At 44.6% G+C, this 275,262-nt stretch overlaps 4 protein-coding genes across 10 annotated transcripts in view; 1 reads left to right on the top strand and 3 right to left on the bottom strand.

Moving 5' to 3' along the window:
- Positions 1–32,804: 32,804 nt before the first annotated feature.
- SLC4A1 (solute carrier family 4 member 1 (Diego blood group)) lies at positions 32,805–135,817 on the bottom strand. 3 transcript variants are annotated; one of them, XM_040330533.1, is made up of 22 exons: positions 135,645–135,817; positions 123,615–123,694; positions 121,812–121,887; positions 118,050–118,101; positions 115,483–115,577; positions 85,678–85,757; positions 61,225–61,405; positions 59,572–59,707; positions 58,278–58,365; positions 55,946–56,012; positions 54,660–54,844; positions 53,400–53,598; positions 52,572–52,775; positions 51,257–51,405; positions 50,575–50,769; positions 48,993–49,160; positions 47,790–47,879; positions 47,212–47,387; positions 45,183–45,424; positions 39,407–39,576; positions 37,694–37,867; positions 32,805–33,300 (listed from the first exon to the last, which is right to left on the bottom strand). In XM_040330533.1, exons 2-22 carry the CDS (start codon positions 123,624–123,626, stop codon positions 33,220–33,222), a joined length of 2,820 nt encoding a protein of 939 aa, XP_040186467.1. In that variant the 5' UTR covers positions 123,627–123,694; positions 135,645–135,817; the 3' UTR covers positions 32,805–33,219. The 3 variants fall into 3 exon arrangements, with proteins under 3 accessions (XP_040186467.1, XP_040186468.1, XP_040186469.1); XM_040330534.1 differs by lacking the exons at positions 115,483–115,577; positions 118,050–118,101 and having other exon boundaries at positions 135,645–135,813; XM_040330535.1 differs by lacking the exons at positions 115,483–115,577; positions 123,615–123,694; positions 135,645–135,817 and having other exon boundaries at positions 121,812–121,873.
- Positions 109,082–206,070, top strand: RUNDC3A (RUN domain containing 3A). 3 transcript variants are annotated; one of them, XM_040330537.1, is made up of 12 exons: positions 109,082–109,196; positions 166,175–166,513; positions 177,808–177,923; positions 182,286–182,419; positions 187,162–187,247; positions 191,454–191,543; positions 193,824–193,904; positions 195,173–195,338; positions 200,178–200,335; positions 203,479–203,616; positions 204,389–204,492; positions 205,330–206,070. In XM_040330537.1, exons 2-12 carry the CDS (start codon positions 166,407–166,409, stop codon positions 205,473–205,475), a joined length of 1,326 nt encoding a protein of 441 aa, XP_040186471.1. In that variant the 5' UTR covers positions 109,082–109,196; positions 166,175–166,406; the 3' UTR covers positions 205,476–206,070. The 3 variants fall into 3 exon arrangements, with proteins under 3 accessions (XP_040186471.1, XP_040186470.1, XP_040186472.1); XM_040330536.1 differs by having other exon boundaries at positions 109,082–109,202; XM_040330538.1 differs by lacking the exon at positions 203,479–203,616 and having other exon boundaries at positions 109,082–109,202.
- Positions 206,071–219,072: 13,002 nt separating this feature from the next.
- SLC25A39 (solute carrier family 25 member 39) lies at positions 219,073–252,943 on the bottom strand. Of its 2 annotated transcripts, XM_040330530.1 has the most exons (13): positions 252,831–252,943; positions 244,501–244,574; positions 244,074–244,219; positions 243,904–243,963; positions 239,011–239,061; positions 229,975–230,084; positions 228,108–228,175; positions 223,987–224,111; positions 223,730–223,903; positions 222,599–222,708; positions 222,352–222,427; positions 219,939–220,025; positions 219,073–219,852 (listed from the first exon to the last, which is right to left on the bottom strand). In XM_040330530.1, exons 3-13 carry the CDS (start codon positions 244,177–244,179, stop codon positions 219,737–219,739), a joined length of 1,083 nt encoding a protein of 360 aa, XP_040186464.1. In that variant the 5' UTR covers positions 244,180–244,219; positions 244,501–244,574; positions 252,831–252,943; the 3' UTR covers positions 219,073–219,736. The 2 variants fall into 2 exon arrangements, with proteins under 2 accessions (XP_040186464.1, XP_040186466.1); XM_040330532.1 differs by lacking the exon at positions 239,011–239,061.
- Positions 252,944–271,186: 18,243 nt separating this feature from the next.
- The window catches only part of ITGA3 (integrin subunit alpha 3), a 128,000-nt gene continuing 123,924 nt past the window's right edge, over positions 271,187–275,262 (bottom strand). The window contains exon 25 of one of the 2 annotated variants that reach the window (XM_040330811.1): positions 271,187–272,735. In XM_040330811.1, the coding sequence (XP_040186745.1) occupies positions 272,580–272,735 (156 nt within the window). In that variant the 3' untranslated portion in view covers positions 271,187–272,579. The remainder of the gene's footprint in view (positions 272,736–275,262) is intronic. The other variant, XM_040330812.1, reaches the window with a different exon arrangement.

The following is a 275,262-nucleotide window of genomic DNA, read 5'->3' as shown; positions in this document are numbered from 1 at the left end:
CTGCATGGATCAGGCTGCGCTGCTACTACCTGCACTGATTAGGCTGCACTGCTACTACCTGCACTGATCAGGCTGCACTGCTTCTACCTGCACTGATCAGGCTGCACTGCTACTACCTGCACTGATCAGGCTGCGCTGCTTCTACCTGCACTGACCAGGCTGCACTGCTACTACCTGCACTGATCAGGCTGCGCTGCTACTACCTGCATGGATCAGGCTGCGCTGCTACTACCTGCACTGATCAGGCTGCGCTGCTACTACCTGCACTGATCAGCTGTGCATTGGGAAATACACTATATTGCCAAACATATTGGGACGCTGCCTTTACACGCTCATGAACGTCTATCTGGTAATATCTGGCTCGCAGTCTCCGCTCTAATTCATCCCAAAGGTGTTCTATCAGGTTGAGGTCAGGACTCTGTGCAGGCCAGTCAAGTTTCTCCACCCCAAACTCGCTCATCCTTGTCTTTATGGACCTTGCTTTGTGCAATGGTGCGCAGTCATGTTGGAACAGGAAGGGCCCATCCCCCAAACTGTTTTCACAAAGTTGGGAGCATGAAATTGTCCAAAATGTCTTGGTATGCCGACGTCTTAAGAGTTCCCTTCACTGGAACTAGGGGGCCAACCCCACACCATGAAACACAACCCCACACCATAATCCCCTCTCCACCTAATGATTTGGACCAGTTCACAAAGCAAGGTCCATAAAGACATGGGGTGGAGGAACTTGACTGGCCTGCACAGAGTCCTGACCTCAACCCACAACAGTAGGGGGAGTTTTTATTCTCCTCTGACTGACCTACGGGGCTGCATGGCCCCTGACCCTATGTCTGAACAGTGCTGATTGGCCCTGTACTGATGACACGCACTCTCCCAAAACAAAAAAGAACTTTCTAGCAATACGCACCACACTGAGCATGTGCAGAGTGCCCCCCAAGGCTCGGGACTATCAGTAGATGGATTGGGGACAGTAAAAGAAGGGGAGGATCAGAGAAGACGGGCTCTAATAGCCTTTTTAAACAATGCAGAGGATTAACCTCTTAGGTTCCACAGTGAGTAGAACAAGCATGCTTTACTGCATATACAGACTGAGTTTACTGTTGTGGGTTTAGTAACACTTTAAACCCTACGGACTAAGACTGGGATGCCATTAACTTTCATGTGTGTAAAAGCAGGCGTCCCAATACTTTTGACAACATAGTCTACATTGCAGTAGTATACTGATAGCAGGGCCAGTGCAAGGATTTTTGTCAACTCAGGCAAAGGTGCATTTTGGCGCCCCCCCCCAGCACACACACACACCCCATACATTATATATGTATATACATCAGACCCCCCTCCCGCAGTATGGATCCCCCTCACTAAGAACAGACCCCCCTTCCTCAGTACAGACCACCCTCCATCAGTATAGACCCCACACTAAGTACAGACCACCCTCCATCAGTATAGACCCCACACTAAGTACAGACCACCCTCCATCAGTATAGACCCCACACTAAGTACAGACCACCCTCCATCAGTATAGACCCCACACTAAGTACAGACCACCCTCCATCAGTATAGACCCCACACTAAGTACAGACCACCCTCCATCAGTATAGACCCCACACTAAGTACAGACCACCCTCCATCAGTATAGACCGCACACTAAGTACAGAGAACCCTCCATCAGTATAGACCCCACACTAAGTACAGAGAACCCTCCATCAGTATAGACCCCACACTAAGTACAGAGCACCCTCCATCAGTATAGACCCCACACTAAGTACAGACCACCCTCCATCAGTATAGACCCCACACTAAGTACAGACACCCCATCAGTGTAGAATCCTCATTAGTGCAGACCCCCACAGTATAGACACCCACTGGCGTAGGAAGGGGGGGGCAGGGGGTGCTGTTGCCCCGGGCGAACCATTTAGGGGGGGCGACTTTCCGTGCCTCCTCCTAATTTTAATTTCCCGTGTCACCGCGACACGGATGTCCCGAGCGGCCAGCGGCCACCATGTGTAATGTCCAGCGCCCTGTGATTGGGCATATGGGGGTCATGTGAGGAGTGGGGCTGGAAGTCCCGCCTCCGCACATGACCGCCATACGTCCAATCGCAGAGCGCCGGGAAAGTCTGAAAATGGCGGCGGCCGGCGGGAGACGTCAGGCACGGAAAGTGTGAGCCGCCGGCGCCGTCTTCCCCTCCGCTCTGGTGCTCTGCGGTACGGCGCTGCCACTGTGTGAAGGGGAGTTGCAGCATGGAGCGGGCTGCGGGTGGATGGTGCTGGCGGCCGGCTGGGAAGAGAGTCGGAACTCCGTCCGAAGCAGTTCTGCACATCCAGTGCTGGGGTCCTGTCCGTCCTGGAGGAGTCTCTGGAGAAGAGCAGGCACAGGTAAGGAGGACTCAGAGGATGGACTTCTACTGTAGGAGTTAGGTGGGTCAGTGTCAGTGCAGGGGTCAGTGTCAGTGCAGGGGTCAGTGCAGGGGTCAGTGTCAGTGCAGGGGTCAGTGTCAGTGCAGGGGTCAGTGTCAGTGCAGGGGTCAGTGTCAGTGCAGGTGTCAGGTCAGTGCAGGGGTCAGTGTAGGTGTTGGGTCAGTGTAAGTGTTAGTGCAGGGGTCAGTGTCAGTGCAGGGGTCAGTGTCAGTGCAGGTGTCAGTGTAGGGGTCAGTGTCAGTGTAGGGGTCAGTGTAGGTGTCAGTGTAGGGGTCGGGGTCAGTGTCAGTGCAGGGGTCAGTGTCAGTGCAGGGGTCAGTGTCAGTGCAGAGGTCGGTGCAGGGGTCAGTGTAGGGCTCAGTGTCAGTGCAGGGGTCAGTGTCAGTGCAGGTGTCAGTGTAGGGGTCAGTGTTAGTGTAGGGGTCAGTGTAGGGGTCAGTGTCAGTGCAGGGGTCAGTGCAGGTGTCAGTGCAGGTGCAGGGGTCAGTGTCAGTGCAGGTGTCAGTGCAGGGGTCAGTGTAGGGGTCAGTGTCAGTGCAGGGGTCAGTGCAGGTGTCAGTGTAGGGTTTGGGTCAGTGTAGGGGTCAGTGTCAGTGTAGGGGTCAGGTCAGTGTCAGTGTAGGTGTTTTAAAAAAAGCTCCAAAATATTTAGGTCCCCCACGTTTATGCACATATAAACGTGGATGTTTATATAAGGGGGGGGGGGGGCGAAACAATTTTTGTTCGCCCCGGGCGCCCATAACTCTGGTTACGCCACTGTAGACACCCCCCCATAGTGCAGACTCCCCATCAATATAGACATCCCCACTTAGTACAGACCCCCGCAGTATAGACACCCCCCTAAGTTCAGACCCACCATCAGCATAGGCACCCCTCTCCCCTCCCATAGCCCCCCCCCCCACATGTCCATCTACTTATAATAGAGTAATAAAGTGTACAGAACAGCACGGCAGCAGACGTATACACACAGCAGTGTGTGTCCCTCGGCTCCTCCTCTTCATTGTATGTAAAGAGCGAGGAGGAGGCGCCGGCAGCTTCAGTCCGCTCCACCGAAACAGAGCAAGGTCAGATCAACAGGGCAGCGGGCGGTGATAGCAGTGCCGCTATCCACGGGTGTCACCCCTCTGGCGGGTGTCACCCGGGTGCGGTCCGCACCCACCTAGCAACACCTGCGTCGGGTGGGCGACTGTCCTGGTCAATTTTCCACCCTGGGCGGCGCCGGCGCCGAAAGGCAAGGGCCCATGTTGCCTTGCGCTAGCGCCGGCCCTGACTGACAGCTACCTGCAGATAGAACACTCAGATATATAACCGCTAGGACATGCACGTGTAGCGCTCACCCCCGAAGGAGCAGCTGTTAAGTTTTGGATCGGCCTATTTGAGTTACCTTCTTGACTTGGTCTAGGGGTGATAGCTGTGAGTGTGAATAAAGAGCAAGTGTCCAGACGTCAATTTAGTTTTCAATGCTTTATTCCAAGGCCTAACACGGCCAACATCAACATAACACACGACAGAGAAAGGTTGATGAGCGTAGAGAAACTTTAGTATCAGGCCTTGGATATGAAACAAGAAGAAAAGAAATAAAGAAAAATAAATATAAAAAAATATATATAAAAAAAGGGGGGTAGCCATCCGAGGCCCTGGGGACCTCTGGGCCCTTTAATACAAAATATATATATATATAATATATAAAAAAAATATAAAAATTTTTTTTATAAAAAGAAATTACAAAAAAAGGGGGGTTGCCATCCAGGACCCTGGGGACCTCCGGGCCCCTGGGAACCTTTGGGCCCTTTAATAAAAATAAAAATTATAAAAAAAGGGGGGTTGCCATCCGGGCCCCTGGGGACCTCTGGGCCATTTAATAAAACAAATACATATAAATACATATAAAAAAGGGGGGTTGCCATCCAGGGCCCTGGGGACCTCCGGGCCTCTGGGTCCTTTTATAAAAAAAGAAATATATATATATATATATATATATATATATATATATATATATATATATATATAAAGAAATACAAAAAATATAAAAAAAAATATTTGTTTTTATAAAACAAGGGGGGGGGGGGATTGTCATCCAGGGCCCTGGGGACCTCTGGGCCCTTTAATAGAAAATAAAAAAATATATTAAAAATATATATATATAAAAATATATTTTTTTATAAAAAATAGATTAAAAAAAGGGGGGTTGCCATCCGGGCCCCTAGGGACCTCTGGGCCATTTAATAAAAAAAATACATATGAATACATATAAAAAAAGGGGGGTTGTCATCCAGGGCCCTGGGGACCTTTGGGCCCTTTAATAAAAAAAAAAAAAAAAAATATATATATATATATATATATATATATATAAAAAAAGAAATAAAAAAATATATAAAAAAAATATTTGTTTTTATAAAACAAGTGGGGGGGGGGGGGGTTGTCATCCGGGGCCCTGGGGACCTCTGGGCCCTTTAATAAAAAATAAAAAAATATATATTTTTTTATAAAAAATAAATTAAAAAAAGGGGGGTTGCCATCTGGGCCCTAGGGTCCTCTGGGCCATTTAATAAAAAAAATACATATAAATACATATAAAAAAAGGGGGGTTGCCATCCAGGGCCCTGGGGACCTTTGGGCCCTTTAATAAAAAAATAAATATATATATATATATATATATATATATATATATATAGAAATAAAAAAAATATATAAAAAATATATATTTGTTTTTATAAAACAAGAGGGGGGGGGGTTGTCATCCGGGGCCCTGGGGACCTCTGGGCCCTTTAATAAAAAATAAAAATAATATATAAAAAAATATATTTTTTTTTACAAAAAATAAATTAAAAAAAGGGGGGTTGCCATCCGGGCCCCTTAAAAAAAAATAATTCTAAAAAAAAAAAAAAAAAAAGGGGGGGTTGCCATCCGGGCCCCTTACAGGTGTACTGCCTGTACCCCCCTGATGGTGGCCCTGCTGACAGCTTAAGCATACCTGTCATGCGGCATGGTGACCTGATCCCCGATGGTTCGTCTAGGCCTCCTGGACAACCTCTAGTTCTAGGTTCTCCTCGAGCCGATCCCCCATCACACAGCTCCCGGCTTAGGATCCTTACAGCAGAAGGTTGGGACCCAGCAAGTCTCTCAATATTAAGGTGAGGCTCCGCATGGTGCGTAACCTCAGTGGAGCAGGCCACGGTGGTGGGGCCCATGGATGCGCGTACCCTGAAGGTGGATACCGCACCTGGAACTGGGGCCCCGCACAGAACAGAGAACAATGGCGGTTGCCACAGATATAACCCCCCCAGCATGCCCAACGAGTGCAGAACTCCTCTGATTAGCTGCTGGGGAAGGTGGGTCTGTCAGAACCCCTCTAGCGCCACCTGCCTCCCGGGGGGTGATAACGCACCCCCGGAGCGCAGACTGACCTACAGGACAGATTCTGAAATTGGCAACAACCCAAATTTCCACAAATTATGAATAGGAGTAAACTAATCCTCCCATTCCCTACTAATTTTTAGCGTAACGCCCATACTGAAAGTAAGGGGGCGCTACACACACAATCAGATATAGAATACATAAACACAATATCTCATACATAAATGTTAGGAAATGGATAAGTCTTGAATGACAGCTGCATGCAGATGGATTATTCATATACATAAGCAGGGTTGTGGATAAGGGGTACCACTGGTCCTCCTGTACAGGGCCCAGACAGCAGGGTGAATTGGATGTGGTAGGGAGGGTGATCAGTGTGGCAGGGGGGCAACGACTGGAACCAATCCCCTGTATGGCTCTCTCTGCAGCAGCTGAAAGCCGGCCTCCCGTTGTATCATCATATTTTTTATACATGGGTAATGTGCTCTGATCAGATCTTTTTGGGTGCCGGGCACCTGAATTACATGGAAGCGCCTGAAGGCTCTAATAGGTGCCCAAAAATGTGAACAGCGGGCGCCATGCTGGGAGTTCGCTGTTCACTCAGCTGTGTGTTAGCAAAGCGAAGGAATTTGCTTTGCTAAAACTGAATCAGCCAATCAGGTTGCCGGGTCTGCTACCAGTCACCTGATTGGTGGAAACATCAGGGGCTGTGATTGGACGCCTGAGAGAGGACAGAAATAGTCATGGAGGACGTGCAGGAGACCACCGCTGACCCGCTCCGAGACAAGTAAGTGCAGGCAGCATCTGATGGGGCACACTGGCAGAATCTGATGGGGCACACTGGCAGCATCTGGGGCACAGTAGCGGCAATTGATGGGGCACACTGGCGGCATCTGGGGCACAGTACCCACAATTGATGGGCAAACTGGCAGAATCTGGGGCACAGTGGCAATTGATGGGCACACTGGCAGCATTTGGGGCACAGTAGTGGCAATTGATGGATTTTTTTTTTTTTCAGTTTGTTTGCTTCCCCCCCAAAAAAATTGGAGCACCAGCCGCCACTGATTGTAAATAACATATCACGGGACATGGAAATGGGGGGTGTTAGGGCGCTTACTATTAGAACATTAAAAATAAGATGCTAAAATGCTATGTGCAATAAATAGTGCAATGTCAATCAGTGCAATCCCCAAAAAATGCCTAGACACCAATACAAATAGCTGCCAGCAGTGAATGTCCGCTGGTAGCAAAAATTACTAATTCAATCCTGTGATCAAATAAATAAATAAAAATATCAAAAATAAATGTTGCAATAAGAACTAAAAATTAAAGTGAACAAAATATGTGTCCAAATTCTTCATGCACATAATAACCCTTCATTCAAAAAATAGTGCAATTGTGAGTCTCTGTGCAGATTCAAAAATAAAAATCCAATATTGTGCAAATAATTTGATCATCAGTAGCAATTGCTATGTATATGGTGCTCCAATCCACAGCAAATCCCAAGTGTAATGTGCTCCAATCTGGGTGACCCTGTTTCCCCCAGCCTCTCACCTTAGCTGGCTTGCAAACAAGCCTCTTTTAATCCACACTGGCAGCAGCTCCTGAATAGCAGTACACCCTTTAATGATGGACGAATGACTCCTAGCTGGCTTCTATTCAAGCCTCTCAATATCCACACTAGAAGCAGCTCCTGAGAGACAGTGCACTTTTACCATGGACGGATGGCTCCCAATATGAGTGAAAAGAAAAGGGGCTCCATAGTGCATTAACGTAAAACACTTTAATAAACATAAGCAAATGCACTTACAGTTGATGCAGATAACAAGCACATATAACACAGATCCCTTCGCTCTCGGCCGCGAGTGAAGATGACGTCACCAACAGTTCTCCTCCCTTACGCGTTACGTGGCTGCACACGCCACTTAATCATAGGGTAACAGAGGCCTTGTGACTAACAGAGGCTGGAGTCAAGGAAAGACTAGATAAGCTGAACACAAATAAATCACCAGGACCAGATGGTTTACACCCGAGAGTCCTCAGAGAACTCAGGTTATAGCTAGACCATTGTTCCTAATCTTTGCGGACCGCATACTGACAGGAATACCAGCTGATTGGAGAAAAGCCAATGTGGTACCAATATTCAAAAAAGGACAGAGACAAATTCCTGGAAACTACAGGCCAGTCAGCCTAACATCAATAGTAGGTAAATTGATAAGGGACTGTATCCAAAAATTTACTGAAGACGAAAGTATAAATCAGCATGGGTTTACGAAGGCCACATCTGAAGTATTACGTCCAGTTCTGGTCACCAGTCCTCAGAAAGAAAGGCAACTTAATTAATAAGGGGACTGGCAGTGGTGGTGCTTCCATAAAGGGCGCAGGAGCGCCGCCCCCCTCTCCTGCACCTGTCTATCACCATATAAAGATTAATGCATTGCACAAATCTATCTATGGTTGCCGCTGTCGCCCCCCTATTCAGGTGTCCGGCCCTTTGACAAATGCTGGGCATCTGAATTACAGTGGGGGGGGGGGGGTGTTTTTGGAAGTGCCTGGTTAGACCCGTTGGCCCTAATAGGCATCCTGATTAGCGCCATAGGCTCTAATAGGCTTCCAAATTGGTAAACAGCGGGCACAATGCTGTGCTTTCGCTGCTGTTTACACAGTGTTGTGTTAGGGAAGCAAATAAATTGCTTTCCTAACACTGACCCGTCTCTCAGCCAATCAGGGTGCTCGGGTCTGGTTACCTGTCACCTGATTGGCTGAAGCGACAGGCGCTGTGATTGGATGCCTATTAGGGAGAAGACAGGCAGAGGACGGGAGAAGACATTGAGGATTCAGAGGGAGAGTGGAGGAAAGCACTGTGACCCGAGACAGGTAAGTTCCAGGCGGGGCACACTGGCAGCATTTGATGGGGCACAGTAGTGGCAATTGATGGGCACACTGGCAGCAATCGATGGGCACAGTGGCAGCAATTGATGGGGTACAGTAGAGCCAGTTGATGGGCACAGTGGCAGTAATTGATGGGGCGGGGATTTCTCTGTCTAAACAGAAAAAAACACTGCTCTAACAAAATAAATCAATTAATGATCGTGTGAATTAAAAAAGCTGCCAGTATTAATTACTAATTACCATAGTAAACAAAGAACAGAAAATACAAGATAATACAGCGCTTAATATCTTAACCTTTGAAAATGATAAGTGAAATAACCATAAATAATATAAGTGAACACAATGAGTGAATAAAGAATGAACAATTCAAAATATCGGACCCATCCAATTGGTCAATGGGTGTGATAAAACATAGTCCATAAATAACAGTGAATTGAGTCCAATTTAAGTGACCAACACTATCTGCATGTGAAAAGATCCTCCACCGAAGATGAGATAAAAGGACACCCAATGTGTGGGAAATGAAATCTCCTTACCAGAGAAAAAGACCGGACTTTCAACGGTCTCATAGGGTATAAGGATGTTTAAAGTCTTCCTTGAAAAGACTATTCCAGACACTGCTACTAAAACCAGCATAAGAGCTCCAGGGGACAAAATCCCGATCAGATCCACTTGGACCCTGGCTTTTGGCCTGCTTGCCTCCTAGGCACTGGTAATGCCAAACCTCGCAAAAATTTGCTCCTTCACAGTGCACTCATTTATTTCGGATAACGTTGTCACCAGGACAAAGTGGAAAAGAGGAGAGCCTTTGTCAGGTTTTTAATGCTGTCTTCAGTACTTGAGGGGGGTGGTGAATCTCGTTAAAGGTGGATAGTTTATAGCTCGTCCACACTCATTGCTCCAGTGTTTCTCTACCTAATTCCTTTCACATGTGTGACTTGGCTCACCTATATCGGGGCTATATTGATGGGGCACACTGGCAGCAATTGATGGGCACAGTGGCTGCGTTTAATGGGCACAGTGGCTGCGTTTGATGGGCACAGTGGCTGCGTTTGATGGGCACAGTGGCTGTGCTTGATGGGGAACACAGAAAAGCATATGAAAATACAATAGCTTTAGTAAATGTCAACTGCTAAATACCCTTTTCCATCAGCAGTTAGAGCAGTCTTGCGACTTCTATCAGTGTCTGGTTAAAGCTTGTAGGAGGGGTTTTCATTCTGCTCTGACTGTTATATGAGGCTGCAGGACCCCTGATCCTCTGTCTGGGCAGTGGTGATTGGCCCTGTGCTGATCACATGCATTCTCCCAAGAAAAAAATAAATCTCTAGCAATACACACCAAACTGAGGATGTGCAGCTTGTCCCTTAATTTTCTGTTCTATCAGGAGATAGATTGAGGACTGTGGAAGAAGGGGAGAAATAGAGAAGACAGAATCACACAGCCTTATAACACATACAGAGGATTAACCCCTTCCACAGTGAGTATAATAAGCATTCTTTATTACATATACAGACTGGTTTTACTGTTGTGGGTTTAGTAACACTTTAGTAAGGGAGGACCTAAATACCCTCTCAGCAGCCAGCATCAGGTGGAAACTGATTACTGGTGTCTGCTGGCTGATGAGAGATGCCCGCTGGTCTTTGCAATTACAATTCTCAACCCAGGAAACCACAGTGCCATCATCCGGTGATCCTGGTCCTGACAGTCCCAGGTAGTCGAGGAGTGAAGAGTAAAGGGGTTAGTAGTTGCCTTGTGGTCTCGCAGCTGAAGCCAGAGTGGATTACTAACAGAATGTGGGTCATAGTGGTTCATGCCTCTAGACCAGGGGTCTGCAACCTTTAAGACATAAAGAGCCACTTGGACCCGTTTCCGAATGAAAAAAAAAACTGGGAGCCGCAAAACCATTGCGACATTTAAAACAAATATAACACTGCTAATTGATATTTTACAGTATTGCATTTGCTGGGCATGTGGAGGTGGAATCTTATCTGATATTGTCAAGATTCCACCTCCACATGCCCAATATCGGATAAGATTCCACCTCCACATGCCCAATATCGGATAAGATTCCACCTCCACATGCCCAATATCGGATAAGATTCCACCTCCACATGCCCAATATCGGATAAGATTCCACCTCCACATGCCCAATATCGGATAAGATTCCACCTCCACATGCCCAGCAAATGCAATCATCATCATCATTACAAAATCATCAGCCCCCCTCACCATCATCATTACAAAATCATCAGCCCCCCTCACCATCATCATTACAAAATCATCAGCCCCCCTCACCATCATCATTACAAAATCATCAGCCCCCCTCACCATCATCATTACAAAATCATCATCCCCCCCTCACCATCATCAGCCCCCCACCATCATCATTACAAAATCATCAGCCCCACCATCATTAATTACATCACCATCAGCCCCCCCCCTCACCATCATCAGCCCCCCCCCACCATCATCATTACAAAATCATCATCCCCCCTCACCATCATCATCATCAGCCCCCCCCCCACCATCATCATTACAAAATCATCAGCCCCCTCACCATCGCAAGCCAGCCGACACCATCATCATCATAAAAAAATCATCAGCTCCCCTCACCATCGCAAGCCAGCCGCCACCATCATCATCATCATTAAAAAATCATGCCAGTCCCCACCATCATAAAAAAATCATGCCAGCCCCCACCATCATAAAAAAATCATGCCAGCCCCCACCATCATCATAAAAAAATCATGCCAGCCCCCACCATCATCATAAAAAAATCATGCCAGCCCCCACCATCATCATTAAAAACTCATGCCAGCCCCCACCATCATCATAAAAAAAATCATGCCAGCCCCCATCATCATCATTAAAAAATCATGCCAGCCCCCACCATCATCATTAAAAAATCATGCCAGCCCCCACCATTATCATCATCATAAAAAAATCATCAGCTCCCCTCACCATCGCAGGTCAGCCCCCCCCCCCCCATGGGGGGGGGGGGCGGGCTTGCGATGGTGAGGGGAGCTGATGATTTTTTAAGGATGAGGATGGTGGGGGGGGGGGGGGCTGGCTTGCGATGGTGAGGGGAGCTGATGATTTCTTAATGATGATTCATCATTAAAAAATCATCAGCTCCACTCACCATAGCAAGCCAGCCCCCCCCCCCCCCCTCCCACCATCATCATCATTAAAAATAATTAGCTCCCGTCACCATCGCAAGGCAGCCCCCTCATTGTAAGCCCCTCACAGCCTTACTGTTAACACTGTGCTGTGTCACGATGCTCCCCCACACTGGCGCGCTGACAAATGTCCCGCCCTCCTCCTCTAGACCAGCTTGTGTGACAGACAGCACACTGGCTCTATCACACAAGCTAGTCTGCTAGGAGGAGGAGGGCGGGACATTTGTCACAGCGCGCCCGAACTGTTAACTCCGGGATCGCTGTGTAAAGTCCTCCGCTGGCCGCAAAAGGTGTCCCGGAGCCGCGGCAAAGGTTTAAAAGAGCCGCATGCGGCTCCGGAGCCGCGGGTTGCCGACCCCTGCTCTAGACAAACACAGACCTCTCACAGGTACCATGATACCTAAAGTGGTAGTATAGCCCACTTTGATTTAAAGCCCACAGGTAAAAGGCTTAAACGTGCACTATTTAGGAGATATTCACTCTGGATTAGGATGAACACATTTCCAAACTACCATTCAGGGACCTTCACAAAAATCAGCTTGTGCTGTAATGAATCGCAGCACAGTGATTGGACACAAGAGGCGGGATTTATGATTTCTCCATTATCACAAGCAGGGGGCGGGGATTGTGCTCCTCCAGACATTCATGGCCGGGGCAAGTACTGTCAGTGAGTAAATCAGTGATGTGGCGGCCATTTTTGGGGGCATCAGATTGGCCCGGGGGGGGGGGGGGGGGGGCTGTGTCAGTTTCATTCAGGGACACTGTATTGTCCTGGAATGAAGGTGCCCGGGACAGACCTGCAAAATGCGGGACTGTCCCGGGCAATCCGGGACACGTGGTCCCCCTACTCTGGATGCAGCTGGTGACATTACCAGCGCATGCGCTCCGAAGGTCCAGCATACCGTGCCAGACCTTCAGAGCTTCGTGCCAGAAGTGCTCCCACGTGTATGGGAGTGACGTCATCACCGCACCGGCCACTCACACCACAGGAGACCGCAAACCCAGAAGAAAGATCAGGGGAAGATGTTAGCCATCTAAGCGGTGACGGCATGAGTGAATTGTATAGCGCTACACATGCAAACTGAATCGCCTCTAGGCGCTTATTTGCAGCCAGTGTCTTCCTGGCTGGTGCGGTCATTTACCCCGTAGGATCTCGACATGCTTGGGACACACAGTCTTACACACATAGGCCCAAATTCTCGTAGATCGGCGTAAAACTTGGCGGGCGTAACGTATCTCATTTACGTTACGCCGCCGCAAGTTTTACACGCAAGTGCTTTATTCACAAAGAACTTGCCTGTAAAGTTGCGGCGGCGTAGCTTAAATCACCCGGCGCAAGCCCGCCTAATTCAAATTAGCCGGGTAGGGGGCGTGGAGCTTTTAAATTAAGCGCGTTCCCTCTCCGAACGTACTGCGCATGTGCCGTCCGAAAAATATCCCAGGGTGCATTGCTCCAAATGACGTCGCAAGGACGTCATTGGTTTCGACGTGAACGTAAATGGCGTCCAGCCCCATTCACGGACGACTTACGCAAACGACGTAAATTTAAAAATTTCGACGCGGGAACGACGGCCATACTTAACATTGATTGCGCCTCATATACCCAGGGGCAACGTTAAGCCGGGACAAGCCTAACGTAAACGTCGTAACTTTACTGCGTCGGCCGCGCGTACGTTCGGGAATTCGCGTATCTAGCTCATTTGCATACTCGACGGGGAAAACGACGGAGGCGACACCTAGCGGCCAAAAAAAAAATTACATTTTAGATCTGACAGCGTAAGAGCCTTACGCCTGTCGGATTTAATGGATATCTATGCGTAACTGATTCTAAGAATCAGTCGCATAGATACGACGGCCCAGATTAGGACTTACGACGGCGTACATGGCGTTGCGCCGACGTAAGCCCTTTGAGAATCTGGGTCATACAGTATATACATATATACAGGATCCAATTAACCTACCAGCACGTCGATGCATACTAGAACATTATGCAACTGCCTTACAGGTGTTTTTTTTTTTACTCTGCGGCCCTCCCCCTCCCCTGCCCCCAAGCACCCCTCATGTTGAGGGCATGTGGCTTGGTATGGTTTAGGAGGGTGGGACCACTCGCTCGTCCCGTCCCTCTCCTGACCTGCCAGGCTGCATGCTCGGAAAAGGGTCTGGTCTGGTATGGATTTTTTTTTTTAATCTGGGCATGGGGTTTCCCTCAACACCCTTACCAGACCCGAAGGGCGCCTGTGCCCTCCATCTGCAGCTAAATGCTAGAGCCCCATGCACCGCCCAATGTGCCTAATATGTATACATGTTTAAAGGGCCTTGGGGTTTTATATGCGGCCTTTGAATGCTCATCAACACTACACAGTGCACTTGAATGTAAATGACCTGCATTTGAAGACCTGGAACACAAAGCCTACATAATCCCTAATGCCGCGTACACACGACCGTTTTTCATGCCATTTTTTTTAATTGGTCGTGAAAAACAGTTGTGTGTAGGCTCCAGTGCATTTTTCTTGACGAGAAAGATGGGCATTAAAAATTTGGAACCTGCTTTATTTTTTCTCGTTGTGTGTATGCTTTAATGAGGGGGAAAAAAACACGCATGCTCAGAAGCAAGTTATAAGATGAAAAATTAGCATAATTAGCCCAAAGGGTGGCACCATGCGAATGGAACTTCCCCTTTATAATGCCGTACGTGTTGTACGTCACTGCGCTTTGCTCAAGCATTTTTTTTCACGATCGTGTGTATGCAAGGCAGGCTTGAGAGGAATAACGTCGCAAAAAACAGCGTTTTTTTTCAATGACATGAATAACGGTCGTGTGTACGCGGCATAAGACCCCTTTCACACTGGGGCGGTTTGCAGGTGCGATTGCGCTAAAAATAGCACCTGCAAACCGACCTGAAACAGCCGCTGTTTCTCCAGTGTGAAAGAGCGATGCACTGGCAGGACGGAAAAAAAAGTCCTGCTAGCCGCAAAATCAATGGGACACCACGGCTATACTGCCGCTGATCTGCCTATATGGTTCCGGCTTTGAGATGAAAGAAAAATCCTGGATCGCCGCACTCCTCAAAAAACGATGTCTTTATTCAAAACATAAAAAAGCAACAAAAATTCAAATGGAAAAAACAGCCAAAATTCATGCAGTCAAACAAGAAGTGGATTAGGAAAAAAGAGCTGACATGTTTCGCATCCTGTGATGCTTACTCGTAGATATGGTTCCGGCTATCGTGAAAGTTCCTGCGCAGGCGCAATATGATCTGCCGATATGGTTCCGGCTAACGAGAAAGTTCCTTTAAGGACTGCGCAGGCGCAAACTTGCCGACGGAAATCTCCGAACCTTGGCCGGCATCCAGGGCGACGTGGATTTCGAGGAAAGTGGCCAGTCGGCCTCACGTCCTCGCTTCGCTCGGACGGCTCGCTCCGCTCGCTCGGCCTCCTGGCTCTTTTTTTAACATCCTCCAATCCACGGGGATGTTAAAGAATGAGCCTGGATGCCGGGCGAGGTTCGGAGATTTCCGTCGGCAAGTTTGCGCCTGCGCAGTCCTTGAAGGAACTTCCCCGTTACGGGAACCTTAAGGACAAGTCACCGGCAATGCGCCTCTGCAGAGGCGCATTGTGGGCGGTTTTAACCCTTTATCGGCCGCTACGGGTGGTAAAACCGCCCCTGCTAGCGGACGAATAGCGCCGTGAAATTAGCGGTAAGGCTTTAGCGCCACCGCACCTCCCGCCCCAATGTGAAGGGGCCTTAGAGACATAAGGCATATGAAATGTACACACTTTATTCAGTGCCTGGTGCCAAGATGAAACCTCCTTTGACAATTCAGAAGGAATCTGAAGCATGCAAAAATGTTTTACGTTTGCACGCTGGTCTTTGTCTGTACATGCAAAGCTGTACTTGGTTTTTGCATACTAGGGGCAGATAGAGCAGGGCTGAAATGGGAGTTACCGTTAGCAGTGGTGAAATAACACTAGGAATCAGATTGGTTGCTATGGGTAACTGCGCACTTTAAAGCCCCTTTCACGCAGGCATCTTTTTTTGGCTCTGCTGATCCCAGCTGAGCAGAGACGGACAGAGCCCTGATCTCCTCTATGGGAAAATCGTGTGGAAAATAGGAAACACCATACATCTGGATTTTGCAGACAGGATCAGATAGTGGTGGATGTCAGCGAAGTCCAGTCCATAGGGGAGCGTGCAAAGTCCGATCGGGTCCACCTGAAAAACTGACAGACGGACCCGATCAGACAGCCTGTGTGAAAGGGGCCTTACACGCTCCAGTTTCGCAATGCCATGTAACATTGCAGTTTGCGTCTGACTGCAGGCCGCATCTGGCATAGTGTTTGTGCGCTGCCATCTAGAGGACAAGCACAGCATTTCGTCACTAATTTATACAGCGCTATTAACCACTTCAGCTCCGGAAGGTTTTACCTCCTTCCTGACATGTCCATTTTTTGCGATACGGCACTGCATTGTTTTGATTGACATATGAGCGGTCGTACCCAAATAAAATGGTCCTTGTTTTTACCCACAAATAGAGCTTTCTTTTGGTGGTATTTGATCACCTCTGTGGTTTTTATTTTTTGCGCTATAAACAAAAAAAGGGCGACAATTTTGAAAAAAATATATATATTTTTTACTTTCTGCTATAAAACATCCAATAATAATAATAATAATAAAAAAAATCTAATTTATTCATCATTTTAGGCCAATTTGTATTCTGCTACATATTTTTGGCAAAAAAAAAAAATCTATATTGATTGGTTTGCGCAAAAGTTTTCCTGGTAAACATTTTCTCCCCCCACTTCAATTCCCCCCTCCCAGCACAAATTGACCCCAAATCCCCCAACCAAGCACAAATCTTCTTCCCCCATCCCCCTCCCAACACAAATCCCCCTAAATCACCACTCTTAGCACCTTCACCTAATTTAGAAGAATATTCGCCCCCTAAATTTCAAATTTCCCCTTCTAACACAAGTCTCCACAATCTTCCTGTGGCTACCCCCCCCCCCCCCGCTCCCCTTTCACATAATAATAAGTGCCCAGTGCAGCCGCACTAAGTGCCCACCCCATGTCCCAGCCCTGCCAACAAGAATGTTATGGCATTGAGAACACATATAGCTGGATTCAGGTAGGGGCGCGTATCTTTAAGGCGGCGCAGCGTATCGTATTTACGCTACGCCGCCTTAAGTCAGAGAGGCAAGTACTGTATTCACAAAGTACTCGCCTCCTAACTTACGGCGGCGTAGCGTAAATGGGGCCGGCATAAGCGCGCCTAATTCAAGGATGAGGGGGCGTGTTTTATGTTAATGGGGCATGCGCCGTCCGAGTACATATCCCAGTGTGCATTGCTCCAAAGTACGCCGCAATGACGTATTGGTTTCGACGTGAACGTAAATTAAGTCCAGCCCCATTCACGGACGACTTACGCAAACGACGTAAAATTTTCAAATTTCGACGCGGGAAAGACGGCCATACTTAACATTGACTACGCCTCCTAGGGGGCAGCTTTATCTTTATGCGGCGTATCTCTTACGGAAACGGCGTATCTTTACTGCGACGGGCGCACGTACGTTCGTGAATCGGCGTATCTTGTCATTTACATATTCTACGCCAAACTCAATGGAAGCGCCACCTAGCGGCCAGCCTAAAAATTACACTTTAAGATACGACGGCGTAGGAGACTTACGCCGCTCGTATCTTAGCCTAATTTAAGTGTATCTGGTATCCAGAATACGCTTAAATTAATGCCGGCGTAGATTCCGAGTTACGACGGCGTATCTACTGTCAAGTCTCTCCTCTCGTCATCGCCAGAGGATTTCGGCGCGGATTTTGATTCGATGGTGAGTACACTCCATCGGATGGAAATCCGCGCAAATCCTCGAGAGGATTTATCCGCGGATACGGTCCGCTGGACCGTATGCGCGGATAAATCCTCTCGTGTGTATGGGGCCTTAGAGAAAGGACTTGAGTTTATCCGAGTACAGTCAGCTTTAGATTTAACAAAACTATGTAATATGAGGACAGTGCCGGCCCAAGACATTGTGCTGCCTGGGACCAAGAATGAAATGCTGCCCCCCCCCCCCGAAAAAAAAAATCACGCCAACCAAAAGGCCCCCACATTCATTATTTTATATCATGATAACTAAAGGGGACCCGTCATGGCTCTATACATGTATAAAGGAGTATAACGAGGACCTGTCATGGCTCTATAGATGTATAAAGAGGACCTGTCATGGCTCTATACATGTATAAAGGAGTATAACGAGGGCCTGTCATGGCTCTATAGATGTATAAAGAGGACCTGTCATGGCTCTATACATGTATAAAGGAGTATAACGAGGGCCTGTCATGGCTCTATAGATGTATAAAGAGGACCTGTCATGGCTCTATACATGTATATAGGAGTATAAAGAGGACCTGTCATGGCTCTATACATGTATAAAGGAGTATAACGAGGGCCTGTCATGGCTCTATAGATGTATAAAGAGGGCCTGTCATGGCTCTATACATGCATATAGATGTATAAAGAGGGCCTGTCATGGCTCTATACATGTATCCAGAAGTATAAAGGGATCTGTGAATTGCCGGCAGCCACAATGTCTTTTGCGCAAACTAATCAATGTACGCTAATTGTGTTTTTTTTTGTACCAAAAATATGTAGAAGAATACATATTGGCCTAAACTGAAGAAAATAGTTAATTTTTCTAAATTTTGGGGATATTTATTATAGCAAAAAGTTAAAAATATATATATTTATAGCACAAAAAATAAAAACCGCAGAGGTGATCAAATATCACCAAAAGAAAGCTCTATTTGTGGGAAAAAAGGACATCAATTTTATTTGGGTAGCGGAGCTGGCGGAACGGGCTGGTGGGCATCAGTATGCTGCCCCCCTAAAAGTGCTGCCTGGTACCCATGGTACCATCCGGTCCCATCATAGGGCCGGCCCTGTATGAGGACCTAATCTATCCAATAATTAGTATCCAATCAGGCAGGCCCTTGTGCTACATAGTTGTTGGTGGATCTAATGGAGATTAAAGGAAGTAGTATCACAAGGGAGTCTTTTATAGGGATTCAATAGCTTTGTGCTCAGAGGGGATCTGACCAGCTCATGTTCATGCTTTTTTCACTTTTTAATGATTGACTATACACCAAATCACTGAAATCTCATAAAAGCTTTAACATGCTTCTTCTTCAAGATATTGCCTATAGAATTGGTCACCATGCTTCTAAAGCCTACCCCAGGGCTCAAAATTCAATTCAATTCCTGAGCTACTAGCAAGGCCTTCAGAGTTACTCGCCACCCCACCCAGCCCCTACCCTGCCCAGCCCCTAATTCCTCCCCTAAACACGCCCTCCTAAATTATCTCATTAAATTGCACTGGTAAATGTTTTATGCGGAATTAAGTTACAAAAATAAATATTAATAACTTTATCAGTGCCCATCAATGCAGTCTATCAGTGCAGCCTCATCAGTGCAGCTTATTAGTGTCCATAAGTGCCCATCAGTGCAGCCTCATCAGTGCCCATCAATACAGCCTCATCATTATCCATCAGTGCAGCCTCATCAGTGCCCATTTATGCAGCCTAACAGTACTCATCAATTCAGCCTATCAGAGCCCATCAATGCAGCCTCATCAGTGCCCATCAATGCAGCCTATTAGTGCCCATCAGTGCAGCATCATCAGTGCTCATCAATGCAGTCTATCAGTGCCCATCAATGCAGCCTTATCAGTGCCCATCAATGCAGCCTATCAGTGTCTCTCCCGGGTCTCTCCCTTCTCATTGGTTGAGACACCGCAGTGGGAGCCATTGGCCCCCAATCCTGTCAATCACAGCCAGTGAGGAGGAAGCAGGGGGAAGCAGGGCCGAAACGCGCTCTGTGTATCTTATAGAGACACGTTCTGTTTGTCTTATAGACACACAGACACGGCTCTGCGGCGAGCATGCATGAGTGCCCCAAGAACAAGCAGCTTGCTCTGGGGACACTCAGCAGGGTGGAGGAGCCAGGAGCACGGGCGGAGGGATCCGAGAAGATGAGGATCAGGGCTGCTCTGTGCAAAACCATTCCCCAAAGCAGGGAAGTATGACATGTTTGTTATTTAAAGCTGAACCTTTGTTATCACTTTAACTGATTTTCTTGGTCAAATCGAAAAGGAAGCGCTTGCATAGGTTGGGATTGTTAACATTTCAATGGGGTTGTATCCTATGCGGTATAATAATTAACACTTTCCCTACCGAGTCATTGTAAAATCACGTTGGCGGGAACCCCCCCTCCCTCCGGGTGGATGTCATATGACGTCCTTGCCTTCCCGGGCGGCTAGGGGTGCGCGCGCCCCCGCCGCATTGCTCGAGACCCGGTGCGCGTGCCCGGCCGCCGCGATGTCCGCCGGGCACCCGCGATTGCCCGCGATCACGGCAGGACCATGGATCTGTGTGTGTAAACACAGATCCATATCCTGTCAGCGGTGAGGAGACTGATGTGTGTTCCCAGTACACCGGAACACATATCGGTCTCCTCCCCTTGTAAGTCCCCTACAGTTAGAACACACTTTAGGGAACATATTAAAGGGGTGGTTCACCCTAAAAACTACTTTTTTTTATTACACTGGCCCCCCACATTACAATACGATTAAGGCTATTATTTTTTTTTTTGATGCTGTACATACCTTTGTACAGCATATTCACCCGTGGCTTCGGGTTTGCGAGTCCCGCGGGAGTGGGCGTTCCTAACATGTCTGTGATTGACGTTTTGACCAAAAACGAGCTCCCCCCGGTCGTGTAAGCCGCGTCACAGTTGGCGAAAGGAGCCGAACGGCGAGTCGGCGCTATACTGCGAATGCGCATCGCCGTTCGGCTCCTTTCGCCAATCGTGACGCGGCTTATGCGACCGGGGGGAGCTCGTTTTTGGTAAAAACGTCAATCACAGACATGTTAGGAACGCCCACTCCCGCGGGACTCGGAAGCCGGAAGCCACGGGTGAATATGCTGTACAAAGGTATGTACAGCATCAAAAAAATAATAATAGCCTTAATCGTATTGTAATGTGGGGGGCCAGTGTAATAAAAAAAAGTAGTTTTTAGGGTGAACCACCCCTTTAACCCCTTCAGCCCCCCCTAGTGTTAACCCCTTCCCTGCCAGTCACATTTACACAGTAATCAGTGCAGTTTTATAGCACTAATCGCTGTATAAATGTGAATGGTCCCAAAAATGTGTCAAAAGTGTCCGATATGTCCGCCGAAATGTCACGGTGACAATAAAAATCGCAGATCGCCGCCAAAAAAAATGCCATAATTCTATTCCCTATTTTGTAGATGCTAGAACTTTTGCGCAAACCGATCAAATAGTAGAATTTTTTTTTTTTTTGGAACCAACCATATTTTTTATCCAATCAGTCCCCATCAGCGCAGCCCATCAGAGCCCATCAATGCAGCCTCATCAGTGCACATCAATGCAGGCTATCAGTGACCATCAGTGCAGCATATCAGTACAGTCTCATCAGTGCAGCTTATTGGTTATTGTAAATTTCGTACTTGGCAAATCCAGAGAAAATTACTGTGTTTCCCCGAAAATAAGCCCGGGTCTTATATTAATTATGCCAACAAAAGACACAGTAGGGCTTATTTTCGGGGTAGGTCTTACCATGTAATGTGCTGTCTTCTCTCCCCCTCTCCCTCCCTGCCTGTCAGGAATCCCCAGTGTGAACTGAGTTAAAATGCTTGTAAAATCCTATAATCCACTCTATTACAGTATTATATAATGTACAATGTGTGCGTTTCTGTAATATAATTGTGCCAAATACATTTGTTATAGCGCTGCACTTCTGTTACCCGCCGGAGCTTTCTTCCCCGCAATTATATTACAGAAACACACACATTGTACATTATAAACTACTGTAATATAGTGGATTATAGGATTTTACAAGCATTTTTAACTAGGGCTTATTTTCGGGGTAGGGCTTATATTGCAGCCCTCCTGGAAAATAACGCTAGGTCTTATTTTCAGGGTAGGTCTTATATTTGGGGAAACAGGGTACTTTCAAATATGAGCAAAATTTGAACTGATTTGTGCATGGTGGCATCAGATGTTAACCCCCCCCCCCAAAAAAAAGTACAATAATTGTGTTGTTTGACATTTTGCTCCACACAGAGAACAATAAACACATTTTAAAAAGGACTTTTATTCTTTGTATAAAATACTCCATAATTGTTTTTTTAAAACATTCACATTAGCAAAGCATCACATTTTTCTCAAAAATAAAGTAAAATCAAATATTACAAAAAAATTCAATTTATTTCAATATAACATTCTTTGAAGACTTTTAATATTTCATGATGTTAAAACGTCAAAATAACTTGTCTATAGCAGAGATTTACCTTATCAAACGTGCTGCAATCTGATTGAACAATCCATTCAGTTTAGATTTTTTAATAAAGTCTAAAGGTGTGGGGGGAAGATCTAATTTTTTTACTAAAAGTGAACGAGAATGTATGAAATGGTGATTAGTAAAATTGGAAAAATCTTTTTTTATCTCAAAGCAGATTGCAAAGACGGACACATAATTTATGATCCCAAGTTTTAATGTATTTTCTTTCACTTTTTACTTAAAGGGTAGGTTCACCAAGTCACGAAAAATGAAAAGGTGAACTAACTCTAATAGCCAGATTCAGTAAGACTGGCATAACTTTGAGGCGGCGTAGCGTATCGCATATACGCTACGCCGCCGTAAGTCAGAGAGGCAAGTGCTGTATTCACAAAGCACTTGCCTCCTAAGTTACGGCGGCGTAGCGTAAATGGGCCGGCCTAAGCGCGCCTAATTCAAATGTGAAACAGGGGGGCGTGTTTTATGTTAATGCGCCGTCCGTGGACATATCCGTGGACATATCTCCCAGTGTGCATTGCTTCAAAATACGCCGCAAGGACGTATTGGTTTCGACGTGTACGTAAATTACGTCCAGCCCCATTCACGGACGACTTACGCAAACGACGTAAAATTTTGACGCGGGAACGACAGCCATACTTAACATTGGCTAGGCCAGCTATTTGTTCGACTAACTTTAAGCCGGAAAAAGCCTTACGTAAACTACGTAAAAAAATGAGCCGGGCGCACGTACGTTTCTGAATCAGCGTATCTAGTCATTTGCATATTCTACGCCGAACTCAACGGAAGCTCCACCTAGCGGCCAGCGTAAATATGCACCCTAAGATACGACGGCGTAGGAGACTTACGCCGCTCGTATCTTAGCCTAATTTAAGCGTATCTGGTTTCCAGAATACGCTTAAATTTACGACGGCGTAGATTCAGAGTTACGACGGCGTATCTACTGATACGCCGGCGTAACTGTCTCTGAATCCAGCTATAAATATCCTATCCACCCACCTGGACTCGGCTGCGCATAGTGACCGTGATGCCCTATGCTGCAGATGTAGTGGTCCATACACTGAAATATTCAGCCCCAGAAAGTATACCCTTCATAACTCTTATGCCTAGTACACACGATCGGTTTTCCCGTTGGGAAAACTACCGTGTTTTCCTTTGGCCGGGAAAACCGGCTGTGTGTATGCTCCTTAGCAGTTTTCCCGACAGAAAAACGGCGGTTTAAAAAATTAGAACGTGTTCTTTTTTTTCTCGCTGCGGATCGCAGCGTTTTTTCCCCACAGTTTACCTATAAGAAATACTGCGAGGGAGCCTACACACGGCCGGTTTTCCCGACCAAAGCTCTCCTGGCAGTTTTCCTGGACAGGGGAAAAGGGACCGGTTCTCAGTTTTCCCCTTGGTTTTACTGGCGGTCTTTTGACCGTCGGGAAAACCGATCGTGTGTACAGGGGAAAAGGGACCGGTTCTCAGTTTTGCCCTTGGTTTTACCGGCGGTCTTTTGACCGTCGGGAAAACCGATCGTGTGTACTAGGCATCATAATGCTAGGTGCTCACTGGTGACCATGCTGACCAATGAGAAGCACTTTTTTTTTTACAGGGACAGCTTACCGGAAAAAAAAGCCTCAGGTGTACTATGGTGACGTGGCTGTGCTCACCAATGATCACTTCCCATCATAATGTTTGTGATGGGAAGTGATCATTGGTGAGCACAGCCACGTGACCATAGTACACCTGAGGCTTCTTTTTCCGGTAAGGCGTCCCTGAAAAAAAAAAGTGCTTCTCATTGGTCAGCATGGTCACCAGTGAGTACCTAGCAATATAAGAGTTATGAAGAGTATATTATGATGGATACTCACTCCCGGGGCTGTGAATTGCAGCATATGATGTACAGACCACTACACCATCAGCACGGGCCATCTCGGTGACTATGTGCACCTGGGATCTGGAGGGGTGACCAGGATATTTGGAGATAATTAACCTTTTCATTTCTCATTGAAAAGTGAAATTACTCTTTAAATTTCAATTCAACTTTCAGTTTAAATCTGCTGAATGCATTCCGGTACATCAAAACAAAAGGGTGTGCTAGGTATCGTAGTTTAGTTTTTTTTTTTAGAAAGCAGCCACAGCTTGAGTAGAAAAGCCTATCTCCTGCCAGCACGCTGCAGAGGAGATGAGTTAATCTTTGTGTGGAAGCAGTGGTCTCTCTACAGAGGTCTGCCGTGTCCCTTTAGCAGGGAGTGTAAGCTTTGCATTAGGGGGCATGTAAGACCCCTGCAGAGAGACCACTGCTCCCACACTGAGGCTGAGGATCCTTCTGTGAAGCATTCTGTCAGGGGACAGGCTTTTCTACTTAGGATGTGGCTGCTTTCTAAATAAAACCAAGTGTATAACTTTGCATACCTTTTGTTCCAATGTACCTGGAAAATAATAATTTATTAAACAGAGAGTTTAATTGGACTTCAAATATTTTAGTTTTTGACTATTTAAACATTCTGGGCCATATTCTCGTAGAATTAGGCCAGCGTATCAGCAGATACTCCGACGTAAGTCCAAATTTAAGGCCGTCCTATGTTTAAGTGTATTCTCAAACTGAGATACACTTAAACATGCCTAAGATACGACGGCCAGCGCCGTTGTATCTTAGGGTGCAATATGTACGCTGACCGCTAGGTGGCGTTTCCTTTGCGGTCAGCGTAGAATATGCAAATGACTAGTCACGCCGATTCTCGAACGTACGCTTGCCCGTCGTAGTGATTTTACGTCGTTTCCGTAAGCGATACGCGGCGTAAAAATAAACATCCCCCCTAGGTGGCGTACTCAATGTTAAGTATGGCCGTCGTTCCCGCGTCGAAATTTAAAAATGTATGTCGTTTGCGTAAGTCGTCCGTGAATGGCGCTGGACGCCATTTACGTTAACGTTGAAACCAATGACGTCCTTTTTGAAAATGAAAAATTCGAAATTAAAAAAATCTGAATTCAAAAGTGTCCGATATGTCCGCCGCAATGTCACGGTCACAATAAAAATAGCAGATAGCCGCCATTACTAGTAAAAAAAATGCCATAATTCTATTCCCTATTTTGTAGATGCTAGAACTTTTGCGCAAACCGATCAAGTAGTAGAATTGAATTTTTTTTTTGGAACCAACCATATTTTTGAACCAATCAGTGCCCATCAGTCCCCATCAGTGCAGCCCATCAGAGCCCATCAATGCAGCCTATCAGTGACCATCAATGCAGGCTATCAGTGACCATCAGTGCAGCATATCAGTACAGTCTCATCAGTGCAGCTTATTGGTTATTGTAAATTTCGTACTTGGCAAATCCAGAGAAAAGTACTTTCAAATATGAGCAAAATTCGAACTGATTTGTGCATGGTGGCATCAGATGTTGACCCCCCCCCCCCCCCCCCCAAAAAAAAGTACAATAATTGTGTTGTTTGACATTTTGCTCCATACAGAGAACAATAAACACATTTTAAAAAGGACTTTTATTCTTTGTATAAAATACTCCATAATTGTTTTTTTAAAACATTCACATTAGCAAAGCATCACATTTTTCTCAAAAATAAAGTAAAATCAAATATTACAAAAAAATTCAATTTATTTCAATATAACATTCTTTGAAGACTCTTAATATTTCATGATGTTAAAATGTCAAAATAACTTGTCTATAGCAGAGATTTACCTTATCAAACGTGCTGCAATCTGATTGAACAATCCATTCAGTTTAGATTTTTTAATAAAGTCTAAAGGTGTGGGGGGAAGATCTAATTTATTTACTAAAAGTGAACGAGGATGTATGAAAATAGTGATTAGTAAAATTGGAAAAATCTTTTTTTATCTCAAAGCAGATTGCGAAGACGGACACATAATTTATGATCCCAAGTTTTAATCTCATTTTCTTTCACTTTTTACTTAAAGGGTAGGTTCACCTAGACTGGCACCTAGACTGGCATAACTTTGAGGCGGCGTAGCGTATCGCATATACGCTACGCCGCCGTAAGTCAGAGAGGCAAGTGCTGTATTCACAAAGCACTTGCCTCCTAAGTTACGGCGGCGTAGCGTAAATGGGCCGGCCTAAGCGCGCCTAATTCAAATGTGGAACAGGGGGGCGTGTTTTATGTTAATGCGCCGTCTGTGGGCATTTCCCAGTGTGCATTGCTCCAAAATACGCCGCAAGGACGTATTGGTTTCGACGTGAACGTAAATTACGTCCAGCCCCATTCACGGACGACTTACGCAAACGACGTAAAATTTTCAAATTTCGACGCGGGAACGACGGCCATACTTAACATTGGCTAGGCCAGCTATTTGTTCGACTAACTTTACGCCGGAAAAAAGCCTTACGTAAACAACGTAAAAAAATGCGCCGGGCGCACGTACGTTTCTGAATCATTTACATATTCTACACCGAACTCAACGGAAGCGCCACCTAGCGGCCAGCGTAAATATGCACCCTATGATACGACGGTGTACGCCGCTCGTATCTTAGCCTAATTTAAGCGTATCTGGTTTCCAGAATACGCTTAAATTTACGACGGCGTAGATTCAGAGTTACGAGTTAGTAGATACGCCGGCGTAACTGTCTCTGAATCCAGCTATAAATATCCTGTCCACCCACCTGGACTCGGCTGCGCATAGTGACTGTGATGGCCTATGCTGCAGATGTAGTGGTCCATACACTGAAATATTCAGCCCCAGAAAGTATACCCTTCATAACTCTTATGCCTAGTACACACGATCGGTTTTCCCGTTGGGAAAACTGCCGTGTTTTCCTTTGGCCGGGAAAACCGGCTGTGTGTATGCTCCTTAGCAGTTTTCCCGACAGAAAAACTGCGGTTTAAAAAATTAGAACGTGTTCTTTTTTTTCTCGCTGCGGATCGCAGCGTTTTTTCCCCACAGTTTTCCTATAGGAAATACTGCGAGGGAGCCTACACACGGCCGGTTTTCCCGACCAAAGCTCTCCTGGTAGTTTTCCTGTCGGGAAAACCGGCCGTGTGTACAGGGGAAAAGGGACCGGTTCTCAGTTTTGCCCTTGGTTTTACCGGCGGTCTTTTGACCGTCGGGAAAACCGATCGTGTGCACTAGGCATCATAATGCTAGGTGCTCACTGGTGACCATGCTGACCAATGAAAAGCATTTTTTTTTTCAGGGACAGCTTACCGGAAAAAAAAGCCTCAGGTGTACTATGGTGACGTGGCTGTGCTCACCAATGATCACTTCCTATCATAATGTTTGTGATGGGAAGTGATCATTGGTGAGCACAGCCACGTGACCATAGTACACCTGAGGCTTCTTTTTCCGGTAAGGCGTCCCTGAAAAAAAAAGTGCTTCTCATTGGTCAGCATGGTCACCAGTGAGTACCTAGCAATATAAGAGTTATGAAGAGTATATTATGATGGATACTCACTCCCGGGGCTGTGAATTGCAGCATATGATGTACAGACCACTACACCATCAGCACGGGCCATCTCGGTGACTATGTGCACCTGGGATCTGGAGGGGTGACCAGGATATTTGGAGATAATTAACCTTTTCATTTCTCATTGAAAAGTGAAATTACTCTTTAAATTTCAATTCAACTTTCAGTTTAAATCTGCTGAATGCATTCCGGTACATCAAAACAAAAGGGTGTGCTAGGTATCGTAGTTTAGTTTTTTTTTTTAGAAAGCAGCCACAGCTTGAGTAGAAAAGCCTATCTCCTGCCAGCACGCTGCAGAGGAGATGAGTTAATCTTTGTGTGGAAGCAGTGGTCTCTCTACAGAGGTCTGCCGTGTCCCTTTAGCAGGGAGTGTAAGCTTTGCATTAGGGGGCATGTAAGACCCCTGCAGAGAGACCACTGCTCCCACACTGAGGCTGAGGATCCTTCTGTGAAGCATTCTGTCAGGGGACAGGCTTTTCTACTTAGGATGTGGCTGCTTTCTAAATAAAACCAAGTGTATAACTTTGCATACCTTTTGTTCCAATGTACCTGGAAAATAATAATTTATTAAACAGAGAGTTTAATTGGACTTCAAATATTTTAGTTTTTGACTATTTAAACATTCTGGGCCATATTCTCGTAGAATTAGGCCAGCGTATCAGCAGATACTCTGACGTAAGTCCAAATTTAAGGCCGTCCTATGTTTAAGTGTATTCTCAAACTGAGATACACTTAAACATGCCTAAGATACGACGGCCAGCGCCGTTGTATCTTAGGGTGCAATATGTACGCTGACCGCTAGGTGGCGTTTCCTTTGCGGTCAGCGTAGAATATGCAAATGACTAGTCACGCCGATTCTCGAACGTACGCTTGCCCGTCGTAGTGATTTTACGTCGTTTCCGTAAGCGATACGCGGCGTAAAAATAAACATCCCCCCTAGGTGGCGTACTCAATGTTAAGTATGGCCGTCGTTCCCGCGTTGAAATTTAAAAATGTATGTCGTTTGCGTAAGTCGTCCGTGAATGGCGCTGGACGCCATTTACGTTAACGTTGAAACCAATGACGTCCTTTTTGAAAATGAAAAATTCGAAATTAAAAAAATCTGAATTCAAAAGTGTCCGATATGTCCGCCGCAATGTCACGGTCACAATAAAAATAGCAGATAGCCGCCATTACTAGTAAAAAAAATGCCATAATTCTATTCCCTATTTTGTAGATGCTAGAACTTTTGCGCAAACCGATCAAGTAGTAGAATTGAAATTTTTTTTTGGAACCAACCATATTTTTGAACCAATCAGTGCCCATCAGTCCCCATCAGTGCAGCCCATCAGAGCCCATCAATGCAGCCTATCAGTGACCATCAATGCAGGCTATCAGTGACCATCAGTGCAGCATATCAGTACAGTCTCATCAGTGCAGCTTATTGGTTATTGTAAATTTCGTACTTGGCAAATCCAGAGAAAAGTACTTTCAAATATGAGCAAAATTCGAACTGATTTGTGCATGGTGGCATCAGATGTTGACCCCCCCCCCCCCAAAAAAAAGTACAATAATTGTGTTGTTTGACATTTTGCTCCATACAGAGAACAATAAACACATTTTAAAAAGGACTTTTATTCTTTGTATAAAATACTCCATAATTGTTTTTTTAAAACATTCACATTAGCAAAGCATCACATTTTTCTCAAAAATAAAGTAAAATCAAATATTACAAAAAAATTCAATTTATTTCAATATAACATTCTTTGAAGACTCTTAATATTTCATGATGTTAAAATGTCAAAATAACTTGTCTATAGCAGAGATTTACCTTATCAAACGTGCTGCAATCTGATTGAACAATCCATTCAGTTTAGATTTTTTAATAAAGTCTAAAGGTGTGGGGGGAAGATCTAATTTATTTACTAAAAGTGAACGAGGATGTATGAAAATAGTGATTAGTAAAATTGGAAAAATCTTTTTTTATCTCAAAGCAGTTTGCGAAGACGGACACATAATTTATGATCCCAAGTTTTAATCTCATTTTCTTTCACTTTTTACTTAAAGGGTAGGTTCACCTAGACTGGCACCTAGACTGGCATAACTTTGAGGCGGCGTAGCGTATCGCATATACGCTACGCCGCCGTAAGTCAGAGAGGCAAGTGCTGTATTCACAAAGCACTTGCCTCCTAAGTTACGGCGGCGTAGCGTAAATGGGCCGGCCTAAGCGCGCCTAATTCAAATGTGGAACAGGGGGGCGTGTTTTATGTTAATGCGCCGTCTGTGGGCATTTCCCAGTGTGCATTGCTCCAAAATACGCCGCAAGGACGTATTGGTTTCGACGTGAACGTAAATTACGTCCAGCCCCATTCACGGACGACTTACGCAAACGACGTAAAATTTTCAAATTTCGACGCGGGAACGACGGCCATACTTCATTGGCTAGGCCAGCTTTTTGTTCGACTAACCTTACACCGGAAAAAGCCTTACGTAAACGACGTAAAAAAATGCGCCGGGCGCACGTACGTTTCTGAATCGGCGTATCTAGTCATTTACATATTCTACACCGAACTCAACGGAAGCGCCACCTAGCGGCCAGCGTAAATATGCACCCTAAGATACGACGGCGTACGCCGCTCATATCTTAGCCTAATTTAAGCGTATCTGGTTCCCAAAATGCGCTAAAATTTACGACGGCGTAGATTCAGAGTTACGACGGCGTATCTACTGATACACTGGCGTAACTGTCTCTGAATCCAGCTATAAATATCCTATCCACCCACCTGGACTCGGCTGCGCATAGTGACCGTGATGCCCTATGCTGCAGATGTAGTGGTCCATACACTGAAATATTCAGCCCCAGAAAGTATACCCTTCATAACTCTTATGCCTAGTACACACGATCGGTTTTCCCGTTGGGAAAACTACCGTGTTTTCCTTTGGCCGGGAAAACCGGCTGTGTGTATGCTCCTTAGCAGTTTTCCCGACAGAAAAACGGCGGTTTAAAAAATTAGAACGTGTTCTTTTTTTTCTCGCTGCGGATCGCAGCGTTTTTTCCCCACAGTTTACCTATAAGAAATACTGCGAGGGAGCCTACACACGGCCGGTTTTCCCGACCAAAGCTCTCCTGGCAGTTTTCCTGGACAGGGGAAAAGGGACCGGTTCTCAGTTTTCCCCTTGGTTTTACTGACGGTCTTTTGACCGTCGGGAAAACCGATCGTGTGTACAGGGGAAAAGGGACCGGTTCTCAGTTTTGCCCTTGGTTTTACCGGCGGTCTTTTGACCGTCGGGAAAACCGATCGTGTGTACTAGGCATCATAATGCTAGGTGCTCACTGGTGACCATGCTGACCAATGAGAAGCACTTTTTTTTTTACAGGGACAGCTTACCGGAAAAAAAAGCCTCAGGTGTACTATGGTGACGTGGCTGTGCTCACCAATGATCACTTCCCATCATAATGTTTGTGATGGGAAGTGATCATTGGTGAGCACAGCCACGTGACCATAGTACACCTGAGGCTTCTTTTTCCGGTAAGGCATCCCTGAAAAAAAAAAGTACTTCTCATTGGTCAGCATGGTCACCAGTGAGTACCTAGCAATATAAGAGTTATGAAGAGTATATTATGATGGATACTCACTCCCGGGGGTGTGAATTGCAGTATATGATGTACAGACCACTACACCATCAGCACGGGCCGTCACGGTCACTATGTGCACCTGGGATCTGGAGGGGTGACCAGGATATTTGGAGATAATTAACCTTTTCATTTCTCTATGTTTTTTCTCTACGCTGAATGCATTCCGGGTACATCAAAACAAAAGGGTGTGCTAGGTATTGCAGTTTAGTTTTTTTTAGAAAGCAGCCACAGCTTGAGTAGAAAAGCCTATCTCCTGCCAGCACGCTGTAGAGAAGAGGAGTTAATCCTTGTGTGGAAGCAGTGGCCTCTCTACAGAGGTCTGCTGTGTCCCTTCAGCAGGGAGTGTAAGCTTTGCATTAGGGGGCATGTAAGACCCCTGCAGAGAGACCACTGCTCCCACACTGAGGCTGAGGATCCTTCTGTGCAGCATTCTGTCAGGGGACAGGCTTTTCTACTTAGGATGTGGCTGCTTTCTAAATAAAACCGTGGCCCAGATTCAAAGAGCAATTGCGCCTGCGTAACCATAGTTACGCAGCGCAATTGCTTACTTGCCCCGGCGTAACGACTTCTCCTGATTCAGAGAGCTCGTTACGCCGACTGCAGCCTAAGATATGCGTGGCATAAGGCTCTTATGCCCTCATATCTTAGGCTGCATTCTTACGCAGGCCGCTAGGTGGCGTTCATGTTGTGGTCAGCGTATAGTATGCAAATTGCATACTAACGCCGATTCACAACGTTACGCGAGCCCTGCGTACGCAGTTTACGTAGTTTGCGTACGGCGGTTTTTGCGTAAGGCTGCCCATGCTATTAGCAGGGGCAGCCAATGCTACGTATACCCGTCGTTCCCGTGTCGTGAAATTTGAAATTTACGTAGTTTGCGTAAGTGAATCGTGAATGGCGCTGGACGCCATTCACGTTCACTTTGAAGCAAATGACGTCCTTGCGACGTCATTTACCGCAATGCACGTCGGGAAAGTTTCCCGACGGATCATGCGCTCTACGCTCGCCGCGGGAACGCGCCTAATTTAAATGATTCCCGCCCCCTATGGGATCATTTACATTAGGCGCCCTTACGCAGGGCATTTTTGAAGAGCGCCCATGCAAATTACGTGGCTACTGCTTCATGAATGAAGCGTAGCGCAAATAATTTGCGTAGGCGCAGGGTAAAAAGGGTACACTGCGCCTCCGTAAGGAGCGCGCAGCTGTACCTGAATCTACCCCCAAGTGTATAACTTTGCATACCTTTTGTTCCAATGTACCTGGAAAATAATAATTTATTAAACAGAGTTTAATTGGACTTCAAATATTTTAGTTTTTGACTATTTAAACATAAAATTACTAGATTGTGCAATCAGACTATGACTTGATTGGCCAATTTAAGAAGAAAATGGCACTTTTTCCTATGAGACGTTTCTGATTAAAAATTTTAATTTATTAAATCAGATACAAATATATAAACATGTATTTCAAACTTGGACTGTAAAATATATTATTTCTATCTAAATATATTATATTAAATGAATATTTACAGTGTTTTTTTTTGTTTTTTGTTTTTTTTTCTTAAAGCAAAGCAGATAGTATAAAAAAAGCTAGGGCTTAGCACAAAAAGAAATCATCTGAAAAGGTAAAACAAGATGGAGCGCTATTACCTTAATCAAAAGGGTTCTCTATGTTAAAATACACAGAAAAAAATACGTTTTATAATGTAAAAATACATTTTTTTGTCTTTTTTTCTGAATAAGGTTGGAAAGATAGTGCTGTGAGCACATAGCACATAATAAAAATATAAATGATAAAAAAAACTTCAGAAACTTAATAGTTTGCATTGATTCAAAATTCATAGCTTCATAATACCTTGTTGTTCACTGGCTTTGAATATTAACTTTTAGCAAAATGCATTTTTTTTGTTTAACTCTGTTGGCAGTGTTACATATAGATTTTGAGATAGATAGAGAGAATTTAAACAGGCATTTGCACTTCATGGTAGACATCATGACCATCTTCATCATCCAAATTGACGGAGGCGTCGTCTGCGTCCAACTGAAAAAGTGCAAGATGAAAAATGTTAAACAAGAAGAAAATCATTATATTATGCATGATCCCGGGTCTCTTTGTATTCCGTAAACAAGTCCCTTTTGTGACGAAACGTCGGGAGGTGGCGCTCTGACGTCACTGCGTTACACGTGTGAGGACCCGCAGGATACGGGCACACGCCGGCTGTTTTTATCCGATGCTTTTACATTTCTACAATGCTGTAAGTGCATAATCTACTTTTACCCATTAAATCTTTAAACGGTTTCACACTATGGGCTGTTTCCTGATTTCTCTCTATGTTCCGGAGTGACATACCTGGTGGTCATACGGGGGATTAACTCTATATTTACCTTAATACAACTGGATGGTTGATCAAATTCATTCCTACCGTGACAGTGGATGTCTGCACAGTCATGCTGTTTTTGATCTCATAGAGATCTGAGACTCTGGTAAGGGTCTGTGTTACTCGTTGGTGGAGGTCTCCTGTATGTCAATCACTAATTGATGGATTCAATTCACACTTGGGATACATAAATATCTGCCTCTGTCTCATGTTTGGCGGATACTACAAGTCAGTACCATATCATGGAATAGACATGTGCACACTGAAATATTTCGTTTTGGAATTTCGGTTTCCTCCGAAAAATAAATTTACCGTATTTATCTTCGTATAGCGCGCCCCGGCGTATAGCGCGCACCCCCAACCTGGAAGGGAAATTTTAGGAAAAAAAGAAAATACTTCCAGTTTCAATGCCCCTCGTCTGTGTCTTGCCCGGCATCCATCGGTTGCCTTGTCCGGTCCGGCGTCCGTCTGCGGCCTCGGTGGTGTCCTCCCCGCTTCTCCCACGCTGTTTTTGAGCCGATCCCCGCTTCCCGCGCTGTGTTTGAACACCGCCGCCGACATATACCGAGCGCAGTACACTCGGGCACGCTTGGCTCCTCTCGCATAAAGGCTAGGAGGCGGCACAGGGCGTGACCGTGAGCGGAGCCGAGCCTGGCCGAGTGTACTGCGCTCGGTATATGTCGGCGGCGGCGTTCAAACACAGCGCGGGAATCGGGTATCGGCGTATATCGCGCACCCACGATTTTGCCCTTTTTTAAGGGGAAAAAAAGTGCGCGGTATACGCCGATAAATACGGTATTTAGTTACTCCCAAAATTCGTTTTTATTTATTTTATTTCGTTAAAGAATGCATTCGTCTGAAAATCCGAATTAAGGTCGAATTTGTCGATTGAAGGATTATGGTATCTGTGGAATGTTCTAAGAAGATTCGACGAAGCAGCTAAAATGTACGATGCCGCAATTGTACATTTCCGGTCGAATGCTCCTCCCACAAGCTATAGTAGAATTTTAATGTTGTATGACTAGTAATAATTATATTTATTAATTATTATTACTAGTCAACTAACATTAGAATTCTTCTAGAGCCTTTGGGCTAAATGTACGCTCACAGCGATCGTATGTTTTTAGCTGCTTCGTCGAATCCTTTCTCTCTATGTCGAATAATCTTGGACTAATAGAGTTAGGTTAGGCACATTCAACCGCAGGTTCGATAGACACAGATCGCTATTGTCACCGTAATGTCGAATCTTTTATCTATATCGAACTGTTGTTGCAACAAAATGAAAATAAAGCATTTTTTTATGTCAGATCTTTCGGATTTCGGATTCTGCGTGTTCATTATCGTTTGTTAAAATGAACGCAAAAATACCAGAAATTCGGACGAAAACGAATGCACATGTCTATCATGGAATGCATCATGACCTAAGTGGTCCAAATGACAGATACTCTTTAATCCTACCCTCAACTAAACGCATAAGTCTATATTTGCTTCAGAGACCTCGGCCATGTCACACTATCACTGTCACGCAATCCTGTGAGAGCAGAGAGACCATTCCATCATTTTCTTGGTGGCCAACCCAACAAGAGGCCACTCCATCAATGCTCCCTCAATAAACTCTGTAACATTTTGGCTAGTGAGGACGAGATGCCAAATAAATGGCTGAGCTGATGTTTTGCCACTTGTGATGAGCTTGGGTTCAGCTCCAGTTTTGGCCCAAACCCAAATTTGCCCAAACTTGGAGCTGTCAGTGCCAGGCCAATGAACTAAAAGTCAGTGGATTCTAGGGTGACCATGTGTCCCGGATTGCCTGGGGCAGTACCGCATTTTGCAGGTCTGTCCCGGGCACCTTCATTGCAGGACAATACAGTGTCCCAGAATGAAACTGACACAGCCAATCTAATACCCCCAAAAATGGCCGCCACATCACCGCTTTACTCACTGACAGTACTTGTCCTGGCCGGGAATGCCTGGAGCAGCGCAATCCCGCCCCCTGCTTGTGATTGGAGAAATCAGAAATCCCACCTCTTGTGTCAAATCACTGTGCTGTGATTCGTTACAGCACAAGCTGATTTTTGGGAAGGGATGGTGTCCCTGAATGGTAGTTTGGAAATGTGGTCACCCTAGTGGATTCCCAATCTGCAATTGCCCATACATAAAGGAGTTTGGATGCTCATGACATTGTTGGCCATATTAGGTCATTGATTTAACACAGCATTTATCATGTGGCTATATTAGACCAATGTTGCTGTGAAAAATCACTGCCCCTTTGTGTTCCTGCAGCTGAATGGCGGGGAATTTCCTAGTCCTGGCCCAGCATTGACATCTTACTTCTGGGTTTGACTGAACTTGGGTTCAAAGCAAACCCAAGCTCATCATAACTTCCCACCAGTGACAAGACTGCCTATGTGTCATTGCCGCTAAGGCAGAACCCGTGCAAAGCAGCAGGTTCCTCTAATTCAGTAGGGCTTAGGCCCAAGTCACACGGGAGATATTGTAGCTTAGTAGCCAGGTACTAATCACCAGAGAAAAGAAGCACAGAGAATATAACGTCTGTGCTCCAGGTAAAGAAGTCTCATGAAATATAAAAGATTACCTGGTGATCTCTTGATTCTTCTGTAAATAATATTCTCAGCTGAACAATTCTTCATAAGTTCCCATCTGTATATGTGTATCTCTTTATTTACAGCCCCCCTCCCATCACACACACATTTGTGGTACATACCACCTATCTGGTTAAAGTGGTCCATGGTCTGTACAACCATGGTAGAGGTATATTTTGTTTCGATGACATATGAATATGATGGGAAATCCTGCTGATCTAGAACAATATTTCTCATCCACTGGGCTGCAGCCCCTGCCCCTGGGGCCTTCTATCCTACTGACACCAATGATTTACAGGAGTATTCTTCCCTGAGGTGTACTATACCCACTGACACAAATGATTTGAAAGGGCTATTGTTCCTTGAGGTCTACTATAACCACTGACACCAATAATTTGAAGGACTATTTATGCTTGGGTCCACTATCCCACTGATATGAAGGACTATTCTTCCCTGATGTTCACTATCCCACTGACACCAATGATGTGAGGGACTATTTATCCCTGGGCTCACTATCCCACTGACACCAATGAATTGAAGGACTTTTCTTCCCTGAGGTTCACCGTACCCCACTGACACCAAAAATTTGAAGGACCATTGTTCCCTGGTGCCCACTATCCCAATGAGTTGATGGACTATTTATACTTGGGTCCGCTATTCCACTGACACCAATGATTTGATAGACTATTTATCCTTGGGCCCACTATCCCACTGACAAAAATTAATTGAAGGAATATTCTTCCTTGATGTTTACTATCCCACTGACACCAAAGATTCGAAGGACTATTCTTCCCTGAGGTTCACTATACCCACTGACACCAAAAATTTGAAGAACCATTGTTCCCTGGGGCCTACTATCCCATTGACACCAATAATTTGATGGACTTTTTATCCTTGGGCCCACTATCCCACTGACACCAGTGATCTGAAGGACTATTTATTCTTGGGCCCACTATCCCACTGACACCAGTGATCTGAAGGACTATTTATTCTTGGGCCCACTATCCCACTGACACCAGTGATCTGAAGGACTATTTATTCTTGGAGCCCACTATCCCACTGACACCAGTGATCTGAAGGACTATTTATTCTTGGGCCCACTATCCCACTGACACCAGTGACCTGAAGGTCTATTTATCCTTAGGTCCGCTATCCCACTGACAACAATATTATGAAGGACTATTCTTCCTAATGATCACTATCCCAATTTTCATTCATTGTTGGGGCATTGAACAGTTAAGAAAAATTTACCAGGCCCTGATTTTACTAAGGTTGAGTAGCACCGATTTAGAATATATTATTACACAGTGAGTCTATGCCGAGCACTGTGTTTTGCTGGGCTTCGTAGTAAAAGTTTGATACGTTTGTAGTCGTTCCCTTGTATCCATTACTATTTATGTAAAGCATTGGCTCCCAAACAACCAAAAAGCTTCTAGGAGTTATCTGTAATACTTACACACTTGAGTTCCAGGGCAGTAAAGATTACGGGAAGAAGGAATTTTCGGAGTGGCACAGTGAGGATGAGGAGGAAGGGCAAAGCCAGAGAAGCAGGGGTTAACATTACTGCAAACAGCCCCACCAGGCATAACATCTGAATCAGAGTGAAGACGTGCATGCGCCAAGTCTTTACCTAGAGGAAAGAGTGAACAAAATGCCAAAATCACTTTCAGGAAGAGAACCCACAGCCAAGCATTAAAACAGACCTAGCATCAGAAATATTTTTTCATCATATGTGTATGTACACAACGTAAAAAGTGTAATTTAACATTTACATCTCAGAGATCACAGTACTCCCCATTCATCTGCTTCTCTTTCTGAAAGGATGGATCCATCTTTGTGTAGGCATCATACAAGGACAACAACCTGGACTGAGATGCTGGCTCAGAGACATAGGCAGGTGCAAGGGGTGTGGTAGGTGTGCCTGGGCACACCCTAATCCTGGGGTTGGCAAGGGGTGGCATATATTGGTACCAATCCCCTGTGTTTTAGGCCTCGTACACACGGACGGACTATCCGATGAAAACGGTCCGCCGGACCGTTTTCCTCGGACATGTCCGCTGCCGGATTTTGGTCTGATGGTTGTACACACCATCAAACCAAAATCCGCGTGGACACGATACGCGGTGACGTGGCCGCTCCGTCGCCGCGACGATGACGCGGCGACGTGCGCGGCCCTGGAAGGTCAATGCTTCCACGCATGCTTCGAATCACTTCGACGCATGCGAGGGCTTTCGGCCGAGCGGACATGTCCGGTGAGTCGTACAGACGACCGAACATGTCCGACGGACAGGCTTCCAGCGGACATGTTTCTTAGCATGCTAAGAAACATTTGTCCGCTGGAAACCTGTCCGATCCGCCGGAAAATTGTCCGGTCGAACGTACAGACGACCGGACATGTCCGCTGAAACTGGTCTGCGGACCAGTTTCAGCAGACATGTTCGGTCGTGTGTACGGAGCCTTACTCCTGCAGCAGCTGAAGGTAGGCTTCTCCTTCTCTCCCTCTCGTTGACATTGAGCTGCCACAGGAGAAAAATACAGGGGATCGGTACCAATATATTCCACCCCGTCACCCCTTCTGTCCTTATTCCTCTTCTTTCTACTTCCCGGGTTCCCCTGTGTGCTCCCTGACTGTGATCACAAATGTCTGCTACACATTAGACTGCTCAGTGCTGCATCCAGTGCCCAAGGGCAAAGATGTCAAACTGCGCCATTTATGCTTTGCAAGCTTAGAGGATATCGCTGCTGTAATTGCACCTGTTAGCCTTGCAACAGAAGGAAGGTGCCCCCCATAAATACTTGCGCCCAGGGGACAGCTTCCCCTCCTGCCCACCTCTTTTCCTGGCCTTGCCCCTGCTTTAGCCTCCCATCTTGCGAATGTAATGTCATTATATGGAAGCTCAAGGATGAAATGTCGAACTTTTTTAAATTTTGCTGAATGGATTTTGAAGGCATATTCAAATGTTTTGCAACTGTCCCTTATATATATATATATTTTTTTTTTCTTTTAATTTTACTGTTTTTACCTATCATTTTATTCTTTCTCATTACCATTATGAATCTTCAAATTTTTTGCTGTGTTTATCATCCTTTTTCATTAACCTTCACTATTCCCCTTCCCATTATAACTGCCCTATGTCCCCTTTGCCTATCAATCTCTGCCAGCACTTACCCGAGTGACATAGGACTCCTTGGGGTGATATTTAGGAGGCTTTAGAGTAAGCATGATCCGGTCAAACAGCTGTATTCCATTCAGAGAGGTGACACCCATGTACAAAAAGATACCAAACAGAACGGGCAGTGGGATGAGGGACAGAACTGGTTCCATTAGAATTGAGAGACCTGCAAAGAAATTGAAGTTTGCAATTGAGAAAATTCAAATGTTAAGACTTATATTAGGCAAGTATGTATGCAGATTACTTTTCTATGCCATGGAATCTTGTTTCATTTAAGGTACGTATCTAAAATCTATTGTTTCCACTATAGATAAGCAAGTTGATTCTCTGGGTCTTGAGCAATCATGTGACTTCAAGTGTATACATTAGGGATGAGCCGAACACCCCCCTGTTCGGTTCGCACCAGAACCTGCGAACACACCAAATGTTCGTGTGAACTTTAGAACCCTATTAAAGTCTCTGGGACTCGAACATTTGAAATCTAAAGTGCTAATTTTAAAGGTGTGTGTGTGTGTTTTTTACAACATTTTACACTTCCTTCGTGAAATGGTAGGGGTACCCCATTACCAATTCACATAGGGGGGGCCAGAATCTGGGGGTCCCCTTTGTTAAAGGGGTCTTCCAGATTCTGATAAGCCCCCCGCCCGCAGACCCCCACAACCAACGGCCAGGGTTGTGGGGATGAGGCCCTTGTCCCCATCAACATGGGAACATCCTCCCCATGTTGAGGGCATGTGGCCTGGTACGGTTCAGGAGAGGGGGGGTCGCACTCTGTCCCCCCCTCTTTTATGCGGCCGGCCAGGTTACATGCTCTGATAAGGGGTCTGTGTGGATTTTTGGGGGAACTCCACCCATTTAAAAAAAAATTTGGGGTGGAGTTCCCTTTAAAATCCACACCAGACCTGAAGGGTCTGGAATGGATATTTAGGGGGAACCCCCACGTCATTTTTTTTTTTTTTTTTTTAATGAATGAATTCTCTCTGAATTGCCGGGAGCCGACAATTCATTATAGCCACAAGTCTGGTTTTAAATTACTTTTTTTCTTTCAGAAATGACACTTTGTGCAGTGACAGTTCTAAGTACGGGAAACATGCAGTATTTCACATGCTAACTTTACAGCCCCCCTAGGTACGAAAATTTAAAGGAATATTTCACTTTCATTGTTCCATTCTAAGCATTATTAAATTCACTGCTCCCGAAAAAAAATGCTGTTTTTAAAACTTTTTTTTGCATTGATACATGTCCCCTGGGGCAGGGCCCCAAACACTTTTTAGGACAATAACTTGCATATTAGCCTTTAAAATTAGCACTTTAGATTTCTCCCATAGACTTTAACAGCTTTTCGAATTTGCCGTGAACACCCCAAATTTTCGTTGTTCGCCGAACAGTCGAACAGGCAATGTTCGAGTCGAACATGAGTTCGACTCGAAGCTCATCCCTAGTATACATTTTAACATGTACCTAAACTCATCAACAGAGCTTACCAGTCCTTAGTGGTGGCTTCCTATTCTAGGGTGACAATGCTTTCTCACCATAATGCGAGGAGCACCCTAAGACAGGACTACAGAGCGCCCCCTACTATGAGTAGTAGTATCAGTCCTGAGAGATTGCTTGGAATCTAGAAGAACTTGTGTCTCTGGGTGGACTTGTGTCCTTTTTCAACCTGACTTACTATGTATCTGATAAAAATGAAGTGCAAGCAAAGAACTCAGGAGGTTATCGGTTGACAGGGATCTCTGGCAGTACTAGCATGATTTTTTTGCACTTATCAAACAGGTATAACAAGATGATTTAAATGGTAATTTGAGCAGATCAAAATCAAGCAAATAAAATAAATTCATTCTTTGAGTTTACATACACTTTCACATGCAGTATACAAACTTTAAAACAAGCCCACATTGACCTCTGTAGCCGCAGACACTGTGGAGCCATTCACCCCCAATGTTCAGGAGCACTGAAGTCATAGTTTTTTCAGTAGTTCAACTTCCTCTGCTCCCCCTTAGGCCGTGTACACACCAGCAAACATGTACGATGAAACCGGTCCGCCGGACCGTTTTCACCGCACATGTCTGCCCGGGGCTTTCTGTACGATGGCTGTACTAACCATCGTACAGAAAGCCGCGCGTAAACAATACGCGGGGCGTGTCCGCGGTGTCGCCGCGTCGATGACGCGGTGTCGCCGTGACAATGACGCGGCGACGTGAGCGGGCCTGCCAGTAAAATGCTTCCACGCATGCGTCGAAGTCATTCGACGCATGCGAGGGATGGCGGGCGCTCGGACATGTACGGTAGGTCTGTACAGACGACCGAACATGTCCGAGCGGGCAGGATTCCAGCGGACTGTTTTAAAACAAGTCCAGGAATATTTGTCCGCTGGGAAAAGGCCCGGCGGGCAAATGTTTGCTGGAATCCTGCACGCTCGGGCCTACACACGACCGAACATGTCTGCTGAAACTGGCCCGCAGACCAGTTTCAGCAGACATGTTTGGTCGTCTGTACGGGGCCTTAGGCTGGGAGAGGGGACTAGGGGAAGCTGATCTGCTAAGTTTTATCTGGGAGGGGCAGCTGATTTGGCTTCAGTGCTCCTGCTGTTGATTTTGAGAATGAATTGCTTCACAGTGGCTGTAGCTACAGAGTACAATGAGGGCTTGTTTTAAAGCTCAGTTACTCATTGTTAAAAATGTGAAAAAATCCATAGCCTGGCCACAGCTTCATTTTAACCAGTTTCTGTCTAAGCTATAGCCAAAAGACAGCTACAGCGCAGCTCTCCAGGTCTGGGACGATGTCCATGAACGTCCTCCCACGTGCGTGCCTCCTGCGAACCCACTGGGACACGCTCTGTGACATTTAGACACAGCTGATAACAGATCAGGGTAAAGGCCCAAACACATCGGCCTTTTACCATGTGATTAGCTATGTCCAGTCCCAGCTGGTCACATGTAAACAGACTTGCTGGTTATCGGCATTGCTTTCCTTACATGCTGTCTCTGTATGAGGAAAGGAGAGCTGATAACAAGCAAGTCTGATAGGGCAGAATGAGTACAAGTTTTACACTGATAATAAGCGCATGGATCATCCGTGCCCTGATTATCAGTGCAGCCCCATCAGTCCTAATCAGTGCAGTCAGGGCCACCATCAGGGGGGTAGAGGCAGTACACCTGTAAGGGGCCCGATGATCCTCAGGGGCCCGGCTGGAACCCCCCTTTTCTTTACGTTTTTTTTTATCAGTCCCTTCTACCTCAATTTGCGGCGGTGGCCCTCCCCGTGGCTCAATTCGTGGCAATCCCCCAGCTTCTCAATTCGCGCCCTCCCGCTTTTCAATTTGCGACACCCCCCGCTTCTCAGTTCGCGCCCTCCCGCTTCTCAATTCGCGACACCCCGTTGCTTCTCAGTTCGTGGCACCCCCCAGATCTCTGCTCCAGGAGGCCCATGCCTCAAGCTGTGTAAGGGGCCCCAAAATTCCTGATGGCGGCCCTGAGTGCAGTCTCATCAGTGCCCATCAATGCAGCCTCATCAGCGCACATCAGTGCAGCCTCATCAGTGCCCATCAGCGCACATCAGTGAAGAAGAAAAAATACTTATTTGCTAAATTTTATAGCAGAGGCTAAGAAAAACATTTATTTTTTAGCAAAAAATAATAAACCCAGTGGTGATCAAATACCACCAAAAGAAAGGTCTCTCTGACAAAAATGCTAAAAATACAATTTTGGTAAATTGTTGTATGACTGCGCAATTGTCATTCACAATGCAAAAGCACTGAAAGCTGAAAATTGCCCTGGGCAGGAAGGGGGTGAAAGTGCCCGGTATTAAAGTGGTTAACGTGAACCTATTATACATTCTGAAAAAAACAACACTAAAAAGTTATTACGGTTATTTGCTTTGACCAGAAAAACATCTTTGGTGCCCCATCTTAGATTGCTTATAGTTTTCTAGTGAGGCCTTCATTTTGGACCTAAGCCCCCATCGTGATGCCAAGTCCTGCTCATGAGTTGGCTACAGACCAATCAAAATGCCATTATTGGCCAGCAAAGCACTTTTATTGTACGGGGAGTTGGAAGGTGTGTGGGTTTTGATGCGAGGGAAGGGGTTTTGTGCTCACAGTTATGGAAGTTTAAGGTTTCACTAGCAATATGAAAGCAATCTTAGACTGGGCCCCAAAGGGGCTTTGGATTTCCTGGATTTGCATCTCTGGCTACTCTGGGGCACAGTAGGGGGAATTACTTATTTTCCTTGTGCATTCTACATAATGTTATAAAAAAAAAGCAGCAGTGAAACGCTCCTGGTTCTTGGATTATTTGGTCCTTTGCTTGCTGCGTTTAAATTATTTTTCATGGTCCTCCAAGAATTGTGGGACTAGCGTGAAAAAAATTATTATAAAATGTTGGCACCTACTATTCTCCATGCTTCTCTGCAACTACACTATTAGGTAGATTCAGGTAGAGTTAGGCCGGCTTATCAGTAGATAAGCCGACCTAACTCAGAATCTAAGCCGACCTATGTTTCAAACAGAGATACGCTTAAACATATCTAAGATACGACGGCTTGCGCCGTCCTATCTTAGATTGCAATATTTTGGATGGCCGCTAGGTGGCGCTTCCATTGCGGTCGGCGTAGAATATGTAAATGAGGGGATACGCCGATTCACGAACGTACGCCAGGCCGACGCAGTACTTTTACGCCGTTTACGTAAGAGATAGGCCGCGTAAAGTTAGAGCTAGGCCCTAGTGGAATAGTAATGTCAAGTATGGCCGCCGTTCCCGCCGCGAAATTCGAAATTTTTACGTCGTTTGCGTAAGTCGTCCGCAAATCGGGATTTATGTAGTTTACGTCCACGTCAAAATCAATAGGCCCGTATGGCGTACTTAGCCGCAATGCGCACTGGGAAATGTAGGCGCCCGGCGCATGCGCAGTAGCCAAAAAACGTCAAAAACGTGAGGTCAAGCCTCATTGCCATTAAACACGCCCCCCTCCAACCCATTTGAATTAGGCGCCCTTACGCCCGCCGCGTTTACACTACGCCGACCTAAGTAAGGAGGTAAGTGCTTTGAGAATCATGTACTTGCCTCTCTTACTTAAGGCGGCGTAGTGTAAACACGCTAGGCTACGCCGCCGCAAATTAGCGCGCCCCTACCTGAATCTACCTATAAGTTCCTGCCGGTTCACATCCCATTGTGTGTCCTTTACGTCTTTTTCTGACCCAGTTTCTATTTTGTGTTTCCTATATATCTGTACACCCTCAAGGGGAATTTCAGCCTGTCTTGTTTGAAAGTCTTTGTCAGAGAGGAAGGAGCGAGAGGTCACTCTGTAGCTCCAGGCAGAATGTAGTTTATGACAGTCAGAGGAGGGCAATGCATGCATTATGATTAAATATACATAAATCCCATCTTGCATGCACATAAAAAAAAAAAAAATACAAGTCCAACAAACTCCTTGATGCAGATGCCATCTCTGGACATTACCCTAATAAAGATATTCAAAGCATGATCTTGATAAATAATTTGATATCAAAAGCTATGTATGAAAATATAGAAATAAAACGAATGAAGGCAATAAAAGCTAAACATACGATAAAAATGTAGATCCAGACATATAGGCAGCTGAAATTTTCCCCATTAGGGAAACCCAAAGGTTTCCCCATTGTTCCTTTTAGTAATAGATGACCTAGACACGCCAACAACTTTTCTACGTCTAGCCTACACTCACTAAAAAAACACCACCCTGTTATCCACCTGCTAGCCAAGACAATATTTGATACACATTAAATATACTTACCCACAAGAAGAGCCACCAGCAGTCCGCTGACTCTTTGCTCGATAACTCGCTCTATCTGAGGCTTCTCTCCTTTGGTCATGATGGTGAGAGCATTGGCATGGCTGACTGTACGCACCGTTGTGGCGCTGAGCCAGGGTAATCCAAAGAGGGCACACACGCCACCCATTCCTACAATCAGCAAGAGATCCAAGTGGAATCCAGAGCCTTTAATTGCTTTCCTTTCTGGTTTACTGACAATGAGCCTACAGGACAGAGAGAAAGATCAGGCGTCAACTTCATTTACACAACATTTACATAACACACGCCCACATCTTCCAAATTTAAATTAGGCACGCTCAAAGATACGCCGATCTACGAGAATCTGGGCCAATATGTTCAGCCAAATCTTCCTGGCTGGCAGGATTTTTCAATGACCATCTAACATCTAAGTATACCTTAAAAATCACATGTGCTTATGATTTGAAGAATTGGCTATACCCTGTTTTAAATGACGTGCACTACATCGAAGACAGTGACTCGATGATCTTTGCTGCCCCAGAACTAGTTTGTGGCATATAAACTAGGGCAGAGATGTAACTAGAACCTTCAGGGCCCCGATTCAAGAAACAATGAAGGGCCCCCTTACCCCCGGATGGGACCCTTCACTCCGAGCCCGGTGGTGAAACACTAAGGCCCAGTCTTTGCAGCCCTGGTAGTTCCGCCACTGGTGTCAGTAGTTTTGATTTTGTTTTGTTTTTTTACAATATTACTTTTTATTATTTTTAACACATTTTTTTAGGAGCTCTGTTGGGGGCTTTGGTGAGATATCAGGGGTCTAAACAGACCTCTGATGGTCCACCTTTGAGACAGAGAAAGGAAAATGAGGACACTCAGTCTCCATCTCTGTAGCCTCAGCAGCATAGAATGAATGGACAGGAATAGCTCTGTACAGAGCTTCCCATTCATTCACAAACTGAAGTATAATAAACACAGTCTACTATCTTGCTGTTATGAATGGACAAAGTCAGTGATTGGTAAGGATCACTGACTCTCTGTTCAAAAAAGGAAGGGGCCGGTAAATGACACATTTAGATGACACTTTCCCCGCTCTCCATCCTCACAGATCCCTGCAGCAGCCCACGTGAGAGGAGAGGGGGGGAAACCTGGCAGAGCTGCGGGGAATGACGAGGGCTGGGGGAGAGAACAGGGAGGCTGGAGAGAACAGGGGTTGAGATAGACATAAAGAAGCTGTAGAGGAGGGTCAGCAGGGGTGGCGAGATATGAAGGAAATGATCCCCTCCCTCCTGCAGCTGCTGAATGCCTGTGGGAGGGAGAGGAGGAAAAGCAGGCTTTTAACAGCTGCAGGAGGGAAGGGATCGGTTCCTCTATATGCCACCGCCCTTCTTATCCAGGCTGCACAGGCCCCCTGGAGCATGGGGCCGGGTGACAATTGCGACCCCTGTAGGTACGCCCCTAAACTATGGTATAGCTACTCCACCACAGCCTATCACCGATTCTCTATAAGTGGAAGAAGATGAATATTCATTTGACTTGTTCCATGAACCGCCTTCAACTGCCACACATCATCACAGATCATCAGTTGATAGATGAGGTGCACATGCACAAATGAGGACTATAATTTGATGAAATGATGGCTTGAAATGACGGTGAGGGTGGGCTTGCAATGATGGCTTGAAATGACGGTGAGGGGGGGCTCATTAGCCAAAAGCAGGCCCATAGTTCCCATTGAAATACTGGTAAGTTTGTTGGTTTAACTTTACTTGTTCTTTATTTTAAATATTGTATTTGTTCCCATTTTGTTTTTTTTTCACTTCAAAATAACATATGTGCAGTGTGCAGAGGAAATTGTTCATAGTTTTTTTTATAGTCCGGCCCTCTAACACTCTGAGGGACAGTGAACCGGCCCCCTGTTTAAAAAGTTTGAGGACCCCTGGTTTAAAGGAAGGATCTGACTGTCAGGCAGAAAAGCCACAATACAAGATCCATTTCCATCTTTAGAACCTGGCTGCAAGATCTGCTAGTTTCTTACGTGGTAATCTGGGATTCCATGAAGATGAGAATGAAGACCAGTAAAGCAGGGACTATAGAGGCAAACATCATCCAGATAGGGAAAGGATTTGCAGTGCTGTTTAGTCCCATTGGTGGGATGAACCAATCTCGATCCCGAGGACGGGAAACACTAAGACCCTTGGGAAGGGACAGTTTCTGGAAACACAAGGAATACAAACTATTATTTTCATGTCAAAATAGGCACAAGCTCAAATTTTTCGAACAGCTTAGACTTAAATCTGAACTGAAATCTGAAATCTGAAAGTTATAAAGAGAGATTGAAAAGTACCACACTCAGTCATCAATAACTCCCTCTAGTGGTTAATTTAAAATGTCTCTGTTTTTTTTACCATAACATAAATAGGTAAAATCAATCTTTTATCAATGTTGAAATCATTATCAAATGTATCAATACTCCTTTAGTATCTCAAAATATGTATTGCACAAAACCATGATTTCGTTTTTTTTTCAATGTATGTACATGCAATTATTATATAAATTCCTACAATATGAACAAATGGCATTATATTATATCACATTACCTGGAAACAGGCTCACCTTTGTGTACGTATCTTTAATAAAGAAATCAATTGACACCATGGCTAGAATGGCAATAGGGACACCAAAGTCTCCAATGATACGACGCAGCTGAAAGAGAAATATTTTGGTTACCTTGCTGATAGATACAATTAAAAACCTAATGAGATATAGCCTAGGTTTACACCGACAGCGGGATTGAACTCGCACAATTTCATCCCCGCATGTCAGTCCAACTTCGGGGCAATTTCAGCGACATCTGTGCGGGTTGCTGCACAGATTTCTATACAAATCGCACCCAAAGTCGCCAAAGTAGTACAGGAACTACTTTTGGGAGTCAGTGCGGCGCCGCAAAGCCAGCGTTGCACCAATTTAGACGGTGCTATTTCCGGCAAGTCAAAATCACCGGCTGGTTGTACTCAAGTTTATTGATTGATAACTTGGGTACATTTAGCCTGCCCATACATGGTTTTGAATCATTGCTGGTTCTTGTTGAACTGAGATTCAAACTGCCTATGAGTGTGATCATGAATCTGTGGGGAACTAAAAAGTCAAAGAATAGTCTGCTATCAAGTTGATGGCTCAGGCAGCTTGAACTCGAGGATCATGAAAATGGAGGTCCTCGGATTGTTTAGACCAGTTCTAAATTTTGGAGCTCTTGGATATCCAAAGAATTGAGGAGCATCAGGAAAAACTTGATGGATAATGGTTCCCTACATGGACAGATTATTGAATTATTAGGTTGTTTTAATTGTAATTATTAGCATTTGGCATAAACACAACAATGGGATGCCAGTTTTGGATGGTCTTTTAGGGTAGTTTGGTGATTTTTTTCCATAAAGAGGTTTTTATTGAAGATTTTTACACACAAGTCAATCAGACTGTAAGCCCAAACACAATCTTCAGTAGAGAAAATAAAGAAATTAACATTCGCAAGCTTAAACAGCTGCATGACATTCCTGTGTCGTTCAATGAGGTTAGAACAAGGTAAAAAAGAAATGTTCCTGGACTGCCGCACTCTGATAGGCGATTTATTGAAACAAAATAAACAAAGGATAAAATCCAAAGCTGTATAACATCCAAAAAATCATGCAACACTGCAATCAATGGTAAAAAGTGGACATAGGGGACAAAAAAGCTAACATGTTTCACATCATGGATAGATGCTTTTCCATTGTTAGAACAAGGTAGTTTGGCGATTTAATATTTAAGGACCATCCTTACCTTGCCAGGGAAGAAGCTGCTGTTCTTGAATTGACGCAGGAAGTAGGCGATAAAGAACGCTCCACCCATGAGAACGAGAGAGAGCAGAGCTGTGTTTGGTTGGGGATGGTCTGCTAAAAACACCACGGATACATTATAAGACTCCATGAGAGGATGTGCCATGAAGATCTGTGTAAAAAAAAAAAAAAATGTAATTTAATCACTATGGGGCAGATTCAGGTACCTGCGCTGCGGCGTAACGTATCTCGTTTACGTTACACCGCCGCAAGATTTCAGCTTGATTCACAAAGCACTTGCCTGTAAACTTGCGCCGGTGTAACGTAAATGCGTCCGGCGCAAGCCTGCCTAATTCAAATGGGGTGTGTACCATTTAAATTAGGCGCGTTCCCGCGCCGAACGTTCTGCGCATGCTCCGTTAGGAAATTTCCCGCTGTGCTTTGCGCAAAATTACGGCACCCCGACGTGTTTTTTGAACGGCGACGTGCGTAATGTACTTTCGTATTCCCGGACGTCTTACGCAAAAAAAATAAATTTAAAATTTGATGCGGGAACGACGGCCATACTTTAACATGGATGGTGTAATTTTACACCATCTAAATAGCACTCTTAACTTTACGACGGGAAAAACCGACGTAAGAGAATGCGACGAACGCGCGTACCTTCGTGGATCGCCGTAAACAGCTAATTTGCATACCCGACGCGGAAAACGACGCAAACTCCACCCAGCGGTCGCCGAAGTATTGCATTCTAAGGCGTACGAAGCCGTACGCCTGTCGGATCTTAGCCAAAAGCCGTCGTATCTTTGTTTGTGAATTACAAATAAAGATACGACGCGGCAAATTTGAAAGTACGCCGGAGTATCAGCAGATACTCCGGCGTACTTTTTCTGTGAATCTGGCCCTATGTCTTTATATTTCCTGTAAATAATAAATCATGTATTATATTGTACAAAATGCTTATACAAATTGGACCTGTTTCCTATTTAGTGGGATTCAACAGGGATTCAGCACACTATAAAAGCTGGTACTATAGGTCCAATAAGCTGTATGTCATTGAGTTGAGGTTAGGAGGGACCCCAGCAATTGCTTTTTAGTAATAGGACAATTGCAGTAGTATGTAGTCATTCTGGTAGTTGCTTAAACCCCTCTTGCTAAGTCTATAATGCATGGCAGAGAGCTTAAAGGACTGTTTAACATGGGTGCATCTTAGCTATCAAAGGCACATTAAGGGGTCCAGTATGCAGATACATTGATGATTTCCTTTAGGTGTCTTGTCTATTGAGTTGGAGAACTATGAACATTCTCTCTAAGGCTCCTAAATGTGTACACTTTGACCTGAAATTTCTCATGTTAAAACTGGATCAGCCCTGCTACTACATAAGAAAATATTTATGTCTTAAGGCTAGTACTGTTTTCCTGTAAGCTCTTGTAGACCCACAACATAGAAGGGTGATCAGGTAACAGAACTATGCGTTGGGTGTAGGTGCTAGCATTTGTTCGGTAGAGTAGTGAAGCAGCTACTTCAGCAATGTTTAGTTCAACTTTTAGAAATTGGTCCTATGTCATTTAGACCCCCATCTCACCTTGGCCACATTGGAAAACGTCTCATAGATGAAAATGAGTGAGATCAGGAAGGAAAAGATCTCCTGTGTGAATCGGGAGATGAAGCGAACCAGGAAGCTTCCTTCGCAGGCCACAACAATAATAACAATCAGGATTAGCCACAATCCAATCCACACACGACCCACGATGTATTCAATGCCTTGGCTGTCACAGAACTAAGGGGAAAAAAAATTAAGGATTGGCAACCAATGACAATTGATATTTTCCCTTAAAATGTGCGCATGGGTAGAACTTTGGGAAGTCAACATTTTGAAAATTAGAAGGCTTATACTGTAGAAAAGCCGTAACATCATACATATTTTGAGTATGTGATTATAACCTCAGAGTATATTTTTTTTTTACCTTGTACAGTATATAAGTACTAGTATAGCCTGCAAACCAAAAGCACAATGTAAATTATAGTCTGGATTAAATATAGTTAATATAGTTCATTAATTACGATTTCAAATTTTAAGGAATATTTAAACATTCTAATGCCTTCAAATAAAATAGCTTGACGTTGTCTTTTTTTAGTTTTGAAATAAAATGTACAATTTTCAATTCATATACTGCATGTTCTTACAGGTAGGCCAAACATTCCATATGGCTCTGTGTGCTCAACTGATTTAGATATCAAAATCAAGAATGAAGAATGAAACTTACGTTAAAATAAGCTTCCTCAAACACCAAAAGAGGTCCAGAGAAACCTAGAATAAGTAGAGGCTGGGCACCAAGGAGACAAAAGAGAATTCCCTGAATAGCTGTGGACACCATCAGCTCTGGGACACCCATCCATCTATCTGTTTTCTGAGCTGCAAAGAAGGAGAAACGGGTATATCTACATGATGTTTTTGAAATTGAAATCTCCTGAAATTTTCCATAAACCCCACAGAGATGCAATATAAAACTAGAAGCCTATTGTTGCTAGATTTTAATAGTGTAGAGAAGAGATAACACCATTGTTGGCTTTGCATAACTATCTATGTTCCTGCTTGGGAGGTCTAAATATACTATTTTCCATGCAGTGCCAGATTTTTAAGGGGGCAAAGGGGGAAAATTGCCTCATTCCATCTCAACAGGCAGTTTTATTACATGATGAAGGGCTTGCCGATAACTTTCTAGGTGGTAATGTAGCTGTTAGACTATATTTGAGCGTGATGGTCACCAGTTGTTTGGGAGAAAGGTCATTCACTAAATGATAAAGAATTATCTGAGCACCATAATGACCCAGGAAAGACTAAGTGCTATGTGCCTACTGGCTGTCGAGAGCAGTGTTCTCAAGATGACACAGTTTGATGAGTTAGTTAAAGATTTTGGAGATGCTAAGTGCAGGAAGAAAGATTTTTTGCAAATATTGTAGTGCAATGCATAACTGTGATGTATGACTTGCCAGTTCCAAATATATGTGTATTCTTATAGTCAATAAAATTGAGAAAACCAAAAAAGGCAAGTGTCATTTTCGAAAAACCTAACATATTTATTTAAAATAAACGAGGTTTAGCATTCATTTCATTTTTTATTTGTTATATAATTTAATTGCTATGCTGGGGGGCCCCAAACTTGAAGTTCTCCGGGCTCTTCAAGGTCTAAATTTGTCACTATTGCCATGGTGACCATTGTCCCCAGCACAGAAATTCAAAAGATTATGATTGTTTTCAGAATGAGTAAAGGAACTTTCAGTCCAGTGGGGACACTTGTTCTAGTGACTAGTGAAAGGTGTGGTGGAAATAGTGGCTAAATTCTACGTGAGAGAGCAGAAAGAAGAAATGGAGGGAAAAGAGCAAAAGATAATGGAGAAGAGAGAAGGAATACTATGGAGGACAAGAAATAGCCTTCCCCTCACTTTCCTAATGGTATGCTACAAGCCTCACAGCATTTTCAGTGCACAGGCAGAGGAGCTTTTAGGAACCTAAGAATGCCCATGTGTATTACCCAATTATGCTGGCACAATGTCCAGCATCGGATATCACATACTTACCCATTAAACCTCCAAAAGTGATGGCAGGGGAGAGGGCAGCAAAGTAGATGAAGATAACAGCAGCCAGACACTGCGGGCTCAGAGCATCACGTATGTCACTGAGGTACTGGGGGTAACGTCGCTTGATGTCACGAATCAGACCACCAAAAGGCTTTCCTGTTCTCTGTAGGGGGTCTTCTTGGGGCTCCTCTTTAGCTTTTAGATCTGTGAAACACAAGGGAAGTAATAATAAATAGCCATGCCTAAAGCCCTGTACACACGATCAGGATTTCCATCAGGAAAAGAAAATCAGAAATTTCAAGGGAAAATTGAGAACATGCTCTCAATCTATTTCTATTGACATTCTCGACATAAAAAGTCAGATGGAGCATACACACGGTCGGAATTCCCAACCAAAAGCTCCCATTGGACTTTTTCTGTTGGGAATTCTGACCGTGTGTATGGGGCTTTACTCCTAAGAAGCAAAATGTACTGTTTCTTGCACTGGTAAAAGGCTAACAAGGTCCAACCAGCTCTTAGGTTATATCAGTGCTATAAGTCAGCAGTTACAGGTAAAAATAACTTACATAGGCAGAAATATATAATTTGCATAGCCCTACACATGATCCTTAAGTAGATGTCAAGGCAGCACAACAAAGACAAGTCTTAGTGGAGAATCGCTTGGAACATGCATTAAAACTGTGAAACTGCAATTCATAGCTTCTTAGAAAATGCCCACCATGCTATATTGATAAGGTGCATTAAATGAATATTGCTATTAACCGTAAAAGTAGTTTGGACATGGATATTAACCATTAACCATTAATAGTTATGTTGAGTTCTCTGTACCTTTATGTCCACCTGGCACAATTTTCACCTCTTGGTACCTCTTCCTAAGCAGGTTCTGCTGAACTGGTACCAGATCCTTTAGTAGCTGTTCATTTGTTGAGTCAGTGGGAGGAAGAACTATGCAACAATCCAAAAAAGAATCTAGAGAGTGGAGAAGATCCTCACGGCCACCAGCAAGGTACATCTCTGTTCGGAACACCTGCAGAGGAGAACGTGTCAATAATTAAAAGAAGCAATTTGGTAAATTGAAGAAAGTTAATATAATAAAAAGGAAATCTGAAATGATCGTCATAGGGTAATATATTAGCACTATTGTATTGATTCTTCATTTATATTAATGCATAAGCATTTTGCACAGCTGTTAAGTATTATTCTTTACCAGGGCTGGACTGGGACAAAAATTTGGCCCTGGACTTCATCCAGACTGGCCCACTTTGACAGGTCTCTCCCACGGTGGCCAGACAACTCCCGCACCCCCCCCCGGCCACCCAAGCCCCCTCTCCCCCTCCACTAGCCACTAGCCGTTCTACTTTATTAGAGTAGAACGACTGGTACTCTTATAGGCAGTACCAGTGGGGAAGCTAGACATTATTTCACCCGGGGCAAAGAAGTTTGGTGCCCCCCCTTATGGGCCAGATTAGGCAGAAGTGAGAAACTCCCAGGCCATAGCTGTTGAGTCAGCTGTCTGTCCCCACCCCCATGCTCCTCTGTCGCCCCCCCTGCTCCTCTCCCTGCTTCTTTGTTCCCCCCAGGTGAGCGCTGTGGGCAGGGAGAGGAGGTGAGCGCTGTGGGAAGGGAGAGACAGAGGAGCGGAGGGGGCGGCGGTCCGCTGTCACTGAAGCTGGCCCACTGAGCCATCGGCCCACCGGGAAACTCCCTGTAGTCCCAGAGGCCAGTTCATCCCTGTTCTTTACCACATTAATGTGTATGTCTAGGCAAAAAAAAAAAACATTGCATGTACAGAAAAATACTTGTTGATTCTGTAAGTGATGAGGAGAGGGGGAGGTATTCTGTAATCCAGCAGTTGAGAAATCGGCAGGGCTGGCAACACTGCTTGACGATTTGGTGTTTTCAACTCACTGCAGCTGACTGGTTTTCTGGCAGATCAACAGGCATTTTTATGCTACCAATGTCAATATTAATTTTTAGAAAATATATATCTTTTGAGTGGTAAATTTAAGGTTGACTCTACATATGTATTAATAATAATTAGCTTTGCACAGATGTACAGATACAGGTTTTATCTGGCACACTACTCACTCTTTCAGCCATCATGCTAGATATAGCCCTCCCCACTTCATGGTAGCTGGTGGTGGCATTCTTGGGACCAAGAAGGATGAACATGAACCTGATAGGAAGAGGAGCCTCAATGACTGAGTCCAGACGCACAGCCTCCTTCAGACGTACGAAAGCCAGTGTGGGGGCCTCCAGGAAACTAGCACAGCCTGTGATGTGGGTAGATGATGGGGATGAGAATGGTATGATAAGAAGGACATGTCTGGAAGGTCCAGAGAAAGAGTAAGGATGAGGAGAAGAGGGAAATGTGAAGAATGAAGACTACCTAGAAAGTAGACGGTAATAAAAGAGGAGAGAAAGAGCAGTTAAAAGACATACAGACAACACTCCTTCCTAGCCAAGAATTTATTTTGGAGGTAATAATTCCCAACACATACAATTAAAAATAAGACTTAAATATCAGCAAAAAATAAATAAAAAGTACCCAAACCAAAATTCGGCACTGATTGTCATATTCACCCTACATGTGATAGATGATAGTCTTTTCGAAAATTGAAGTTAAAACAGAACAATACACAAGCAGCTAAATACACAGCTGAATACATATACTGGACTCAAACTTTTTCAGCTGCCAAAAGATTTTTAATCCCGTTCAGCCAGTTCTGAGACTCACTCACTCCTGTCAAAGTCCATAGTCAGGTTCCTGCCTAAATTATTCTCTACCTCAGTTAAAGCCATAGAGATTAGTCAATGGCTTTCTATGGAGCTAAGCTTTCTATGGAGAACATGATGCAATGCAATAGGTCACGGCTGGCCGCTATATAGGAATTTGAAGGAAGCTAATATAAACACTGATTTATGTACTCTTTAAAATCACATTTTTGGATTGGCTTTGAGTGTGTGTTGATGAGGTCAGTTTGACACCAACTTCAGATGATTTGGGATCATTCAGAATTCATTAACAGGTGCATATGCCAGCAATTGGCCTCCTTCTAGACCTGTAATTGACCTGCTTCAACTGGGTTTTGCTTTTCTATAGACTTACAGTATATGGGTAGGCAAAACTATGTAAAGTGAACAAAAGGCCATCAATACAGGCTCTTTATTCGTTTTATTAAACCCTAACTGGATTAAATGGAATTCTAAAATCTACCTATAGTTCTGATTTGACAGTTTTTTATTTTATTAAAGAGAGAATATAAAATAATTAATTAATAAAATAAATAGACTTCTAAATCGGTAAAGTAACAAGTTTCAGTGAGCTGAAAAATTAGACATGGTAGAAGTGGGCAATAAAGGGATATACTCACCAACCATGACCACTGAGGCTTCGGCATTCTCTGGTACCTTTTCGTCCAGGTTCCCTTTGGCATGTGACTGTTGAATTGAAATTAATTATTTAGTCTAAATAAATGGCATACTGTAGATATTCATAAAGCTATAAAGCAGATGAGTGAATTAAAGGGTCAGTCCAAAAGAAAGTGATAGTTTAACTATAGGTGGAGCCAGGTGGGTTGAGTCAGCCCCTGGCTTCTTTTATGTTTGGGATACTCTAACATAGAGCTCTCCTTCCATAATCCCAAACTCTGTTCTTATCCACCTGGGAGGTTTGGATGTTCCTGTCCAGCTTTTTGTGTTCCAGGTCCTCCTATTACAAGCTCCATATTATAAAATAAAAAAAATTCAACAAGGTTAATGGGAACCCCTAATAATGGCCACATCATGTGTGCAGACCAAGGACTTCAAAGGAAGAAAACAGAGACCTTGAGAGACATAAGAAACTGTCAGGTGGTTGAACTCTTCAGCGTCTACCAAAACCTAAAATATCGGCTTTCATTGGACTGTCCCTTTAAATGTTAACTCTCACAGAGCTTTTGATTTCTAAATTCAAATGCAATAAAGGTGTCCTCCACTGCAACCAACAAACATCTACTTTTTTGGCAGGTAAGAAACTGAGAGCATATGCTGTTGGCTACATCATTATTTTCCTTTCACATCAACCTTGTGTAATGGGCGAGATGACCAGTTCCAACGTACCATTGAAGTGGTGCTTAAATACTCTGCAATCAGATGACAAGACCACTTTGCCTACTGACCAATTAAGTCTCACTACTTGAGAATGTTCTGCTAAATTAGGGACACATAGGAGCATAGGAGACCTTTAAATAAAAATCAAGACCCACATCATATATCATTTGGAATGTTGGTGCAGAGACCACCAGTCTTTTTTAGCTTGTGAACAACATTCAATAAAAATAACTTAAATATGGGTCTTTTTGTTTTAGGTTTGGTGTAATATAAATGGAAATAAAACTAAGGTCTCATGCCCACAGACGTTTTAAAAAATGGGCTGTAAAGCTAGTACAGACGCCAGGAAAAAAACTGAATTTTTAATGCGATTTTTTCCACGTTTTGCATTGAATTCAATGCACGTTTCGCCACGCTAGCTTTCAGTCGCGTTTTTCTTTCGCTATTCAAAATCAATGGTTCCCTATGGGAGCCTATTGATTTGAGTAGAGGTTGCACCAGAAGTTGGATCAAGATGATGCAACTTGCGGTGCGACTTGTGTGCTAAGAATCTTGAAGGGGGGAACCCTGCGAAATTTTTTAAAAAAATTGTGTGAGGTTCCCTCCAAGACGATGCCAGACCCTTCGGTCTGGTATGGATCTTAGGGGAACCCCCAACCCATTTCTTTTGGTGTGGGGGTTCTCCTTAAGATCCATACCAGACCGTACGGTCTGGTATCGTCTTGGGGGTGGAACCTCACGCAATTAATTTTTTCAAATTTTCGCGGGCTTCCCCTTCAAGATTCTCAGCACACAAGTTACACTGCAAGTCGGATCATCTTGATCCAACTTCTGGTGCGACGTCTGTTCAAATCAATGGGCTCCCATAGTGAACCATTGATTTTGAATAGAGAAAGAAACGCTGAATGCGTTAAGCCTCGTTAAATCACGTTTTGCCAGCGCTGACGTCTTTACAGCTCTAACGCTGGAGCTTCAGAAAGCACTGATCCTGTTTTTTTGTTTGCAGCTTAAAAACGGCTTTGCCATTTACAGCTCAGAAACGTCATGGTGGGCATGAGGCCAGAGGCTAACACGTAGAGGCGTTTTTAAGCTGCAAAAAACGCTAATAAAAGTGTCTGTAAAAACGTCCCTGGGCATGAGGCTTAAGGAGGCTTTGTGCAATGCACTCCCTGATGCCAGAAGAAGCAAAGAACTGATTTGTATTGCTCTACAATGTCTACATACAGAAATGTTCAGCAAAGAACATGGCTAAAGTCAACAATAGCTGAACATTACTTATTTACCCTAAAACTTCCCTTGAGTGACCTTACTAGAAAAAGGACCACTATTCACCTAATTTTCTTTTTGTGCATGGCTTTCCGAAATAATTTTCCATGGATTTAAATAGCACTTCTGTTCTTATTAATAACCATTCAAACATATTATAGGATGATATAAATTGGATAGCCTTAACTTGGCTTCATTCTCATCTCTTACTAAGTCATTTTACTGTTTTAATATTGTTATTGGATAATACATTTTGTAACTGAGAACCAGCTAATGGGCTGCCACCTGCAATATCTGCTGGGAGCCATTTGAGCCATTGGTGGAGGCTTACTGGCTTTCCCTTCCTACCTTTTCTTCTATGGTCTTCATCTCAATCTGGTGAATCAGTGACTGTCCACTCTCAAGGTCTCCTTTGGAAAGCTCTTCATCTGGCCGGCTGTTAATAGATATTTTTGATGCGACTGTTACATTTCTTAGAAAATACTAATGTTATACTGTTATATTTATAGCATTCCTTGATGAAACTGGAGTATAAACATTGTTATTACGTCTGTCGTATTGTAATGTACACCAGTGCTGAGCTATTTCATTATGGCACGTAGTATTTTCACAATCTCTACATACAAAAATGGTCTGAAAAACCGACACTAATGACTTATATTCATGGACTGATTATTCATTCAGATAAATACTTATAGCCAGATTCAGAGAGACTTACGACGCCGCATCAGTAGATACGCCGTCGTAAGTCCGAATGAGCGCCGTCGTATCTTTGCGCGCATTCTTAAAATGAGATACGCCTCACTGTTGCCAAGATACGACCGACGTAAGTCTCCTACGCCGTCGTATCTTATGTGCATATTTACGCTGGCCGCTAGGGGCGTTTACGTTGATTTACACGTCAAATATGTAAATGAGCAAGATACGCCGATTCACGAACGTACGTACGCCCGTCGCAGTAAGCTACGCCGTTTACGTAAGGCGTTTTTCCGGCATAAAGATAAACCACCAAAAAGATGGCGCAGCCCATGCAAGGTATGGACGACGGAACAGCTGTCGTATTTTACATTGTTTGCATAAGCCGTACGCGAATGGGGCTGGGCGTAGGTTATGTTCACGTCAAAAGCATTGAGTATTTGCGACGTGATTCTGAGCATGCGCGCGCATGCGCCGTACCAACGGCCCTTCATTTACATGGGGTCACGGTTACTTTACATGTAGCACGTCCACTACCTGCCTAATTTGAATTAGGCGGGGTTACGCCGGCCCATTTCCGCTACGCCGACGTAACTTACGGAGCAAGTGCTTTGTGAATACTGGCCTTGCCTCACTATGTTACGTTGGCGTAGTGCAAATGGGATGCGCTACGCCAGCCAAAAGATACGCCAATCTACCTGAATCTGGCTATTAGTACCCGAAACGTCCAAAAGAATTAGGAGTATATCTAAAGGTGCCCTCCATTATAAACAGAAATTATTTAAAGCTGAAGTTCATATAAAGTTCATATAAAGTGAAGAGCTTATATTGTGCTTACAATTTATCATCGATTCCCTAATAAAGTTCAATAAACCAATCACCAATCAAAACTATGTGATTAATTTGGGGAGGAATTTTCCCTTAATTGGTTTGTGATGTGGCTTACTTGTGGCGCAGAAGTAGGGCTCTCAGTACTTCCTCCCGGTTATTGGGATTCAGACGACCTTCATAAATCAGTTGATCAATGACTTGACTAGAGATTCCCGGAAGAGTCTTTTCCGCCAGGTCCAGAATCACTGTGCCTAGTGATAAAACATTTACACGTTAAATCCAGTTTTTACTAATTGCAAACCTAGTGGAATTTTTTGCAATATTTTTTATTTATTTTTTACAACCTGTTCCAGATTGTGTGATATTCACACAATCTGGAATACTGGCAAAATGTACAGTACTCCATACTATATATGCAAACATTATTTTACCTGAAATACTGTAGTCTCATATCCTAGAGCAGGGGTCTCCAAACTGCGGCCCGAGGGCCAGATTTGGCCCTTTGCTAGCCTTTATCCTTGGGGCACTATTCCTCCCACTGATATGAGGCACTATTCCTCCCATGGACACCAACAAGGGGGCACTATTCCTTCCACTGATACCAATGATGGGATACGATTCCTCCTACTGATAGGGGCTTTACTTCTCCTACTGACCACCAACCCTGAGGCCATATTTATTCTCACTGATGCTGGGCCCGGGTCATTTTCTGTGCCCACTGGCCACAATCCGGCCTGCCTAAATTCTGAAGGACAATAAACTGGCCATTTGTTTGAAAATTTTGGAGACCCCTGTCCTAGACTTAATGAAGACCATGTTTTAGGCTGGCACATCGCAACTAAAAAGGTCACAACAGAAGCTGCAAGAATATATTAAAGCTGAAATCCTGTTTCATACACATATTTCTGTAGAACTGATTGGTGACCGGACTTTTCTCTGCTGCAGTTAAGCAATACATCCTGGTTACCTTCTTGTCCTTAGATTATGATTGGACAGTGAAGACTGTTAAAACCATCCCTTTACTCCAGTGGTCTCCAAACTGCTGCCTGCGGGCTGGAAGTGGCCCTTTGCTTGCCTGTATCCAGCCCTTGGATAAAGGGCCAGATCTTGGACGGGGCATCTTTCCTCCTACAGATACCAATGATGGGGCCTCATTCCTATCATGAATACCAACAATGGGGCACCATTCCTCCCACTGATACCAACAATAGAGCACTATTCCTTCCACTAAAACCAGTGATGGGGCACAGTTTACTCTCAATGACACCAGGGTGTTTTCTACAGTTTGGCCCCCTTAAAACCTCAAGGACACTAAACTGGCCCTTTGTTCCAAAGTTTGGAGACCCTTGCTCTAATCACTGCACTATTAGGCCCCGTACACACGTCCGAGAAACTCGACGGGCAAAACACATTGTTTTGCTCGTCGAGTTCCTTGTGAAGCCGCTGAGGATCTCGGCGAGCCAAAATTTCCCATTGAACAACGAGGAAATAGAGAACATGTTCTCTATTTGGCCTGACGAGATCCTCGTCGGCTTCCTCGGCCAAAAGTGTACACACGACCGGGTTTCTCGGCAGAATACGGTTCCGATCGAGTTTCTGGCTGAATTCTGCCGAGAAACTCGGTCGTGTGTACGGGGCCTTACACTGTTACCAGCATGTTGGTTGTCAGTACATTTTTACTTGGCAAACCAAATTCAGCATCCTCCTTTTTTTTACATGTCTTATTTTCAATATTCCCCCCAATTTTATAGCAGCTGCCAAAATGTACCATTTTTCAGTGCCCGTCGTAGCTCCAAGAGGCTGCGGAATGTGAGGTGGGACAGCTGAGGTTTTCCCCACTGCTTCTGATCGTCCTGGAAGCCTTCTTCGTTCTTAAGCCATCGGGCAGCCTCCACCCAGTGCATATCATTATTGGGGTCCATAACTAGCTCCTGCAGCTCCACGTACGCCTGATAAAAAAGAAGACAAAAGGTCAGCAGGGTAGGGAAACCAAAGTAACCAGTAAAAAAAAATAATAATAATGAAGAAGACAAAATATGGGTATGATAAACTGTAGGAACCTGTTAAATGCCTCATGTGCTTTGGCACAATGAGAATTTCAGTCCACTTGTATGGATTTGTGAAATTCCTCTGTGCCTAGCAAAGTGATAGGTTGTCTTCTCATGAATGTCTTACTATAAGGCTTCATTTCCATGGACGTTTTTACAGACACTTTTTTTAGCCTTTTAAAAACGCCTGTCCATGTTTATTTTTAAATTTTTTAAAATTTTTTGAGCTGTAGCTCAAAAACTCTGCTGTAGCGGTTTTTAGCGTTTTTGCGCGTTTTTGAGCGTTTTTAACGTCTGGCGTTTTTACAGCTCTAAGGCTGGAGCTTCAGAACGCACTGGTCCTGGTTTTTTTTGCAGCTTAAAAACGGCTCAGCCATCTACAGCTCAAAAACATGGAGAGCAGTTTTTAAGCTGCAAAAAAAGCTCAGAAAAGTGGCTGTAAAAACGTCCAAAAACGTCCATGGAAATGAAGCCTGATTGTTACTTACCTCAGCTTGGGTACCATGCTTGCTTCCCTTTCTGAAATCAATAAAGCAGGATGCCTAGCTAGATGGTAACATTTAGGTGTGCCTTTGTAAAAGCTCTAGTAGTCTGATATCAATTTGGGAACAAAAGAAGAAATATCTTACTGATAAAGACCTGGAAGGATATAAAAAAAGCCAAAGGCAATGTAATTTGCTACCATCCACCAAACCAGAAATATCTGTTTTGGTTAGACTGATATTTCAACAATACACACCAGTCAAAACTGGAAACTGGCCCTGGCATAAAGTGCACAAAACGCCCCCTCTGCTAACATCTCAACAATGCTTGCATCTACTTTCCCTGAAACACCATCTCTTGAGCCTGGTGCATGTGCTGGCCATTTTTTCCATTCTTCCAAGTCATAGAATTATGAGACCAGAGGCTGCAGTCCAACACCCATGCCCTGTGTGCTGGTTACCAGATCTGCTTGCATTTCGATCAGGGGTCTCAAACTGGTGGGCTTCCAGCTGTTGTGAAACTACAAGTCCCATGAGTAATTGCAAGGCTGACAGTTACAAGCATGACTCCCTCAGGCAGAGGCATGACAATACTTGTAGTTTCGCAAACAGAGGGCCGCCAGTTTGAGACCCCTGATTTGTATTATCTAAAGCTAAGGTTAAGAGCGTTGTAAAGAACAAAATTGCAATATACTGCAGCTTACCAGTCCTTAGATCTGGTGGATTCATTTGTTTTCTTTGTTCGGGCTTTTTTTCTAGATTTTTACAAGGTGATCCTGCCAGTATAACACTTCCTGTCCTAGGGTGTCAACGCTCACTCACTGTACTGTATCTCTGGAGGAGTAGTGTTGTCACCCTAGGACAGGAAGTGCGTTAGGACTACAGAACACCTCTTTTTCTCTTCTTCCCATTACGTGGCTGGAGGTGTTCTGTAGTCCACACAAGCCAACTTTAAAAGAATACATATGGTGGATCCTGGAGAAGGATAGGTATTCAAATATCTGAACTTTCTGGAGGGAACTCTCTATCAACAAGCTCTTAGCAGGACGCTGCCTTAATCCCAGGCTGCGGTCCATGGTCAGGGAGTAGGGATAGGCTCCTTGTGTCCTGCCCCCCCTCCCCTCCCCTCTTTTTATATTTCTGTTTGCTTTTTGCTTGTTCACCTCTTTCACTTAGATGTCCTAGTCTCTTCTCTTTGCTCCTGGGAATTGGATACCCCCAGCTTGTTGGTAAGCGCTTAGACGCAAGTTTCACAACTCACATTCAGCGCTCTATAAGCATTTATTCTAATCCAATCCAATGAGTAACCTAAGGAGTCCCCAATTGGAGTCCTCCCATTGGAGGAATGAGCACGCCACAGTGATTGGTTCAAATCCAGTGCAATTCAGGGGATCACAAATCCCTCTTCGTCAGAGCTTGTATTCTGTATGGGTCACACGGGTGACTGACCACTAATGTATCTGCTTCTTTGAGATACAGGTCCAGTACTATTAATTTTCAGCATACAAACCCTGATAAAGGAGGATTTGTGAACCCCAAATGTGCATGTCATCCTACCGACCTAACTTAAACTAAGGCTCCATTCACACTTGTAAGACTCCATAGTCGCCAACCTTGGAGTGCAACTTTGATGCAACAATGACGCAACTTTGGTTGGGTGCACTTGGATGTGACTTGTTGTCCCTCTGCAAAGTTGGACCCACTGTTGCACGTAAAACATTCAGGAATGACTGTTGAGGGTTAACACTGAAGCCTTTGGCCTTCAAGTTGCACGAAAGTCAGACGAAAGTAGTGCATGAATGACTTTAAGTCGCACATATATATCAATGGTTATCATAGGGAAACATGGGGTATGACTTATCATGTGACTTTGATGGTAATGACTAAGCACACGTGAAGTGTCCGAAACACGTCTACCCAATATTCTGATTCCTGTAGTCTTTGGGATGTCCAAATAAAAAGGATTTTGGTCTACAGTGGTGTGCGGTCATTTCTTCTAATTTCATGTGACTTTGATGTCCAAAGTATCTACGTACTTGTTGAATATGTGCTTAGACTAAAAAAAGAAAACCAACGCAGCCACCTCATCTAAGAAGCTGCAAAATACAGTGGAACCTCGGATTCCGAGCATAGTCCGTTCCAGGAGAAGTACTCGCATATCAAAGCGAGTTTCCCCATTGAAGTCAATGGAAACAAAAATAATTTGTTCCGCATTGACTTTAATGGCATGCAATACCGCATGCGGCCAGAGGTGGGGGGGGGGGGGGGCGGAGAGCCTCAGAAATGGGCGGAAAGGCCCGAGGACACCTCGGCTGACCTTGGCAAACCTCAGAAGGGCTCTAGAACTGAGTATAATGCTGCGTACACACGATCATTTTTCGGCATGAAAAAAAAACGACGTTTTTAAAAACGTCATTTAAAATGATCGTGTGTGGGCTTCACATCGTTTTTCGGCTTCTGAATTTTTTTTTAAAATGTCGTTTTTCGTGTTGTTAAAAATGATCGTGTGTGGGCAAAAACGACGTTTTAAACCCGCGCATGCCCAGAAGCAAGTTATGAGATGGGAGCGCTCGTTCTGGTAAAACTACCGTTCATAATGGAGTAAGCACATTCATCACGCTGTAACAGACAAAAAAGCGCAAATCGTCTTTTACTAACGCGGAATCAGCTAAAAGCAGCCCAAAGGCGAATAGAACTTCCCCTTTAGAGTGCCGTCGTACGTGTTGTACGTCACCGCGCTTTGTTTATCATTTTTCAAAAACGATGGTGTGTGGGCAACGGTGTTTTTAATGATGAAGTTGGAAAAACTTTGTTTTTTGGACATGCTGAAAACGACGTTTTTTTTCATGCCGAAAAACGATCGTGTGTACGCGGCATTACCGTGTCTTTCCGAGCATTACCGAATTGTGCCAATTGGCTGTGTTCTGCGCCATTTGGCTCCGCTGGGCTTCGGCGCCCCCCACCAGGCCAAACGCGGTACTGCACACGCAAACCGAGTTAGGATTTTTTTTTAAATACAGTGGGTCATATTCTCAGAAGAGTTACGACGGAGTATCTCAGGAAACTCCGTCGTATCTCTGTTTTTTGACCCGCGTATCTATGCGAGTGATTCCTAGAATCATTTTCGCATAGATATGCTGTAGATCCGACAGGTGTAAGTCACTTACACTGTCGGATCTTAAATGTAATTCGCCGCCGGCCGCTAGGTGGCGTTTACGTTCAGGTCTCATTTGTTTATGCAAATGAGCCCTTATACGCCGATTCCCGAACGAAATCGCGTCACGTAGCCGTCGCTTACGTCGTTTGCGTAAGCGTAAGGTTACCCCTGCTATATGAGGGGTAACCTTACGCCAGTCCGCCGTATGCCATGTTAAGTATGGTGTCGGGTCCGCGTCGTCTTTTCCCGTCGGGTACGTCTTTTTCCTAAGTCGTTCTTGAATACGACTTTACGTCAATGACGCACACGTCGGCGTCATTGACGTTTTCCGTCGAGAACTGGAGCATGCGCACTGGGCTATTTTAAGCCCGGCGCATGCACAGTTCGAACGGCACGGGCGCTTAATTTAAATACAAGCCGCCCCCTTGGAATTACGCGGGGATACGCCGGGCCAATTACACTACGCCGCCGCAAACTACGGAGCAAGTGTTTGGGGAATACAGCACTTGCTCCTGTAAGTTGGGGCGGCGTAGTGTAAATAGCTTACGCGACGCCGCAGGAGGAACTACAAGAATCTGGCCCAGTGCTCGTATTGCGAAAAGCTTACTCGCAATCCGAGGTTCCACTGTTTTACGTTTTTGGGCATACATATACCTTAAGGTGGGTATTCTAACTGGAGCAAGATTTTGATTTGTTATCCTTGAACTTTCCAGCAGGATTTTTACCATGCAAAAGTTTTAGTAAAATTTCAAGTAACCAATAGTTGCCTAAATACGTTAATTTCTTTACCTGATGTAGAAGAATGCAAACCAAGCATATAATAGGAAACGATTTAAAATAAACAGCTTTGTGTGGATTTACTATAAATACTTTGCGCACGCCAATTTTTATATGTGTATACAGACAATATAGAAATAAACACGCCATAATTATCCTTTAAACGCATATCAGTTGTGTATACAGAAACACAATTTAGCCGTTATCACTGCACACACTTTAACATTCCAATCTTTATGTCCCAGATCTCTTACCCCTAAAGCTCCGAGAGTCTGGAGGCAGAGGGTGGCCAGGTTCCCCCCCTGCAGGGTCTCCATGGAGTAAACGGGGGCATCATCAGAAAGAGTGTGCCCTTCATTTGTCTTTTATGTCTGATCCTCGTTTTGGTAGGAGAAGGAAGACAGGGGGGAGGTAAGTGTGTAGAAGGATTCTGGATAAACCTGAAAATCAGTCTGTCCCTATAGAGTGTATTCATGCGGGTGCTGGGACAGGGACTAGATCATTCACTCCACTGATGAACTCTATTCCTTGGTGACCTTACAAGTTTGGGGTTACTAGGGCTCGGGGCAAGGGCAGATATTACCCTATAGAGTAAGGGACAGCCCCCAAGCTTGGATGGTTTGCCCCAGGCTTGGATGCCGTACTTGTTGGTTTTTGAAAAAGTCATTGGCCCAGATTCAGTAAGAATTGCGCATAAATTACGGAGGCACAGGGCAACGATTTTGCCCTGCGCCCCCGCAAATTTGCGCCGCTGCCCTCGATTCACGGAGCAGTAGCTCCGTAAATTGCGAGGGCGCGCCGGCAAAATTGCCCGGCGTAAGGGCGCGCAGTTTAAATGATCCCGCAGGGGGCGGGAATCATTTAAATTAGGCGCGTTCCCGTGCCGATCGTAAAGCGCATGCGCCGTCGGGAAACTTTCCCGACGTGCATTGCGGCAAATGACGTCACAAGGACGTCATTTGCTTCAAAGGCCCCTTTCAGACGTCCGCTCCGTCTGTCCGTTCATTACAAGTCCGTTAACAGACTTGTAATGAATCCCTATGGGGACGCGTCCGTTAGCGGATGGAGCATCCGCTAGCGTCCGCGTCAGTCGGGTTCCGCTTTTCCGAACGGAAGAAACCCTATTTTTCTTCCGTTCGGCTGAGCGGAACTGATGCAGACGGACAGACGGTCCGTCTGCATCAGGTTCCCCATAGGGGACAGCGGAGCAGAGACAGGGCGGTCCCTGCACTGTGTGCGGGGACCGCCCTATCCGCCGACAGCTGAGCGGGAATACCCGCTGAGCCGACGGAGACACACGGAGCGGACCCGGAAACGGTCCGCTCCGTGTGAAAGAGCCCAAAGTGAACGTGAATGGCGTCCAGCGCCATTCACGAATCACTTACGCAAACGACGTGAAATTAAAATTTCACGACGCGGGAACGGCGGGTATACTTTAGCATTGGCTGCCCCTGCTATTAGAAGGGGCAGCCTTACGCTAAAGACGCCGTACGGAAACTCCGTAACTTGCGTACGCAGGGCTCGCGCAACATTGTGAATCGGTGTTAGTATGCAATTTGCATACTATACGCTGAGCACAATGGGAGCGCCCCTAGCGGTCATCACAAGAATGCAGCCTAAAATCTGCGTGGCATAAGAGCCTTATGCCACGCAGATTTTAGGCTGCAGTCAGCGTTACGATGTTCCTGAATCAGGAGCATTCGTAACGCCGGCGCAAGAAAGCAATTGCGCTGCGTAACTATGGTTACGCAGGCACAATTGCTCTCTAAATCCGGGCCATTGAAAATTGAAAAGATTGTTAAAAATGTTACTTATTTTAAAGGATAAGGCTGGACCTGCATATACACATTTTTAGGAAATGTCAACCATTTTTAACCAGCTTCTGATCTCTAATACTGTGGGAAGCACTGAGCTGAACAATAGTTTAACCACTTAACACCCGGACCATTTTGTAGCTAAAGGACCAGGCCACTTTTTGCGATTCGGCACTGCGTCGCTTTAACTGACAATTGCGCGGTCGTACGACGTGGCTCCCAAACAAAATGTACGTCCTTTTTTCCCCACAAATAGAGCTTTCTTTTGGTGGTATTTGTTCACCTTTGCGGTTTTTATTTTTTGCGCTATAAACAATAGTAGAGCGATAATTTAAAAAAAAAAAAAACAATGGCCCAGATTCTCGTAGATGGGCGCAAAACTCGGCGGGCGTAACGTATCTCATTTACGTTACGCCGCCGCAAGTTTTACAGGCAAGTGCTTTATTCACAAAGCACTTGCCTGTAAAGTTGCGGCGGCGTAGCGTAAATCACCCGGCGCAAGCCCGCCTAATTCAAATTAGCCGGGTAGGGGGCGTGGAGCATTTAAATTAAGCGCGTTCCCGCGCCGAACGTACTGCCCATGCGCCGTCCGGAAAATATCCCAGGGTGCATTGCTCCAAATGACGTCGCAAGGACGTCATTGGTTTCGACGTGAACGTAAATGGCGTCCAGCCCCATTCACGGATGACTTACGCAAACAACGTACATTTTTTCATTTCGACGTGGGAACGACGGCCATACTTAACATTGGTTGCCCCTCATATAGCAGAGGCAACTTTACGCTGCGCAAACCTAACGTAAACGTTGTAACTTCACTGCGTCGACCGCACGTACGTTCAGGAATTCACGTATTTAGCTAATTTGCATACTCTACGGGGAAAACGACGGAGGCGACACCTAAAAAAAAATGCATTTAAGATCCGACAGCGTAAGAGCCTTACGGCTGTCGGATCTGATGGATATCTATGCGTAACTGATTCTAAGAATCAGTCGCATAGATACGACGGCCCAGATTAGGACTTACGATGGCGTACATGGCGTTGCGCCGTCGTAAGCCCTTTGAGAATCTGGGCCAATATTTTTTACTTTTTTGCTATAATAAATATCTCCAAAAAAGATATAAAAAAACATTTTTTTTCCTCAGTTTAGGTCGATACGTATTCTTCTACATATTTTTGGTAAAAAAAAAACGCAATAAGCATTTATTGATTGCTTTGCGCAAAAGTTATAGGCCCGGATTCAGAAAGGACTTACGGATAAGTCCACGGATGCGCCGTCGTATCTATGCGCCTTATTCAGCAAACAAGATACGCCTGAATTTTGGCTTCATACGACCGACGTAAGTCTCCTACGCCGTCATATCTATATTTACGCTGGCCGCACGGGGAGCTTCCATTGATTTACGCGTCGAATATGCAAATGACCGAGATACGCCGATTCATGAACGTACTTGCGCCCATCACTGTAATCTACGTCGTTTACGTAAGGCGTACCCCTGGCGTAAAGTTATTCCACCTAAAGCAGGTGTAAGTCATGTTAGGGTATGGACCAGGGAACAGCCGTCGTATTTTACATCGTTTACGTAAGTCGTACATGAATGGGGGCTGGGCGTAGGTTACGTTCACGTCGTAGGCATTGAGCTGTCGTATCTTAGGGAGTATATGCGACGTGATTCTGAGCATGCGCACGCATGCGCCGTTCGTTCGGCCCTTCATTTACATGGGGTCACGGTTAATTTAAATGTATCACGCCCACTACCTTCCTACTTTGAATTAGGCGGGCTTACGCCGGCCAATTTACGTTATGCTGGCGCAACGTAGGGAGCGAGTGCTTTGTGAATACTGCACTTGCCTCTCAGAGTTACGTCGGCGTAGCGCATATGAGATGCGCTATGCCGGCACAAAGATGCGCCGATCTACGTAAATCCGGGCCATAGCGTCTACAAAATAGGGGATCGTTTTATAGCATTTTTATTAATATTTTTTTTTATTACTAGTAATGGTGGCGATCTGCGATTTTTATCGGGACTGCGACAATATGACGGACACATCGGACACTTTTGACACATTTTTGGGACCGTTGTCGTTTTTACAGCGACCAGTGCTAAAAAAATGCACTGGTTACTGGTACACTGGTACAGTGTGTAGCCATCTGCTTAGAGTTCCACTTTAACCACTTAAGACCCGGACCAAAATGCAGCTAAAGGACCTTGCCCCTTTTTGCGATTCGGCACTGCGTCGCTTTAACTGACAATTGCGCGGTCGTGCGACGTGGCTCCCAAACAAGTCCTTTTTTCCCCACCAATAGAGCTTTCTTTTGGTGGTATTTGATCACCTCTGCGGTTTTTATTTTTTGCGATATAAACAAAAATAGAGCGACAATTTTGAAAAAAATGCAATATTTTTTACTTTTTGCTATAATAAATATCCCCCGAAAAATATATAAAAAATACTTTTTTTTTCCTCAGTTCAGGCCGATAAGTATTCTTCTACCTATTTTTGGTAAAAAAAAAATCGCAATAAGCGTTTATCGGTTGGTTTGCGCAAAATTTATAGCGTTTACAAAAAAGGGGATAGTTTTATTGCATTTTTATTAATTTTTTTTTTTTACTACTAATGGCGGCGATCAGCGATTTTTTTCGTGACTGCGACATTATGGCGGACACTTTGGACAATTTTGACACATATTTGGGACCATTGTCATTTTCACAGCAAAAAATGCATTTAAAATGCATTGGGCCAGATTCACAGAGGAAATACGCCGGAGTATCTACTGATACTCCGGCGTATTTTCAAATTTGCTGCGTCGTATCTTTATTTGTAATTCACAAAAAATATACGACGGCTTTTGGCTAAGATCCGACAGGCGTACGGCTTTGTACGCCTTCGGATCCCAGGTGTAATTTTCCGGCGGCCGCAGGGTGGAGTTTGCGTCGTTTTCCAGCGTCGGGAATGCAAATTAGCTGATTACGGCGATCCACGAAGATACGCGCGTTCGTCGCAATCTCTTACGTCGTCGCTAGTCGGTTTTTCCCGTCGCAAACTTAGGCATTTTAGAACAGCCATGTTAACGTATGGCCGTCGTTCCCGCGTCGAATTTCAAATTTTTTTTTTTTTAGCGTAAGACGTCAGGGAATACTGAACGACGTAACGCACGTTGTCGTTCAAAAAATACGTCGGGGCACCGTAATTTCGCGCAAAGCACGTTGGGAAATTTTCACACGGAGCATATGCAGAACGTTCGGCGCGAGAATGCGCCTAATTTAAATGGTACACGCCCCATTTGAATTAGGCGAGCTTGCGCCGGACGGCTTTACGTTACACCCCCGTAAGTTTACACGCAAGTGCTTGGTGAATCAGGCACTTGCGCTGAAAACTTGCGGCGGTGTAACGTAAAGGGGATACGTTACGCCGCCGCAGATATCTGTGAATCTGGCCCATTGTTTATTGTGAAAATGACAATTGCAGTTTGGGAGTTAACCACAGGGGGCGCTGAAGGGGTTATGTGTGACCTCAAGTGTGTTTACAACTGTAGGGGGGTGTGGCTGTAGGTGCGACGTCATCGATTGTGTCCCCCTATAAAAGGGATCACAAGATCGATGACCCCGCCACAGTGAAGAACGGGGAAGCTGTGTTTACACACAGCTGTCCCTGTTCTTCAGCTCCGGGGACCGATCGCGGGACTCCAGCGGCGATCGGGTCCACGGGTCCCGCGGTCCCGGTCACGAAGCTTCGGACCGGGTCGCGGGCGCATGCCCGCGACCCACGGCTAGACAATAGCACAGCACGTACCTGTACGTGCATGTGCCCAGCCGTGCCATTCTGCCGACGTATATGTGCAGGAGGCGGTCCTTAAGTGGTTAAAGCTATGAGTGATCTAGCATGAAGGACAAGCATCATTCCACTTCAGAAGAAGGAGTGAGATCCCACGATGTAGGGAAGGGTAGACCCAGATACCCCAGAGACATAGGCATGCACACAGGGTGTGCCAGGTGTGCCCAGGCACACCCTAATCACTCCCTGCAGTGCAGATTTCCCTTGCTGCCTCCCACAGCATGGCTGGCTTTTCTCCTCTCCCATTGGCTACTGCAGTGGGCACACATAGATGATATTTCAGGATGAGGGGGGAAGAGGTAATGTAATTTACCGGCTTCTTCCCTTTCTGAATGAACACAGTGAGAGATCAGTAACGCGTTTTTGAGCTTTCAGGTGCACACCCTAATGCCACAGGCTGCGCACACCTATGCCCAGAGAGAAGATCTCAGATAATGTGAAACAATGAATGCAGTGACCATGTTTATCCCTTTAAGTCCTGCCACCCCTTGGTACTGGCGTAAGCGAAGCAGTTATGTTTAGTTTATAACCATTGCGGTTAAGTGAAAATACAAGGAAATGTTTCATCTGTAAACACAGCTTTCCATTCCTGCACACACCCTGAGCTACAGTATGCTGGAGAGGACGAGGACATGGGAGAAGGTAGAAGGTAATATCAAGTAACCGGTCAGAAGGTCACAGAAGATGAATAGCGACAGCAGATAAAATAAAACAACTCCATAATAAGGCATTGATATGTGCAGTCATTTATAACAACCAATCAGAAATGTTGCTGAACTGGTGCTGAATTCAACATGTCAACAGTCAACATGACAGCCAAGCAACTGACATTTTCAGGAGGAGATCAGCAATGGCGTCCCTCCATGTTTTTCTCAGTGTAGGTAGCCCTTAAGTCAGGCATGTCCAAAGTCCGGCCCGTGGGCCAAATGCGGCCCCCCTGTTGACTTAATATGGCCCTCCTGGGGATTTGGATATACATATTGTTTGTGGCCCCCAGGGCCACAAAAGATATATACAGTATTTATCGGCGCTGCCGTGGAGGGGGCAGGATGAGCGCCGTCAGATTACATGAAGAGAATTTCCTGTTTACCCAGCAGCGTCTGTATTGGAAGTCCCGTATCCTGGGATGCCATTGGACGACTGTTCTGTCTATCATAGGAGGCGGGACTTTGTATTAAAGAGGGCACAGAGTAAACAAGATATTCTCCTTCGAGGCTGCAGATGGGCATCGATCAGGCACTGATGGCAATGGTAAGGCTGCATTTATGGCACATGTGAGGCTGCATTTATGGCACATGTGAGGCTGCATTGGTTGCAATGGTAAGGCTGCATTGCTTGCAATGGTAAGGCTGCATTGCTTGCAATGGTAAGGCTGTATTGGTTGCAATGGTAAGGCTACATTCATGGCACCTGTTAGGCCCCGTACACACGACCGGATCTGTCCGCTGGGATTTATCCGCGGATCAGTTCCAGCAGATACATCCGGTCGTGTGTAGGGCCTAGCGGACATTTTCCAGTGGACATTTGTCCAGCCGACGGTTTTCCAGCGGATAAAAATTTCTTAGCATGCTAAGAAATCTATCCGCTGGAAACCTGTCCTTCGGACTTATCCGGTCGTCTGTACAGACTCACCGGATAAGTCCGTCCGATCCCCATCCCTCGCATGCGTCGTAATGATTCGTCACATGCGTGGAAGTATTTACCTTCCAGGGTTGTGCACGTCGCCGCGTCATCGTCGCGGTGACGGCGCGGACACGTCACCGCGGATGTTTTCCGCTGGGATTTTGATCTGATGGTGTGTACAGCCATCAGATCAAAATCCGCCAGCGGACATATCCGATGGAAACGGTCCGGCGGACCGTTTTCATCGGATATCCCCTCGTGTGTACAAGGCCTAAGGCTGCATTCATGGCACATGTAAGGCTGCATTCATGGCACATGTAAGGCTGCATTCATGGCACATATAAGGCTGCATTTATGGCACATGCGAGGCTGCATTTATGGCACATGTGAGGCTGCATTGGTTGCAATGGTGAGGCTGCATTGGTTGCAATGGTAAGGCTGCAAGGCAAGAGAATTCTTGTTGGGCCGTGTATTAGTTGCTCGGACGAACACACTTAGACCAAATTTTAATGGTTTGAAGAATGTCAGGCAAAATATTCGGCCCTCACGCATGTTCACTTCATCAAATCTGGCCCTCTTTGAAACAAGTTTGGACACCCCTGCCTTAAGTGAAACACAAAGGTTTTACAAGCCGAAAAATGATCGTGTGTACGCGGCGTCAGTGTCAGTGTTCCATGGTGGAATTTTTAAGAATCAATGACAGTAAAGGACACACCAATACGAGGCTCACTTCAAACTTCCACTAAAAACTTTTACTAATACTTCTGCTCCAACAGTTTACAGTGCTCCTGCTCTAATATTTTATAGGGCTCCTGCTCTAATATTTTATAGGGCTCCTGCTCCAATATTTTATAGGGCTCCTGCTCCAATATTTTATAGGGCTCCTGCTCCAATATTTTATAGGGCTCCTGCTCTAATATTTTATAGGGCTCCTGCTCTAATATTGTATAGGGCTTCTGCTAATATTTTATATTGCTCCTGCTCCAATATTTCATAGTGCTCCTGCTCCAATATTTTATAGGGCTCCTGCTCCAATATTTTATAGGGCTCCTGCTCTAATATTTTATAGGGCTCCTGCTCCAATATTTTATAGGGCTCCTGCTCCAATAGTTTACAGTGCTCCAATATTTTATAGGGCTCCTTCTCCAATATTTTATAGGGCTCCTGCTCTAATATTTTATAGGGCTCCTGCTCTAATATTTTATAGGGCTCCTGCTCCAATATTTTATAGGGCTCCTGCTCTAATATTTTATAGGGCTCCTGCTCTTATATTGTATAGGGCTCCTGCTCTTATATTGTATAGGGCTCCTGCTCTAATATTTTATAGGGCTCCTGCTCCAATATTTTATAGGGCTCCTGCTCCAATATTTTATAGGGCTCCTGCTCTAATATTGTATAGGGCTTCTGCTAATATTTTATATTGCTCCTGCTCCAATATTTCATAGTGCTCCTGCTCCAATATTTTATAGGGCTCCTGCTCCAATATTTTATAGGGCTCCTGCTCCAATATTTTATAGGGCTCCTGCTCTAATATTGTATAGGGCTTCTGCTAATATTTTATATTGCTCCTGCTCCAATATTTCATAGTGCTCCTGCTCCAATATGTTATAGGGCTCCTGCTCTAATATTTTATAGGGCTCCTGCTCCAATATTTTATAGGGCTCCTGCTCCAATATTTTATAGGGCTCCTGCTCCAATATTTTATAGGGCTCCTGCTCTAATATTGTATAGGGCTTCTGCTAATATTTTATATTGCTCCTGCTCCAATATTTCATAGTGCTCCTGCTCCAATATTTTATAGGGCTCCTGCTCCAATATTTTATAGGGCTCCTGCTCTAATATTTTATAGGGCTCCTGCTCTAATATTGTATAGGGCTTCTGCTAATATTTTATATTGCTCCTGCTCCAATATTTCATAGTGCTCCTGCTCCAATATTTTATAGGGCTCCTGCTCTAATATTTTATAGGGCTCCTGCTCCAATATTTTATAGGGCTCCTGCTCCAATATTTTATAGGGCTCCTGCTCCAATATTTTATAGGGCTCCTGCTCTAATATTGTATAGGGCTTCTGCTAATATTTTATATTGCTCCTGCTCCAATATTTTATAGTGCTCCTGCTCCAATATTTTATAGGGCTCCTGCTCCAATATTTTATAGGGCTCCTGCTCCAATATTTTATAGGGCTCCTGCTCTAATATTGTATAGGGCTTCTGCTAATATTTTATATTGCTCCTGCTCCAATATTTCATAGTGCTCCTGCTCCAATATTTTATAGGGCTCCTGCTCTAATATTTTATAGGGCTCCTGCTCCAATATTTTATAGGGCTCCTGCTCCAATATTTTATAGGGCTCCTGCTCTAATATTTTATAGGGCTCCTGCTCTAATATTGTATAGGGCTTCTGCTAATATTTTATATTGCTCCTGCTCCAATATTTCATAGTGCTCCTGCTCCAATATTTTATAGGGCTCCTGCTCCAATATTTTATAGGGCTCCTGCTCTAATATTTTATAGGGCTCCTGCTCCAATATTTTATAGGGCTCCTGCTCCAATATTTTATAGGGCTCCTGCTCCAATATTTTATAGGGCTCCTGCTCTAATATTGTATAGGGCTTCTGCTAATATTTTATATTGCTCCTGCTCCAATATTTCATAGTGCTCCTGCTCCAATATTTTATAGGGCTCCTGCTCCAATATTTTATAGGGCTCCTGCTCCAATATTTTATAGGGCTCCTGCTCTAATATTGTATAGGGCTTCTGCTAATATTTTATATTGCTCCTGCTCCAATATTTCATAGTGCTCCTGCTCCAATATTTTATAGGGCTCCTGCTCTAATATTTTATAGGGCTCCTGCTCCAATATTTTATAGGGCTCCTGCTCCAATATTTTATAGGGCTCCTGCTCTAATATTTTATAGGGCTCCTGCTCTAATATTGTATAGGGCTTCTGCTAATATTTTATATTGCTCCTGCTCCAATATTTCATAGTGCTCCTGCTCCAATATTTTATAGGGCTCCTGCTCCAATATTTTATAGGGCTCCTGCTCTAATATTTTATAGGGCTCCTGCTCCAATATTTTATAGGGCTCCTGCTCCAATAGTTTACAGTGCTCCAATATTTTATAGGGCTCCTTCTCCAATATTTTATAGGGCTCCTGCTCTAATATTTTATAGGGCTCCTGCTCTAATATTTTATAGGGCTCCTGCTCCAATATTTTATAGGGCTCCTGCTCTAATATTTTATAGGGCTCCTGCTCTTATATTGTATAGGGCTCCTGCTCTTATATTGTATAGGGCTCCTGCTCTAATATTTTATAGGGCTCCTGCTCCAATATTTTATAGGGCTCCTGCTCCAATATTTTATAGGGCTCCTGCTCTAATATTGTATAGGGCTTCTGCTAATATTTTATATTGCTCCTGCTCCAATATTTCATAGTGCTCCTGCTCCAATATTTTATAGGGCTCCTGCTCCAATATTTTATAGGGCTCCTGCTCCAATATTTTATAGGGCTCCTGCTCTAATATTGTATAGGGCTTCTGCTAATATTTTATATTGCTCCTGCTCCAATATTTCATAGTGCTCCTGCTCCAATATTTTATAGGGCTCCTGCTCTAATATTTTATAGGGCTCCTGCTCCAATATTTTATAGGGCTCCTGCTCCAATATTTTATAGGGCTCCTGCTCCAATATTTTATAGGGCTCCTGCTCTAATATTGTATAGGGCTTCTGCTAATATTTTATATTGCTCCTGCTCCAATATTTCATAGTGCTCCTGCTCCAATATTTTATAGGGCTCCTGCTCCAATATTTTATAGGGCTCCTGCTCTAATATTTTATAGGGCTCCTGCTCCAATATTTTATAGGGCTCCTTCTCCAATATTTTATAGGGCTCCTGCTCTAATATTTTATAGGGCTCCTGCTCTAATATTTTATAGGGCTCCTGCTCCAATATTTTATAGGGCTCCTGCTCTAATATTTTATAGGGCTCCTGCTCTTATATTGTATAGGGCTCCTGCTCTTATATTGTATAGGGCTCCTGCTCTAATATTTTATAGGGCTCCTGCTCCAATATTTTATAGGGCTCCTGCTCCAATATTTTATAGGGCTCCTGCTCTAATATTTTATAGGGCTCCTGCTCTAATATTTTATAGGGCTCCTGCTCCAATATTGTATAGGGCTTCTGCTAATATATTATAGGGCTCCTGCTCTAATATTTTATAGGGCTCCTGCTCCAATATTGTAAAGGGCTTCTGCTAATATTTTATATTGCTCCTGCTCTAATATTTTATAGGGCTCCTGCTCTAATATTGTATAGGGCTCCTGCTCTAATATTTTAAAGGGCTCCTGCTCTAATATTTTATAGGGCTCCTGCTCCAATATTTTATAGGGCTCCTGCTCTAATATTTTATAGGGCTCCTGCTCTAATATTTTATAGGGCTCCTGCTCCAATATTTTATAGGGCTCCTGCTCCAATATTTTATAGGGCTCCTGCTCTAATATTGTATAGGGCTTCTGCTAATATTTTATATTGCTCCTGCTCCAATATTTCATAGTGCTCCTGCTCCAATATTTTATAGGGCTCCTGCTCCAATATTTTATAGGGCTCCTGCTCCAATATTTTATAGGGCTCCTGCTCCAATATTTTATAGGGCTCCTGCTCCAATATTTTATAGGGCTCCTGCTCCAATATTTTATAGGGCTCCTGCTCTAATATTTTATAGGGCTCCTGCTCTAATATTGTATAGGGCTTCTGCTAATATTTTATATTGCTCCTGCTCCAATATTTCATAGTGCTCCTGCTCCAATATTTTATAGGGCTCCTGCTCCAATATTTTATAGGGCTCCTGCTCTAATATTTTATAGGGCTCCTGCTCCAATATTTTATAGGGCTCCTGCTCCAATAGTTTACAGTGCTCCAATATTTTATAGGGCTCCTTCTCCAATATTTTATAGGGCTCCTGCTCCAATATTTTATAGGGCTCCTGCTCTAATATTTTATAGGGCTCCTGCTCCAATATTTTATAGGGCTCCTGCTCTAATATTTTATAGGGCTCCTGCTCTTATATTGTATAGGGCTCCTGCTCTTATATTGTATAGGGCTCCTGCTCTAATACTTTATAGGGCTCCTGCTCCAATATTTTATAGGGCTCCTGCTCCAATATTTTATAGGGCTCCTGCTCTAATATTGTATAGGGCTTCTGCTAATATTTTATATTGCTCCTGCTCCAATATTTCATAGTGCTCCTGCTCCAATATTTTATAGGGCTCCTGCTCCAATATTTTATAGGGCTCCTGCTCCAATATTTTATAGGGCTCCTGCTCTAATATTGTATAGGGCTTCTGCTAATATTTTATATTGCTCCTGCTCCAATATTTCATAGTGCTCCTGCTCCAATATGTTATAGGGCTCCTGCTCTAATATTTTATAGGGCTCCTGCTCCAATATTTTATAGGGCTCCTGCTCCAATATTTTATAGGGCTCCTGCTCCAATATTTTATAGGGCTCCTGCTCTAATATTGTATAGGGCTTCTGCTAATATTTTATATTGCTCCTGCTCCAATATTTCATAGTGCTCCTGCTCCAATATTTTATAGGGCTCCTGCTCCAATATTTTATAGGGCTCCTGCTCCAATATTTTATAGGGCTCCTGCTCTAATATTGTATAGGGCTTCTGCTAATATTTTATATTGCTCCTGCTCCAATATTTCATAGTGCTCCTGCTCCAATATTTTATAGGGCTCCTGCTCTAATATTTTATAGGGCTCCTGCTCCAATATTTTATAGGGCTCCTGCTCCAATATTTTATAGGGCTCCTGCTCTAATATTTTATAGGGCTCCTGCTCTAATATTGTATAGGGCTTCTGCTAATATTTTATATTGCTCCTGCTCCAATATTTCATAGTGCTCCTGCTCCAATATTTTATAGGGCTCCTGCTCCAATATTTTATAGGGCTCCTGCTCTAATATTTTATAGGGCTCCTGCTCCAATATTTTATAGGGCTCCTGCTCCAATAGTTTACAGTGCTCCAATATTTTATAGGGCTCCTTCTCCAATATTTTATAGGGCTCCTGCTCTAATATTTTATAGGGCTCCTGCTCTAATATTTTATAGGGCTCCTGCTCCAATATTTTATAGGGCTCCTGCTCTAATATTTTATAGGGCTCCTGCTCTTATATTGTATAGGGCTCCTGCTCTTATATTGTATAGGGCTCCTGCTCTAATATTTTATAGGGCTCCTGCTCCAATATTTTATAGGGCTCCTGCTCCAATATTTTATAGGGCTCCTGCTCTAATATTGTATAGGGCTTCTGCTAATATTTTATATTGCTCCTGCTCCAATATTTCATAGTGCTCCTGCTCCAATATTTTATAGGGCTCCTGCTCCAATATTTTATAGGGCTCCTGCTCCAATATTTTATAGGGCTCCTGCTCTAATATTGTATAGGGCTTCTGCTAATATTTTATATTGCTCCTGCTCCAATATTTCATAGTGCTCCTGCTCCAATATTTTATAGGGCTCCTGCTCCAATATTTTATAGGGCTCCTGCTCCAATATTTTATAGGGCTCCTGCTCCAATATTTTATAGGGCTCCTGCTCCAATATTTTATAGGGCTCCTGCTCTAATATTGTATAGGGCTTCTGCTAATATTTTATATTGCTCCTGCTCCAATATTTCATAGTGCTCCTGCTCCAATATTTTATAGGGCTCCTGCTCCAATATTTTATAGGGCTCCTGCTCTAATATTTTATAGGGCTCCTGCTCCAATATTTTATAGGGCTCCTTCTCCAATATTTTATAGGGCTCCTGCTCTAATATTTTATAGGGCTCCTGCTCTAATATTTTATAGGGCTCCTGCTCCAATATTTTATAGGGCTCCTGCTCTAATATTTTATAGGGCTCCTGCTCTTATATTGTATAGGGCTCCTGCTCTTATATTGTATAGGGCTCCTGCTCTAATATTTTATAGGGCTCCTGCTCCAATATTTTATAGGGCTCCTGCTCCAATATTTTATAGGGCTCCTGCTCTAATATTTTATAGGGCTCCTGCTCTAATATTTTATAGGGCTCCTGCTCCAATATTGTATAGGGCTTCTGCTAATATATTATAGGGCTCCTGCTCTAATATTTTATAGGGCTCCTGCTCCAATATTGTAAAGGGCTTCTGCTAATATTTTATATTGCTCCTGCTCTAATATTTTATAGGGCTCCTGCTCTAATATTGTATAGGGCTCCTGCTCTAATATTTTAAAGGGCTCCTGCTCTAATATTTTATAGGGCTCCTGCTCCAATATTTTATAGGGCTCCTGCTCTAATATTTTATAGGGCTCCTGCTCTAATATTTTATAGGGCTCCTGCTCCAATATTTTATAGGGCTCCTGCTCCAATATTTTATAGGGCTCCTGCTCTAATATTGTATAGGGCTTCTGCTAATATTTTATATTGCTCCTGCTCCAATATTTCATAGTGCTCCTGCTCCAATATTTTATAGGGCTCCTGCTCCAATATTTTATAGGGCTCCTGCTCCAATATTTTATAGGGCTCCTGCTCCAATATTTTATAGGGCTCCTGCTCCAATATTTTATAGGGCTCCTGCTCTAATATTTTATAGGGCTCCTGCTCTAAAATTGTATAGGGCTTCTGCTAATATTTTATATTGCTCCTGCTCTAATATTTTATAGGGCTCCTGCTCTAATATTTTATAGGGCTCCTGCTAATATTTTATAGGGCTCCTGCTCCAATATTTTATAGGGCTCCTGCTCTAATATTTTATAGGGCTCCTGCTCCAATATTTTATAGGGCTCCTGCTCCAATATTTTATAGGGCTCCTGCTCTAATATTTTATAGGGCTCCTGCTCTAATATTTTATAGGGCTCCTGCTAATATTTTATAGGGCTCCTGCTCCAATATTTTATAGGGCTCCTGCTCTAATATTTTATAGGGCTCCTGCTCCAATATTTTATAGGGCTCCTGCTCCAATATTTTATAGGGCTCCTGCTCTAATATTTTATAGGGCTCCTGCTCTTATATTTTATAGGGCCCCTGCTCTTATATTTTATAGGGCTCCTGCTCCAATATTTTATAGGGCTCCTGCTCTAAAATTGTATAGGGCTTCTGCTAATATTTTATATTGCTCCTGCTCTAATATTTTATAGGGCTCCTGCTCCAATATTTTATAGGGCTCCTGCTCCAATATTTTATAGGGCTCCTGCTCCAATAGTTTACAGTGCTCCAATATTTTATAGGGCTCCTTCTCCAATATTTTATAGGGCTCCTGCTCCAATATTTTATAGGGCTCCTGCTCTAATATTTTATAGGGCTCCTGCTCTAATATTTTATAGGGCTCCTGCTCTAATATTTTATAGGGCTCCTGCTCCAATATTTTATAGGGCTCCTGCTCTAAAATTGTATAGGGCTTCTGCTAATATTTTATATTGCTCCTGCTCTAATATTTTATAGGGCTCCTGCTCTAATATTTTATAGGGCTCCTGCTAATATTTTATAGGGCTCCTGCTCCAATATTTTATAGGGCTCCTGCTCTAATATTTTATAGGGCTCCTGCTCCAATATTTTATAGGGCTCCTGCTCCAATATTTTATAGGGCTCCTGCTCTAATATTTTATAGGGCTCATGCTCCAATATTTTATAGGGCTCCTGCTCTAATATTTTATAGGGCTCCTGCTCCAATATTTTATAGGGCTCCTGCTCCAATATTTTATAGGGCTCCTGCTCTAATATTGTATAGGGCTTCTGCTAATATTTTATATTGCTCCTGCTCCAATATTTCATAGTGCTCCTGCTCCAATATTTTATAGGGCTCCTGCTCCAATATTTTATAGGGCTCCTGCTCCAATATTTTATAGGGCTCCTGCTCCAATATTTTATAGGGCTCCTGCTCCAATATTTTATAGGGCTCCTGCTCTAATATTTTATAGGGCTCCTGCTCTAAAATTGTATAGGGCTTCTGCTAATATTTTATATTGCTCCTGCTCTAATATTTTATAGGGCTCCTGCTCTAATATTTTATAGGGCTCCTGCTAATATTTTATAGGGCTCCTGCTCCAATATTTTATAGGGCTCCTGCTCTAATATTTTATAGGGCTCCTGCTCCAATATTTTATAGGGCTCCTGCTCCAATATTTTATAGGGCTCCTGCTCTAATATTTTATAGGGCTCCTGCTCTAATATTTTATAGGGCTCCTGCTAATATTTTATAGGGCTCCTGCTCCAATATTTTATAGGGCTCCTGCTCTAATATTTTATAGGGCTCCTGCTCCAATATTTTATAGGGCTCCTGCTCCAATATTTTATAGGGCTCCTGCTCTAATATTTTATAGGGCTCCTGCTCTTATATTTTATAGGGCCCCTGCTCTTATATTTTATAGGGCTCCTGCTCCAATATTTTATAGGGCTCCTGCTCTAAAATTGTATAGGGCTTCTGCTAATATTTTATATTGCTCCTGCTCTAATATTTTATAGGGCTCCTGCTCCAATATTTTATAGGGCTCCTGCTCCAATATTTTATAGGGCTCCTGCTCCAATAGTTTACAGTGCTCCAATATTTTATAGGGCTCCTTCTCCAATATTTTATAGGGCTCCTGCTCCAATATTTTATAGGGCTCCTGCTCCAATATTTTATAGGGCTCCTGCTCTAATATTTTATAGGGCTCCTGCTCTAATATTTTATAGGGCTCCTGCTCTAATATTTTATAGGGCTCCTGCTCCAATATTTTATAGGGCTCCTGCTCTAAAATTGTATAGGGCTCCTGCTCTAATATTTTATAGGGCTCCTGCTCTAATATTTTATAGGGCTCCTGCTAATATTTTATAGGGCTCCTGCTCCAATATTTTATAGGGCTCCTGCTCTAATATTTTATAGGGCTCCTGCTCCAATATTTTATAGGGCTCCTGCTCCAATATTTTATAGGGCTCCTGCTCTAATATTTTATAGGGCTCATGCTCCAATATTTTATAGGGCTCCTGCTCCAATATTTTATAGGGCTCCTGTTCTAATATTTTATAGGGCTCCTGCTAATATTTTAGAGGGCTCCTGTTCTAATATTTTATAGGGCTCCTGCTCCAATATTTTATAGGGCTCCTGCGCCAATATTTTATAGGGCTCCTGCTCTAATATTTTATAGGGCTCCTGCTCTAATATTTTATAGGGCTCCTGCTCCAATATTTTATAGGGCTCCTGCTCTAATATTGTATAGGGCTTCTGCTAATATTTTATATTGCTCCTGCTCCAATATTTCATAGTGCTCCTGCTCCAATATTTTATAGGGCTCCTGCTCCAATATTTTATAGGGCTCCTGCTCTAATATTTTATAGGGCTCCTGCTAATATTTTATAGGGCTCCTGCTCTAATAATTCATCACGCTCTCGCTCCGAAATCGGTGTACCGATTTGAAGATTTACACCTCCTGCTCTGGTAAAAACTGTACATTTAGGCTCCATTCACATTGTAACGCCGTGTACGCGGCGTATTTTGCCGCGGTTAGTTAACTTTTTTTTACAAAGAATTTACATTAATGTCTATGGCCGAACGCCAATGCCGCTTGAAAAAAAGGGTCCGGGACTTGTTTTCAGGCAGCAGGCGGCAGGCGTCTATGAGATGTGAACCATCTCATAGAGATCAATGGAAATTCTTCCCTCCAGCGGCACGGGCGTCGCGCTTCAGGTGTTTTGTCGCCTAGGTGTGAATGAGGGCTAAGGCATGTTTGACAGAAGAGAAGAAGCATGCACTATTTTTTACTAAACTGCTGTCCTCTGGTGTCTACTTGCACCTTATTATCAACTGCCAATCTGAAGCAGCTGGAGAATATAAAAAATAAATGAGTCATGTGATCTTTCATATAGTTTTGCCTATAAATATTCATGTGACTATGCATTTGGTATGAAATTCAACTGTGTGGCCAAGTGGTTAGCATTAACTCAAGCCTTGCTGTCTATAGCAGCCATTCTCAACCAGGGTTTCTTCAGAAGTTGCTAGGTATTCCGTGAGCTTTCGCTGACTGAAACACTATCTGATGGTGCCTGCAAAATTCTTTGCCCATTGCCACTTGGCAGATCTTTTTTTTTTAGCTTTCAGAGGCATTCTAATATACGCGGTTTGCGTAAGGCGTACGTCCGGCGTAAAGTGATTCCACATATAGGAGGCGCAACTCATGCAAAGGTATGGACCATGGAACAGAGCCGTCGTATTTTACGTCGTTTACGTAGTACGTGAATAGGGCTGGGCGTGGGTTACGTTCACGTCGTAGGCAGTGACCCGTCGTATCTTAGGGAGCAGTTCCGACGTGATTCTGCGCATGGGCACTGGGTTGCGCCCACGGGACAGCGCATGCACCGTACGTTATTCGTATCTTTATGACGCTCAGTCCATCATTTACATGGGGTCACGCCTCATTAGCTTGGCTCACGCCCACTTCCACCTACGCTGGCTTACGCCGAGGAAACACAGCGTAGGTTTGGGGGCGAGTGCTTTGTGAATACTGTGCTTGCCTCCCTGCGCTGCGTCGGCGTAGCGTATATTCGATACGCTACGCCGGCATAAATATGCGCCGATGTATGTGAATCCGGGCTAGTATGTTTATTTAACCAACTATCTAATAGTAAAAAATCACATGCATTTATTCATTACCTTTTTTATTCATTACCAATTTTTGTGCACTGTGTACACTTTAGGTCTAGCAGCAATTTTCCACATTATTATTTAGATTAGATTGATTCACATGATAGCGTGAAGGACCTAACTTTCTATTTAACCAACTAGTCTTCATATATAGGCCCAGAATCAGTTACGCATAGATATCCATTAGATCCGACAGGCGTAAGGCTCTTACGCTGTCGGATCTTAAATGCATTTTTTTTTTTGCCGCTAGGTGTCGCCTCCGTCGTTTTCCCCGTCGAGTATGCAAATTAGCTAGATACGCGAATTCCCGAACGTACGCGCGGTTGACACAGTGAAGTTACGACGTTTACGTTAGGTTTGCGCGGCGTAAAGTTGCCCCTGCTATATGAGGGGCAACCAATGTTAAGTATGGCCGTCGTTCCCGCGTCGAAATTTCAAAATTTACGTTGTTTGCGTAAGTCGTCCGTGAATGGGGCTGGACGCCATTTACGTTCACGTTGAAACCAATGACATCCTTGCGACATCATTTGGAGCAATGCACCCTGGGATATTTTCCAGACGGCGCATGCGCAGTACGTTCGGCGCGGGAACGCGCTTAATTTAAATGCTCCACGCCCCCTACCCGGCTAATTTGAATTAGGCGGGCTTGCGCCGGGTGATTTACGCTACGCCGCCGCAACTTTACAGGCGAGTGCTTTGTGAATAAAGCACTTGCCTGTAAAACTTGCGGCGGCGTAACGTAAATGACATACGTCACGCCGCCGCAGAGATACGCCGGATCTACGAGAATCTGGCCCATAGAGTTTTATATTTATAAAACAAAACAAAAAAAAAGCAGAGAAGCAACCTACCTCTTCCACTCCACGTTTGGGTGGGATAAAGGATGGAGTTTCAGGAGGGAATGAAGGGGCAGGGTTCTCTTGGAAGGGATCTAAAACAAAGAATAAGAGACAAGAATAAGTATGTACCGTACATATCTAAGCTTTTATGCAACTAGAAAAACTGTCTTTAAATAAAAGCTACATTTCAGATTCCACCATGCATTATTGTTTATATAGAAAAAAAATAAAGGGTTATTACAATCAGAATTGATATTCCCATTGGGGGTTGGCCCCAAAGAGTTAATTCATCAATTAGATTAATTGATCTCAAATATAGGTGACACATATTGCTATTTTCAGGCAATTTTGACCAGGTTTCAACAAAAAAAATGTGGTTTAGGGCAGTGGTCTCCAAACTGCGGCCCGGGGCCAGATGCGGCCTTTTGCTTGCCTTTATCTGGCCCTTGGGGCACTCATCCTCCTACTGATACAAGACACTGTTCTGCCAACTGACATCAACAATGGGGCACCGTTTCTCCCAATGATACCAACAATGTGACACTATTTCTACAAATGATACCAACAATGGGGAAATATTCTTCCCAAAAATAACAAAGATGGGTCAGTTTTCCTTCCCCTCATAGCATATGTGGCAATGTTTACTCCCATTGATGCCAGGAAAATCTCCATTCCCGCTAGCCACAGTCTGGCCCCCATGAAGTCTGAAGGACAATAAACTTGCCCTTTGTTTAGAAAGTTTGGAGACCCCTGGTTTAGGGTAACATACAACCAAAAGCTTTTATATAAAAAGCAAAAAAAACAAAACATAAGGACTGTTGGTGGTAGGTGATCCTGGTCCTTTTACTCATTTTGTCCTTTAAACCTAGTTGAACAGTGGAGTTACAAGCCCAGATTCATCTGAAACACCAAGTCTGGAAGTCTAAGGCCTCGTATACACGATAGGTTAACCAGAGGACAACGGTCTGAAGGACCGTTTTCATCGGTCAAAACCGATCGTGTGTGGGCACCATAGGTTATTTAAACTTTGGTTAAAAAAAAGCCAACTTGCTTTAAAATTTGACCGATGGATTGCTAACCGATAGGTCAAAACCGATCGTTAGTACGCACAACCATCGGTAAAAAGAATCAAGTCGACGCATGCTTGGAAGCATTGAACTTCGTTTTTTTCAGCACGTTGTCGTGTTTTACGTCACCGCGTTCTGACACGATCGTTTTTTTAACCGAAAAGTAAGTCGTTGTGTAAAATGCCATTGTTTTCTGGGTTTATAGGAAGAAGACCCAGAGAGATGTGTCTCTAGCAGATGGCCCTTCCGATATTAATGCTCAGGGGTGTGTCTAAAAGACTATAGATATCTTCCATGGAGGAGGGTGCATGACATCACTGTGGATGCTGATAAAAAATCCAAAGTAAGGCCTCGTACACACGATAGGATAGCCAGAAGACAACGGTCTGAAGGACCGTTTTCATCAGTCCAAACCAATCGTGTGTAGGCCCCATAGGTTATTTAACCTTAGGTTAAAAAAATTAGAACTTTCTTTAAAATTTAACCTATGGACTGGTAACCAGCAAAAGCATCGGTTAAAAACCCGCTCATGCTCAGAATCAAGTCGACGCATGCTTGGAAGCATTGAACTTCGTTTTTTCAGCACGTCGTTGTGTTTTACGTCACCGCGTTCTGACACGATCGTTTTTTTAACTGATGGTGAGTATGCACGACAGACCATCAGTCAGCCTCATAGGTTAACCTAAGACAACGGTTCTTCAGACCGTTGTCCTCTGGCTATCCTATCGTGTGTACAAGGCCTAAGAGCTGGCACTCACAAATGTTTCAAATTTAAAGTATCTAATGGCATTTTTTGTTTAATTGCATAGAGTGGTGATAAGTTAGAACGGCTGTCAGTTTTTTTTGTTGCCTGTGTCCCTGTTAACACTCTTTAATTGCCCTGATCACCAGGAATGAGTTGAGTTACCACCAGAACAAAAATAGAGGGGAAATGTTGTACATCTACAAGGAGATTTCCCTTACATTGAAAACAAATCTTCTCACTTCCTGTTGAGTCCACATGACAGGAAGTGAATGGAAGTGAATGGAAATCCACTTATGGGATAGATATAAGAGGGAAGTTCAAGTCAAACTGAGACTTTTAAAAGTTTATGTAATAAAAGAACAAATTTCAAGGAGTGGAAACTGCATTAATTTTTCGACATACTCCCCTTCTACATTCATTCATTTATCCCAGTGTTTAACTAACGCCCGGGAAGCTTCAGCATAGAGAGTTTTGCCAGTAAGCCTGAACCATCCTAGGACAACCTGCTTCACTTCCTCATCAGTGCTGAAGTGCTAACATCAGAGGAAGTCTTTAAGGGGTCCAAACAGGTGGAAATCATTTGGATCGAGGTCTGGGTTATAAGGGGGATGTGGCAATACCTCCCAGTTGAGTTGCTGTAATGTGCACGTACTGCGGTGAGCAGTATGAGCTTATGCGTTGTTCTGGAGAAACAAGACACTCTTAGGCCCCGTACACACGGTCGGTTTGGTCCGATGAGAATGAACCGAAGTTCATTTTCAGCGGACCAAACCGACCGTGTGTATAGGCTATCGGTCTGGTTTCCTTCGGTCCAAAATTTCTAAACATGCTTCAAAACCGAACCGATGGACCGCTGCCCCATCAGACCAAACCGATGGTTAGTACAGAAAAGCATCGGTTCAAAGCCCGCGCATGCTCAGAATCAAGTCGACGCATGCTTGGAAGCATTGAACTTCATTTTATTCAGCACGTCGTGTGTTTGACGTCACCGCGTTCTGACCCGATCGGATTTTGGACTGATGGTGTGTACACATATCAGGCCGTACGGCCACTTCAGAGGTGAACCGATGAAAACGGTCCGATAGGCCAGTCTCATCGGTTTGGTCCGACCGTGTGTACGGGGCCTAAGTGATCAAATCAGGCCACTGAATGTTCATGGCCGGGATTGTCACTGACAGACGTACGCCCATCTTTGAAACATTTACACCATTCTGTAGATATCTGTGGGATTTACGCCTCTTCACAAGAAACGATGCATCTGTATTTTAGGCAAAGCAACTCATACACAGCTTTTTTGCATGCCTTTGAGCAATGCTGCCATTAACTACAAAAACCCCCATGTACACAAGCCATAAGAGCCCTCTTTGCTGCCTTTTAGTAATGATACATAAATCTCTTTTACATATTAGAGGTCACCTCTAATAAACACGTCACTTTTGTAATAAACAATAATAGGTTATGTACATTTATTGATTGAACTAGATGGTCTTTTTTCAATCAGACTAACTATGTAAACTAATTATGTAACATCTAATTACATTGTAAAAGCAGTCTTAACCACTCAAGACATCAACATTATACTTACATAATGTAATTTTTAACAAGACAATGTAAAAAATGCAGTACCCCAAAACAACCAGTCACAAATCAATGTTTACCATAAAAAATTATTGTTGTACCCAAATATATGTCTCGATCACTAATGATTTCATGCGTTATATGCCACTTACCACCCTGCTGTTAGCTTATCGCTGGCATTACTTTCTCTGCTTACATGGGATCTGTTTTTATAAAGGAGCACTTTGACAAGTAGCAGTTCACTAATTAGATAAAATAGAATTTTCCTGTTGTGACCATGTTCATTTTATTACGTTATTCTGGGCATGTTGAATAGCGGTGTTTAGGCAAAGAGAAGTGTTGAGCACTATACAGTCCATTAATGTGTACCCACAGCTGTGATGCTGAACTTTGCAGTTAGCAAATATTGTCTGAATACAAAAGTTGTGTTTATCCTTTTTTGAAACTTTGGTTTACTTTGTGTATTTCTTCCAGATCTGTGCAGTAATCCACTGTAATGCCTCATACACACGACCAGTTTTCCCGTCAGGAAAACTGCCATGACAGCTTTTGGCCGAGAAAACTGGCCGTGTGTATGCTCCATGGCAGTTCTCCCAACAGGAAAACCGGCGGGAAAAATGAGAACACGTTTTCTTTTTTCCTGCCGGGATTCCCGGTGGTCTTTTTCCCGGCAGTTTTCCTATGAGAAACACTGCGATGGAGCATACACACGGCCGCGATTCCCGGCCAAAGCTCCCATTGCAGACCCCTTTCTTCGGGAGGCCTGCCAAAGCAAGGACTACCCAAGTACTAGTTGGGCCTCCTCCAAAGGAAAACCCCATAGGAGGGGGAGAACCTGACCAGAAGGCCACGTGCCCTTCCTCTCTGCCAAGACCTTCAAGGCAAGCCCGAGGACCTACATAGTCAGGTTGGGTAAAGTGCAAACATGCTGTGCAAAAAGTGCAAAAGACATACACACTAAAAAAGGGAAGGGAAAGGGGATAAGTGCTATAGTGCCGGTGCATAATACGCTGGCAGGCCCTTCGGCCAGGTATACAAATTCCTCTGGCCCTAGCTAAAAGGCATAGTTTCCTTGTTATTCCTGGTGATAACTCAACATTGTAAGTTTTATCTTACTTTCAGTCTTGATGACATTGGCCATCAGGACAAATGGAGAGTGTGAATCTCCCCAACGGGGACATGGACTGCAATAAGGACTTGTTCTAACCCAGGTCTACTCTATCCAAAATTAACCAGTTCCCGACCTCCTCATGTACATATACGTCAGCAGAATGGCACGGACAGGCACATGTACGTACCTGTACGTCCTCTGCTAAACGTGGGTGGGGGGTCCGATCGGAACCCCCCCCGGTACATGCGGAGGTCGGGTCCGCTCGGGGAGCGATCCGGGACGACGGCGCGGCTATTTGTTTTTAGCCGCTCCGTCGCGATCGCTCCCCGGAGCTGAAGAACGGGGAGAGCCGTGTGTAAACACGGCTTCCCCGTGCTTCACTGTGGCGGCGCATCGATGGAGTGATCTCTTTTATAGGGAAGACTCGATCGATGACGTCAGTCCTACAGCCACACCCCCCTACACTAGTAAACACACACTAGGTGATCCCTAAATGTTACAGCGCCCCCTGTGTTTAACTCCCAAACTGCAACTGTCATTTTCACAATAAAGAATGCAATTTAAATGCATTTTTTGCTGTGAAAATGACAATGGTCCCAAAAATGTGCCAAAATTGTCCGAAGTGTCCGCCATAATGTCGCAGTCACGAAAAAAATCGCTGATCGCCGCCATTACTAGTAAAAAAAATAAAAAAAATAAAAATGCAATAAAACTATCCCCTATTTTGTAAACGCTATAAATTTTGCGCAAACCAACCGATAAACGATTATTGCGATTTTTTTTACCAAAAATAGGTAGAAGAATACGTATCGGCCTAAACTGAGGAAAAAAAAAAATTTATATATGTTTTTGGGGGATATTTATTATAGCAAAAAGTAAAAAATATTGCATTTTTTTTAAAATTGTCGCTCTATTTTTGTTTATAGCGCAAAAAATAAAAACCGCAGAGGTGATCAAATACCACCAAAAGAAAGCTCTATTTGTGGGGAAAAAAGGACGCCAATTTTGTTTGGGAGCCACGTCGCACGTCCGCGCAATTGTCTGTTAAAGCGACGCAGTCCCGAACTGTAAAAACCCCTTGGGTCTTTAGCCAGCATATTGGTCCGGGGCTTAAGTGGTTAAAACAGAAATGTTTTAACTATACATTCTGTACACTATAGGCCATTGGTGGAAACAGCTTTGTGGAACAGCTTGGGAGATGACCACTAGTTCTCTAAATACTGTATATGTATTTGACTTGTAATACAGTAAACATCCTTAATACCTTTCCTTTATACAATGTTTTACATTGTGTGTGTATAAAATGTAATTATTGAGAAAGCAATAAAGTTCCTGAGCACAGTGTAGCAGCAAAGGCCAACACACTTATGTTTTATTTTGTACTGTTGTGATATGACCTTGTAAACCAACAGTAAGTCATTTCCCGTTAGTGTAAGGACCCTCCCACGGGCGTAGCTCCTCTGTGCTACCATGAAAAATTTCACAGAACCTTATGGCATTTCCTAGTATTACATGTCATCTCCAGCCAAACAGCCAAGTGCTCAGTATATAGTAATGTCTTTACCTTCCAAAAGAGTGCAGAAGCAGTGTCCACCAATGACCAATGTCCAATGACCACTTACTCATGATGTGCTATACTGTATAGAGGGATCTGTAGTTCTACACTACTCCATCTTCTGACTACAGTTGAAACAGCTACCACCAGCTGGTGTCTGACAACTCAATGGGGGAGATTTACTAAAACTGAAGCACTCAGAATCTGGTGCAACTATGCATGGTAACCAATCAGCTTCTGACTTCAGCTTGTTCAAGTAGGCTTTGACAATAAAACCTGGAAGCTGATTGGTTTCTATACAGAGCTGCACCAGATTTTGCATGCAGATTTTGCATGCTCCAGTTCTAGTATATTACCCCCACTGTAGTGACAAGATTTGCTTCCACCCACATATCCATTTGTCTATCTATCTCCTAACCATTCATTAAGCCTTCTATCTATCTATGTATCTATGTATCTATCTATCTATCTATCTGTCTGTCTGTCTGTCTGTCTGTCTGTCTGTCTATCTATCTATCTATCTATCTATCTACGAAAAGGCTGGAAAAGCAGTGTCCACCAATAACCAATGTTAAATAACTTCCTAGTCATGATGTGCTGTATAGGAGGATCTGCAGTTATACACTATTCCTTCTTCGGATTCCACTTGGGACACAAGCTGGTGTTTGACAACTCAATGTAATGACAAGGCTTGCTTCCATCCACATATCTATTTATCTTTCTATTTATCTATCAATCTCTCCATCTTTTTCTTAATCTGATGCCTTAAAATTTGAGAAATAAAAATGAGCACAAAATTGGATGTTTTTCTCAAAGCAGTCGATCAGATTTCATTGTTCATTTTAATGGAAGATGAAACAAGTATTCTCATTTGTTCTTGTAGGCAAGAATTTTTTTTTTGCCGTTTTTAATTTCTTCAGTTTTAAAGAATCAGACCATTGATGTCTACCTATTTCAGGCAAATCCTCGATTAAGTGCTTTTATTTAAAGTGCAGGTAAATCACTTTAAGATCATATCAAATATTTTATCAAAAACTTTGTATTACTTATTTTTTAAATTCATTTTGTTAACACATGTGTTGTGCTTAGCAATATTAAGTGCTCAGTATATAGTAATACCTTTACCTGCCTAAAGACTGGAAAAGCACAGTCCACCAATGACCGATAACCAATGACCACCTACCCATTATGTGCTATATAGAGGGATCTGTAGTTCTACACTACTCCATCTTAGTTGAGACACCTACCACCAGCTGGTGTCTGACAACTCAATGGGGGAGATTTACTAAAACTTGAGAACCCAGAATCTGGTGCAGTTTTAATAAGACTTGCTTTCAACCACTATCTATCTATTTACCCATCTCACATACATCCATCCATCTCTTTCTGAATCTGATGCCTTAAAATTTGAGAAATAAAAATGAGCACAAAATTGGATGTTTTTTCTCAAAGCAGTCGATCAGATTTCATTGTTCATTTTAATGGAATATGAAACAAGTATTCTCATTTGTTCTTGTAGGCAAGAACAATTTTTTTTGCAGTTTTTAATGTCTTCAGTTTTAAAGAATCAGACCATCGATGTCTACCTATTTCAGGCAAATCCTCGATAAAGTGCTTTTATTTAAAGTGCAGGTAAATCACTTTCAGATCAAATATTTTATCAAAAACTTTGTATTACTTATTTTTTTAAATACATTTTGTTAATACATGTGTTGTGCCTATCAATGTTAAGTGCTCAGTATATAGTAATACCTTTACCTGCCTAAAGACTGGAAAAGCAAAGTCCACCAATGACCTATGTCCAATGACCACCTACCCATTATGTGCTATATAGAGGGATCTGTAGTTCTACACTACTCCATCTTAGTTGAGACACCTACCACCAGCTGGTGTCTGACAACTCAATGGGGGAAATTTACTAAAACTTGAGAACCCAGAATCTGGTGCAGTTTTAATAAGACTTGCTTTCAACCACTATCTATCTATCTATTTACCCATCTCCCATACATCCATCCATCTCTTTCTGAATCTGATGCCTTAAAATTTGAGAAATAAAAATGAGCACAAAATTGGATGTTTTTCTCAAAGCAGTCGATCAGATTTCATTGTTCATTTTAATGGAATATGAAACAAGTATTCTCATTTGTTCTTGTAGGCAAAAACATTTTTTTTTGCCGTTTTTAATTTCTTTAGTTTTAAAGAATCAGACCATCGATGTCTACCTATTTCAGGCAAATCCTCGATAAAGTGCTTTTATTTAAAGTGCAGGTAAATCACTTTAAGATCATATCATATTTTATCAAAAACTTTGTATTACTTATTTTTTAAATTCATTTTGTTAATACATCTATCTATCTACCTATCTATCTATCTATCTATCTATCTATCTATCTATCTATCTATCTATCTATCTATCTATTTACCCATCTCCCATACATCCATCCATCTCTTTCTGAATCTGATGCCTTAAAATTTGTGAAAGAAAAATGAGCACAAAATTGTTAATTTTTCCCAAAGCAGCCAATCAGGTTTCATCATTCATTTTAATGAAATATGAAACAAGGATTCCAATTTGTTTTTGTAGGCAAGAACTCATTTTTTGCTGTTTTTAATTTCTTCCATCTTTAAAGAATCAGACCGTTGATGTCTACCTTTTTCGCCTTAAGGCAGGTTTAGTTCGTGTTTGTAGCGCTATACAAGTTACTCATTCATTCATACCTTTTTCAGACAAATCCTCAATAAAGTGCTTTCATTTAAAGTGCAGGTAAATCCCTTTAAGATCAAATATTTTATCAAAAATATCTATTACTTCTTTTTTAATTGATTTCATTAATACATTTGTTGTGCTTATCAAAAGGTGTCTTCAAAAATTGATATAATCAAAACAAGACCATCTTTACTCCTCCAAAATTTGCCAAGAGATCCCTTGGCTGACATCCACTCAAACATTGACACAATGGCACAAGAAGTGACAGAACCCTAAAAAGTGGAAGGAAAGAGCAAAAATAAAACTGCCTTCACTAATTCTGAAGAGGAGGAAGGTAGGAAGTATAAGAATAACCAAAAAATAATAATTACAATATGGAAACGGATAGACGTCTCACCTACTCAATGCCCTCTGAAGAGATAAGACCGAGAGGACAGGGTGACACTTCACGCCTTTTATTGGAGGACACCCCATGTTCTCCCTGACGCTGGCCAATCACCTGCCATTTCTGAGTTGTACCAATAACCATGATATGGTGTCATTCATCCAACCTGTGTTTACACTAAATTACTCAGCAATTCACCATTGCTGACTGTAAACAGCTTTGATAAAGTGAATCTGTTTGCATCATTTAACTCTTCCACAGTCCACGTTATTATTTTTTCAGCTGAGAAGGAGTTAAGCCTTACGGAATGAACTGTATAATCTTTAGTATTAGTTCCTACATTAAATAGATTACCAAAAAACACTGACACAAATCTATACATCTCCTTTTTTAATGAAGGATTCATTCAAGGGTTACTAAAAATAAATACCGTATTTATCGGCGTATAACACGCACCCCTAACTTTAAGAGGGAAGTTTCAGGAAAAAAACTTTCCACAGCCCCCTGCGTATAAGGCCCCATACACACCATAGAATCTATCCGCAGATAAATCCCATCAAATGGGTTTCTGCGGATAGATTCTATGGTGTGTACACTCCGTCGGATATTTATCCGCGGATAAATCTCCCCTGGGATGGATTTCCAGCAGATGGATATTTGCTGACATGCTCAACAAATCCATCTGCTGGAATCCATTCCAACGGATGGATCCGCTCGTCTGTACAGACTTACCGGATCCATCCGTCCAAAGGGATTCCCCGCACGCGTCGTAATGATTTGACGCATGCGTGGAATTCCTTATATGACAGCGTCGCGCCCGTCGCCGCGTCATAATAGCGGCGACGGCGCGACACGTCATCGGCAGAGGATTTCAGCGCGGATTTCAATGCGATGGTGTGTACACGCCATCGCATTGAAATCTTCTGAAATCCTCGAGAGGATTTATCCGCGGATACGGTCCGCTGGACCGTATCTGCGGATAAATCCTCTCGTGTGTATGGGGCCTCACACGCAGGCACAGTTTACCCTCTATTTTTAGGGTAAGAAAGCGAGTGTTATACGCCAATAAATACAGTACTTCATCTAGGGCCCATTCACCCATTCCAATGCATGTATAAAGATTAGCCATTGGTTTAAATGGTCCTTTTTTTATTTACATCTGTTGGATGTCTATTTTTTAATGCATCAATATGTATTATAGGGCGGCAGGGCTTTTTTTCAGGGGGAACTTGGGGGAACTCAGTTCCACCACCTCTGGCTCAGACACTTGGGGGGGCCTGCTCACCACGATCACTTGTAAACACAGAAGTGACAGCTCTGCACTCTGTGTGTAACCCCCCTGAACTCTACACTCTGTATGTAATGCAATCCTGGTATTTATTGCCCCTTTAAGACCCTTCTACTGTTTGTGAAATTTGAACAGGGTTGTGGTTGAGTTCCTGCACCTATTTTCTGAGAAAAAAAGCTCTGATAGGGCCTATTGATGATAATGTTTGTAGGGGATGCATTTAAAAATACATACCGTATTTATCGGCGTATACCGCACACTTTTTCCCTCTTAAAATAAGGGGAAAATCGTGGGTGCGCGATATACGCCGATACCCGCTTCCCGCGCTCAGTTTGAATGCCTGCGCCGGCATATACCGAGTGCAGTACACTCGGCTACATTCGGGCCAGGCTCGGCTTCGCTCGTGCTCACGCATAAACGTCACAGAGCGTGAGCACGAGCGAAGTCGAGCCTGGCCGAATGTAGCCGAGTGTACTGCACTCGGTATACGTCGGCGGAGGCATTCAAACTGAGCGCGGGAAGCGGCGATTGACGGGGAGACAGCGCGGGAGAAGCCGGGAGGACACCACCGAAGCCGCAGACGGACGCCGGACCCGATGAGGCCGCCGATGGACGCCGCGCAAGACACCAGAACTGTAAGTACTAAAATGTTTTTTTTACAGGAATTGCGGGTCCACATTAAGGGTGCGTGCTATACGCCGGAGCGCGCAATACCCCGATAAATAGGGTAAATGCCTGTATTCCTAGTGTTTGGAAAAGTAGCTCCAAATGTGAGATAATGGTTTGTCAGGGTGAATGTTATACAGGAAATGGAAGACCTCACAGCAGCCCTCGGGGACAAGACCTCCGAAGTGAAGGAAACATGGCTCCACTGAAAAGATTTTTGGTACTAATTCAGATACAATCAATGGCTATGAGCATTTGTTTCCCTTGACTAGACAGGAGTTTATATACTTCCCTTAATTCTACTGTGTTGGAGCTGTGGGAGGGGGGGCATTCAGTGGGACAGTATATTGAACCTTACTTACACCTCCCTGTAGATGGGACTGAGTTATGATTCCCATCTCCTCCGCATGGTATCTCCCCCCATTGGTCTCTCATTCATTCATTCATTCAGATGGGACTGAGTTATGATTCCCATCTCCTCCGCATGGTATCTCCCCCCATTGGTCTCTCCTCTTGCACTCTTCCCCTATCACCCCCCAACTTTTTTTCACCCTCTCTCCCTCCTATCTTTTATCCTCCACAATGACTATACAAGGACTGGCCAACTACCCCCGGAGCAGCAGGTTGTGCTTTCCTTGCAGACCTATCCTCCTTTACTCTATTAACTATTCTTTCCATTTCTATGGGGATCTTCCACAGCTATGTTCCCTTTTGTTTCTTGTAAAAGGTTTGGTGGCATCACAACACTTGGATCACGTCTTCATTTTCTTATTTGCAATTTACAAACATTCTCTTGAGGTTGCAACCACCTTGTAACAATTTAGCCTGTTTATAGTGTTTTTTTTTTAATCAATCAATTCCATGCCTTGTAATGTCTAAGTGATTGATGTTGTGTTCTTCCTACTGAATATGGTCTGTATTACATCTCTTTGTTCGGTGTATGTGATGTAGCCTCTTAAAAAGTTAAATGGCATCACAACACCTGGAGCATGTCTTTATTTCCTTATTTGCAGTTTACAAAAAATGTATTGAGGTTGCAATCGCCTTGTAATAATTTTGTGCGCTTATAAAGGTTTTTGAATCAATAGATTTTATGCCTTGTAATGTTTATGTGATTTATGTCATGTTCTTCCTACTGAATATGATCTGAGTGAGTGAGTGAGCGAGTAACTTGTATAGCGCAACAAATGCAAACTTAATCGCCTCAAGGTACCTCCGTCCAGAGTCGTACCGGTCCTTCAGATCTGTATTGCATCTCTTTGTTCAGTGTATGTGATATAGTCCTTTTAAAGAAAAGAACATAAAAAAAGCATACTTTAAATATACACATAAAAGGATGTGAATCCAGCAGGTGTGAATCCAGCCTTACACACGAGCGGAAATTCCGTCGGAAAAACCTTGGAAGCTTGGCTTGCATACACACGGTCACACAAAAGTTCTCTGAACTTTCGACCGTCAAGAACGCGGTGACGTACAACACTGCGACGAGCGGAGGAAATGAAGTTCAATGCTTCCGAGCATGCGTCTAATTGTTTCCGAGCATGCGTCGGAATTTTGCACGTCGGAATTGCTACAGGCGATCGGAATTTCCGATCTGAATTTTTTCCGTCTGAAAAATTGAGAACCTGCTCTCAATCTTTTACTGGCGGAAATTTTGAAAGCAAAAGTCCGATGGAGCATACACACGGTCGAAATTTCTGACCAAAAGCTCACATTGGACTTTTGCTGGCGGAAATTCCGACCGTGTGTACGGGGTGAAGACTAGCCTTCAGGTGGCATGTTATATTTGGTATGAAGCACAGGGCAGACCCTACTAGTGGTAGAGTTTCCGGTTAGGCCTCATGCTCGTGCTGTATTCTCAATACTGTCTACTAGATAAAAAAAAATGATCCAACAGGTAGAGTGACCCATTTTTTTAAATTAGGGAAGTAGAGTCAGGAACCTTTACTTAGATTTCTTACCACTGGAATCCCAAAGAGATGTAACAAAGCAGGACCCATAAGCATCTACTCTACTCTACTCTACTCTACTCTAGGAGAATTATTGAATTACCTGTCAACTTGTATTTTTTGCACCTTAAAAATCCTGTTAAATTCTCCTATGTTTATTCTACTCTACTCTAGTAAAATATACATTTTATGTGGACTGATCCTTCAAGAAAGATGATTGACTAGCCTGGAGATAGATTATGTATGAGGCCCAAGGCAAGGAAGCAACTTTGCCTAATCCCCCTTCCCATCCCTTTAATTGTGATTGGTAAGGTTTTCAATAGGCACGAAGAAACCACTCCATCTGCACTGGGATAGTCCCTGGCTCCTGCCTAGGTTGCCTTGTGGATGATCAAGCTCTAGACTAGTCAAAGTAATATTATTAATTTTGTCCCCATTGTATAAAAGAAGTGTGAAGTAAAAATGAGAACAGCAGATATACCACATTGCCTACTGACTATTATTCTGTATTGAGATAAACAGGAGCAAATCATTGTAGCCTTAGGGCTCATTCACACGTCCTTTACGTTTTTGTGTCTGCTCCGTCGGCTCAGCGGGGATCCCCGCTGAGCTCTCGGCGGATAGGGCGGTCCCCGCACACTGTGCAGGGACCGTCCTGTCTCAGCTCCGCTCTGCCCTATGGGGAACCGGATGCAGACGGACCGTCTGTCCGTCTGCATCAGTTCCGTTCCGCCGGACGGAAGAAAAATAGGGTTTTCTTCCGTCCGAAAACCGGATCCCGACGGACGCAGACGCTAGCGGATGCTCCATCCGCTAACGGACGCGTTCCCATAGGGATTCATTACAAGTCCATTAACGGACTTGTAATGAACGGACAGGCGGAACGGACATGTGAAAGGGGCCTTAGGAGTATGGAGGCATGCTCTGCAAGGTGTTTATATCGTTCAGAAACAGCAATATCCTTGGAAATTGCAATAACAAATGTTAGGCCACTAAAGCATTCAGGTCTGTGAGTATATAAGAAACAGCAAGTGTTTACTTGACAAGTAGCCCTGTTTTCAGGTATCCTCCCATTACGCAAATTGTCCAGAAATCATGGGACAACACACAAGTTGTCCCTGGGGGATGCATATAATAGAGCACTGCCATTTTATCCTAGTACGGGAAATTTTCCTCTCATTTTCACTGGCATGTGGGCATGGGTGTCAATGCCATGAGCTTAACACTCACAAATGCCCACCATTTTTGGCAGCCAATACCAGCTATTAGTCGCAACCATACCATCAAAGGTTACAGAAAAATACACTGGGATTGAATTTGAAGTAGAGTCTGGTCACTAAGCAAAGTGAATGCTGGTGAATAAAGCAGAGCTGTGTTTACCGTAAACACTTAATCACGTGATAGAAAAAAAATTCTCCTTTTTAAAGTTCCTTGAACATGATAGATTATTCAAAGTGAATACAGTTGCATTTTATTCCATATCATTCATTTTACAAAATGAATATTGACTTGGCTAGGTAGGCAGCCTCTACTCTTTTAGTAATTCCACTCCATTATGTGTCAGTGAGTCACACCAGCGTACACAAAACACAGATGTCTGCAGTTTGTGTTCTCCGATATGCAGACCTGACAGTCAACATGATTGGGAATTCTAAATTAATACAGCTTCACCTTATCCTTTAATATTCACTCTGCAAGGTGAACAGCCTATACCAAACTCAGTTAGTTAAGTGCTAAGAGTTAAGAAGGTGCCTCTATTTATACAAATACATTTAGGTCTATTTCACACAGGCAGTAAATGCTGGCTGAGCTGCGGTTTTACTGCCCATCCCCCTTCCTCATTGCCCACCCAAAAACGAAATTACAGCCAGAGGATGGACATTTTAATGTGGCATTGTCAGGAAGGGCAAACCAGAAACCAAGATGGCAGCCGCAGAAAGATGCCTGTTCTCCACATTCCCATGAAGAAAGCCACATGGCACATGCGCAGTGCGTGTGCACATTGTGACGGTTCTTGTTGCCAAATGGGCTATTTAAACAAGGCAAATGCCTAGGATCAATGCTGTTGTCAGGGCACTAGTTCTATTGCCCATGGTTTAGCGCACATACGCAGAAGAACGGCGCTATTGCACACATCTATGCAGCGCGCATGCGCGGCCCAGCGGCGCGACGGGTACGTGGACGCGCGCACGGTAACGCGCACGGGCACGCACGCACACGGCTCCCTCGGAACCAATCAGAACTGTGACCGCCCTATTTAAACCTGCTTCTGACACATGACAGGTTGCTGGTTTGTCATCAGCTCTGTATGTGTTTCTGCCGTTTGACCTTGCCTTTGACCCGGATTGCCTGACTTTTCGATTGGATACCAGACCTCTGCTTCACTTCGGATTGCTGCCCTCTCTAACCCTTGACCCCGGCTTGGATATTGGACTTTGCTGCTCTCTCTGACCCCTGACCCCGGCTTGAACCTCGGACTTTGTTGCTATCACTGATCCCTGATCCCGGCTTGCATCTCGGACTTTGCCTGTCTCTTCAGCCGTTGTTCCCGGCTTGTCTTGGACTGGTCCCCTGCTGCCTGAGCATCCTGTGGTTCCGGATTCCTCACCTGCTCATCCTCACCTGGATTGCAACCCAGCTACTCGCTCTCGGTACCGGTGCCTTCTGGTGCTTTCCCCCCCCTGTCCCCATCTCCAGAGGGAGGTCAGCGCCGGTTCGCAAAGGTGAGCCGTCCGCAGCATCTCGGCCTCGGTAAGTACGATCCCTGATAGCTGTCTGGTCTAGAGCGTTTGCTGTGACTCCTGCTATCTGTTATCCTGTTCCAGTTATTGCTTGGCTTGTTACTGACTACTCCTGCTATCGGCTTGCACCTGATCTCGGCTTGCCTTTGACTCTGATTCTGTCTACTCCTCTGGTTACCTTGCTGCCCACCTGCTACCAACCCGGCCTTTACCCCGACTTCGCTCTAGTTCCTGCATCTGTTCCTGATCTGCCCGTCTGTGTATGGCTCGGCCTGCCTGTACCTGCCTGTGTTCCTACCAACAGAACACTGCTTCGCTGACTGCTGTTTCCATCTTTCAGTCTGTGACACTCTACTTTCAGCCTGCTCCAGTCTTCAGCCATTCCTGGTCTTCTTCCTTGTTGGAGGTTCTCCACAGTGCCATCAGAAGTTCCCACCAACCCCTTCACCAGCGTTCCTGCCAGACACTTGTGCCACTCTGCACTCCCGAGTCTCCTGTCTGCTCTATCAGGGGTTCTCGAGTCAGAGGTGTAAGAGAGGCCTTCCCCTGTATATTAGGCTCTACCCTACCATCAAGTATGTGACAGGCATATTGAGTTGACAAGCAGCAATGCCTGTCAATCTTGGCCATTTAAGTCAGTAGATTTCAACCGGCAAGCCAAATGCTTGGCTCACAGTTGCGATGCATTAGCCACATTATAAATTGTAGACAAGATAAAAACAAGACTATAGGATCACCTCCTGAACACCTGACGGCGGTTGCTTAGCCACACTCGAAAAAGTCATCCACCGTAGACAGGGCCGGATTTGCTCTCCCTGCCGTCCCAAGGCCAGGTTCCGCAATGCACCCCCTCCCCGCCAACCGAACCCCCCCCCCAAATGGCAACCAGATGGCAGGGGCGGCAAGGTTAGTTCAAATGTTTTTTTTTTTTTTTTTTTTTAATTTGTAGCTTGTCGTTAATTTTTTTTGTATAATTTTCTTATTATTTTTAATATTTTTTTTTATTCTTTACTTTTTAACCATTTTTTTTTTCACTTAACTTTATTGCTATTACACAGGAGAAAATCATTCCCTGTGTGATAGCAATTGGAGGTGACAGGTTCTCTTTATTGACCCTGTCACCTCCAAAAACAGGAGTCCTAGCACTGTGCTATAACTCCTGTCACAGCTGAGATGGGAAGAGCACAACTCACCCCTCTCACTGTGTACATCGGCAGCAGGGACAGGAGACAGGGGACTCCATGCCGCTGCCGCCCCCTCGGTGCCCTGCCGCCCTGAGGCCTGGCCTCGGTGGCCTTGTGGGAAATCCAGGCCTGACCGTAGATCTCTTTCAGACTTTGGGCTGGTCTAGCCTAGTCTAAGAGGTCCTCTGATAGCTGATGATGGCATCCGTTAAATGGAACCTCTTTCAAGGCTTTTTTTTATGGTTCGATCCGCAAGACGGAAGAAAAATTGGATTTTCTTCCGTCCGATTTTGCGGAGCTTTGCGGAGGCGGGTGATTACGGGTGTCAGCGGATGGTCATCCGCTGACACCCGCAATCACATAGGGACCAATGTATGTCCCGTTTTCATCCGCAACGGATGGATGAAAATGCGGACATACAGTCCGCACGTCTGAAAGGGGCCTAACACTCATATATACGATGGTGACCACTGTTAGCCAGACAGAAATTGAGGGAAAAGCCAAACATTTATAGTGTCCCAGAAAGAAGACCTAGGAAAAAGTAGATGTGAGGCACTGGACTTGAATCAATGGGTATTGGTTGGGCTTCGTGACTCAATCTCGGCAGCACTACTACCCCCATGTGTCAATGGCCTCCCCAACAGAGAAATCCAAGTGAAATCGCCAAAAAGAACACCAGGCGGTATTCCTCAGAGTCTTTAATCATTTACTGGTGATAGAAATAATAGCACAACAGGAAGATAAAGGGTATCCAACACGTTTCAGGGACCAACAATATCCTTTTATCAGGGCTTTGTAAGCAAAGGAGCATTGGTAGATGCAATAGACGCGTGCTGAAGATACCCATGCATGTAAATTTGTCTCAATCCTGGGCAATCCAAATAAACAGCATGCAGGAGCAGATATTACATTCAGTGAAAGTGGCATATCAAGATGACCACTAGATGCAGAGAAATAGGCAAGTAAATGTATATTCAAATCTTGACTCTTTCTGTACAAGTCTCGCTAGATCCTGCTTGATCTAAACCCCTACTGATCAACGAGGACCCTCACTGTATGAAAGGACTAATAGGAAGGTGTGAAGGTTGGACCAAGCTTTGGATATAACCTCACCTGCCTGTATCTCCAGATCTACTCATCATTTTGACAAGTTTTTTCACATTTGCTTAAAAATTTGTTCTCCATAGCCTCATTTTGTGTGACAACTTTGAGAATAAGTGAACCCTAGACAAAAAAAGTTACTCTGTGTGCAGGTTAACTTATGTTAGAGGTTAAAAGGGGAAGTTCCTCTTTAAGGCCTCCGTTTCCGCTTCTCTTTGACATTTGGCAATTTTTTGGGGGGTTTTGGCAGGTACCTGCTGCCACTTCCGCTTGGATTGCCTAGGCAATCTAAGCGGAAGTTCTCCTTTCCCCCCTCCATCCCTGCAGTCTTCTGGGACATGTCACAGGTCTCAAAAGACTGCAAGACCATTTACAATGCACAGCGCTGCTCAAGCATGCCCAGTGGACACCCAGCTGTGAAGCCGCATGCGCAGTGGACACCCTTTTTTTTCCTACAGCTTACATGCTGGATCCGAGGTACAGCGCCCCCCGGGTGAGCACAGTACTGGATCCTGGTACAGGTGAGTGTCTGATTATTAAGAAGTTTGCATCTACAATTTTTGTAGCTGCTGACTTTTAGTTTTCAGAAAACCGACTGGAGCTCCTCTTTAACAACCATTTTAAGCCCTGTACACACGGCCGGTTTTCCTGCCAGCATAACTGCCAAGAGAGCTTTTGGCTGGGAAAACCGGACGTGTGTATGCTTCCTCACATTTTTCCAGACAGGAAAACAGCCAGGAAACCCGGCGGGAAAAATAGAGAACCCCCCTCTATTTTCCCGTCGGAATTCCCGGCGTTTTTTTCCCCGCCAGATTTACTAATACTTTCCTATAAGAAACACTGCGAGGCAGTGCCGATGGAGCATACACACGACCGGGATTCCCGGACAAAGCTCTCAAGGCAGTTTCCCTACCGGGTTCTTGGCTTTCCCCTCGGTTTTCCCGGCGGACTTTTTACCGCTGGGAAAAACGAGCATGTGTACAGAGCTTTAGGCTACAGGTGACCAAGTTTGGCCATACATGGATCAGTTTTTTTGATCAGCCAGCGGACTGTTTAGAAAAACTGAACAGATTACCCCATCTACACAATTGAGGTGGATGGAGAAATCCTCCCTGCTGCGTTATTGTATTCTGACAGCAGTGACTTCTCCACTGTCAGAATACATTGGTCAGCACTGCTGAAAACAAAAAATTTCCAAAAAGCCCATTCACGAGAAGTCGATCATTAGCTGGTTTTGCCCAGAGCAGCCTGGATCCTCCTCTTCTCAGGTCCCATGCTGGCGCTCCTGGCTTTTCCCCCCTGCCAGGTGCTCTGTGGGGGCACCCGAGGAGGCGCATGCCAGACCCGTGGCTCTGTGTGTGCATTCGCACATGGAGCCGCGGCTCGGCCATGCCCCCTCTGTCTCCTGATTGGCTCAGAGGCTGTGATTGACAGGAGCGGGAGCCAATGGCCCCCTCTGCTGCCAAAAGCCAATCAGGAGTGTGAGTCCCCGGAGAGGCAACGCTCTCATGGACATCGCTGGATCGAGATGGGGCTCAAGTAAGCATTAGGCGGCTGCTGCACACAGGTTTTGAAATGCATGAAGGTAAAAAACCTTGGCCCGGATTCTCGTACGAGTTACGCCGGCGTAACTCTGAGTCCGAGCCGTCGTATCTATGCGCCTGATTCTTAGAATCAGTTACGCATAGATTTGTATTAGATCCGACCGGCGTGAGTCTCTTATGCCGTCGTATCTTAACTGCATATTTACGCTGGCCGCTAGGGGCGTGTATGCTGATTTATGCCTAGAAATATGTAAATCAGCTAGATACGCCAATTCACGCACGTACGCCCGGCCAACACAGTACAGATACGCCGTTTACGTTAGGCTTTTTCCGGCGTACAGTTACCCCTGCTATATGAGGCGTACCAATGTTAAGTATGGACATCGGGCCAGCGTCGAATTTTTCACTTTTTACGTCGTTTGCGTAAGTCGTTCGCGAATAGGGCTGGGCGTCATTTACGTTCACGTCGAAAGCATTGGCTTCTTGCGGGTTAATTTGGAGCATGCGCACTGGGATACTTTCACAGGCGGCGCATCGTAAAAAGCGTCATTTACGTGGGGTCACATTAAATTTATATAACACACGCCCACATCTACCACATTTGAATTAGGCGGGCTTACGCCGGCCTATTTACGCTACGCCGCCACAACTTTGGTTTGAGAATACGGCACTTGCCTGTCAAATTTGCGGAGGCGTAACTTAAATAGGATATGTTACGCCCGCACAAAGATACGCGGTTCTACGTGAATCCGGGCCCTTGTACCTTTACAACCACTTTAAAGTGGAGTTCCACCCATTTTTTGATGTTTGTCTGTGCTGCATGCTCTAATCTCATAGTGTTCAGAACGGACAATTTTTATTTAATTTGTTGCTTGTAAATACCTTCATTTTGTAGTCCTTCATTACTTCCTCCTCCTTATTTGCCTAGGCTATTTGCAAGGGTTTCTGGGATAGGCATCATGTTTCCCAGTAGTCCTTGCAAACCTGACTGAAACCTATTACATTGCTTGTGCACTGAGCATGTGCGAGATATGCAAAGCTGAAATCCAGGAAGTCATACAGTCTGGCTTCATGATACCCAGACTTAAGATGGCCACGGTCTATTTCTAGATGATAAACTATCTAAATGCTGTAACAACCTAACAAAACGGACCTTAGTTTACAGACTAACTTTACTAGAATACATTAAGCTTGTGTATTACAGGGGTATTTATATTTAAAAAGTGAAATTGTGGGTGGAACTCCCCTTTAAGGCCAGAATCACACTAGTGCGGTGCGAATTTCAGCTCTCTTATCTTTGCAGAGAGATTACAGAAGTGTTCAGCAGATTAGCAACGTTTTAGATGCGAATTTGGAGACCTGGGAGAAGTTACAGGTGAGAGGAGAGTGGGGGAGAAGTGTATTGAGCTGAATGAAAGAAATTCCTGAAGAGAAATGAACACATCTGCGAATCAGCTGCGTACCCATAGAAGATAATGGGCCTGAATTCGCACCTGAGCAGCACCGCAAGGCATAAAATCCGCACCCGTTTTTTCTGCAATGCGCAGTGCGAATGCATTGCACATATGTGAACCAGCCTCACTGAAAACAATGGGCCAGATCCACAAAAGGGATACGACGGCGTATCTACTGATACGCCGTCGTATCCCTGTTTCTATCTTTGGAACTGATCCACAGAATCAGTTTTCCTAAGATAGGCAGAAGATCCGACATGTGTAAGGGACTTACACTGCCGGATCTTAGGATGCAGTACCGCATCCGCCGCTGGGGGCATTTCGAGTCGAAATGCCGCTTAAGGTATGCAAATTAGCACTTACGGAGATCCACAAAGCTTTTACGCTTCGTTTTTTCTCCGTAAGTATTAGTTTGCAATCGTAAAATTAAGGCTGCTTTTACAAGGCCTAAACTGTTTAGGCCTTGTAAAAGTAGACCCTTCTATCCCGCGTCGCCGTCTTTTTTTAAAAAAAAAAAAATTTCCCGCCGCAACTCGTATTTTTTTTTTTACGCCCGTCGCGATTCTCAAAACCCGGCGCAACGTAAAACCGCGCTAAGCACGTCGGGAAAATGACGTCGTGAGCATGCACAGTACGGCCGGCGCGGGAGCGCGCCCAATTTAAATGGGACTCGCCCCATTTGAATAGGAACGCCTTGCGCCGGCCGGATTTAAGTTACACAGCCGAAAATTTCTAGGTAAGTGCTTTGTGGATCGGGCACTTAGGTAGAAATTTTGCGGCCGTGTAACTTAAATGGCAATATTTAAGTTACGGCGGCTGGCTGTGGATCTGGCCCCATGTATTTAGAAATGTTCTGCGTATTAGATGCGGTTTAAGCCGCAACCAATTCGCATAGGTGTGAATCCAGCCTTAGTCTTTTGCAGTCTACCATACCATAAAGCTCAGTCTAGAAGCAACATAAAGAGCCAATCATTTGGGCTGCTGTGCAAAGAGCAAACTGATAGGCGGAGAGAGCAGAGTGACCAAGAGATAAACTCTTCAGTGTCCTGCTTCTTTTTTCACTACCCAATCACAGGTTGGGGAAAGGACAAGACCTGTAAGGCCCCGTACTCACGACCAAACATGTCTACATTTTCGGGCGGATCGGACAGGTTTCCAGCGGACAACTGTTTCCTGGACTTGCTTTAAAACAGTCCGCTGGAAACCTGTCCGCCCGGACATGTACGGTCGTCTGTACAGACCTACCGTCCATGTCCTGCCGCCCGCCATCCCTCGCATGCGTCGAATGACTTCGACGCATGCGTGGAAGCATTTTAAAGGCAGGCCGCCCACGTCGCCGCGTCATTGTCGCGGCGACACCGCGCCATCGACGCAGCAACACCGCTGACACGCCCTGCGTATTGTTTACGCGCGGACCTCTGTTCGATGGTGTGTACGGCCATCGAACAGAAGTCCCCGGGCAGTCCCCGGGCAGACATGTCCGATGAAAACGGTCCGCGGACCGGTTTCATCGGACATGTCTGCTCGTGAGTACAAGGCCTTAGGCCTTGTACTCACGGCAGGACATGTCCGATGAAAACGGTCTGCAGACCGTTTCCATCGGACATGTCTGGCCGGGGACTGCCCGGGGACTTCTGTTCGATGGCTATACACACCATCGAACAGAAGTCCGCCCGTAAACAATACGCGGGGCGTGTCCGCGGTGTCGCCGCGACAATGACGCGGCGACGTGGGCGGCCCGCCTTTAAAATGCTTCCACGCATGCGTCGAAGTCATTCGACGCATGCGAGGGATGGCGGGCGGCAGGACATGTACGGTAGGTCTGTACAGACGACCGTACCTGTCCGATCCGCCCGAAAATGGTCCGCTCGGGCCAACACACGGCCAAACATGTCTGCTGAAACTGGTCTGCGGACCAGTTTCAGCAGACATGTTTGGTCGTGAGTACGGGGCCTTAGTGTTGCTTAACTGCAGCAGAAAAAAAATCAGGTCTCGTGCCATGCCAAACAGAACTGCGCTGTGTGGCAGAGATGTGTAAACATCAGGACTGGATTGATAGAAATAAAAATCCCCCCCAGCATGTAAAACAGCTCTCTGATATGATTTCATCTGCGTATTTAGACATTTTCTTGGAGCTTAGCATTAAATATCCCCTGTAACTGCTACCTAATTATCCACATATCTTAGGGAAACCATTTTTACATGAACCAGTTTGTAAGGTATGATGAGCCAATTTCAGACTGGTCCTCTTTGGCAATAGGAAACAGTAGAAGGGATGCATACCTGTCTTCATGGTTTGCTAACAGGCCATATTATATAGATTTCCCAGGAGGAGGCCCTGATGAGTGAAATCAGGAAAGCCTGCATAGCTGATGACTTCACCTGAGCTCTGACCTGGATATCCATTACACTTGACCTGCTAGCTTATCCTGACAACAGACCTTAAACGACTGGAGGTTTGTGTATGTACTCCTCTCTATAAACATGCTTTGTGTATAGGTATACATCATATCACTTAGGATGTGGTGTATGTATAGTTTAAATATAGATGGCCTGACTCTGGGACAGGTCAGACCTTGTCTTATCTAACGGCAAGGTACAATAAAAAATAAAGTGATTTGGGGAAATTTTTGCTTAGGGCTTGGCTCCCTGGGCTGCTAAATGCCATGTTTTCATGATTCATTGCTGTCTGTATAACGATGGAAATGTATGCTTTGTCTAATTGGTAGCAAATGACCATGATGGATCAAATAAATAAGAGAGGCTAGTAGGAGCCATGAGCTACTATGTAGGGTACCCAGGGGCGTCTTAATAGCATCATGGGCCCCTGGGCAAAGTTATTCTCTGGGGCCCCTACAACGATGACAGTGCAGGTAAACAGACATCAAGTCCCCTGTGTATCTATCACTCTCAGTGCCCCAATTTCGGGGCAGCGTGGGCTCAAGGACCAGCTGCTTTGGGGAATGTGCAGGCCCCCCCATGAAGCTGCGACCCCTGGGCAGTGCCCTCTCATTAAGACAGCCCTGAGGGTACCCCATGCAGGGCCGCCATCAGGGGGGTACATGCAGTACACCTGTAAGGGGTCCGGAGGGCCCCAGATGGAAACCCCCATTTTTTTTATATTTTTTTAATATAATTTTCTTTTTTTATTAAAGGGACATTTTTTTTGGGGGGGGGGGGGTCCAGAGGTCCCCAGGGGCCCGGAGATCCCCAGGGCCCCAGATGACCCCCTTTTTTTTTATTAACAAAAAAAATATATTTATTATTAATAAAGGGCCCAGAGGTCCCCAGGGCCCCGGATGGCAACCCCCCTTTTTTATAAAAAATAAAATAATTTTTTATATATTTTATTTTTTTTCTTTTTCTTTTATTTATATATATATATATATATATATATATATATATATATATATATATATATATATATTTTATTATTATAGGGCTCAGAGGTCCCCAGGGCCCCATGTGGCAAGCAAATGTTTATTTTTTTATTTTTGTTTATATATTATTTTTTATTAAAGGGCCCAGAGGTCCCCAGGGCCCTGGATGGCAACCCCCCCCCCCTTTTCTTTTCTTTTTTATAAATGTTTATTATATATTTTTTATTTAATTTTTTTAATAAAGGGCCCAGAGCTTTCTTTATTTTTATTAAAGGGCCCAGAGGTCCTGGATGGCAACCCCCCTTTTTTGTAATTTCTTTATATACATTTATATATATATATTTTTTTTATTAAAGGGCCCCAGATGGCAACCCCCCCTTTTAAAAATAAAAATAAAAAATAAACATATATATATATATATATTAAAGGGCCCCCAGGCCCCGGATGGCTACCCCCCTTTTTTTATATATATTCTTGTTTATTTCTTCTTTTTTTTATAAAGGGCCTCAATTCTCAATTCGCGGCGGTAGCACCCCCCGCCCCGGTGCTCCAGGGGGCCCATGCCTGAAGCTGTGTAAGGGGCCCCATAATTCCTGATGGCGGCCCTGACCCCATGTATTGCTTCTGTTTGTCTGAGAATAAATGACGGTGGTTAATCTGGGGTGAAGGTGTCATTTGGTAGCATTAAGGCCCCTTTCACACTGGGGCATTTTTCGGGCGCTTTGGCGTTAAAAAAAAAAAAAAAAAAAAGCCTGTAAAGCGCCTGAAAGAAGCCTCATCTGCAATCCCAATGTGTAAGCCTGAGTGCTTTCAGAGCCCTTTCACACTGCCAGCGCCTGAAAAACGCTGGAAAAAGCACCGCTAAGACCCTAACGTTTTAGGGCGTTTTTGCAGTGCCTCAGTGTGAAAGGGCAAAGCGTTTTTAAATTCATTTCAATGGAGAGGGGCGTTTTTGGAGTGTTTTTTTTTTTCAGCACCCAAAAGCTGCTCCAAAGATGCTGCTTGCAGGACTTTTATCAACGCCCCGCCAGTGCAACGCCTCAGTGTGAAAGGGCAAGGCGTTTTTACAGCGCTTTTAATTCATTTCCATGTAGAGGGGCGTTTTTGGCGCATTTTTTTTCAACGCCCAAAAGCTGCTCCAAAGATGCTGCTTGCAGTACTCGGTGTGAAAGGGTCCATTGAGATGCACGGAGAACATTTCATGAGCATTTTAATAGCGCTATTTTTAACACTAAAACGCTGTAAAAACGATTCAGTGTGAAAGGGGTCTAAGGCAGAAGTAAACTTTAACCAAATTATTTGTAGAATAGACAGTGCTTAGAAGAATGTGTTTTTTTTTTTTTTTTTTTTTTTTTAATAGGACTCTTGTACCCACTTTTTGTTTTATTATTTGTTGCATCACAGTGCTGCAGATCACCTGTAGCCTCTTTGCAGCCACTTCTTGCCTACATGCACTCCAGTGATGGCCACGTGGCAATTACATTTAAGTGGCCGCAGTTAGCTGCAGGAGCTGGCAGCCTCCCATTGCTTTTTAATAGGGCTACCTTAAAAGCAAATCGCTGGGATCCCCCCATGCTGATTTTCTGGCATCCACTTGCGTACGAAAGCTGAGCTCCTTGCAGGCTGATTCCCAAATGCAGCTACCAACCACGGGAAAATGGATAGCAGGATACAAAGCACACAAAGGCAGCGCTCAATGGGAATAGCATTAAAACTTTTATAGTCTTCAAGTAGGTAACAAAATAAATATTGCACTGGAGCTAAAATCGACGTAGCTACATAAACTGTAAAAATGGTTTAGAGTAATACCAAACGGTACCAAAAGCAGTCATAAAAACATGTAGCTATGTATGATACTGGTATAAAAATGTGTACAACGATACCACTGCTGAATCCAGATGAGGAGGGGTTAATATCAGTCCGTCGGCATGTAGATGTCCCGTGAAGGGAACTATCACAACTCCCAGTGGATGGCTGTAGAATCCCAGGTTGATAGAGGGAAGTGATAGAGGGAAGTGTAACAGCCCTTGCGTGTGGCAGATAGTAAGGTCCGTCGGCATGCAGATATGAAGGCACAGCAAAGGAGCCCTTCAGATGGACACGGCAAGCCCCGCCGGTGTCTGTGACGTCACTGAATCTCCTACGGAACTCCCTGAAGGCCCAGAAGCCGGCGGAGAGGTGAGTACCAATCAAAAGAATGTTAATCGATCAAAAAGATTTTGATCGATCAAAAAAATTAAAGATTAATCAATTAATTAAAAGTTAATTTGCACAGCCCTACTTCAAACCTATGGCAAAAAAATTTCTTTCTAGATCAATCAAGCAAATAGGGCTGCGTCTGCTCTGCAATGCACGTGGCTGCAGCATTTATGGGGTTAAACAAAGTGGATCACTTTTCAGAGGCGTGGCAAATTTGCCAAATGTGTAAGCCTAGCCTCAAGGAGCTTAAAATCTGATTTCCCTCTCTCCCATGCCTAATAGGGCTAATTTAGATATGAGCCAATTAACCTACCAGCATGTCTTTGTAGTTGAGAGGAAACACAAGCAAGGGCAGTGACACTCCATGGAGATGGTGTCCTGGTTGGAATTTGAAACCAGCATTCCAGTGCTTGAAGGCAGATGTCCTAACCGCTAAGCTACTGTGCTGTCCATTTCTATTAAGGGCCCATTCGCACCTGAGCGTTTTGTCGCCTGAAGCTATAAAACGCTAGGGGGGGGGAAAAATCTATTATTCTCAATGGAGATGGTTTACATTTCCACTCCAAAACGCCTGAAGCTGAACGCCTGAAGCTCAAACAAGTTCTGGACCCTATTTTGTCGCACAAATTGGGCTGATTTGGGCGTTTTTTAACGTTTGTATTCTCCTAGAAAGAATGGAAATGTGTCAAGCGTCTAGCGCGACAACAAGTGTTTCTACGGGCGTTTTGTCGCTTTAATCTGTTCTGTGAAATAGAATATTCACGGAAGAAGATAAAAAAAATCTACAAACATAGCAACAAATGATGAAAGAGATGGTAATTTTTCCTATTGGCTAAAATAAAAAAACGACGAAGTTCAAAAACGTCGGACAACGATGTATGCAAACGCGCAAATACGTGTGAATAGCCACGAAAAAACGCACGATCATAAACGCTACGCTCAGGTGTGAATGCAGCCTAAAAGTGATCACTGGTGCAGCGAACCTGTCCCCTTGTGCCCCCAAATGCACAAGGGGCAATGCAATTTATTTATTTTTTTTCTTTGGAAGTATTTCTAGAGCCATTACAGGTGCAGAATTTATGGAAACCCAAATGATATAAAGAAGGGAGCATGTTGTGTCTATAGTAACAAGCTGTTATTTTTGTAATGACCTCACGCCAATGAAAATTTGGTTGCATATGGGAAGTAGCCTCTTTCTTCTATTCTAGATTGTTCTAGAGAAGTGTTGGTAGAGTGCCGGACACCAGTGTAAAGAATGATCTGCAGGCACGTAGTTGGATCAGTTCTCTGTAAAATCGGTGAACCCATCAGAGGTAAAAAAAATAGGATTTTTGTACTCGCCGTAAAATCCTTTTCTCTGAAATAAATGGACGGACACAGCTTCCTTAAATCTTGACATTTGGGTTATGTTACATCTATTAGGAGAGGACTAATAGATGGAGCATAACCCAAATGTCAAGATTTAAGGAGCTGTGTCCGTCCATGGACAAAAGAAAAAATAGGATTTTTGTACTCGCCGTAAAATCCTTTTCTCTGAAGTAAATGGACAGACACAGCTTCTTTAAATCTTGACCTTTGGGTCATGTCTTGTCTATTAGTCCTCTCCTAATAGACGGAACATAACCCAAATGTCAAGATTTATGGAGCTGTGTCCGTCCATGGACGAAAGAGAAAGTAAGAGTATCAACTACGTTTATTGGTCCAGTTGACCTTTTATCAGAGTGGAAGCCACAGGACTGGCCAATTTGTTTCAGGGCTCACCAGTCCTTCATCAGTCTGTTATGCTACAAATTAAAGCCCTATGTATCTTACTAAATTGGGATGAAATGGTTAAAAAGAACAAGTCCTCCAACACATGTTTTTAGATTCTTTTCAACCATTCCATCCCAATCCAGTATGCTACCTGGTCTTCAACTACAAGCCTTGATAAAGGTAGACTGGTGAGCCCCTGAAACGCGTTGACTACTCTTGTGACTCTACCTCTGGGGGAAAACAAAACTGGACCTAATTATAGTTGCAATGCCGGGACAAGGTCATCCAGGACCTAGGTCAAAGATGCCAAACTGCGCCGTTTCCCTTAGGGTTAGGAATAGCAGTGATGTCGCAGTCAATACTCCTGTAAGCCTTGTAACAGATGCAACTGGCACAGGGCGCCCCATCCCTACAATAAACTATTGTGCCCAGGGCAGCATGCCCTCTTGCCCCCCCCTTGTCCCAGCCCTGCTTAGTTGGCACCCTTACTTCTTAACCGTCCATCCTATCCTGCCATTTTCAATGAACTCCCCAATTGTTTTGAAATTCTATTTGTTATAAGACCTTCTAATACTATTCTGTTTTAATATATAAAGTCTATCCTATACCATATGTGCTTTATTCTGAAAAAAAAAAAATGGCTGATCGCTCTTCCCTTCTATGGATGGAGTTTTGCAGGGTTGCACCATGTTTTCCGAACATTGGCCTTGGAAATGGGTATTGCTCTATTCATTAAACAAAATTTATGTATGATTTTTTATATTATTTTTAAACATAAGTTTTATTAATTTGTATAGCTGAAGTATGCAAATACCAATGCATATTGTCTTAACAGTTATTGTTGCAGGTTAGGCTGTTTTTATGCCGTGTACACACGATCGGTCAAACCGATGAGAACGGTCTGATGGACCGTTTTCATCGGACCCCATCGGTTATTTATCCATAGGTTAAAAAAAAGCAATCTTGTTTTAAATTTAACCGATGGATACCTAACCGATAGGAAAAAAAACGATAGTTAGTAGGCACAACCATCGGTTAAAAATCCACGCATGCTCAGAATTAAGTCGACGCATGCTTGGAAGCATTGAACTTCGTTTTTTTTTTCAGCACGTCGTTGTGTTTTACATCACCGCGTTCTGACACGATCGGTTTTTTAACCTATGGTGTGTAGGCACGACTGACCATCAGTCAGCTTTTATCGGTTAACCGATGAAAACGGTCCATCAGACCGCTCTCATCGGATGGACCGATCGTGTGTACAGGGCATTAGACCTGCTTATGTCAAAACTCGATCCCATAATATATTGGTATTAAATGTCACACAGATTTCCAAGAAGTTTTACTTGGGCTTTTTATAAGCAGCTTTTTACATCCGACTGCGATTCTGCACTGTATTTTGGTAGCTACCTACTTAGGCTTTTACGAAATCTTCCTCCCCGCCCTTCGTCCTTCAGCCTCCTCCTTTCCAGATTATACGAGTCGCGGATCCCCCAATTTGTCACCCGTCTGAAAAATAGACTCGCAGGAGGAGAGTGGAAGTATTATAATACTGATAATCTTTGGTTTATCAATTAAATAATCTATGGCTGCTCTACTTCAGGCCAACAAAAATCGTTTTAAAAAAAAAATTTTTTTTTTACAATAAGCATTACTAAAGGTCAGTCTATTATTGGAAGAATATTGTTTTTATATATATATATATATATATATAATCTATCTATCTTCTGAAACTCGAAATATAGAATGAACTCAAATAGAAAAATATTAGAATAGAGCAGAAAAAAATATATTTTATTATTATACTCTTCTAATATTTTTCTATTCGAATTTGAGTTCATTCTATATGAATTTCGAATTTCAGAAAATGGAAGATAGATAGAAGAAGCCAGGTCATATTCTATTGTATTTGATTACATTTTATTAAATTCCATTCTTTACTATTCTTTGATTTTCATTCTATTGTTTTATTATTTTATATTCTATTTTATTGTATTCTTTTTTAGAAATCGATTTATATTTTTTAGATTTTGATTCAAATTTGCTTTGAATTTTCATTTGAATTTGTTTTCGAATCGAAATGTTTTCGAATTCGATTGAAATATTATCGAATTATATCGGATTTTTCGAAATTCGGTCGAAAAAGAACAAGTTCCGAAAACAAATTTAACACATGTAACGAATCTAACTTAACGAAATTAAATAACAAATTAAAACGAAACAAATTTTTCCCTTTTGCACATGCCTAGCAATTATGCCTAATGGGCATTAGACAATAGAGGTGAACATATAGTCGGTTGACCTGGATGAATGCTGCGGTGCCCAAGAGCAACGAGTGCCCACTACACTGTAAAACAAGTATGTCTGAATTGTCCCTTATGTTAAGTGGTGGCATTGCCATTAAGATGCAACTTGGTGGGTAGTGAGTCCCATAGACCTTTTTATAGAGGGCATGAATTGAAGTGGCACTCTTGCTCACATCACCTTTATAGATGCTGGTATGAGGTTTACAGTAATCCTGTTATGAGATAAATGAGATAAATATGGAAGTTGCCATTAAAGTCGACCTTCTGTTTTTGTTGACTTCCTGCCTTCATTATTATGAGTAATCGGGGGGGAAAAAAATAAAAGTCTGACTTTGTTTGCCTGATATAAAAATGAGATCATTATTCCTCATGGGTCCACACGTTTCTAATTTAAGCTTCCTCAGGACTCTTGAAGGTGACTGCAGTTGTAATAGCTATACAAAATGAAATATGATCTTTATAATCATACATAGTATAATTGGTTATCGCATATATTTCTGTACAGGTCTTGATTATTATCTGGTCGCCTTTAGTCGGTTCTTCCTTATGCCCTGGTGCCCGCCCAGGGCGTATCGCACGCGGGATGTACGCAAGGTGTGGCCCATGTATGTTTGATGCACATTATGTATGATTATAAAGATTGTGTTTCCTGTTGTATAGCTATTAAAAGTGCAGTCGTCTTCATGGGTCCTGAGGAAGCTTAAAATAGAAACGCGTTGTCCCATGAGAAATGATGATCACTATTTGATATCAGGTAAGCAAGCCTTTCGACATACATTATTGTATATGTAATGATATCCTGCAGTTGGTTACTTTTTGATTTGTACTCTCATGCCAGTAAAACCTGACATGCTTTTTTTTTTTTTCTACAATATATTCTGATGTGGCAGTGCGTGTTATATGATTTTCTATTTTTGAGTAATTGATTTTGGATCAAATATGGAAGCCAACACCAAAGGAAAGAAAGCAGTCCTAGTCCCAGATCACTGACTGGGTTTTGAAGACACGGTATCAGTATAGCAGACAGGCAACTAGCATTTTCAGAAGGAAAGGTCTCTATTTTTTTTTTTTTTTTTTTATCATGGCAGGTTTTCAGCAATGTAGTAAGTCTTGTCAGTGGATAGCCACCATGGGATGGGTATGCCAACTCATCTAGTTTAATACCTGTCAGGGCTGAGTGCAGTGGCGGACTGACAACTCATGAGGCCCCGGGCAATGGAAGACTATGGGGCCCCTGGGCTTACAGATGGCCACCACGCCAGGAGGCAGTGCAGAGGCGGGGCAGCTAAAATCTCGGGATTTTCACATCAGAAGCATGTTGGTTTCAGACATATCAGGGACAGATGTAAAAAAAACATAGATTTTTACATACTGTCCCTGGTTTTACTGAGCCTGGCAACCCTGATGGGGCCCCCTAGTGACATGGGGCCCTCGGGCAGTGCCCGAGTGACTCAATGGTCAGTCCGCCCCTGGCAGAGTGTCTCATATTTCCCAGTCTGTTAATGCCTATGTTCATTTTCCTTGTATTGGTGTGCAGTGATTGGTCTGACTAATGCTTAAGCAGCCCCGAAAAAGGTTCTAAGGAATATGGGGACAGGCAGATGTATTAGACTACAGACATGGCTTGCAGTCCATACAGATATTACAGAAGTTTTAAGATGTCATACAGACTCACCTAAGACATTTGTACAGTTTGGAATTCCTCTTCTTCTCCTGACTGGTGTCTCCTATTCAAAGTAGAAACTTTGCCATATTATGCCCAACACGCAGAACCAGCAACCACAATATCTCTTATTTCCATTTCTTGTTAGAGATACTACAATACAAAGATGTTCAAGAGGGCCTCAAAAGGGAACATTTAGCACTGTGCTCCCTGGATCATAGTGTACGCAAATATATCCGCAGTTCCTGCCAATGTGTGTACTGGGCTCTTACAATCAGCGCTCTGGATCCCTTCCATTAGGAACAATTTAAAAGATGAATTGTATCGGGTGCAATGACGAACAATCAACAAAAACTTTTTTTTTTTTTTTGTTCAGCCCATCTCATTCAATTATCAACCAAGTACCAACATTTATGCACTATGTAACAATAGATAGGCTTTAGGCTACTCTTCATCTACCTTTTACACAGGGGCTGAATGTAGGCCGGCTTAAAAGAAACCGCCCGAGATTCGGCCCATGTGTACGGCAGCCAGTCAGATTGTCAAAGGCTTATGACCGAAAAAGGTCTGCCGACCGTCTCCCGGTCAGCGCTCTTAGCCTATGGCTGAGCGCACTGACCGGAGTGTTCTGGCAGGTGGGCCGTCCCCCTGTCAGAACACAATAGCTTAGCAGGGAAGATCGCTGTAGTAACTTAGGATTGTTAGTACAGTGGCTCCGACCTGAGCTGTCAGTTTGTTTCCCATTCTACCCACTGGGTGTAACAGAATGACCCAGGACAAACGGAGACTTTGTAAGGATGAGGGGTACTCCTGTACCGGCGTCACCAAGGAGTCTTATGTCTAGGGTCACCTTATGTCCGATAGGGCCATAGGGTCACTGAGAAATTATATCCTAAATTACAGGACAGGGGACATCACTGATAGTTCATATTGCAGGATCTTGAGATATTGCAAGTTGTTGATTAATTGTGACCCAACCAGTCAATAGTGACTCCTTTCTATGATTAGCCCTGGCTAGTGACATGCTAGTTGAGTCAGGCTCTTGGAAGACATTTCATTGTGTGATAACACTGCTTTAAGCCTATTGATGCTCAGAGGTGTGAATACCTTTCTGTCAAGCTGTATGCGAAGACAGAACGTCTGTCTAGGGATGTGGATTAAGAAGAGATCATTGTGTGATGGTGTTTTGTTTGAGTTCTGTTAATGAAGGAATGTGCAGTGATTAGATCATGATAATTATAGGCCGGTGCCGACATGTCTAGAATGTTTAGCAATTAGCCATCTGAAAGTGTATTGAAGCCCTCCCAGGGTGTGGGTGGAGAGTTTAATTGTTCCTGTGCCTTGAAAACTGTATAAAAGCTGAGAGTGAACCATTAAAGTTGTCTTCATTTTTTAAACCAGAAAGCACGGAGCAAGCCTCGTTAATCTGGGAAATGGGATGCCTGCTGGTTTGTCTGTGTGTCAGATGAGCTGTCGTAGTTGATGGAAGGTCGTAAACACTGGGTTTGATGAAGAAAAAAAAAACTGTAGCGTGTACGAGGCTTTAGACTTTCCCTGATCCATAATATGCAAATGGGGTTAGACAGAAACGGCCATCTTCATTTTCGCCTGACCCTATAGATGGCTATACATGGATCAAAATTTGGCCAGAACTGACCCATGTATGGCCAGCTTAACTCCTCAAGAGAAAACGTAAGAATCATTCTGATTATGTTAGTGGCAGTCAGGCAGCACACCACCACCTGATACCACTAGGATATTCCAAATAGGGTTTGGGGCACAATGAAAAAAGCTCTAGCTTCTCACTTTCACCAAAGTGCGGCGCATCCAGGTCTACATGGCATGGGCCCTTAAGGACCTTGCAGAGCTGCACAGATGGTAAGTCAATCCCTTGCCCGGTTCTTATAACCTAAGTTTTGCAGCCATTAATTTGCAAACATCCCCAACAGTAGAACTTAATATGCTGATGAAAGTAAAAAGATTAGAAATAGTAAGAGAGCCTAGATGCCAAACTAAAATGATAACGAAGAGAGGACCTATCCAAGTAGCCCAGAGATGTGTTTTTTACGTTTTCAGACCCAATAGTGTCTGCTATGAGATAGGAAGAAGTTCTGGGCAACTGCACACCAAAACGTGCCTTTTATTCAAAAAATTGTTTCAAAAATACATGCCACAGCAGGACGGACAGAAGAGCTGACGCGTTTCACACTATCAAACGGTGCTTAATCATAGCTATGGAAATATTAAAAATATAACAACCTTGTGAGCTGCTATGGCCAAAATTATATTCCTTATTGTGAATCGCCCACACCTTACACGCTCTCCTAATATCTGTGCTATAGTAAATTAAAATCAACTTTGGCCATGTATCACAATATGCTACCTTTTTATGTTTTAGAATATTAATATATTGCACTACATAATGGTCACATTATTGTGCAGTAAAATCAGACCACAGTGCTGTTATTGCTATAAATTCTTCTTCAACTCCTTATGTCATTCCACCACTTTGTGCAGAAATACTTAAAGTGACATGGACTCCCTCCACCAGATGTGCTCTCACCTTGGATATATGACTGTACAGTAACAATGTAGTCCAAAATACTTAGCGCTAAACCCAAGGGGATTCCTTGATCCTGCTTCTTTACACAATGCCCTTCAAAGGTGCTGCCCTCCTCCGACCGGGAAGTCTTTTAAACTAATTACAAAAACAATCGGGAGGGCGCAACTACCTTGTGCATTATCAATGGTAATGCATGAGGTGGTTGCGCCCTCCTGTATGTTTTGAGTCTACAGTTAAGTATCGTCGCTAAGCATTTGTTTACCCCATTGTGAACTCAATAAAACATTTCAAGATCGTTGGACTTCACAGATGCAAACCTAGTGCTTTATCGTTTTAAAACCATTTATTAGTCCTAAAAACCTCCAGACATACTCACTTTTAAGAGGTGCTGAAGATCACCAGACTTATACAGCATATCAGGTTTCCCAAATATATAGTTGCCACACTTCCTTGTGTACAGAGCATTGTGATGTCATCCTGCCCCTCCCATACGCGTTACACCATAGGGTCACGTGGCTTCATTAGGGTTTCTGTTTTTTTTTTTTTTTTTTTTTCTGATTTAGGAGTAATTGTTTTAGAAGGATTAAGCACTATGTTTGCTCAGCTGCACATAGAGAAAGAGAACCGACCAGAGTTATTGAGTGGAGTAAAAAATTGGACACAGGTATTAAGAAGCATCTGTGACATCCATCCATCTGGGAATGTTTTATTGTGTCCACAATGGGGGGCACAAGTGCTTAGTGACCATACTTAAATGCACGGTCATATATCCCAAGTGAGAACACAACTAGTGGAGGGTGTCAATGTCACTTTAGGTATAATTGTCACACAGTGGTGGAATGACGTAAGAAGTGAATGAAGAGGAATTAATAGCAATAACGGCACTATAGACTGTGATTTTATTGCACAATAATGTGACATTGAGACCATTATGTTTTATAGTATTGTTTAATATATTGCACTAGATAATGTAGCATATTGTGAAGTACAGCACAAATTGGTTATAATTTCAGGAAAAAAGTTGGGGTAGGAGGTGGAGCATCTGAGAGTGTTTACCAATTTGTGGTTGATCGAACTTGCGTGAGTCCACAATAAAATCCTATTCACTAATAATCTTGAGTAAACTGGTGCATTTTATCTGGGTGAAGAGGTCTTAATTACAGGATATTTATATTACTAATACATTTATCACAAATTTCCCTGTTACTTACGGTCATCGCTGGTTATGGTTTCCTCAGGGTCATCAAAATTTCCAAGGACTCCTTCCAAGTCTTTGTCATATTCAAACTTTTAGGGGAAACAGCAGAAATCAAGAAATTTGAGAAGCAATCATCTTCCATCACCAATCTACATTTCACACCCCCGCTTCACAGATATATTGAAATTTATTACAATGAAACAACTGCAATAGCATGCTCAGTAAAAATAAATGTGGTTCAAGTCTTATAGCAAGTTAGCGTATATTTTATGTTGCTAGGGCCTTTATTTGAGGTTAAGCTACTTTTTATTTATTGCTGCAAGTGTTCTTTCTTATTTTATGTTGATAGGGTCTTTTTTGGATTTGAGGTACTACAATATTTAAATTCTTATAGTAAAACGCCATCCTGCTCTACTTTTTTTTTTTCTCTAGGTAATTTGGGACTAGCCTTGCTAATTTATATTGTCCTGTGGCTTGCCAGTTTTGCACTACTGTATCATCTGCAGTTCCTTATTCTTGTAATAAAACACTCTTAGCTGGATTCAGGTATCCGTGCCTAACGTTAGGCAGGCGTAGCGTATCTCATATACGCTACGCCACCGTAAGTTAGAGAGGCAAGTGCTGTATTCACAAAGCACTTGCGTCCTAAGTTACGGCGGCGTAGCGTAAATGTGCCGGCGTAAGCGCGCCTAATTCAAATTGTGAAGAGGTGGGCGTGTTATGTAAATAAAGCATGACCCCACGTAAATGACGTTTTGAACGAACGGCGCATGCGTCGTCCGTGGATGTATTCCAGTGCGCATGCTCCAAATTACGCCGCAAAGACTTATTGGTTTCGACGTGACCGTAAATTATGCCCAGCCCCATTCACGGACGACTTGCGCAAACGACGTAAAAATTTATAAATTTGACGCGGTTCCGACGTCCATACTTAACATTGGCTGCGCCATCTTTTTGGTGGAATATCTTTAGGCCTGAAAACGCCTTCCGTAAACCGCGTATCTTTACTGCGACGGGCAAGCGTACATTCGTGAATAGGCGTATCTCGCTGATTTACGCATTCTAGGCGTAAATCAGCATACACGCCCCTAGCGGCCGGCGGAAATAGACAGCTAAGATACGACGGCGCAGGCGGTCGTATCTTAGCTAGATTTAGGTGTATCTCAATTTGAGAATGCACTTAAATATACGACGGTGCAGATTCGGAGTTACGGCAGCGCATCTACCGATGCGCTGGCGTAACTCTACCTGAATCTGGCTATCTGTCGCTACCACATTTTGGCCTGTTATCCCTATTAAAACTGTTCAGCTACAAGCCAGTTTTACACTGCTGTGTCCTCTGCAGTATTCTTGTAGTGAAGCCCCAGCTGGTGCTCTTTGTGTCTTGTACATTTGGGCCTAGCCTTGCTATTTTAAAATTGACTTCTTCATGAGGGTTTGATAGAAATTGGCCAGTGACAGAACATAAGCAGACCCGGAACACCCATAGTGAATAATGGACAATTTCTACCAAAGGGGGTCTATTACCTATTGATGAAAAAGCATGTGTTGCTGATAAATCTGGAAAAAGTAGTGCTGCTGCTGTATGTAAGGCAATCTAACTGTAAAATAATAAAAAGCAACAGCTTTAAGGTATTCCCAAGCATATTTAATTTACGGAATTTGTGTATTTTCAAAGCCACATAAAAAGTCCCTCCTCCTGCTCTACATTTATTTTTTATTTAACTTTTTTTTTTTTTTTACATTACATTTTTATTTGTATTGTTGCATATAATATGTACGGTTCAGGTTTTGTACTTCACCAATTTTTACTCACTGGAGACGTCATGTCAGCTGGTTATTGCCCTGACTGTTCTAGTGCCCAGCGAGGGATGAACATAACACAAGGGCTTAGACCTGTAAAAGGAGAAAAATTAAATCAATGGTCAGTAAGAAAGCAAGACTTAGTAATACAAATATTAGCCAACATTACCAAACACTGTTATATTACCCCTAATATGCAATCAGCTACCAGAGTTACAACCTTTTAGATACAGAAAAATACAAACTCTTTAAAAAAAACTGTGAAGTCCAAGGATTTTTTGGCCTTGGGTGTTGCCAATTCATCAGAAGATGGGTTAACATCACCCATGGACAAAAAACCTTGGACTTCTCAGTTTAACCAGTTTTTTTTTTTTTTCTTAGTTAATAGTTCTCTATAGAGCTAAATAAATGCCCTTGTGTTAAGGAAAACATTTTGCCTGGAGTTTTACTTTGTTGTGTAGAGCAAGTAATGCCAGAAACTCCATTATCTTGTATTTGTATTTTGGAAAGGGGTAAGGGGAGGGGGACTAGAAAGAAAAGCCAGCTAGGATTTCTACTTTCACTGCATTAGGTCTTCCTTTCTGTTGAAAATAACAAATTGGACTACATAGAGTAGCCATTCTCAACCACGGCCCTAGGGTTCCTCCAGGGGTGGCTAGGGGTTTCTTGAGTTGGCCTCCCATCTTTTATGGTGCCTGCATAGTTCCAGTTCCAACGTCACTTGGCAGAAGCATGTCTGCAAGGGGTGTCATTCTGGCCAACTCTGTAAAGGGGGCACTCTTCCCACCTGCCACTACCAAAGTAAGGCTGGCCATACAAGGCTTGAGCTGCTTTCCTGCAACCATGGTTTTCAGGAAAGAAATGAGCTTGATATCCCCATTAACACAGACAGTGTTGATGTGGAAATCCCTCCTGCCGGGCTGGTTGTACCCAAGTTGATCGATCAATCAATTTGGTACATTTAGCCTGCCCGTTAATGGTTTGAATCCTGTTGAACCGGCTGAGATTCGAACTGTGTATGTCCAACCTAAGGGCCTTTTACCCCAAATAGAGTAATCTTACCAAGGGTTTCCTGAGACCTGGAAATTATTTTAAGGTGTTAAAAAGGTTGAGAGAGTCTGTGTACAAAAAAACCCCACAAATTTTGTGATGGAGAAGGAGAGGTGTTCTGTAGCTCATCAGGGGAGCACTCAAGTAGGGCTGATAGCAGAGACCGCATTGCTCACTTAAGGTAGTTGGGTGTCCACTGGATTTCTGGCAGGTCAACAGGCTTCTGTACTTGCATGGTTTTTAAACGTAAAACATTTTTAAACTGGAGAAAAGTGTATGAATTGGTGAGATGTACCAAGTATGTTCTGGTGTTTGTGTTTTATTTTTTATTTTTCAAACATATGCTTTAGACCCGGTTCACACTGGGGCGACTCAGCCGCCTGACAAGTCGCGTCCCATTCTAGTGAATAGAACCGTTGTAATAGGAGTGACGCAAGTCGCTCCGACTTAGAAAAAAGTTCTTGTACTACTTCGGGGGCGACCTGCATTGACTTCTATACAGAAATCATTTTGCAAGTCGCCTCTGAAGCCGTCTTCATGTCGCCTGGCCGAGTCGCCCCCGAAGTCGTGCCGCCCCTGCGTGAACCGGCTCTTATGGTGTATCTTTTGTATATGTTCTGTGGCTTATAAATATTTTTTGCATTCCAAGTGCAAAGATGCACTGCATGTTGTTGACTGGATCTGTAGTTCACAGACCTCTCTGTATGTTGTTTGATAAGACGATGTAGTGGCAGGGAACTCCCAACTACGTGAGAGCGAAGATAAGGCTAGAAGAGGAATCCCCACCACACCCAGCTTACAAAATACCCCAAGCTGTCTTAAAGTAACCTTTACTCTTTGTCATCGTATTTACGGCTGCGCATTGACCATTCACATAAATAACGCACTTAGGCTGAGGTATATATAAAAAGGAGGTTTAGTGTGATTGTTACCCCTACCAAAGTGATTCTGATTTGTCTCTATTGGCTGTAGCCAGGGCTACTGATAGGGGGGGACCACCAGCTCTCCTGTAGGGGGCCCCAGGAAAAAAGAGGGGCCCAGACAGCAGGAGGGTTGGTGGAGAACAATGCCCTCTGTGTCTCTCGCCCAGGTTTCTCTCCCTCTTCCTCCCGCCGGCTTTTAGCTGCTGGGTGAGAGACATGGAGGGATAATGATTCTGGCCAGCCGCCACTGAGCTCCTTCCCCTGCATGGAGAGGGGGTTGTGCTAGGAGGAGGGATTTGTGGGAATGTGTCCTAGGAAAGGGATTGAAGAAAGAAGATTTGTGCTGGGAGGGGAGATGCGGGTGATTGTGTACCAGGAGCCGATGAGGAAATTCAGGGCTAATAGGAGGGATTGGGGCAATTGTGCTGGCAGGGGAGATTTGTACTAGGAGGGGGAATTGGGATGGCATTTGTGTCCATTAATAATGATTTTCATGTATTTTTTGGTGAAAATATTGTATAGAATACCGTTGTGTGTGTGTGTGTGTGTGTGTGTGGGGGGGGGGGGGGGGGGGGCGTCGGGCTGTACGGGGCCCCATGATTCCTAACGGCAGGCCTGGCTGTAGCTCTACCTTTTGCTCTAGTTTTGCCTAATCAAGTGTAGTACAGAATATTATCATAAAAAACATCCAATGCCAAAAATATAACGGAAGGCAAAGATATTTTATAGTACTAGAATTTCATAGCTGGTAAGTAGTCATGGTCATTGAGTTAAATCTAATAAACTAGACCAGCCTTTCTGAACCTTTTTGCCCCAGAGAAATCCTTAATATAATTTTCAGGTCTTGAGGAACCCCTGCTAATACCAATTCATTGGAGGCCAATGGCAAGAATGTCAGTCCTACAGCAATGGTTACTGGTCAGAATGCCAATCTTACAGGCAGCTAAAAATATCATTGGTGTCATGCAGCTGGCCCTAAAGTACCAAGTGGAATTTGCCCCATAACTATGCAGGCCCCATCAAATAGGTTGTAAATAAGCCACAGCTCAAGGAACCCCCTTCAACCTCTGGAGAACCCTTAGGGTTCCATGATACCCTGTTTGAAAATGATTGAACTAGACCTTTGTTCACACAAGTGGGACCAAAAGCACTGTCTGTCCAAATGCCTTTTATTCTGCCAATGCCATCGGCCTCAATGTGTAAAAAGTCCAACAGACATAGACATCAATGCTTAGAACCTCTACCCTAAAATATAAAGTGAGACACAGGCATTGACTAATCAAGACCTATACACTAGCAATGATTAACCCATATCAACCAATCAAAGCCTATCTTTTAGGCCAAACGGCCACAGCAATTGGTTCATCAAGATCTATGACATTTCTGATCCTGACTGTCTTATAATGATTTAAGCTGAAATCTTTTTGGTTGCTGTAAATTAATGCACACCAATGATTTGAGTAAGGGGTACACAATGGTAGAGATGCCAGTTTATCAAGAGTCTAGACCTGTTTTATACATTACATACTCTAATATATATCATTATCAAGGCCCATACAGGAACCCATAAGAAATAATTACCAGGAATGTTGGCGGGAAAGGGTGCTTCTCAATTCAGACCATTATTCTATTAAATACACAGGAAGCCATAGCTTTTTTTTGTTTTTAGACCCCATGACCATAAATATACAAGAACTACAGGCTTTCTAGTATACATACTCTTGACCCATCAACTTAAATTTCTTAACATCCAATTCTATATTACTATATAGTGGCAATGGATTTCAATCTTTTAAGATCCATAAGTAGCCTAGATTTTAATGTATTGGGATCCTATCTGTATAAGTTGTATAAGATGTTAAGAGTCTTTCTTCAAAAGACAGCATCTGGGCCATTGCCCATTGTGCCTCCCTCCTTATACTCCAACCACCACTGCAAGCATTTTATGCTGTGTTTATTGTTGGAAGGCCATAGGGTACAAATCATACAAGGGCACTGGGGAGGGTAATTGCATTTATGGACATCGGTATGCCAAGAGACACAGAGGGATCTATATTTTTTAATGTTTACGATTTTTTTCTCCAGGAACATATGAATCCCTAAACATGAAAGATTGGCTCTTGAATACCTAGACTCTGTGAGGTTGATTTACTAAAACCTGGAGAGTGCAAAATATGTCGCAGCTTTGCATGACAGCCAATCGGCTACTAGCCTCAGCTTGGTCAGTGAAGCTTTGACGGGAAAAAAACCCAGAACCTGATTGGTTGCTATGCAAAGCTGCACCAGATTTTGCACTCCCCAGTTTTAGTAAATCAACCCCTATGTGTGCAATTTCATAAAATGCTTTATATCTGAATGTATACATTTGGTTTAAAATGGCGGAAGTAGGTACATATGGCCGGGAAGCTCATCTTGCCCTGGATTGGATGAACTTACAAAGTTATTTATACAGTGTTGCAATCCTCGGGCTGTATAAGCAATGGTTTCTGATGGCAGAAAACTCTGTTTTTATAGTGACCTAGTTTACGGGAAGAACCATGGGCACCTAAAAAGACAAATGCTTGTCTGGACACTACAAGAGGTCCACAAAGGAGTGTGGGCTTTCAGTGTTGATGGTTTTAGCCCTCTGTAAGGTACTTGTGGGTTTGTTGGGGTGCCTTGCCTTAAGCACATGTCCACACTCAATGCACTCAAGTTGATGTTCGTTAACATCCAAGTTTTTTTAAACGTTGTTTTACGTAGATTTAAACGTTTTTTTTTAAACGTTTACAGCTAGAGACAAATGCATTTTTCTATCCTTAACACATATTCAGTACATTTAGAGCTCTGCCATCTTTCCTCCCAGACTTCTCCAAGAAATATAGTGAGCCACTAATCAACTGCTCACATTGGGGCAGGATGGTGGTATTCCAAAGCTGAGTTCCCCCTTTTCATAGGTTAAAATCTGTGTTCACATACTCCCGATCCAGTGGATTTTAGAAGCATATAAAAATAGTTGGAATTAACATAAAACCTCAAGTAGATATCAACACAATGTGGTAAAAAGAGGCAAAACCTTTTAATTGGTAAGCCTAAAAAACCTACAAGGAAACCTGTGTTTCAACCCACCAGGACCCCATCTATAGCTACGCCAAAGGCCCTGGAGAACTGAAACATGACAATGGGTTTCCCTGTATGTCTTTATGCTTATTGAATAAAAGATTAGGCCGCTAATGCTGGATGCCCCTTTTTACCACATTACATTTACGCCTTGGCAGGAGACTGATACTTTCGATACACTAGCAGTGGGAGGAGAAAAGCGCAAGCAAGGGTGAGCTGTGTACTTTTTTTTTTTTTTTCTTGTGTTATTCTTAAAAAATGAATATATTATTTCAAGTAACAAAAATAAATACCCACATCTGTTTTGATATCTGCCTCTTGTAATCCCTACACATCTATACTCAGATAGGAAAAGAAAGGGGCAACACTAAAGCCGTGTACACATGATCGGAATTTCCTACGGAATTGTCGGTCGGAATTCCGATGAAGCTGACTTCCATCATGTCATGGATATGCAATAAAGTCTGGCAGCTTACCTCTCATGTCTTCATTAAAGGCCTGACCCTCTTTCTGGCTGTTTTTTGACATCCCCTCTGTCAAGGAAGGTGATAAAAGACAGCCAGAAAGAGAGTTGGGCCTCCAATGAAGACATGAGAAAGGTAAGCTGCCAGACTTTATTGCATATCCATGACACATCAGTCTTGCATACACACTGTCAGACTAAATTCCCACCGTCCAAAACGCGGTGACATAAAACACTACGACGAGCCGAGAAATATAAATTTCAATGCTTCCGAGCATGCATCGACTTGATTCTGAGCATGCGTGGGTTTTTTCTCCGTCGGAGTTGCACAAGTCAAATGGAGCCCACACACGATCGGAATTTCCGATTGAAAAAAGTCCATCAGACTTTTTTCATCGGAAATTCCGATCGTGTGTACGCGGCATAAGAGCCAACCGGGAGTGCTAAATGCAAATCTGCCCATATTAGGGGGCAGAGCTGATGTCCTATCGGTGAATTGCACTTCACTGTCCAATCAACAGGCTATGAGCAGGGTGGTACTAACTGAGAATGATGTGCTTTTAATGGTTTGCCTGGTGCAAGCACTTCTCATTCATGAATTCATCCCACCAGCATAAATTCATATTGATGCACCTTTTTAGAATGCTTCCCAATGTATATACTCCCTGTAGTATGATCATAGTTTTCACAGATTAATTTAGCTTTCTATACTGCATGTACAAAAACCCTTTTTAGCTGTTGCTGATATTCCTCTACAATGTAATACGCTTTAATATTTTAATGATGTAGTACGTCCTTCCTTTTAAGATGCATGCATTGCACTTGACAGTAAAATCAATGTATTTCATTGTACATCATGAGGTTAATATATTTATTAAAGCTTCAGTTTTACAGTTGGTTATTTTCTCATAGCACTCTGTTTACATCGGAGGCTCTGAATGGAGTTGATGTGTTCCATTAACACATAACACTTGCTGTTTTTAAAGTATACTTCAAGCCAAATTTTTTATTTTTTTTTACCTTTTAAAGTGGGTAAGGGGTAGAACCTCTGTTGGATTTGGGGTGTCTATGTCCCAACTGGAAATATTTACCCTTGTTTTCAGTCTTGTAGGTAGATTCAGAAAGAGTTAGGCCGGCTTATGAGTAGATAAGCCGGCCTAACTCAGAATCTACGCCGACCTATGTTTAAGTGTATTCTCAAACAGAGATACGCTTAAACATATCTAAGATACGACGGCTTGCGCCGTCCTATCTTAGATTGCAATATTTTGGATGCCCGCTAGGTGGCGCTTCCATTGCGGTCGGCGTAGAATATGTAAATGAGGAGATACGCCGATTCACGAACGTACGCCCGGCCGACGCAGTACTTTTACGCCCTTTACGTAAGAGATAGGCCGCGTAAAGTTAGAGCTAGGCTCTAGTGGAATAGTAATGTCAAGTATGGCCGCCATTCCCGCGTCGAAATTTGAAATTTTTACATCGTTTGCGTAAGTCGTCCGTGAATCGGAGTTTACGTCCACATCAAAATCAATAGGCCCATGCGGCGTACTTAGCCGCAATGCACACTGGGAAATGTAGTCGCCTGGCGCAGTAAAAAAAAACGTCAAAAACGTGAGGTCAAGCCTCATTACCATAAAACACGCCCCCCTCCAACACATTTGAATTAGGCGCCCTTACGCCCGCCGATTCAGGCTACGCCGACGTAACTTAGCAGGCAAGTACATTGTGAATCATGTACTTGCCTCGCTAACTTGCGGCGTAGCTTAAATTCCTTAAGCTACGCCGCCGCAAAGTTACGCGTCCGTACCTGAATCTACCTATTGGTCTCTAAAAAAGGACACATGCACCAATAAAGACCTGAAAAAGTATTCTGTATTTTACTGTACAATTAAAATTTTCCAAAGAAAACTGGATTAATTAAGGAATGCAAACCTGGAAAATCCTCACAGTAGTCAATTTTTTTTTTTTTTTTTTTTTTTAAGAGCTTTTAACTTTAACATAGGTCCTTTTAGTTTAGGCCCATAAAATATTCATTCTGGCATTGTAGTTTTAAATTCTACACCACAGATAAGCTTGCTTTTATTGGTTTCCATCCATTATATCATCACAAGTGAAGCTGCATATGTTGGCTTTCATCCAATGCATTTCTTGGAACACTTATTTCAAGGATGCATATAAAGTTTAAATAATGCGAGTGATCTTTTATGGTGAATAATAGTTTTTTTAAGAAAAAAATATATCATAACCTATCTTAGCCCTATTTTTTTATATACCAATCAAAAGGCACTTGGAATAAGGAACCAGTCCAACATGTTTGATGGAGGTCCTCCGAGTAAAGCTAACCCAAGTGAGGGCATCCCACCTGGCTCCAAATGCTACCCATCAAGGGGAGTTTGGTGGGTAATACAATATTAATTAAGGGGAGAATGTATAGGCATGCAAAAGAGAACCGTTTCCCTCTTTCTTCTTGCCTCAAATTTCTTCCCTACTTTATCCAAACCCAAAAGTTTTGTCTTGAACTTTTGACCTTTTACTCATTAAAGGGGTTGTAAAGGTAAAAAAAATAAATTCCCTAAATAGCTTCCTTTACCTTAGTGCAGTCCTCCTTCACTTACCTCATCCTTCCATTTTGCTTTTAAATGTCCTTATTTCTTCTGAGAAATGCTCACTTCCTGTTCTTCTGTCTGTAACTCTACACAGTAATGCGATGTTTTCCTCCTGGTGTGGAGAAAGCCTCTTGAGGGGGCGAGCAGGAGGGTCAGGACGCTCTCTACTTTGCAGAGAAAGGAGCTGTGTGTTAGTGGGCGTCCTGACACTCCTGCTCGCCCCCTCCCCCCTCAAGAGGCTTTCTCCACACCAGGGAGAAAGTGTCGCATTACTGCGTGGAGTTACAGACAGAAGAACAGGAAGTGAGGATTTCTCAGAAGAAATAAGGACATTTTAAAAGCAAAATGTAAGGATGAGGTAAGTGAAGGAGGACTGCACTAAGGTAAAGGAAGCTATTTAGGGATTTTTTTTTTTTTTTACCTTTACAACCCCTTTAATGCATTTTTCCACATAAAAAGCATCCTGGTCCTCATAATTTTATCTTATGTTGACCAAACCTGAAATGGCGAAAATTGATTGGATGACTGCACCCTGCATTCTTTTTCAAATTAAACATGACCTGCAAATCCAGCGGGTATGATTATTTTTATTTTTTTAAAGCTCCTCACTCTTCAGTGAACAGTTTTTTTGTTTTTTTTTTAAACGTCACCATCAGCTTCACCAATCCTATTAGGTACCACTGCCAGTCTGACTTCAACAGATGGTGTCAATAGCTTGGTTTACTCTTCTATATGAATAGCTAGGATCAGAATTCATCTCACTGTGGATACATGATCTTTTTATTTCTTCCAATTCTATTTATTTCTGAATGCAGAATGTTTCTTCGATTAAGACCAAAGTATGGTTAGGAATATGTATTGCCAAAACATGTCTTCCTGTAATGCAATGTGATGATATCCCTGATGCATAAACTCTAATGTACTGTTTACATTTTCAAAATAAACTTAATTGAAAAAAAAAAGAATTCATCTCACTATGTAGTGATCTCCTCTCATTTGCTGTTGCATCTCCGGGACAGGAAGTGAAAGGAAATCTCCCCAGTGGGGCAGCAAAAAAATGAAATTAGCTGATAGAGATTTAACTCTTTCCTACTCTATCCCAAAATAAAAAAAAAATAAAAAAAAATAAAAGTTTTGGCTATACATACACTTTAATGTTCTAGTGAAGATTTTAGGAAGTGATAACTTATACCATTTTCTTCTGTGAATTAATTTTTAGTTATTTTTTTTATGGCAAATTCAGCTTAATTTTATCACCAAATAAAAAAAACAAATCCTTTTAAAAATCACAGTAATAAGAATATTTCTTTAAGTGAATTGATCCCGATCTTGAAAACAAGCAATCTTTGATAATTCTCCTATTATTCTGAAGATAACATAATGCAGCCTTTAGCACTCAAAAAATAATCTTATGTTTTGCAGTATAAGCCTGCTGTATTTTCTGCAGAGCTTATGGGCTGATAGGGAGCAAACAGCCATATCGGCACATTTGGGTGGAGCAGACAATGCAACCAATGGGTGTCCAGGGCATTATTTAAATTAGAGCGGCAAAATGTACATGCAGACTTGCTTGTGTTTAATAAGGCAAGACTGAGCGCAATGATATCCACATGCAGTAACCCAAAGAAACAGAATTCCACCTCCTCATGGTCAGGGCAGAGAGATTGCCTATGGTTCTTTGCGATATTAAGTTTTTTTTGTTTTTTAATTTTGGACATAACCTAAGATGCATTGTTACAGTACAAAAGGGTGAATGCAATTCCCCCAACCTATATGCTTTTTGAATTCTTACAGAATAATTGATACTATAAGAAACAATTATGCGGTCTTGACTGCGATGGGCTTATATAGTAGGGCACATCACAAGGAGAAAATGTAATAAAAATGTAAAATGGCACTGTGCACACAAATATATTAAATAAATAATAATTTATTAAATATTCAATAAATTAAAAAAAAATTATTGTGGTCAAAAAATAATCAAATACAGCAGCAAACCCACACAAATATTACAATAAAAATTATGAATGCGAATACATCCAAAGGCAGCACTTCCAGTGAATAACTAATTGGAAGTGGGAGCTGGCTGGTTTCTAGAGGGTACTGCTCATTGGCCATATTTACAAAGCTTTATAAAATGAAACTGCTTATTAAGGGCAAGTCAATTAATATGTGATAGAAAAAAAAATTCTGCATCCCAACCAACTATAAAAAAAAATAGTTTCTGGGGCAATCTGCAATAAAATATGCAACCTAAACCATATTAGCCTACATGGCAAAACTTCAATAAATTGACATTATGCACTAAGCATATTATTCTTGGTAAATTCAAATATAATCGTATATATGGATAATTTTGGCTAGCCTAGAATTTGATCTAAAAATATCCAGAGACAAAGCTACAATAATCTTTTGAGCAAAAGATTATGGTGCGTGCTTTGGTTAGAGGTACATGGGAGCCTGCCACAAAAATATTAAGGCCTGAAATGCACCTTTTCGCACTCCTATGCAATAAACCCTGCATTGCAGAGCACCACAACGCATGGTAAACTACCATGTGTTTGGGAGCACTACATCAGACAAAATGGTGCATGTCTGAGTTTTATACTCTTCTGGTGCATTGGTTGCTCATTCATTTAAAAAAATAAAAATTAACAATGTACCCAAACAGGTCTGAATGGGCCCTAAATTGCTCCATTTTCCATTAAAATAGATTAAACCGCATCCGTAAAGACATACGCCAAGGCACATCATGATGCATGTTGACGTGTCATGATGCACATAAACGCCATTACTGATTATTTTCTATGGGTTACTACAGATTACACATGACTCCTTGCGTTTGCACCAAGATTTTGTGTTTGTAAGCCAAGGGACCAAGCAATAAGGCCTTGTACACACGACCAAGTTTCTCGGCAAAAAACAGCAAGAAACTTGCTGGGAGATATTTTTTTGCCGAGGAAACTGGTCGTATGTACATTTTCGTCAAGGAAACTGTTGAGAAACTCGACGAGCCAAAAAGAGAGCATGTTCTCTATTTCCTTGACGGGAATGGAGAAACTTGCCTTGTCGAGTTCCTCGACAGTCTAACAAGGAACTCGACGAGAAAAACGATGTGTTTCGCCCGTCGAGTTCCTCGGTCGTGTGTACAAGGGTTGAGGATAACTGATCCAGTTCTTGGTTAATAGGCAACATCAGATGGAAAGTTTTCTGCACTTCCAACTTAAGTAGGCAGATTGAGTTCTACAATGTAATACATTTGTAATAGCCTTATATGTACCCAACTGATATTGCCCAGGGTTGCCAACTTTCAGTAAATTTACAAACCGTTTGTAAAATCCGTAATTTTTGCATCTGTCCATAAATGTCCATTATGGATGTGTAGTCTGTATGTCCGTAATGGACATTTATGAACAGATGCAAAAATGACGGATTTTACAAACTGTAAATTTACCGACGGTTGGCAACCCTGACATTGCCCAAAGGACATTTATAACTAAATAAAGATAACTGATTGAATAATAAAGTATCCCCTAAAGCACATTCAACTAATGATACAAAATTCAAGGCATCTTATTTTAGAAATACAAAATACTGTAAGTAGTTAAAACATTTTTTTTAAAGAAATAATCTATACAATCAGTCTATATACTTGTTTGCCCCAATATATTATAAGAGCCTCCTTTTTGCCCCAGACATAAGCCTGTGTGACTGGATGACCAACCAAATTTAAATTTTGATCAGTTTAACAATGCTAAGTAAATACTTTGGTCGCCAAGGGTTACTACACATTATTGCTTTTCTTTAATAATTAAAGATTGGTAAATTCATGCCTTTTACTATAGCAGCTGCATATTCATTTCTATTGTATTTTTGGTAGCCCTTAACCCATTGCAACCTACCTTGGTTACCAGCGTCGGGGCTCCTATCCTGCGTTGGGTCTCGTTCTCCTGAGACCAACTGTTCCTTCCAAAAAAGCCCTGAGTCACGAAGTCACCGGCCCTCCTATCTCTGCCAGAATTGAAGCTTATCTTCACCTACACTCTGCTCCCTCAAACCTCCACCTCTCCGCCCTCCTCCAATGAAGAAGGCTGTTCCCCCAATACTCTATTAGCTTAGTCTACCTCCCAACCTACAAATTCTGTTCCTGAGAGTTCATACTTATGGGGGGCCTGAGTTTAACCATGGGGTGTTGCTGATAGATTAGCCAGTGTTGTGTTTTTATATATATATATCTTTTTTTTTTTTTTTTTTTTTTTTTTTAATGTATACTTGGGTTTAAGGGTATAACCAAATGGCTCTATCAAACATTATATAACGCCTTGCTTTAAAAACTTACTGTATATTTGTATGTGCATTAAATTTTCCCATTTGTCTTTTTTTTTTCTTTAACACCCCCTTCTCTTTTTTTTTCTCTCCTTTTCTTTCTTTCTTTTCTCTTTTTTCCCCCCTCATTTATTTAATCCTTCCTTTTTTATTTATTTATTTATTTATTTATTTATTTTGTTCGCCATCATCTGCTGTTTTTCACTTTGAATACACTATTTTTGAAGGAAACTTATTGTTCAATGACATCCTATTTTGGACAGATTTCAACTATTGTATTTTTTGGCGTATAACATGCACTTTTTTTACCCTGAAAATGGAGGGTAAACTATGCCTGTGTGTTATTTATATATATATATATATATATATATAATTACATTTTTACCAACAGTGGCGATCTGCCCTGGGTGCCACCCATTGGGGGGGGGGGGGGGGGGTGTCAGGCCGGCTGCCCCACCTCTCCTGGCCCTGGGACAGCGCTGCCAGCATACTTTAAAGTTAAGAAAACATTACTGCGGCGGAGCCAACGGCCGACATGTAAGCAGCGCTGGTCCGGAGCTCCGTGCAAGGCAGAGTGATCCTGCACACATCCTGGGCGTCAGAGCCATCCCTTCTCGTCGACACGAGTAGCCGCAGACTCCTGAACCTGTGCTGATCACCCGGCGATGGTCAAATACGGCCGGACGCCGGTGGAGTCCCCCGGGAAACGTATCTCCCAGCTTGCCTGGGGATCCCAAGATGGCGGCGGCCACGAGGCGGAGGAACAAGGCCCCAGCTTGGCACAGCCTGATGGCGATGACTGGCCTCCTCTGTCGGATAGCCAGGTAAGCCAGCTGCCTCCCAGAACTAAGGGACATAAGAAGGGCCCACACCGAGCCGTATTGCAGCCGCAGGCGGAGGGGGATGAGGTTCCTGACACAGGCGGGGGGGGAGCCCTCCCTGAAGCAGATCATGGAAGCCATCTGTAACTGCCAGGCCACGCTGACCGAACATATAGATGGCATTAAGACAGAAATGTCATTCCTTAAACAGGACATGCAGACTATCAGGGAACGGGCGGGTGAAGCTGAACGGAGGATAAGTGACCTGGAAGATGTGGTCCGTCCCTTAGAAAACAAACTCCATGATGTCCACTCTGAAGTGGGGGGCTCATACTGACAAGCTATGGGACATGGAAGACCGCCAAAGGAGGAACAATATACGCCTGGTGGGCTTCCCTGAAAAGGTGGAGGGCAAGCAGCCTGAAGACTTCCTTGAACTGTGGCTTAAAGATTCCTTCCCAGATACTACATTTTCCCGTTTGTTTGCTATAGAGAGGGCCCACCGTATACCATCGAAACCCCCCCCCCCCCCGGGATCTCATCCACGCCCGATGATTGCACGTATCCTACATTTCAGAGACCGTGAAAATATCCTCCGTGCAGCTCGCACGCTGGGTGATCTACAATTTAATGGGAACAGAATCTCCATCTATCCTGATTTTTCTGCAGCTACGCAGAAACAGAGAGCTTGCTTCCTGCATGTTAAGAAGAGGTTGAGGGATGCACATATGGCCTACAGTATGATGTATCCAGCAAAGCTTAGAGTGGTCGATGAGGGTAAAGTCTTTTTCTTCACTTCTCCTACAGAGGCTTCCAGATGGCTGGATACTAAGGGGCGCCCTAGCCAGAGAAATGGCCACTGAAAGAAAGGCTGTCGTTGCCCGACCCTCATTATGGGCCTTTACTGGTTACCTCTTAGCCCTGCAGCACTTGAACTTTTGCGGATCTGTTCCGCGCTGCAATTTGCTCTGACGTCAAATTCTTCCTGGGCTATGCCTTGCTCGGTACTGCCGGTCCCGCCGGTAATTTGACTGACTTGGTTCCTGTTTTTTATCCCCCTTTTTCTCTTTTTTTTTTCTTCCCCCCTTTGTTGGAAGGCTGACTCTGTGCCTTTGGCACTAACATTGTGAACTACGTGCTCCTTAGGGGGTGTAGGTGGAAAGAGGGTGGAGGCCTCATAACCCCCTGGAGTAATTCTGTTTTTTTGTGGTTATGGGATATAGGCACAAGGCATGTTGGGGCTGTGTGCGGGGTGGGGGGTGGGGAACTGTTCACTTTATGTTGGTTGGTGCCGTGTGCTGCTGTCTCTCTCTTTATCGATCCCCACAGGTTACAAGTACTGGTTCTACTTTGATGGACCAGGGAGTTCCTCAACACATATCACTGATGTGTCTACTCACTGAATGGCGGGTAAGATAAATATACTGTCCTGGAATGTACGGGGTCTGAACTCGAAGATAAAGCGCTCCCTTGTATTTGACTTTGTAAAAAGGTATAAACCCCATATTATCATGCTACAGGAGACGCATCTTCAAGGCTCTAAGGTTCTAGCGTTGAAAAAGGCTAATATTATGAGGGTTATACACGCTGAGTACTCCACCTATTCTAGAGGGGTGGCCATTTTAATCACTAAGAGGGCAGCTGCGCATGTGTTGCAGGTAAAAACTGATCCGAAGGGAAGATATGCTATCCTAGTATGTCAGATATTTGGGGTGTGTTTGACATTGGTATGTGTGTATATCCCCCCTCCTTTCTCTTTCCAGGTCCTGGAAGAGGTCCTTAGTGCTGCAGTACAGGTGGCACAGGGTCCGCTGCTCCTGCTGGGTGATTTTAATGTGGTGTCGGATGCGTCACTCGACAGGCATGGGTGTGTGGCTGGCCCTCGCCCTACTCTTTCCTCCTGGTTGGACAGCTATGCCCTCAGGGATGTGTGGCGCTGTCGTAACCCTGGGGTCAGGGCATATTCATGCCACTCGGGGACGCATCGGACACTCTCCAGGATAGACATGGTACTGTCCTCGGTTGATGCTCTCTCCATCGTTTCTGAGATTAGATACCTCCCCAGAGCTCTTTCTGATCACTCCCCCATGGAGGTCACATTGACTTTAGATGTGCCCAGCGGGAGACGGATGTGGCGTATGAAGACGCAATGGTTAGAGGAGGAGTATGTGACGATAAAATGCAAACTAGCCATGGAGCAATATTGGACTGAGAATGCTTTGGGCACCTCGGTGTCCACTCAATGGGATGCTTTTAAAGCCACTTTGAGGGGAGTGTTTGCCAGGGAGACACGGGAATTTGCAAAGGCACTAAACTCAGATGTTCAGCTAGCCGAGCAGGCTGCCGTGGCTGCTGAGCATCGTTACATACAGACCCCATCCCAGACCGCCTACAGCTCATGGCAGGACCTGACAAGAAAATATAGGCTGCTGCTGACTGACCAGACTATGAAACTACAGTTACGACAGGCCAGGTCTATTTTTGAGTTTGGTGACAAAAGCGGCAGACTTTTAGCTTTTCTGGCAAAGCCCCTGTATACACCTACTTCGGTTCTGCAGATTAAGAGCCCTGATGGTGATGTAGTGAGCGACTCCCAAGGTGTTCTTGACACATTCCTGCACTTTTACGATACTCTGTACCAATCCCAGTCCTGCTGTTCGGATCAGGAATTAGCTTCCTATCTGGAGGGTATGACTTTACCATCCCTGACGGAGGGGGACAGGACTACTCTTGACCAGCCCATCACATCTGAGGAAATAGCTGCTGCAATTGCTTCCTTTAAACAGGGAAAATCGCCCGGTTTGGACGGCTTCCCGGCGGAGTGGTACAAGCTGCATAGAGAGAGCTTGACTCCCCGTCTTCAGAAGGTGTTTATCACTGCAGAAAAGGAAGGTATACTACCGGAATCCATGCGAGAGGCTTTGATAGTGGTGATACCAAAGCCCGGTAAGGATCCTCTGGAATGCGAGTCATACAGGCCGATCTCGTTGATCAACACTGATGTCAAGATATTGGCCAAAATTCTGGCAGGTAGGCTGCAATCGGTGATACTTAAGCTAATTCATTCGGATCAAACCGGGTTTATACCGGGGAGATGCACTCAAATGAATTTGAGGAGGCTACATGTCAATCTGCAAATGCCTCATGCTAATTGTGGTAAGAGGGTGGTGGCCTCACTCGACACAAAAAAAGCATTCGACTCTGTCGAATGGAACTACCTCTTTGCCTTACTTCTGAAGCTGGGCCTTGGGCCTCGTTTCGTGGGCTGGGTTAGGTTGCTCTATAGGGAACCGAAAGCAAGTGTTAGGGTCAATGGACTTATCTCGCAATCGTTCAACATTGGCAGGGGAACGAGACAGGGTTGCCCCCTGTCACCACTTTTATTTGCCTTGGCCATAGAACCCCTGGCGGTTAAGCTTAGAAATCAGGCTGACATCAAAGGACTGTTAGTCGGGGACTTGGAGGAACGCGTATCATTATATGCTGATGACATGCTCCTGTATCTGGGAGACCCGGATGGGTCTCTGACGGCTGCTTTCTCCTTGATACAGGAATTCGGGGATTTCTCCGGATTCCGGATCAATTGGTCCAAATCGACGCTTTTCCCTCTAGATCCACAGCCGACCCTGACCACCCCCCTTCAATACCCGCTTAGGGTGACAACCCGTTTTAAATATCTAGGAATAAATATAGAGCTACCTATGGATAGATTCTCTGAGACAAATTTATGGCCGGTAATTAGAGACTTCAGGGACAGGATACAGAAGTGGAAGGACCTTCCGCTCACGCTGTTAGGGAGGGCCAACCTGTTTAAAATGATATACCTCCCAAAGTTTTTGTACATACTTTCTAATGCCCCCCTGTACATCCCCAGGAAGACCTTTAGATACATTGACTCCCTGCTGTCTTCCTTTTTATGGGGAAATGGAGCGGTTCGGGTGGCGCTGGCTGTGTTACAGCTACCAGTAGGGAGGGGAGGTCTGGCCATCCCCGACCTCCGCCTGTACTACTTGGCGTCGCAGCTAGTTCAGGCACACTGGCGAATGTTTCCTCAGCTGAACAACGCCGCGGTTGCGGTGGAGGCAGCTGCGGTGACCTCCTATGAGACACTGTTAAATTTCTTCTATAGGGGGGAAGCTCCGACGGAGGGTGGAATGGCGATCCTCCGACCAGCCAGGAGGGTGCTTGAGATCTGTATGAAGCATGTCCAGGATAATCCCCTACACCTGTCTCCCAATGCCCCTCTGTGGTTCAACCCCAGATTGGCGGAACTTCGCCTGCTGGAGGATGGGCATAGATGGGCCAAATTTGGCCTAGTATATCTCCATCAAATCTTTGATCGGGGGGAATTTAAGACATTCACACATATAAGGGGAGAGCTGGGGGTGCCTGCAGCTTGGCTGTTTCATTACACCAGACTGAGGCACGCTGTTCGCGCTCAGTTTGGCATGGGACCCGTCGCCCTGGGAAACACTAAGCTGGAGTCCTTGCTGCTGAAACCTGAACACACTAAACTGATCTCTACTTATTATGCGGTACTAATGGGAAAGACACAACCAAGGGAGGAAAAAGCGAAACTTAGATGGACGGCTATAATTCCTGAACTGACTGATTCCCACTGGGAGGAGGTACTACTATCCTATCTCCCTACGGTGATTTCCGCTAGGGACAAACTAATACAACTGAGGTACCTGCACCAAATGTACTATACACCACACAGATTATATAGAATGGGCAGAAGAGAGGACCCTGTTTGTCATAAGTGTCTGGTGGCAGAAGGCACCTTTATTCATATGGTGTGGGAGTGTGACAGGATCCGCCCGTTATGGTCACAGGTTACACAGTTTATTGCAGATACTTTCGATCTCCCAAATATATGTAGTCCACTTTTGTGCCTTTTAGGCATTATAGAAGATGAAGTTATGAGTAATAATATGCGAATATTTTTGAGGTTGCTCTTTTACTATGTCAGAAAACTCATAGTCCTAAACTGGGTGAAGAGGGAAGGTCTTACTCTATCTGCTTGGAAGGGGCTGGTAAACACAAATGTCACGATGTATAAAATGACTTATGAAGCAAGAGGGAGTAAGAAAAAATTCTGTAATGTATGGGGGAGATGGGTGGACTCCAAGGATACCACCCCTGATGAGACGTCAAGGCCGGCTGGCTTTGACTGAACCGTATAACAATCATTGTATACTTGTTGTTGAGAGAACTGTGGGGATTGGAGGGACAGCAGCGCACGGCACATAAATGGGGTTTTATAATTTTTCTATGCTGGGATATTTTGGTTTTTTTTTCCTCTCGGCATTTTAGTTTCTTTACTCTGTGTTCTAATCTAGGATGGCTACGCCACACTATGTCACTTCTCCACGATATGGACTAAAGTACTACTTGACGGGTATTAGACAGAAATGTGGAGCTTAGTTGTAGTTACAAGTTTGGAAAATATAAAAATGGCTATATGCACTTGAGGAGAACCCATGTTGGGATCTTCTTCTGTTATTTAGGTACGAAGAGACGTGCACTTGGGATATTCCATATCCTCCGCGTTCCAAGAATGCGTGCTATTATTCTTATACTTTGAATGCCTTGTGAATTTTCTATCCTCCTCACAAAAATGTACCATTGCTTTTGTACCCTGAATGCACTGTCGTTTCCTGAGAATGTGTTTTATGGCTAATAAAAACCTTTTAAAAAAAAAAAAAAAAGAAAACATTACTGCTAGTCCTTTCTCGTACGTCCTTTCTCCATGTCCGGGAATCCGTGCCTGGGGCAGGGGGTCTGTGTGGTATATACTAGCTATTTCCCTCAATCCAGCCATGCCCAGCAGTGCCCTTACCTAGCTTAACAACAAGTATACTGTTTTCCTCAATTGTAGAAAACCGGTTTGTAAAATTAAAGCAGAACTCCAGCTTTGCATTCAGTCTTGCACAGTTGTATAGGCTCCTCTACAAATACTGAGGCCCCGTACACACGACCGAGGAACTCGACGTGCCAAACACATCGAGTTCCTCGTCGAGTTCAGTGTGGAAGCCGCCGAGGAACTCGGCGGGCCGACTTTTCCCATTGACTGACGAGAAAATAGAGAACATGTTCTCTTTTCGGCCCGACGAGTTCCTCGTCGACTTCCGCGCTGAAAAGTGTACACACGACCGAGTTTCTCGCCAGAATCCCTCTCCGCCCGAGTTTCTGGCTGAATTCTGCCGAGAAACTCGGTCGTGTGTACGGGGCCTCCAGATTTTACTGCTCATTACAAGTTGCTTATAGTGTGCATTAGAAGATGCAGCAAGTCAGAGCCTGACTTATTCCCTGGTTTAAGCATCATCTACATCTCTTTCCTCCACAGCTTGACTGTCACTGGCCTGTCCTATTCATTGGATTTCAGTTCTTTCAATCATGGAGACTCGGCATCAAACGTGGGTGTTACCTGGGGTGGGTCCGCATTCAAATATGCATGCCTGGGAATAGCTTTTCTATGCAACTTGGAAAGATCATGGCTGGTCGGAGTCCAGCCATGATCTTTCCAAATTGCATAGAAAAGCACAGAGACTCAGTGATGATAGGTATGTGTAGCGCCCTGCTCCTGTTGAGTAGGCACTATTTGTAAATTTAGTTATCTGAGCTGTAGTTCAGCTCAGAATTTCATGGGTTTTTGTTCCAATTCGGCTGCGTTGCGCATCTTCCACCTGACTGTGGGTGTCGCTGTCACCAGGGTTCAAGGTTGGAAATGTAATGGGCTGGGTGTATTGGGTGCCACTGTGCATTCTGGGGAGGGGTACTTAAGGGGCAGACACCGTTCTGGTGGGGTCTTCTGATCCCGACCCGATGGCCCTCCTGGCCTCAGGGATGTATTAACAACCTTTTGGTCTCCGGGCCTGCTGGCCCGAGGCTTTGTTATTGCGAGTAGGCCCAGAAGTTTTGGGGGCCTACTAGCCCAGGAATAGTCCTGTGCTGTCTTCTCTGCAGGAAGGAGCCGAATTATTGAGGATTCAATTAGAGGACGCATCCTGGCCAATTTACCTTGCAGTGCGGCCGGTTTGGCTGAAAGATCCTGGCACCGTGAGCTGTGTAATTTCTTTTGGAACTTTGCAAAGTGCATGTGTGGTTACATGATCCTGTGGCAGAGCACCGTGTCACGACTCGACGGTATTCATCAAGTCTGTGGCAGAGACTTTTGAACGAGCTTCGCACCGGCTGCTAGGCCAGTGAGAGAGGCCTATCCAGTGGTCGCTGAATCCAGTGTGGAATAGTTTGTCCTCTGGTTTCAAGATTATACCCGCAATCCGCAAAGCAAGGTACATGAATCTTCCCTAACCCTCTGTCCCTCTAAAGGAACTTGTTTAATAAAACGCTTGAAGAAAGGGAAACCAAGTGTTGGTGTGGACATTTGTAACTCTTCAAGAAGGACCTCCCAACATTTAATACGGGACATCTTGTTGAGCGGGGGGATTGAAGTTGTTGAGCGGGGGGGATCCAAAGTTGTTGGCGGGGGGGGGGGGGGGGGGGTGGTGGTTATCAGAGTTGTTGAGCGGGGGGGTTGGCCAGGGATCAGAGTTGTTGAGCGGGGGGGGGGTCTCCTACCTGTTCCGAATCCCCGCCAGCGCCATCCACCTGCCGCACCCCCTTCCACCATTCCACCACCATGGTCCGTATTATTTCCCGCACTGTGATTGGGCGTACAGCTGTCATGTGCGGAGGCGGGCATTCTAGATGTTCGCAGACAGGCCACCCCCACGACGCACATGACGCCAATACGCCCAATCACAGGCCAGGCTACGGACACCAAAACATGGCGGGGAAAATCAAACATGGAGGTCCCCGTAATGTCGCGCCCGGGGCCCTGTTTTGCGGGAATCTAGTCTAGTCCGCGGGACCCCGGGACACATTTAGAATTCCGGGAGGATCCCGCGGAATCCGGGACGGTTGGGGGGTATGTATATGTATTGAATATGGAAAGGTTTTATTGAAAAATGTCAACATGTTGATGAAGAGAAAAGGGAGGAACCAGAGAAGACAAAATAAAAGAAGACTCTTGGCACTGGTGCAATCCCTGCCCTTTAAGAGGTTTATGACACCGGGAGGCGGGGCACGGCTTAAGATCACATGACCACCGTGATCAGCCAATTGCAGCAGTCACGTGGTCCAAAAACTCCAGATTGCAAGGAGCGTTCGTGACCTTTCGTTTCATCCACAGTAACTGTGCCGGCAGCGTGCCGGCACAGGTATATTGGCAGAAATTCACGCAAATATGCGGCCCTTCTGCGCCAAGGACCAGACACTGAGAGGCCGCATATTTACGTACGCCCGGCGCCAAGGGCTTAAGTTTCAGCCTCTCTTTTAGAGGTACAGTACATGTGTGTGTGTGTGTGTGTGTGTGTGTGTTATGCCCTTTCTGACTGGAGTTGGTTTAAACTAGCAATACAACATATACGACTCACTTGCTACAGCTAGGTTGTGAATGGGTGACCAATTGTAAAAAATTAAGCAATATAAATACATTTTAAGTTTCTTGCTGAGATTAACAGATATCTTGCAGCATGCTGAAAATCTGACTTTTGCAGATAACTGTTTTCGAGGGGGGGGGGGGATATCAAGAAGATTACCATACTATTATTATTTCAGGTACTTGTATAGCGCCGTCAATTCACGCAGCTCTTTACATATACATTGTACATTCACATCAGTCCCTACCCTCAAGGAGCTAATCTAAGGTCCCTAACTCACAATCATAAATTTTTTATATATATATATATGTATATATATATATATTATACAGTATATATTAGTGCCAATTTAGACGGGATCCAATTCACCTACCGGCATGTCTTTTCTCCAAAAGGAAGGAAACCCACGCAGGCACAGGAACATGCAAACTCCAGGAAGGTGGTGTCATGGTTGGGATACGAACCAGACTTTTTAGTATACAAAAAAAATTATAAAAGTAGTTCTCAGTCTTTTTTTTGTAACAAACCAAATGCCTTCTATCCTATGCAAGGTATCCTATGCAAGGTATTTGCAGTGCCTAATTAAAATGTGTGTGTGTGTATATATAAATCCATTCATTTAAAATCTAATGGAAGTTTTAACATGTTAAAGTAAGTTTAAAATCCATTGTTAATATTTTTAAATCTGCAGCTTTAATTAGAAAAAAATACCTGGTGATCCTGCCATGAAGTTCCTTGTTTAGGCCATTCCTGATATAGGGTGACAAAGCTCTGTCCAGTTGTGTTCCTGTGTTGTCACCCTGTCATACAAGCTTCCAATGGAGTCTACAAGTAGTCGTTTCAACGCGCATTATGTAGACATGGTCCTCTGTTGTCGCCATCAGGAAACCCGGCCTGAGAAATGCCTTGGCGCCATCGCCTGGAGTGCATATAGGCACAAAACTGTTAACAAAAATGGTTTAAGATGCACGATACTTAAGCAAACTAAATGTCTTTCAGTTGAGGTAAATCTCTAATTTTAAAAAGGCAAAAAAATTGCTACAAAATTAAGCTGGAAAAAATACACCGCCGTTGCATCTGGGTCCTCAAGTTGCATCCTTTGTACTTCACACCCTTTGCTCATCGTATTCCCTACGCTCTCGACATGGTTACACCTGTTCCATCTTCGCAACCTTGCAGTGAAATGGAGCTGAACCTTCAACATTTAGGATCTGTCTCTTCTAAAACAGGCCATGAATTATAGATCTGGGTATTGTCTGTGATCACCTGCGCACACTCCGTACACCCCACAGGCAGATCCTCCACCAGCCAGATCACTATCTGGATAATCTCCTTCACCTCGGACCGTATGCAGTCTAAACAATATTTATCCACTTAAATTATAAATAAATCATCATGGGAGTAATTGATTTATTGGGTGAACTTCATTTGCCGTAGTCGGTTTGAGGAAGAGATAGGTGGCAAAGTTTTATTTCCAATAAAGGGTCAGTCCACCCCAATTTGATAGTTCAGTTATTGGTAGATGTTGGAATGATAAGCCAACTGCTGTTTTTTTGGCAACGTGTACATCTCTTGGTTAATCTATTGGGGAGAGTAGGGTTAAGGTCAGGATGGTTCAGATCCAAGTCTGAGCCCACCGGAGCAATCCCACCAGGAAACCACCAATGTACTGGGACAATCATAAGCATTCCCCGCCCCACAGCTGCACATATACAAGGGGTATGTACACATGTCGGGGCCGGGAGTACCTTGGCCGCTTATGATTGGCACCGTACAGTGATGGCTTCCTGGCAGGATCCCTCAAATGGGTTCAGACTAGGATCCAAACATGTCTGAGCTCATCCGTATTGGAGAGATCTCTGCACCAGAATCTGCACACTGCAGTGCTGTTCCCTGATCATTTTATATTTATATAGTATTGAGAATGCAATGGGAGGAGCTGGGACATACAAGGTGGGTGGGGTTGGCTAAAATTCCCGCGTGAAAAGGAACGGATACAAAAGTTATGTCATAAAAATCTTGTTGCGGTATCAAAAACCTATAAGAAGCTAGGGGCTGGCTCAGCCCAGCAGGCCTCAGAGCCAAAATATCACTTTGAGGTTAACTAACTCTTTAAGAACCACTGAAAAGTAGCCATGTGCTGGGCTACAGCAATATGGAGAGACGGAGACCTTTCCTTTTATTATTCTCTCCCTTTACAAATATACTAATGTTATTCTGCCTTATTATCCTCTGGCCAGCAGGGGGCAAGCTAAAGCCAAACACGACCCATAGATTTCCATGCAGAATGCTGAGATTCCTGGGAGTTGTAGTTGGGGAAGGCAGCCATATAATGGGACCCATAGACTCTTTGGACTACATATCCCAAATGACACTGCAGCAGGAAGGATGGAGAGAGGATTTTTGTTAAATTTCCCAGGGTATGTTCTTCCTCTTGGCACCAAAATAAGAGGGAGAGCAGAGCACATCTATCCGAGCATTCCCCTGCCAGTGGAGATGCGAGTCTGACATGCACTGCCTACATAACAGATCCTGCACTGTTACTGCAGAGAGGTTGGAGCGTTCACTTACCCTCTGCTTCCCACTGCTGATCAACAGACTTTCAGGGAGAGACTGAGGAGGGGGGGGGGGGCCCTTCTATAGTGGGTGTCCACAGGAGCATCCTGGAAACTGGTGAGAGGGCTATTATGCCCATTTTTGAAACACCTTAGCAGCAACTGAGCTGCTGAGAGCAGGACACCATGAGTACCCAAGCCATACCGCACCCATTCTCCACTTTGTACCACACTTATTCCAAACCTAGACTGCACCTTTAGTGTATCTGAACCACATCTATCTTCCACCTGTGCTGATACTATACTGTACCTGTACTTTTATCTATAATTTTAACTGGGACTGTCATTAAGGCACTCTTAAGTGGCCCCAACGGTAGCCGGCAGAAGAACATCTAAAACAATTACCGTCCTGTAATTATTTTACAAACCCCCTTTGTTCCTCTGCCCCTTACACTACCAGCCTTGTTTTCTTTCGGACAGCGCATACCCAGTCGGTTTAGAACACGCATTGCCACCATAAAAGCGTTATGGCAGTATAGTTCTAGCACTTGGTAGATTAAACTTTACTACTGCTCACTGTTGCACTTGCGGTGGCTTTGCTACGGTTTATGCTGATCTAGACACCAAATGTCAACCACCTGGTTGTTCGAGTATTTGAGGTGTATGAAGTTGTGGAGGGCTCCCCCACCAGAGGATAGAAACAAATGATCAAACCTTGTAGGACACACCGTGTCTCTGGTATACATATCTATTTATTCGGCACAACCTTAGTTTTTACCATAAATTGGAAAAAAAAAAATTTTCTAAATGTACTTTTTTGTATGTGTGTGTGTGTGTGATATATATTATTATTATTTTATTTTTTTTATTTGTGCTAATATTGTGTGCCATAAAAATTGGAAACTAAGTACCGTATTTTCTGGTCGTATAAGACGACTTTCTGGGTACAAAAAAATGCATCCAAAGTCGGGGGTCGTCTTATACGCCGGTGACCGTCTCCGTGCTGCGAGCGTCAATGATTTAAAAGCCGCTCCTTCTCCTCAGAGTGTCCTGTGATAGGCGGAACACAAATCTTTCCAGCAGCACCTCTGTTCTGTATTCCTCCTATCACAGATGCCTTCTCATCCTCGGACGAGATGAGAAGACGTCCGTGATAGGCAGAACACAGAACAGAGGCGCTGCTTGGAAAATTTGTGTTCTGCCTATCACAGGACAGTCTGAGGAGAAGGCGCGGCTTTCAAATCATTGACGCTCGCAGCACGGAGACTGTCACCGGCGTATAAGATGACCCCAACTTTGGATGCAGTAGATTCAGAAAAACGTGAGTGATTGCACTGTTCGCACAGTGGGGGGCAAGTTCAGGCACAGGGGGGGCAGTTCAGGCACAGTGGGGGCAAGTGATGGCACAGTGGGGGCATGTAATGTAATGGCACAGTGAGATTTGAAAAAGCCTGTTTCTGTCAGCGGTTCTGGCTACCCCTCAGCTTCCAGAAAGACTAGTAGGAAGGGGGTAGTCCAGTCGTCTTATACGCCGGAAAATACGGTAATCAATTTAGCTGCATGCTGCCATCTAATGGGTAAAAAATGCTGCTGCTATCACCTATGTGTTACCACAGAAACTGAATAAAATAATAAAATGTGATGGTGCTGCTGATATATAAAGAACTAAAATAACCTATAAGTAAAATAGTCCCAATAACTTTATTGGTACTAGCTATTTCAGTTACCGGTATACGTTGTTTTAGTTCACTATATTTGATCTATCCGCAGCGCTATCACATTTTATTACTTTAAAAATTGGAAACCACCGCCATTTTATTGTGCTGGGGCTCTGCTTTCAGAAAATATTTACAGTTTTGGGGGGTTTTAAGTGATCTTCAGGCATAAAAAAAGGAAAGGGTTTACAAACATCCTCATATATTCTAAGTGCCCAATTCCAAAGAATAAAATAAATCACAGCTCCACACTCAACAACCTACTGTGTGATTACTGTTAGCTTGGGGTTTTATATCCTTTTTATTTATTTATTTATTTATTTATTTATTTATTTACACTTGTTTTTATTACTGGCTGGAGCCCCGAGGTTTGAATTGTTAGCCCACCGAGCCACCTAGCCCATGGCCTGGGGTAAGAGGGTGCTACAATAACTTAAAATATGCACTCACCAGTATCCGAAAATTTTCCCAGGTCCACAACTGTAGTAAGCTCTGCAAGACAGCAATCCATCATCATCATCATCGTTGTTGCGTCCACGGTTCTCGTTCACCATGTTGACATCTGTTAACATATTCAAACATATTTACTAGTTACTAGTGTGATATAGTGTTTGACGCAGAAACTCCACGAGTCTCGCACACAGCAGTCCAGAGGGGGACACTCCTCCCTCATATAGGACTGTCATAGTGACGGTTGCCTGTATGACTTGCCCCATAGGACACCAGTGACCTGTTACGAGGAATTCATCATGGAAATTAAGGCATAGGGTTTCGCGATGTAAAAGAGCCAATTAGACTCTCTACTCCGACTTACAATTTCTGGCATTGTGTTAAAGATAATTGTGCTACTTGGGATTAAAACGCGTCCCAGTGGTCTCATTTAATCCATCGCATTTTTTCTATAACCGAATATATACATTTTTTTTTTATTTAGATAATTTCGCAAAAACTGTAAATGTGTGTGAGAAAATAAATCCTAAGGCTGACCATACGCTGTGCTTTCTCATTTAGATCTACCTTCAAACTTATTGGATAAAAATGTAATCCATTGTTTTGGTTTGTCCTCATAGTTTTGGGTAATGTGACATTGGATACGCTTTTTTTACAGCACTCTAATGCCAGTAAAAGCACTTGTTACATGTAAACAGGATTGTAAGCTAACCATTTTATTTAGTGTTTCGCTTTGCTTCAAAAATTAAATCCCATGTCGCTTTCTTGGTGCTGCAAACAGTGGCATAGCGTGGGGGGGGCAGGGGGAAGTTCCCCCGGGCACAAAATTTAGAGGGGCGCAGCGGCAGGAGACTGTGAGCTCTTCTGCTTTGCTATGAGAAAGAAGTTGCGGTGCAGTCCCAGCTTAGGCTCCAGCGGTGACACTGACACAGCAGTGAGTAAATGTACACTGAAGACCATCCATGATGATCCCAGGGATTGTGACCGTGCAGAGACTGGGGGGAAGGAGGAGGGCAGGTCAGTGTAGTGGTCAGTATAGCAATCAGATAGGTCAGTTTAGTGGTCAGTGTGTGAATCAGGTACAGTTGTATTCAAAATTATTCAACCCCCACTGAAATAGATTTTTTTGCCCAGTTTGACATTGATTTTGATCATTCAGTCATCCTGCTTACAATTAAATCAAAGAGGCACGTGTAGGTCAGACAAATATAACATAACATTTATAATGAAATAACCACAAATGTCTTTTCTGTGCTCACATCATTATCAGTTTTATTCAACCCCCAGTTGACATTCAAACTTAGTACTTAGTACAACATCCTTTTACAGTTATAACAGCTTTTAAACGTGAAGCATAGCTTGACACAAGTGTCTTGCAGCGATCTACGGGTATCTTCGCCCATTCGTCATGGGCAAAAGCCTCCAGTTCAGTCACATTCTTAGGCTTGCGCACTGCAACTGCTTTCTTTAAGTCCCACCAGAGGTTCTCAATCGGATTTAAGTCTGGTGACTGCGATGGCCACTCCAAAATGTTCCAGCCTTTAATCTGCAACCATGCTCTAGTGGACTTGGAGGTATGCTTGGGATCATTGTCCTGTTGAAAGGTCCAACGTCTCCCAAGCCTCAGGTTTGTGACGGACTGCATTACATTGTCATCCAATATCTCCTGGTACTGAAGAGAATTCATGGCACCTTGCACACGCTGAAGCTTCCCTGTACCTGCAGAAGCAAAACAGCCCCAAAGCATGATTGACCCCCCGCCATGCTTCACAGTAGGCAAGGTGTTCTTTTCATCATAGGCCTTGTTCTTCCTCCTCCAAACATAGCGTTGATCCATGGGCCCAAACAGTTCTGATTTTGTTTCATCAGTCCACAGAAAACAATCCCAAAACTTGTGTGGTTTGCCCACATGACTTTTGGCATAGTCGCAGTCGACTCTTCTTATTCTTTGGAGACAGCAAGGGGGTGCGCCTGGAAGTTCTGGCATGGAGGCCTTCATTACGCAGTGTGCGCCGTATTGTCTGAGCAGAAACTTCAGTACCCACATCTGACAAATCTTTTTTCAGTTCCTCAGCAGTCACACGGGGACTTTTCTCCACTCTACGCTTCAGGTAGCGCACAGCAGTCAAAGTCAGCATCTTCTTTCTGCCACGACCAGGTAGCGTTTCAACAGTGCCCTTTGCCTTGAATTTGCGAATGATGCTTCCTATGGTGTCTCTTGGTATGTTTTACATCTTTGCAATCTTCTTATATCCATTGCCCTTCCTGTGAAGAGTAATCACCTCTTCTCTTGTCTTCCTGGACCATTCTCTTGACTTCCCCATGTTTGTAACCACACCAGTAAATGTCTAGAAGGAGCTGAGTATCACAGTCATTGTAAAGCTGCCTAATTGGTGCTTATTAGGCTTTATTGCTGCTCCCTGACATCCACAGGTGTTTTCAATACCTGATTGAAAACACTTCAATGAACCTCTGTTCTTCAGAGTGGTAGTCTTTAAGGGGTTGAATAATTGTGTAAATGAAGAATTCACAAAAGAAACATTGACTACTGTATTACAAAACCAATTGATGTCATTTTAGTTGCATATGGTTCTGTAAGAAGTCCTTGTAGGATTTCATTCTGAATACAATTACAAATGTACACTAAAATCCCTAAAACCCTTTACAGCATTTGGGGGTTGAATAATTTTGAACACAACTGTAGGTTAGTATAGTGATCAGGTAGGTCAGTGTAGGAATCAGGTTGGTCAGAGTACTACTGTACTAGTGGAAGTGACTGAGAGTGCTAAAAATCCGTGGGTTGGGGGGCGCAAATCTCTTGCCCTGCCCCGGGGGCTGACAACCCATGCTACGCCACTGGCTGCAAAGCATCTCCAAAGCCTCAATTGAAGTCTGACAAGAGAGGCTTATATTCATATTTTTTGGAGGTATTTTAGGGGTATTGCAGGCATGAGAGATCCCAGGATGCACTGGGGAACCAGACATCAGCAGTCCCTTCCAGTTCATGTGTATATATTCTGAGAGTGTGGTGCAGACGTCACTTCCGGTGTGCAGTGAGGAGCAGCAGGAAGGTAAGCAGGGTCCCGAACAGAGCTGAGCAACTAACAGACAGCTAGGAGCAGGAGAAATTGGCAATGTTGGACGTGGTGCGCAGCATGGGAGCAATATAGCGGGAGGTGAACAGGGACCAGAGATGCAGGAGGATCAGCAAACCAGAGGACCATCAGAGCTGGGGGTTACTGCTGAGCAGGGGATCAGCAAAGCTGGGGGTTTCTGTTAAACAAGGGTGCTAATGAGCCGTGGACCTTCTGAGTGGGGGTACTAACATGTTAAAAAAGCATGTTGAAGCAGTAGGCACTTTAATGTGTGTTAAAGTTAAAACAAGTGTAAATAAGACCAGATTGTACAATTTCTTTCATGCCAGCTTTATATTAGCCATAAACATTTATATTAAACTTAGACCAAAATTCGAAAGCTTACGAGCAGGCAGGCTATTTATCGCAGAAGAGACGTGGTAATGGATTACAACATTTGCCTGCTTGCAGTCTTTTGTGGCATGTACACTGAGCTGCGCATGCACAGTTGAGTTTACATCGCTAGCGCGACTCCTGTGTGCCGTGATGACTGACTTCTGTGCATACGCAAAAATTGCATCATCCTGCACCAAAACAGTGACTGCATCTGATTGCATACAGTCAATGTTTGCAAGAGAATTTTCCTTCTGACTTACATTTTCAGATCGAAGTCTGTCAAGCAGGGTGGTGCCAATAGGGCCACCCGAAACTCAAATTTCGCCCAATTTCCTGGCTAGTCAGCTGAAATTCAAGCCGTGCAGAATGTTTTTTAGAAGGGTGATAAATACCGCTGCAAGTGTGAAAAGAGCCTAAGGTGTCCATGGACTTTATCTTGAAAACATGATCTCGCCATGTCAACTTTCCTTAATGTGTATCTAGATCCTAGAATATAAATGTCATTTTTTTTCAGCGTTCTATTCCATACATATGGCTGCATTAGTTTTCCTTTTTAGTTTTGCCCGCTGATCCTCCCAGTAACACACTTCCTGTCCAAGGGTGACAATACTCATTCTGCTGTATCTATAGAGGAGCAGCATTGCCAGAACGACAAAATCATTCCTCTCTCATTTCCCTCCACAACATAGGAGCAAGGTGGTGTGTAGTACAAAGAGCTAGCACAGGACGTTCCCGGCTCATGCAGGAAGAAGAGCACAGGAAGTCATCGGCTGACAACATTTTTGGTTATCCTTGTCTATGTTCAATAAGGAAATCCAATAAAATGTTTTCAATAGTGTATAAAGAAAATACTATATAGAACACAACAAAAGTTCATTGTCAGGGTTACTTACACTTAAAGTGGTTGTAAAGGTTCGGTTTAAAAAACAAAAACAAAACAAACATGTCATACTTGCCTCAGCTGTGCAGTTGGTTTTGCACAGAGTGGCCCTGATCCTCCTCTTCTGGGGTCCCTCCACGGTAGGGTAACCACATTTCCAAACTACCATTCAGGGACACCCCCCTTCCCAAAAATCTGCTTGTGCTGTAACGAATCGCAGCACAGTAATCGGACACAAGAGGCGGGATTTATGATTTCTCCACTCGCAAGCAGGGGGTGGGATTGTGCTCCTCCAGGCATTCTTGACTAGGACAAGTACTGTCGGTGAGTAAAGCGGTGATGTGGCAGCCTTTTTTGGGGGCATCATCATTGGATTTGATTGACCGCCACGGGAGCCAATGGCTGCACTGCTATCAATCTGTCCAATCGGGACACAAGACACTGGTCGGGGCTGGTGTGCTTGTTCCCATCGTGGGAATTACGGGGGCTCGAGGGCGCTGCTGTAGCACAGCAAGGGTTTACAACCCCTTTAAATATATACACTTCATAGGCGTGCACACAGGGTGTGCCAGGTGGGCATGGGCACACCCTAATTTAGGATTAGTAATGAGACCTCAGGAACATGGATATTAGAGCGGATCCTCCCAGTGAACACAATTTGCCTGAATCCTCCTCAGGTAGACTTGATAGCTTGGGGTCACCGACTGACAGTTTGCAGCATACAACCTGTCAGTGTCCGGTCACCCAGATCCCCGATGGTTCGTCTAAGCCCTATTGGATCACCTGCCTCCGGGCTCACCTCAGACCGACTCCCCACCAAACAGCACAACTCGCTTGGGATCTTCTCAATAGGAGATGGGGGACCCAGTAAGTCACTGTGGCCCCTTGGCAGTATCAGTCACTCCGGGCCATGAGGGCCCAGACTCAGGAACTCCACGTGACACGTGCGCCCCGGCCTGGTAGGCCATCTCGCCGGGGCCTGTGATGTGCGCACACCCTAAAGGTGGGTGCCGCACCTGGAACCAGGAACGGGCGAAGAACCCCACACAATGGCGCCTTTCACAGAAATCATACCTCCCAACCCGCCCGGATTCTGCGGGAACTTCACGCACAGACTGCATCCTCCCGCAATCCCGCAAAGTGGTTAACTTTCCCGCACAGGAAGGAGAACAAAACATTCTGAGGGGAGACATGCGAGGAGAACTGACAGGTGGTGGTGAGTGGCAAGAACTTCACATCCATCCACGGCAACCCCCCCCGCTCACCCGCGATCGTCTCCCCCCCCCCCCCGCGCTCACCCGCGATCGTCGCCCCCCCCGCTATCGTACACCCCCCCCGCGATCGTCCACCCCCCCCGCTCAACAACTTTGATTGGCCGCCCCCCCCCTGGCTCTCAACAACTTTGATTGGCCGCCCTCCCCGCTCAACAAAAATGTCCCGCAGTGGATCTTTAAAATGTTGGGAGGTATGCAGAAATTCCCTCCCCCAGCATGCCCCGCGAGGGAAACACTCCTCTAATTGGCTCTGCTGGAGAAAAGCGCTCCGCCTGGACCCCTCTGGCGCCACCTGCTATCCAGAGATGGGAAGGTATCTTTGGAACATAGTCTGACACCACAGGACAGCCCAGGGCTGACAGAAACCCAATGTAATAGATCAACACGGATGAGAGCAAAGTAACTCTCTCATCCCCCCAACTAAATTTGACATAGCACCTGTACTGAAAAGTACACAGGCGCTACATACTCTTTAGGCACATGGCGAGGGAAGGACGGTTTAGATATGCTTTAGGCATATGGAGAGGGGACAACAGGCCCTGGCACTGACTTATCTTGGGGACAGCAGGGTAGTAGAGATTAGTTGTGTCATTCTCTGGTCGTATCGATCTTCCAGTTTTATCACAGGAAGGCGATCAATTGTGATCAATACGATAATGGCCTTGCTAATTGAATTTCTTCCTCGTTGTCCCTTGCATTGCACAGCACTATGCTGACTGTAGAGGCCGATGAAGAATCGCGGCCTCCTCCTCTCTATGTGACGCTATTTCAGCTGGCTGGGAGTGTCTGTCGGCTGCTGATATATTGGCAGCTGGGGATCCAGAGCTGTGAGAAGTGACTAAGCTCTTTCTGCCTCCTCAGTCTTGTGCGCCTCCTCACAGGTCTGTCATCAGCCGGCTAAAAGCTGAACAGACACTGTTAATGATTCTATCAAATGAGGGCTCTGGCCCAAAACAACCAATCAGAGATTATTTTACATGACTGCCAACTCTAACCTGCTTAAGCCGACTGCTTATTGGTTGCTATGGGCTACTGCACAGTGTCCTGTAGTAAACAATCCTCTGTTCAGGTCTCACTTTGTGGTAAAGTCATGTAGGCCGGGGCTAGTGATGTCCATTAAGTAAGGATGAGCTCCGGCGTGTTCGCAAACCCCACGTGCAGAGCCCGCCAGCAAGGCGCTGCGCTAATCACAGGCAGTGAGGCCAGGGCAGGACTTAGGGTGGGGGGGGCCCCTGGGCTTGAGTGTTGAAGGGGCCCCCTGGAGCCGAGAATTGGGGGGGATCGAAGTTGTTGAGCGGGGGGGGCGAATTGAAGTTGTTGAGCGGGGGGGAGCGCATTAAAGTTGTTGAGCGGGGGGGGAATTTGCAGTTGTTGAGGGGGGGAGTGCCTCTCACCTGTGCCAACAGCCGGGGCCACAGACTGTCATTAGCCCGGCTGTCGGCTTTCTTCCCTTCAGCAGCCACAGTCCTCCACACACCACTCCGGTTCCTCCTGCTTCCGTGCTGCCTCCTCTTGCAGTGCGGGAAAATTAACCCTTTTGCGGGACTGCGGGAAGAAGCTGTCTGTGCGGGAAAGTCCCACAGAATCCGTGCGTGTTGGGAGGTATGTGCAGGGCCGCCATCAGGAATTTTGGGGCCCCTTGCACAGCTTAAGGCATGGGCCCCCTGAAGCAGAGAACCTAGGGGGGTGGGGGTGCTGCCGCCTGAAATTGAGAAGCGTGGGGGCTGCCGCAAATTGAGAAGCGGGGGGGCCTTTACAAAAAATAGAAGAAATAAAGAAGAAAACAAATATATATAAATATATGTAGCCATCCGGGGCCCTGGGGACCTCTGGGCCTTTTAATAAAAATAAAAAATAAACCTCTGGGCCCTTTAATAATAATAAAAAAAAAACATTTATAAAAAATACATAAAAAAAGGGAGGTTGCCAAACCCGGGGGCCCTGGGGACCTCTGGGCCCCTGGGAACCTCTGGGCCTTTTAATAAAAAAATAAAAAAATAAACAAAAATAAAAAAATAAACATTTATAAAAAAAAAAAAAAAAGGGGGGGTTGCCACATGGGGCCCTGGGGACCTCTGAGCCCTTTAATAAAAAAAAATATATATATATATATATATATATATATATAAAAAAAAATGTAATTTTTTTTATAAAAAAATAAAAAAGGTGGGTTGCCATCCGGGGGCCCTGGAGACCCCTGGGCCCTATAATAATTATATATATATATATATATATATATATATAAAAAAAACATTTTTTTACAAAAAATAAATTAAAAAAAGGGGGGTTGCCGTCCGGGGCCTCCGGGCCCCTGGGGACCTCCGGACCCCTAAAAAAAAAAAAAAAAAAAAAAAAAAAATTTTTTTTTTTTTTTTTTTTAAAGGGGGCCCCCTATTGGGTGGGGCCCCTGGGCTTGAGCCCAGTCAAGGCCAATGGTAAGTCCGGCCCTGAGTGAGGCATTTCCCGATCCCTGCAGCCACGCATCGGGACAGTGTTTCACTGCCTGTGATTGGCGCAGCAATCAGCAAGCACGCCGGAGCTCATCCTTAATGTCCATTTTCACAGATCTACTGTTGTGTTTTTGGTTAATATTTTATCACTTTTATTTTTCTGGTGTACACATATGCCAATAAAAATGAGAATTTAGCTCCCAGCCCATCAGCTGCCTGTGTGCCAGTGATGCGGCCTAGCTTCTTCAGTGATTGATAAGCATTTTGAGGCCTCCCTCATACAAGCGTACTTGAGCGTACACCCATGTGTAGCAATGTCTCTAACCTTTTTTGTGTGTGGGGGGGGGGGCCATACACACAGGCAGTGGTACTGGCAGTGGCGGCCCGTCCATTAAGGGTGCACTGGCACTGCTCCCTCTATCACGCCACCCCCTATATGAGTAATGGCTAGATTCCGGCATAGCATGAATCTATCCATGACCACCACAGCCAACCCCTATTCATGTGTCCGGCCCCTTTCAGGATGTCGTGAATTACAGTGGTGGGTGTGGTTTTTTGAAGCACCTGATTAGAGCCAGAGGCTCTAATAGGCTTCAAAATAAGGTGGGCTCAGAGCGCAGAGCATTGGTTAACTCTGACCAGTTTGATTTGTTCAAATTTGGGTCTCTGTCTCAGCTTTGGCTGTGCTGTGGGTCCATTCTGTTGTTTCTGGGGCGCCGATCTCACCACAGGTCGGCAGGTGACAGCAGTGGAGTCAAGGATTGGGTGCTCTTGCCCAGCAGCCTATCAGGAGGGTTTGGCCTCGCTGTGCATGCTGGTGTGAGAGTTTTTATAAAGGAGACGCCATTTTTCTGGGTTCTTTTCCTCGTGTGGCGCCCACCTTTAGGGTAGCCACTTCCTGCTGCCCCGGCAAATGGCCTTCCGAGCCAGGGTTGCGCGCGCAACGCAAAGATCCTGCCTTCGGGACCACGTTGGCCTGGAGCAATTGATCTGCCGTTTGGGGACTCGGTAATCGACTGGGTCCCACCTAAGAAGGTCCTGGGCCGTCCGTCCAGTTGGAGGAGGCTGTACGGGGGGGGAGTCTGCCTGAGGAGTACCAAGAGAGGCTGGTGCTCCGATAGGGGTCTGACCATCTATCGGGGACCAGGGGAACTGGACACTGAGAGGCTGAATGTTGGCCGCCTGTCAGTCCGTACCCTAAGTCAAAACTACCTGAAGGAGCTCCAGGTGCCAAGTCTGCCAAGAAGGATTATCTCCGCTGTTCAATTATCAGGAGGGTCTGTGGCAGAGGCTTTTTCCTGAGGTTCGAGTGACATTCTGGCTGCCAGGCTAGTGAGAGAGGCCTGTCCAGGTGCGATATACCCACTCAGACTGGAGTGGTGAAAGAGACATTACACGTGTGTAGCGCTACCCCTGAAGGAGCCGCTGGTTAGATTTGGGATCTACTCTCAGTATCTGTTTAACCCCTCTTTAACTAGCTTGAGCCCTCCCTTGGCACACCGAATGAATATAAACGTATTGTGACCCCTACTTGGTTGAGGCCGCAATAGCGTACACATACATAAAACATGTAAAAAGCAATGCAATGATGTTATTACCTTTTCCTGCAGGCGATTTCCCAGAGTAAATACACGTCACACATTTATTATATTAAAACCAAAGAATAACTTTACTGTGCATATGGTAAAGCGAATGAAAAGGGTCTGAATAACATGCTAATCATACACAGGTATTATCACACAATAACTCTGCAAGGGCCCTTGCATGAGTCGGCAAGCAAATAAAGGGAATCTAATACTAAAGGAAAAAAACAAGGGTAATGCTGTAGGCTTGTGCTACTTAGGCAGTCTGTGCTCGCAAGCTCCCCTAGTGGGTAGTTCTGCAAAACAGCTAATGTAAAGAACCTCTGGCCAGGCCTGGATCTAACGGTTCCTGGATGTCTTCTTAGGACAAATTTACATTGCGGCCGTTGGTGCACTTTTAAACTGTAATCCAAAAGGGTGAAGAAAGAACAATCTCAGTCAAACGGGGTATAACAAACACCCAATGTTGATGGACTGATCGCTCGTCAGCGTCAGTCAGGTCTGTAGTCGTAACTCTGAACTTAGTAGGCCTCTATGATATAGTCAAAGATCAAATACGTGACTCCAGTTATTGGATGATACTAAGTTATCAGCCGAAATGGGGTTTGAAAGTTAGGCAAGTGCCCGCTCACCCGAACAGGCCCGATCCGCCTGAATCCTTCACAAAGGGGCACCCCGGTCAGTCACTGCTCCGTAGCACGCAGCCTCTGGTGTCCGGCTCTTTGCTGCTCTTCAGTAGTCAGCTGACAAACTTCTCCGGTCTCCTGGGACACAGGCTGGACGCCCCTGGTCTTTCCTCCCTCCAGATGGTTGGTCCTCTGGTGAATTCAGGCCCAGGCCTCAGGCCTATCAGTTTGGCTGTGGATCTCCACACAGCTCCGCAGAGGAGAAGAGGCAGGACCCGAGAGAGCGCAATCAACCCCTCCCCGTCCTTAAGTAACCTCCCCCATAAGTCTGTGCGGAGGTGTCACATGTTCCAATAAGGCAGGGCATTGTGGGAAGTGTAGTCTGTTTCTACTAAGTGTCAATGGAGTCCATATCTCCCGGTACTTCTGGTCCCACAATGCACAACTCTAAAACATCTTAACGCATATACAGGTGTAGCTCAACTCCGGTAGAGATTCAGACCTATCAATAGTCTCTGATAGGGTGACCCCGCTACACGTGGGAGCAGGACTGTTTCCCTATTACTGACATCTGGATCTGCTATCTTCATTTCTACTAAACCTCTACTCTTCACCAAGTTTTATTGTTTTTACCCGGCTGGGTAATAAAGATCACAGAAAGACATTCCGTTACTACAATTTTCACCAAACACCCCTAGACACCGCAGAAACACGAGGTAACATGCCGCCCAAAACAAACCAGCAGCTCCTTCGGGGGTAGTGCTACACATTTCTAACACTGACCGCCTCTCCGCCAATCAGGAAGCACAAGCCTGATACCCGTCATTTGATGGGCACAGTGGCTGCATTTGATGTTTTTTAATTTTTTTTTAGTGTGTTTGCGAGAGCGTGCTCCCAGCTGTCAGACAGCTTCTGGGAGTTGGCGGGACCGGCTCCCGATCATGCGATCACTGTGACAGTCAATCGGTGGTCACATGATTGGGTAGTCCTTCCTGACCCTAGCCTAGAGTATAAAAACCTAGTTAAAGAACATCAGGGTTGGGCGGGAAGGGGTTAAAGTACATGCTCAGCCAAAACTTTTTTTTTTTCTTTTCATTTTAGATGGAGCGAGTAAGAATTAGAACCTCTGCTTGCTTTTTACAGCCATTTGGGGCTTTTTTACAAAGCTTTTGCATCACTTTTGGTGATGACTGTTTTACTAGAAATTAAGCAAGGGAAATTTTACAACAATGACCCTGGCAACAATAAGAGGTTCTAACCTTTCTCTACTGGAACGAAAAAATAAAATACATTTTTTTTTACTTTGCGCTGCTGTTAGAGATTTACAATCACTTCCTGCAGGGGTGGGCTGGGCCAGGGGGCAGGGTGGCAATTGCCTCCCAGGCCGCTCTAACTTATGTTCATAATGGTCGGCAGCCTCTGCCCTTTACCATCTTTCTTTATTCTGCACTAGGAAGTTGGGCCGGGGGCATGGCCACAGTGGCTCGCCATTAGCTGTTGCATTCTGGGAGTTGTAGTCCACGCTTAAGCTCCCGTTGGGTAGAAAACAGAGCAGCGCAGAGGAAACTACAACTCCCTGGGACCGGATGTTGAGATCATTCGACCGTTCAATGGGCCACTTGACTGGACTTTCCCCCCCCCCAGGCCTAAGGCTGCCAGCCCTCCCCTGACTTCCTGTCTGGTGAAACTGTTGTCACTGGGACAGGAAGTGATAGGAAATCTCTCTACGGAGTCTCGGACAGCAGAAAACCTGCCAGGGGCTCTAATCCCTCTACTACTCTGTCCAAAAAAAATGGCCGTGGGGTTGGCACTCCTAGCAAAACTATCAGAGGTGTAATGCAATGTGTTCCCAAACTGACACCAGCTATAGCAGAAATGGAGAATATCATACACTCTGCTATACAGATCTTTCTATTTCTTTATCGTTTACCCAGATATACCATGTGACTGACAAATTTGAATCCCCTACAGAAATTCTGATTGGATGCTGGAAACGTTGTGCCTCTGATATTATCAGTGTAAAACAGCTTGTTCATGCTGGGTGTTCCCTCTCTGAATTCTTCACTGCAGACATATTATCAGAAGAAATTGGGCTTCTTGACTTTTTTGGTTGGGTGTCTTGTACTTGTACGTTTTAATGTATTGCAAACAAATTTTAAACAAAAAAAAATTGCCAATCAGAAATAACCTCTGAGTACGCAAAAGCTCAGTTGGTTGGCATGGATGATATTGTATTTGGATAGGCTATAGAGTAAGAAGAACCCCCTTAGTTTTGGATTGTATTTGTAGTTGCCCTATTTATCCTGCATATCTATCCTTTATCCATAGATACGCAGCGTAATTGCTTAGTTGCGCCGGCGTATCGACTTTTCTGTATTCAGAAAGCTCGATACGCCGACTGTAGCCTAAGATATGACTGGCATAAGGCTCTTATGCCGTCGTATCGTAGGCTGCATTCTTACGCTGGCCGCTAGGTGGCGTTCCCGTAGTGGTCAGCGTAGAGTATGCAAATTGCATACTCCCGCCGATTCACAACCGTACGCGTGCCCGGCGTTCGCATTTTACGTCGTTTGCGTTCGTCGGTTTCTGCGTAAGGCTGCTCCTGCTATTAGCAGGAGCAGCCAATGCTAAGTATACCCGTCGTTCCCGCGTCGCGATTTTTGAAAATTACGTCGTTTGCGTAAGTGAATCGTGAATGGCACTGGACGCCATTTCCGTTCACGTTGAAGCAAATGACGTCCTTGCGACGTTATTTAACGCAATGTACGTCGGGAAAGTTTCCCGACGGAGCATGCGCACTACGTTCGGCGCGGGAACGCGCCTAATTTAAATGATCCACGCCCCCTACGGGATCATTTAAATTACGCGCGCTTACGCCGGCCAGTTTTACGGAGCGCCCGCGCAGATTACGGAGCTACTGCTTCGTGAATGAAGCGTATCGCAAGTAAGTTACGGAGGCGTAGCGTTAAAACGGTACGCTGCGCCTCCGTAAGAGTGCGCAGCCCTACCTGAATCTACCCCAGTGAATCCAAAAATATCACATTATGACTATTGATGATCAAAGAAAATGGCTCCACCTAGTGGCCATAATGCTGTATTTTCCTGATCCATTCTATTCTTATCAGTGCGTAACACCCGACCAGGAAAAAAAAAATTGCCTAGTAACATTTAATTCTGCCAGCGTTTGCACAGAACAAATGTACTTGTGCAGTTTTGCAGGACTAAAACAACCCCTTTAAAGTGAATGTACACCCAAACTGAATAACCTATAGTTTTCTGAAGCATGGCTCCATCTGTAGTTTTCATTACAAGCCTGCGTGACCGGGTGACCATGCAGGAGCACAGTAGGGACATTGTGTTCTTACCCTGTAATAGGAAATGTCTGCACAAGGACGATTGGGGCAGAATCATCCAGTATTATTTTGCTAAAAGCTGCAGATTTAAAAGTAGTGAAAATAATTTTTTCAGGGCAGTGCATTATTTGAATGGAAAGTCACCCATAGTGGTCCACAGTGCCCCTGGCCCCTAAGGGCCATCAGCCTCCGCAATTTTCCACAGTGACATCCAGCTTCCAACCCCCCTGTAGTACCCTCAACGGTGTACCGTGGTGCCTCCCAGCCCCTGCAGTGCCCTCTATTCTCACAATGCACCTGCAAAACCCCATCCCCCCTACAGTTGCTCCCTCCAGGGACCTCAACTCCTACAGGGCCACCAAGTCTGCTGAGTCCCCTAACCCTCTCCAAAACCCTCCATACCCCAATAGTGACACCCATGCCCATCCAGAGCCTTACAGAATTTTGATGCATATTTATATTATTATAATAATAGTACAATTATACATAATAGTAATAATACTAATAAATATATATCATTTTAGTAGTATTATATATTCTTTTTCATAACTGTTGGGGCATGGAAGGTTTTGGTATTTACCGGGTCTTAATATGGAGAACCACTGCTTTTAACTACATGATGCTTAACCACTTCCCGCCTGGCCTATAGCAAAATGACGGCTGGGCGGTGGTTGCGTTATCCTGACTGGACGTCATATGACGTCCAGCAGGATAACAGCCGCTGCGCGCCTGTGGGGGCGAGCATCGCGGCAAACGGTTGTGCGGTGTGCCAGTCTGACACACACCGCTACACGGATCTCGGTAAAGAGCCTCCGGCGGAGGCTCTTTACCAAATGATCAGCCGTGTTTTAATCACAGCTGATCACGATGTAAACAGGAAGAGCCGTTGATCGCTTTTTCCTCACTTGTGTCTGACAGATGCGAGTAGAGCCGATCGGCGGTTCTCCTGACAGGGGGGTCTGTGCTGATTGTTTATCAGCGCTGCCCCCTTTTGAATTCCCACACTGGACCACCAGGGATGCAGGGCTGTCTTAATGAGAGGGCACGCCTGGGCACTGCCCAGGGGCCCTAGCTGCATGGGGGGCCCCTGCACTTTCCCCAAAGCAGCTGGTCCTTGAGCCCACGCTGCCTCGTAATTGGGGGGCCCCATGATGGCACTAAGATACACAGGGGAGGCAGTCTGCCCCCTACCTACTTGATGTCTGTTTACCTGCACTGTCATCATTGTAGGGGCCCAAGAGCATTACTTTGCCCAGGGGCCCATGATGCTATTAAGATGGCCCTGCAGGGAAGCCGCCAGGACCACCAGGGTAGCCCCTAACATGTGGATGGCCAGGCAAGTCCCCCATGGCCATCCACATCCACGTGCAAATTAATGCCCAACATATGCCAATCAGTGCCCACAAATGGGCACAGACTGGCACCATTATGGCAAAAAAAAGGAGTGATGCCCAGCAATGCCACCCATAAGTGTTATCAGTGCCCACCTATGAGTGACCATCAGTGCCCATCCGCGCCACCCATCAGTGCCGCCTATGAGTGCCCATCAGTGCCACCTATCGGTGCCCAATATTCAGTGCCACCTCATCGGTGCCTGTTAGTGCAGCCATATCAATGCCCTTCATTGAAGAATAAAACTTACTTATTTACAAAAAAAAATACAGAAACAAAAAACCTTTATTTTTTCCAAATTTGGGGTCTTTTTTTTTTTTTTTGCGCAAAAAATAAAAATCGCTGGGATGATCAAATACCACCAAAAGAAAGCTCTGCGTGTGGGATCAAAATGATAAAAAAAAATGTTTGGGTACAGTGTAAAATGACCGCGCAATTGTCATTCAAATTGCGACAGCGATGAAAGCTGAAAATTGGCTTGGGCAGGTAGGAGTATAAGTGCCTGGTATTGAAGTGGTTAATAAGGCAATACAAAGTAAAATGATGACATGCAAAGTGCCAAACCCCATCTAACCAAAGTGCAATAACACCCGGCAACCAACCAAAGACCAATTGTGTGTGTATTCTTGGCCAATAAAGCTGATTCTTATTTGAATTCCCTGCAGTAATAGTGAATTCTGATTTCCTATGACTCACTGTATTTAGCTTATTGCCTTATTAAACCGTTTTTAAATATTATGCAATTTTTAATTGTGAGAAATCCTATGATCAAAAGCTGGTTGTTTCCAAGAAACAAAACGCATCTGTATAAATAATTCAACATTTATAAATTGGAAGTGTCCAGGAGAATGAGTCAATAAAATATGAGTCAATGAAGTGTATGCAGGGATTCCATGTTGTGCTTTGTTGCAGTCTAGATATAATTCGTATTCCCTGTAGCATCCCTTTGATTGTTGTGCCCATTGTAAGGTTTTTGTTTGTTCTGTCACATGACTCCATCACTAACCTGAGCTGTCCCCCCCCCCCCCTCCCTTCCTCCATCCTTTCCTCCCTCCTCCTCCTCTCTATTCCCTTCCATGCTCGTTCACAGGCTTGGTGACGTCACTTGGCCGTGTCTCAGCTTCAGCACCAGGGAGAGCGTCAGCTTCTCCCATCTCATCCTTCCATCCATCCATCCATCCAACCATCCTAATAGCCCATAGGAGGACACTCGGAGCCACAGGCCTGCAGGAGGAGGTGGGGAGGGGTCCTGGCTGCTGGAGAGGAGCCTGCAGGCCTGCTGGTGGAGGTGGGCAATCCTTTGTGGGATTTGAGCAATTTTTATGGAACCAAGCTTCATCCAGTCGGCCATGGCTTTAGGCTTGCCATCCAAGAAGGCTTCTTCAAGGAACATTGCTGTGGAGAGGAAAAATTTGCTCACTATCTGCAGGTGAGAGATGAGGAGGGTTCTATGTCTTTGTGCGGAAGGATGGCTTGGAAAGGTTTGACACGGATGGACAGTAAGGTTTCCAATACGAAAAAGGTCTCCTCTGTTCAAGGGAAGCATGTAATGGCCTTTCGAATAAATGGTCGAGGATGGTTGTGTAATGCTTACTTGTAATGGGGTAATACATAACTGGAATTGGGTACCGGTAAAACTTATTCAGTGGTCAACCAGGTTTTCTATGGGAAAGTGGTCTCCTGTGTTATAGAAGAACATACATTGGTCTATAGAATAAATGTACAGAATAGTTGTCAATGGGTTAATACATACTTGTAATTGGGTACAGGTGGTAGATTGTTAATGGGTAATGCATAACTATAACTAGGTACCGGTAAAACTCGTAGCCTTATTCAGTGGGGAAACGGTAAATAAGGTTTTCTATGGGAAAGAGGTCTCCTGTGTTTTCAGAAGAACCTACAATGGCCTATATAATGTAGAAGATGATTGTCAATTGGGTAATTTACAACTGTAATTGGGTACCGGTGGTGGATTGTCAATGGGGGAATACATAACTGTGATTGGGTACCGATTTAAAACTTCTAGCCTTATTCAATGGGGTAAAAAGGCAATTTACTGCAAAGAATACTCTCATGTTTGAGAAGAACCTACAATGGCCTATATAATAAATGTAGAAGATTGTCAATTGGGTAATATATAACTCTAATTGGCTACCTGTGGTAGATTATTAATGGGGGAATACATAACTGTGGTTGGGTAACGAATAAAACTTCTAGCCTTATTCAATGGGGTAAAAAGGCAATTTACGGGAAAGAATTCTCTCATGTTTGAGAAGAACCTACAATGGCCTATATAATAAATGTAGAAGATTGTCAATTGGGTAATTTACAACTGTAATTGGGTACCTGTGGTAGATTATTAATGGGGGAATACATAACTGTGGTTGGGTACCGATTAAAACTTCTAGCCTTATTCAATGGGGTAAAAAGGCAATTTACGGGAAAGAATTCTCTCATGTTTGAGAAGAACCTACAATGGCCTATATAATAAATGTAGAAGATTGTCAATTGGGTAATATATAACTCTAATTGGGTACCTGTGGTAGATTATCAATGGGGGAATACATAACTGTGATTGGGTACCGATTAAAACTTCTAGCCTTATTCAATGGGGTAAAAAGGCAATTTACGGCAAAGAATTCTATCATGTTTGAGAAGAATCTATAATGGCCTTTGGAATAAATGTGTTGGTAGATTGTCGATGGGGTAAGACCTAACTGTAACTGTGTACCAGTAAAACTTGTAGCCTTATTCAATAAAGGAAAGGGCAACCTAAACTGATTTTTTTTTTTTTTTTAGGGGGCCGACCCAGGATTAGGTTGTTATGGGTTCCTGTACTGGTTAGAGCAGTGGTTCTCAACCTCAGTCCTCAAGTACCCCCAACAGGCCATGTTTGCAGATTTTCCTTTTATCTTGCACGGATGCTTTTAAATCCGAGTCAATGGCTTGGTTTTTTGGACAGCTATTTTATCTAAGAGAAATTCCCAAAACATGGCCTGTTGGGGGTGCTTGAGGACTGAGGTTGAGAACCACTGGTGTAGAATACCAGTCTTTGTACTTCTTACTAACTAGGACAGAAGGGGTGATAGCAGGGGCAGACAAGGGGAAAGCTGACACCAAGGCTTTTATTAATTTGTAATTTTGAAGACCTAAAAGACCCTGAGGAACATGGGTAAAGGAGCTTAATCGTATGGAATGATATAGATGGACCAATCGGGTAGCTTTGATAGGGGTGGAGGAGACCTAGCAGACACTCGGGCACATGGGTAGAAGAGATTAACAGTATGTAGTGATATGCAAAGACCAACCAGATAGCCTTAGTAGGGGTGGAGGAGACGTAGCAGACACTGAGGATCGTGGGTAGAAGAGGTTAATGGTATGGAATGATATGGATGGACCAACCAGGGTAGCTTTGAGAGGAGTGTAGGAGACACTGAGGATCGTTGGTAGAAGAGGTTAATGATATGGATGGACCAACCAGGGGTAGCCTTGATAGTGGTGAAGGAGACCTAGCAAACACCAAGGAACATGGGCAGAACAGATTATAACAGTATGCAATGATATGTAGGGACCAAGCAGGTAGCCGTGATAGGGGTGGAGTAGACCTGGCAGACTCTGAGGAACATGGGTAGAAGAGGTTAATGGTATGAAATGACACGGAGGTCCTTAATTTTGGTGAAGGAGACCTAACAAATGTCAATAAAAATGAGTAGAAGAGGTTAATGTGATGATATGCAAAGACCAAGTATGTAGCTTTAAAAGGGGTGGAGGATTCCGCTCTAGAGGAATGCCGGTGGTGATGGAAAAGGAAATGACATCACAGCCATAAAATCATAGGCTGAGTAAGAATAGATGTGTAATATACATCAATGTGGAAAATGATCAAGGGTATTAAAGGACATGGCAGAGTGTATAGATCCGTCTAAAGCTTTTATACCGCTACTGGTGGATCTGAATATTCTGAATATACGTTTTTCATTTTTGGTAGTAGTTGGCTTCAGTTTAAACCAAACGGCCTTAAATTTTACATATGTATTATAGACTCTTCTATATTCTATTCTAAAAAAACATTAAATGTCACACCATAGAATTGGTCTTATTGTTCTCAAATCGCAACTGCTTCTTTGTCCTGTTGAAAACGCCTACACAAATTAACAATTCAATTTAAACCCCATGCTCCCTTCAGTGTTGTACAACCTTCTCTCCTGCACTGAAGTTGCTTACTCTGATTTCACTCTGATTAGAAGCTGCAGCAAATTAGGACCCACCATGTTTCCTGGCTGGAGGATGTCCAACATCCTCTAGCCCTCTTCTCTCCTGCCCTACTGGACCACCACTTCTCTGCCTTTTGGCTAAGTGGCAGTGGTGGTGGCACTGTGCTCCCGTCCTTGTTCCACGGTGGTAGGTTAGTGGTGGTGGTGGCTATGCAAATCCACGTGTAATGGTAACCTGGAAGGTTAGTATTGGTGGGAACTAGGGTTGTCCCGATACCGATACTAGTATCGGTATCGCGACCGATACAGAGCATTTGTGCGAGTACTTGTACTCGCACAAATGCTCCCGATGCCTAACCCGATACTTGGTCGGCGGGCGGACTCAGTGGGCGGAGAGGGCGAGCGGGCTCAGTGGGTGGAAAAGGCGGGCGGACTCAGTGGGTGGAGAGGGCGAGCGGGCTCCGTGGGCGGAAAAGGCGGGCGGCGTCAGGCGGATTGGGCGGAGTCAGTAGGCGGAGTGGGAGGGCAGCCTTAGTGGGCAGAGCGGGCGAAGCCAGCAGGCCGGAGAGCGAGTCCTCACCTGCAGTAGAACTAGCTAGGTAAGCTGACAGGGTGCAGTGCGCAGGGCGGAGCGTGTGGATCGGTGACCGGACCGTCACATTCGGTCGCCGTCAGCTTGGATATCCCGACGCCCATCTTGGCACACACTGCACTTGGCCACAGTAAGCCAGCAGCTGACATTTTGTTACACCCAGCCCATATAGTTTGGGCTGGGTGTAACAAGATGTCTGCTGATACTTACTGATGCCGAGTGCAGGGTGTACCAAGATGGGCGCTGCAGCATAGCATTTAAAAATACTTTCCTCATGTAATTTATTGCTGCATTTCAGTGCCTGCCCATCAGTGCCAGCCACCTGTCAGTGCCCATAAGTGCCGTCCATCAGTGCCACCTGTCAGTGCCGCCCATCAGTGCCTGCAACCGGTCAGTGCCAGTGCCCTTAGGTGCCACCTATCAGTGCCCATTAGTCAGTGCCACCTATCAGTGCCCATTAGTCAGTGCCACCTATCAGTGCCCATTAGTCAGTGCCCATTAGTCAAACTGTCACATGGCAAAAAGTATTGGCAATCGGTATCGGCGAGTACTAGAAAAAAAGTATCGGTACTTGTACCCCGTCCTAAAAAAGTGGTATCGGAACAACCCTAGTGGGAACCAAACCCAGACTACTCAACGGTAACTGAGGGCTGGCACTAGGTTCTCCCCGAGGAAGTTGGAAGGGTTACCTCCTGATGGGGATGGAGAGGCACTTGGTATGGCCGAAGGTCGGATCATCTCGGGTTTTTGGCTAAGATCAGTGTAGTCCCTGAGCCTATCAGTCATGAGGGAAAGAACCCTGACCACTTTCGCCAATTTGGGGTTGGCTAGTACTTCCCAAATGTGACTAGGTGGTAAATGGTGGGAGTGGTGGGGGAGTTTTTTCCATCTGGCCTTGTGCACAAGGCTTGTCCCCAGTTGTAGGTAGGTCTCTCTCTAAGCTCTCCAAGTTCTGATGCCTTCCTGGTAGGTATGGGGCCGGTGTGCACTGGTTTGATTCAAGGCTGGGACCTGAAAGAAGCCTGTGGTATATGTGCCCATGGAGTTGGCAGTCCAGGGGTGCCATAAGCTCACTGTGAGTAAGGAGTCACATGAGTTATGGCACCAAGGTCACTGCACTTCCACACTTTTTTCCGCACCTGCTTCTTGGGCCGAGGCTTTTGGCTAGGACCATAGGATTTTTTTTTTATTCCTGGCCATTGTTTTACACAACGGCACCTTTACACCTTCTTGTTTATTTGTGTGTTTGTCGTGTTCTGTCACTTTCTCTATTTTTTGTTTTTTGGTTGGATGTACACTTTTACGTTTGAGTAGGGTGTAGGTCCTCGGGCCTGCCCGGAAAGTCTAGTGAGGGGGTGGACATGGCCTTCTGGCTTGGTTCACCCTTCGGGGGAGCCCCATCTAGTACTTGGAGTGGTCTGTTTCGGCAGACCTCCCAGAGAACGGGGCCTGTCTGTCTTTGACCAGATGGACCATGGGAAGTCCCCTGTCTGGAGCCTAACGCCCCGGGGGATCTGGGCAGGGGTCCTTTCTCTTCGGAGGAGGACCATGTGTACACCCTGTGCACGTTTCGTGTTTCACTTTTTGGTGTGCACCGGGTGGAGTCTGAGTACGTTCACATACCACGGCTTTAAAAAAAAAAAAAACTGGACCACCCCTTTCATCAGATTTAAATTCTTTGGAGGGTGTATAACTGAGGGTGTTACAGGGGAGGGCTGGGCCGGGGGGCAGGGTGGCCATTGCCTCCCAGGCCGCTCTAATATATGTTCATAATGGTCGGCAGCCTCTGCCCTTTACCATCTTTCTTTATTCTGCACTAGGAAGTTGGGTCAGGGGCATGGCCACAGTGGCTCGCCATTAGCTGTTGCATTCTGGGAGTTGTAGTCCACGCTTAAGCTCCCGGTAGGTAGAAAACAGAGCAGCGCAGAGGAAACTACAACTCCCCGGGACCGGATGGTGAGCTCATTCGACAGTTCAATGGGCCACTTGACTGGACTTTCCCCCCAGGCCTAAGGCTGCCAGCCCTCCCCTGGGGTGTGATCTGCATACAAACCCAGCTTACCTAGGAATGCCCACTCCTCCAGACTGACATCCACCCATTGAAGCATTTTGAAATTTGCATCATTCCCAAGAGCCAGTTCGCTGCTTGCATCAGGGCAGAGGGCTAGTGAGAGTCCTATAAGGTTTTCAGATTGCTATGTACAGCACCCCATCAGCCATGATCTGCCTGCATTGCATAGAGAAGCACAGTGACCCAGTGATGGCCCCATTTGGTCTAAAACAAGATGTAAAATTGAAACAGAATTTTTTTAATTTACAAATCTAATAAATAAGCAGATGAAAGGGGGGGGGGAGGGGGAAGAATGAACCAAGGTGGCAGATAAGACTTCAAGTATGGGACGAACCTTTTTTATTCATTTATTTTGAATAGAGTGGAGACAGATTCGATAATTTAACATGATTTTAAGGTATATCGCCCTCTCTATTCATGTTTACTGTTATCCCTAAGAGTAAAGGCAAAAGAAAATCTTAAAACGTTGGGCTGTCACTAGAACAGGAGTAGAGGGGAAATCTTCCAATGGGGACACCATGTTCAGGTGACAACCATGGGTTGCCTTACTTTGGAGGGATTTCTTCTCTCTTCCTGTTTTGGCTATGGGACATGAAGTAAAGGGAATGTGATGCTCACATAACCCAAAGCCAGACAATTGGTCATGGAACATCTGATGAATGGGACAAAGAGAGACTTCCTATTGTCTGATCCCCCTTTTTACAACAGAGGTCCGGTGATTAAAAGCTTAGGCCTGAGGTCAAGCGAGCAGCACTGGAGAGAGCCACCAGCAATATTTACTCCCAGAGAGGTAAGTCTTTTTTTTTTTTTCTGTTTACTAATCTATTCTGGCAAAACTGCCAACATTTCACATTCTAGGGCAGGAGTCTCAAACTACTGGCCTTCCAGCTGTTGCGAAACTACAAGTCCCATGAGGCATTGCAAGGCTGACAGTTACAAGCATGACTCCCACAGGCAGAGACATGATGGGACTTGTAGTTTCGCAACAGCTGGAGGGCTGCCAGTTTGAGACCCCTGGTCTGTGGACTGCCAAAAGCACTTTTACTTACTTGATCCTCCGCTCCTCCTCTGGCAGACGGTGCTCCCCCCACACTTCAGCAGCCGTCCTTTGGCATCCTCGTGCCCAGTGCAGGGCTATGGTCCCTTCATCAGACTGCTGGAGCATGGGGGAGAAGACTAGGGTTGCCACCTTTTTCTTCAAGTCAAACCTGAACACTTTAGCGGCGCGCACCAATTATTTTTTATAGTATAAACTATACATATATTTTGCTATTAAATACAATTTCTAATCATATGAAGTTAATAACGAGTCCCCCTTTACATCGGAGTCCAAAGAGTTGCCCTTTTACATCTGAACTTGCAGAGTTCCCTTTCACTGAAAGGGGGGACTCTGTGCACACTCTGCAGACACTGATGCAAGTAAACTGTACACTATTCCACCAAATAATGCAGAAACATCCAAGAGTCCATTTTAATGATAAAATTGGTTTATAGCAGAATTTTTTTTTTTATGTGTGTTTCAGAATCTAAACAGACCCCCGCCTTTATCAGGGCTGGGGGTAGTCTGTTTGGTCCCTGAAACACGTTGAATATTTTTGTGCTATAAACCAATTTTTTCAAAAACTTTGGACATTTGGCACTCTCATTGGCCTGTAGATGGGTGGATTCTTAACTTTGGGTTTTTATGGGGTGCCCATGTTTTGTCGATTTCTATCAAGCTGGCGCTAGTGTGCCCAGTGATATTTTTATTGGCCCTTTGAAACGTTGTTTCCTTATTGTAGGTGGTCCTGACAGGCAGGGTGGCAGTCTGGATACATTTTTTATAAACAGGCACGTAGGTCTTTAACCACTTGTCCACCGGGACTATTTTGGCACTTTTCTCCTTCATGTAAATCACAATTTTTTTTGCTAGAAAATTAATCAGTCCCCCAAACATTATATATTTTTTTTAGCAGACACCATAGGGAATAAAATGGCGGTCATTGCAACTTTTTTTCTCGCACAGTATTTGCACAATAATTTTTCAAACGCCTTTTTTAATAAAAAACTAGCCTAATTTTTTTGTATAATGTGAAAGATGATGTTACGCCGAGTAAATAGATACCTAACATGTCACGCTTTAAAATTGCGCACACTCATGGAATGGCGCCAAAGTTCGGTACTTAAAAATCTCCATAGGTGACGCTTTAACATTTTTTACAGGTTACTATTTTCTATTTTCGAGTTACACACGCTCTAACGCACGCGACGATACCTCACATGTGGGGTTTGAACGGCGTTTACATATGTGGGCGGGACTTAAACATCCCTTGTAATAGGAATCGGTGTGACAGGTCCTCTTTATGGAGAGATGTGGGGTCAATAAGACCCCACATCTCTCCTCGAGGCTTACAAGCATGAAATCGGTGAAAAAAAATCACTGATCACATGCCGACAGCCGCGATTGCGGCTATGTTTACTTCCGGGTACCGGCGTGACGTCATAACGTCACGGCCCGGGCCTCCGACAGTCATAGAGATGACTGGTGACCATCTTTAGACTCAACATTAGCCCATCTATCTACCTATATAAGCCCAAGTCCAGCATCCTCGTTCTTTCAAAAACACAATTTTGCTGGATTTTTAGGAGCCTTCTATATTCTCTATAATAGCAGCATTTTGGACTGAAGGACAGACAATGAGAATTGTGAGCTAATAAGCTCTATTGCTTTGCATAATACTGTCAGTCTAAAGCCTCGTAAAAACACGATCGGATTTCCATCAGACAAATCCGTGGAATGAGTAACTTGTATAGCGCTACAAATGTGAACTAAATCGCCTCAAGGCGCTTTTTGCATCAAGTGCCGTCCTGTGTCTTCAGAAAAAGTTGGGTCTTACGTTTTTTTCTGAAGGCCCGATGGTTTTCTTCCATGCAGATGTTCGTGGGTACACTTGGTATGCATTCAGCCAACATACACAAAACTACTCTTTTCTGCTCTTTAGCGCCACCCTTTGGGCAATTTATATACAGTTTAAAGAGGAGGTAACCAGAACATAAATTAACATGAGCTAATTAACTAATCATTTACCCAGACAAGGTGACTCCGAGATATGACCTTTCAAGGTAGACGTCTGGTCTCCTCTCACCTGCTATACAATACATATTATCATTAGTGTAAACACAGGACATCTTCACACAATACCAGGGTCAATTAGCACAGAGAACAAAGAGATGGCTGGAGGTGACGGCATTAGCATATAACATTATGAATTAATCACTCTTACAATTAACCCGTTGAGTTCAGAATCAACAACCAGTAAATATATTTACAGATATCCTGGGATATATTGTGGATAATAATTACATAGTCCAAGATATCATTTCTCAGTCATCCTATGCCCCTAGTGGACATGATTTTAGACATAAGAGGGTCCGAGTCTGTCACAGATCCACTTTAATATGAACGTAGGCCCAACTAGAGGCATAACAGATTACTGAGCTAGCAACGTGGCCAAGCGTTTGTAAAAAGTTTGTGTAAAGTGATTCCATTTTATGAAATCTATCTAACATGAGCTAATTAACTAATCATTTACCCCGGCGAGGTGACGCTGAGATATGACCTTTCAGAGTAGACGTCCCGTCTCCGCTCACCTGCTATACAATACACATTATCATAAGTGTAAACACAGGACATCTTCACACAATAGCAGGGTCAATTGACACAGAGAACAGAGAGATGGCTGGAGGTGACGGCATTAGCATCTAACAGTATAAATGAGTCACTCTTACAATTATCCCATTGAGTTCAGAATCAACAACCAGTAAATAGTTCTTTACAGGTATCCTGAAATATATTGTGGATAATAATTACATAATAATCCCATCTCAGGTAGTCCAAGATATCATTTCTCATTCATCATATGCCCCTAGTGGACATAGTGCGACAGATTTTATGTCTAAAATCATCCTATCTAAACATTTTTTGTCAGAAATTCCGACAACAATTGTCCGATGGAGCATACAAACAGTCAGATTTTCTGACAAAACCCTTCCATCACACAATTGTTGTCTGAAAATCCGATCGTGTGTACGGGCCTTTACATGTAAGCATGCTTACAGGAGTAAAAAGCACAGGTGTAACTTCGATTTAGCTGTCCAATCACCAATTTGGACAGCTGCTGAACCAAGTTGTACTGCTTAACCATTATGTAGTCTGTAGAGGGGTCCAGGACATGGTCGTGCTGTCTGACAGGGGCGTCTGGATTACAGCACCCACCATACAGAGTAACAAATGCTTTGGTAGTAAAAAGAAGGGTTAGTAGGCAGTTGGCCTTAATATGTGTATGTATGCGAGAAAGTGACCTTAGATTGTAAGCTCTTCGATGGAAGATTGTGTGAATCGTCAATGCTATGTAGTGCTCACCCCCGAAGGAGCCGCTGTTTGATCTTGGGATCGGCCTGCTAAGTTACCCTGGCGGTGTCTAGGGGTGCAATTGTGAGAACAGTGGTAGTGAGTGAAGGTCCAGACAGCCAATAAAAGGGTTTTCAATGCTTTATTGCCCAGGCCAAACACGGCCAACATCAACACGTATTAGGAAGGTCAAGGTTGATGAAGGAAATAGAAGAGAACCTTGCGGTATCAGGCCTGGATGTTGAATGGAGCAATCGATACTGCTCTGCATAGTAATAGTAAAAAGGTGGAGTTGCGCTAAACCATGATAGATATGCCTTGATAGGTCATATAGACACAAGAAAAAATGTACAAAATAAATTGAATAAAGAGTCCAAAAATTCTGACGAAATTAGGTGAAACAATTTGAAGTCCAACAATCAGAAAAAGTGTAGTAGCGCGCTGCTACTCGGGTGGAACAAATTCTGGAGACGTAACTATCTGATAATGCTGACCCTTACCGAGATGTGGGATCCTAATGGATCAAAACGAGCAAGAGGCCAAACACCTGGGCCACACAGGGGATCGGAATCTTGATATAATCCTCCCGGGAGCTCATCAGCAAAACGACCAGAAAAAAACAAAAAACTAAAATAGTGTGATACTGTGGGATAATGGGTAGGACACAGGACAACCCCCAGTGATGGGCAACAGACAGTGTGACATAAACCTCCACCAATGGACACACTGACCCTTACCAGAGCCCTGGATCTCTGCAAGGATCGGAAATAGCAGAGGAGATGTGAATAACACAAAGCAGTAGATCCTCTCACAGACGTGATCCTCTTAAGCACCAAACGGCCAGACAGTCCTCATATGCACCAAGCAGTCAGGTAGACATAGGGAAGAAAGCTCACCATAGCATGATATCGTTTAAAAAATTTAATAAAGAATAAAGTAGCACACTTACAATGTTGTAGAAAAAACACAGCATGTAATAAAAGCCGGCCAGGTAACAGGACAGATACGTCCTCACTTGCGGTGACGTCAGCACGTCTCCTCCCGACGTTTCGTCTAAGATAGAATTGGTCACAGATATACTCTCCCCCAGCATGCCCCGCGAGGGAAAACGCCTCCAATTGGCTGCTGGGGAAAACTTGCTCTGTCAGAACCCCTCTGGCGCCAACTGCCGGCAAGGGGTGGTATTGCACCCCTTGACCACAGACTGACCCAGTGGACATTTCTGGGATGACAGAAGTCCCAAATTTAGACAAACACGAATAGGAGCAAAGTAACTCTCCTATTCCCACTAACTTTAGCGTAGCGCCCATTGCGGAAAGCAAGGGGGCGCTACAGCTATATAAATGTCTATAATCGTGTATATGTAGCCCTTGTATTAGTCATGTGTTCTAGATCTTGAAGACTTTGTAGCTGTATATTCTGACACATTAATTGCCACTTTACACTTCCTTCCTAGGTTTTCAGTGAAGACACTCCTGGAGAAATACACAGCGGAGCCCATCGATGATTCCTCAGAAGAGTTTGTAAATTTTGCTGCCATTTTGGAACACATTCTGAGTCATCGATTCAAAGGTGAGAGATTCATGGGGAGGCGGGTTTTATAGCAGTCCACTCATGATCTCTGCTGTACATGGATACCAAAAACCTTTTCACTTATTTTTTTGCTTATTTGTTGCTTCAATTTTGTAGTTTTTATAATGTATATTTGATTGGCTGAAGGTTATAGGCTGTGAACCAATAATTTACCAAAATGTATGTTAGTAGTACTACTGCCTTCATGCCAAGGCTTGTACTACAGATGTACAAACAAGTGGCCACTGCCCCCACCTACAACTGGTCTTTGCAGCAAAGAGCACTGGAAGGGCGACGTATGTCAAACAAATACAAAGAGATTTCCAAGCTCAAACTTGCCAACCAGTCAGCGACTGTTCTTAACGCATATTGTTAGGGAGTGGTGGCCCATCCATTAGGGGTGCCATCCCCTCTGTCACGCCACCCAGGGCCATTTGAAGGAATTTGGGGGCGCCAAGCAAAATAGACATGGAGGCCCCCCAACCCGTTTTTTTTTTTTACTCCCCCCCCCCCCCCCCCCCAATGTTTTTTTTACTCCCCTCCTTACCGTACCGCGTGGCATAAAGATTCAGTTTCCTGTTCCCGGCCAGACTGAAAGGAAGTGAGCACTCAGTGTGCACTTCCTGTCAGTCCAGCCGGGAACAGGAAACTGAATCTCCTGTACCGCACGGTACCCAGCCGGACTGACACAGGGAAGGAAGGGGAGCTCGGCCACGCTACAGGGAAGGGGAAGAAGTGACGAGAGAGGCAGCAGTGCTGCAGCCGCCTGAGGCTCTCTATAGAGCGATCAGGCGGCTGCAGCATTTATAGGAAGTGCGGCAAGGGCCCTGCTTGGGGCCCCAGGCCAGCTCGGGGCCCCAAGCAATTGCTTGGTTTGCTTGCCTTGTCGCAACAGGCCTGATGCCACCCCCTCTGTGTAGAATAGATAGATTCATGCATATAAAATGGATAGATTCATTCAAGGCACAGGCACTCTGATGCATAGTAGGAAGGACGAAGAGACAAATGGAGGACACAGAAGCCGCCGCAGCCTGACCCACTGCTCATCCCACAGCTTGCTGCCGTCACCCGCTGCCTGATCCCCCACCAAGATTGGGTAAGTGTCGGGCAGGCAGCAAATGGGCACAGTGGCTGCATTTGAATGGGGCACAGTGGCTGCATTTAAATGGGGCACAGTGGCTGCATTTGAATGGGGCACAGTGGCTGCATTTGATGGGGTTTTTTTCAGTATTTTTCAGAATTTTTTTAGATGGTTTGCGCCGCCCCAAAACATTTTGAGCACCAGCTGCCACTGTTAAGTCAATTTGGTTGGTCGCTGGCTTGAGCTTGCGAATCTTGTGTGTGCAGTGTCATGAGGTAGGTCAACATGTGCCCGCTCAACCGTATCCTCTCTGTTGTAGACAATTAAGCTCAAGATGGATTGTGATTGGTTGCTCTGGACACCTATTCAATAAAGCGTTCCTAAATTCCTAAAGCTTTGACCTAAAATTCATAGCTTACACAGGGCTGTAGACTGCTTCAATTCCAAGCACTGGTGTTTGGTGGTTGGCTGTTTGCTCTTCCATACCTGGAAATACCAGCTGCTGAGGAGCGTACTTAATTACACTAGAATATTTATTCTCCTAATTCATTCCCAATCCAGTCCCATCCTTGGCTCCATCAACATTTCAAACCCTGATGGAGGCATTTTTATTCCTTGAAATATAGTTGCCTGTTGTTATGGAACAGACTTTATATTTGAGCCCTCACTTTGGGGTTTGGCTCTCCATTCTTGTTTCTTGTCGGCACTGGTCCACTGGAAGGTTCACTTGGGTGTTTCAGACAGACCCCCTTCCAGTCCCCCACCTTTTTTTTCTTTTTTTGTGTCCCCTAAGTTTCCTAGAAGCCACATTGAAACTACTTTGTGTATGTTTTGCATGTTTTGGAAGCACTAAGGTTCTCTTCATGGGGTAAAGTGACATAGGTGGTTTCATTATAGAAAGATTTAGGTGTACTAACAGATTTTCTCTGGCACCATCCACCACTTGCTTCGGCACTCTACGTTTGGACAGATTCCAGTCTGGTGTGCAATAAATATATCTTCTTGAACCTAAGGCCGGGTTTACACTGGTGCGACAAACGCTCCAACATTGGGAGCTCATGTCGCATGACGTGTGAAAATCAATGTTTTCCTACGGGAGCCGTCTTCACTGGTCCGACTTTGAAAATGTTCCCTGCACTACTTTGGTTCGACTTTGGGCTTTCCTACTTCAGCCCATTGATCAACGTTGGATCGCCGTTGTAACGGAATGGCCCGTGATACCCAGAGACTTTTGAAGGATGCGGGGTACTCCTGTGCCAGCTTCACCAATGACTCTTATGTCTAGGGTCATCCTATGTCCAATAGGGGCATAGGATGACTGAGAAATGATATCTCGTATTACATGAGATGGGACAGTAATGATAATTCATGTATTGCAGGATATCTTGAAATATTACAGGTGGTTAATTCTGACCCCAACAGGTCAATAGGAGAGTGACTCATTCATGTGGGGACACATACTGTTGGGGTGTTAATTGAGTCTGGCTCCTAAGATATTTCATTGTGTGAAAGTCTATTGATGATAGATGTGTTGGGGGTTGGCAGTCTGAAAGGTCAGATGGCTGACTTTTCAGCTGTAGTGGATTAGCATGTCAATTAAGTCTACAAAGGAATGTGTATTGTGTATCAGGTGAGAATAGCTTATCGCTGAGTCAGAACGTCTGGGTAAATGACTAGTAATTAGTTCATGTAGATTATCTGAATGTCATTATCTAAAGGAATGTGTATTGAAGTTCCTTTGTGTCATGTTGTGGGTGGAGTTGAGTCATTGTCCATATTTGGTTGCTAACTGTATAAGAACAGCTGAGTTTACCATTAAAGTATTCTATCTGTTTGGAACCAGAGAACAGAGCTGTGTCTCATTATTCTGGGGGAAAATCCATATGGATCGTGTCTGCATGGATTGTGGAGTGTCGGATAAGCTGTCTTGGGTTGGTGGAATGGAATATCGTAAACGGTGTTAACCCCTGACCGTTACAGCCGTCTTGCATGATCCGACTTTGGCATGTGACTTGTGCTCTGATGATCTTGAGGAGGAACTCCATGCCAAATTTTAAATAAAAAAAACGGCATGAGTTCCCCCTCTAAGAGCATACCAGGCCCTTCGATCTGGTATGGATTTTAAGAGGAACCCTCAAAGCCAGACGTGGGGGTCCCCTCAAAGTCCATACCAGACCCTTATCTGAGCACACAGCCCGGCCAGTCAGGAAAGGGGGTGGGGACAAGCAAGTGCCCCCCCTCCTGAACCTTATTAAAGGAGGCTCCCAGATTCCGATGAGCACTCCACCTGCAGACCCCGACAACCAACGGCCAGACCGAAGGGCCTGGAATGCTTCTAGAGGGGGAACCCATGCCGTTTTTTTATTTAAAATTTAATGTGGAGTCCTTCCTAAAGATTCATACCAGACACAGTGCATGGTATTGTCGGAGATCAAAGTCAGATCCCTGTTCATTGAAGTCGGACGCAAGTCGCAGGGCAAAGTCGGATCCAAAGTAGTACGACTGTCATGTCGTACCAGTGTGAACCCAGCCTCAGTCACACATCCTAAATGAGCCATGGGCTGCAGGTATACTGCAGATGGCTTCATCCGGGATCCCGGGTGTTCGATCAGCGGTGGTTGCACAGCCTGTACAAATCTATGACAACCTGAAAGGAGTTGGAGACCTACACACCTGTAAGCGTGTATCTGCACATTCAGCACTTATCTGCCTGTATACAGCAGATTGTGTCCATGGCACAACATCATACCTCCCAACCGTCCCAGATTACGCGGGAACGTCCCGCGAGCAGTCCAATCGTCCCGCGATTTCGTGGCACCCCCCCCCGCGATTACAGTGATTCGCTCTAAATTCTGCTGTGCCGCGATTCGTGTTAAGTCCCGCGATTGGCGACAAACCCCCCCGCTCAACAACTCTGATCCCCCCCCCCCCGCTGAACAACTTTGATCTCTGCCCCCCCTGCTCAACAACTGTGATCCGTGGACCCCCCCGCTCAACAACTTTGATCCGCGGAACCCCCCCTCCCCGATCAACAACTTTGTTTGGGGGGTATGCTCATTTGTCCCTCATTCTGAAGTTGAAAAGTTGGGAGGTATGCCCAACATGCTTATGGCTGCAGAGGGCCCCAGCTCCTTTCAGCCTGTCATTTAGCAGCCACTCTTGGTTTCCAGCCGCTGGTATCCTCATTATACTTGCTGCACCATGTCCAATTTAGAATGTGTGAATAATTGGGCCCAAGTCTCGTACTCATATGTCACTGACCTTTCTTTTGTTGTCTGTAGGTCACGTAAGCTGGTTTAGCACTGATGGCCAGAGAGGATTCTGGGACTATATACGTATCGCCTGCAGCAAGGTTCCCAACAACTGTATCAGCAGCATTGAGAACATGGAGAACATTAGCACAGCTAGAGCAAAGGTGTTTTATTGCTGGTTCTAAATCTTGCATGTATTGTCGTACCTTGTGTTGTCCCCTTATTCTGTGGTTTTGTATCTCGTTACTGATGAAGATATGTATTGGGTGTATCTTGTCTTTTATTAAATTCTTCTAAAAAAACAGGAATGGACAAGAGCTGCTGCTTGTACATTTCAGCCTACCAAAGTCCTGAGTCATAGCCGATACTCAACAAGGCTGGACACATTTAAATAATGGGATGATGCAGCAAATGTTATCAACTAGGTGATGCAGGAAAGGCAGGTAATAAATATTAAAGGAAGCCTGTACTGGGAGAAATATGAAGACTGCCATTGCTGAAAACTCTACTAGCCTGGCTGTTTCAGGCTTTTTACTTTTGAGTTTTCGATCCAAAACAAGCATGCAGCCACAGTGGCGTCACTAGGGTTGGTGTCACCCGGTGCAGTAAAACATGGTGTCACCCCCCCCCCCCCCCCCCCCTCTGTCTAGGCTGCCCAGCACCAAGCAGGCAGCGCACGGGGCACACCCCAAACCAGCCCCTGTAAATGATAGTATAGGGCAGTATAGTGGCACGTTAGGGTAGTATAGAGTGGTATAGTGGCAGGTTGGTGTAGTGGGGTGGTATAGGACAGGTTAAGGTGGTATAGGGAATGTTGGGGTGATATAGGGTAGTTTGGGGTGGTATAGGGCAAGTTAGGGTTGCATAGGGCAGGTTGGGGTGGTATAGGGCAAGTTAGGGTGGTACAGGGCAAGTTAGGGTGGCATTGGGCAGGTTGGGGTGGTATAGGGCAAGTTATGGTGGCATAGGGCAGATTGGGGTGGTACAGGGCAAAGTAGGGTGGCACAGGGCAAGTTGGGGTGGCATGGGAAAGTTTGTGGTGGCACAGGGCAGGCTGTGGTGGCACAGGGCAGGCTGTGGTGGCACAGGGCAGGCTGTGGTGGTATAGGGCTGTTTGGGGTGGTACAGGGCAGGCTGGGTGGTACAGGGCTGGCTGGGGTGGTACAGGGCTGGCTGGGGTGGTACAGGGCAGGCTGGGGTGGCACAGAGCAGGCTGGGATTGCACAGGGCAGGCTGGGCATGTCTAAAAAAAAAAAAAAAACGGGATGGTGTCACCCCTCTAGCGGGTGTCACCCGGTGCCGACTGCACCCCCCGCACCCCCCTAGCAATGCCTCTGTGCAGCCAGTTAAGTCCAATTTTCCAACCTGCATACTTGTTCCAAGTCAGTGTGTAAGAAAGTGGCATTTTTCAAAAGAGAGTTCAGCAATGCCAGTCCATTTATTATTTCAGTACAGATTTCCATTAAAAAGATGGCGAGAGGCGAAGGCAATGTGCAGTAACCTATTATGAAAACAAATGCAATTCTTTCCCAATACAAATATGACAAGCTGAGGAATTTCTATGCAGAATAATGCTTTTGAGATCGTTTCATTTCTGTCCAAACATAAAGAACAACCAAGCACTTAAAACTTCATTCGGTGGGATGTTCAGATGTGATAAAATCCTCCTTTCTTTAGGATAGATAACCAGTTACTCAGTAGTTGTGTCCTGATCTTTCACAAATCAATATAAATCCACTCAGAGGCGGCTCTTTAATTAAGCGGTCGCCTAAAGCCTCGCACTCACAGGGGCCTCGCGGCCGCCTAATTTGCCTGACGGAGGAAGGGGAGAGCCCAGTATCGGGAAGAATGATGGCACAGCCTGCGGATGTGTGGGACCAATCTCCTCATTCAAGGACTCTGCACTACAAATGTTATACTTTTTCCCATTATGGGCGTGAGTGGGGCCTCATGTCTTATAGGTAGATTCAGGTAGATAGGAGCAAAGTTATGGCGGCGTAGCTTAGCGTGTTTAGGCTACGCCGCCATAAGTTAGCTAGGCAAGTACATGATTCTCAATGTACTTGCCTGCTAATATACGGCGGCGTAGCCTAAAGCGGGCGGGCGTAAGGGCGCCAAATTCAAATGTGTTGGAGTGGGGCATGTTTAATGGTAATGAGGCTTGACCTCAAGTTTTTCAGTGTTTTTTTTTTTATTTAACTGCGCATGCGCCGGGCGACTACATTTCCCAGTGTGCATTGCGGTTACGTACGCCGTACGGGCCTATTGATTTAGACGTGGACGTCAACGACGTAAATCCCAATTCGCGGACGACTTACGCAAACGACGTAAAAAATTCGAACCTCGCGGCGGGAACGGCGGCCATACTTTAACATTGTTATTCCACCTAATAGGTGGAATAACTTTAGGCCTACTAAGGCCTTACGGAAACGGCGTAAATCGACTGCGGCGTACGTTCGTGAATCGGCGTATCAACTCCTTTACATATTCTACGCCGACCGCAATGGAAGCGCCACCTAGCAGCCATCCGAAAAATTGCAACCTAAGATAGGACGGCGCAAGCCGTCTTATCTTAGATAGGTTTAAGCGTATCTCTGTTTGAGCATACGCTTAAACATACGTCGGCGTAGATTCTGAGTTAGGTCGGCTTATCTACTGATAAGTCGGCCTAACTCTACCTGAACCTACCTATACGTTTTTTGGCCTCACAAAGCCTAGAGCCGCCTCTGAATCCACTGCAGCAGCATCTTCGTACACTAATCTTTTCTAAAGCCCTGAAGAAAGGGGATTTAATAATATCCCCTGATACATGTTGGCTATCTACACCAAATAAATAACCCATGTTATTGCTATCCCACAAACCATTTATTTGGTGCTTTGTTGTCTTTCATACTTTGATATCCAAGGTCTTTCAGTGGTTACTTTGTTTTAGAAGCAGCCTACTCGCCACTTTCGACCGCAAGACCAACCATTTACTTTCAGTTGTCTGAGAGCTTCAGCAAGACCTCCGACCCTGCCAATCCATTTCAGCTGGCACCCCTGGCTATCGGCATACCTGAAATGAGGCGACTGCAGTTACATTAAGAGCGACTTTTTTTTTCTACCTGGTTCCTTGATTTTCTCAAAAAAAAATTGTTGAGCGTCAGCAGGGCCACTCACGACTCAAACTTTACCCAATTCACAGGAATCGGCCAAAGTTTGAGCCATGTTTAGGGATGGCCATTCAAAATGCCAGCTATACAGGAGGCTTATCCAGTTCAAACCTCTTTTTTTGTGATGACTGATGAGCGGACATGTGTATCAATCTCTGATAGATCCTGATGTTGGTTACCTGCCTTACCCACCGGGCTCCCTTCAATAGAGAGAAGCTTAACTCTGAAAGCTGTGCCAAAACAATGTCAAGCAGAGGGCAGGGACAAGGCATCAGTATTGAATGTGGTCTCCCTGGTACTGATCTTTTCCCCATTGATAAGTTAACATGCCTTATTCTATGCAGTGTCTTTGTGACAAGGTGGCCATCTTGGTAGAGGCAGGTCTTTGCTTCCTCATATCAGAGCCTCCAGCAAGGAGAACAGTAGTGATATACAAGGCTGCTGATAAGGCAGTACAGCCAGCCTTCCTGTACAGGGCCGAGGGGGGGGACCCCATCAGTTCAGACGGGGTGCCCGGGCACCTACTGAGCAGGAGGACCAACTGTACTACCTTATTGCTTACACTTGTGCTTCCCCCTGCAGAGCTGCCGGCTTCTCCTCCTTTTTCTCCCTCTGGCTGTGCTACAGAGGGACCTGTATCTACATCCCCACTACCCTGCTCTCCACTATCCCCGGTGTCCCCCCCCCCCTCCTCTGCAGCACAGCTTCCCTTCTCTCCTTATTCGCTGTAGTGGGGGGAAAAAATGGGATTGGTTTCAGGACTGAGAGCAGGGGGCGGAAAATATGAATTACAGTAAGCGATCAGTACTGCATAGTAAGTTCAGTCTGTGAATAAACAGGAAGCCAACTTGGCACAGAGCACTTCCCATTCATTCACTGCCCATCAGGGGCGGACTGACCATTCAAGCACTCGGGCACTTCCCGAGGGCCCCATGCCACTAGGGGGCCCCATCAGGGTAGCCAGGCTCAGTAAAACCAGGGACAGTATGTAAAAATCTGTTTTTTTACATCTGTCCCTGATATGTCCAATACCAACATGCTTTTAATGTGAAAGTCCCAAGATTTTAGCTGCACTGCCTCCTGGCGTGGTGCCCATCTGTAAGCCCGGGGGGCCCCATAATCTTCTATTGCCCGGGGGCCCCATGAGTTGTCAGTCCGCCCCTGCTGCCCATGCAACTGAGGCTGCAGAGAAAGGGGTTGAGGGAATCTGTCCTCAGTCCCTTTCTCTGTCTCGGAGAACATCAGGGGTCTGTTTCGATCCCTGATATTTCACCAAAAGCACAAGATGTAAAAAAATAAATAAATACAATTCTAAGGACTCAAGTGAGCATTTGGATCGCTCTTTAGAGAGCATTTGACAGGCAAAAGAGGCATATTGCTTCCTCACTAACTGCTTTATTTAGCACACCGTGGCCGTATGCTTTGCACTTGGTTGCATGGTTGTGGTGTGCTTGCAGAGTAGTGCATTCAGAACACCTAAATGGGTCTTGTTTGAAGGGGGGGTGTAATTTCTGCCATGGCTGTGAAGCATGGCTCCCTTGCATACTAAGGAAGTGTTGATTTCAGAGGGAAGTTTAGAAAAACCCCCAAAAATTAAGGGTACTGCTTAGCCACACTTAATATTACTAAATATTCCCTATAGCCTAGCGAATCTTCAAACTTTGAGTTAAGTTCTACTTTTATGTCACATTAGCACCAGCGTTACAGTCCCTACTTTCAGGTACACAGTGTGGTCATGTATGCTGTCGTCGTAGGGTCGGGCCTGGATACGTCTTGCGCTGATGGAGAAACGACTTTCAGAATACATTGTAACTGCACTAAGAGACACCAGAACAACCAGGTGAGACCATATGTGAAACCCAGTAGGGACTGAAGTATCAACATGTCCTACAAAGGGCTACAGCATGTCAGACTAGTAACTTTGTATATGAGATTTATACAGGGCTTTTTTTCAGGGGGAACTTGGGGGAACTCAGTTCCACCACCTCTGGCTCAGACCCTTTGGTGCCTGCTCACCACAGTGACTTGTAAACACAGAAGTCTGGTTTCTGTGTTTACAAGTGACAGCTCTGCACTCTGTGTGTAACCCCCCTGAACTCTGCACTCTGTATGTAATGCAATCCTGGTATTTAATGCCCCTTTAAGACCCTTCTACTGTTTTTTAAATCTGAACGGGGTCGTGGTTGAGTTCCTGCACCTATTTTCTGAGAAAAAAAGCTCTGGATTTATAGCAGTTTTATATAGATTTCAGCTACAGGGTTGTTCTGGCAAGCTACAACATTTTATTTAGGCAGCTACAAATCTCTGGTGTGCCATGGTCATTGGGGAGCTGCATTGGGGAACATGATTAGCTGCAAAAACTGATATCGTGTTTCCCCGAAAATAAGCCTGGGTCTTGTATCATTTTTAGGAACCAAAAACGCGGTAGGGCTTATTTTCAGGGTAGGGCTTGCATGCTAGGAATCCTATGTGAACAGAGTAAAAGTGCCTGTAAAATGCTGGAATTCTCTCTATTACAGGATTGTGGAGGGTGTGTGTTTCTGTAATAAAATTTTGCAAGTACCTTCTTATAGCGCTGCTTGGTGCTTCCATGGCTGCCTGAACTTTCTTCCACAATTCCGAGCACTGTAGGGTGGCCGAGATCCTCCACTGACACCCAGGAGACAAGTAGAACAGCGGAGCTGAGTGCCTGCAGACGGGGGGGGCTGAGATCCCCCACTGACACTCGGGAGACCATGAGAGCAGCGGAGCTGAGCACCTGCAGACGGGGGGGGGGGGGGGGTGAGATCCCTTACTGACACCTGGGAGACCTTGAGAGCAGCAGAGCTGAGCGCCTGTAGACGGGGGGGGGCGGTGAGATCCTACACTGACACCCGGAAGACGATGAGAGCAGCGGCGCTGAGCACCTGCAGAGGGAGGGGGGCCAACATCCCCCGCTGACAGCCAGGAGAAGAAAAGGAGAAGAGATCAGCCGAGCGCCGCTGTACAATTGTATTTACAGAGGCACACGCCTTTTGAATCATGTAGGACGGTGGATTCTACCTTTTTCCAACCACTTTCAACTAGGGCTTATTCTCGGGGTAGGGCTTATATTGCAGCCCTTCTCGAAAATCTAGGTAGGTCTTATTATCGGGGTAGGTCTTATTTTTGGGGAAACATGGTAGCTAGGTGCAAACTCTACAAAGAGTCAGTCACTCAGTCACTCAGTAATTGAGCTGAGAACAGTGTTTGTCAACTGGGGTGCCAACTGAGCTCCCCCAGGGCCTAGGAGCACAGGGCCTAGTTTGCCCTGGATCAGTGTCATGAATTGCCATGGTACTTGCAGGCTGTTTGGCAACACCATTGCAACCAATGATGCTCTAGGCCAGGGCAGGATGCATGGCGTTATTTGCTGCTATACAGGTGAAACTTGAAAAATTTGAATATTGTGCAAAAGTTCATTTATTTCACTAATGCAACTTAAAAAGGTGAAACTAATATATGAGATAGACTTATTACATGCAAAGCAAGATAATTCAAGCCGTGATTTGTCATTATTGTGATGATTATGGCTGACCGCTCATGAAAACCCCAAATCCACAATCTCAGAAAATTTGAATATTAATCAATCAATAAAACAAGGATTGTACAATATCAGACCTCTGAAAAGTAGAAGCATGCATATGTACTCAGTACTTGGTTTGGGCCCCTTTTGCAGCAATTACTGCCTCACTGCGGCGTGGCATGGAAGCGATCAGCCTGTGGCACTGCTGAGGTGTTATGGAAAACCAGGATGCTTCAATAGCGGCCTTCGGCTCTTCTGAATTGTTCGGTCTCATGTCTCTCATCTTTCTCTTGGCAATGCCCCATAGATTCTCTATGGGGTTCAGGTCAGGAGAGTTTGCTGGCCAATCAAGCACAGTAATCCCACGGTCATTGAACCAGGTTTTGGTGCTTTTGGCAGTGTGGGCAGGTGCCAAGTCCTGCTGGAAAATGAAGTCACCATCCCCATAGAGCTCGTCTGGGGAAGGAAACATGAAGTGCTCCAAAATCTCCTGGTAGACGGCTGCGGTGACCCTGGACCCTGAAGCACAGTGGACCAACACCAGCAGATGACACGGCTCCCCTAATCAACACAGACTGTGGAAACTTCACACTGGACTTCAAGCATCTTGCCGTGTGTGCCTCTCCATTCTTTCTCCATACTCCAGCTCCTTGGTTTCCAAATGAGATGTCAAGTTTGCTCTCATCAGAAAAGAGGACTTTGGACCACTGAGCAACAGACCAGGTCTGTTTTTCTTTAGCCCAGGTAAGACGTTTCTGACATTTGTTGTTCAGGAGTGGCTTGACAAGAGGAATACAACATTTGAAGCCCATGTCCAGGATCCATCTATGTGTGGTGGCTCTTGATGCACTGACTCCAGCCTCAGTCCATTCCTTGTGAAAGTCCCCAACACTTTTGAATGGCCTTTTCCTGACAATCCTCTCCAGGCTGCGGTCATCCCTTCTGCTTGTGTATCTTTTTTTTCCACATAACTTTCTATTAATGCGCTTTGATACAGCACTTTGGGAACATCCAACTTCTTTTGCAATTACCTTTTTGAGGCTTTCCCTCCTTATGGAGGGTGTCAATGATGGTTTTCTGCACAACTGTCAGGTCAACAGTCTTTCCCATGATTGTGATTCCTACTGAACCAGACTGAGAGACCATTTAAAGGCTCGGGAAACCTTTGCAGGAGTTATGGCTTTATTGGCTGATTAGAGTGAGACACTTTGAGCCTAGAATATTGCACCTTTTCACAATATTCAATTTTTCTGAGATTGTTGATTTGGGGTTTTCATGAGCTGTAAGCCATAATCATCACAAATATGACAAATCACGGCTTGAACTATAATCATCACAATTATGACAAATCACGGCTTGAACTATCTTGCTTTGCATGTAATAAGTCTCTCTCATATATTAGTTTCACCTTTTTAGGTTGCATTAGTGAAATAAATGAACTTTTGCACAATATTCAAATTTTTTGAGTTTCACCTGTAGTGTTATCATAACACCAGCCAGCAAAGCATGCCACCCTCAACATTGAGGAGAGGACCAAATCTGCCTATTCCAGACCCACTCCTCCTCTCTTGCCCTATGCCTCGCTGCTGCAGCCAAAACGCTGGGCTTTGATGTGATGGGTGGGGATAGTGTGATTGGTGTGGCTGAACAAAATATCCCAGTTTGGAACCAGGAATGGTTGTATTCAATATTAAAGGATTGTGGTGCCTACAACCCTATTTTCAATCTAGAGGAGGTGTTTTCAAAATGCATAGGTACAAAAAAAAAGCCCCCTAAAGGATTTGGCACCTACTAAAGGCTAACGCAAAAGTACTTTACTTCATTAAGTAATTTTAACTTGGTAATCAAATAAAATACTAATTTAAGTACATAAAAAAAAATAAAAAATGTAAGTACATAAAAAAAGCTCCATTTTAAAGCAGCGTGTGAACCCCCCCCCCCCCCCTATGTCATACCCCCCTCCGGTTACAGGGAGAGAATGAGTGATACTCCACGTTTAGAGAGAATTTCTATTTTATTAGCTTCTCATATTATCCAATGTAGATGCTTCTGACCATGGCACACTGGCAATTTGTAAGGGCCTAGATAAGCAATGTAGTCCTCTACAACTCTGTGTCCTCTATAACGGCAACTAGAAATTGAACCAAAAAATTTGATTTTTATCTTCTAGTGTTGCATGGCCCCAAGTACTTAAGTTATTTTCCCAGTCATGAAGTCTTAAGAACAAGTATATACAGTTCTTCATAACATTCTGATATATAAAGTTCATGATCAATTTTTTTAAGAAAGATTGGACAGAGTCGTAGCTTCTGCCTATAGTAACCAAAAGGCATTCATAGGTTTTATGTCCCTCCTATATAAATATATAATTAACCTTTTGTTGATGACCACAAGCTTGAACATATGTCTCATTGGTGTTGAACAAAAGTGCTGTGGCAGTAGAGCTTAATTTTGTATTTGGTCGCCTCAAGAAGATGACACTGTCACCATTTTCTTTTTTAGGAGGTTTTATGACGATGGTGCTATTTTGCTGCGAGAGGAGTCCTCTGTTCTCACTGGGATGTTAATAGGCCTCAGTGCCATTGACTTCAGGTAAGATCATTGAGTGGCCCTATGTAATGACCTTCATGCTATCCAGTCTTCAAAACGTTTAGGCCTGATTCACACCTATGCATTTTTTGTGCTTTTTTGCATTTTGCAGATTTGTACTACAGTCCATTTAACATGCTTTCCTATGGAACACGTTCTGTAGTGCAAATCTTAAAAATGCATAGTTGTGAATCAGACCTTATTCTAAATGAGGGACACTTTAATGCAGGGATCTTCAAACTACGGCCCTCCAGGTGTTCAGGAACTACAATTCCCATCATGCCTAGTCATGTCTGTGAATGTCAGAGTTTTGCAATGCCTCATAGGATGTGTAGTTCTGCAACAGCTGGAGGGCCGTAGTTTGAGGATCCCTGCTTTAATGTGTCCATGTCGGGAGAAAAAGGTTCCTTCCTTTTGTCCATTTTCAGTCATTTTGTGTAAGTTTTTATATACCGTATTTTCTGGCATATAAGACGACCCCCTAATTTTACAGGAAAAATTTTGGTTTTGGGATATACTCGCCATATAAGACTACCCCCTTCTTACTAGTCTTTCTGGAAGCTGAGGGGTAGCCAGAATCGCTGACAGAAACAGGCTTTTTCAAATCTCACTGTGCCATTACATTACATTCCTCACTGTGCCATCACTTGCCCCTCACTGTGCCATCACTTGCCCCTCACTGTGCCATCACTTGCCCCACTCTGTGCCTGAACTTGCCCCCCAGTGCAATCACTGACTTTTTTTCTGAATAGACTTGCAGGCGGTGAGTCTCCGTGCTGCGCGCGATGATTTGAAAGCCGCGCCTTCTCCTCAGACTGTCCTGTGATAGGCGGAACACAAATTTTCCCAGCAGCGCCTCTGTTCTGTTTTCCGCCTATCACAGACGTCTTCTCATCTCGTCCGAGGATAAGGCATCTGTGATAGGAGGAACAGAGGCGCTGCTGGGAAGGTTTGTGTTCCGCCTATCACAGAACATTCTGAGGAGAAGGAGCGGCTTTTAAATCATTGACGCTCTCGCAGCACGAAGACCGTCCCCGGCATATAAGACGACCCCCGACTTTGGATGCATTTTTTTGCATCCAGAAAGTCGTCTTCTACGCCGGAAAATACGGTAGATATAAGTTTCTGTTATGCCGCGTACACACTGGGTGGTGCACTTGGTATGGAACTTCCGTTTTATTGTGCTGTATGTGATGTTCACAATTTCCGACAACATTTCTGCGACCGTGTGTATGCAAGAGGAGCCAACATCCGTCGGAAAATTATCCACGGTTTTGTTGTCGGAATGTGTACGCAGCATTGGTATATTGTGTGAAGGAATAATTGACATGTCCTGTAGATCATGACAACCACCGATATTCAAGCTTGTTAAATAATACCTGATTCTGATTTATAAATTTTCCTTTAGATTTGACTGTTCAATGTAAGGACTAAGCAGAGGTCTGGGAACCCTAGGGGTCATTTATGGCTCACTGACCTCCCATTTAATGGTGCTTGGATAGTTCTGTGTCCAATGCCACTTGGCAAAGTCAGCAACACAAACCCAATGATCTTTTTAGCTGTCTGTAAAGGTGGCATTCTGAACACCACTCTAAAGCCTCATACACACGATCGGACTTTCCGACAACAATGGTCCGACGGATGTGTTTTATCGGACAATCCGATCGTCTGTATGCTCCATGGGACAATTGTTGTCGGAATTTCCACGAACAAAGGTTCGCTGTGCATGCTCTCAAACTTTCTGACAACAAATGTGTTACATCAGATCATCTGATTGTGTGTACGCAAGTCCATCGGACTAAAATCCAAAGTAAAAACACGCATGCTTTGAACCAATGCTAAACATCAGACAACAATAGCAGAAGTTGCCCAAAGGGTGGCGGTAAAGAGCTGAAAAACCACATGATTTGGTGAATGTTGGCTGAAAATGTTCTGCCGTGTGTATGCATACCAAGTTCACGGCCAACGCCCTTTCAGACAAAAATTCACGGAAAAGTTAGATGGAAGTCCGATCGTGTGTATGAGGCTTTAGAAAGGCATTCTTCTCATTGCAGGAACATTTTGTTTGTGCCGACTACCAATTAATTGATTTTAAGCAAGACCTGAAAATAATATCAAGGGTTCCTTTGAGGTAAAAGGTCGAGAGAGGCTAATTTTAGGAGATTTTACAATTAGATTGTAATGTTTACAGCCAAGCTTTACCTTCACTCTACTATACTACAGCGGAGGAACAATTAAAGCCTTTTCCAGTTCTGCCTGATACCCTCTAATTTTGTCTTGCAGCTTTTGCCTAAAAGGGGAAGGAATTGATGGCAAAACTCCAGCAGTGATAGACTACACTCCATACTTGAAGTTTACACAAAGGTGAGTACAAAGTAAAAAAACAAAACAACATTTCTATATGGGAATGATGGAGGCAGCGTAGTATGTCATCATACCTTTTCTTATGCCTCGTACACATGACCGGGTTTTCCGACAGGAAAACTGCGAGAGAGTTTTTGGCCGGGAATCCTGGCCGTGTGTATGCTCCCTCGCAGTTTTTCTGAGGGGAAAACTGCCAGACCCACCGGACAAACCAGCGGGGAACCAGCTCTCTCTTTTTTCGCAGGGATTCCTGACTGACCTTTTCCCCTTTGGAAAACCCGGCCATGTGTAGCAGAAACCGGCCATTTTTGGCATTTTTCCTGTGGGGGGAAAACTCGGATGGAGCATAAACATGGTCGGGATTCCCGAGAAAAATCTCATCTGAGTTTTTCCCGACGGGAAACCGATCGTCTGTACAGGGGAAAAGTTGAGAGCAGGTTTTTGGTTTTCCCTTTGGGATTTCCGACTGACCTTTTTTCCCGTTGGGAATCCCAGTCGTGTGTACTAGGCAATAGAGTACACAACCTGGATATTTGGTGAATCTGGAACAAGGGGTCAGCAGATGATGCAACACCTTGGCCCTTCAATGGGATGTGGAGAGGGGGAGGCAAAAAAAGGGCTGAACCTGCAATCTACTGTATGCGGCTAAACTAATTAACAGATCATTGGGATGAAGGGGAAGGGATGCACATTGGCCTTCTCAACTTGGGTGACAAGGACCTTGTCCAAGCACTGAACCCCGAAGTTTAATGCAGTGTTCTACATTGATTTTTTTTTATTTGATGCAAATAACATACTGTATCTTTGTCATCGGTAGGGGTATCTGGGTAAATTGCCCAAACAGACTTTCACCAAGACTGCACAGTTATTTGCCTGGGGGGGGGGGGGCAGTAGGGGCTGATTTAGTGCTAAAGGTTTTCTCTGCAACCATTTCTTTTATTATGTATCGGCATAATGTTCCCCCGATAATATCTTCCCCTTTCTGCTCCACTGTTTCTGCCTTTCAGAATTGGTTGTTGGCCCCAATGACTTTAGCTGGAATACTTTCAGTAGACTTTAGCTGGGATACCTGCAGTAGAGCTATTTGCACTAGCTCTACTTTTGTTTCAGCTCCAAATCCACCTCGTTCAGAAAGGGGAAGAGATTCCAGGAGGAACTTCATATCGCTGGCTTTAAATATTTATATTTTACTCGATGATACTGGTTGTTGGACCCTTTCATAAAATTTGCAATGAATATTTCATTTGTTTTCTCATTTCTCTGACCAGTTATGATTACCTAAGTGAGGAAGAAGACAGAGAAAGTGTAGGTGGCAGCAGCAGTGAGGACAGCTCTCCTGAACACCCCTACTTACCACTGCTAACAGATGAGGAGACGTGGTACAGCAAGTGGCGTAAGATGGAGCAGAAGTTTCGTATTGTCTATGCACAAAAGGTAGGTGGAAACCTTCGTATTAATGAGATATCGCAGAGTATGTATTTCCTTTTTAAACTGCAAGCTGCCAACTTCTTTTAGATAGGTGGAGCCATGTAAAGCATTCCTTCATGTACCTGTCACTAACTGTACCTCCAGAACCCCATAGTACGTGTTGCAGATACAATACTGATTATCCAACGGGCATTCTGCTCTTTGGACTTTTTGATTCTTACTAGTTCTAGGTATTGAACACATGACTATTATGTGGGGCTTGAAGGAAACCCCACTAATAAAGCTAGAAAGGAACTCGAAGCATATACCCTAAATCAGTGGTCTGCAAACTGTGGCTTGGGGGGCTGGATGCGGCCCTTTGCTTGCATTTATCTGGCCCTTAGGGCACCGTTCCTCTCACTGATACAAGACTGTATTCCTCCTACTGACACACAAATGATGAGGCACTCTTCCTCCCACTGATACCAATAAAGGGGAACTATTCATCCAACTAAAACCTATAATGAGGCATTATTCCTCCAACTGAACCAATGATGGGGCAGTATTCCTCCCACTGATACTGATGGGTCACTATTCTTTCTATTGACATCAATTATGGGACCCTATTTCTCCTACTGACACCAATGTTGGGGCACTATTCCTCCCAATCACATCAATGATTGGCCATTATTCCTTCCATTGCTACCAACGGCTGGCCCACCTAAAGTCTAAAGGACAGTAAACTGGCCTTTGTTTTGAACGTATGGAGACCACTGCTCTAAAGCTATGCATAAAAAAAAATTCAAATGTGTCCGTATACTTTAATTATATTTATGTATCTAAACAGGTCTGGTAGTAGAAATGTTTTTTTTCTACAATAGATTTTCTTAACTGTCTTAGCCATGCAAAGCTACCCAGGGAAATAAGATCTCTGGCATCCAGAATGAACTTTGGTATGATGCTGGGAACTATTTCCGTTGGGTACAATAATCATAGGCTTTGTTTTGCTTTCTGATGGTTTTATATCTGAGATTTATATTGATTTTGTAGCCAAGAGAGCCATTTGTGCCCCCATACATAGGCTAACTCCTTTATTAGATTATTGTATTTGATGCATAAAGGGATTTAATTCATTGGAACCAGGCAATTGGCTTTATACACCTCCTCTTCCTTTATCCAATTTGTACCTATTGTTCTGTGCCTATCCCGCGTTCTCTCCTTAACACCTTCAAGGGGATGCTGGTATATCTCGGTTGTATCACTCTAAATGAAAATGGACTGGGGGTAATTTCCAAATCCCCAGGTCTCTGGTCTAAATATTTTAGTGCAAAGCTTGATGCCCTGTGTATCCAGAGGAGGATCCTGCATGATACTGCCAAATATCATCGATTTCATGTCCACCTTTAAAAGGTTTCATTTAGGCTTCCCCCGTAGTGTGCAGATACCTACCTAATGTGTCTGTCAGTAAATCCCTTTTTAGTTTGTAGCACATTATTCTTTCTCTTACTGTAAAACGGCTAGCAGTTTACGTTTGTTGGATTTCAGATCAATAGAGATGCACTTGATGAAGCGACTTGCCGTGATGGTCAATGCCGTGTACTGTGAATTGTTGATGATCTAATGACTGTGTTCTGTAGTTACTGGAAATGTCTCCTTGTAAAGCTGACTCCAGTCTTTGTTCCATACGAGTGCTGGAAAAGATGTGGCCTATATGACCCATTCATTGAAAAAAAACATGGTGGAATGTCTCAGCTCTACCAGTGATTCACAATTGACGTGGGATGGTGCAGCTAGTACTAAGAGAATGTTTATGTGACTTAACAGATGAAGTTAAGAGCACCTGCTTTTTATTCTTTTATGTTAGCCTTTTTTTTTTGAGCAAGCCAAGAGTACAAAGGAATGTGTGCCCCTTTTGTGGTAATCCTTTTCTGATTGTGGTTACCTTATAGGTTTACTAGAGGCGTCCCTGCATACAACGCTGAACACAAATGTCATCTATGTATTAGAAAATGTCTCTACCCAAAATAATCACTCCGTTCTCCTCCTTGAAACGCTTGTATATGCCATCCAGGTATAACTGCATTGCACTGGCGGCTGGTGCTCAATTTTTGAAAAAACCCCACATCAAATGCAGCACCACTGTGCCCATCAAATACTGCCACTATGCCATCAAATGCTGCCTCTGTGACCAACCCCCCGCCTGCCCGGCACTTACCCTTTCTTGGTGGAGCAGCAGGTGATGGTGACGAGCGGGGTCCTCCATGCGTCTCCTGCCTTCCTCTGTAATTCAGGCACCCAGTGCCGGAAAAGGGGCCGGGTGCTTGAATAGGGGATGGCAGCGGTGGCCATGGATAGATTCATGCTATGCAGGATTCATGCCACGCAGGAATCTAGCCTTTACTCATATAGGGGGCGGCGTGTGCATGAATCTATCCATTGGTCATAGAGGGGGTGACTGGAGAGAGGGGGCGGTGCCTGTGCAATAGAGGGGGTGACTGGAGAGAGGGGGCGGTGCCCGTGCACCCTTATGGACGCACCGCCACTGCTGTGTTGTTTAATTTTTTTTTTTTACAGCTGAACTCCAGCAAACACTTAAATACCCTGATGGAATGCATATAGGGGAGCAGCTTTGCCTTCCAAAAGGATTTGTATTTCTGTCTATCCAGTCCTGAGATTTACACAGCACAGACCTGTTTGGCAGGGCAGGAGACCTGATTCTTCTCTTTTGCAGGTGGGTTGGTATAGAAAACCAAATTTTGTCATGTTACAACCAAAAACGTAAATTTATTTTATTGAGATTATATGTGATGGACCAACACAAAGTGGCACATAATTGTGAAATGGAAGGAAAATGATAAATGGTTTTCAATTTTTTTTTTACAAATAATTATCTGAAAAGTGTGGGGTGCTTTACTTTGTAGAACCACCTTTTGCTGCAAGTCTTTTTTGGGGATGTCTCTATCAGCTTTGCACATCTAGAGAGACATTTTTGCCCATTCTCTGCAAAATAAACCCATCTCTGTCCAATTGGATGGCGAGCGTCTGTGAACAGCTATTTTTAAGTATTGCCACATAGTTTCCATTGGATTTAGGTCTGGACTTGGTGCCATTCATGAATATGCTTTGATCTAAACCATTCCATTGTAGCTCTGGTTGTATGTTTAGGGTTGTTGTCCTGCTGGAAGGTGAACCACCGCCCCAAGCTCAAGCCTTTTGCAGACACTAACATGTTTTCTTTTAAGATTGTGTTGGTATTTGTCTCCATCCATCTTCCCATCAACTCTGACCAGCTTCCGTGTCCCTGCTGAAATGGATGGTGTGTTCAGGGTGATGTGCAGTGTTAGTTTATTGACACACATAGAATCTTGCTTTTAGGCCAATAGTTCAATTTTGGTCTCATCTGACCAGAGCACCTTCTTCCACATGTTTGCCGTATCCCCCAAATGGCTTCTCGCAAACGGGACTTCTTATGGCTTTCTTCTTGCCACTCTTCCATAAAGGACAGATTTGTGGAGTGCACGATAAATAGTTGTTCTGTGGACAGATTCTCCCACCTGAGCTGTAGATCTTTGCAGCTCCTCCAGAGTTACCATGGGCCTCTTGGCTGCTTCTCTGATTAATGTTCTCCTTGCCCAGCCTGCCAGTTTGGTGGACGGCCATGTCTTGGTAGGTTTGCAGTTGTGCCATACTCTTTCCATTTTCTAATTATGGATTGAACAGAGCTCCGTGAGATGTTCAAAGCTTGGGATATCTTCTTTTTTTTTTTTTATAACCTAACCCTGCTTTAAACTTCTCCACAACTTTATCCCTGACCTGTCTGGTGTGTTTCTTGGCCTTCATGATACCGTTTGTTTGTGTCACGGAAGCATGAATCAGACGTACAACAACAGTTAACTGAAATAGGAAGGCTTTATTAAAAACCAAACAGCAAGGTTAAAGTCCAAACGGATGATCAAACAGTGCAGAGTCTTCCACCGGAGCCAGGGACCAGGAGCCAGAAGGATAGTCCGAACGAAGCCAGGGATCAGGAGCCAGAAGGGTAGTCCGAACGAAGCCAGGGATCGGGAGCCAGAAGGATTGTCCGTGGAAGCCGGGTCGGTAACCAGAAGCAGCAGCACAATCTCAGGAGCATGTGTATACAAGAGGACCAAGCAGAGAAATGAAGCAACAGACCTCCTATATATAGCAAGGCATCCAGCTCCTCCCAGTGGGAAGGAGGAGCCGCAGGGTGTGGTAAGTTATAAGAAGCCCAGAAACCAATATGGCCGCCAGCACATGTCAGATGAAAGAAGCCAGCAAGAGGTAAGACCATGACAGTTTGGCCTTCATGATGCAGTTTGTTTACTCAGGTTCTCGTAGGTGAATTCTGAAGGCAATTGGTTCCACTGGATTTTAGTTGGGGGTATCGGAGTAAAGGGTGCTGAATACAAATGCACACCACACTTTTGACATTTATTTAAAAAAAAAAATAGTAAACCAATTCTTCCACTTCACAATTATGTGGCAATTTGTGTTGGTCTATCACAAAAAAAAACAATAAAATAGATTAACATTTTTGGTTGTAACATGACAAAATGCTGAAAATTTGAAGGGGTATGAATACCTTTCAAGGCACTATATGTTCAGTTTGTGTCTTTTATATCTGTCTGGAGTTCAACTTTAGGTTTCCTGGACCTATAAAGATATTTTCTCATTACCCAGACCAAATTGGGATACCAGACTTTTTCTAGATTTTACAGCAATGCTAGCATGACCTGACAGCAGGGCCGCAGGTTGCCAAAGCTTTGGTCTAAGGAAGTGCCTGGTGTGAAATGTGGTTTCAGAAAGTTCATTGTTCTTAAAGGTGTTTCCCCTTCTCTTACACAGGGATACCTAGAGGAGCTGGTCCGTTTGCGGGAGTCTCAGCTAAAGAATCTAGAAGCTGAAAACAAAAGACTGACTCAGAGGATCCAGGAGCAGGGAGAGCAAAGCCTGCAGGAGAAACACCAGCTGGAGGGAGTCATCCTAGAACTGCAGGAACAGCTGTGAGTTGGAGGGGGCATCTATGCAATGCACAGTCATATAGGCAAATGGCTCCACACAATTTAGTTAAGAAACCTCACAAGGGAAGACTGCTGCATTAGAAGCATCTAACTATATTTCCTGACCCAACAGGCTCAGGAGGATCTAACCAGATATCTATTACTAACCATCTACCACTAACCATCAAGTCCATGACCAAGTGAGAGACACATAGTTACTACTAATCCCTCACCATAAGACATGCATACTCTTCTCCCAACAGTTCACTGGCCATGAAATGAGCACCTACTGCCTGAGCACCTACTGCCTATCCACTGAATACATGGCACACGCCGTAACTGAACACTATCCATTGTCAACATGATATCCCATTTCTAAATCGTATATTTTGACTACACTTAAGATTATGTTGGTTTCTAAGAACACCCGTTGAGTGGTATTTGATTTTTCCAGCATCACAATACAAGTTCCATTTCTTTGGTGCTTCTCAACCTTTGGACAAATGTGTTTTTCACCGATCCTTTTACAAGAAACATATTGGGCATTATTTCCCTGACCATGGGGTATACAGACCCTTCCATTGATAATAATTCATGACAATTATCCTGGACATTGAGGAAGATTTACAAAGAATGGCACAAAGAAAACTAGCATTGAAGCAAAAAGTTATTTTCTTCAATACAAAAATGAAGTCTTCAATTTTTGCACCAGTTGTTGTATATCATATACACTCAGTTGTCGAACAATGGATACATACCTAGTATCAGATCTTGACTGACACTCTGGGGTTTTGCCAAAACCTCTGGGTCATCACTTTTAACTCCTTTGAGACATTTTACATTAATTTTGTATATTTTTACATTATAGTTCTTATTTAAATACAGTTAGGTAGATTCACGTAGATTGGCCTAACTTTAGGGCGGCCTAGCCTTTTTAGGCTACACCGCCGTAAATTAGTTAGGCTAGTAGTGATTCACAAACCACTTACCTGCTAATCTACGGCGGTGCAGCCTAAAACGAGCGGGCGTAAGGGCGCCTAATTCAAATGACTTGGAGGGGGGGTGTGTTGTATGGAAATGAGGCTTGACCTCACGTTTTTTTGACACTGCGCATGCGCCGGGAGACTACATTTCCCAGTGCACATTGCGGCCAGGTAGGCCGTACGGGCCTATTGATTTCGACGTGTACGTAAATGTAAATCCCGATTCGCGGACGACTTGCGCAAACGACGTAAAAAATTCGAACCTCGCGGCGGGAACAGCGGCCATACTTAACATTGTTATTCCACCTCATAGGTGGAGTAACTTTAGGCGGCCTATCCCTTACGGAAACGACGTAATGCGACGGTGTAGGCCTGGCGTACGTTCGTGAATCGGCGTATCCCCTCATTTACATAATCTACGCCGGCTGCAATGGAAGCGCCATCCAGCGGACAACAGAAACATTGCAAGCTAAGATAGAACGGCGCAAGCCGGCCTATCTTAGCTTTGTTTAAGTGTATCTCTGTTTGAGAATACACTTAAACAAACGCCGGCGTAGATTCAGAGTTAGGTCGGCTTATCTACTGATAAGCCGGCCTAACTCTTTGTGAATCTACCTAAGTATATCTTTTATATTGTATCTACCGGCCCAAACCTTTTTTTTTTTCAACTCCTGGGAAAGTTTTTGTTGCCGTCTGTGTCCCCACGAGTGAGATTTGCCCTCTTTTTTTATTTGTTCAGGCAGTGATCATTGTCCCCAGCAATGAAAGTGAAGGCAAAGTGCACAGTATATTTGCCTTTAGTAAACCAACCCCTTTGAATTGTAACCAGATCAGGAATAGAGAGGAAATTGTGCTGTGGGGACACCTGTTCCTGTGGCAACTGCCTAATGGCCTGTACACACAATCAGGAAATCGTATGAAAAATACAGATTTCGAAGTGATCTACGATAATTTGATCATTGGCAGACAGTTTTCAAGAGCCAATCATGACAGATTATCCGATTTGGACAAGCACGAACACTTTTTTCTTGTATAATACCAGATCATACCATTTTCGTTTAATCAGTACAGTAGTCATTTGAAAATACACTACAACACGTTGCATCACTTCCAAATTTTTATTCTGCCTTACGAGAGTTTTCGTAACTTTAGTAAACTCTTAATTTTTCGATATGAGATTAGCATGCAAAAAAAAAAAAAAGTACTATTATTCGTCCGATAAACTGATCGTAAGTACCAGGCATAAGGGGGGGGGGGGATTTCTTCTCACTTTGTGTTCTGTGCTTAGGACAAAAAGTAAAAGGGAAATCTCCCAAACTTTAAACCGATGTGGAAAAAATGTATGCGTTTTTAACCATTCTCTACAATATCCAAAATTAAAAATAAAATTTTGGATTTAAGGGTAGTAGGCTAGTCTTGATCCCAATTGTCCAAAACACCAGCCATATAGGCTATACCAGTGATGGTGAACCTTGGCACCCCAGATGTTTCGGAACTACATTTCCCATGATGCTCAAGCACTCTGCAGTGTAGCTGAGCATCATGGGTAATGTAGTTCTAAAATATCTGGGGTGCCAAGGTTCACCATCACTGGGCTATACCAATACTTTTACCATCAGTTTTGGAATTGCTTGCCTATCTTTCATCTCTGTTGAGCACAGTCAATTTAAACACCAGGCACTAGTCATAGAACACCGCTCCCAAAAAAAACACTCAACAGAATACATTGTCTGCATGTATGGGCACGACAAGAACTCCAATCTCCAAACACATCACATAGAGAGAGTTTTTGTGTATGTTTCACTAGTGGCAGGGAGCATAACAGAAGTCCACACTGAATGACCTTGCCACCGATTATCAACCCTTAAAGAATCCCAATATAGAAGATGTATACCAAGGCATTGCCATGAATTGTGTTCAGATTACCTTCACTCATTGTCTGCTTAGCCTTGGGTAAACACTCATTTTTAAATGATAGGTGTGGTTTTGCGTTTTATTAGTCATTTCTTTTGACCAAACTGTTTGACATCATCCAGTAGGATTTAGGAGCTGCATCCAATATCATATCAAACACCAACCAGACATACTCCAATCCCAAAGCAAACATACCCATCAAGCACCTTGGCATTTCATAACTAGAGCATTCTCTCCCTGTAATTCCAGCACTGGCCTACTCCCTTCTGAAAATGCCCCCATCAAAAAGTTCAACTCAAGCATTGGGGCCCCTCTGGTTAACCAGTGGCCGTCCCTGGGCACCCTTAATGATAACGAGACATCTGTTAAACCCACGCTGTACAGGAGGTAAGACACCTACACCCCATAACACGTTTACATTCAACCTTCGTTATCTATGTCTCATGTCAGTGGAACATCTGACTAGCTCCTACCGGGCATCCAATATTTTGAAGTTGTACAGCAAAATAATTAATCTTTTAAATCCCATTCATTAACTATCTTGTTCCCGTATGCTTCTACAGGCACTTGGTAGCAACACCAAGGGTTTAGGTAACTGCGCAAATGATTATATAGGAGTATTACATGAGCTGTATCTATAAGGCATTAACCTTTTGCATTGAACTTGGTGGAAACTTTAAGAGCGTGTTTAGACACAATAAAGATTGCCGTCTTCGGTTGTGACCCCAAAACTAAAGTGGCTTCTCTCTTTGCCAAAATAACGTGGCAGAAAACGGTGTCCACAAACAGATGGGGGTGTGACCTTATAAAGGGGACCAGCAATAGGCTCTTAATTATTAAGCAGGAAAAGTTGAGGTCCATTCTTCTAGGACAACCTTCAAAATGAAAACCATTCCAACCGGGCACAGTTGATACTTTAAGAGTCAGTACAGGCATAACTGAACAAGATGGGAAAATTGTTTTATTTACAAAGCTGATCATTTTGCTGTCTTGTCTTATGATGTCAACTACATCAGGAAGGGGAAGGTGTACTGTACAGTCCTGAAAATGTGTGATGGCTGCTATTCAATACCAATGTGTAGTAGTGCTTGCTTTCTGCTGAGCGTTGCATGTCTTCTGAACCATATGTTCTATTGGGCTAGTTGTTTCTTCTCCACAGACACAGCTATCTGAGCACAGAACACCTCTCAGCTGAGCTGAGTCTGAGTTCCGAATCCCAGAGGGCAGAAGGAAAGCAGGACGGGGAGCCTTGGGGTCCTATTGGTAAGTCAGTTGTGTGCTGATGGTGCTATTAAAATTACTGTAACTGCATGGTGTATAACACAAGTGACTACATGCTAACATTAAACTGTTCCATTTTATACAAATCTATACTTGCAAAAATACCATCTGTATTCTCTTCAGCATGTATTGGGTGCAAACACACAGGGTGGCTATTTTACCTATTGCTGGAGTCAAGCACGATGCCCCCTTTTAATGTAAATTGATATTTGGCACTCGCCCATTCCCTACTGCAATAAAAATGAAAGCCCCCTTCCAAATAATTTTTTAGTAGTCGGTTGTTTATTTGAAGTTCCATTGGTTCCTCCTTTATTCTGGGTACCAGCTGTGAAAAAAAAAAAATACACAGAGCACCCCCCCCCCCCCCCCCAATCATCACTTCTCTATCCCTGGCCAGCCAAGGAACTGGAACTCCTATTGGCATCGATAAGTACAATTCAATTGGTGCACCTAATATGGTATTGTACCAAGTAATGTCACAGGAAGCCCTCTCCTATGCAAGTAAAACCATGCTTCTTTAAGTTTAGGAAAAAAATCTCTTAACATTGTCAAGTCTTATCCAAACTGCAGGTATTTTTGTAAAGCCATATCTTTGAACTATGTACACCATGGGTACTCAACCTGTGGCCCCCCAGCTGTTGCAGAACTACAAGTCCCATCATGCCTCTGCCTTTGGGAGTCATACTTGTAATGGTCAACCTTGTGGGACTTGTAGATCTGCAACATCTGGAGGGCCACACGTTGAGCACCCATGAAGTACACTATATTTTAAGTCTTATCACATTTTTTTTTTTTTTTACTTTTTTTTCCCCTCCATAGGTAAGGACCCAACCCCTTCCATGCTGGGACTGTGTGGTTCCCTGGCATCTATTCCCAGCTGTAAATCTCTGCCAAGCTTGAAATCCAATGAATGCCTTGTCAGTAATAATAGCAGTGAGACAAGTCCTGCTGGAAGCCCCAGCTGAGGTCTTCCAAACACAAGTCGCCATCAATGCATTACGTCTTGACCACTGTAGGAGAAGCCCAGTTTATCTCTCGATACCGTCTTGCCAAGTTACTTTTCTTCGGCCAATTGCATAACTCCTAATGGTGGTCTATTAAGGATAATATAAGGACTTGCAAAAAAAAAAAATAGCACAGTATATACTCCATCACCCAGCAGAGGACCAATATAACCAGTTTCTGATCCACTGTAAACCTTGTAGAAAACACAAGAAATGATCTGGATCTGAATACATAAATGGATATCTACTGCTATTGGTAAATGAAAAGTCTGAGACTTTATTGCTGCATTCAAATGATATCGGTTAAATCTCCTATACTTGTTCCCTTACAAAATGAAATGCCTTTTAAATAGGCATATCCAATATTCTCTTCCCTTCATGGACCAAGTGGAGACTTTCAACTCATGAACCCTGTAAGGGCAGAAGTTGGCTCCTTTGTCTGGACTTCAATAAACTGTATGTTGTGTAACTGAGCACTGGTACAACTGGTTGTTATGGAAGCCTCTGTCAGAGGAATATGTGCAATTCTGTCCATTAAACTGCTGAACTGAAGGAATTTGAAATTGCCCAATTGTTTTGTGTGTGTCCATTAAAGATGATCTCTGAACATCTATGCCCACCAAATTATCGCCAAGCTAGTTAGAAAAAATAATAATATAGAATCTTCTTTTGCTACCCTAACTCAATGGTCACGTGAACCTCTGGGTCCAGAGTCTTCTTCTTCACTACAAAGTAAAAGGGTCCTTTTTGGGGTGCACACATTGTTGCCTACTGACCAGCCATCAATGGCATGCTCTATGGTCCTGAAGACTGCATCGGTGTGATGACTTTACACCAAGGGGACCAGTTGGTTTAGACATAGACAGCGCTGGACGACAGGTGTCCGATTCCAGAAGAGGCGCAAGCAAGGGACACGTTGCTTTTAGAAGTTTTAAACTTCTATTAAAAAAAAAAAAAATGTATGAGGGTGGTTTTTTTTTTTTGTGTGGAGCTGGGTTTTAATATACCACCATCCCAATGTGGAACATATTCAATAAGCTGCCGAGTACAGTAACCCATAGCAACTGAGCCAAGTTCATCTTTTAGTAATCAAGTCATTTCTGCACTTGATGTAATCATTATGCACAATAAAAGGGAGCTGAGCCAAATAACCCCCACCCATTCTCGCCATCTTGCCCCCTTTCATTGTAAAACTAACTTTCTTAAACTGAACTTGAGCTGACTTAAAAGTTTCAACAGGTAAGGAAAAAAAAAATACATGACCTTGTGATGGTGAGATTTGGAAATTAAACGAGCTACGAAATATCAAAAGGGGAGAGGTACAAATTGTTGTGCCTTTAGCTTTGCTGTCAGCTGCCGAATCGAATGAAGCAAAGCATATGTAATTGGTGGTGATGGCTTTAAAGTAAACCTGTTGAAAAGACAGATTTACTATAAACCTAGAGCCCCAACCTGCCCGTTAATAAACCTAGAGCCCCAACCTGCCCGTTAATAAACCTAGAGCCCCAACCAGCCCGTTAATAAACCTAGAGCCCCAACCTGCCCGTTAATAAACCTAGAGCCCCAACCTGCCCGTTAATAAACCTAGAGCCCCAACCTGCCCGTTAATAAACCTAGAGCCCCAACCTGCCCGTTAATAAACCTAGAGCCCCAACCTGCCCGTTAATAAACCTAGAGCCCCAACCTGCCCGTTAATAAACCTAGAGCCCCAACCTGCCCGTTAATAAACCTAGAGCCCCAACCTGCCCGTTAATAAACCTAGAGCCTCAACCTGCCCGTTAATAAACCTAGAGCCCCAACCTGCCCGTTAATAAACCTAGAGCCTCAACCTGCCCGTTAATAAACCTAGAGCCTCAACCTGCCCGTTAATAAACCTAGAGCCCCAACCTGCCCGTTAATAAACCTAGAGCCTCAACCTGCCCGTTAATAAACCTAGAGCCCCAACCTGCCCGTTAATAAACCTAGAGCCTCAACCTGCCCGTTAATAAACCTAGAGCCTCAACCTGCCCGTTAATAAACCTAGAGCCCCAACCTGCCCGTTAATAAACCTAGAGCCTCAACCTGCCCGTTAAGAAACCTAGAGCCTCAACCTGCCCGTTATACGCAGCTTCACTTCCCTGCTCTATAGAAAGGGCAAGGTCGGAAATCAAGGTCGTAACCTGCTAATGCTAGTCAGGAAATATCTGAGCTGTGTTGGGACATGTCTTCAATCAACTTTACGGTGAGTTCTTCATAATTTAACTTTTCTCTATTAAAGTAGAAATATTGGCAAAACTTTTTTTATTTTGGATAGGGTAAGGGAGGGTCATATCAGATTTTTAATTTTTTTGCTATCCATGTTCTATTGGGGAGATTTCTTGTCACTTTCTGTCCCATAGCCAAACAGGAAGTGAGAGGAAATTCCTGCAAATTAAGGGAATTCTTTGGGGACCCCCAGGTCACCAGAACTAGTGTCCCCATTGTAAAATTCCCTTCATTTGCAGGAATTTCCTTTCACTTCCTATTTGGGACAGAAATTACTTTTCTGGGGACAACCCAAAATTTCTCCATAATAGAGGCACAGACAGCAATAAAAACTGACAGGAGTTCTAATGCTTCTCCGCTTTATCCAAAACTAAAAATAACGTTTTGCCTATTAGTTATACTTTTAACCACTTGCCGACCCGCGTATTGTAAATGTATGTCCTCTTTTTAAAGATGGATATCTCAGTAACGGCAGCAGCTGCTGCCACAACTGAGATATCCATCTTTTCAGCGGGCGGCCGTGTAAACGATAGCGGCGGATTCGCCGCGAGATCGCCGTTATCGGTGGCGCAGCTTACCGGAGCCGTCGGTAGCGGCGGAGGAGATCGGATGCTGCAGCCTGAGCGGTGAGGACTTGAGTGAGGGCAAGATGGCCCCCACCCGTCCTCATAGCTTTGCTGGGCGGAAGTGACGTCAAAACGTCAGTCCCGCCCAGCGTCTTAGAGACATTTTTTTTTTTTGTCATTTGAAAAAATGACAGTTTCAATTATTTTTTTTTTTTCTTGCATTGAAGTCTAAATATGAGATGTGAGGTCTTTTTGACCCCAGATCTCATATTTAAGAGGACCTGTCATGCTTTTTTCTATTACAAGGGATGTTTACATTCCTTATAATAGGAATAAAAGTGATCAATTTATTTATTTATTTTATTTCAGTGTAAAAAGTAATAAAATAAATAAAAATAAATAAGAAAACCCCAAAAAAATGTTTTTAAAGCGCGCCGTCCCGACGAGCTCGCGCGCAGAAGCGAACGCATACGCGAGTAGCGCCCGCATATGAAAACGGTGTTCAAATCACACAAGTGAGGTATCGCCGCGATCGTTAGAGCGAGAGCAATAATTCTAGCCCTAGAGCTACTCTGTAGCTAAAAAAAATGCAACCTATAGAATTTTTTAAACGTCGCCTATCGAGATTTTTAAGGGTAAAAGTTTGACGCCATGCCACGAGCGGGCGCAATTTTTAAGCGTGACATGTTGGGTATCATTTTACTCGGCGTAACATTATCTTTCACAATATATAAAAGAATTGGGCCAAATTTATTGTTGTCTTATTTTTTAATTAAAAAAAGTGAATTTTTCGCCAAAAAAGTGCGCTTGTAAGACCGCTGCGCAAATACGGTGTGACAAAAAGTATTGCAATAACCACTATTTTATTCTCTAGGGTGTTCGAAAAAAAAATATATATAATGTTTGGGGGTTTTAAGTAATTTTCTAGCAGAAAAAAATGTTTTAGTCTTGCAAACACCAAATCTGAAAAACACCCAAGGTCTTTAAGTGGTTAAGTAGCCTCTCTCAACCAGGGTTCTTCCAGAATTTGCTAAGGGTTCAAGTAAGCAGTGGAGGATTGAATGTAAACTGCATCAATGCCAGCGGCCTCCAACCTCTTCCCCAGTTTCCCAAGTAAGTAACTCCTTGCACAAATAATCATATTATGTCTGTAAGGGGTATACTGTTCCCACTGATGTAAGCAGCATACTTCCAACTGTCTACCAAACTATGGGGGAACTACACCGACTATCGTAATAGGCATTCTTTTCACTAACCGCAAGTGTAACAGAGGTATGATTTCAACTGACCATGAATGTAAGGTGGCCCTTCTCCCATTGACCACCAATGTGGAATTGGCTGTAGAGCTAATCATTTTAAACAGGAGTTCCCTCGGACCTGAAAATCATTTCAAGAGTTCCTCCATAGTAAAAAAAAAAAGGTTAGAAAAGAATGCTCTTCAATATCCCTGGTCAGGTTCAACCTTCTAAAGACTGGTAGCAAAGAAATTCACACTTTAGACATTGCCACACACTATTATTCATAAGAGATGGTAGGGCGTCTTGTTTTTACAAAGTGTTTCCATATCACCAAAAGAAAGTAGTATAGTCTTGAGCTCTATAAGAGCCGGTTCACACTGGGGCGACTTGCGATCCGACTTCATGTCGCCTCAAGTCGTCCCAAGTCGCGCTGTAGAGAAAAACAATGGAAGTGAATGGGAGCGGTGTTAATACACACGACTCAAGGCGATCCGACTTAAGAAAAGGTTCCTGTACTACTTCAATCCCACTTGTACCCATTGATTTCAATGGAAGTCGCCTCAGAAGTCGGATCACTGTCTTAACTGAAGCGACTTTCCAGGAAGATAACATACATTTCTCAGGCAAACCTCTCCTGCCCCCTCCCAGAGCTGATTGTTGTTTTATTGGCCACTGGAAAGTCTCCTGTCCTGGAGACGACTTCAAGTTGTGTTGTAAATCGCCCCAGATCGCCCTGTGGTTCATGTTCAAGTCGTGTCGGAGTCGCCTCTGAAAGTCGTGTTGCCCTAGTGTGAACCGACTCTTACTATGCCTGGAAAAATGCAAGCACTGACTTGGTTTCAATGCTTAATGGAGAGTACTATTGTACGGTCTACCTAGTCATTAAGAAAGAACGACTCAGACTTTTGCTTCATGCGAGTGCAGTTTTATTTTAATTGTATTACTACACACCAGCACACATTTTGTGGGTCACCCCTGTGAGACAGAACAGTGGTCAACAGGTCAGTATGCCAGCTGAAGAGAGCTTGCATAAAAGGATCGCTCTACATGAAAGAGGGTTGATAAAGCCAAAATATATCTTGCTCCTATATAAAATAAGTACATCTCTATTACCTTGCAAATATTAAAATCTTAAACTTATTTTGTATACAATTCTCTTGGCTTTTACTTGTTTCATATAATAGCCTATCATAAGCAGCAGCAACTTAAGCCAACCAATTGGTTCTATTTATAATCGTATAATAGTTTTGTTACCTTATTGCGCTGCATTTCTCTTATCAATATTGCAAGGTGCAGCAACCCCAAAAAAAAAAAAAATCAATAATTCAATGACCTGCATACAATAAACTGAATTCTGATTCCCTGGAAAGGTTTGACAGCTGGCAGGGTGATTTTTAAGAAGTACGCAGATCAAAGGGTTGTTTTTTTCCACAAAAAATTTCTTTTTCATAAAGGAGCAATTTCTACTTTAGCTTCAAGGTTAAACATATATAAAAAATGAAACAGACTTTTAAACGGGTATTTAAAGGGATTACAAAGCAAAATACCTAAAAGGGAGAAACCTCACGTGGAAGCCGAATACGGAAATTGCATATTCAGTCCAGGGAAGTGGTTTATAGACCAACTGAATTATCGGCCTCAGTACTGGAAATGTACCTAGGGTACAGTAAAAATCCCAAGTTTTCCCATTTAAGACCCCCATATCCCACCCCTCGCTCCTGCTGAAAATACCCTTTGAATGCAGTATTCAATAGTGAACGTATCGGTCCCTCTGCATTGATCCAGCATGCCTCCAGTTGTGTCCATCAGCAATGTTTGCTTACCTGAGCAAGAAGCATATTGGACTGATGTAGAACATATGGAGTTTACAGCCCTGATGGGGGGCAATTAACAAAAGAGAAGTAACTGACATGGCAAACTAATGAGTTTACTGCACCCTGGCTTGATTATTAAAACTGGGCCTGGAGTGTCAATTGGGCTTGAATCTTCATAGAGTGCCAATTCCTCATCGGCTTCCATGTCAAAGCTCCTATAATAGAGGTACATAGCTCTGACTGGTTTCATTTGAAGTATAACTCTGTTTGTTAAAATCCCCTGTGCGTCCATTTTTCGCAAGGATATTAGCACTGCATAGCATAGTCACAATGGTTAATGTCTGATGAAAGAGCTTTTGCACTCTACCTACATCCTTTGTGCTGATGAGGTCTGTGCCACTAAAAGTCCCAGCACTAAAACATGAACAGGTAAAGCAGTAATCCAATCAAATTAGCAACAAATTAAGAATATTCTGGGACATGTCTGCATACATATGTCCATTTCTGTAAGGTTTGAGCCCATCAAATGTTCAATTCAGATTGTTTAATCAACTTTGGATTCACAGACAGCTATGTAGTAAATGGGTTCTTAATGAATGATACAAATTTAATGGACTAAGTTTTTGTAGTCAGTTTTGGTAAATCTAAACTAGAATGTAACATGTATGGGCAAGCTTAGGAAAACCGTAGTTGTCTGCCATTTTGAAATTGGAGATTTTGCAATCCCAGAATGATTTGTGCTGCAACTTTTGTATGCTAGGTCATCATTTACAAAGTGGAGTTACCCTTTAAAATGAACCCTTCATGAAATAACTAACAGCAGTCTTTGCTTACCGCTTTCTGAAAATGCTAGCTATGTGACCTTGTCATTCCCTTGGAACAAGTGTGTAGTTCTGATTTCACCAGTTGTGTTTGTTCCAAGACCGTGACTTGCTAGTAAAGGGAGGAAAGCTAGACAACTAGCATCTTCATAGAAGGTAACAATGGCGGTATACCCATTTCTCTTATAATTCCCTTTAAATCTAGACATTGCTTGTACTTAGTCAACCATTTCCAGAATTTCTTGGCTCACAAGTATCTGTTGACAACTGACAAAATGGCTACTTCCAATGGGTAGAAGCAGACACTACTGTAGCCATGTCAGTTAAAAGTTAAGTCCATCTAAGTTTTATGTTACAACTCATGAGGGTGCTTAATTCCTGAGGAACCCCAGCGGTCCGCTCAATTTTAAACCACCCTTATATTTGCAGCAGATCTGTGGCCAGGGCATGAAACCACTAATCTCTACCACATTGGTAATGTTGGAGAAACATAGCTGTAAAATATTAGTGTACTAGTCAAAAATCTTTTCCTCATGGATCCTTGCACAGAGTTGTAACATTGCTATGGGTGCCACCATCTTGGATTCCTCCAGGATAGCCAGAGATGGGCATTTACACCCCCCCCCCCACTCTCCCTACATCTGGATCTGCACCCTTACTCTGCACTGGTTCCTCCAAACCGAAGCACTCGCAATGTGATCTCCTCACAACAGTCAAGCATTTACTTGTAAATTGGAATACTCCAGATCAGTTCCCATGATGGGTACTGGTTACCCTCTACAGGTTGTTAGGCAAATGGCTTGAGATTCTCAGAGGGCTGCAGTTTTACAAAATAGGAGTGGAAGGAAGCAAGGTTAGCGGGTCAAGGAGCTGATGACTTGAATGGAGTGGCTCTAGCTATGATAATCCAGGTTTGCATTACGACTAAAGCTAGCCATAGATGGTTTGAATCTTGGACGGTTCCTTTAAACCACGTATTGGCAGGCTGAATGTACCAAAGTTGATCTATTAGATTTTACATAGCCGCTAGCAATAATCATTGTGTTCTCCCAACAGGAAAACACAATGGCTCTGTGGGAACACTGTCTGTAACGACACGCTCAATCTATGTCCGTCCTAAGTGTCTACACAGTCTGGAATCAGGTAGAGCTTGTTTGGAAGGTATTTTCAAGCTTGTTAAGCAAATTAGGTGTCTATAGCCTGGCCACTGGTTCCCTTTAGAACCATATATGATAGTCCAAGAAGGACTGTCTTTCTCAGAAGTCATAGGTACTAAAGGTAAATTAAATGAGTCAACATAAAACTCAGAGCGGGATAGACTTAACCTTTCAAGAAGCAGATTTTAAATGCACCTTGATACTGGCTTTTGATTCAACCCCTTTCTTTCTTGCCAGGACACAGGAGCTACACCACAGTGAAGAGTTCACTCACATAACTGCTCTGCAGTTTAGACCCTCCTTTGCCAGTTATGCCTGCAATTTTGGCAGTGGAAGTTTTTTTTCTCCATAATTGTACAAAATGGCATTTCTTTTAGAACCAAATTGCATATATCAACAAAGTCCAATAATGGCAGTTTTCTTTGTCAGTTGTACAGCCAATGTAACACAAGCAGACTTGAAGGTGAGCAAACAAGCATATAAATCCTTGTGTTGCCAACACCCTTGACTTGTCATAGAATTACGGGTGAAATATCGGGCTTCTTTTAGCATAAGGCGAGTGAGGATAGCTGCCATGCGCCTCTGAAAATGCTGACCCAGTGCTTTTGAATTATTGACCTGGAGCAAATGTGCAGAGTAGCAGCGTTGACTTGCTCTTTCTTATCTGCATGCTAGTTCAGAAGCAGTGACTCAATGTATTGCGGGCAGCATTTTCAGAAGGAGCTCAGCAATGACAGCCTTCATATTTCTCTCTCCTTTAATGCCCAATCAGAAATGCCGTTTGATACGACATCTAAATTAATTGAATGCTGTTTAGAAATCAGATGAAGTGGCACATATTAAAGCAAATGTCACTGTTCCAACAGACTACAACTTCCCTAACAATGATCCAAAGTCTGCTTTTGCATGTGGCTATACCATCCTTAAAGCAGAATAAAAAAAAAAAATGCATGTATAGTTATTCGCACCATCACAGTACAAAAAAAAAAAGTAACGTCCTAACATCGATTGAAAATATGAGGGGGTGTAGTAGGAGCAATGTTCCAATGTATTACCTTGGTTCTCTCTTCAGTCAGCAGGTCGAAAAGATTGTTTCCAGAAAAATGGGCTTGTAGGCACTTTTAGGACAAGTGATCATGCATGATGCTCCAGCATAGGTCCCTGGGTGCTGTGAATTTAGACTTCTGGGAATAAATAGCTTATACTTAGAAGGGTTTAAGTGGAGCTATTCAACTGGAAGTCCAATGTTTCAGTCTCTGTTTTCAAAGCACCTTCTAAGTTCAAAGTCCAGAGTCTCTTTCATATTGTTCATCCACAGACCAGGCTCCCCAATCCATTTCAGTATCAAACGTTCCCCCCATGGACCTTTTAGCTATTGTCATTGTTCGAGAGCAAGGCAAATAGGTCCATGAGCCCAATTCCTTATCTAATGCACCCTTTCCATGCAATTATCAAACATTGTCCAAGCAAAGCCTCATATTTTGGTGGGCCTGGTTCCTCCAGAAGAAAATTCAGGTCCATAAACATTAATCCCACCTTGATATCTTTTGAAAAATCCAAATGTACTTTTTGATCTGTTATGGTGTCATAAGTATAGTAATATTTGGAGTCAGGAGATGGCTCTTTGGTTTTGAACTGGTTGACTTCCTGAAGAGCTATATAGACTATTCCAGACTGCAGGACCTGTTTTGGAATGGAAAAGGAGCTCCTATTTGGGAAATGTATTGTGTAAGGCTCTGGGTGTTGACAAGTATATCAATATTCCCATTGCCAAAATAAGGAATTGTCTGCAATGGAAGATAACAGCAAAATAAACCCATGAAATCGATCAATTGCTGTTGACCAAAAGATGAATAAGTAGAGCTTCTCATGTCCCAAAGCTTCAAATTCTGTTGATAAGTGTTGCCTCCTGCTGTCACAAGGCAGCGTAAGCACCGCCACCTGGGACATCTTGTCAGGAATAAACTCCCTTTAGACCAAATTCTGTTATTTTACCAGCTCTCATTTCAGCCATGAATCCTGCGTTCACTTTGACGTGTACTTAAAGCAGAACTCCAGCTTTTGTTATACTTTAGATTAGAGGGTCACTATGTCCCTCAACAACATATGAGGCCGCTGGATGTGCGATATAAACTGTATGTAGCTGAGGCTAGGTACAGCATACTGCACTGTGTTCTGGGTTGGAGCCGAGACTTCCTGTCACATACCCAGAACACAGAGGCCGATAGGCGCTCAGCCCATTTCATAGAAAGCAATGCATTCTAGAAATTATTATATAGCTTCCTCTGATTGGCTGAGTCAGAGGTTGTGACAGCATCAGCCCGCTTCTCTGACCTGGCCAATCAGAGAAAGCTTTGTATTCGTTGCTAGAATGCAACACTTTCTATAAATGGTCGAGCGCTGCTGGGTTTTGGGCAGGAGACGAGAAGGTCCCAGCTCCAACCCAGAACACAGTGCTGTATGTAGCTGAGGCTTCATACAGTTTATACTGCACATCCAGCGGCCTTTCACATTAGCTTGGCCCAAACAAACTATGTAAAGTGTAACGAAAGCTGGAGTTCAACTTTAAAGAGCACTACCCCCAAAAATATTTAGTTCTGAATGGTGGCTGATTAGGGCAGTTGGTGGATAAAATTCTCCCTGCAAATGAAAATATACCTGTCATGAGAGAAATACAGAGGCTACTAATTCTGACCTTGTTCTGAAAATGCTAGATGCTTGGTTGTTTGCTTTCAGGTCTCAGATCCAGATTAAATTTGTAGTAAATTAATGGGAGAGAAAAGTCCCAGCTACCCATCTCTGTACTTTATTATATTGATCAAATAGATTGAAGTACAGAATAGTGAGTCACATCGCATTTTCACAATAGGTTAAAGTAGAGTCCAACTAGTCTTAACCACTTCCAAACCGCTGTACGACTATATACGGCCTCACTTTAAAGATGGATATCTCGTAACGGCAGCAGCTGCTGCCACAACCGAGGTATCCATCTTTAGTGTGAGCGGTTCTGTTAACGATTATCGGCGGCGGGGGAGGCCCCTCCCTCCGCCGCTTACCGGAGCCGTCGGTAGCGGCTGAGAACAGGTGTGCTCGGCTGCTGACTGGGGAAGCGAGTGAGGGAAAAATCGTCCCCATAGCACTGCTGGGCGGAAGTGACGTCAAAACGTCAGTCCCACCCAGCATCTTAAAGAAAAAATTTTTTTTTGTCATTTGAAAAAAATGAGTTTCAATATTTTTTTTTTTTAGTCTAAATATGAGCTGTGAGGTCTTTTTGACCCCAGATCTCATATTTAAGAGGACCTGTCATGCTTTTTTTCTATTACAAGGAATGTTTACATTCCTTGTAATAGGAATAAACGTGATCATTTTTTTTTTCCCCCCAGTGTAAAAAAAATAAAATAAAAAAATAAAATAAAAAAATAAAATAAAACATTTTTAAAGCGCCCCGTCCCGACGAGCTCGCGCGCAGAAGCGAACGCATACGTGAGTAGCGCCTGCATATGAAAACGGTGTTCAAACCACACAAGTGAGGTATCGCCGCGATCGTTAGAGCGAGAGCAATAATTCTAGCCCTAACTCAAAAAATGCAACCTATAGAATTTTTTAAACGTCGCCTGTCGAGATTTTTAAGAGTAAAAGTTTAACGCCATGCCACGAGCGGGTACAATTTGTAAGCGTGACATGTAGGGTATCATTTTACTCTGCGAAACATTATCTTTCACATTATATAAAAACATTGGGCCAAATTTATTGCCGTCTTATTTTTTTTATTCAAAAAAGTGAATTTTTTCCAAAAAAAGTGTGCTTGTAGGACCGCTGCGCAAATATGGTGTGACAAAAAGTATTGCAATAATCGCCATTTTATTCTCTAGGGTATTAGAAAAAAATATATATATATATAATGTTTGTGGGTTTTAAGTAATTTTCTAGCAAAAAAAACTTTTAGTCTTGTAAACACCAAATCTGAAAAACACCCAAAGTAGAGAAGTGGTTAAAAAATGCTCCCTCTCCTAACACCTAAAACTAACCTGTGTACATTTTTCTTATAATTTATATACCTACCCATTTTCAGCCCGTTCTAGTCTAGTCATGCAATTTTCTATGTCAGTAGCAGCTGCATGGGAATGGAGAGAGCAACCAACAAAACCAGGAGCGATGATGTCACCCAAAGGCTCCCATGGTTCAACTGTTGTCAGCACTCCCTCCTCTCCCCTGCAGGTGCCACAGACTGACAGTGAAGCTGGATCATGTGACCAGACTAAAAATAAGTAAGTATTTATATATGTTAGTATAGGGTATTTTTAAGACTAGTTAGGCTTTAGCTGGAATCTACTTTAAACGATAGTAGCGCCCATATTTCTCTAATGAATTTTTTTTTAATATTCTAATTAGGGTTGTCCCGATACCACTTTTTTAGGACCGAGTACAAGTACCGATACTTTTTTTCAAGTAGTCGCCGATACCGAATACCGATACTTTTTTTAAATGTGTCCCCAAATGCAGCCATGTCCCCCCCATATGCAGCCATGTCCCCCACATATGCAGCCATGTCCCTCTAGCCATGTCCCTCACATATGCAGCCATGTCCCTCACATATGCAGCCATGTCCCTCACATATGCAGCCATGTCCCTCTAGCCATGTCCCTCACATATGCAGCCATGTCCCTCACATATGCAGCAATGTCCCTCTAGCCATGTCCCTCACATATGCAGCAATGTCCCTCTAGCCATGTCCCTCGATGCGGCGGGGGCAGCGAAGGGGGGGGGGAAGTATTCTATTTAGGTATCGGGGGTATTTGCGCGAGTACGAGTACTCCCGCAAATACTCGGTATCGGTCCCGATACCGGTATCGGTATCTGGACAACCCTAATTCTAATAAGAAAAGCATCTAGGGTATGGTTTCACCAGCAATATCCTCCCTTAGCGGCTGGGTCTGTTACAATTATTTACGAGCTCCATAGTGGAGAAATTATGATAAGCTGACCAGAAGCAGCTAGAGGAGTAAATCACCAGAGGAACTTAAAGCGGAGTTCCGCCAATTTTCTTTATTTTAAAAGTCAGCAGCTACAAATATTGCAGCTGCTGACTTCTAAAATATGGACACTTACCTGTCCAGGGCACCCTCAATGTCCTCATGCCAAAGCCGACCCATCCTTCGGCTCCCAGGTGGAGGCGCCACCATCTTCAGTAAGAAATCAGGAAGTGAAGCCTTGTGGCTTCACAGCCTGTTTCCCTACTGCACATGTGCGAGTTGCGCTCTGCGTCCTCCCTGGTCCATGCTGTCTTCCGGGGGAGGAGATGGGACAGACATGGATCTATTGCTGGAAGTGGGAGCAAATACCCGATAGGTATCTGCTCCCCCTGAAAGGTGCCAAATGTGATACCGGGGGGGAACCATAAGTTCAATTTTTAAATGGAACTCCGCTTTAAATCTTCACAGAAGAGCCCTGGCTACCAATATGATTACACCCATCAACTGCACTAACCACACACCACCAAAATTTGGATTTAAGAGGCAGTAATATAAGCATTAAGTTTAATCCTTATATAGACCAGCTGAAGAATTTCAATAGCAAAATTAAAAAACAGTGGGGCTGTTTTTTAAATCTGTGTAAAAAGTGGAGCTCCTGTCTGCAGTCAATAAGGGGTTCATCTTTCAAATGAAAGAACCCGATTGGCTGTCATAAGTAACTACTTTTTTTGTATCAGTTTTTTTAAATTAACAAGCCTGTGTGCGCTTAGACCTGATGTCTTTTTATTGATGTGCTTTTACACAAAGTGGCCTCTAGTGGTCAGTCATGATTACTCATGTTTGAGGAGGTTTCAAGTCGGGTGCTACATCAAGTGCTTGAGAAGTGAATTAGGTGTCAGAACTAAGTGGATCCTCTAAAAGAATATTGTACACCAGTGTAAGGCAACCAACTTCCCTCTAATTGTTCAGCATAGTAAAGACATGCCCTTATAACTTAAGGGGATTTAAAGGAAAATTGCAATCCCTGATTAGATCAAGGTTCACCTTTACATTTGAATGGAATGCAGGCATCACCCCCTCCCACGAATCAAAGCAAACACTAAGGCTGTGTCGCTTTCCAGCAAAATACAGCCATTCCCATACATGTTATGGCTGGACTGCAATACCAGATTTCACCAGCAGCTGGTACTGCAGGTAAAAGGAATCAGTGCAGCGCTATACTTTGGATAAGAAGGAGAAGGCTACCTCATTTGGAAAGCTTAGTTACGGTTTTCCTAGAAATCCCCTATAACAGTTGGAAGGCCACTGGCTGTCTGACACACATCTCCCCACACATGGAGGTGTTCATTCTAGGAGCTCTTGCACCGCGCTCCTATTAGAATTTGGTTCTGTTCTTCTACAGCTACACTTCACAGGGCCTTAAACTTTTCCTGGTTCTGCTGTTCAAAGAACTTTTTCCCAAACTCATAGAAGCTAATCATGATGGCGCAGGCTGGGGCGACCTTGATGACTCGCGGCATGAACCCTGCAGAGAGAAGAAATGGGATATGTAAGGCGCGGGAGTGGTGGGGCGAGAAACTCGGCTCACCATGAGGCGGTAAGAAATGTCACCTGCAAAGAGGCCGCGGGTTCCAGACTCTGCACGGATTCGGCGCATGGCTCCCCATGTGGAAGATGATCCCTTCTGTTTCGATGAACCTGGAAGAAAATACATCAGATTTCAGTGACTGTATTTGATGTGCCACATAGTTCCGCTGTTTAACCATCAATCACTGGATGTTTGAATTATATTTTGCATTTCCTTTCAGAGTAAGTTCTATTTAGCTGCACTCATCACCCTCCATCTTTATGAGGGGTTGAGACATTCTGATGGCATTTCTGCACGAACGTTGTTATAATTCGTATGTGTATTATGCTTGATCTACACTCATTAAAAATGAAGAGTAAATACATCAGATTTCATTCAAATTTAAAATGACTGACTGAAAAATATATATTTTTTTTTATTGCAAGCCGTTTATGTTTATGTGATCTAATTGTGCAACAGCTGCTTTTATATTCAAGTCAATAGCTACTGATTGAAATGAGTCTGTTGTTGGGGATTCCTTGTTCAGAGCTGCTCAGTTATGACATGCTGAGAATGATGCACCAGAGTGGAAATACAAGTCTTCTCATAAGTGGAGGTCAGGATGAAGAATACTTGGTTTTTACATAAAACTGCAGTGTTTTTTATGAGAATGACATTAGGGTTATATTAGTTAGCTGTTAGTGTACCACTAGATGGAGCTGAAGGCAACATGAGATAGAATGCTCCTATCGACCACTACCAAGTTGGTCTCTCGTCTTCCCTTTATTGGTGGCCAGGAACCAAATTAACTAAACACCCTGGGCTAGATTCAGATTACGCGGATCTAAAGATCCGCTAATCTATCTGATTTACGATCCGCCGGCGCAAGTTTGAGAGGCTAGTGCAGTATTCAGAAAGCACTTACCTCGAAACTTGCGCCGGCGGCTCGTAACTCCCCCGGCGGAATTCAAATTCCGCGGCTAGGGGGAGTGTAGTATTTAAATCAGGCGCGTCCCCGCGCGGATTTAAATGCGCATGCACCGTTCGTGAATTTTCCCGGCGTGCATTGCTCCCAATGACGTCGCTAGGACGTCATTGGTTTCGGCGTGAACGTAAATTACGTCCATCCGTATTCGCAAACGACGTAAAAATTCAAAACTCAGCGCGGGAACGACGGCCATACTTAACATTGGATACGCCGCATATAGCAGGGGTAAGTATACGCCGGAAAAAGCCTAACGCAAACGACGTAAAAAAAAAAAAAAAACGGCGGGCGTTCGTTTCTGAATCGGCGGAAATCGGAATTTGCATATTCGTCGCGTAAAAAACCGAAGCACCACCTAGCGGCCGGCGGGAGATTGCAGCCTAAGATCCGACGGTGTAAGTCACTTACACCTGTCGGATCTAAGGGAGATCTATGCGTAACTGATTCTTATGGCCATCAGCAAAACAGCTAAATGCAAATGACTTTTTGGATCAGAATGTAGGAATGTGCCAAAATCTCCTACTGTACAGGCTATCATTGAATTTATGGTAGTCCACCTTCCTTATACAGTTCACATCAGCTACCATGATTATGACCATTTTACTGTTGCATGGAGGCCTTATGAGAATATATATATATATATATATATATATATATATATATATATATATATATATATATAGATATATATATATATATATTAGAGAGACAGACACACACACACTGTATTTATTGGCGTATAACACTCACTTTTTTACCCTGAAAATTGAGGGTAAACTGTGCCTGCGTGTTATACGCAGGGGGCTGTTGATTTTTTTTTTCATGAGACTGCCCTCATAAAGTTAGGGTGTGTGTTATACACCGATAAATACTATATATATATATATATATATATATATATATATATATATATATATATATATATATATATATATATATATTTTTCAACCATACCATAAGTCTAATCTTTCTTATTGGTCATAGACCCTGTCCATTACATAAATAACCAACAGGGAAGCTTTGGCGCATGCGAGGTCCAGACTTGACCTTTAAAAAAATAAAGGCTAGACCGATCAGATCCACCTGTCAGTTTTTTAGGAGGACCTGATAGGGCCATCCATTGCCCTCTATGGAACGGAAGATGTCAACAGACATGTGTTTGTTGACACCTGCCGACATGCGATCTGATCTTGTCCGCTAAAAAACAGACGGATTGGGGGGGGGGGGGGGGGGGGGGGGATCTATTCCCCATCCATCGAACGGATCAGATAGCATTCAAATATAAATGGAGAGCCAGTCCATTTACATCCAACTGCCCATAGAGAAGAGTGAGCTGCGTCTGTTTCCCGCTGAGCAGGTGCACAACAACAGAGTCCACCCCATGAGGAAAGTGGCCTAGGGGTTCTGAATATGTCAATGATATATTTACATATGCTGCATTTATGTATCCTTCTCGCTTTCCAGCACTTTACCTATGTCCATGTTCCCCAGTTCAATCTGTCTGTGCGTCTTCACTACGTCAAACGGCAGAGTTAAAATGGCTGCCACCTAGAACAAAGCAACATGGGGAAGGTTTATGTAAACACAGAGATAAATGAAGCAAAAAAATGGGTTACATCATAGCAAATAACAAAATAAAGAAGATGATATGGGGTGTAAATAAAGGAAAAAAAAACCATGGATGAAGCAGTGTATTGTGGGGGAGGGACAAGGACTTACAGCTCCAGAAACTGCTCCTGATGTAAAGCTGATCAGAAACGGCATCTCTGCGGCTCCCCACGACTTACCAAGCTGCTTCTTCACAAGCTCGTAATTAAACCAGTACAGTGCTGTAGAGGCATAAGCAACACAAGGATTTATTAGGATTAAAATAAAAACGTTCTAATTGTATAAGGCGGCAGGATACAGCCAATAGATGCTTCAATAACAAACAAGCTTAGAAAACCTACAGCTGGACCCCAGGCAGATATAAACGTACACAAACGAATGCAGCTCTGTATTTATTTATATAACCCCAACATTTTTTTTTTTTTTATATATGGAAGCAGTGCAGTTACATGAATCTGGTTTGGTTGGTTTATTATTATGCATTGCACTCTAATAAACATCTGCGCTCAAAATGTAGAGGGAGATGCAGCAGCCAATCAGGTATGCTGCAGTTTAACCTCTTGCCGAACGCATATATGTGGCCTCTAGGTGAGTGGGCCTTCACGCCGAGCAGCCACATATATACAGCCTTGTGCAAACATGAAACTGTGCTGAGAGTTCACGCACTGCTCGCTCCTGGTACAGTCACTGGTGGGCACCCGGAAAGCTCCCGATGCAAACTTGCGATCGGGAGCTTTGCGATCATGTGACCACTGTGAGAACCAATCACAGCGGCAATATCACCCAAATGACCAACTCAACTCTTAAGGGGCGGGAGGGGTCGGATTGAAGGAGCCACAAGCTGAGAGAAGAAGAGAGCAGAGTGACAGAGATAAGCTCATCAATGTGTTGCTTCTCCTTTCACTGTCCAGTTACAGGCTAAGAAAGGTGGGACCTATAAATGAGAGTAAAACTGTGGCAAGGAAGAAAAAAAAAAAAAACAGGTCTCTTTCTTTGCCAGACAGGGCTGTGTTGTGCAGAAGAGTTTTATACATTTCAGGGCTGGATGGACAGAAATATAAATCCATTGACTGGTAAAGCACCACCCATATGTGCATTTAGCAGTTTTGAATTGTCTAAAACTGCAACTAGCACCCAGCTGGCACCACATGTATACTACCCCACACTGAATATTAGGCACCTGGGTGCCCAGTATCCTGAGAATGTTCAGTACAGAATGATTTCTACTGACATTTACCATACCTGAGAAGGGCACATCTCGCAGCACTGTAGGGCCCCATCCTTTCCACAGCGACAGCCAGCCGCTCTGAGATACAGCAGATCGCAGACAGGCTCCTAACTCGACGTACGACAGCTGGCGGGACTGCATTTTAGTACGAATCAGCTCCAGAGGACTGATGACTGTCACTGCGCCCACTAACAGGGAAGAACCAGAGAAATTATAAACTGCAATCAAAAATCGACACCAAGTACATCAACATTTGTGCAGCAACACTTACATCGAGAAATGGCTCCAGCGATGAGAGGAATGTGACTGCCACTGTACCCAACACCATAATACAGAAAGTCCCTCAGCTGATCGTAGCAGGTGAAATAGATAATGGTTGCTGGTACAGCCATCACCCTGTGGGGGGAAGACAGAGAGGTGGTCACCATGGTGGGGATTACCTATTGGATACAGCTAAAGCACAGAAAACAATTGATAAACATCCTTTACCAGATGATAGCAGTAACAAATAGCTAGTTACTGTAACAAAAAATCCTTTATAAAAATTGGATTCAAACATGTCCGACGCCCACACCAAACCAGCAACACATGAAGAATAAAATATATAATTTAATTGGCTGCAAAGGCACCAGCTCAAAAGGTCTGCAGGCTCTGGAGTCACACAGAAAACATCCTGAGTATTCTCAGAGATACACCTTACACATGTACAGCCTGAAAACCATCCAATCAGAAAGGTCCAACAATAGCATAGTCAGCTGCAGATGGGCCTTTCATTAAAGTGATTTGAGTTTGGGAACAAAATGGCAGGACCTTCGCCTCAGCCCCCCATCCTGGAACTGTACACCATAGTGGTGCACAGAAAATTAAGCTGCAGGGTGGATAAAAAAACAATCAATGGAGGATTTAAAAATAAATTGGAATAATAATAAAAAATAAAAAAATAATAATAATAATTTTTTGATTCAAAATATGTTTGCTATGTTGGGGCCACAATGCAGACCCCAACATAGCAAACATGGAGCGGGACAGTGCCTCGGACCTCCGATCAGTATGGTCCTTGAACGCAGGGGTCCCTTCTATAGGGAGAGTGGTCACCTTATTTAATCAGGCAACCGGGGGGTCCACTACCGGAGGAGAAGCCCATTTCTTCAAGAGGCTCTCCTCAAAAGGGGTACCGAACCACCAAGCGTTGAGAAACTACAAAGAGCTTCTGCGGCTTCTCCCATTCCTTATCAATGAACTTGTCAAAGAAGAGCACATAAGGAAAAACCTTCACAGAAACGGTCTGATTTGTGGGACCCAAAAAAGACCTAGCCCACAGAGGATGCCTCAGCTGCACTATCCAGCTTAAGGGTGTCTCTCACAGCACTGATAAGCGCACTGACAAATGCCCTGTCATGTACTGACCCAAGTGAGGAGTCTTCCTTACGAGGTCCTGGTCCACATCTTCAGATAACAGAGAACCTGGGAGCTGAGCAGCAGCCAGGTCCTGGTCCGAGTCAGAGCATTCCCCAGGGGATGGTGGGGGCGCTTTTAACCCCTCCCTTACGCCCGCACGCCGCTTCCACCCTGGCAACAAATGTTTCCAGGACTGCCGACAAAGTGTCTATGGGCACCACAGGAGCACCAGCTGCCACCTCTGGCATGTTTGGGGAAGAAGAACCAGATACTGACTCCATCCAGACAGCTCTCAGGGACCTATTCAGACCCGAATAAAAGCCCACCCTCCTGCTGAGCTGACCGGTGGGGTTACCCAGGGGACTCACCAACCACAGGAGGAGACTGTTCAGCCCCGCTGCCCGCCCTCAGTAAACAGTGTGTGTGAGAGGGTAAAGCTGTGAGGTAAACCGTGAGGAGACCTGTGCTGCGCACCGTAGCAGCCAGTACTAGAGGCCAGAAACCACATCCAAGATGGCCGCCGGACACCTCAAAAAGAGCAGGACACGGCCACAGTAAAATGGCTGACCACAATAGCAAGCTGCGCCATAGCGCGGCCACAGCAAAATGGCGGCCAATGGAATTTCCTAATGTAAACAAGAAGGCTACAAAAAATGGCGGCGAAACGCAACAACAAGGATGAGAAGGCCCAATGGGGCCCTCCAGTGGCAAAAACACCCCACAGAAAAGAATGCAGGCTAAGACACCCCACAGTCCCCTGGTGAGGAGCCCCCTCCACGGGACCACCCCGGCAGCAGCAATAGCATTGCAGTAGAGGGAAACATGACAGAGGCAAGGGAGGATAGGAGGACCCCCCGAACCCCAGGAATGCTCAGCCGTACCGACCGGCCGAGGCAGGAAGGACTGTACTTACCCATCCATGCGAGGACCTATTGATACATTCCTGACAGGCATACAACCGCGTTGGAGTAGCTGCCGGCCCGGTCCACTGTGAGTGAGACAACACCACAGCTCAGTCATATGTGGACCCTGGAGCCAAAGCTCACCGGCCACCTCAGGAGTCATGGGGTATGTCGTGGCAGACCTAGCCCCTTAGCAATGGTGTGCTCATGCTCGCTGGCCGGACTGGGGAGACTACAAGGATCTATATATCCAGCCCGTCTCTCATCTGACAGTTGATAGAAGAGTCTCAAAGAATAAAAGAAACATTTCCTCAGGGTGCTGGGCCCAAAAGGGAGCTATACGTCCTCCTTTGCTAGGCAGAAAAAAAACTGAGGCTGCATGCTGCAGGGAGGAGGGCTATGTCCGGAGGGACCGCCTCCTGGGCAGAGCTGTTCAACTCTGTTAGAGTAACATGTATTTAATTATCTAACATGTTTCTGCCTAGTCCTCTCCTGTGAACAGGAACATAACCCACTTGTCAAGATTTAATGAGCTGTGTCCGTCCATTGACGATAAGAGAAATGTGATTTGCGTCATTGTGTTTGAAGAATTACCGGCAATAAACCTCTTGTTACCAACAGATCAATATGAATAAAAAACAACACAACCACCGCTCTCTACAAAGAGATTAAAAAAATAGATCTTGTTTTATTCTTCTGTGACAAATGTAATTTTCATTCTGCAATCAGGACAGCACAACCCTCTACACTCTCTGGATAATAAACACATTTAGGCCTGGTTCACACCAGTGCGATGTGAGAACCCTGCGAAACCACTGCGGGTTTCCGCATCGCACCCGACTCGCACAGCAGTTCACGCTGCCATATGTAAACTGCTGGGGAGTTTCATACAACAGTAACAACACCCCCATTTCAGCTTGCATATCTCACTGCGAACTGACAGTTCGGACATGAATTGGATTGCATAGGTGTGAACACTCATGCAATCCGATTCTGGTGCGGACCAAAAAAAGGTTCCTGTGCGTGTTTGCAGTGCGATATCAGCCATACTGCTGAAATCGCATTGCACAAACATTGCATGCGATTTGCACTGCAGTGCGAATCACATGCGACCTCGCACAACGCACCAGTGTGAACCCAGCCTTAAGCAGAAATTCTGCTCTAGGACAATTCAAGGCTGACACAACCAAAAATAGTATTGTAGCTCTGGGTGGACAATGGACATCACCCCCTGGGCTTTTAATTAATTATATATATATATATATATATATATATATATATATATATATATATATATATATATATATATATATATATATATATATATATATATATATATATATATATATATATATATATATATATATATATATATATATATATAATATTATTGGGTGGCAGCTTGTGTCTCTGCATACTTTCACAAGGCCATCCATGACCATGGCATTCTCTTACAGTCAGTCTGTTTCCTGTATGCAATATAGAATCCTCAAGGTGAATAGGAAACCTTTATTATGCAGTGTACCTTTACATGGTTTTGGTTAGGACTAAATAAAAAAAAAAAATGGAATGAACTGTGTTAACCCGCTAAAGCAAAACCGTTCCAAAGTATCCGATTGCCTCATAGAAAAAAATCTATTAATGTTCCTGATCTATGACTCTGGATAAAAGATTAACAGCCAGCTTATCAGTACCAACCCTTATATAACTCAGATTTTTAGTTTGTACGCATTCTGAGTTGCTGAATTAAAAAAAAAAAAAAAAAAAAAAATCTTGGCTGGTTCCTGCTGAACTGGTTGAGATTCAAACCGTCTATGGCCGGCTTAAGTATGAACAGCTGGATAGGAGGGGAGTGAAATGACCTTACCACTTCACCTTGCATGACCAGAGAAAAAGGTTGCTTCAGGGGCTTCAATAAGCCAAATTAAAGCTTGAAAAGTACTACTAGTGATGTTGTTCAGACCGGCATTTACAAGGAAAGATTTAAGAAAAATGCCTGTGTGTACTGGGACTAAAAGTTGCAGTAATATGCAATCTGTTTTTCTATCAATACTATAATATATAACGCCCCACCTTGAAACCCTATACTTACAGTGTTGGGGGGAGGCCACTCCAAAGCGATTTTAACCCCTCATGGCGTGTGATCTTCACAAAGGCATCCTGGAGGTAAAAAAAAAAAAAAAAAAAAATTTAAGAAATTAAAACACCTTAAAAATAAGACCTCAGGATGCAATAAAATTAAATAAATAAAAACTACTACTAAAGTGGTTCTAAAGCCTCAAGTTATTTTTGTACCTTCATGCATAGACTTCATGCATAAACCTTCTCTGCTGCAGGATCCCCCAGCCCCCCTTATTCTTACCTCAGTCGTATCCGATTGTGTCTCCCACTCCTGTGACGAGGGAGCGGAGGGGTGGGGCCGAGTCCCGCTGCCTGTGTCACTGGGCACAGCAGCGGGGCTTTGGAGCGAGCCCGTACAAGTGCCCCCATGGGAATTGGTTTCCTATTGCGGGCCCCAGCAAGAGAGTGGAAGAGCGCTGTTGGTGGGACCAGAGAAGAGGAGTCAAGACTGGGATGCCATTAAATTTCATGTGTGTTTGTAAAGGCAGGCGTCTCAATACTTTTCACAATATACTGTATATTGAACACTATATGTGTGGCCCTTTGGTGACGTCAGGGGCCGCATTTGAGGCCCCTCTTTAGCTCAAAAGTCAACAACCACAGCTTTAAAATGCCTACAAAGAGTAAGACATTGACTGTAAGCTTTTAGCTCACTATTCAATTTTTCTGCCTACGTTCAGTTTAAACTTCAGCTGGGCTTTAAAGTGGTTGTAAACCTCAGATTTTGAGTGTTACCTAAAGATAAGCCTAGAATAAAAGCTTACCTATAGGTAGTGCAAATATCTCCTAAAAAGTGCGCCGTTTAGGTGATATTTACTTTGTAGTGCGCCGATGTCATCGGCGCATGCACTGTGAAGAAACGGACCTCTGTGCAGTTTCCCCACTTGCAAGTGCCGCGTCTAACGGCTCCCGTGCGAATGCCTCTCACTGGCCAGAGCCGGAGTCTGCGGCCCCGGAAGGAAGAGGGGCCAAGACGGATGTGGCCACCTTCGGGGACATTGCATGCTTCGTTTGTAGGTATTGAGTGCCCCCTCTGAGACCTGCATTACAAGGGGGCACCTGTGTGGGCGCGCTCCCGAGTCCTGCTGCGTCCATTGACAAAGACAACAGGACTCGGCCCCCGCCGCCCGGCTCTCGTATCATTGGATTTCATTTGCAGGTAAGTGGCACATAATGGGCTTGTACGAGATGCATACTAGCCCATTATGCTTTTACTTTGCAGGGAACAGAGAGGAAGTAAAGCTGCATATATAAAAAAAAAAACTCCAAGACCAAAGGGCCCGAGCAAGCTACGAGTAAGCACCACATGATGTGAAACATGTCAGCCACCTTTTTCCTTTTGACTGCATCGCTTTGGTTGTTTTTTGGATTTTATTTGTATTATAAAGACATCGTTTTAAGGAGTGCGGCAGTCCAGGACCTTTTTCTATCCCACAGGGAGCCAGGTCCTTCTCCTATGCTAGGCAGAAAAGAAAAAAAACTAAACTGCTGAGTGCAGGGAGAGGGGTTGTACCTAGAGGGACCGCCTCCTGGGCGGTACTGTACAGTTTAAAGTTGTATTAACACATTAACAATGTTTCTTCCTAGTCCTCTCCTGATAGAAGGCCAATACTCTACTGTCAAGAATAAGCTGCTGTGTCCGTCCATGAACACAAGAGAAATACCATTTGCAGAGCAATGGCTATTTAAATTGCAGGAATTCACACAATGGTTTCAGCTTGCCTCAAGCAGTGCAGACTGCAACAAAGCAGAGAACATGTGCGGACGAGCCGGTATATCTGCACATTCCTGTCTAGGTCTGCATTCACAACCCCCCCCGTGACCCCTTTTGCACTTACCAAGGTTCCATTGAAGTATGTGGGTGCGCGGTACCAAGTGCTGCAAGCTGTGGCATGCTGGCACACAAACAGATGGTCCATGAGTCCATTACAATACAGGAAGCAGCGCCCTGTGGGGGGATGACAGAGGAAAAGATAAGAGGATGAAATCTACAAACCTTGGTACTTAAAGGTAGATAAGGAGATTAGGAAAGCCATGAGTGAGCAGGCAAGTGGTCAGTGTTAGAAAAACAATAAGATTAGTGTACAGACGGAAGCTTTTCAGGCAGTTTTAGTTTGGGGGGGGGGGGGGGGGGGGGGGGGCGGGGTGGGCATAGTGTCAAGCAGGCTCGCGAGCATAGCAATAAACAGTGGGCCTCATATAGAAATAAAGGTCCGGCCCAAAAACACCCGGACTTCAATTGTAAATCTAATGCAGGCTGAAGAATCCACCTGGTTTATATGTGCAACTCTTTCCTTTTCCTCCAAGGATTTATATAACAGGCCCATTCTGTCAGTGAGCGCACATAACCACGTACAGGGAATAATTATTACCGGGGAAAGACAACAAGAAAAAACTAATTAGACTACAAGATAAAGCAGGACAGAGACTGCGAATACAGAGTAACCACAGCGACCAGGGCTAAAGCTTCAATCCAGGCACATACAAAACACGCAAATAATCTGTATTTATTAAGGGGCTGTACATACCCTGTTTCCCCAAAAATAAGACCTACCCTGAAAATAAGACCGAGCGTTATTTTATAGGAGGGCTGCAATATAAGCCCTACCCAGAAAATAAGCCCTAGTTAAAAATGCTTGTAAAATCCTATAATCCACTCTATTACAGTAGTATATGATGTACAATGTTTGTGTTTCTGTAATATAATTGTGGGGAAGAGAGCTCCGGCGGGTCACAGAAGCGCAGAATGGCGCTATAACAAATGTATTTGGCACAATTATATTACAGGAACACGCACATTGTACATTATATACTACTGTAATAGAGTGGATTATAGGATTTTACAATCATTTTAACTCAGATCACACTGGGGATTCCTGGCAGGCAGGGAGGGAGAGGGGGAGAGAAGACAGCACATTACGTGGTAAGACCTACCCCGAAAATAAGCCCTACTGTGTCTTTTGTTGGCATAATTAATATAAGACCCAGGCTTATTTTCGGGGAAACACGGGTAGTAACAGTAGTAGGTGAGGTCGAAAAAAGGCACAAGTCCATCCTATGTGTGTGATTATATGTCAGTAAAGATAAAAAAATAATTTAAATAACAAACATGGTATAGTTACATCCTCTGTGCAAGGGTTTTGCACAGTGGCCCCAATCCTCCTCTTCTGAGTACCCCCAGCAGCACTCCTAGCTCCTCTCTGCATCGAGCCCCCCCTCGGAGACCCGCATTCCAAGGGGAAACCCAAGCGGACGCGCTCACAAGTCCTGCTGCGTCCATTGACGCAGCAGCAGGACTCAGCCCCCGCCACCCAGGTCTCGTGTCATTGGATTTGGTTGACAGCAGCAGGAGCCAATGGCTCCTGCTGCTATCAATCTATCCAATGAGGACCCAAGACAGTGGCTGGAGCTGCTGCGCTCGTTCTTGTTGCTGGAAAGATCGGGTTCAGGTAAGTATTACGGGGGCTGCTGCACTACAGATGGTCTTTTAACCTTCATGCATAGAATGCATAAAGGTGAAAAACCTTGAACGTTTACAACCCCTTCAATAGATCATCAACTACTCGCCGACCTTTCCTGACACTTTTTGTTTACATGTTTAAATCAATATTTTTTGCTAGGAAATTACTTGGAACCCAAAATATAGGTATTATACATTTTTCAGCACAGAGCCTAGGAAAATGGCGTTCTTCGGAATTTTTTATGTCACGTGGTATTTGCGCAGCGGCTTTTTAAAAAAGAGATTTTTAATACAGCTTACCTGTAAAATCTTTTTCTTGGAGTACATCACGGGACACAGAGCGGCATTCATTACTATATGGGTTATATGGAGTACCTTCAGGTGTAGACACTGGCAATCTCAAACAGGAAATGCCCCTCCCTATATAACCCCCTCCCATAGGAGGAGTACCTCAGTTTTGTAGCAAGCAGTATGCCTCCCAAAATGGTCCTCAAAAAAGAGGGGTGGGAGCTCTGTGTCCCGTGATGTACTCCAAGAAAAAGATTTTACAGGTAAGCTGTATTAAAAATCTCTTTTTCTTTATCGTACATCACGGGACACAGAGCGGCATTCATTACTATATGGGATGTCCCAAAGCAATGCTTACAATGAGGGGAGGGAGAACATCTCCAAGACAAAAGGATTTAATTTAGAGATATACTCAAATCATAATAAATCCAACTTAGTTGAGAAAAATAATTTTAAATTTTAAATTTAACTCAAAAAAGAGGAGCCCCCGGAATCCGAGGGTCTCAAACTGCAGCCTGCAGCACTGCCTGCCCGAAGGCAGTATCAGTATTCCTTCTTACGTCCAACTTGTAGAATTTTGTAAACGTGTGGACAGAAGACCAGGTTGCCGCCTTTCAAACTTGAGCCATAGAGATCTGGTGGTGTGCTGCCCAGGAGGCGCCCATGGCTCTAGTAGAATGAGCCTTTAATGATACTGGAGGAGGCAACCCTTTCAAGCCGTAGGCCTGAGTGATTAATTGCTTAATCCACCTAGAAATGGTGGACTTTGCAGCTGCCTGCCCCTTCTTGGGCCCATCCGGTAGAATGAACAGCACATCTGTTTTCCGGATCTTCTTTGTAGCTTTAAGATAGGCCTTCATGGCCCTGACAATATCCAAGGTATGCAGCAACCCTTCCTTTCTGGAAGTAGGTTTAGGGAAGAAGGATGGTAATACCAAATCCTGGTTCAAATGAAAACTGGATATGACCTTCGGTAGGAAGGAAGGATGAGGGCGGAGAACGACCCTGTCCTTATAAAAAACAAGATATGGTTCCTTACAGGATAAGGCCGCTAGCTCCGAAACTCTTCTTGCGGAAACTATGGCAACCAAAAATACTAACTTCCTTGTCAGTAGAACCAAAGGAATTTCAGCCAACGGCTCAAACGGTTGTTTCTGTAAACTTGACAGAACAAGATTTAAATCCCACGGACAAAGCGGGGATTTAACTGGAGGTCTAATACGTAAGACCCCTTGAAGGAAGGTCTTAACCAGCGAGTGGGTGGCCAGCGGCCGCTGAAACCACACTGACAGAGCAGAAATCTGTCCTTTGATTGTGCTTAATGCCAATCCTTTATCCACTCCTAGCTGGAGAAAACTTAATACTCTATCGATGGTAAATTTGCGAGAAAGCCATTGCTTGGACTCACACCAGCCTACATAGGCCTTCCAGACCCTGTAATAAATCACCCTAGAGACCGGTTTCCTGGCTCTGATTAGGGTAGAGACTACTTTCTGAGACAGACCTCTACCCCTGAGAATCAGGGATTCAGCTTCCAGGCCGTCAAATTTAGATGCCGTAAGGCAGGGTGGAGGATCGGACCTTGCGATAGCAGGTCTGGCCGTAGAGGAAGAGTCCAAGGGTCTCCCACTACCATCTTTAGGATGAGTGAGTACCATGCCCTTCTGGGCCATGCTGGAGCTACCAGGATGACTGGTATGTGTTCCACCCGGATCCTGCGCAGCAGGCGGGGTAGTAACTGGAGCGGGGGAAACGCATAAAGAAGTTTGAACTGATGCCAAGGGCAAACCAACGCATCGGTTCCGCAGGCCATCGGATCCCTTGAGCGGGATATGAACCTGTCTAGTTTCTTGTTGAGTCTCGATGCCATGATATCCACGTCCGGCACTCCCCATCTTTGGCAGAGTGCTTGAAAGACTTGTGGATGCAGAGACCATTCCCCCGGCCATAGAGTCTGGCGGCTTAAGAAGTCCGCCTGAAAGTTGTCCACTCCTGGAATGAATATTGCCGATATGCAGGGCACATGCGCCTCTGCCCATAGGAGAATCAAGCTCACCTCTCTCTGAGCGGCTTGACTCCTGGTTCCCCCTTGGTGATTTATGTATGCCACGGCCGTGGCATTGTCTGATTGAATTCTCACCGGGAACCCCTGCAATTTTGACGTCCAAGCCCTGAGGGCTAGTCGAGCAGCTCTGAGCTCCAAGATGTTGATGGGCAACTGCTTCTCTGGCTTTGCCCAAGTACCTTGGCGAGTGCAACCATCCAAAATTGCTCCCCAGCCCGTCAGGCTGGCATCTGTGGTCACTATCTTCCAAGCCACTGGGCTGAAAGACTTCCCCTTCAGTAGATTCTGAGGGTCTAACCACCAACACAGACTTTGTCGGACTCTTGATAAGAGCGGCAACGGGATATCCAAGGCCTGTGGCCTTCTGCTCCATGCTGACAGGATGGCTGCCTGTAGGATGCGAGTGCTTAGAACCAGTAGGATTAATTCCTTGATGGCTTTTACCTTCCTCAGAGGTAGGAACACTCCTTGTTGTTCTGTGTCTAATCTCATGCCGAGATATTCCAACTGCCTTGTGGGCTGGAAAGCTGACTTTTCTCGATTTAGGACCCAGCCGAACCTCTCGAGGTATTGGACCGTGAGGGCCACTGCTCGCTCCAAGCCGGGAGACGAGTGGTCTATGACTAGGAGGTCGTCCAGGTATGCTAGGATCGTGACCCCTTGGATCCTTAGCTTGGCTAGGATCGGAGCTAGGACCTTCGTGAACACCCGGGGGGCCGTAGCCAACCCGAAGGGAAGCGCCACGAATTGGAAGTGACACGAAGCCACCATGAAGCGTAGATATCTTTGATGTGGCTGATAAATTGGAACATGAAGGTAGGCATCCTTTATGTCTATGGACGCCATGAAGTCGTCCTTCTGGAGTGTGGCAGCTGCTGACCGCACGGATTCCATCCGAAATGAGCGGATCTTTAGATATGCATTTACCATCTTTAGGTCCAAAATTGGCCTGACATCTCCATTGGATTTTGGGATGATGAATAGGTTGGAGTAGAAACCCAGCCCCTGTTCCAGGACTGGTACCTCTACTATTACTTCCTGGGAAAGTAGATGATCTAATGCCGATCTTAATGCGGCTCCCTTTTCCGGATCGTTTGGAATCCTCGACTTCTGGAAATGAGGAGGAGGAAACCTTAGGAAATCTAAATTTGTAGCCTGTGGCCACGGAAGACCGTACCCACTCGTCGGGAATGCTGGCTTCCCAAATCTCTGAAAAGAGTCGCAGCCTTCCCCCCACCTTCGTGGGTGGGGGTGCCCCTTCATAAGGTTGGCTTGGGGGCTGGTTTTGCTGGTTTGCGAAACCACTGCCTTTTGCCTCTAATAGCCTGTCCTTGTGATTTGCTGTTGAAGCCGAAGTTTGCTTTTGCAGGAGGCCGTCGATACTGCTTGGCATTAGAGGGCCCCTGCCCAGGGGAATACTGTCGTTTAAACGCAGGCCCCTGAACCTTCTTATTAGTTGGCAAGAGAGTACTCTTGCCGTTTGAAATGGTCTGAATGTATTTATCTAGGTCTTCTCCGAAGAGTCGTCCTCCATGGAAGGGGAACCCTACCAGGAGCTTCTTGCATGGGGGCTCAGCCTCCCAGCTTTTTAACCATAAGAGTCTTCTCATATGGATAAGGGATAACGATAAACGTGACGCTTGCTGGATAGAATCCTTGATTGCGTCTACCGTAAAACATATGGCCTTAGGGACATCCGAAAATTCTTCTGCCTGCTGGGCAGGAATAAGTTTAAGCATCTGCTTAAATTGATCCGATAATGCTTGAGCGACCCCAATCGCAGCCACAGCTGGCTGTACTACTGCCCCTGCAGTAGTGAAGGAGTTCTTAAGTAGTGCTTCCAAGCGCTTATCAACTGGATCCTTGAACACCTGTATGTTTTCTACAGGGCATGTTAACGATTTGTTAACACATGAGATGGCTGCGTCCACTGCAGGAGTAGCCCATCTTTTGGAAAATTTTTCTTCCATAGGATATAGGACAGAGAACTTCTTAGGTGGTAAGAAGATCTTATCTGGCTTGTTCCAATCTTGGAACAAAACTCCCTCTAATAGAGGATGGATCGGAAACACAGCATTGCTTTGAGGCGCCCTCAGTGAGCCCAAAGCTGAAACCGTCGATACCTGGAGATCTGGTACTGGCAAGTTGAATGCCCTATGGACCAAGTCCGACAATCCTTGAATCCACCAGCTCTCCCTCAGGGAGACTGCCCCAGACTCCTCTGTATCCGGATCCTCGATCCCTGAACCTACTTGGTCCTTGTCCAAGAGGTCGTCCAATTCCCCTGAGGAAAGGACCTCCTCTTCTGAGGGTCCGCGCTCGGGCGACGGAGATCTATTCCGCTTACTGCCCCGCATAGCTGCGGCTATCATTTTACCCATGCTTTTCTGCATCTCTTTTAAAGAGGTGAGTAATACCTCCTCCGTGACCATCTTAGGGTTGGACTGACCCGCGTCAGCTCCAGCCCCAGATCCCGATGGCCCCAAGGCTCCCTGTGGGGAAAGCAGCGGCATAGCTTTGTCCGAGACCTCAGACTCTCTGGGGGAATCCCCACCTCTTGTACCCTTGTTTTTTGATGCCATGGTACAATACCGAGGTACACCTGCTACTTATTGGTACCTGGGACTTATAAATAGTTAAATGCCCAAACACCTGTTTGGGGGATAAAAAAATGCTTCCTCTCCCCTAGATGACACTTTTTTTTTTTTTTTTTTTTTTTCAAAAAAAAATCTTTTTTTTTTTTTTTTTTTTCAAATCTAGGAAAGAAAAAACATTCTGTCCCCCTGAGTAGTATTGCAAGAAAAACTATGAGATGGAAAAGAAACAGCCTATTCCTAGGCTTGAAAACAGTCTTTCTGAAGACTGCAATATTCTTTCTGGCCACTGTGTGTCCTCGGCGCCCCGTGCTTGCCGTTCTGGTCTTTCCTCCTCAGTTCCAAAGTATTGAATGAGCTATATGGAACAAACAAGGAAGGGCCGCCCCTTCCTTAAGCCACTGACCCGCCCTTCCCCCCCAGCAATCTCAAACAGGAAATGCCCCTCCCGACAGGGTGGGGTGGGGGTTGGGAGGAAGGGACCTCTCTGCTCCAGCAAACTGCAGCCTGCAGCCTGGAACCATGAGGAGGTCAGCGTTTTGCCTGCTTTGCAGGCCGTGAGGAGGAAGACTGAATGGAGCATCGCCTGGAGGCTTGCAGGTAAGCACAGCTCTCTGACACACACATATACTTTTATATCACACAGGCCCCACTCAATGCTTTTCCAACACTACAAGGGAGGTCACATCTTATGGGGAATAATACATATAGAGCCATCCTATCTTTATGATATGTGACTAGTTTGCCAGATGCAGTGCATAACTTTAGGCATGTCCCCTGTGACCCCCCAGAAAAAACCTGCTAAGAACCAAGTTCCGCAAGTTTTCCCCTCACTTACCTGCTCCATGCCGCAGGACTTTGCCAAGCAAGAGGCCCAATCTTCCCCCATCTCGGTGGGGATGTCTAGACCTTCAGGCCCTGGGTTCCTATGAAGGATCCACTGTCCTGGGCCCATATAGCACTCTGGCAACAGAAACATTAGGCACCCAAAGGTTTCTAAGTTCTGGGCCCAGGGTCCAGCTCTCTAAAAAGAAAAGCATTATGGGCTATACCCCAAGGGTTTGGGGTCCGGTTACTGACCACTTTAGCGCTGAGGCTTTTTTGGACAGAACCGGTTAGCTCACCTAATCCCAAGGATGTGGAGGCAAGCTAAACCATGACTAACACCTAAGACACTGGCGGAAAAAACTGAGGTACTCCTCCTATGGGAGGGGGTTATATAGGGAGGGGCATTTCCTGTTTGAGATTGCCAGTGTCTACACCTGAAGGTACTCCATATAACCCATATAGTAATGAATGCCGCTCTGTGTCCCGTGATGTACGATAAAGAAATGTTATTTTATGGAAAAAAAATATTATACAAAAACACAATATATGCCCACATTTTCTTTCTAAAAACATAAAAAAGACGATGTTATGCTGAGTAAATAGATACCCAACATGTCACGCTTGCAATGGCGACAAACGAAGGTATTTAACCACTTCAGCCCCGGACCATATCGCTGGTTAAAGACCTGGCCACTTTTTTGCGATTCGGCACTGCGTCGCTTTAACTGACAATTGTGCAGTCGTGCGACATGGCTCCCAAACAAAATTGATGTCCTTTTCCCCCCCCACAAATTGTCCTTATTTCTTCTGAGAAATCTTCACTTCCTGTTCTTCTGTCTGTAACTCCACACAGTAATCTGAGGCTTTCTCTCTGGTGTGGAGTGTCGTGCTCGCCCCCTCCCTTGGACTACAGGAAAGTCAGGACGCCCACTAACACACAGCTCCTTTCTCTATCTGCAACGTAGAGAGCGTCCTGACTCTCCTGTAGTCGAAGGGAGGGGGCGAGCACGACACTCCACACCAGGGAGAAAGCCTCGCATTACTGTGTGGAGTTAGACAGAAGAACAGGAAGTGAGGATTTCTCAGAAGAAATAAGGACATTTAAAAGCAAAATGGAAGGATGAGGTAAGTGAAGGAGGACTGCACTAAGGTAAAGGAAGCTATTTAGGGAAAAAAAAGAAAATTGTACCTTTACAACCCTTTTAATCTGAAATATATGACAGGAGCAAATGCCACTTTGATCATTGAGGACAATCCCCCCTCAGGATGTTCTGATGATACAGCCACATAATAAACAGGCCAGTGACAATGTGTATACATTGATAAGCACAGACCTCTCTCTATGTCACAGTGCAGTTGGGAAGTGAGGACAACATGTGGACACACTGCAACATTTATAAACAGTAAAGCACAAGAGCAGCAATTTTCCCACAGGAACCAATCAGAATCCTTATAACATTTTTTTCCAGAACCGGTCTGAGAATGAAAGATGAAACCTGATTGGTTGCTATAGGCGGCAGGCTACTCATCCCCATGACAAATACACCATCGTCTGAGGCAAGTGGCAACATAGGAACACACCACATTGCCCCAGTTTCTTATTATGCTATGAGAAGTGAGCGGGCCAACCTGTACTCACATTTGGGTTGGCGCAAGGGGGGTGCCCAGGGAAGAGACTTTACAGACATTACTGCAACACAAGAGGGAAAAAATTGGGAGTAAGAACATAAATATGATAGCAATCTATGAAATATATGTATAACAACATACAGATACATATATATAGGCATTAATGTCAGAAGCGATGATGTTAAAGATGAAAGTGTCAGTGCTTTTCATGAAGATGTAGCAGCTAAAGGGAGGTTATCCAATAAAGAAGCGCAAACAGTGTAGATGATATGCAAACGGCACTAAAAAAGCAACCCGATACCTGAAGCCAGCCGGGCTAAACGCGATTTCTGATTGGTTGTCACTTAAAGTGATACTAAAGGCTTGTCTTATTTTTTTGTTAAATATAATAAACATGTTATACTTACATCCTTTGTACAGTGTTTTTTTTTTCTCTTTCTCTTCTCGGGTCCTCCAGACCCCTCCTTCCTGTCGAATGCCCCCATGGCAAGCAGCTTGCTATGGGGGCACCCAAGCCGCAGCTCCCCGTGTCCATTCAGACACAAAGCCATGGTCAGGCCCATCCCCTCTCTCTCCATATTGGCTCTTTGACTTTGATTGACAGCAGTGGGAGCCAATAGCACTTTTTCTGTTGTCTCAACTAGGGTTGTCCCGATACCGATACTAGTATCGGGGCCGATACTGAGCATTTGCGCGCAAATTCTCCCGATGCCTGACCCGATACTTTTTTTTTCTCCCCCCGAGAGCTGGTGGAGAGGGGGTGGAGTGCGGGTGGAGAGCAGTCCTCGGGTATGGAGGAGAGGAGAGCTGCTGCCACCTAGTCCCTAAGACAAAAGCGAAGCCCCCCCCCCCCCCCCCGCCGACATCTAGTTGATCAGCGCTGGGGGAACATAACAGCTTTCATTTGAATAGCTGCGTGTTCCCCGCCGCGCCTCATGTATAGACACTCCCCCTTGCCCAGAAACATTGACAGATCACCCGTCCCAGGATTGGATGGGTGATCTGTCTATCAAAGTGCCCGGGCAAGGGGGAGTGTCTATACATGACGAGGCGCGGTGGGGAACACACAGCTATTCAAATGAAAGCTGTTCTGTTCCCCCAGCGCTGATCAACTAGATGTCAGCGCGGGGGGGGGGGACTTGGCTTTCTCTTAGGGGACACAAGGCTGCATTTGGGGACACATGGCTGCATTTTAAAAAAAAGTATCGTAATCGGTATCGGCGAGTACATGAAAAAAAGTATCGGTACTTGTACTCGGTCCTAAAAAAGTGGTATCGGGACAACCCTAGCCTCAACCAATGAGGAAAGAGTCCCGGACAGCCAAGTTTCTTGTGCAACATCGCTGGATCAAGATGGGACTCAGGTAAGTATTAGGGGGCGGCTGCTGCACACAGGCAGCTTTTATCTTAATGCATTAAGATTTAAAAAAAAAAAAAAAAAAAAACTTCTGCTTTACGACCACTTTAACCTGCCCCCTCAAATGCAGATGATCACTGTCTCCAATGCTCCATTCACAAGGCAAAGCTCTGTGAAGTTCCAGGTATGAGAAACAGATGGCCCTCTCCCCTTCATTTAAATGATCTGATGCTCGGCACCTCAGCAGCCAATCAATAGACCTGAGCACTGCCAGGTGGGGGTGGGGTGAAACCATCTTTAGCTCTGTGTAAGCTACAATATTGAGCTTACACAGGGCTTTGAATTTCGGTAGGCAACCTCGCCCTAGAATGTTATATAAATTTCAAATGCTTCCGATAGTTACATAGTTAGTCAGGTTGAAAAAAAAAAAAAAAAAAAAAGACAAGCCCATCCAGTCCAACCACAAAAAAAATAAAACAAACAAAATAAAAAAAACACAGTACAATCCCATACACCCAACTCCATACCAACAGTTGATCCAGAGGAAGGCAAAAAGCCCCAGCAGAGCATGAGATCCAATTTGCTACAGCAGGGGAAAAAAATCCTTCCTGATCCTCCCGAGAGGCAATCGGATTTACCCTGGATCAACTTTACCTACCTCAATGTTTCTTTAAAGCTGTTTTGAAACTACAAGTCCCATGAGACATTGCAAGACCCCAACAATTACAGGTATGACTCCTAGAGACAGAGGCATGATGGGATTTGTAGTTTCGCCACAGCTGGAGGGCCGAGGTTGCCTACCCCTGTTTCAAGCCTCGTACAGACGATCGGATATTCCGACAACAATTGTGTGATGGAAAGGTTTTGTCGCATAATCCGACCGTCTGTATGCTCCATCCAACAACAAATGTTGGATAGCCATGCTCTCAAATTGTCCAACAACAAATGTGTGTACACAAGTCCGTCGGACTAAAATCCAAAAAGTACAAACACGCATGCTTCGAACCAATGCTAAACATCAGACAACATTAGCAGAAGTTGCCCAAAGCGTGGCACTAAAGAGCAGAAAAACTTAGTTTCAAGTTCACGGTCAACGCCCTTCGGACAAAAATCCACGGATTTATCCGATGGAAATCTGATCGTGTGTACGAGACTTTAGAGACTATAAAGTGTAAATATATATATATATATATATATATATATATATATATATATATATATATATATATATATATATATATATATATATATATTTATATATTTATTATATATACACACACACACACACACACACATAACCAGTCAATGAATATAGTTAAATTATAAATGTTGTATAAAGGCTGTAATTGCTGAGGTCTCCTCCTAAAAAAATGCTAGTTGACTGGCAATCTCATCCATTCTAAGCCTCCGACCCAGAATCAATAATCACATCAGGAATTCAGACTTGGCTGCAACCTTACTGAAAGCCAGGCAACATTTTTGAAAGAGCGCCACCTCCAGGTCTCTCTTTGTACAGGTTTTCAGACTTGCTGGCTACTTAAAGCGATTTGCTCCCCATTCTCGCAGCACCGTTAACTACTAGGTTGCCATCACAACGGGCGGTGGCGGAAGTGCCCGCCCGGTTGTGATGGCAACAAAGCCCTCGGCGCTGCCCACTGACTCCTGGGAAATGAAGACACACATCTCCCAGGAGCAGTAGCAAGAGGAGGCACAAGGAGCCTAGAAGAGGAAGAAGGAAGATTTCAAGGGACCACATAGCAACAGGCGAGCAAAAAATATATATATTTTATATTACCGTATATACTCGAGTATAAGCCAAGTTTTTCAGCCCTTTTTTTTAGGACTGAAAATAGCCACCTGGGCTTATACTCGAGTCAGTGTACCTGTCGGTTCATGGGCGTCCATTTTTCAAAAGTCGCGGCTTCCTCCTGGTCCGTGATAGGCGTTGGACACTGTGTTCCGCTACCGCCTATCACGGAGGTCCTCTCATCCTCGGACTTTGCCAGCAGACACATATGTTCAGTGTTCCACCTATCATGGACGTCCTCTTGTCCAAGGATGAAAGAAGGTCCGTGATTGGCAGAACTGAACACAATGTCTGCTGGGAAAGTTCGAGGATGAGAGGACCTCTGCGATAGGCGGAACACAGTGTCAAATGCCTATCACGGACCAGGAGGAAGCCGCGACTTTTGAAAAATGGATGCCTGCAGCCTGTCAAGAATACAGGTACACGAAGGCTGCAATGGGCACAGTAAGGCTACAATGGGCACAGTGAGAATAGGCATAGTGAGAATGGGCATAGTAAGGCTACAATGGGCACAGTCAGAATGGGCACAGTGAGGCTAAAATGGGCACAGTCAGAATGGGCACAGTAAGGCTACAATGGGCACCGTGAGAATGGGCATAGTAAGGCTACAATGGGCACAGTGAGAATGGGCACAGTAAGGCTGCAATGGGCACAGTGAGAATGGGCACAGTGAGAATGGGCACAGTAAGGCTACAATGGGCACAGTGAGAATGGGCACAGTAAGGCTGCAATGGGCACAGTGAGAATGGGCACAGTAAGGCTACAATGGGCACAGTAAGGCTACAATGGGCACAGTAAGGCTACAATGGGCACAGTAAGGCTACAATGGGCACAGTAAGGCTACAATGGGCACAGTAAGGCTACAATGGGCACAGTAAGGCTACAATGGGCACAGTAAGGCTACAATGGGCACAGTCAGAATGGGCACAGTAAGGCTACAATGGGCACAGTCAGAATGGGCACAGTAAGGCTACAATGGGCACAGTCAGAATGGGCACAGTAAGGCTACAATGGGCACAGTGAGAATGGGCACAGTAAGGCTACAATGGGCACAGTGAGAATGGGCACAGTAAGGCTACAATGGGCACAGTCAGAATGGGCACAGTAAGGCTAAGATGGGCAGTCAGAATGGGCACAGTAAGGCTACAATGGGCACAGTAAGGCTACAATGGGCACCGTGAGAATAGGCATAGTGAGAATGGGCACAGTAAGGCTACAATGGGCACAGTGAGAATGGGCACAGTAAGGCTACAATGGGCACAGTAAGGCTACAATATATATACGGTATTTCATGCACAGTAATTTTTTTTTTGGGTGGAACTCCACTTTAATGAGGCAGCACACACTGCAGCTGTAATATATAAACTGCAGTTACCCATAGCAACTATATTTTTTTTGCTTACTGCAGGCACACGCGCCTGGTTGCTAAGGGTTGCTGCACTAGGCACATTACAGATCTTCTAGCTTTGGCGGTCTCTTAGCAGCTAAAGAGACAATGGAATGAGTTCTGCTATGAATGCATCACCAAGGGATGTTTTCTATTACCCAACACTTTATATACAGTTGGATATTGACTGGATGAGAATGTCTTCTCTGCCCCAAAAACAACAGGATTACTTTTAAAACAGACTAAACTTGCTGCAATCAATCTCTGAATGGCCAATGCAAGCTACAGATGATCAGACAACACACGGGAGTGTTCGCTAAGAAGCGGAGGAGACCCTGCAAGCAGTAGGTTACCTTTGTGGAATGGCTTCTTCTGTGACTGTAGCCTGATCTTCACAACATCCAGGGGGGTCACTGAGGATAAACAGGGCGACAAAGGAGATGAGACACAGCTACATACAATATATGCCCACATAGCGCCCCCCCCCCCCCCCCCATTACCAGTCACTGGCCATATCCCATACCGAATAGAGAGGTGAGGAGAGCTCCGGTCCCCGAGGCCAGAATTTGCTGCAGTGGCGTGATGCCACACTGCAAGGTGCCACTTTCCTCCGCTGCCATCCCTGCCATGATGGATTGAAGCTCTGGGGGAGCGGAATCTGTGGGGGTGCTGAAGAACACGGGAACATTGGGAAAAATAAATAAAAGGGAAAGAATGGAAGGCAAGAAGTGGAAAACGAGCAGCAAAAGAAAAAACAGTAAGACACATTACACACTTGAGTTACTAAACACTTCAACCCCCCCCCCCCTCCCATCCCTCCTTATCGGTCTCCACCCTGAGCCAGGCGTGACCGCCAATACAGGGCGCTGATAAAGTGGCTGAACTGGCAATCTAGTATGCAGGATAAGCAGCAGAGCAATGCTGCGCCGACATGACAACATGCATCTTACCTGGGGCCTGATGGGAGGCTCACAGTCTCCCCCTGCTGGATGATAAATGACAGTGCGCTTCATTCCAGGAGTCACTGCACAGACACAAAGAAAGAGCAATGCATGTTAGTGGTTATGTAAAACCGAGAGCAGATGTTATACAACATATTCACCTGTGCAGACAGGCTGCTGTCACAGTGCACCAAATACACACAACTGCACACATTATACACAGCCAAATACCTTACAATGACTGGGCCCTGAACACTGACAAATAAAACAGTCAGCATAATAATCACTAGCAACCTTCCATACACAGGAGCTACAAAGTCTTCCTAATATTTCACAAACCTACAAGTAACCCGCTTACACTTCTGTATATTGTGCACAAAAAGATCCCTCATGAGCAGGGTGGATGAAAAAGGAAAGAAAAAGGAAAAGAAAAGAAGGAAAGAAAAAGGAAAAGGAAAAAGAAAAAGAAAAGGAAAAAAAAGAGAAAGAGAAAAAAAAAAAGAAAAAAGACAAAGAAAGAAAAAAAATGAAAGAAAGAAAGAAAGAAAGAAAGAAAGAAAGGAAGAAGGGTTGTCCCGATACCACTTTTTTAGGACTGAGTACGAGTACAGATACTTTTTTTCAAGTACTCGCCGATACCGAATACCGATACTGATACTTTTTTTCAAATGTGTCCCCAAATGCAGCCATGTCCCCCCACAGATGCAGCCATGTCCCCCCACAGATGCAGCCATGTCTCCCCACAGATGCAGCCATGTCTCCCCCCATATCCCCCCCATGCAGCCATGTCCCCCCATATGCAGCCATGTCTCCCCCCCATATCCAGCCATGTCTCCCCCCCATATCCAGCCATGTCTCCCCCCCATATCCAGCCATGTCTCCCCCCATATCCAGCCATGTCTCCCCCCCATATCCAGCCATGTCTCCCCCCCATATGCAGCCATGTCTCCCCCCCATATGCAGCCATGTCTCCCCCCCATATGCAGCCATGTCTCCCCCACCTGCATCCCGCTGATGCCAACTGGTTAATACGCGCGCGGAACATTACAGCTTTGAATAGCTGTAATGATTCGCGACGCGCTGCGTATAGACACTCCTCCTTGCTCGGGATTGGACAGTTCACCCGAGCAAGGGGGAGTGTCTACACGCGGCGCGAATCATTACAGCTATTCAAATGAAAGCTGTAATGTTCCCCGCCCGTATTAACCAGTCGGCGGCAGCGGGGATGCGGCAGGATGGGGCGTAACGGCGGCAGTATTCTATTTCGGTATCGGGGGTATTTGCGGGAGTACGAGTACTCCCGCAAATACTCGGAATCGGTCCCGATACTAGTATCGGGACAAGAAAGAAAGAAAGAAAGAAAGAAAGAAAGAAAGAAAGAAAGAAAGAAAGAAAGAAAGAAAGAAAGAAAGAAAGAAAGAAAGAAAGAAAGAAAGAAAGAAAGAAAGAAAGAAAGAAAGAAAGAAAGAAAGAAAGAAAGAAAGAAAGAAAGAAAGAAAGAAAGAAAGAAAGAAAGAAAGAAAGAAAGAAAGAAAGAAAGAAAGAAAGATTTTATTTAAATCAACTTTTATTAAATTTACCAGTCCCACTATAAGTCGCTGATCACCGCCATTACCGGTAAATCATCATAGCGGCGTAAATTCCAGTATATACACACCATAGTTTGTAGCCACTATAATTTCACATAAACCAATCAATATACACTTATTGGGAATTGATTTCTTTCTACCAAAGACATGTAGCAGAATACATTTTGGCCTAAATTTATGAAGACATTTTTTTTTTATGTTGTAATTGGATGTTTTAGAACAGAAAGTATAAAAAATTGGATTTCCAAAATGTTCAGACTTTTTTCGTTTATACAGTTGTACTCAAAAGTTTACATAAGTCATGAAATTTTGGCATTGATATTGATGACTGATTTCTAAGTATCGGCAACGGCTAGAGAAAAACCCATATCGGGCGACCTCTAGTCATATTGCTATATGGTGGGCGGCAAGTGGTAAAAAAACAAAAACAAACACACACACACCTTTACAAATCACATTAATCTGAAATCGCACGATTTCAAAGCCACGTCAGTGCGACTTGGAGGACATCTGTGCAGCTTCTCGCACAGATGTCTAAGCAAGTCGCTCCTGAAATCACCAAAAGTAGTGCAGGTGATCTGACGATATGGTTCCGGCTATCGAGATGGTTCCTGTAAGAACTGCGCAGGCACAATCCTTGCCGATGGAAATCACTGAACCTCCAGGGCGAGGTGGAATTTGAGGTAAGTGGCCAGTCGGCCTCACGTCCTCGCTTCCCTCGGACGGCTCGCTACGCTCACTCGGCCTCCTGGCTCTTTTTTTAACTACTTAAGGACCCCCCACTGTATATGTACGTCCTCTTTTTAAACATGGATATCTCAGTAACGGCAGCAGCTGCTGCCACAACTGAGATATCCATGTTTTCAGCGGGCGGCCGTGAAAAAGATAACGGCGGTCTCCGCGGCGGATTCGCCGCGAGATCGCCGTTATCGGTGGCGGGAGAGGGCCTCCCGCCGCTTTTCCGCGCCCTCAGCCGCTTACTGGAGCCGTCGGTAGCGGCGGAGGAGATCCGATGCTGCCGCCTGGAGAGTGAGGACTTGAGTGAGGGCAAGATGGCCCCCACCCGTCCTCATAGCTCTGCTGGGCGGAAGTGACGTCAAAACGTCAGTCCCGCCCAGCCTCTTAAAGAGACAATTTTTTTTCTGTCATTTTTTTAAATGACAAATTTTCCTTTTTTTTTTTTTTTGCATTTAAGCCTAAATATGAGATCTGAGGTCTTTTTGACCCCAGATCTCATATTTAAGAGGACCTGTCATGCTTTTTTCTATTACAAGGGATGTTTACATTCCTTGTAATAGGAATAAAAGTGATCATTTTTTTTTTTTTTTATATTTTAGTGTAAAAAATAATAAAATCAATAAAATTAAATAAGAAAACAAAAAAAAAATTTTTTTTAAAGCGCCCCGTCCTGACGAGCTCGCGCGCAGAAGCGAACGCATACGCGAGTAGCGCCCGCATATGAAAACGGTGTTCAAATCACACAAGTGAGGTATCGCCGCGATCGTTAGAGCGAGAGCAATAATTATAGCCCTAAAACTACTCTGTAGCTCAAAAAATGCAACTTATAGAATTTTTTAAACGTCGCCTATCTAGATTTTTAAGGGTAAAAGTTTGACGCCATGCCACGAGCGGGCGCAATTTTAAAGCGTGACATGTTGGGTATCATTTTACTCGGCGTAACATTATCTTTCACAATATATAAAAAAATTGGGCCAAATTTATTGTTGTCTTATTTTTTAATTCAAAAAAGTGAATTTTTTCCAAAAAAAGTGCGCTTGTAAGACTGCTGCGCAAATACAGTGTGACAAAAAGTATTGCGATGACCGCCATTTTATTCTCTAGGGTGTTAGAAAAAAAAAATATATAATGTTTGGGGGTTTTAAGTAATTTTCTAGCAGAAAAAACTGTTTTAGTCTTGCAAACACCAAATCTGAAAAACACCTGAGGTCTTTAAGTGGTTAACATCCTCCAATCCACGGGGATGTTAAGGAATGAGCCTGGATGCCGGGCGAGGTTCGGAGATTTCCGTCGGCAAGGATTGCGCCTGCGCAGTCCTTACAGGAACCATCTTGATAGGGGAACCATACCGACAAGTCACCGAAACCACTTTTTCAAATTGCTGTGGCATTGCAAAGTCGGCGTCGCACCGGTTTGAACAGTGCCACTGCTGCCAATAGGTTGCGACCTGTCAAAATCGCAATGACAAGTCGCTCCAATGCGAACGAGGGCTAAACAATACATTTTTCCTGAGTAAGCGCCAAAACAAACCAGTGTCTGCCGGACCCTGAGGGCCACACAGTACATGTTAAAAGGTTGCACGTGGCCCCAAGGCCTTAGGTAGAGAAAAAACACATTACATAACAGCTATTACCAAGTCAAGCTAAGGAACTACAGACAATCAAAATACAGATAAAACAGCTTTGTACTGGAGACAAAAATAATACAGACTTGGAAGATTAAAAAAAAAAAAAAAAGTTGAGAAGAACATTATGTACCGGATATGAAAACCACTAGTATAACCGTCACCAGTATAAACACAGCACAATACACAGGATATCAGCCAGACACGTCCTCCCAGAAACAACAGCCTGATGACATGTGCCTATAGAACACCCAACCAATCACCAACCTCCATCTGATATTTTACAGCACCTACCCCTCTCTCTAAAACCCTGGGCCTACCTACCTCTGTACAATTCCCATACATATCCCTTACATTTTCCCAACAAACCACCCTTCGCTTTTCAATCACCTAAAAATAGTTGTCAGATATCTGACGGAATGGACACCCCCCCCCCCCCCCCGACACCCCCACAAGTACCCAGTGTCATCACAGATCACAATTACTTCCTCCACATACAACACATATGGTTCAACGGTCATCCCAAACACAAATGCAGGAAAACACACCCACACAGATAAACACACAATGATCAAGGTAACACAAAGAGAAAACGTACAAGCGACAACCCATATCACTTTGTCATTACACAGCCACCGATACCACACACAGGATCATAGAATAAAACCAATATACCGAGATTACATTACACTACAGGATATATATAGCGCCAACCGTTTGTACGGCCGCTTTATGCACCGCGGCATATTACAATGAGGTGTATATAAAGTCTGATATGTCCTACTTCTAAGGCCTCGTACACACGGACGGACTGTCCGATGAAAACGGTCCGCCGGACCGTTTTCATCGGACATGTCCGCTCGGAGATTTCCATCTGATGGTTGTACACACCATCAAACAGAAATCCGCGCGGACACGTTACGCGGTGACGTGGCCGCGACGATGACGCCGCGGCCCTGGAAGTTCAATGCTTCCACGCATGCGTCGAATCACTTCGACGCATGCGAGGGCGTTCGGCCAAGCGGACGGTCGGACGTACAGACGACCGAACATGTCCGCTGAAACTGGAAGTTCGGAAAACACCCTTTAAAAGTCTATGGGAGAAATCAAAAGTGCTCATTTTAAAGGCCAATATGCAAGTTATTGTCATAAAAAGTGTCTGGGGACCCGGGTCCTGCCCCAGGGGACATGTATCAACGCAAAAAAAGTTTTTCAGGAGCAGTGATTTTAATAAGTGAAACAATAAAAGTGAAATATTCCTTTACATTTCGTACCTAGGGGGGTGTCTATACTATGCCTGTAAAGTAGTGCATGTTTCCTGTGCTTAGAACTGTCCCTGCACAAAATGTCACTTCTGTGTTTAAAGATTTATTTATTGTTTTTTTTTTTTTCCAAGTGCAAAGCAGATTCGTAAACGGTTATATCACATGTATAGATCAATGCGCGCTTACAATAGCACCTCAAGGCTATATGGTTTTATCAAGATATTGTGAACCCCGATTCCTCAACGGAGGAAAACTAAAACAGAAGAAGTAGGTCAGCCGAAGTGGACCACATAAGGCCCCACTACAGTAAGTCATAGTATATTAAAGCGGTTGTATACCCTCTTGTCATACTTGCACCTACAGGTAAGTCTACATTAAGGCTTACCTGTAGGTGCTTGCAATATCTCCTTAACCTATATGGTTAAGGAGATTTGCAGAAAAACGGGCACCGATGTCTACGGCGCATGCGCACCGTAGACAACGGCGCAGGCCCACTGAGCGCGGCGGCTCTTGAATGGGAGCCTGCCGGAAAGTGCCGTAAATGTGCGCATGTGCACGGATCGTGCCCTTTCACGCGCATGCACGGGAGGGACGTCATCGGCGCTCCGGCCAGTCACAGCGCCGGAGCGGCGATACCTGGAAGTCATTCCGGGTATCATGGCAGCAGTGGAGGATGTGTCCGAGGACCGCTGCGGGGGCTTCAATCTAAGGTAAGTAATTGATAATGAGCTAGTATGCTAGTCATACTAGCACATTATGCCTTTGCCTTGGAGGTTTAAAAAAAAAAAAAATAACACAACAACAACATAGGGCTAGATTCAGGTAGGGCGACGTAAAATTGTGCAGGCGTAGAGTATGTTATTTACGCTACGCCGCAATTTAAAAAAAGAGGCAAGTGCAGTATTCACAAAGCACTTGCTCCGTAAGTTGCGGCGGCGTAACGTAAATCTGCCGGCGTAAGCGTGCCAAATTCAAATTGTCAAGAGGTGGGCGTGTTTTATGTAAATAAAACATGACCCCACGTAAATTACGTTTTTCACGAATTGCGCATGCGCCGGCCGTGAACGTATCCCACGTCGCAAAAAGTCAATGCTTTTGACGTGAACGTAATTTACGCAAAGCCCTATTCGCGAACGACTTACGCAAACGACGCAAAATTCGACGCTGTCCCGACGTCCATACTTAACATTGGCTATGCCTCATATAGCAGGAGTAACGTTACGCCGGAAAAAGCCTTACGCAAACGACGTAAAAAAATCCGCCGGGCGCACGTACGTTTCTGAATCGGCGTATCCAGGTCATTTGCATATTCTAAGCTGAAATCGACTGAAGCGCCACCTAGCGGCCAGCGTAAATATGCACCCTAAGATACGACGGCGTAGGAGACTTACGCCGCTCGTATCTTAGCCTAATTAAAGCATATCTGGTTTCCAGAATACGCTTAAATTTACAACGGCGCAGATTCAGAGTTACGACGTACGATCTACTGATACGCCGGCGTAACTGTCTCTGAATCTAGCCCATAATTGGGGTATACAACCGCTTTAAACAGTGGAGATATTTAAACCCATACATACACAAACACCTCACCGCCCCCCCGCACCTCCAACCAGAACCCGAGAACACCAAACCACCAGCATTGTCCCCACCAACCTGCAGCCGTAGCAAGCCAACCCGGGGCAAAACCCATTAGGGTTAGGAGAGCGGAGTGCCTTTCCAAAAAGAATTTGCAACGTCAAGCCAGGGCTGCCAAATCTTGGTAAACTTGGCAGGACATGCCCTACCTTTATAGATGCGTTTAAAGATGGGTATAACCTCATTTATCATACGGTACAACATTTGAATATTTGGAGAAGAGGCGCTCTTCCATTGTAACAGAATCAACAAAATTACATTTCTAAAGGAAAAGAAAAAGTCATTCAAAACTACTCGCGGCTAGAATGAATTGTTGGGTCCTGGCAATACAGATAAAAGGCATTGAAAAAAAAAACGACATCCCCCCCCAGTCCATTACCAGACCCACTTACCTCCTAAGTTACGGCGGCGTAGCGTAAATGGGCCGACCTAAGCGCGCCTAATTCAAATGAGGATGAGGGGGGCATGTTTTATGTAAAATTACTCGTGACCCGACGTGATTGACGGTTTTTACGAAACGGCGCATGCGCTGTCCGTGGACATATGCCAGTGTGCATTGCTCCAAAGTACGCCGCAAGGACGTATTGGTTTCGACGTCCAGCCCCATTCACGGACGACTTGCGCAAACGACGTACATTTTTCAAATTTCGACGCGGGAAACGACGGCCATACTTAACATTGACTAGTCCAGCTATTTGTTCGACTAACTTTAAGCCGGGAATCGCCTTACGTAAACGGCGTATCTTTAATGCGACGGGCAAGCGTACGTTCGTGAAATCGGCGTATCTCGCTGATTTACGCATTCTAGGCGTAAATCAGCCTTCACGCCCCTAGCGGCCGCCGGAACTAGACCGCTAAGATACGACGGCTCAGTTTGAGAATAAACTTAAACATACGACGGCTTAGATTCCAAGTTACGACGGCGTATCTACTGATACGCCGGCGTAACTCTTTGTGAATCTAGCCAAATGTAAACACATAAACCCCTGCAGTGATAGGAGTCAGTGATCTGTACATTGTGGCTCATCTACAATACACAACGGCACGGTACATACGCAACGGCACGGTACATACGCAACGGCACGGTACATACGCAACGACACAATCCATACACAACGACACAATCCATACACAGGACACAGACACTGGAAATCTGTCTTGTCAGCTCCCAGCCCTGTACAATACAAATCCCCCCCCCCCCCCCCCATAGATATGTATAGTCAGCAGAGTCCTGGGAATGATGCCCTATGGAGGAGGATGCAGTAAACAGCTTGCCTGTGTGCTCTCCCCTCCACTGCCATACAGGAGACACACATTACCTATAGAGACATGGCTGTCCATACACACACATTTATATACGTATATATAAAAGTCTATGGAGTGATGTCCTGTTAGGGTTTGCAGTAAACACACTGTGTGCTCTCACCCCCTCCCCCCATACAGAATGAAGTCATACAGGCAGTCAGTGTCCCTCCGGTCATTTCTCACCCCTGTTCCCAGGCCCGCTGGGGTAGCAGGAGCCGAGCCCCCGGACACCGCATGCTGACACTCCGCCACCTCCGCCGGGTGAAACCGGTCTGAGATCATAACAACATGTCAGTCATCTCCATACCCCGCCTCCTCCGCTCCCGACGTGCACCGGGGTAGAGGCAGCTGAGGAGAGCCGAGCATGGCGCTTACCTCTCACCCAGTTCTGCATGCCAGTCATATAATGTGTGGCAGGGTGCCAATGGCGGCCTTGTCATGGAAGATATCATTATTAAACGACCGTGAAATAGACATAAATCACAAATTTACAATGTCAATAATAAAAGTACCGATATATATGTATATATATATATGCACACAAGCAGGACAGAATATATGACTGCATGTATACGTGGCTGTCCTTGCTCCTTCAAAATTGCAAATTTTCTGGCTTCAAACATTTCAGTCACAAAAATGCAGCAAGTTAATGCAGTTTTATAGAGTTCTGCATTGACTTGCATGCGTGTGACTGAAATGTATGAAGCCAGAAACAGCCAGACAATTAGACAATTTTTTGAGGAGCAATGATATCCCTTATGTATATCCAGTCATAGATTTCATTTGTGGCTGGTGTTGTGTGTTACAGCAGCCTGCGTTAATGTGCTGTAGCGCCATTCATTTTCACATTTGTCCCAATGCACATATTGCGTCCAGCAGCGATCACTGCAGGTAATGAATGGCCTGGGCGGACAGCCACGGGTAGCTGCGACTGCCGCCAAACTGTCATTGAACGGTAGGTGGCTCAGCGGTCACAGCTGGCCGCTCACGGGTCGGAGAAGAACAGGGGGTGGTGGAGGAGGAGGACAGGGGTGGCAGAATAGAACACGGGGCCGGGGGAGAACAGGGGGGGGGGCGGAGGAGGACAGGGGCGGCAGAAAATAACACAGGGCAGGAGGAGAACAGGGGGGGGCGGAGGAGGAGGACAGGGGCGGCAGAAGAGAACACAGGGCTGGAGGAGAACGGGGGGGGGGGACATGGGCGGCAGAAGAGAACATGGGGCCGGAGGAGAACGGGGGGGGGGGGGGAAAGGGGTGGTGGAGGAGAACAGGGGGGCGGATGAGGAGGACAGGGGCGGCAGAAGAGAACACGGTCCGGAGGAGAACAGGGGGGGGCGGAGGAGGAGGACAGGGGCGGCAGAAGAGAACACAGGGCCGGAGGAGAACGGGGGGGGGGGGTGGGGGAGGAGGACAGGGGTGGCAGAAGAGAACACGGGGCCGGAGGAGAACAGAGGGGGCGGAGGAGGAGGACAGGGGCGGCATAAGAGAACATGGGGCCGGAGGAGAACAGGGGGAGCGGAGGAGGAGGACAGGGGTCGGCAGAAGAGAAGACGGGGCCGGAGGAGAACAGGGGGGCGGAGGAGGAGGACAGGGGTGGCAGAAGAGAACACTGGCTGGAGGAGAACAGGGAGGGCGGAGGAGGAGGACACGGGGCCGGAGGAGAATGGGGGGGCGGAGGAGGAGGACAGGGGTGGCAGAAGAGAACACTGGCTGGAGGAGAACAGGGAGGGTGGAGGAGGAGGACACGGGGCCGGAGGAGAATGGGGGGGCGGAGGAGGAGGACAGGGGCGGCAGAAGAGAACACGGGGTCGGAGGAGAATGGGGGGGCGGAGGAGGAGGATAGGGACGGCAGAAGAGAACACAGAGCCGGAGGAGAATGGGGGGGCGGAGGAGGAGGACAGGGGCGGCAGAAGAGAACACGGGGTCGGAGGAGAATGGGGGGGCGGAGGAGGAGGATAGGGACGGCAGAAGAGAACACAGAGCCGGAGGAGAATGGGGGGGCGGAGGAGGAGGACAGGGGTAGCAGAAGAGAACACGAGCCGGAGGAGAACAGGGGGGGCGGAGGAGGAGGACAGGGGTGGCAGAAGAGAGCACAGGCTGGAGAAGAACAGGGGGGCGGAGGAGGAGGACAGGGGCGGCAGAAGAGAACACGGGGCCGGAGGAGAATGGGGGGGGGCGGAGGAGGAGGACAGGGGAGGCAGAAGAGAGCACAGGCTGGAGGAGAACAGGGGGGGCGGAGGAGGAGGACAGGGGCGGCAGAGGAGGAGGACAGGGGCGGCAGTTCAATGGGGCCGCACCGATCCTTACCGGGAGATCGCGAGGCGCTTGCGGGTGTGCGGGAGCCACCGCAGAAATGCAGGAGTCTTCCGCACCTCGCGGGAGACTTAAGATGTCTGCTTTCTGAGCATAGGGCGACTGAACATACACATGGGAATGCTGGGTAGAGGCAAGTGTAGGGAAATAGGCGGTAAAACGCTGAGGTGTAAATGGGGCCTAATGTCCCTAGTGTACTTTCTGAGTGTAGGGCGACTGAGCGTACACTTCTGAATGTTGGGCGGAGACAAGCGTAGTGAAAAAGCTGGAAAAACACTCAGGTGTGAACAGGGGCTCGGCTTGTTTTCCAGTTAATAGATAATGTGAATCCAAAATTGTTGGCGGTTACATTTATTCTGACTTTGCCTTGTCACTGGCTTTGGTGCACCTATTATTTTCTTGCTCCCCATGACAGCCCCATGGTTGTGGCATTTTACATTGTACAGGCCTGTCAGCCATACCGGCACGCTCTCTGAAAGCCATCCCCTTTCCTGCAAGAGCAACGCAGGTGTCCTTATACAGTATCTCACAAAAGTGAGTACACCCCTCACATTTTTGTAAATATTTTATTATACCTTTTCATGTGACAACACTGAAGAAATGACACTTTGCTACAATGTTGTGTAGTGAGTGTACAGCTTGTATAACAGTGTAAATTTGCTGTCCCCTCAAAATAACTCAACACACAGCCATTAATGTCTAAACCGCTGGCAACAAAAGTGAGTACACCCCTAAGTGAAAATGTCCAAATTGGGCTCAAAGTGTCAATATTTTGCGTGGCCACCTTTATTTTTAAGCACTGCCTTAACCATCTTGGGCACGGAGTTCACCAGAGCTTCACAGGTTGCCACTGGAGTCCTCTTTCGCTCCTCCATGGCGACATCACAGAGCTGGTGGATGTTAGAGACCTTGCGCTCCTCCACCCTCCATTTGAGGATGCCCCACAGAAGCTCAATAGGGTTTAGGTCTGGAGACATGCTTGGCCAGTCCATTACCTTTAACCTCAGCTTCTTCAGCAAGGCAGTGGTCATCTTGGAGGTGTGTTTTGTCTATTTCCCAACGACAACCTCTAGATATGACGCTATGACACCATGGTGAGGCCTGTTCGGAGTGGAACCTGTCCTGTTAAACTGCTGTATGGTCTTGGCCACCATGCTGCAGCTCAGTTTCAGGGTCTTGGCAATCTTCTTATAACCTAGGCCATCTTTATTTAGTGCAAAAATTCTTATTTTCCAGATCCTCAAAGAATTCTTTGCCATGAGGTGCCATATTGAACTTCCAGTGACCACTATGAGAGAATGAGAGCGATAACACCAAATTTAATGAACCTGCTCCCCATTCACACCGGAGACAGCAAATTTACACTGTTATACAAGCTGTACACTCACTACTTTACATTATAGTAAAGTGTCATTTCTTGACACATGAAAAGGTAGAATAAAATATTTATAAAAATGTGAGAGGTGTATTCTTTTTTGTGAGATACTGTAGATCAGCCCTCAAAAATTCCACTCGCCTGCTCGCATTTTGCGTGGGCTGCCTGGGAGCGGGGGGGGGGGGGGGCAGCCTGGGTTGTATGGGAGCGATTGTAGGAGAAGAGAGAGGAGAGTCACCGCAGCCGCCTGGTTGATCAGAGTGCGGGGAACATAACAGCTCTCATTTCAATAGCTGTGTGTTGTGTTCCCCGCCGCGCGCCGTCAAATGCAGTTCCTCCCCCTGGTCTGGGCACTTTGATAGACAGATCACCCTTCCCAGGATTAGACGGGTGATTTGTCTAACAAAGTGCCCGGACAAGGGGGAGGGGCTGTATATGATCGCGCACGGCGGGGAACACACAGCTATTGAAATTAAAGCTGTTATGTTCCTCGCACTCTGATCAACCAAACGGCAGCTCTCCTCTCTCTTCCCCTACACTGGTAGGCTGGCAGGCACAGGCTGCATTGGTGACACAGGCTGCATTGGGTACACAGGCTGCACTTCTGGACATGGGCAGGCACAGACTGCATTGGTGACACAGGCTGCACTGGCAGGCACAGGCTGCATTGGTGACACAGGTTGCATTGGGTACACAGGCTGCACTGGTGGACACGGGCAGGCACAGATTGCATTGGTGACACAGGCTGCACTGACAGGCACAGGCTGCATTGGCTTTCCCGACTCCTTGCAGCGGCACATGCGCAGTGTGCCTGTCGGGGCCAGCAGCAGCCATTTTTTTTCAGGGGCCGCAGCCGATGCGTTGTTCTTCACCCAGTCCCAGGGCAGGGGGACCTGGCAGCGCACAGGGGGACCTGGCAGCGCCTGCTGCTGTGACTTGTAGGAGTCGGACTCCTGTGATGATCATGTGAGTAACTGACTGCGACTCACATTCTGCAAGCTGTGATGGCTGCACGGTGCCCCTGTTGCCCATGGCGCCCTGTGTGGCCGCACAGCTTGCACACCCCAAAGGCCGGCCCTGCAGGCACATCATGCATTCAACCCCTGTTGGCTGCTATGTTAGGTTAAAGCGGGGGTTCACCCTTAGAGGGCACTTTTCCCCCTTAGATTCCTGCTCGTTATTACTAGGGGAATCGGCTATTTATTTTAAAATATGTGCAGTACTTACCCGTTTACGAGACGCATCCTCTCCGTCGCTTCCGGGTATGGGCTTCGGGAATGGGCGTTCCTTCTTGATTGACAGGTTTCCGAGAGGCTTCCGACGGTCGCATCGATCGCGTCACGATTTTCCGAAAGAAGCCGAACGTCGGTGCGCAGGCGCAGTATAGAGCCGCGCCGACGTTCGGCTTCTTTCGGCTACGAGTGACGCGATGGATGCGACCGTCGGAAGCCTCTCGGAAGGCTGTCACTCAAGAAGGAACGCCGGCTCCCGAAGACCCATACCCGGAAGCGACGGAAGAAGATGCAGCTCGAAAACGGGTAAGTACTGCACATATTTTAATATAAATAGCCGATTCCCCTAGACCGAACGAGCAGGAAGCTAAGGGGAGATTTTTTTTTTTTTTTTAAATGGGTGAACTCCCGCTTTAAGTAAAACCACAGCTCAATTGCCTCTTTTTACTATCCACTGGCTGCATGTGTGAACAATCCTAGGGTGCAATCTTCTCCCATAGACTTAAGTGAGCCTTTAGCTGAACGGGTACCAGTAGAGCCCATTCAAGTGTATGGCAAGTTAATGTCCAGCTGCTTGCAGCATAACAAGCTGGAAGACTGGAAACACGACACAGACAGGGAGTCTTAAGAAGGTAAGTGGAGACCTGAGTGAGGATTAGTTTACAGTAAATTAGGAGGTTAAGGATTTATTTACATATACATCACAATGCACAGTCATTGCATTGCAGACAATAAAAAGTCACATAAATATACATTTTATATTGACCATAGTCACCTAAAAATGTGGTATACATTCACCTGTGTCATGGTTCAGTTAAATCCTGCATTACAATATTTTTAACTGAATACACACTCTATGTCAGGGGTAGTATGACCTCTATTAATAGGTAACTTTTCTCTTTTGATCTACTGTATATCCAAAGTAAAAAGGATTTTTCTCCAGTCCTGTAGAGATAACCCCAACATCTTGAAGTTCAAGCTTCCACAAAAACTCAGAAAATAAGAACATCTGGGCCCCAGCCGTCCACCAACATTAGGGCCTTTGAATATTCTGAACTCAAACCAGAGGCATAACTAGAACCTTCAGGGCCCAAGCGCAAAAAAACTACGGAGGGCCAACTCCAAGCCCAGGGTTCTTCCCTCTGAGCCTGGTGGTGGAACAATAGGGCCCGGTTGCAAATGCAACCTTTGCAACCCTGGTAGTTCTACCACGGATGTCAGTCGTTTTTTAATACTATAATTTTTTTTAAATATTTTAATTTTTAAATATTTTTAGGAGCCCCGTTGGGTGCTTTGGTGAAATATCAGGGGTCTAAACAAACCTCTGATGTTTCACCTTTGAGCCAGAGAAAGGAGAACTTAATTTCTGCAGCCTCAGCTGCACAGAATGAATGTACAGGAATAGCTCTGAGATTCATTCACAAACGGAAGCATAGTAAACTATAGTCAACTATGCTTCGGTTATAAATGGACAGAGTCAGTGATTAGTACTGAACACTGACTCTGTTCATTTAGAAAAGGCAGGGGAAGGGGGAGGCTGGGAACCAAAGATTACAAGGGGGAGCAGGATCTGGATCTGGAGGGGTGGCAGGGGAGCTATGTAGAGAAACCAATTCCTTCTGTTTTACTCCTGAAGCCAATGAATACCTGCAGGGAGGGAGAGGAGGAGGAGGAGGAGGAAGAAGAGAAGGCTTTCAGCAGCTGTAGAAGAAAGCAAGGGATCAGTTTCTCTACATGTCGCCCCACCACCCCTCCTATCCAGGTGTACGGAGCATGGGGCCAGGATGTGATTGTGACCGCTGTAGTTACACCCCTGACTCAAACCATGCTAATAATAGGGTTGTCCCGATACCACTTTTTTAAGACCGAGTACAAGTACCGATACTTTTTTTCAAGTAGTCGCCGATACCGAATACCAATACTTTTTTTAAATGTCATGTGACCGTTTTCAAACCACAATACAGACTAAGGATATTTTCTTTAGAATTATGAAGAACTGGTACATCATGGTGTGGGGCTGTTTTTTAGCATACGGTACTGGAAAACTACATATCGTTGAAGTAGTGATCACTGCCAGTGCCACCTATCAGTGCAGCTCATCGGTGCCAGTGCCCAAAAGTGCAGCTAGCCAGTGCCACCTATCAGTGCAGATCAGTGCATCAGTGCAGGGAGGCAGCTTATTAGTGCATCTCATCAGTGCCACCCAATCAATGCCAGTGCCACCTATCAGTGCCATCCAATGGCACTGCAGCTGCCTGGACGTGTGGATTTATTATATAGCGGTCGTCGGCCGGCCGCCAGGCCCTGGTGAGAGAATTAAGTTTGGGCCTATATTATGATGGGGGCCTGGAGCTGCAGCTCCATCAGCCCCACGGTTAATCCGGCCCTGCCTCTATGCACCGCTCGATGTCACAAAAAAAAAAAAAAAGTATTCTATTTTGGTATCGGGAGTATTTGCACGAGTACGAGTACTAGCGCAAATACTCGGTATCGGTCCCGATACCGATACTGGTATCGGTATCGGGACAACCCTACTAATAAAGATTGCATTATGCCCTATTCAACCACTGTAGGCATCCACATGAAAAGCTGAGCCTTCATGATTGAAAGAACTGCATTTCAGTTTTGGGCACCAGTTCTCAAAAAGGATATCGGGGAACTGGAGAAAGTGCAGAGAAGGGCAACCAAACTGATAAGAGGCATGGAGGAGCTCAGCTATGAGGAAAGATTAGATCAACTGAATTTATTCTCTCTTGAGAAGAGGAGAATAAGGGGGATATGATCAACATGTTCAAATATATAAGGGGTCCATATAGTGAACTTGGTGTTGAGTTATTCACTTTACGGTCAACACTGAGGACAAGGGAGCACTCTTTACATCTAGAGGAAAAGAGATTTCATCTCTAAATACGGAAAGGTTTCTTCACAGTAAGAGCTGTGAAAATGTGGAATAGACTCCCTCCAGAGGTGGTTCTGGCCAGCTCAGTAGATTGCTTTAAGAAAGGCCTGGATACTTTCCTAAATATACATGTAGCGGCCTGCTCCTGTTGGGCAAGCCCTGCTTCAAATTTAGAGGGGGGTCTGAGGCCCCATACACACGAGAGAATTTATCCGCGGATACGGTCCAGCGGACCGTTTCCGCGGATAAATCCTCTCGAGGATTTCAGCAGATTTCTCTGCGATGGAGTGTACTCACCATCGCATTGAAATCCGCGCCGAAATCCTCTGGCGATGACGTGTCGCGCCGTCGCCGCGATTATGACGCGGCGACGTGCGCGACGCTGTCATATAAGGAATTCCACGCATGCGTCGAATCATTACGACGCATGCGGGGGATCCCTTCGGACGGATGGATCCGGTGAGTCTGTACAGACCAGCGGATCCATCCGTTGGGATGGATTCCAGCAGATGGATATGTTGTGCATGTCAGCGAATATTCGATCTGCTGGAATCCATCCCAGGGGAGATATATCCGCGGAAAAAGATCCGCTGGCGTGTACACACCATAGGATCTATCCGCTGAAACCCATTTGCTGGGATTTATCTGCGGATGGATTCTATGGTGTGTACGGGGCCTGAGTGTTAGTTGACTCAGATATGTGTAATTTTGGCCAAATTTTGCCTCTGTTTCAGCCATGGCTGTGCTGGGAGTGACCACCATTGTTCGCCTGGGGGTGTTATTACCATCTCAGGCCAAGGGTGGCAGCAGCAGAGTCGGGGTGTATTGGGTGTCCCCCTCGGCAGCCAATCAGTGGGGGTGATCGTCCCGCTGTGCATGCTGGGTTGGGGTACTTAAGAGACAGACCGGGGTCGTCGGTCTGTCGTCCCACTACCTCGTGGCCCACCTGGCCGGGGGTGCATGCTCCTGAAATCCTGGCTCCGGGCACTACGTTGGTCGGGGGTTGTGATCTGTCTAAGTGGGCCCAGTAGTCAGACGCTTTCAAGGTAATCCTGTGCTGTCTGTCCTGTGGGAGGAAGCCACTTGATGAAGGAAGCCCCAACCTATCTTGGAGGGGACCATGCAAGAAGCTGGTATCTTGGGAGAAGGCCTGGAAACTTCATTGAAGGATGCACCATACACTTTACGGTGATCGCCTGTCAGATTTGAGTTCTACAGTAGTTAAACTGGAGAGATCCGGGTGCTGAATCCTGTGTTAGGGGATTCTGGACCGAAAGTGTCTCCTCATAAAGGAAGGTCTGTGGCAGAGCCTGTACTTTGTTCCGTGTGCCATCCTGGCTGCTAGGCCAGTGAGAGGGACCTATCCGGGTGAGCAATACCGCCTCTGGCTAGAGTGGCGACGAGAACTGTTTGCTGGAAGCAGAAGTGTTTCCTAATTGAGATTATACACCTGAACCTATCTACCTGTTTATCCTTCCACCCCTTCAACCACTTCTTCTTTCCTTACCAAGTTCTGCAAATAAATCTTAGAAAAAGAAGTGTAAAGTGGGGACATTGAACTTTTTCAACTCTCTTCTACTACCCTGGACGGCGAGAAAATAGAGGTAACATGCCGCCCGAAATACTCAGCAGCTCCTGCGGGGGTAGTGCTACATACATAACATAACTGGGTAGTGGGTACTAACATTTATAGGTAAAGTTGATCCAAGGAAAATCCGACTGCCTCTCGGGGGATCAGGAAGGAATTTTTTCCTCTGCTGTAGCAAATTGGATCATGCTCTGCTGGGGTTTTTTGCCTTCCTCTGGATCAACTGTGGGTATGGAGTTGGGTATATGGGATTGTATGATATTTTTTATTTTATTTGTTTATTTTTTATGGTTGAACTAAATGGACTTGTGTCTTTTTTCAACCTTGCTAACTATTAGCCAGATTCAGAAAGACTGGCTTATCTTTGTGCAGGCGTAGCGTATCGCAATTACGCTACGCCACTGTAAGTCAGAGAGGCAAGTGCAGTATTCACAAAGTACTTGCCTCCTAAGTTACGGCGGCATAGCGTAAATGGGCCGGCCTAAGCGCGCCTAATTCAAATGTGGAACAGGGGGGCGTGTTTTATGTTAATGATTTGTGACCCGACGTGATTGACGCATGCGCCGTCCGTGGACATATCCCAGTGTGCATTGCTCCAAAGTACGCCGCAAGGACGTATTGGTTTCGACGTGAACGTAAATTACGTCCAGCCCCATTCACGGACGACTTACGCAAACGACGTAAAATTTTCAAAATTTGACGCGGGAACGACGTCCATACTTAACATTGGCTAGGCCAGCTATTTGTTCGACTAACTTTACGCCTGAAAACGCCTTACGTAAACAGCGTATCTTTACTGCGACGGGCAAGCGTACGTTCGTGAATAAGCGTATCTCGCTGATTTACGTATTCTAGGCGTAAATCAGCGTTCACGCCCCTAGCGGCCGGCGGAACTAGACGGCTAAGATCTTAGCTACATTTAAGTGTATCTCAATTTGAGAATACACTTAAATGTACGACGGCGTAGATTCAGAGTTACGACGGCGTATCTACTGATACGCCGGCATAACACTCTCTGAATCCGGCTATATGTAACTATATGTAACTGAAATCCAGTGAATGAAAAAGGACGGGCCAGGGACAGTCAGGCTGGGGAGGAAGCAGATTAAGACTGAATAGAAGGCTGGACTTTAGCTTTCAATGATCCATGAGTGGCCTCTCACTGCCATCTAAGGCCTAGTACACACGATAGGATTTATCCGCGGATACGGTCTGGTGGACCGTATCCGCGGATAAATCCTCTCGAGGATTTGCGAGGATTTGGATCCGATGGAGTGTACTCACCATCGAATCGAAATCCGCGCCGAAATCCCCTCGCGATGACGTGTCGCGCCGTCGTCGCGATGATGACGCGGCGACGTGCGCGACGCTGTCATATAAGGAATTCCACGCATGCGTCGAATCATTACGACGCATGCGGGGGATTCATTCGGACGGATTGATCCGGTGAGTCTGTACAGACCAGCGGATCAATCCGTTGGGATGGATTCAAGCGGATAGATTTGAAAGCATGTCTTCAAATTTTTATCCGCTTGAAATCCATCCCAGGGGATAAAAATCTGCGGAAAGAGATCCGCTGGATTGTACACACCAGGGGATCTATCCGCTGGAGCCGGTCCGTGGATCAATTCCAGCGGATGGATCCTCTCGTGTGTACGGGGCCTAATGTTCATGGCCAAAATCAAACAGGACTGATTGACATTTGTGGTACATATGGTGAGCCTTCAGTTCCATACTCTATAAAAAATTAGTTTTTGTTGGTGTCCCCATTGGAGAGTTTTACCATCACTTCCTGTTCCTCTCTTAAATAGGAAAAACAGAGGTTCTAAACCTTTCCAATTCTAAAACATAAAAATGTTGGGCTTTAGGATAGTGTTTTTGACTTACAGAGACATTTTGTCAGTGTGCATGTTTCCAGAGCGTGTTTTGGCGCGATGATTATTTCATAATGTCTAACCGCCATTTACCGTCGACACGCCTTCGATTTTGGGAACTGAACTGACTTGATATACAGACATGCCGTGTTCTACATTACTTTTACCTGCATTTATTGACCTAGAAAACTCATTTTGGATCTAGCCATGCAGATATGATCAGCAAACCCATCGCCCCCTAGGGGATGAGGAAATATGTTTACCGCAGACTAGACAAGCTCAGACCAGAAATTCAAGTTACAAAAGAAGTTTATGATGTTACGTGTCTCCCTGGTAAGTCAAGTGAGTTAAATAATGTGAATGTGCTTATACAATCTGAATGAATACATTAACAGTGAGTCTAGTTAGAGCTAATGTGCATTGGGTTAAATAACTTCTTCACCTGACCAAACAAAGGAAGAGTCCATTGGCCCAGATTCACAAAGACTTACGCCGACATATCTACTGATACGCCGCGTAAGTCCATGGATGCGCCGTCGTATCTATGCGTTTGATTCTGCAAAGGAGATACGCCTGAATTTCGGCTCCATCCGACCGATGTAAGTCTCCTACGATGTCGTATCTTGGACGCATATTTACGCTGGCCGCAAAGGGGCGCTTCCATTGATTTACTCGTCGAATATGCAAATGACCAAGATACGCCGATTCACGAACGTACTTGCGCCCGTCGCATAAGTATACACCGTTTACATAAGGCGTACGTCCGGCGTAAAGATAAACCACCAAATAGGAGGCGCAGCCAATGCAAAGGTATGGACGACGGAACAGCCGTCGGATTTTACGTCATTTACGTAAGTCGTACGTGAATGGGGCTGGGCGTAGGTTACGTTCACGTCGTTGCCATTGAGCCGTTGTATCTTAGGGCGTAAACTCAACGTGATTCTGATCATGCGCCATTCGTTCGGCCCTTCATTTACATGGGGTCACGGTTAATTTCAGTACATCACGCCCACTACCTGCCTACTTTGAATTAGGCGGGCTTACGCCCGCCCATTTACGCTACGCCGCCGTAACTTAGGGAGCAAGTGCTTTGTGAATACCGGTCTTGCCTCTCTATGTTACGTTGGCGTAGCGCATATGAGCTGCGCTATGCCCGCTCAAATATACGCCGCTGTACGTGAATCTGGGCCATTGTTCCCATTGTTGAGATGTCTGTAGATTCAAAATAAAGAAGCTGGTGACACACAGCAAAATCTTTGTGAAGCTTTTTTTGTTCCGGCTGAGAAACACGAAGCCCCCATGGTCCTCCTCCAACATGGTCCTCCTCCAACTATGTGTATCACCCAAAACTGAATGGGAATTATTACGTCCATGTTTTTGGGTGAAATGTGTCAGAGAAGGAGGTCTTGGTTGACCTTGTGTTGCTTGTCTGGAACAACATAGCTTTACTTAGGAAGGTGATGGAGTGGGGTTGGGTTCTTTCTCTTGAATATACAGAAGGTTGGGATGAGGGCAAACCCTTGCTTGCTTTCGGCACCCAACAGCCTAATGGGGCACCCAACATATGGGCCATGGGAGGGGGAATAACTTTTTTGCTTGTATACAATCGTCAAGATGTGTTTCGAAAGCTACAGAACAGGTAGGAAGGGTTCCACGAGGAAAGGGTTCTGTCAGGAAGGGGTTCTGCCAGGAACGGATTCTGCTCAGAAAGGGTTTAGTCAGGAAGGGACCCTGCCCAGGAGGGGTTCTGCCAGGAAGGGTTCCGGCCCAGATCGTATTCTACCCAGATGGAGTCTTGTCCTTAAGAGGTTCCACCAGAAAGGAACATACATCCATACGCATGTAAATGCAAGTACAAATTCTTTAATACATATTTATGGCAAAATTATGCAACAGTTGTGGCTCCTGGGCTTGGAACATACAGGCGCATAAGGCCATACACCCTACATATGTTCGAACTGATATCTACATTTTTACAGGGGCAATAGGCAACATAATCTTGCTTCGGCACTTTGAGTCACCGACCTGGAAAAAGCATGTAGATAAAGACGAAATGTAGATAATGAAAGCCCCTATATTTGTCTAGGGATAGGTTTACCATAACTGGCAAAATAAAAAAAAAATCTGCAAAAAATTAAATTTATTCACAAAGATAAGACACCAGGATCCTTATCTTCAAAAAGATATTTTCAACTAGTGAGGTTTATAAATTAAAGGCAAAAAAAAGTTGCTCACCCTCTTCTATCCAGAACCTAAAGCAATTTTTTTTGGATCACCTGTAACACCTGTAAGGCAAAAGGCATAATGAGCTAGTATGCACCGCATACTAGCTCATTATGAAATACTTAACTTACCTGGTACACGCCGAGGTAGCTGACATGTTGCCTCAGCGTGTGTTCCGGGTATCGCGGCTCCAGCGCTGTGAGTGGGAGACTTCTTTCCGGCAAGGTCCGGCGTCTGCCAGGCCTTAAAGCGGGGGTTCACCCTGTTAAAAAAAAAAAAAAAGTTTTTTTTTATTAGACCATTAAATTCGGCATCGTAGCGCGAGCTACGGTATGCCGGTCTTACATTTTTTATGCCCGTACTCACTGTGCTATCGATGATTGAAGAATCCGGGGAATGGGCGTTCCTATGGTGAGAGAAGGTGATTGACGGCCGGCCCTGGCACGTCACGCTTCTCCGGAAATAGCCGAAATAGGCTTGGCTATTCACGGCGCCTGCGCATAGCCTGTGCGCAGGCGCCGTGAATAGCCGAGACCTACTCCGGCTGTCTTCGGGGAGCGTGACGTGCCAGAGCCGGCCGTCAATCATCCTCCCTCTCCATAGGCACGCCCATTCCCCGCGGGAGTCGGATTCTTCAATCATCGCTAGCACAGTGAGTACGGGGATTAAAAATTTAAGACCGGCATACCGTAGCTCGCGCTACGATGCCGAATTTAATGGTCTAATGATGGAAAGGAGGGTGAACTACCGCTTTAAGCCATGAATCCCCTGTGCGCATGCGCTGCTGCAATCAGTGGCTCATTGCAAGGGGAATATCTCCTAAACCGTAAAGGTTTAGGATATATTTTTTTACCTACAGGTAAGCCTTATTATAGGCTTACCTGTCGGTAAAAGTCCAAAAATGTACTACACAACCACTTTAAGGGAATTATTTGAAGACCCCCCAGGTCACCAGAACAAGTGTCCCCATTGGAAGATTACTTTTCTGGAGACACCCAAAATGTTGGATTTTTTTTAACTTCCACATTCAATGACAATGGTAAACAGGACAAATAGAGAGGGTGATGGTCCCCAATGGGGGAACAGACAGCAATAAAACCAGGTGTTCTAATTCCTCTCCACAAAAAGTTTTGCCTTTAGATATCCTTTAAGAAACAATTTTTCTGACATCACTAAAAAATGACCTTGCAATTAGCAGCAGCGTTGTTGACCTGCAGTGTGCACTCCTTCAGATAGCTGTTGGACTGCTTATTAGGCACCCCAATGGCCAACTAAAGGAACTTGAGTGACAGGCTGACAATATCTCTGCTAATTGCGAGGCGATGGCTTATGCCGCGTACACACAGTTGCAATTTCCGTCAAGAAAAGTTTGATGGGAGCCACATAAGCCAATGCTTCCTGTTAGGGTTGCACCGATACCGATACTAGTATCAGTATTGGTGCAGATACCGAGCATTTGCCCGAGTACTTGTACTAGGACAAATGCTCCGATGCTTGATCCGAAACCTGGGCAGTCAGGGGTGATTGGTGGGGGAGTTACAAACACCGATCTCCCTGTATAGATTTCAATAAAGCAACTGACAGAGGGGAAGCGGCTGTCAGCTGCTTTATTGAAATCTATACAGGGGGATTACCTCTGACTGTCCCTATGTCCACCTCCAGTCCCCCTCTATGTCCACCTCCAGTCCCCCTCTATGTCCTCCTCTGTGTTCCTCCACGCTCTTCCTGCTCCGGTCCCCCTCTGTGCTCCGCTCCGGTCCCCCTCCGTGCTCCTCCACCCCTTTCGTTCTCGATCTATTAGGATGGGGAGCGGAGGAATGAGTCGGTAAATCTGTCATTTATTGGCTCCTTCCTTTTACGAATGAACAGAGCCAGTGATCACTGACTCTGTCCATTCCTAATTGAGCACAGTAACCTTTGTTTACGATGCTTCAGTTTATGAATAGAGAGGAGCCGCTGTCTCCTGTCCATTCATCTTCAGTGCAGCTGAGGCTGCAAAGAGAGGGACTGGGCAATCTGTGTCCTCAGTCCCTTTGCCTATCGCAAAAGGGAGATGTTAAAAACGAATAAAAAAAAACACGTTTATAAAATTGTTAAATTGTAAAAATAATAAAAAACACACTGACACTGTCCACTCACCCCCCCCCCAAAAAAAAAGCATTGTTAGAAGTAATAAAAAAAAAAAACGTACACAGTCCACGCATCATGAGTGCTGCATATTAGTGCGATTGTCACATGACATAAAAAAAATGTTCCGGTAATCGGTATCGGCGAGCAGTGTTGCTCATCTTACTTTAAAAAAGTAATTAGTTACAAATTACTTCTCCGAAAAAGTAATTGCGTTAGTGACTCAGTTACTACATTGAAAAAGTAATTAGTTACTCAGCAAAGTAACTGACTTTTTAAAAAAAACAAAATACATACAAAAAAACAAAAAAAAGATATTGAGTATAGACAGTGCTATGAGGCTCATGCCTTTCTTGTGCTAATAAAAATAATTTTTTTACAATTTTTAATTTTATTTATAATGCTTACTCTGACATCTCCCCTTTGAGACAGAGAAAGGGACTAGGGACACATGTTCCCCAGTCCCTTTCTCAGCAGCATCAGCTGCGCTGAAAATGAATGGAGTGAAGACAGCATCTTCTCTTCATTCATAAACTGAAACATTGTAATCACAGTTTACGATGTTTCAGTTATGTGAATGGACCGAGTCAGTGATCACTGACTCTGTCCATTCGGAGCAGTAAGGATCTGGATTTACCGGCTCTCCATCCTGACAGTTCCAGGGGGTGGAGGAGGAGCACGGAAGGGGAAAGAAACACGGTGGGATACACGGAGGAATACACGGAGGAATACACGGCGGGAATACACGGCGGGAATACATGGCCGGAATACACGGCTGGAATACCTAGTAATTGCGGTAACGCCACCCAAGTAATGGGAACGGCGTTACCATGAGGGGAAGAGTAATCAGTTCGATTACTCGTTACCCTCAAAAGTAACTGCGTTAAGTTACAGCGTTTACTTTAACGCAGTTACTGACAACACTGAAGGCGAGTACTTGAAAAAAGGATTGGTACTTGTACTCTGTCTTTAAAAAGTGGTATCGGTGCAACCCTACTTCCTATATAGTACCATCTCGTGTCACAGGCAGAGTGATACCAATTACATGCCACCTGGGACAGCAACAGCTGGCAATACTCGAGCAAAGGAAATTCCTGAATGAAAAATTATTACTAAAAGTAAGTTTATATTCTAAAATCACAGTGTATATATGGACATTTCTCTTCTGCAGTGGTTACAAGGTTGCTTTCAAACGGATCTGCAGGTGCACCAAAGACTTTTGTTATTACCTGTGGTTTGGTTCTCTTTCTGAAAACACACCAAAAACTCCCGAATGTAGGAGTTTTGGTGCACTTTTAGAAAGTGCACCACACCTGCAGGATATAATAAAAGTCTATGGTAAAGTGCATCTAACCCACAGGAAACACCTAGGAAATCCACAGGTTCACTGCGCTGCACCCGCGGTGCAGGTAAATCACAGCTCATCAGTGTTAAAGCAGCCTTATGCCGCATACACACGATCGGACATTCCGACATCAAAACCGTGGATTTTTTTCCGGCGGATTGTTGGCTCAAACTTGTCTTGCATACACACGGTCACACAAATGTTGTCGGAAATTCCGAACATCAAGAACGCGGTCACGTACAACACTACGACGAGCCCGAGAAAATTAAGTTCAATGATTAAGCGTAGGATTTGTGTGCGTCGGAATTGCATACAGACGATCGGAATTTGTTGTTAGAAAAATTGAGAACCAGCTCTCAAAAATTTGTTGTTGAAAATTCCGACAGCAAATGTTCTATGGAGCCTACACACGTTCGGATTTTTCGACAACAAGCTAACATCAAACATTTGTTGTCGTAAATTCTGACCGTGTGAACGCGGCATCAGGCCCCTTTCACGTGAAGGGTCCTATCGGGTCTGTTTTCCAGGCAGACCCAATCAGACCCTTGATTCTTCTCAATGTAGAGGCAATTGTAAACAGACTTGTGTCCGTTTACACCCACCTACCTCCAATCCGATCCGCAAAAAAAAAAAAAACAGAAGGGGATCCGTCCCCTTCCATCTGGGTGGATTGGGCACACAGACTAGAGCAGGGATCCTCAAACTACGGCCCTCCAGCTGTTGTAGAACTACACATCCCATGAGGCATTGTAACACACTGGCATTCACAGACATGACTAGGGCATGATGGGAATTGTAGTTCCTGAACAACTGGAGGGCCGTAGTTTGAAGACTCATGGACTAGAGCAGGGGTGCCCAACCTTTTGAAGAGCGAGGGCCACATAAGCAACTTGGTAACTGGTCGCGGGCCACATTAAGTGGAGCGGACGGAAGACAGAATCCGTGTCCGCTCTGTATATGCAGAGCGGACACGGACACAGCCCACTCTACTCTGTGGGCCCTCCCATCCGATCCAACCAGATGGAAGGGGACAGATCCCCTTCTGTTTTTTTTTTTTTGTGGATTGGAAGTAAGTGGGTGCAAATGGACACAAGTCTGTTTACATCTGCCACTCCATAGAGATGAATAGAGGGTCTGTGTGGGTTGAACCGATCACGTGAAATGGGCCTAAGGCTGCTTTTACATGGGTCGGGAACCTGCTATCTGGGAGTGCGAACCCACTATCCCAAAGCAGGAGGTCGCGGGCCACATCAGAGGGCTTCGTGGGCCACATGTGGCCCCCGGGCCGCTGGTTGGGCACCCCTGGACTAGAGCATATGCAGAGTGGACACAGGCCTATTATCCGTCCGCACCGCTCATCGCTTAAGTTGCCGTCACTCTTCAAAATTTTGGGCACTCCTGATATACAGTGAAACCTTATGCCAAACATAATGAAAAAACAGATTCCGGGTTACATACACTCAAAACATTTTTTTGGCTAGAGATATATTTTAAGTTGGTTGTTCTTTTCACTTTCTTGCTTCTGCAACAGGAGCTATAAAGTCACAAAAAACGTATACAAATATAAAAGAAAACAAAGTTCTATTTTTTTTATTACAGGATTCTATAATATTTTCAGCAGACTTAGGGCAAAATGAACATAATGGTCAATAGGAGTGTTCTATATACCATATTTACGAGACATTACCCAAGGAGTGGGTACAGCACTGATATGTATATGACAACTTTGGAATCTAAACGCCACGACTTAGATCCTACAGTATATTCTTGTATACCGGTTATTTCCATACAATGTCTATGGTAAATATGATATGTATTTTTTGGAGGTTTATGCAGCTGAATTATATATTTTAAACTATACATGTTCATTGCTTTATGGTGCATGGTTCAATAATATGTGCAATATATATTTTACGACACAGAGTAACAGCAGTGAGGAAATCCATTTGTCCAGTGTCACAAGCTTTGTCTTTTTTGCTTGCAGACCTGGAAGGACCATCTCGCCCTTCTTCCAATTTGCCTGGTTCTGCTGCATTTTTTTTTTTTTATCGAGTATAGGCGTGTTCTTTTTTTTTTTATAGAGTGTTGGCGACAATCTGTGAGTCACGTCAGCCTACAGATCTATGGCAATTAGGTCCTGCATAGGTAGCAATTTCAAAGCTGAACACCTTTGTTCCTCAAGCTTGGGAATGTTGGGTCAAGTATGTTCATGCCGACTGGTATACATAATATCATTAATGGTTCAGCCTGCTCCTTTTTTAACGTTCCCATTGGACCGCATCTACCTGTGTTACATAGTGGTATATCCTCCAGTGTTACAAATCAAGCAGTAGGGTCCCTTCAGTTATCAGAAGATAGTTCTACTCCAGTGTCGACTTAAATTTTAGAAGATAGTTCTTCTCCAGTGTGTTTTTGAACGTCAGAAGATATTTCTCCTCCAGTGTCTGTTTTCAGAGATAAATAATCCTTTGCTTCCAGTGTCACAGCATAGTTTCATATAAGAATTGGTACCTATATTTTTTAAAATAACCCCCCCTCCCAATCCAGTGTCACAGATTAAAAAAGAAGTTAATTCGTACCCTCCCTTTCCATTGTCACATTACCATCAGCCTCTTTCCCGTTTCAGGATTCCAGTGAGAAGTTGATCCCTTTCCAGTGTTAACGGATTCTGTGATTATTGGTTGCACCCCCTTATGTCTTTTATTTCGAGGGTCCGAATTTCGGTGCAGCTTTTGGACAACAGAAAGAGCCCCTGCTTAATCCAGCGTCATGCGAACACTTAGTCTTTTTGCTGTCAAAGCATAATAAAATATTTTTCTCTACATAGGTTTGTTCATAATATAACGCATACACCCCCCCAGTGTCCCCAAATATCCTTTTGACCAAAGTGACTGTCATCACAGAGGGTAAGAGTCCAGCTCTAGATTGAGTATTGGCAGCTAAAATGCTTTGGTCCTTCAGTAGTATCTGGCAGCTTCTTTCCAGGTGGTGACCCAATGCTTCTGGCTGTGTGGTAGCCTGCCGCACAGCTTCTGCCTCTCTTCTTGAGGGACGCACACGGCATAGTGAGTCTGTCTCAGACCGTAGTGTCTGACGGTATGGAAAAATCCAACCTATGAGATGGTGGGTGGAAAGAAACAGGGAAGGGAAGGTATGGGTGGGACAAAGAGAAGGTTGTAATTAGAGAAAGTTCCAATGTATGGGTCATAATGAAGAGTAGAAGTCGCAGGTCACAGTGAGAAAAGAGGAGAGAAGGGTTGCAAAGGAACAATTTTCTAGTGGATGTAAAGACTGGATAGAAGAAAGGGAAGGTGATGCATATGATATAATGGAGACACGTTGTAATTAGAGACATTTCCAAAGAAGTGTAGAAGGTGCCGGTCAGCAGTGAGAAAAGAGGAAAGCAGGGTTGCAAAGGAACAATTTTCAGTGGATGGAAAGACCAGATATAAAAAAGGGAAGGTGATACATATGATATAATGGAGACATGTTGCAATTAGAGAAGGTTTCAATGAATGGGACATAAAGAAGAATAGAAGGTGCAGGTCGGCAGTGAGAAAGAGAAGAGGAGGGTTGCAAATAGAGCTGCACGATTAATCGCGGAGAGAATCGCGATCTCGATTCTCCCCACCCACGATTCTTTTGGGTCACCGCTGGTTCCACATAACCAGCGTGGCACGCAAATGGCGCCGATATAGGAACCGACGTCAGCAGCCTGCACCGCTGGATGGATGCCTGGGCTTCTCTCACAGTTCTATACAACTGTAGTGTGTATCCATGCGCCATCCAGTCGTTGCTGGCGGTACTGCTTCTGATGTATTAATCTTTCTCACAGTTCTGTACAACCGTGTGTATCCATGCGCCACCCAATGGTTGCTGGCGGTACTGCTTCTGATGTATAAAAAAGAGACCAGTGATATGTCTATAATGTTAAAGACCATATAACTCCTATGAAAAAAGCAGAATCTGCTTTTTTCATAGGAGTTATATGGTCTTTAACATTATAGACATATCACTGGTCTCTTTTTTATATATTCATATTTTCAGATAAATCACATTTATTTGGGGGGGGGGGGTTCTGGCATTCAGTTTTTGAGAATTGTGAGAGAATAGTGATCTTTAGTCTAAGCAAAAGAATCGTGATTCTCATTTTGATCAGAATCGTGCAGCTCTAGTTGCAAACAAACAATTTTTCAGTGGATGGAAAGACTGGTTAGAAGAAAGGGAAGATGAGGCATATAACATAATGGAGACAAATTGTAATGAGAGAGGTTTCCAATGGATGTGTAGCCAAAAAAAGATATGGAAAAGTACAGCAGAAGAAGATACAACCAGTAAAAATGGACAATAGAAGGCTGGGAATTAAAACTGAGAATAAATGAGCATTATGTAAATGGAACAAGATATGTCAGGTTAGTAGAGGTTTTAATGAAAACACAATGAAACAGGAGAGGATATGAAGTTTCCTGTTACAGGCAAGGAAGTTGAGGAACAATGCATTGAAATGTATCTAAATCCATAAAGCGTTTTTCTATTTTTGATAAAGTAAAAACGTGTTGAAATCTGTCGGGTCTTTTTGTTGTCTTTGAACTCTGTGGGAAGATTCACCTTCTCTTTTTTTTTTGTCTTGACCATTGCCCCGGAATAAAAAGTGATACGAAATCCCAAATCTTAGATACCATAGATGGATCGAATCTTGGCCGGTTCAGAAGGAACTGTATGAGATTCGATCCACCTATCGGAAGGCTGATAGTACCCAAGTCGATCGATTGATCGACTTGGGGACAAACCAGCGTGTCAAATTTTTGGCATTCGATTATTGCCAGCAGCTATAGCCACTACTAGCAATAATCATTGTGTTCTCCTGGCAGGGATGGCTCCACGCACCTCCCGTCACCCCCTGCTGGGAAAACAAAATAGCTATGCTGGAGGGACACAGTTGCAATAAAGAAAATGGCATAATCTATGCCTGTCTTAAGCCGCGTACACACGACCATTTTTCATGTCATGGGAAAAACAACGTTTTTCTCGACCTGATTCTTGTCAAGCCTGCCTTGCATACACACGATCATGAAAAAAAATGCTCAAGCAAAGCGCGGTGACGTACAACACGTACGACGGGACTATAAAGGGGAAGTTCCATTCGAATGGCGCCACCCTTTGGGCTGCTTTTTCCGATTTCGTGTTAGTAAAAGTTTTGTGAGAGACGATTTGCGCTTTTCAGTCTTCGTGCTTTTCAGTTTGTTACAGCATGACGAATGCGCTATCTCCATTACAAATGCTAGTTTTACCAGAACGAGTGCTCCCGTCTCATAACTTGCTTCTGAGCATGTGCGTTTTTTTCCCGTCGTTAAAGCCTACAGACGACCATTTTTTCCAACGTGAAAAACGGCGCGAAAAATTAGAGCATGTTATAAATTTTGAATGTCCATTTTTCACATCAAGAAAAATGCTCTCGAGCCTACAGACGATCGTTTTTAATGACCAATTTAAAAAATGGCATTTTTCACGTCATGGAAAGCGGTCATGTGTATGCGGCATTAGAGTTGAGGGTAAAGGTTCCAACAGAGACACGTGTCCTAATGACAACAGTGAAAAATTGGATTTTCCTTTGCTGTTGTGTCCCTAATAGAAGAAAAG

The sequence above is a fragment of the Rana temporaria genome, chromosome 12 (assembly GCF_905171775.1).
Source record: "Rana temporaria chromosome 12, aRanTem1.1, whole genome shotgun sequence".
Taxonomy (NCBI): domain Eukaryota; kingdom Metazoa; phylum Chordata; class Amphibia; order Anura; family Ranidae; genus Rana; species Rana temporaria.
The sequence above is the reverse complement of the archived record's forward strand: the minus strand, read 5'-3'. Positions and strand labels throughout refer to the sequence as shown.

Bases quoted from the DNA above. Each gene is read 5' to 3' on its own strand.
- SLC4A1 (XM_040330533.1), bottom strand. The intron at 53,599-54,659 runs GTGAGTAGTGTG...TCTCCTCTGCAG, and splicing joins CTAGCATGATGGCTGAAAGA to GTGTTCCGAACAGAGATGTA. The intron at 50,770-51,256 runs GTAAGTTTCATT...TTTTCCCCTTAG, and splicing joins TTGAGGAAGCTTATTTTAAC to TTCTGTGACAGCCAAGGCAT.
- RUNDC3A (XM_040330537.1), top strand. From the start codon at position 166,407: ATGGAACCAAGCTTCATCCAGTCGGCCATGGCTTTAGGCTTGCCATCC. The intron at 177,924-182,285 runs GTGAGAGATTCA...TGTTGTCTGTAG, and splicing joins TCTGAGTCATCGATTCAAAG to GTCACGTAAGCTGGTTTAGC. The intron at 182,420-187,161 runs GTGTTTTATTGC...CTGTCGTCGTAG, and splicing joins TTAGCACAGCTAGAGCAAAG to GGTCGGGCCTGGATACGTCT.
- SLC25A39 (XM_040330530.1), bottom strand. From the start codon at position 244,179: ATGGCAGGGATGGCAGCGGAGGAAAGTGGCACCTTGCAGTGTGGCATC. The intron at 243,964-244,073 runs GTATGGGATATG...GTTTATCCTCAG, and splicing joins TCTCCTCACCTCTCTATTCG to TGACCCCCCTGGATGTTGTG. The intron at 219,853-219,938 runs GTGACATTTCTT...TTCTCTCTGCAG, and splicing joins AACCCGCGGCCTCTTTGCAG to GGTTCATGCCGCGAGTCATC.